Genomic DNA, 288,358 nt, shown 5'->3' with positions numbered 1-288,358 from the left:
TTCAAACGTGAATTCTGTGATTTTGTCATTGATGACGGGAAGGCAGATGATCAGTCTGCTTACTAATTATGCTTATTTTTACAATGCCATTATATATTATGGTTCTGTGTTGTATGAAATTTGAAAGCATTCTAAGTATTACCGTTGTAAAAAAATAGATGTTCTCAGCCAATTAAATTTCTTCATGCAAGAGAATTTAGTCTCAACAGCTCATTTTACAGAATGAGAGATCATGGGAATGAATGTTGTTTTTCTGACATTCAAACACATTGCTACATTATTGATTTCTTTGACAACAAAGAAACCCTATGGTGTATAAGGTCACTTACAACACTTTGCTTTTTGCAGAGATAAAAATTTCCTTCTTGAAAGCATCTGTAAGATCCTAAAATATTACAGGAAATAAGCTGTCTGTTACTTTTAAAAGCATGTGGTCTTACAGAAATTCTCAAAACAAGGTTGAGGAGGAAATATAATGTTGCATATATTCTTTCCTTTGTCATTACCACAGCTTTAGATTTTCCTGCCCAAGGAAAGTTTCCTGCATTATTAATACAGATAGCTGGAGGTTGTAGTTTGATTTGCTTTCTAATCCAGTTTTTAATTAAAATAATATCTTTTGAGGAGAGATCTTTTGTGTTTGCTTTTATACTTGAGTTTAACATTTTGGAAAAGATCAGGAATCACATATGTTACCAGCTTTTTATTCTTTTATAGGGAGGTTTTTTTGGCCTTGTGCACCAAAGAATTCTGTCCCAGGGAAAACATATAAAATACTGATTTTCAAGTTAATTTATTGATGTCTATTTATTTACATGAATATGGCTTTCTTCAGTTTTATACCTGAGCACCTCCAGCTGTTTCAAGATGACAATGTTCCTTTTTTCCACTCTCAAAAATATCTAATCTAAAAATCTAGTAACTTCCCTTCCCACCATTCCCTTCTCACATTTTCTGTCACGGAGATCTTTGGCAAGACAAATTAATTTGTTCTTTTGGGGGTTTTTTGTTTGTTTGTTTTTTGTTTTTAATGAATTACATTACTTCTGCTAGAGAGCTACTGAACTAAGTAAGGTACTACAGCAGGTGAACAGACACTAGTCCTTTTCCTAGCAGTGTATGCTCCACATCTCCGATTTAGCTGGGAAAGTCTCCTCTAGTTGTGGCCTGTTATTATTGTTCAATATTTACACTCTTCCAGTGGGATCAGAGTATCAGGAGCTAGAAAGAGAAGTAAAGCCTCAAGGAGCCAGCAGCTTTCATATCAAGCATTGAAAATACAGACAGTAAACGTACAGGTCTGTTTCCTCACTGAGGAAACACTGAAGATAAATGTATGTTAAGGGGAGAATCCCTGATGGCTGACACTGCTGAAGCCTAGCTGGATGCAAAGAAAACTATTTTAGAATTAAAGCTGCTGGCAACAACATTGTACTCACACACTCTAGAGAGATTTCATGCAGGTGAATGCATGAAACAGTCCTGCAGTAGCAATGAAAGAGTAAGGGAAAATGGTACAGTGATCAGTGACCCTAACATGTCAGGTCTACTACCTATTACTATATAAATATGCATTTCCTATTTTCCATGTTTTATTGACCTAATGCCAGCTGAAAAACACCAGCTAGCACTTTTGGCTATTTCAGTGGAGGAGAGAATGCCCCTAAGATACGGATACAAATATGACAAGCTCTACAGATAATATGAATAAAAATGTACTGGTTCCTGTTCTGGGGTGAAAGAATCTTTAAAGAAATATTTTTTCCTGTGAGGAAAACAGCTTTTCCTGAGCAGTAAAATGTTCAAAAGTATCCTATTTTTTTGATTACTTACAGCATTTTGAAGGCAATGTTCCTACCCTTGTTAATCTTTGTGATTGACAAGGTCTACATTTGACTGCATTTTTACTTCATTAGACAGCTCTACTTTTCATTTTAAATAGTGTAACAAATCCACTGCCACGTAAGTATTTCAATGTTGTCACTAGACCTGTACTGCAGCAATTTAAACCTTCAGAAAAACATGTGGGATTGAATCCCATTTTTCTGTTTAAAAAAGCTTGAGATTTAAAAACTTTCATAAAATTTAACCCTAGAAGGACACTGTTATACATGTAAGTTACTCTGGCAAGGGCAGCAGAACAGTAGATCAGTAACTACTTAGTTTGTCGTAATTTAAAAGGAGTCTGGAGAATTAATAAACTAGTAGTGTTATCATCTTAGTTCCCATTTCAGTGCTATATCTTGTGACTAATCTCTGATGGGTTTACATGTTACTTCAGGAAATTAACATTGTAATGGCAGTATTGCCATTCCATTCATTCTAATGAATGGCATTAGGAAATTAACCATGTAGATTGGTCAAGTAGTACTTTCAGTACACTTTTTAAGTACCTAGAAACGTATGTCCTTATACAAGAACCTTGACTATGAAAAGCTGGACCTAAACTACTGTAAAAACACCCAGATTTCTGGTTGCTTTACACCAGACCATAGCATTTAAAATTGCGATGAACTCCTCCCCTTGCCCCTGTTCCAGCTTGGACTTATCCACAGACTGCAGTCCCTTAGGGGAGTACCTGCTCCAAGTGGACCCTTGTCTATGAGCCACAGTCTCTCCAGGGGTACACCTGCTGTGGCATAGACTTATCCACAGCCACAGTCACTTTGAGGTGCATGTGTTCCAGCATGGCCTTCTCCATGGGGCCACAATGTCTTCAGAGATATACCCGCTCCAGTGTGGCCTTACCTACAGCCACAGTCCCTTCAGAAGTAAACCTGTTCCAACATGGCCTTGCCCGTGTCTGCAGTCCCTCCAGGGCTGTACCTGCTCTGTTGTGGGCTTATCCACGGCCACACGCTTTGAGGTGCTCCAGCATGACTTCATGCACAGCCACAGATGCTTCAAGGTGTACCTTCTCCAGTGTGGACTTATTCTCGGGCCACAATCCCTTCAGAGGTATACCTGCTGTGGCACAGACATAACCACAGCCACAGATGCTTCAAGATGTACCTGCTCTGGCATGGGCTTATCCATGGTCACTGATGCTTTGGGGTGTCCTGCTCCCACGAGGACTCATCCACAGGTCACAGTCCTTTCGACTCAAGTTCACACTGGAGTTCCAGCCTGTCCAGTACAGCAGCACAGAAACAGCAGCGATGCCCTGGCCATCAGCCAGCCCAGGTGCATCGCCATTGCTGTTATCAAAATGTTCCCAGGCACAGTAGAATATGATGATAAGCAGTACAGCAGTACAGCAAGCAGCGACAGCAAAAATCAGCCACTAATGAGCACTAGACTCTGATACACAGTAAGGCAAGCAAGCCCCATGGCAAGCACGGGAGCCTGCCGATTAATAGCTGAACAGCAATAACTGAGCTATGATTTCGATCTCGCACATTCCAATCAAACCTGTCGTTATGTCGAACCCTTCGAGCCCCACATTGGGTACCAAAAAGGACTGTTGTGGTTTAACCCCAGCCAGCAACTAAGCACCACACAGCCACTAGCTCACTCCCCCCTGGTGGGATGGGGGAGAGTATCAGAACGGTAAAAGTGAGATAAAAAAATGTTGACATAACAACAGTTTAATAGGTAAAGCAAAAACAGTGCTCACAAGCAAAGCAAAACAAGGAATTCATTCACTCCTTCCCATGGGCAGGCAGGTGTTCAGCCATCTCCAGGAAAGCAGGGCTCCATCACGCGTAATGGTTACTTGGGAGACAAACGCCATCACTCCAGATGTCCCCCCTTTCCTTCTTCTTCCCCCAGCTTTATATACTGAGCATGACATCACATGGTGTGGAATATCCCTTTGGCCAGTTTGGGTCAGCTGTCCCAGCTGTGTCCCCTCCCAGCTTCTTGTGCACCCCCAGCCTACTCGCTGGTGGGGTGGTGTGAGGAGCAGAAAAGGCCTTGACTCTGTGTAAGCACTGCTCAGCAGTAACTAAAACACCCCTGTGTTATCAACACTGTTTCCAGCACAAATCCAAAACATAGCCCCATACTAGTTACTATGATGAAAATTGACTCTATCCCAGCCAAAACCAGCACAGCTTGATACTCAGATTGTGATTGGTTCATTTCTTGGATGCATTTTATGATGAAGGCTAGTATAGGACAAACCAGAACAAAAATAAATGCATAATTCCTCACGTGTCATAGGATGGGGTGAATTGCTCTTGTAGATATTGTTCTCTTGCCTTTAGCTGTTTAAGGAGTCTATCCAGCTAGAATAGACCAGGCACCTAACTCAGACTACTCAGTTCAGGTGCTCTCATTTAATAGTTTAAACATGTATTCTTCCCCCTCCTTCCACAAACACAAAAGTCATGCCCAGTACCATAGCTGCATGACATTAAATCTGCTGCTCCTTTAGCCTCTCTGTTGGGGCTGTCTTGATTTCCAGGTCATGCTGCAGAACACACCCCTCAGCACTCTGCACCCACCTGCTGAAGGCTCCTTTTCATGCCGTATGATGAATATTCTTCCCATTTCAAAGTAGCAAATAATTTTTCAACCTCTGCAAGCTTGTCGTGGTTTAACCTCAGTCGGCAACTGAACACCACACAGCCGCTCGCTCACTCCCCCCACACCCCAGTGGGATGGGGGAGAGAATTGGAAGAGTAGAAGTGAGAAAACTCATGGGTTGAGATAAAAACAGTTTAATAATTGAAATAAAATAAAATCCTAATAATAATAGTAATAGTAATAGTAATAATAATAAGAAAAATATACAAAATAAGTGATGCACAATGCAATTGCTCACTACCCACCAACTGATGCCCAGCCAGTCCCCAAGCAGCGGCCCCCCCGGCCAGCTTTCCCCAGTTTATGTACTGAGCATGACGTCACATGGTATGGAATGTCCCTTTGGTCAGTTTGGCTGTGCCCCCTCCCAGCTTCTTGTGCACCCCCAGCCTTCTCAGTCGGTAGAGCATGGGGAGCTGGAAAGTCCTTGACTAGTGTAAGCACTACCTAGCAACAACTAAAACATCGGTGTGTTATCAACATTATTCTCACCCTAAATCCAAAACACAGCACTGTACCAGCTACTAGGAAGGAAATTAACTCTATCCCAGCTGAAACCAGGACAATGCTTCAGTCTGGACTGGGGAACTTTAGCCCCATTGCAAATTCTAGTTGCTTTGTCATAGGTTAATAAAAAAATTAATGATATTTTGTTGCAGATCTCAGTCATAAACTGCACCTTCATTGGCCATATAAATTGTGAGACTAGTTCTTCAGTCTTGTTTTAGTCACAGAGCATCTTCTGTTTCCACCATCTTTTGGTAACCTTGCCATTTAAGCATTTCTCTGGGGATGATATTCATGTTTCAGTCTCCCATAGTCTGCTGCTTGACTTTAAAGAAAAGCTAGCAAGACATCGTATCTCCTAACGTGCTTTAGTATCCCCTAACATGCTACGCTCCGTTGCTTGAGGCTTGCTTACACTGTCTTCTGCTGACCTGAAGTCTCAGCTCTGATGGGACATTTAACTACACTTTTCTTCTACTTTGGTATTTATTTTCTCAGTCATTTTTATTCCTTCCTTATATTTCTCAGATATCCCTCAGAAGCAGGGAGCCTGGCAAAGGGGTAATCCACGAGTGACTGGACCTGTGTAGTGCTGTAGCTCCAAGACACCTTCTCTGATGTGCCAGATACTGCTCAAAGAACGGTGTAATCACCTAATCTGGGGTCATGGCAACATGTCGTTTCTCAGCAGACACAGGCAAGCTCTGCTGGTATCCTGAGCAGATGCAATCTTGCCCTGCCAAAGCTGCCGGCTCGTTGGCACTGCTAGCAGAGCACTGAGCCCACCTTATGAGATGAGGCTCAGCACTAAGGTAACATAAGCATACAGCTTTCTGCTGTCCCAGAGTACCGGCAGAGCGAGCTCTGCACAGAGCAAAAAACAGTGTAGGTATAACCGTGAACCTGGAGTAAATTCCAGCGGTGGAATAATCCTTAAAACTGCCCTTGCAGTGTGTGGGCTGGCCACACTGAACCCCTCCTCTTCCCTTCCCAAATCCTTCCATGTCTCCAAGCTTCCCTCGCTACATTTTTCAGTCTGTGCAGTGCAGATCGCTTTCACAACAGCACTTGCTCACCCCTAATTCAACATGCTCTGTTTATTCTTTGGACAACAAGCTACTGTGGCAAGACTATATTTCCTAATTCTGTACAGAATGGGGATTTTAATGATGGGGAACAAAATCGACCCCTAAAGAGCTGTTAACCATAATGTCCTTTTGGAAGTGGTTATTTGTCATTCACAGTAACAGGTCTACACAATTAACATGTGATCATCATGCATTTAAAAATAAAAACGAGGGGGAGGGACACCCTCACCCTGATGGAAATAGGTCCCACTTTGTAGAGTTTATTGTCGTCTTGATTGCAGAGAGGTTACAGGCTGCAGCAAAGCTCTCGATGAATAACCCTTATTATGTATTACATGACGCATGATTTATGCTGAACATAGCACCTTATGATCTGTATTTCCACTATCCTTTCATAATGCTTTTGTGACTTAGCTCAGCTTGTCCTCTCTTTAACCTTTGTATTCAAAACATATTTACAAATATGCATATTTTACACATTTATATGGCATTCTGCCCTTTCACCTGCTGACTACACCTTCAAACACTGATAGAAGCCCCACAATTTTTAATGCATTCCTCCTTTTAGTTTTTCTTTCAGAATGGACCAAGGACCAAGATGAAAAACCTATCATAGCATTGTTCTTCATGAATTGCACTCATATAAAAGCTGAGGAAAAAGGGAAATAGAGCAAATCCACTGCCATTACAGTTTAAAGTAAAATAATCTCCACTAGTCCTCCCATAAATGTAGTGGGAGGAAAGGCTAATGCAGATTAAAACAGAATGCTTCTTGCAGACAGGATCATTTAGTAGTACTGATGATCCAAAGGAGATATAGTAATGTAGGAACAATTCCTTCAGCTATAGATGTTTACATATGTTGTGCAATAGGAACACACTTTGGGGAAAGCCAATGAAAACAGAATGTGACTTTTACATTGAAGACTGTGTTTGCTTGAAGAAGATTTTTTTTACAAGTTAACATTCTAACTTTAACAAGTTAGCTTTCTAAATCATCTAATGGTTTTGTATCTTTCTAAATCCTTTTGTAAGACACTTGGAATTAGATTGCTGGAAAGTGCTACAGACAAGCCAAGTATTGCTATTAGAAGTAGTAGTTTTACAACATTGAGCTGATGATCGCTTTTTTTCCCCCGAATGTCTCCCAGAGAACACTATACTATTATCATCTCGATACATTTGCAGTGTTGTGCCCCGAATTGCCTTGGGTAAGTTAACCAAGTACGGTAAATACATATGCAAGTCTCTCTGCAAAGCCCACTTTCTTTTAAGCCTATTTCTGCCTTAATGGGATTCATTGCTTCCCTAAGCAGCCCTTGTAATTTTCAGCAAGGTCCTTTAACTCATTTAATGTGCAACATTTGTTCATGCCTAATTTGTCTGAGCCAGGCCATGTTTGTGTTTTCCTTGAGTTGCAGAATGTTGATTGTGAGGGTGGAACTGCCTGCCTCCAGTGAATATATTTCTTTCCGAATTACAGTAATTACCGCAGGTTTCATTTGGTTGGTGCTCTCCTCCGTGCCCCTCCTTGACAAGGTTAACAAGCAGAAGGTAACTGAACATCAAAAGATAAGTGCCTAATCACACGGGCAATTGTTGACAGTACCATTTCTCTGATGATGGTGATAACATTCTGTACTGGATTCTTCTGCAAAGGCACATAGGAATTAAGTTTGCAATCCTAAGGATAGCAATTGTAGATGTCAATAGATCTGTATTACCCCCAGCTTGTATCCCTGAGAATATGCTGCCTCTGTTAAACAAAGACATTAGAGAAAATTAGAGATTTTTTTTTCCCCAAAACCCTCCCCTGCTTTTTTAAAAAATGTATTTATTGTGGCTAACTTTTAATGAAAGGTAATACATTCAATTAAAATATTTGTATTGACTTATAACATCAGAATAGAATCTTTCATGCTTCCTTTTTTGTCTCTGCAAATGTGTATCTGTGTACATATATACACATGTGTGTATTTAAAATATATGTCATCAGGAATATATACATAATTATGTCTACATATATACAAATATATGATCTATCTATCTCCCTCTCTCTCTCTGTATATGTGTATGTATCTAGAAAAGGGAAAGATAGGACTCTAATTTTGCCTTAAGAAATCCAGAACTGTATTATAAATCTGATTTGCCCTGAAATACTCTAAAATTAATTCACTTGTAAAGCACTTACAGCCGTCACTGGCCATATCAAGCTTCATTCGCTGACCTCAAACTCTTAAATGTAAAATTAAGGAAAATCTACCTTTCAGTTATTTTCTCCTGGTGACAACTGCATAATAAGGGAGCAGATATTTTAGCTTTAGCATAATTTCTCTTTGAAGTTCTTCCCTTTCAAAATTTCTCTTACAATACCTTATATCACCAGGCCATCCAGTGTGTTTAACGAACTGTAAGACCTAATATCAAAAATGTGTTTTCTAAGGAGACAAGATTTATTTTTAAGATTTTATAAACATCAGGTATCTCAGAAGACTCTCATAATTAGCTCAATGATTTAAACTAACCAGTTCTGTCTAACTCCCGTCACCCAGAACATTTATAATGGCTGCATTTACCCTATTTTTTCCAGTGATTAGGTCACCTCTTAGTCACAACCATAATAACTTAAGTCAGATTTTTAGAAATTATTCATATTCAGACATGTGTATAGTTTCTGCAACTGTGTGACTGAATGTTTCTCATACATGAGTGATATGGTAGAAGTTCTCAGACATGTAAATGGCTTATTTATAATTCTCCTATTATGAAACTAAAAATCACAGCAGCTTATCAATAACTTATAAACTGGTTTCCAATCTGATCTCATTTGCTCATGCTTCACAGAAAGTTAGCTCCAGTGACTTCCAGCAAGTGGCATTTGATTTATCTTAGTGTGAGAAGCATAGGAGATTCCCTGCTTTAAATAGATACCGATTTTCAGAGCATTTTAAGCATGTAATTGGACGTGCAATACCCTTTCAGATATTCTAGGAAATAATTATCTGGGAATTTTCATTACAGATCATAAAAAAGAAATCTCACATATAAGGGACTTGCATTTTTCATATCTTAGAATAAGTAAGGGAATGGACCTCCTTTTCTGTGAGAAAAGATTAGAAGAATTTGGTTTCTTTTGGTCTAACTCAATATATATATAAATACATTCAGATTCGTTAATACCAGGGAGGAAGAACTGTGCACTTTTTTCACATCCAATCCGTGACATGAAGATGTAGAGAATAATTTGGGTCACAAGCTGTCACCTAGTATACCGACCTATAAAGCAGAGCAAAGGAAGAGGGAAGAACAGAGCAGCAAACTTGTTTTGTCTCTTCTTAAGATGAAAACCATGCTGCTTCCTCATGCTTGTCAACTCCACATCTCCTTATTCAAAGCTGTGTCTGCCAGTCATGAACCTGTATATAGAAGTAGCTGCCTGGATCTAGGAGCAGCACAGAAGCTCAGATGTTTCTCCCTGAGCTGGCCCAGTGTAGGCACTATTAAGGGGAAAAAGAGCAGGCACAATGGTTCTCATTAGAATTAGAAGAAATCAGAAAAAGTGTTGATTTGAGCACAAGCTGAAACAGCAGACCATAATTTAATAAGGAAGGAATCTTTTTGTGCGTACCCAAAACACACTGACTTCAGTGTGTTCACTTACCACACAATTTTTGACCAATTTAAGAATATAGGCAGACCTGAACAAACTTTCTCCTGCCTCAAGAAGTAAGGAGAAAGAAAGAAAAATAAAATTCAGACTTTTAAAATACTTGCATAAGTAAAGCTTAATTTGTTTATGAAATGGTCCTAGAGAGCACCATTGCTGATTCTTCATACGACAAGTGAGAGGCGGACTTGATCCAACAGGCTGATGGACATGGTGCAGACCTCTATAGCAAAAAGCCCTCTCCTGTTCTACTCCGTCCTGACATGCACAGGCTGTTGGAGTCCAAACTCAGCAGTGGGAACATCTGATGCCCTTAAAATACTGAAAGCAATGAAAGCAAAAGGGTGGTGTAATGATTGTATGAAGACCTCCAAGAAATGAGTGGCTCAGAGGTCACTGTTTGAACAGTGTGCAACTTCACTGAGGTTGAACACTGGTCAGTAGCAAGCAATGTTAATTAACTCACTTGGGAGGAACAGACATTCAAACCATTCGCTTGGGATATTTAAGGTAGGCTCCAGTCAAAGGACCAAAGGTAAAAGCCAAAGCTCCTTTTCGTGGTCTATGAAATGAGGTCAACACAACCAGGAAGGCAATTCAGAGAAACTAAAGATGCCTAATTTAGATGCCTGAAGCAGACAGTTGTGAATATCCCCTGTGGTGAGTAACAAGAATGTGTCAATGCTATTCCACAGTAAAAGGATTGTTAACTGCAGAGCTGCAATGTAAAGGAAAAATAACTTCATAAAAGTACTCCCTACTGAAAAACCGTATTACTGAAAATTACTTTTTTCTATCAACAGGTAAATAGTACTTTCTTGATAACGCAGTACATACACTGGAAGAAACTAACATAGTGCACAGTTCACTCAAGCTCATAAACTTCAAAGCAAAACTTGTCCTCTTTCTTTTAAAACTTAAAAAAAACCCACCCAACCTCCCCCCCCAAAAAAAAAAACCAAAACCTGGCTGTGTTTTGATAAATAGACAAAATCAGAGTAAAGCAACAACTTGTGGAGCATGTGCTGTAAAAAAGAACAAATTCTTCAATAGCAACAACCTTTACACAAGGAAACAGAAGAGTGTATTCTCGTGGGAGGTGAGAATATTTTATTTTAAATCACAATATTCTGTTTAAAATCATTACTTGAGAACACAGAGGGTGGGAGAGAGCAGCCCTAGTGAGATGTTGTGTTGCCTGTAGATCTCTGAGCCACATTCTCTTGGAGTCAGACTCCCATTTTCCAGTGAGCATTTGTACTGCCAAAAATACATCTACAATTGTATCAATATGTATTTTCTCCCCCATCTTTTGGCTGAAGACAGTCCTCTTCAGATAATACAGTATTACTGACACACAGAAGGCTTTTCAGGTCATGGGGCTGCTGCTGATTTACATGTAGATTACTATTCAGAGCTACACATGCTGCCAAGCTCATTTCACTCCAGATGAAGAAAGAAGAATATTTCTCAGACTTTATCGCAAACTTAAATGGGTTTTCATTTTTGTAAGAAGACAGGTTTGATATTATGTTCTGCTTATAAATATATTTAAACCCCAGCTAGAGCTTTGCACAAGGTCCCATAACATCCCAAAGAAAGGGTCCTGAATATATGGACTACAAAGATTGAGAGCAACTGATGCTTTTTAGCTTTGCTTTGAGGCCAGGTGAATTGGGTCCCGTGGAAGATTCAGCTGGTTGAAATACACAGAAAATGAGAGCGTTTCCTGGAACTGCTAAATAATGTATTACTTCTCTCTGTGCTACTGTGTGATTCTCTTTAATGAGTATTTTACTGACAGTATTAGGGAAACCTTGATGGCGTTCTTAATTCATTTCAACCTGAACTCCAGTTGAGTTTCATTTTATCTGGAACTGGCTGACCATTCACTTTGAGCATGCAATGACCTACCTTTCAGTGTGTCACAAAGTCTTTGAGTTTTTCTGGAGTATCTGTCCTGCACCTTGCAAAATAATCAGCTGTTTCTTTCACACTATTTCCATGTGGTTTCATTCCTACCTTTACAAATGTATCCCTGTGGAAGAGAAGCATTAAATAAAACAGACAGAATCCTATGAAAAAGACACTACCCACATATTGTTTACCTTATAACTGAATACTCAAATCAATAGATCTACCTATCCTTCCCTGCTTTTCCCTTTCCCCACCTCTGCCTTGCTTACTATCTTTACACAGAATTAAAGGTCTGGCTCATTTTGTTTCAAACCCCTCTGCATTTATGTCTAAGAAGATGCAGAGATGTATAATACCACTTAATGGCCCCCCAGAGCAAACCATAGGGCTTGACCCCCTCAAGCTACCTGTCACCAAACACAGCACTGCATATCTTCAAGTGTTTATTCTGTGAGATGACAACTGTGAGTGACACACACTAGCCATCCTCTACGTCTGGAGTGATTTCATGACCCAGAGCAGGAAGACACTATCTTCTGATGGGGTCTGGAGTCAAGGATTTTTATGCACTCAAACACATTTAGAGAGAGATGCAGTGGCATTGCAGCAGCAGACTCAGCATCCAAGCCCAAGTGACCCATTAAGTGTAAAAGGTTTTTTGCCTGAAGAGTTCGGTGTCTCAGTGGGGGAACTCTTGAGCAGTTGCATGCAGCAGGTGGCCTCTCTTGTCTTTAGTAAGCATCCTAAAAAATGCTAGGGGGGAAAAAGCCCATTTAAACACCTGAAATACGATAATGGTCATGTGTGTGGAGGAAATCTATGTGCATATGCTACGGTCTGTTTTTATTACCTGCAGAAATAGGCCCCACTAGAGACACAATACAGAAGTAGAACATAGTTATCTTTCCTATAAATTATCCCTTCCTTTCTAAGTCTGCACATTTTATCTGATCTATTAGATAGCCAGTAGGTAAAGAAGAGCTTTATAGACAGTGGAAGTATCTCTCTCTCTCTCTTTCTGGCTATGCATGCGTTCTGGAAGTGCAGAACTAGCTCCATTGAATAACTTTCTGTCTATTAACTATGAACAGTTCTTAAAAGAATGGGAAAGAATCTACTTAAAAATGAATCCACTTAAAACTGCAAACACTAGACTTTAAGAATGCGGAGTTGCTGCTGTTATTAACACAAGTACTGTCTGAATTCTCAAGATCCTTTTCTACTTATATAGGCATACTGCTATATCTGTAGTAAAATTAAATGCATTTCAGTAAATATGCATAGCACATACTGGTAGAATGGAAATGATATGTGCAGGCTGATGCAGAAAAACACGTATATGTGTACAAGCACATAAAATACTCAAACAGAAATAAGACTTTTGAGAAACTCATTGCATCTTCATTGTGCAATTTTGCTGTCCTAAAGAAAACTCAGGTGCAAGCGGCAATCTGAAAACAGTAAATTGGTCAGCTCCAAACCTAGTCCCAGCACCTCTAGCGTCATGGCATCATAGACCAGACAGGGAGAGCAGAGGATCTCAGCAGCTTCTATCATCTCAGAGCTACCTTCCTCTGAGGCATTAGTAACACTGAGCTCCCTGGTCTCAGGCCAATACAGACAGACTTCACTGTAGGCTTGCTGGTTTCTGCCCAATAAAATCATCATATCTTTACTGAAGCAAAAGTGATATGTTGTTAGTTTGGTTTTTTTTAACAGAGCATTACAAATCTGAGAAATTACAGCTCACTTTTCCATTAAACATCCAAGCAGTCTTAGAGCTGTAGTTACCTGTGGTGAAGCTGTAAGAGTGTCTACCATATTTTCAAAAAAGGACTTAGTTTGTGTGTCTTATCTCATTATAAAAATCCACCTTTTTTGCTGGTGAAGAGATAGCCAAATTTCTAATTAAGTCGTTGCAAGTCTGGAAGACACAGAAGCCATTAGGCACATTATTCACAAATTTTGGGGAAATAAGGAGGAGATGATGGAGGAGTGGAGCTTCACGTACACCTTGTTTAAGACTTTTGCTGTCTGGCATAAACTAACTCATCTAAAAGAGCCCCAAGACTAGCCTGATTCAGTGCATTCAGTGTTACCTCTCTTCCCATACTGGGAAAAAATGTTTTAATGTCAGTATAAGTAGTCTCCCCAACAAACCATAACCAAATGAACTGATATTATTACGAGCCATCTCTCTGAGCACAATAGATTTTTAATGAGGAATACATGATCCTAGCTCAGAGCCTATGGCTCCCACTTGCCTTCCTTCCCTTCCCTCAGTTACATGAGACAGTTTCAAGGATGCAAAATAAGCTCTAGTCACTGTTCTGCACTGACTTTAGTATGTCCCCAATGTAAATCTGAAAAGTTTGGATTGTTTTGGGGGAGCAAGCCAACAGTTTCAATTCTGTTAAATGCTATGCAAATAGCTCCTTCTGGACTTGAAGTGGCAGGCCAGTGTGTATTTGTTTATCATCGGGAATCTCTACTAGGTAAATCTGGCTCACACTTCATTACTGTTTGCTGTCCTTTCTGCTGCTGTTTACCCTCACATTTGAAAGGAACCTGACAACTGAAAAGTTGGATTTGTAAATGGATTAATGCTGTGTCCCACAAAGATAACTGAAGAAATCAGTGACAGTTGGACCTCCCCCTGAAAGCTGTATCATGTGCTTCCTAACGGCTGCTTTACAAGATTTATTTGTGCATCATCTATAATAACTATGCTCTGCTGGTTATTTCTTCGTGCACTGATATGAGGTTTAGCATTTCATACATGTAGAAGTTTTGATTTTTAAATGAAATCATAAAAAAAAAATGACCATGTCACTTAAATTTCTTGTATTCGGAGATTAAGTGAACTTCTGTACATTATAAATGATAAATTAAGTAACCCGAGAATCATAAAACGTGTCCTTGGTTTTTGGAGGCAATACCAAATGGCAGACTGTGAAAGTGTCATTATAACTTTGAGGAAAAGTTTTCATTTTTTTGCTTTCTCATCATACATGACAATGGGAAATGAAATCTGATAGAAGACTATTTCAGGACTCTCATAAACACCAGCAATGATTGTTTGAAATCAGTTTTAATGAGTTCAGATGTGCTATCGTTGTTGAAAATTTTTCACTATTTGGTAGCATTTCACCTAAGAGTCTGTGTTCTGTGAAACAATTAAAATACACCCACATCAGTGGTGAAAACAACAGTGCATAGAAAAGTAATGGACTTCAAACATATTTTGTAATAATTCACTGGCTGTTCGAAAGGACAATATTTTAAGGGCTTCTTCAGACATTTAAACAACCATGTCTGTAGCCCTCCCTTCCTTCTGCTCAGGAGCAGAAGTAGAGAGAGCAGATGAACACCAGCCCCAGTGGAGAACCGCTAGCTCAAACTATCTAGTAAACAACAAGTGTTACGTGGCTAGGCAGTTGCAATCAATGCCATTGCATGGCCTGGGGTATTTATCATACTACACAGAGCAAAGTATGAGTTAAATCTTTGGTCACCAAGCCAATTCTTCCCTGTTTCATTGCACCTTGTAATTATTTTCCATGTTCAGCATAAACATATGCATAGATTCTGCATATATGTTTCTGTGTGGATGTTTTAGAATGAAAAACTCTGATTTAAAGGTGTTCGAAGAGGCAGGTTTCAATCATGTAGATCTGATTGTCCGTGCAAAAGACAAATTTGATGATGGTTCAAGAACATAGATGCAACTCCAGCAGAAGCTACAGTCTGTCACAAAGCTTAATATGACCATTCTGACCTTTAATCTAATATAAAACACAGTAGCATGTATATACTTAAATGATTGGGCTTTCAGGAAGAAAATTAATTCAAAATACTGTTCAACAGATACAGTTTGCCCCCAGAGGAGTGATATGGGAGAGAATGAATCAAATTGAACCTCTGGATAAAGAACTTCTTATTCAGACTTTGTTCTTTATTTGATTATTGGTGATATTACTATGAATTAACATCTAATGTTTGGGCTATGTTAGTGTTTGTAGTCGAACTCAGTAGTTTGGTTAATGGTCAGAATCCAAAGATGTATACACATAATAAAAAATTAGGCTGTGCCCCAAAGACATGTAATAGTGCCATTTCAATAAGGAAAAAAATCATGACATATTGCAAAATTCTCCTCCTTTCCTGTCCCTCCTGCTTGTACAGAAAATAAAGGACAAATCACGTTTGAATGTTACCTTTTTATAAACTGATTTTTGCCTCATGCTAGTGAAATCTTGTTCAGAAGTTAACTGTAGTGGTAGGAAGCTGTTGCTCCATTTACATCCTCAGTTACGTAGCTGTGAGATGAGGACAGAAAGGAAAATAAGTGAATTCTTTTGGAGATAATTCTCTGCTACATGGGATTTTTTTTGTTTGTCATGAGTGCCTGATGGAGTTAGCAATGTCTTTGTCTTTCCCATGTTCCCTGTTAACAGCTTTCAGTGCATTGATGCATAACTTCATCATGTGGCAATGGTCTTTCTCAAGGAAGAAAAAAATCGCATTTATGTTCTTTTATACTGTCTTATTATGTAGACTTATTTTTAACCACTTCACTTAGGGGTTTTATTAGTTTCCTTTTCTGTATAACTGAAGCAATGTCTGTTTTCCATGCACAATAAACCATTTTAAGGCCTACGTGCAGAAATATTTCTATTATTGCAAATATTAATTATAAGTAAATGATTCTAAGTCTCTCTCTCTCCCCGCTCAGTAGATGGTCATGGGTATGATAGGTGTACTAATAATATACAAAGGCTGAAGGAAGGCAGCTTCTCATCTTGATCTAATGGATTTAATTGTCAGTCATTAATAAATAGGATACTGCAGTAATTTTCTCTAATTTGTATTCAGGGTAGCAGTTTAGAGAATACAGAATTGTATTTTTTATCTCGTTTTTGTGAATATTCTGCCAGAGGCTCTAGATCCAAATTTTCTAAACTTGGCAGCTATCTGTATCTATTTAACAAATTGCTAGTCCATGTCATTTTTCAGGACATCCATTGCATATCTTTCCTTAACCCCAAAATGCCACAGATGACGCACTTTTTTTTTTAATAATGCATAGAAAAATAAATGTGCACATGTCCAAATGATAGTAGGATTGGGCAAAGATTGCTTTCAAAATCTAACTCCAAGTTTACTTGTATGTCTACAAATCTGAGGCATTCTTCGACACTGCAATGAATGATCTTGACAAAAGTACTCTCACTTACAGCTCACTGCTCATCTTAAACAGTATTTATCGAATTTCCATTGGGAGTTTTGTCTTGGGAATTGTGCCTATATTTATAACTATATCTTGGTTCTGGTTGTCTTGCTGAAGAATAACATTGCATTATACTAATGAAACAATCACTTCAATATAATAATGTGGCATAGCCTATCATACTACTTCCCCCAAATGTTAGTATACTGTTTAATATCACTGGCTAGGGAATCACCAGCAAACTCACTGTTACTCTGAGAAAGTGGGTTAATATTCATGGTGATGTATTTCACTGTACCAAACCTTAATCCTCAAGGTTCAATGCTGTATCTGTCACTTTTTTTATATACGCTGTACATAATCCTTGAACTAAATTATGCAGAGCTGTAAAGTCTGCTTACCCTGCCCTGCTGTCCATACTACAGCACTTAGTTTGCCAACGTGCTTGCAGAGCATGAATAACTGTGTGACCTCTCAGAAGTTTGCCAGCTGAGCTGGAGAGTAGGTGAGGTCATAGCCACTCAACTGGACTCTTGAGGACACTCTTCCACATAGTTTCTACCTTTAGAGCTTTGACTTGTTGAAGTGAATGGTGTAGTTTTGCCCCTAGTCTCTGATTCATACCCTGCTGGCCTCACCAACAGTAGGAGTAGTACCACACTCAGCACAAAGCCTCACTGCCACCGGGTACTCCAGCATACAGGGTGCTCCATGCACAGGCTGAAAGGAGAAGAAAGCTCTGGTACTGGTTAAAAAGAGGAGGTTATGTTTCTGTTTCTAGGACCTTTTCTAGCCATGCCATGCCACTGATCCTATTCTAACAGTTGACCCTTCTATGCTCTTGATGTTGCCCTTTCATTTTTTCTGTATGCTTGCTTTTTCTCTTCTCTGCAAAAGCAGTATTTCTAAATTGTGATCATTATTCATACCTGGGAACTTGACCATTCAGTTCATGCCGTAGAAAAATGTCACTGTGCTGAATTGCCTGATAGAACTAGTCTGATTTATTGTTCATCTCAAATACACCAGGCATATTCTGCCTGTCTTGGCTTCTTTCTTTGTCTTTCTCTTGTCATTTGCTTCTGATCAAGCATGGAATTGATTTTTTTTCAGATCTTACTTCTTGCATATAAAGGTGTATCTGACCTATTCCATGAGCATGTTGTGTTTACTGTCTTTATATAAAGCTCTGCATGTCAGCTTGAGATTGAATTGTATTGGTTTGATAAACATTGCTATATCTATCACCTGATTTCAAAGTGACATACCACTGTGCCTCAGAGTATTCTGTAAGGAGATATGTGTGATGTTTGGATCTTTTGATCCTTCTCTGAAAAAAAGGGAAGTGATAAGACATACTTTACTGAAGATTATTCTGCTTGCTTAATATCATTCGATTTAATTTGCTTTTAAAACTGTATCCAGCATTTTGCATAGTAGGTATGAAAAAATAACATCAAATGAAGCAGCAATGATATTTCAAAAAATGCTTTAGAAGTTCACCAAGAATCAGGTTGTCATTGCCATTGCTCAGCTGTACAAAAAGCAAGATTCAGCCTGTGTGTCAACAGAGGGGAAAAGCAAGGACTGTTTACCCAGTTCTCAGAGATTAAGTAAATGGGAGGTAGAAAATGGGCAAAGATCATCAGATACTATAGCCCTGCTCTTTCTTCCTCTTTTTCTGTTCAAGGTGACTGGAACAGAGCCAGTTGCTTCACAAAAAAGGAAAGCAATGAAGAGAAAGATGGCATGAGGTACATTCTGATATTTTTTGTCCACCTCCTAAGGTACAGGAACTGGGCTTCATCATTTTGATCATTTTATAGAAGAAAAAAAATCCAAAAAAGGTTGTTTAAAGATTCCTGTTAATCCCAGTTAGAGAGATATGACATTCTAAGTCAGGCCTAATCGTGCAAATTGTGCTATGAAAATTGAAGTAACCCCAGAGCACAGAGAACATAAGTACATAAAGCATTTGTGGGGATGGCTGTGACGCAGGAAAATATCATGCAAAACTTTTAATTATTCAAGGAGTGACTCTTTCAAAAGGTTATGTATGTAGTCTTTCAATAAAACTTACAACTTTCAATAAGACCTCTGTAAATTAGCCCCAATTAACAGTTAAAATGTGGAGTTGTTACTTATCAACAAACACTTTTGTGAAATAACTTCATAAATGTATAGCTATACACAACCAGTATTTTCGTTGCCACCTGAACTCGGCTCAAACTAAATAAGTTATTTTTAAAGAGAAAGAGAGTTTCCCAAGTGGAAAAATAAAAAGGAGAAAAGCACCCTTTTTCAACTCTACGACAATTAAAAGAACAAAGTTATGAATATCAGAGGACTGTGGGTACTCAGTGGAAAAGGTAACTAATTAGTTAAAGGGACTCTAAATAAAGACGAATTGCCAGGATGACCTCTATGCACCACTCAGGCATATTCACAGTATGGTGTCATATCTGCCATTCTCATTACTTTTGTTTTTCATGATCCTCCAGTTATATTTCAGGATTTAGATGGAAGCTTCAGCTGCCAATCAAGAGGCAGAGGTTAATAGATACTGAAATGTTAGAAAATATGGGAATTGTATCTTAAAAAGCGAACTAGTCTTCAGAGAGAGAACAGAGCTGGAGCCAGGAAAATGGAATTATGTTTAATCAGCAAAAGAATAACTAAATTGACATTACTTGGTAAAGACTTTTCTGATTATTAAAGTCAGAGATGAAAAGGAGAACTAAATAGCTATATCTTACAAGTCAGTATTAAAATCAAAATGGGATTAAGGAATAAAAAAGAAAAACTAGGCAGATGGTGATTGTCCAATCAAGGGAAAACTGGAACAGGTAAGGTAATGCAAATAGAGGAAGCATAAATTATTACAGAATTATGGATCTATCAATTTATGAAGGACAAAGCACAAGAGGCTAAAGTAAGGGTAATAAAGGGTAAGAATGATGGAAACTACTGCTCATGAACAGACCTGTGTTAGCTGGTTTAACATGTCAAAGAATACATGAATGAACTCAAAAAATAAGAAGCAGAAAAAAAATCTTTCTGTTTCACAAAACACAAGAAAGCATGTTTAAGAAAAATGTTTGTAAGGATAAGAAAGGCCAATAAATTATAAAAAGGACTGATCACAGGGCACTTTAATTAATCTCTTATTAATGTCAATTTAAATTAAGGAATAGCAAAATAAGACCTATGTTCTTATATGTAATAGATAGCAAATATGTAATAAAATTTATTTTATCCCTTTATAGAACTGTTGAAGACAGCTAATGTTCTCTCTAAAATGTAGAATTTATCAGATTTAACCATGAAAAGTGCTTGAGCTCAGGCTGTATATTAAAAGTGTCATGTTTTACTACTAGTTATAATTGCTTGAATTCAGCCAGAAGTATCTGTCAGTATTTTTTCAAATATCATCAGCACATTTGTTTTGCTATTTCTCCAGTAAATGTGTCTCCTTTTTTATACTTGGGCAGACTCCTTTTTTCCTGTCAGAAGTATTTTCAAAAAGCAATAGCAGAAGGAGTGCTTCAGCACTGGAAATATTCAGTGCTGGACTGTGAGACTGTGAAATGAGAGTGAGTTTTGACAGTAGAACTGGAAGAATAGCTGTGGTCTTGACAAGTGAAGAGGAAGGAAGAGGGAGAGAGGATGAACAACCAGGAAAAGGATGACAAGGAAAAATTGCTTGCCCTGACTTTCCAAAAACTGTCACGCCTTAACAGCACGGCAGCCTGTTCCAGCAACAACCAAGGAGAAGACCTGAGATCATCTCTTATTTATACACTAAGAGCATCCTCCTGTCCTACCCTTCTTCAAGCCCAGTGCTATTTCCTGCTCCTGATCACATGCTTTGTTATCCACTACTCAGAAGACTTAATTTTATTCAACTTCATACTCTGTACATTGCCTAAGCAACCGATGTGAATAGGGTACCCATCATCTTTCTCACACCAAGGCCCAGCAAACTACTACAAAGAAACAGCAGCCCTCCTTCCTCAAGGAGAATGATAATAAAAATCAGAGGGTTGAACATGCAGAAACTTGGGGTAGGGATCTCCTCAGACTTTTTCCCTAGAAGGCCAAGGAGGTGTGAGCCTCCTGGGAAACCAGTTAAGGTCTCTTGTTGTCTCCTGATTTTGCAGAAATTTAAAGTAGCCAAAGCACAGCATACATGTAAGCATGTCTTGCGATCCAAGAGATGTGGGTCATCCAAAGTCTTTTAGCTTCAGTACTGTTGGTCCACAGTAGTGGAATGTATTACCAAGAGGAGCTGAACTTTCCAAGTTTTAATTGAATTGCACAATAGTGCACGGTGATGTTGGAAGGTCAGAGGACTGTTATAGCAACAAATAGACAATTCAAGAGAGCAGAAAAAGAAAAGAAGTTTTGTACTCATGCCTTTTCCATATCCTGAAATACAGCTTAGGTAGCTATGAAAGTCCTATGAATGAAAATCTTTGGTGCATATGCACAGTTTAAAGACACTTCCTTTATTTTTTGGAGACAGGAGAGGGAGAGAAAGACATGGGGTTGCTGAGAAATGTATGTTTGCTGCTGGTAGAATTCTTGGCCAAAAGAGTCTCAACATCTCTAGAGAACAGAGATGTACCCCAAAACTGGGATTTCTGTCTGTATATACTCACACAAACCACTTTGCTTCCAGACTCATGGAAAACTGGAGAAGAAGAGGTAATTATAATATTTTTTATCAACTATTTAAATGCTAACCTCCCAAAAAAGGAAGACCAATTTTTTTCTTTTAAGCTCGACTCTTTTGCTAATTCCTTAAAAAAGACGTGCGTGTATGTGCATATCATCGTAAAGCAAGAGAGCTTTTTTCCTGTCTGTGATTTTTGCACTGTTCAGCATTTTCTGCTGACATTTATGAAACTCAACAGGTTCGTATTTCATTTTCCTTTTAAAGTGCTTCTCCTTCTCCCTAACTTCAGCCTGAACTATGAAGGTCAGCCTACTGGGTTCATTGACCAAGCTTTGCAGAAATTCCACAAGCAGCAAATAAATGGGATTGTGATAATGTTTTTTTCCCTGTTAGCTGCATGCTTGCAGCTGAAACCACATTGCATAATATAGATTTCCATTCACAGGCTTAACATATTTAAAACTGATGAGTCTCTTCAGTGCCACTATGAAGAGAGTGTGTTCATGGCAAGGACGGTTCTTGCCGCCCAATGAATGTGTAATATTATATAAAATCAGATCTAATAATGTCTCAAATACAGAATAACGAAGACCTTGTTTATGAGCTGCTGGGGTGCGTCAGAGTAACTCTGGTGACCTATTTTCTCTAGATTCATGTGCATGACTTACAATACATTAGTTTGAGAAGAAAATTGGTCTTTAATTTTTCTCTTCTTCTACTATTTGCAGATAGAGAGAGGTGTTTAAACTAGATTCTGAAGCCTGTAGTGGAAACTCTTGCCTGGGTTATAATCATAACACATGCCTCCAAAGTAAACCTACATTAGCACAACTCAATGTGGTAATTAAGATAGAAAAAGGCAGTACTAAGCTGCATGGCCTATCAGATTCCTTGGGGAGAAAAAAAGGACTGACGTGACTTGAAATTTGTCCAAAGAGTTTAGTTAGTGTCCAATTAACTGCAAACTTCCTCTATTAAAATGCATAACAAATACCAGCCTACATGTCCCTGAACCCTTCATTATTTAAGCCCTAATTTCAGATGGTTCTTTTATTAAAACATATATCCCAAAAGTTAGCATTGACTTTTAATTACACTATACAATCACTGCTGTCAGGTGATAAGTTGGAAGGACAGAAGACTCCAGGGCACATCTGGGTGAACCACGAGAGCTCAGCTCTTAACTAAAAGCAAACAACTGAACAAAGGCAAACATTCTAGGAACAATCTACAATAAAATGAAGGCCAAATGGTCATCTCTCCTTAACCTTGCATTTTACATCTGCCATGAAATCCAGAGAGTTTACTCAGGCAGTCAGACAGAAGCGTAGAGACTGGGAATGTGAAGTGGAGCTGAATATGAATTGTGCTCAACTCCTTGCACTCGTTCAAGTTCAAAAAGGACATACACATTTCTTTTCTCATTACTGTTATTGATCTCTTATTACAAAGGTCATATTGGGTGTTGTTTGCTGAAGATTTCCATACTGTGCCAATATAATAAATATATTGGGGCAGGGGGGAAGTGCATTAGGCGGGTTTTAGCTTCTGTCTTTCTGTTTGTTTTAATGCTGTTTAGTGTCTCCTGGCCATTGTCCATTTTAATTGTGCCTGTGTGAGAAACCCAACTTCGAAGGTGGGCTGCAACAGTTGATTAGATTTTGAAATTAAGAGGTGTTCATATGTCCTTGGGATTGCTGGGCGGTGGTGACTGCTGATTCCAAATCAGGAGGGCATAAAGCAACCGCTAGTGAAAAAGCCATGGTCAGAAGAGCACAAAGCAGGCAGGGAGATGGTTGTGAGTGTCACCCTTTTAAAAGTGAGAGGCCTGCCTTAGCTGTCTGCTGACATCAGGAAAAACAGATCTGGGAGAAGACTTACATGAGTATTATAACTACATGAGCAGTATTACCTTGAGATCACTTTTTTATTTATTTATTTATTGTCTACATTTATGGAAAATAAACAACTTAGGCTGGAAGAGCTTGTTTAGCTTTTTTTTGAGCTCGTTTTCTTGCATGGGGAAAACATGACAGACCAGCTGATGTACAATGAAACTCTGCGTATCCAACCAAGAGTATATTGCTCAGAAATGTATTCTTCTGCCTGCTGTGCACCCATTTCCCCTTTCACAATGTTCTTTCATGTGGGAATCTGGAAGGCTTAGTATTCAGCTGAAGTGTATGATATGCAATAACCCTCTTCTTTCTTTCCCGTCTCTCAGTGCAACTGTGACATCTCCATTGCATGAGCAAGTCACACAGGGCTCATGTAGGAATTGTACTGAAAGCAGAGACTTTTCATTTTGTTGCAGTTAGACGTAATTTGAGGATTTATGTGGAATGAGCTTGTTTATCATACATAAATATCTTCTCAAAATCAGGAATGTTTTCCTTAAAGGGAAAAAGCAAGCAAACATGCAAAAACACTCCTTTCCTTCCTTAAATATTTTCAAAATAAAATCCACATTTTGTAACAAAAATTAGTATTGCTAAGTATTGTGACTTCTCTTTCTTCACTTTAAGATGGCTACAATTGTGAAGTAAGGAATCAAGACTGGTGCAGCCTTCAAAAGATTCTTTTCCTCCCGGTTTCCTTAATAATTTCCTGAAAAATTTAGTTGTGTTGGGATGCAGTTATGTAGGACAGAGACATTTTAAAGGGTTCCATAACAAATACTAAATTTTCTAAGGTGAAAGAAACCTGAAAAGGTAATAGGCAACAATTATTACAATGGTAGGTCAAAGGATGCTGAAATCCCAATTCAGTACTGCTACAATTAAGTGCAGGCTGCATTCCTGTGCTGAATTTGGCCATGAAGCATATAATAAAAATAGAGGAAGGGTCAGAGGAAGCGATAAAGCAATGACACGAGATCATTCAAAGCTTCTGCAGCCATTTGGAAGTCCTAGTTTGAAATGTCTAACCAGCTGAAATCAGTACCATTTGGGGCATTTTTTGAATACGCAGAGGTACTGAAATGTCAGATGTAAGCTTAAAAAAGAGATGCCAAGTTAAGGTGCAGGAAGTTACTAAGGGAGTGAAGAGATTAATAAATACCACTATAATACTATGCATTGCTGAAACATAATTACTTGTGTTTATTAAGGTTAATATTTTTCTTTCTAGATAAGCTGCACAGGAATGAGTTGAATGTTAAGCCTAAGGTAAAAGTCAGCCACTGAATAATATTGTTTTTCTAATGCTGGAAACTCAGTGTGAAATGTTTTTTAATCATGCCATTAACCCACAGCAGACAGGTACAAATCAACAGAATGTATACAGCAGTGCCTTCTGTTTACCAATGAGGGATAATCCCAATTAACAACAAATCAATTGTGAGTGATATATTATTAGAGAAAGAAGCATTTTTTCGGATAAAACTGCTTAAAATAATGTATTTAGGTCAAGCTTTGGGAGGCAGGCATTAATCAGAAATACAAAGAGAGTGACCTGTTTAAACCACTGCAGATCCAATCTTTCCACAAACAAAGTGGCTATGACTACATAGCCAGGCAAGGAGTAATTCTGGCTGCACTGGCCCCCTAAGCCACAGTGTTTTCTGTTAATGTGTTGCTGATTAAATTAATCTGAAGTTCAAGGACAAAATGTTCATGTTTTAAATAGTTCAGAGCACAAAACACCAACAGAGCAGTTGGATGGGGTGCTAGCCTGCCTTAGCTTGATAGAGCCAGACTGCATTGACAGAACCGTGGACCAGCCTTCAAAGCTTCAGAGCTCAACCTATAACCACATCTAACCATGTATTCACATGTGAAGAGTACAAGTGATTGGTGAATCTGATTGAAAAATGGGTTTGGATCTTCATCTAACTGACTGTAGCCTCTCACTTTGAGAGGTTTCCTCTACAAACCTGGTTTGACTTCCCCCCCCCCCCCCCCCCAAGAAATGAATATGTATACTTAAGTATTAATTAACAGCCCTGGATTCAGTCTAACAGGAATGTTCTTGTACCATATTGCTCTTTTCTTTTTTTTTTTTTTCCACAGGAAACAAGAGAATAACTGAAGTCTGGACTTCTTGACCAAGTTTGTTCATTCAGGTCTGTCTTGTGCCTCATGACTGATATAACCATTTTTTGTATAATTGATCATACCTGGAAAAAAAAAAGCTGGGGGGGGGGTGGGTGGGGTGGGAAGAGGTTCAGAAATCCTAACTTAAGTTCCTGGAGTTTCCCGAATCCTTCATCCAAGTGGTTTTTTGATAAAAAAATGTGTAAGGACCAATGAGGGGTTGTTTTGTACATGACCTTACTGGTGTTCCACTAAACTAACATCTCAGTGGACTGTTCCTAACAGCATCCCATGTTAGAGACTCCATGATCTCCCTAGGTGATCTATTCCATTGCTGTTTCATTATTCTTTGGATTAGAAAGATTTTTCCTCAAAGATTCTTTTTGGGTTTTTTTTCCTTTTGCAAGTAACAATATCTCATGGGATTACTATGAGGAGCCATAGTCACCGTAGACCTGGAGAACATTTTCCTCCTTTCCCTTTTTGTAAACCATAAAATCTTTTTTTTTTTTTTTTCCTCCTTTAGCCTATAAAATCCTATTTCTTTCCCTTGTTCCTCACAAGCAGAGTGTACTAGATCCCTGATCATGTCCCTACCGTCTCTGAATTTTTTCCTTGTGGTCCTCAACCTTTTCAAAGCAGAATGCCCAAACTCCACTCAATGTTCCCCCAACTCCTCATCAACTCTGAGCAGAGTAAGAAGATCATATCAAAAATGAAGCACGTAAAACACTTGCTATGTATCCAAATAAAACATTCACTTTTTTTCACAAGGTGGTGTTATTGTTGATGCTGGTTCAGTTTGTATTCCACTGTAGCTCATCTTGTTTAGCCATCTTCTTGCTTCCCATTCTGCGTTTATACAACTAATTATTCCTGCCCAGAAGAAAAACTTTGTACTTACTGAGCATCATTCTACCCTTTGAGACATCAGTTTGCTGAGAAGATTTTGAATTCTGATCTTGTTCTCCAACATACAGTCCCTCCTATCATCATGTGGCTCTCGAATGTTAACAAATATGTTGTTTTAATCGGTGAGATCATCAGTGAAGATATTGAAGAACTTTAAAATCATGACTCCCCCTGAATTAATCCCATTCAATGCTTTCTTCTATTTTAACAATTAACCATTGATAGATACAGTTTTAAGTGCAGTTTACCCCTACCCAATAGTACTTCTATCAAAACAGTATTTCCCTAGATTTATTTTTAGAATGGATTGTGACTGCAAAAGGTCATGATGTATAACAACTCCTGTTTTGATCATTATCTTTGTTATGCAGAATTTGAAGGAAAATATTGGTTTGGCTTTGCTCAGTTCCTTGTTATCTTGGAAATAGTTAGCTAAATTATTTTTCCAGATTCTTCTGAGGAATTGAAAATAACTGACTGGTTGTCAATTCTCTGACTTTTCTTTTTTTCCTAACTCCTTGACCTCTTTAAAGATTGACATGATGTTTGCCTTCTAGCATCCCATGAGTCTTCAAAGATAATCAGAAGTGTTTCTGAGATTTCTTCAGATGAACAGCAGAGCTTAGTGAAATTAAAAATACTGAAGCTTTGGATACTCTGAAAACAGCAAGGAAATGGGCAGGGAAACTCATGCAAAGAGTTAATGCAGTACCCTCTTAAAGCAGCACATTCTGGCAAATGTCGAGTTCTAATTAAGACCTTTTTTTTTAAGTTTAAACTGTTATAAAATTCAAAAATTAACTAGAGTGTTTCATAAAGTAATTTAAAATGCTAATGGAAAGAACATTTCACTCTCTTGTAGGCATTTTCCTTCATGGTGCAAGGGAATATACATGAGAACTGGAGTTGGAAAGCAACAGTTTTGCTTTCACAAAGTTTAAAAAGATATGTATATAATCACAGTTTTAATAAATACTTTATACATTTTAACTGTTTATGGTATATAACCTAGACATTTTTTTTCATCTGCAGGAGCTGGTTGAAACATGAAATTGATATCATTAACTTGGGAATAATTTTACATTATTTAATTCCTTACATTGTTCTTTATTACTCATCTTCTTTCTGAATCAAACAAATAAATCTGAAAGAGAAGTGAATATATTCAAACTTTATTCAACAGTTTGAAACACATTTTAGTGGATTTGCTTGTTTATTGACCACCTAGTAACATGAGTGCAGCTAATGGTCCTTCAAAACTATTTTGTGCTTAGTGATTAGTCATTTTTGCCTACACAACAGGAAAGACTTTCGAGGTGGCTGGATTTTCAAGGTATAGATTATTGCTGCTGTTGAATACTGGCCTCCTGTTATGTATCTCAAGTTGGGCATTCAACAATTGACTTGATAATTTCCTTTGATGCTATCTGATTTTAAACTGAAAGAGTACAATTGTGAATGCAAATGCCAACCAGTGGGGTGCCGACCTCATGAGAGTGGCATGATTCGTAACTCATACAATTTCTCTATTCTGCATCAGCTTTGTGTACCACACAGCAGAAACAGGTTCATCTTGTTGGAAAGCAATTTAAAAGTTTTCTCCATAAGGCAATCATATTACCATACTTATTTGCTGCTGTATTTTCTCTGCCTCGTTTGCCCTGCTCACATCTATTACAGCTGGTGATGCTGGGGAAGAAGGGAGTGGAGGAAGGGAACGAAGGAGGAGGGAGCAGTAAAAAAAAGGGCTGTGAAATTTTTACTTTCTTTCATCAAACCCTGTATATTGGGGGTTAAGATATATTTTGCGGAATGAATTTTGCTGTGCTTTGATGCGTCTATAATCCCAGCACACTTATCTGAATAGGTATTATGGACTAAAAAGCTGATTATTTTCTGCTTAGCCGAGTGAAGTACAAGGAGAAGAATAATTCTACAACCTTAAAGGCAATGGTCTGAAGAAAAACAAATAGCAGAAAGTAATCATGGAAGGGGCAAAAGGAGATCAGCCATTCTGCTAAGAAGGAAGCAGCCTTCAATTAAATATCTATTCATTGGTAATGAATGCCAAATAACATTAAATAAGCATTTAACAGAATATTAATCACATACTTAAGGGCTAATTGCAGCATATTAACAATTAATGGCCCTTTAAGAAACTAAATATACTATGGCACGTAATAAGTGTTAATTGAAAGCTATTTCAGGAACTTTATTTTGCTTTTCTTAATTGGACAGTGACACAATATACTGTTACTGAGCCCTTCTGTCCTTATCCTTTGAAGTAGTGCAGTTGCTGCTATGCTGCAGAATGCAGCAGCAGATTCCAACCAGTTGTGTTCCAGGAAAAAAAAATCAAGTATGTTTTTCATACATATGGCCTGCCACAATCCTTACTGATAGCACATGTGCTTCTTGTCCAGTTACTTTAGTTCACTCTACAGGCATGATGATGGTTTTAGAGAGTTACTCTATGTTTAAACCTGTCTTCCAGCAATTATTCACCAGAGCTACATCATCCCCCTAAAAGTTACAGAAACATTACTGTGGAGAGCTCTGAAGCTGACAGAAGGCCAGATAAACCTGATTTCAAACACAAGTTTGTGCTGTAGTTGTTGAGACTTCTTGTCTTGATGTATCACAGAAATAATCTTCGTGATGTTGGGATGTACTTGCAATAACCTGTTGTTGTGGTTTAACCCCAGCCAGCAACTGAGCACCACACAGCCGCTCGCTCACTCCCCCCTGCTGGGATGGGGGAGAGAATCAGAAGGGTAAAAGGGAGATAAAAAAAGTTGAGATAAAGTCAGTTTAATAGGTAAAGCAAGAACAGTGCTCGCAAGCAAAGCAAAACAAGGAATTCATTCACTGCTTCCCATCGGCAGGCAGGCGTTCAGCCATCTCCAGGAAAGCAGGGCTCCACCACGCGTAAAGGTTACTTGGGAAGACAAATGCCATCACTCCGAACGTCTCCCCCTTCCTCCTTCTTCCCCCAGCTTTATATGCTGAGCATGGTGTCATATGGTGTGGAACATCCCTTTGGCCAGTTAAGGTCAGCTGTGCCAGCTGTGTCCCCTCCCAACTTCTTGTGCACCCCCAGCCTACTCGCTGGCGGGACAGTGTGAGAAGCAAAAAGGTCTTGATTCTGTGTAAGCACTGCTCAGCAATAATGAAAACATCCCTGTGTTATCAACACTGTTTCCAGCACAAATCCAAAACACAGCCCCATACTAGCTCCTAGGAAAAAAATTAACTCTATCCCAGCCAAAACCAGCACACCTGTAAGCCTAGTTCTCTGTCAGAAACTCTAAAAGAAAAAAGGCACAGAAAATTTAAAAAAAAAAAGAAAGAAAAAAAAGTGTTTAACTCAAAGCAGGGGAAAGAATGGAGAAGAAAGCGTAAAGGGAACAGAACAGGGATCTAGTAAAACTAAAGTACATGGGCAATTCTTCAGTTTTCTTTAAGAAGCTAATGAAACCCAAGTCAGAAATTTTCCCCTGGCAAGATATAAAATTTTGTGTGGAATTTTTGGAAGTCTCTTTACTCTCAGACCAGGCTGTCTGGGTCTAACACAAACAGTTACCCATGTGACACCACACTAGGGGGTTGTGTTATACCCAGAGTAATAGAGGCTGTAGACCAGTGTTGCCATCAAAAGAAGCTGCCTCATTTCTCCACTTTGACCCTTGTTCTCATCCCCTCACTGTTCTTTCCCGTGCACCAGTGAAATTGTTCATGTAGTTAGAGAACTGAACAGCTTGGACACCTGATCCAGATTAAATAGCATCAGAGGAAGATTAGCTCTAACTCAGGTCATTTCCCCAATGAAATTAAGAAAATCCCAAAGGTTCTTTGTCTAACGAGACATGAGTAGATTTTTCTAGTGACAGACTGAAGCTCAGACTTTAGGTTAGACAACCTGTGTTCCCCATTTATTGTAAAAAAATAGTTAACATAGCACCAGCTGTCTGCAAATGCCTTCTGACTCTCCATGATCCTTGTGGCAAAGGAACACAGCATTTAATGGTCAAAGAAAGACATACTCTGTGTTGAACACAAGGTGCTTCTCAAGTGGAAGACATGGAAGAAAGCAATGTGTATTAATTCTAAGACAATGTATTTTTTTTTAGGGGCTTATCACTGCAGTTTCAAAAGTTTGCTGAGGCTGTTCATTAACCTCTAAGAGTAGTATCACAATACCAGAGCTCAGCAGGTTGCTGTATAGAGCATTTTTACATCTCTTTCTAGAGTAATTGTGCTGTACAGGAACTTAGGACTTCACCCATGTGAGGATTTCTTTTTTCTCTGTTTTTGTCATGATGACTGCCACATTCTTACTTCAGTAAAGAAGACATACCAAAAAAAAATCCTTGCCACCAACCTCTTGGCATATGAGTTTGTAAGTGAATGACTAAAACGGTAATATTCTGCCGTGGAAATTTATTAGCAGCAGGTTTATAATCATGAGGTGGTCACGAGCCTATGTTTTGCTTAGAAATACTGGCCATCTATTCTCCCACCACTTTGGGACCTGTACTTCAGGAGATATTTTAAACTGTTTTCCTTATATATAGATGTGAGTTCTGGGTTTGTTTCATTTAATGTTTTTAGAATATTTAAGGTATTTGTGGACTTCTGTAATATATATATATATATATATATATTATTTTTACCAAAGATAGGTTCCATCTTATATTAAATACTGAGATGGTGTGAATAGGTGCAATTACCAGAATGTCAGGAGAGTCATACTATTTTGCACAAACTAAAGATATGCCCTTTTATTCTTCATAGCTAGAAATTATAGAATGTATAATATCTCAAAAGAACCTACCCAATATTTTTACTCAATTACATTACTCTGAATAATGTTTTGCTTTTACAATTTTTAAGTGCTTTGCTGGACTAATAGAGTAAATTATTTCCACAGTAAAAGGCACTGGAAGATGCAAATCTATTTGGGGTTTGGAGTTTTTTTAGTGTGTAATTGTAGTATGCAACACAGGTGTAAAACAAAAAAGAGCATCAGCCAAATGTAAAAATACATTAAAACCTGTTCCTAAACCTGTGCTTTAAATTGTAGGCCAAAAAAGTGCTTATGCACAAAATAGTACACTGTCATTTATATGTATGAGGATGTATTATTTATATTTTTATTAATTTATTTATACAGTATTATTTCTCTATACTACCATATTTTACATCCTCTGAATCTGAAGGATGCTGTAGGAAGCAGCAAACTGGAAAATATAAAAAAGGTATGAAATTAATATATGCTGTGAGCCACTTCATCTCTATCCTCTGGCATTAAACGATGAGAGGTAGAAAGTGTCTCTGCCCACTCAGGGGTTTTTACTGACCATCGCAGCTTATTAACTTTATTTTTAATGTTTTAATTTCTCCTTATCACATATTCTAAAGTATACATATTTACATATTCAGTTCAAAAATATCAACATCATGCATTTTCTTATGGGCAATTCTGAATGTTAATGTCACACCTGAAAGCCACATTCAAACTGTGGCCAGCCTACAGAGCATCAAGAATACTCATTAACATAGTATCTACTATCAGCTTCTTGGTCTAAGGTTCTCTGTCTCCATCTGTCTGTCCCTCCCTTTTTAAATTCACTTCCTACTATAAAGCAGATTTCTGTGAGTGGGAAATGAGACCAAAGTAACATGATATAGGCTGATCTCTATTCCAGGAAGCCCAGAGGAGACTGAACTAATTGAAAAGTAGGTGAGGTAAAACAGCAGTGATGGGGAAGACTCAGGGTAGCCTTTCTCTAATTTGATGAGGAAATGTTCACAATAAATTAAAGCTGACTTCTCCAGATGCTCTCTACCTGCCTCTTCCTGTACCTACTGATGAAGAATTAAAAAATAACTTAAAAAAAAAAGTCACTTCCCAAAGGAACCCAGGAACTTACTGTGGGAATTTGCTTCTCTCTGTACTAAAAGAGACAAATCCAACCTTAGAACTCAACTATAGGCAGCTACTTTCATTCCCATTAAGTACCTTCAAGATCTTGGCTATCAACCTCTCCCTTATTCCACCACATATACAAAACATATGACATATATAGAAATATACTATTATATATATTTAGTAAAAGATGCAAAAATATTTCAGCAATGCTTTTTCTTCATACTGTTATCCTTTCTATTACAGGTGCAAAAAGTATTTCTGGCTGAAAAGTTCTGCCAATGATATTTAACTGCAGCATAGTGGCTCTGTACAGCCAGTAATGGTGAATTATCCCATACAACAAAAAAATGGCAGGGTCAAGCAGGGTAGCAAATTCATCTGTCAAAAATGTCCTCTAGATCAATGTCAGCTTTATTCTACCAAGCATTGAGTGGGACCCCAAACAGTCTACCCCATTGCTGAAGCAGTTCTTTGCTACCATTTTTTAAAAACTTGAACTAGGAATAGAACTGCTTCGCCTTTTTTCTTTCAAAAGTGAGTCCACTTTTTTCTATGTTTTAATTTTCATGTAGGTCAAAGCTTTTGCTGTTTACCATATGAGCTCATAATAACTGGCAGTTCTTGGGGATTCCAGCAACCGTAATTTCCAAAATAGCTTGCATTAAAGCTCTGTATCTCTGCAGTGGTGTTGTTTCTTGTGCTGAAAATAGATTTAAGGGCAGAAGGTACCCAAATGCACTGATTTCCAGGGCATGATCTTAATGACTATTTATTCTGCCAGCCTAAGTAGAAAAATAAGCTATTTTCCAACACATAAATACAAAAGCATTAAGTTCACCTTATGCTCCAGACCGAGATTTCTGTATTGCCTTACCAAAAATTCCAGTGGCACCCTCTGGTATTCAGACATGACTAGTCCAGCTGTGGGCAGCTGGACGTCATAAATGTACTAAGCTTTTAGCACTGCCACAGTCTGCATATACTGGGTTAGGAGCTCCACAACCTATTTCAAGCCAAGCTTTAGCCAGTAGAGCTTCAGTAGTACCCCCAATGAGAGAGCAGATGGAGAATGAGAGCTCTGAGCCTTCATTAACATTGCTTATGCCCAAAGAGCTTTAGCTTGGCCCGACTTGGACAATTGCACCTGACCTGCCTACCCTTTTCCAAATGAAATCTCCTCGCCTCCCTCATGTTTGCTGGCTGGCCAAGGATTATCTCTTCCCTCATGAGGACTGTCTGATCTTCTTTTGTCCCCATCCGATTTATGCTCTTCCTCCATTCAGTCAAGCCCATTCATTCTCCTCATTTGTACCCTCTAGAAGACAGCAGGGAGGAGAGATCCCAGTGGGGAGAAGAGTCATGGTTTAGAGTCCCTGAAACCAGGGTTTACCAGAAAAGACAATTTCATTCCATGGGATGAAGAGAGATCATTCAATTGATCCATGAGGATAGCCTCTATCCTCTGTGAGTTTTGAGGGAATGCACCATCTTCAAATTCTTTGGGCACTAAAATCTGAAAAACCTTTGCTGTCAAAAAGCTGAAAACTGTAGTTTTGGAAGTATTTGTATCTGCTTGAATGTGAATGGAGTATTCAGAGGGACTGCAGAAGACATATTTGACACATAGGCATTACCCTGTAAAATATCAATAAATATAATTTTCCTGAGTTTGGTTTTTGAGAACTAGAGTGAAGCTGAATTATTCTGGCTGAAGTTTTGCAAAGAAAATGCAACGTGAAGTCTTCTTTACCTATATATAACATTTCAAACAAAGTAATTGAAATATGACTCAGTCATGAACAGAAAACAGAGACTTATAATGGTTTTCTGATACTTCCTCAGTAGTGAATGGTACAGCAGTCACACTTAGAATAAGAAAAAGGAGCAGATACAGCAGATGATAGTCTGATTTTACACTGATTTTTCTTGCCCTACCTGTAGAATGACCTCAGGAGACATCTTCTACTATCTGAGGAGTGAACACATAATAGTAGATGTTAGATGATCATGCTTTAACATTATCAGTTTTCTATTTCACTTGTCTCTTTTACATTTTGCTGCAATATATCACAGGATGATGTACTAAAAAAATCTCCAAGGACATTGTATTCTCCAAGGAAACCATACAGGATTTTTAAAGCTTTTGCCTACAATTTTAAATATGCAATGTTCAGATAATAATAAAGGAAATGTCCCTTCTTACAGGATTTTTGTTGCTGTTGTTAAATGCTCTATACAGAATTGTACGTGGATAAAGTCATGTTATTGTAAGTGTCCTTGAAAGTAAACCTTAAGTTGTACCGCCCTCATTAAAAACAACTAGACCCATCAAGCTTAATGCTATCACAAACAAATCAGGGGGATTAATACTGATTCATCATTAGCATCTTTCATTTAAAAAAACCAAGAACTGCCTCCAGAAGACATAATGTTATTTTAGGGCCAAACCACTGATGGGACAGAGAATATGGGTTTTGAACTCCTAGATATTGTATATACAAAGATATATATATCTCTTCATATGTATGGCTTTTATGATTGTGATTGACCACTGTTTGCTTATTTACTCAGCACTGACAGTATCCTTGACCTTGCATAGCATGCAGATATCAAAACAATCCATTTCCTACAGGGTTTACAATCTGGAAGACAAACATGAGTGATAAGACACACTAGGAAACCCAGAGGATATGTTCCCTGTAAATGGTGTTTTTTTCTTTTTGTTATTGATTTTGGTTTTTATTGTGTTCCTCACATAGAGATGGGAAAGAGCAAAGGTCTGCAGAGTCCTCTGAAAGTAGGTGGCAGGAAATATCAGATGTTCCCGTGCCTTGTCTTGACTACAGGAGGTGAATTTTTCCAGTGGTGCTAACAGCTAATTCAGTATGGTCCTGCGTCTTGCTTTTCAGAACAAAGAGAAAAGTTAATAATGATGCCTGTTTTACTTGTAAGATGAAGATTTTCTACAATTTCAGCAGCAATATCAATTTAACTTGCTGGAAAAAGAAAAAAAGATTTTACAAAATTCTTAGACAAACATTGATGGTTACAGGCCAACTAATACCTAACATCCTGTCACCTAGGATTTTATCTGGGGTGGGGAGAGGGAGAACAAAAAACAAATCTTAGTGTTGGGAAATCTGTATATGCCATATAAGCTTCAGCAATGATGGAGAATCATTTTGCTGGTTTCAGTTATTTGTTGCATGAGAAATATTATGTACATTATCTTTTATATTTTTTGTTGCTGACAATGGTCAAAGATGTCATTGCCCACTAAGCTCTCTAGTCTCTTTAACTAAAACAGATAAAGAAGGAACCTGTCTGGGTGTTCAATTAGGAGGCAAAATACTGTTGATATTTCAAGTATCAGATTTTTTTTACAATGACCAGTAACATTTCAATTGCCAAATCATGTGTTCCCAAACTACAGCTTGCAAAGGCAAAAGAAGTAACGAACTAAACTGGCAAAATACCTGATTGTGCACCTTGTGGGCATACAGTTTTGTCTGTAAATCTTAACTGACTGTATTATCCAGTTCTGTTTTGCTCTAACTAGATCACCTTAATTTAAAAATTACATTGAAGTCAAAGAGATTACTATAATCCACTGAGCTAGAATGTTGTGTACTTTATCTGACAATTTTAATTTTGGATAATAAGCCTGTATATGGTTTCAGCTATTAAGACTTACCACAGATCAGTCTTTTTGGCCATGATATATTCTCTCTGTTTTCTGTTTCCTCTAGAAAAGATGCTTTCTTTTTTTCCCAGCTTTTTCTCTAAGCTATTTTTGGCAATTCCCTTTAGTCAATGTAGCTTCTAAGGGGAGATTTGTGTGAAAACTGATATTAAAGTAGATCTTTGACTGCTAGATTTTTGTTAAAATAAGAATTTTCCCTAGGGGCTGTAGAGTAAACTATAAATTAGTGGCAATGTAAATTATACCCATGCACACTTGCAAGAGCATTTGCCCTTCCACTAGAAACAAATCTATAGTGAATCAGCATTAGCAATCAGGTGATAGTCAAACAAGCCCACACAAAAGCATGCAAATGCCCAAGAGAATTCCTTTTTCCCTTCTTCTCTGTTCTGAGGGAAAGGTAAAAAGTCTGGTGCAAATGGTATGTCTGCATAGCTGCAAATGCTACTTTAGGTCAATGAAATCTGGTCTCAGTTTAGAAGTTCAAGGCATTATTCAACCTACTGTCTTTTCAGGCTAAGCTGTTGTGTTTTAAATGAACGTTTTCTCTCTTGACTTGCCATCCAAACTCTGCAGGCTTCATCAGGAAGTTAAGTTACTGAACCTCAAAGACATTTTTTAGCATGTTGTGTGTGTGCATACACGCAAATGTGTGCCTGGGACAAATGCAACATCAGCTTAAATAGGAGAGGGGAGAAGTGCAGTCCTTGCACCATAGTGCCTAAGGATCCTTCAAGATAAGCTTGTCATTGTTAAAATTTCAGTAAAGATGTTTTAGGGACAGGCCTGTGACTGATGTCATTCATCTCCTATGAAACTTTGATGATAGCTTCTTTGAGGTAAGAAGCTGACTGTCTTTTCCTTGTTCTGGATGTAAGCAAGAAGAGCAAAAGTACACACATACAGATACGTATTTATGAAATGAATTTAACTGTACTGAACTACAGAAAAAACTTGGGTCTGAAGGTTAGATGTTTCCTGTGATCAGATGAAGTTAATAGGAGAGACCAGATGCTTCGTATCACTGGTAAATTAAGGCCTTCTCATGGCACCTGGAGGGGCAGTGATATTTTATCCAAATGTCTTTGCTCATTCTTTCTGATGAAAAATGTGATGTGAAGATAGGAACTAAACATACTTTCTGGTAAACTTGCTTAGAACCTGAGGCATTTTGAAGGTAATAAAGTGCATACTACTTGGTAGAGAAAAGGAAAATATAAGTGGACAACAGGATGACAGCCACTGAAAAACATCAGTTCACTTCAATAACAACAAATTCTGTGTACTCTGCTAACCTACATTACGATTTCTGTCTTCATTTTCCTAGCGTTTAGCACTGAATACCAAAAAATGCCAGAAAATGCAAAAGCTTTGACTCTGCTCTCTGTTGCCGTCTTTCCACCAGTTCTTGAGATTTGTTACCAGAGCGGTCTGAGGACGGGTCATTGGGAACGACACTGCCAATCTACGCACCAGAGAAGTTAAGACTTGATTTGGTTTGGGTTTAATGTCGTTTTAAAGAAAAAATCAGATATGACTGGATAATTAAATACCATTTCTAATCTGGAGAAAGACAGGTATGAAGTTAGAGTATGTTTTCTTTCACCAGTGACATTCTGTGTGCTTCGCTTGGAAGCAAAGAAAGCTGAGGCACAGACGTGCAATACACTAGCATTACATGGTAGCTATCCAAATGTATATGTTCATCCCACAATAGGCACAAGTTAACTTACTTTCACTGAGATGTAGCCAAAACAAAGGCACGTGACACCTGTAAAAGTGCACTAATTTGGATATAATTAATATGAACTTGACTTGAACGTGAATATAAGTGTATTAAAATAGTGTAACTAAAAAGCATATGTAAGTGTTTTGTAACACTGTGAATGTCATTTTATATACATATGTGAGCAATGTGACTACCACTGGAGAAAATGAAGATTAGTGTAGCTGAACATAGAAAGCATTCAAGTAACAAGAAGTTACCAAAGGAAAAGGCAAGTGCACAGCACTGCAAATAGGCAGGCATCCTGCTGAATATACAAGAAGGATGGCTGGGAAGGCAAATGAAAAGGAGATAAGCAATATCAAAACCATAGCTAGCTGCGTAAAAACATCAGGCCTAAGTGAGAAAAATTAATGAACAAGGATCACCAAGGACCACAGCCATCAGTGCTAACTAAAAGATATTAGATCTCTATAGTCATATATAATTTAGCACATAAGTGTTAAGATAACAGTGTTGTATATATACTGATGAAGATTAATAATGTGTAAGAATTAACCATTTGCAAGTAGTGTGTTATTAATGAATGAATTAGTAAAGTTTAAAGTTTAAAACTGTCCTGTTTTGTCTGTCTTCTAAACACTCCCACCACAGTGATGTCTGAGTGCCTGTATACATATATATACATATACTCAAGGGCAACAGAAAGATAAACTAGTTTTCACTCAAGTGCTTTCTGGGAGTATGCAAAGTGTTTCTCCTTGCCCACCATGTGCAAATTTTGTAGGGGAACACTGTGTTTATTGTTATGTACTAGAGAAAGTGTGAAGCAACACTTCCTAAAAGGGAGGACTAGAGAATTTTTCCAGTGTGGTGACATGCTTCTTGGAGTATTAAACGTCATGAAGAACAGTCTGAAAAAATTCCTACTGTTTCTGCTAAGACAACGTAATTCTACACATAAAATCACAGTCCTGTTTATTTCTTCCCTGCCCTGTCATTTCTGACCCTTCCTTCCCTTCACAGGGAAACCTCCTAGTCAGAATTTTGCCTGATCTTTAGAGAAATCACTCAAGGAAAGGCAGGTCACAGACAGAATGTCTGGGAACTTTCCATCTTCCCATTGCAATGGGAAAAACAAGGAGTGTACCAGACTTAGCCTTAAGAAGATAAATAGATAGAGACTGCTTTCCCTTCATGGCTGGAGAAGATGGGTGAATTCTTATTTATTTGGCCTTTGAGATGTTTTTTGATTATATACTCTATGATTTGGATTATGATGCCAACATACTTCATAGTTACTGAAGGAAGTCTAACAATAAAATATGACAAGTACAGGCAGAAATGCACAAGCACAGAGAGACAAATTGAATTGTTGGTGCAATTCCACTCACTTCAGTGGGACTACACCAGGAGATGAAATTGTCCCTCAGCATTATTTAAGGTTCAAAGAGTGCATTTAAAACACAATAAATGGATAATGCCCAACTTGGGCACTTTATAACCAAGTTTTCTTGCTCTCGTGGGGGATGATCCAGAGTCAGTGAACTGTTATAACCTTTCGTTTTTCATTGGTACTAACATATATCACTATGTACCCAAAGTACTCTATATGAGAAAATCAATAAATGCAATGCTTAGATGATAAATGTTTACAATTTACTTCTTTGTTGCCACCATGTCCTAATAAAAACACTACCTTTAAAAGAAAGTGAGGTTACACTTACAAAAGGAAAAGCTGTTCCTTCTTCTTAAGTACAAAAGTATGTTGTAACAAATATATTTTCTTGTTTTTAAACACTAGGACATATGGGTGTTTGGAAAGAATTAAGACTGGCACAATGAAATGATGGCTAAACTTTAAATTTTTCATTGCCTTTTGAAAGGTGTTGGGCTGAGGATTGTGTGCTTAAAGCTGAGAGAAAAAGTTGGCCTGAACTTAATTTTCCCTTTGAATCTGTGATTTATATGTGCAACAAAGCAAGTAGTAAATGTGAATGAATTCAATTGGTTATTCTGTCTCTCTGTCTCAAAAAACCTTTCTTGCTGATGAAATATCTCAAAAGCTAAATAACCCAGTGTCACCATATTTTACGTGAGATGGCAGCACAGAGTTTCACATTTCGTTTGAAATGCAAGACAACATGATATGCATTTACAACTTGACAAAGAGTTTTTCTGACTTATGTATATCTTCTTTTTTAACTTACACAGTCAATTCACCATTGTATGGTCAGGTGATATGTCACACCAGAAAGAAGTAATTCACTCTATCTCTTTCCCCAGATGATTTCTTTTAGTTTATGTGTTTGCTGTCGGACCTTTTAATACTTTGGTAAATGTATGGCATAGTGTTTTTAAGTGAAATGTAAACAATGGGAAAAAATGTGGACCGATTCTATGAAAACTAAAATTCCTGTAGTTACATCTTTTTATCCCATAATTTGTACATCATACAATATTCATCATCCCACTTAAGAACCTGTAACTATAACTCCCTTCACAATAATTCTATCTTTAGCACCAGTACTTTTATTCCTGAAAAATCATTTATCTTATTGTAAAAAAGACATGGTTAATATCTGTGTTCCCATCCTGAATTTGAAGTATAGCTTCATCCAGACACTCATTGATAGAGTAGGAGTATACAGGACTCTTGTTTTGGGCTGGAAAGGCACTCTGAAATTGTCTTGTAGAGAAAACATTGACTCGGATAAGGCTGTTGCTTCCCCTACTTTGAGTAAAGACTGCTTCTGAAGGAGGTCTTCTTTTTACAGTAATGGCTTATGATTTTTTTTTCATCTTCCCACATTTTATACAGACATACTGCCATACATTGTGCCCCCTTCTCAAACTGGAAGGGTTGATTTAGTTAAGGCCTATGGTAAAAAGTTGTGTTTGAAAATTTGACACATTGCAGAACGGTATCTCGTTGCTAAAAAAGAAATCATTCAATTTTTTCCTCTCACTCCAATCTATTGAAATGTGCCCGCATGCAAGAGGCTGAGACATTGCAAACTATCAGCATTTTACATTTTTAAGGTGGTCATGCTTAGAGAAACTCTGGTTGGTCTTTGTTCATTGTTTTGTCATTTTGCCCCAACATGGTGCACTTCAGGAATGATGATTCCCTCTGAATAAATTAGTTAATTTGGCAAATTCTGGAGACTCACAACATTAAAGCTAAATGGTAAAATGAAATCAAGTCTTTGAGTTGGTCAGTAATGGTCAGTGAATGTGAGAATATCACCAAAAGAATCTGAAAACAGTTAAACAGGTGAAAAACATAGTGAATCTTTTAGTTCAAAATGACAAGTGAATATTTTTCCTATAATGGAAAAACAGTAAGTAAATACACTGTATTTAAACTACAAGTACTTTGAAAAATGACAATTAAATTTGAACCTCATTATCTGTGCAAGTAAGATAAAGAGAAATGTATATAAAATCAAGTTAAATTGATTAAGAACTACTTCACTGGTAGATTACAAAAGTTATAGTATATGAGAAATAATCATCCACAAAGGATTTTTTTTTCCCCAGTGATGTCTTAGATTTATTTTTGGCTTGGTGAAGTAAATATCTTTAGCAATATTTATAAAGAAAATAATAAGTTTTCTGGATGCTGGTAAAAATTTGCAATAACGTGAAAGTGTGTGGAATGATAAATAATGATGGGACAAGCTGTTGGTCTAAAATATGGATTCCTTTGAATAACTGAAGCTTTAATGTAGCCAAATACAGGTTCAGACACTGGGAAATAAGAATGTAGGTCATACTTACAAGAAGAGATGCATTCTGGATTGCAGTGACATTGAGAGGGATTTAAGGGTCAAAACAGATAATGAAATGAAGAGTGAAATACTGTAACTAAAAGGGTGAGCATAATCCTGGCATATAGAAGCAAGGAAATATTAAACAGGAGAAAGGAGACTGCTTCACTAATGGCATTCATTGAAATAGACTATTACTGAAACACTTGCATGAAGTTAAGGGGTTTTCTCTTTAAAGAAAACCTTAAAGAGTTGGCAACAGTTTTACATGATAGCCATAAAAGAGTATTAAACAAACAAAAAACGCAAACTTATTTTATAACACTCCTGTGAACCTCAAAGTTGGTATAATAAATCAATCAATCAGTCAACCAATGTGACTCAGTCCTGGTCTACAGGAAAATATGTGAGGAAGTGAATTAGACTTAACGGCCAGTACAAGAAAAAAGATGATCTTGTCGTTGAAGTCTGAAACCAGGAAGATGAGACATCAGTACAGTTAATTGCTAGAAAAAGATATCTGGACATAAGTTCAAAGTCTTCAGCTGATACAAATTTCAAACGAGGATGGATATGCTTCTAAAATGTATGTTGTAGCCATATAGTTTAGAAGTTTGAAACAGTTTGAGGTTTGGTTCTATAGCCTGGAATTTAGGTTAGCCTTAAAAAATTTATGAGGAGAATGTACTTGAGCCTTCAGGATGTAGTCCAAGATGTTCCTCCAAGAGCATGAAAAATCTAGCAGGCAACAAGCTGGTTCTTCTGGGAGATCGCAGTGGATGGGTAATGTTTTCATGTAAATTTAAAGTGGTAGAACTAAAGTGTCTCATCATCTCTGACCCAAACCAAAGGGAAGTAAGACCTATGGTTTATTGGGAGACAAACCTGCTCGACTGATGAGAAAGAAAGATCACAAGAAACAGATGTTTAGCTTTTGAAGTTAACTGCTGTCCTCCTACACTTACAAAAGATGTATCCTACATCTGCTGTATCATTCTATTTCTGATTATGAATCTTTTCCAGCCCACCACAGACTATTCCCTATAGTGAATTTAGCTCTAACTGTTGAAATTTCAAAGGTAGTTTAAACAGAGCCTTGTGTGCCAGATTTTCATTAGAATGAGAACTACTGCTATAGGTTGAAATAACCTACATATTCTTAGTAGTATGAACAAAATTCTCTGACCAAATATATCTTTCTTTTATCCTTCAGCCTTTAGAAATGAACTTGTCTGAACATACAATGGATTGGTCTTCAAAAGTGATCACCAGATAGAAGACATCACAAACAAATGCTCCAAAAGGTGATTTATTTTGGGGGTTTAGTTCTATAATTATATAGAACTAAAGCTCCAAAACTGCACTGCAGTTTATGTTCCTGCCAGGAAGATCATAATTATTTTTCTAATATCTCTTTATTTTCCTTTTTTGTCATTTTTGTCATGTATCCTACTTATGACCCATGTAAATTTGAGCTGGGCACTGGTTTGATTGTCTTATTTGTAATGTGAATCCTCTTGGAACTATAATATTCTGTATAGGTTCTTTGGGACAATGATTACACACAGAAAGAGCATCAACTCATTTACTATATTGTGAGCCATTTTTCCCTAGCAATGTATTTTTTGCATCTCCTACTAAATCCTCAGAGATTGATCAATATGCAAACTACTTCCCTCTCTGTGAGTCTCTCTTTTTCTGTTTCCCTCTCAGATTTGCTGCACATAAATTAAAGTGAAAATTTTACAACAGTGTTTTAAAAATATCTGTGTAGCTCCATGTGGTGGTTTCAAATTCCCAGAACAAATTTTCATGTTTCTTTAGGAACAATGAGCAAACCCCCAAAAGGCTGCATAGTCTTCAATGACATCTGGTAATCTAGAGATGTTCCTTTTTTGAATTTTGGTGGTGGAGTAAATGAGTGCTTTTCGTTGCACAAAGAAGTAGATGTCATCTTCTCTACACATTCAATGATTTATTTCTAACATACTTATCACAAACAAATAAATGTTCATGTATTCAATGTGTGATGATAGGACATATCACCTTTTACTTATTCGATTTTTATGGTTTCATTCATGTGTTTTCTTTAGAAGAAATTATTTCAAGTAGCAGCGATAGAAGTATTTCCTATTTCTAATTACTATTTGTCTTAATTTTAAGTTTACCAGCCTGTACTAAAAGAAACATTTGTTCATGGTAGATGTGCATGCTAAGGAATATTGAAGTGTATTAAAAGAGAAAAAACAGAAATCTCACCTGATGATATTGTTGTAGAACACTTACAGTGTGCTGCCCATTCTTTTGTGGTGATTTATGAAACAGGTTGCAATCATTTCTTGGTCCACATGGCCTACCACCATGGTCAGATTTTTCCAACCTCTTAGGCTGATAACATTACACAAGAGTTGGAAAATGTGGACAACATATGAAACAAATATATAAATGACCAGATGTGCTTGTTGTTAAATCATCTTATGATCTTAAACTGCCTGTAGCACTGCATGAACACAGTGTCTAGTATTTGGTTCTTTGGTGTGATGGACACTAGGCTAGGGCATCAGTTTTTTAAACCTGGTAGCAGGAACACAAGGATTTAGACTCAGAGGAACCAAGTTTGTCCTCCATTAGCAATGCCTGATAAGGGCTGTGCTATTTCACCCACACAAACTCAGGTGCTATATCGTTGATATTCACATCATTTAGGACTTGCCAAAGAGCCCGCAGCTTGTAAAATTGCTAACTTTCCTACAGTCTTTCATGCAAAACCTTAATCATTTTCTCTCACTATTCTGGTTCCTCACTCTTTCCTCACCCATTAGTGAGTGTATTAGGGCAGAATTCTTCCACCCATTCCCTGCCATCTCAATATTCGAGATTGTTCTGCAAGTCCTTTTTTAGTAATGAGCTAAAGGTGCAGCATGCAAGAGCAGATGTGTAATTACTAGGGTACCTGAAATCCAATGGGATCTTTTGTGCCTCTTTCACTTCAGAGAGGAAATAACCAAAGCTGACATCATCACTCGTGCACATTCAACAACTCAGCGCTCACCTGTGTGTTGAGACAATTAATCTGTCAATAGACTTTAGCTACCCCTACTTTGTGAAAGGACACACTGAACCACTGGGTTACAGTGCTGAGAAAAAAAGGAGCTGGTAGCTTTTCCTGTAAGGCAGCGGTATTTGTCATTACTTTACATCACTGGCCAGTGTGAAGGAGATGACAGTCTTTTTTGGATCAGCAGTCAAAATACGTTTATGATTTAGAACATGTAATTACACTGTTATCTTCCATGTTTAAAAATCAGACTTGGCCCACTACAGAATGAGGCTTTCAACACTTAAGGAAAGGATGTGAAAGAACATTCTTTTGTATAACAGAAGGTAATACTTATGAACCATCACTGCTCTTCCAAGTCTATAAAACCTGTAACTAATGTGCTAAAAATAGCTCTGTTGTGCAATATTATGCATGTAGTAATTATCATGAAGGAATTTGATTATATTCATTCATATTAATGGAGCAGTTTTCATTTATAGGTTTGTAAACATTTCAAACTCTATTACCTAGCAGCATTATTTCATTCTGTTGACAGAATATGTTATCTTTTGTTTTATAGCCACAATGGTGTGCAGAAGGCAAAGAAGCTTATAGCAGACAAAAATTCAGCCTTGATTATAAAACTGAACTTGAACACTAGTGGTGTAGAAGCAGGTTCTCCTCAAAGGTCACTGCAATGGATCCAATATCTACTTGTCATCCTCAACCACCAGCTGAATCCATCCTTCTCAGAATGCTAGGAGTTCATCACCATGGAAACCACTTATCAAATTGGCAAAGTTAAGAATTTAAATTGTCTATTTTGAGAATTTATTTAATTGTAAATGGAGACCTTTAAAAACCTAGCTCACTACTGAAGATATAGAAAATCTCCTGTGGATACTCAAAAACATGAAATTATTACGGAGGAAAAGTGTAACTGAGAAGGATGAAGAGGGGAGAGGGAGGTCATTTTTCATGATGGGTCAAAAATGAAGTTTATTTAAGTTCTGCAGTGGATTGAATTCCAGGACATCAGTAAAAAGTGCAAAAGTGACTCAGAAGTGCTCAGGTCTGTAGTCTAAAATTTTAGATCCTTGCTGTGGAAGCACAGCTGCAACAAAATTAATCTTGTTACAACGTTTCCAGACTTGTAGTAAGTTTAGCAATGTGTTTATGAACACTTTTTAGTTGATAATGATTTCCCATTACCAATTTTTTCTCCAATAAATCTGTTAAAGTAAAAAAAAAAGAAAGTAAAAGGGAAGAAACAGTATTAGATTGTTTGTGCTTGACTCTTTACTGATCTGGAATTCAGGACAAAAAAAATACTGAACAAAGTGTAATAGTGTCGTGTCAGACCCCAATGCTTTTATGGCGTAAAAAATGGTGGCTTCAACAATAGCTAAGTGAAAGCTTATACTTTTACATAACTTGAGTGCACATTTCCAGAGAGAATTATTTCTGAATTAAGTGATCTTACCCTATTTTAGGGTGGCATAAACTGCTCGATGTTTCAAGTGTGCCCCATTCATTTCAGTGGGAGTTCTGCCTGTTAAGTACTTCTTCCAAAATGACCAGCATGTAAATACTTTCACAGTTCAGATTTTCCAGCAGTCAGCACCATCAAACCAACCCAGGAACTGGTTTGTAGAAGTACAAAATTTTCATTTTATAGCTTCAGTAAGACCTAGATTTTCAAAACTCTGTGAATGCAACATAACAGTCTTGAAAGTCCAATTACTTATACAAGAGAATCAGGAAAACTGCATGTCTTTAGAGACTTGGAACTCCAGTTGTCAGTGCTGATTTCTATAAAAGGACAGCCCTTATTTCATTTACTGTGTATTTAATTCTATTTTAATTCAACATTCCCACTGAACCAGAAGATGCTGACTTCCCCCTTTTTGCCTATGGCTTATTTCAATACTATTCAACATGATTATGTTCATAGCTCCATTAGTCCAATAACACAGCTAAAAGCAAAACAAAAGACTTTCATAAGGCATAAAGTTTTCAATAAACATAAGCCCTCCTTATTTTACAAAAACTTCATAACTAAGCTCACAGCTTATATATATATATATATATATATATATAAAACTGAGTTACAGCTCATTTATAATTAGTTTTTAATAAAACATTTTGGTGAATGTACTTCTGTGCAGTTGATCTTCACTTATTCCTGATTTGTATCTAAAAGTTGGTCTTTCATGCCACAGGATAACATTTCTACTCTCTAATTCAGTGGCTTATATTTTTAAGCACAGCAGAGAGAGACAGTTCTTGCAAAGACCTAAGTCTTCACACAAATATCTTTAAAATAAAATCTATAGGTGGTTGTTGGTTTTTTTTTTCTCTCTTTGATTGAAGCTGGTGAACTAAGTATCATTTCACCACAATGTATAATAAATAAAGTTAAAGCAAGTGTGTTGGACATAATCAAGCAAATATCATTGAACAGCTATTTTGCACTTATCTTTAATTCCATTCCATTCCCACCTGTTGACTGTTTTCTACTGTCCCTTGATAAATATGCAATTACAAAGAGAAAAAGTATATTAAGAATGGTATATGCATTGAACCATTGTTCTAACTAAAGGATTTTAGCTATCGAATTTCAGCTATCAGCCTTTTCTTACCAAGATAGTTGGTACCAAATACATTGACTATCTCCTCTCACTATTAACATCATTCTACTTTCTCTTCTAGGTTTAATGTTTGCTTTATATGCAGTCTTGTGTCCATTTTTAATGGATGAGTGTAGTCATTTTTAATTGGATGATACCTTGGTCATTTGACTTTAGCTTTCTTATTAATCAGTTTTGTATTTAACTGTTGAAAAACTTAGCAATAATGGAGGCTTTCTTCTTCTGTGGAAAAGAAAGCAAAATCTTGTGATCTTAGAATGCTGCTTATATAATGTTTCAAAACTTGTACATAAAGAAAAAACTGTCATTTGCTGATCATTAATCAAATAGAAACATGAAAGACAGAAAAGAGAGTAAGACAGCAGTGCCAGTGGATGGTTTATTCTGTGGTTTGAGAAGATGCTTAATCTAAATACTTATAGTTACTACTAATATAAAATATTAGGGATAAAGCATAGTCATACACATTAGTAAAGGTACAACTGGTGCAAATAAAACTGTTTACAGCAAATTTTTCTGTTCCTGTAACTTATCAAGGTTTCAATCTCTGACTCAATTCCTATAACAAATTATTCTCTCTGTAGTTAAGACTTTCTGAAAAAGCTGACAAATAATCTGGTGCTGAATAGTGTTTTCAGATGTGTCATAATTCTGCAATACTGGCTTAAGTATTTTATAGCATGATTTCAGCGTCTTCTAGCAGATATTCAGATGTTTATATTGTACAATTGTCATATTAATCTGGAGGTTTCCAAAATCAGATTGAAACAAGCAACTGGTCAGATATTGGTGCTGGATCCAGTTCCCTGAAACAAATAGGCAGAAGTAGAATCATCTGTAGGAGAAACCTGACATACCCCACCAGTAAAGTTGCCGGCTGGGGTTAAACCATGACAAATAACTAAGAACAGAATGGACCAAAAGGGAAGCACAGCATTATGAACAACGGGATTATATCAGATGCCTTTGTCCAGAAGAGAGAAAGAAAAGGACCCAGACTGCAGAGCAAGGGAATGAGATAGAAGCCAGGACGGGTATGAAGATACACTGCTGATAGAAGAGAGAGAAGAATGGAACAGGCGAGAGACTAAGTGTGTCTACTGCATACAAATGCCAATCTCTTATATAGCACTTCAAATATACGACAAATGCTCTTCAAAAGAGATCAACCTTCTAAACAGGCAATAGGTGCATTCCTCTGCTGAAAGAAAACATCAAACAATAGAGACATCAGATTGCTCTAGAGACACCTGCATGACATTGCTTGTTTAGATAAGCTGCTGCTCTATGTGTTAGAGAGCTCTTTTATGACGTCAGTTGACAGGAAAGGTGAGGCCGTTAGGCAGACTGGTAAGATGAGATCTCTGAGGGAAGAAACTAGAGAATCCTTTTGTTCATACAAGGCAGTGTGTTTACTGTATCAATCTTTGGTTGTCAAATATATATACAAACCTAGCTTTTTCCTTAGAAGCTTCATATTCATCCTGGATGATTCATCCAGTGTTAATTGTGCAAATCTTCCATTTATACAGACACAGTCATCTTGGTTTGCATCCACAGGAAACTACCACTTTGTAGAAAAAAAAACTTTTTGTAGGGAAGGGGAAACAGTCAAAGCTCCTTCTGTGACATCTCTGCCGTTTCCCAGGATCTAAGGAAAATTCCCTCTTATACTGGGTGAGGGTGACAGAAAGGTCTAAAAAGATGAATATCCCCACCATTTGCCAGTATGTCTAGAGTTAGGTAGCAAAGGCAGTATATTGCCAAGCTAAGAGAAATATTGGAATATTCCTCCTTCTGAGGTACAACTCCTGCTATTTATTAAACAAAGCCACAAATCCCTTTCCTAGGAGCTGTATTGCTAAGGAGCAGAGAGGGGAGGGTGTGGTGGGTTGACTATGGCCAGCAGCAGAGCACTCGCCCTACCACTCACTCACTCCCCTCTCCCGTGGCATGGGCAGAAAATAGAAGGAAGATGCGAAGACTTGTGGATTGAAATAAAGACAGTTTAATAGGTGAATCAGAAGTTGTGTGCGCCAGCAAAGTGAAATAAGGAATTTATTCACTACTTCCCATCGGTAGGCTGATCTCCAGCCACTTCCTGGAAAACAGGGCCTCAGCATGCATAATGATTACTTGGGAAAACCAATGTCATAACCACGAATATCCTCCCTTCCTCCTTTCCCACAGCTTTTATTGCTGAGCATGATGTCATATGGTATGGAATATCCCTTTGGTCAGTTGGGGTCAGCTGTCCTGGCTGGGGAGGGGACACCCTCCCAACCTCTTGCCCACTCCCAGCCTACTCACTGGGGGTCAGAGTGGGAAAAACCAGAAAGCCTCGATGCTGTGCAAGCACTGTTCAGCAATAGCCAAAACATTGGTGTGCTATCAACATAGTTTTAGCCCCAAAGCAAAGCACAGCACCATATGGGCTGCTATGAAGGAAACTAATTCCATCCTAACCAAACCCAGTACAGAGGGCAGAGATGAAGAACAGTGTGAAGATGTAATATTCCTGACACCTTCTATTATAGTTCTCTTTGGCATCCTGCCATCTACTATAACCGATGTCCACACTGGGGACCTCCATTCTGTACAAGGTAGAAACCCTCTCCCCATCCCGCTAAAAAAGTTTGGTAATGGAAACCTAATGAAGAAAAACAATCAGAGATTTCTTGTCCCTTAACCTTTGAGATAGTTTCTCCAGTGGCAAAGCTACTCTGAGGGGTTTCCTATTCCCATGACAGGGGGGAGCAGTTCATCATTACTTCAATTAAAAGGTGTCACTTCTTAACAGCTAAATGTTATAACTGAGGAGAAGGAAGGAATTATTCTTTTTTTTATACTAGACTCCGCTCTAAAGAAAATATTTATATCCTGCACCCCTTCAAATGTCACTCAACAAAAGTAAACTAAATAGCTTTTTATTTTCCTCACACTACCTTCTAACCTGGTCCTTAATTATCTGCAAATCACTGAAGTCACATGAGTCTGTTTATCGATCTTTCATTAACTTTTCTTAAGTTTGCCAGTGTTTGACAATTGATCCCCTAATAATTACACTAGCTTTCAGTGTAATTACCACTTTCAGCTTGTTCTTACAGATACTTACTATACCACTTAAATCTCCCAGCTGCATGGTTTTTGGAGTCATTCACAAGGTCATTACTTAAGATCACATTTAATCATCCAATTATTTGTTCCCAAAAGGAGAGTACTAGGGATCAAGAAGTACAGCATGTGAATGTAATCCCTATTGAATTTCCGTTTTTCTACAACTTGAGTATTTATTAGTAGTTCTTTCTTTAAGCCAGAAATTTACATAATAATTTTCATGAATAAAAAAGCCTCTTTGGTGAATCCCTAAGCATTTCCGCTTACTTGTCCTTCCAGAATAATTCAGGCCAAACTGGGGGAGAGTAGAACTTAAGACATTTTCGAAGATGTCTTCTTCTTGTTGTTTTCCTCCACAAAGGGCAAGAGATTGAACATTTTTGTCTGGGTGAGAAGTCACCTAGTCAGGATGGATCCCCTGAATTGAAGTTTTCAGTCTGTCCAATAGAATCCAGATATTACTTAAACCAGCTTTCTACTAAACCACATGCCACAAGAATAATTCTGCCTCACGCATCCTAGTTTTGATAAGAAAAATTTTATTTATGGCTCGGGTACTGAATAACAATAGCTAAAAAAGTAACATCCTGAAAGAAATGGAATATTTCCCCTGATCAGAATTTATTTACCTTTTGGACAATAGTCATCTATGTAATTGAAACAGCAAACCAGTGTACATGGAGGAGTGGAGAAGGGAAGAGAGGATCCTCAAGGCAAGACAATCAAATGCTGATAATCTGCTGGAGAGATAAATTCTACTAGCGATATTCGGTACCAGACTGTACTGATTCTGTGATATAGAAAAGGGATGGCTTCTGTGATAAAGAAAAAGGATGGCTTCTTTCAGGTTTGGTTCCCTTCAGTACTATAGTACTGTTTTTTTCTTACAGTTTATGTTTAAGGGAAGTTAATAGCTCTTAGAAAGACAATGACCCCATTCAGAGATAGCTGAACCTTTGTTCGCTGTGTGATGCCTCTGAGTATAACTTTCCAATCTTCTACCTTTCCCAAGACAGAATTATGTATTTCTCCCATTCTTACAGTGGGCCTCAGGCATGTATTTTTTGCATCAAAGACGCCTGTTCAGTCTGTTAACAACTTTTCTCCTCTTTCCCACAGAAGTTTTATTATAAGTTAGTCTACAGTGTACCAGAGTAACATCAGTTATGCAATAGGAACAAAGCAAAAGGGGAAAAAAAAAAAAGGCTTTTCAACCAAATTCTGAGGGCACATCTTTTGTTTTCCCAGGATGACAGCCGCTTGGTGATAATTTCAACAGCATCATAAGACAGCTTCCCTATACAGTTCTCTTATCCATCTTAGAGGTCTGTTATCAAACTCTGTGGTAGTTCTTTTGATCTGATGTATTCCTAGGACTATTCTTGTCCTGGCATCATTTCTTAACAACCCCCAGAGGTTATGAAATAGCTCATCTTGACCCATTCTTTTAATTCTAGCTTCCTGTTTTTTCTCCTTGCTATCTATTCTTTAAATTAAAACTACTTTATATGGCAAGTCTTTTGGTTACTGTGAAACAGACAAAATTCATTACTACTGAGAAGTTATAATCTGCCTATATTCAAAGGTTTGACCTTCTCAAATCTTTTCCTTTTTCTCCAAATAACCAAGCACTACTTTCTGTCACCTTCCTGTCTTCTCATGCTTGAACTCGACCATACAAGATCCATTTACATCTCAGTACACATACGCCGATTCCACGTTTTACATACTTTTGAAGCTTATATTACATCTGATTACTTATCCATAGAAGATTTTGTAATGTATTTGTCTGAAACCCCTTTGACTGCCACAAGTAACTCATAAACTTAGATTCCCCTACCCATAGCTCCAAACCTATGGGCATATGCCCGAGCATGCAGAGACTTACGTTAGGAAAGCCAAAGCCTGCCTGTAACTGAATCTGGCAAGGGATGTCAAAGGCAACAAGAAGGGCTTCTGTAAGTACCTAAGTGGCAAAATGAAAACTAAAGAACATGAGGGCCTGTTCCTGAATGGGGCAGGGGACCTGGTGACACAAAGCACGGAAAAGGCTGAGGTACTGAATGCCGCCTTCACCCCAGTGTTTGCTAGCAAGACCAGCCTTCAGGAATTCCAGGCCTCAGAGACCAGAGGGAAAGGCTGGAGCAAGGAAGATATAATCGTAGTGGAAGATCATCAGATCAGATTATACTTAAGCAAACTGGACATACATAAGTTCATGAGCCCTGATGGGAAGCACGCACAAGTGCTGAGGGAGCTGGCAGATGTCATTGTGAGGCCACGCTCGATAATCTTTGAACAATCATTGTGATTGGGAGAGGTGCCTGAGGACTGAAAGGAAGCAAATGTCACACCCCTCTTCAAGAAAGACAAGAAGGATGACCCAGGGAACTACCAGCCAAACACCATCACCTCAATCCCTGGAAAGGTGATGGAGCAGATATTCCTGAAAACCATTTCCAGCTACATGAGGGACAAGAAAGTCATAAGGAGAAGTCAGCATGGATTCACCAAGGGGAAGTCATGCTTGACAACCCAATAACCTTCTACAATGAAACAACTGGCTTGGTAGATGTGAGGGTAGCAGTGGATACTGTCTACCTAGGCTTTAGGAAGGCTTTTGACAGTGTCTCCCATAAGATCTTCATAGAGAAACAGATGAAGTATGGGCTGGATGATCAGACAGACAGTAAAGTAGGTTGAAAACAGGCTGAACATTGGGCCCAGAGGGTGGTGTTCAGTGGTACAAAGTCTAGCTGGAGGCCAGTAACTAGTGATGCACCCCAGAGGTCAATACGGTGACTAATCCTATTCAAGATCTTCATTAATGATCTGGATGATGGGACAGAGTGTACCCTCAACAAGTCCTGGGGGTCCTGGTGGATACCAACTTGAAAATGAGCTAGCAATGTGCCCATTCTGCAAAGAAAGTGAATGGTATCCTGGCCTGCATTACACAAAGTATTGCCAGCAGGTCAAGGGATGTGATCCTTCCCTTCTACTCAGCTCTGGTGAGGCCACACCTGGAGTGCTGCATCCAGTTCTGGGCTCCCCAGTACAAGAGAGACATGGACATACTGCAGAGAGTCCAGTGGAAGGCCAGGAAGATGATGAAGGGACTGGAGCATCTCTGATAAGAGGAAAGGCTGAGAGAGCTGGGACTGTTTAGTCTGGAGAAGAGAAGGCTCAGGGAGGTATCTTATCAATATATATAAATACTTGAAGGGAGGGTGCAAAGAGGACAGAGCCAGGCTCTTTCCAGTCATGCCCAGTGACAGGACAAGAAGCAATGGGCACACACTGAAACACAGGAGATTCCTTCTGCACACCAGGAAACATTTTTACTGTGAAGGTGACTGAGCACTGGCACAGGCTGCCCAGGGAGGCTGTGGAGTCTCCACCCTTGGAGATATTCAAAAGCTGCCTGGACATGGTCCTGGGCAACCTGTTATAGATGACCCTGCTTGAACAGGGAGGTTGGACAAGATGACCTCCAGATGTCCAGATGTCTGCTATCTGTGATAGCATATTAGTATTTCAGCTCAGAGATAAAAAGTGGTTGAAGCACATATGTTATTCTGTATGTCTGGTATCATTAGAAAGCATTCCAATCCAAAAACCCCACAAAAACCTGCTAGTAAGGTTTTCCTTTACCTATTTCTTTCCCTGTCCTTAAGCTTCTTTCAGATTTCAGGTTTTTGGGGTGTTTAGGTCCCTGTAGCTTTTTCAGTGAGTATCAGAGAATCTTTCCTGTGAGCTCCTGCTCCCGGAAGAAAGATGGGAGCCTCCTTTTTTATAACTTCTATCCTTTTTTGTCAAAAATCCATCACCCTCTCTCCCCAGTTGGTTTTGTCAGGCAGGATAAGTAATGAGCAAGTAATAGACGGAAACTAGTCCTATAGGTCCGTCAGAGATGGAAGTTGGTAATAAATAAGACAAATTTCTCTCTCTTATGGAAATAGATATAAAGAGTCCTTACAGCGGAGATAATTACCTTAGATTTGCTGTCAGAGAAAGTAGAAGCATGCAAAGACACGGTCAACGCAGTAGGTTAAAAAATTATCTTTGCAGTAGCCTTCAGGATGCATCTGAGTACAACATGACTGTATTATTCCTCTCAATGAACTTGTGCTGAGGCCATGGTCAACAATCTAAGCATAGGTTTTTATGGATTTGTTTCGTTTTCAGAAAAAAAAGAATGTGTTTAAAAAGGAAAGCTTTATCTATCCACTGATAGGTAAGGCATTGGGCACCTTACACCTCTCTCTCACACACTATCTAAACAAAGATATCGAATGTTATTGTCCTATAAAGACATTCTAGAAAAAGCATTTCTTGGTAATATTTATATCCCATCATTATACAAATGTTCTTTATTGCAATTGCAAAAATTAAGCTATCTGCAAATGCATACTCAGCTAGCTATTATGAATGAAGATATCCCCTAAATTCCTTTGTGCTAAACTAATAGATTTATAAAGTCATTTTATGGAACTCAAACAAGCTGATATTTTAAATTCTTAGAAAAATATTGTTTGATAAGTTTCATTATTGTATGTTTATTTGATCTGTGCCAAAAGCATTGTGCAAGAGAGCATGTCAGTACAGGAAAAAAAACCTCTTGGGAAACAAAAAAAAAGCCCTGCCCATTTTCCAGAAGACAAGGAGGATAAGTAAGGAATTACGAATTATGAAGCCCAAAATCTCCATTCCTTTGATCCAAACATAGGATTTACATATTTATTCAGAGCGATTAGAACATTCAGTTCATATGTGAGCTCGAAGATTAGCCCTGAATGATGTTACCAAGTGCGGCAAAAGAGGGACAAGTAAAAATCAAAACTCCCTGTATCCTCTCAGAGACCAAATCTTTACAGCTTTTCCATTTAAGACTGTTTCAGAAGGGCCCATAAGTGAACAATTTAATTTTAGTTTCCTCTGCTCTCTGTAATTCAATTTGAGCAGACTAATACTTTTCAATATACCGGTATTTTTGATACCAGCATCATAACTGCAGTCGTACACCACTTTGTCATTTCTATTTAGCTTTTCCAACACTTCTTGTCTTATTTTATAAAGCTCTCTCCAATTAGCTAGATGAATATGACTGAGGAACTAAGTATTAATGTTCATGCTAGCATGCAAACTAAGGAAGACTATGGCCTAGGATAATTGAGTTTATGTAGTTCTCACAGTTTTGCAATTCAGGTCACATTACGTACAGTATATAGAGAACAGACATATAGTAGTCCTCCACAGATCTACTTCCCAACTGTAAGTTACCTTTCTATAGCTAAATAAAACAATATGCTTAATATTGATGATGAATCAATATGGGAGCAATTCTAGATTTCCTAGCAACATATAGTGCTCTCTCTTTTTTCTGTCATCCCATATCTTAGCTACCCATGTATACACGTTATAACGAGAGCATGTCTTTCTGATGCTAGCGGATGCCATTACCATTGAGAAACTATGTGAAGTATCATCAAGAGCCAGCAGATATAAATCCCCACTGAGCTCAGGCTGGCTTTGATTCCCAGAAGTATTTCACTGACCTCCCTTTTACCAGCATCCTGTTTGTCAGGTTTTTCCATTATAAATGCACCTTGAAGGTGAAATACATTCCTTAGATTTGAATGCAGAAAGATCAAACTGTACAACAGCATTGCACCCAGTCCACTTGCAAGTGAGACTGGAACTTAACGTAAAACTGTAAGTCATCCTCTTGAAGTTGTGCAGAAATGCCCAGCGGAAGTAATGAGAGTAGACTGCATCAATTGATATTTCCCCAAGAATTGACTTTGAAAAGAAAAGAGGAAGATTGCCTTTCCTGTTCACTTTCTATTTAAAAGCTTTCCCGAGAGCAGTGACAAGAAAGTGTCACAGAAGTGAACAAACAAGGACACAAGTTGCTGCTGCAGCTGCTGCAAGGGTATCAGGACCACCAGCTTCAGATGGAGTGACAGAATGAGATCTGGTAGACAGAGACAAGTGCTAGCAGTTGAATCCTCACCAAGGTTAGGTGGCTTATAACCTCTATGAGGATTTGTGGCTTTCTAAACATTTTCTTCCTTTTACATCTGAGTTTGCCTGCAAAGCTCTGAATCTTAGGAGGATTTAACAATAATTAAGGCAGAAATAAAGAAAACCCTTTTTCCCCCCAGCCTCTTAGCAAAATACAAACCAAGCTATTTGCAGCTTAAATGGCATTCTAGTCTTTAACTATAGTTAAATTCTTTATTTAGAGATAAGCTACGATTTTTTAGAACAGTTTTAAATTAATTTTGATTAGTCTATAACCATATTAACCGTAGAATAATTGTGTTCAGGAGGAAGACTTCAAATAACAGCCTGAGACAATTAGTTAATATGGGATATGAAATAAAGCCTATATCACTAAATAAATTATATCAGGATATTTGGCATGAAAATATCATACATAAATATTTTTATTGAAAAAATAATTAGTAGGTATGTCTTTAACTGAGACCACAACTGACACAAATAAGGCTGGCTCTGATGAAGAAATGATGAAAAAATGATTTCATATATGATCCTATTCCACTATTATGAGTTTATAACAAGTTCCACAATAGCTCAGCAATAGGATTTGCTTAATGAACATGCCTCTAATCACTCAGAAGTATTTCTTACCTCTTACATCAAACTTCTATTTCTCTGATTCATTTAAGTGAATACAGAAAACAGATAAATCTAGACCATAAAAGGTATAGCAGCAGAAAAAGTCTAATATATATTGTTGAATTTTTTTATGGTTTACAGTGGTAAAGAAATGTCTGACATATAAATAATCAATATAGTTGATTGGCAGACAGAGCTCCCTTTAGTATGCCAGAAAAATATTTGTTGTCCCTGTGGCCTAAGATTTTGCATTTAGATTTCTGATTTAGCAGAAAGAGGCATAACATTTCAATAGTGCTTAAATCACAATCCAAACAGGCTGTACATATCAAAAGGCTTATGGGAATGCTGTTTAGTTTGCTTTGCTTTGCTCCCCACAAAACAAGGACTAAGTTACAATCAAAAAATCCATTCCTAATAGCCTTGTTTCAGGAGGTTGTATAAGAAACTGGTAAAGGAAAAGTAAAAAAAAATTGACATCACAAGGGTGGTGCTCGAAGAGAGATGTGACATGCACATACAAAGTGCCCTAAGTTTCCTCTGGAGGGTTATTTTTCAGGGCTGTGAAATATTCATATTAGTCTTCAAATACCACTTAAAAACTGCTAGAACTTGGTGCTCCGTTCTTACTATGAATGTTTGTAAGAAGCTTTATACAACTGTAAAACTTGCAAGTCCTCCCTAAATCCCCATGTTTCCAAAAGATGATGACGACGATGATGATGATGATTATTGAGGTTTTTTAGATTTTTAACACTAAATTATTTTTTTAAACATCGTGTTGCCTATCAGAAGAAACCTGCCGGTGTTGTACAGCTTGCAACATTCTCTTTTGCCCTTGTCTTCCAAAAGAAAGCATGACTTAATCTCTGCAGGAACACCGTCTTGGCATAACAGTGACAGCTACTCCATTTCACAAGCTCTTTGAGATGGAGCAGGGAGCAGCTCAGGGAAGTGAAGCCATCTCAGAAAGAGGTTAGCTGCAGTTTGTCAATTTAAATGTCCAATGAGTAGCAAAAATCACAGATTAACTAACTTCTCTCACCATAAAAATGACATGAGGAGCGTCAGCTTGTGAAACTCAGTAGGAACCACACCTTTAAGTTTTTTCAGGTATCTGTGTTGCAATCCTAAGAGGAATGGATACTAATAATTTTGGCATAACATATATTTCTGAAGAATGAAAGAAGATTTCACCATTATACAAAAAATTTTCACAAAGTAAGAAAAAATTCTCTTTTACTTTGTGCTCATGCTAGAAAGCCCTACAACAAAATAGTATAAGCCCTCCTCCAGGAAGGGAAAACACTGGGTAATGGTAATAGTTTAATTGTCCTGTGCCTCTCATCCTAATCTTGTTCCCTTTTGAGCCATAGCTGTGATTTACAGCTAAATTGAAGTTGCCCGTTAGCTGACACAATATTATTCTGCATATCCCAGTACTAAGCCCTACGTTTGCATATGGTTTCGCTCATTCTCTGTCTATAATGCATATAAGTCAAATTTGGCTTTTTTGGATCTTCATGCCACTTTGTTTAATTTGAAATGCACAATTTGATGCAAATAATCACAGGAGGAATTGTTAAAAAATCTGATTTGAAAAGTTGTCAATTAAAACTTGAACAAAATTGTAGTGGACACATAAAATACTTTAAAGTGATATTTAAAACAGACACTCTTTTACTTTTATTTTGCAGCTTTTTTTTTTCTCTGAGAACTTTTTATAGACTAAAAGTTTTGTAAATTATTCTTTTCAAAAAGTACATGCACACGTACACAATAAACCTCCATTCCAGATTTCTGTACTTTAAAACAGCATTCCTTAAAAAAATATTTAAAATATTGCAGAAAAGAAACAGATTTTTGTTGGGTTTTTTCCCCCTTTTTTATCTATTTGGATAAGTTACTTACTGTGTTACTGAACTGAGAACTTATATCTATTCTGGGAAGAGCCAGATTGCCCATAAATTATAAACTCCAAAAAAAGTAAGTAATTTATTATGTAAGTATTCATTTTGTCATTTCATCCTTTACTGAAAGGACATGATAAGAAATCCAGGTTAACGCAACAATCATACTACAAATCATGTACTATATCTCTTGATTATTGACTTTATCATTAGCACTAATTTTAGGTTCAGCTGATGTTCAGGGTTTCTAGAGCAGGTTGGTCTCCAAATGTACTTCACTAACTGTACTCCTTTTTTCATTTTCCCCTCCCCACATGTACAGGGGTGCTGTAAGTCTGAATGTCTCCTTAGTAAGTTGGTAGTATAAGAGAAAAAGCGTGTGAAGGAATGACATGGTGGAACCAGTTATACAGTCCTAACAATATGAGTATTTCAGCACAAAATGCTGACATACTGGCAACCAGTTTTGCAAGAACCAGTCTGATTATTTAAAGTAAGCATAATGCAAAATCAATTTCAGGAATTTCAGCCTGACAGTATGTCTCAAAAATCTGAGCTTTCTAGCAGCATACATGTCCGATAATATGCATTCATGTTCAGGGCATATAGAATGCAACTGTATGAAAGACGTAAGCCATGCTGTTGGTCTTGGCTCTTTGTTTGGCTAAATGTTATATGATCTGACCACAATTTGCCCAGGAAGGTTGAAGATTCGTCTACCACACACGCCACTGACGCTGGCTGAAGATAACAGATTTCATGCTGATGGAGCTCTCCAGTTCACCACCATGACCCTTTTTCTGCAAGGAAAATTGAATTCTTAATAACCAAAGTAAATACATATTCTTCAGCTGCATTAACTGTTTCAGGACAACGTAAAAAAAAATATTGAGTTGAAAGTTCTTCACTGTGAAACAAAAACACACTGAAGTAAACTAAATTTCTGAAAGAAATAGATACTGTGGTTATAACTGTTCTGAACATAGTAGCAGAAATGGGTGTAAATACTATATGTTAGAGACGAAGCACTACCAACAGCTGTTATTAAGGTTGCATTCAGAATTGTATTGCAAACTGAAAATGTTTTCAGTTACTCAGTGTTTTCTGAAGCATTTATTCATCAGCCTACTCTTTTTTTCAGGCAGAACATAGCCAAAATCTACTACTGTGGAAGTGTCCTCAAGAAAACTTTTCTCAAAGGAGTTAGTAGAGTTCACTTTCCTCTTACAAAAATGCTTATGTCTCATTGATAAAAACCTCAGCACAAAAATGAGTAAGATGACTGAAATTTCAAGGGAATTTTTAAGAAGTATCTTTCACTGTGGGTATTCATTTTTTATTTGACCAAATTTAAAATTCAAATATGTGTTTCATGCATTTTTACTGTGTGAATTTGCTAACATGAATAGAGAATATTTGCACTTGGGATTGGGAACAAAAAAGAAAAAGAAAGTTTCCTAAGCTTCTCTCTCAGACTTCTGCAGAAGTGGAAAATTATTTTCTAAGGCCTCAATTCAGGAAAGCAATGAAACATGTTTGGATGTTTAGCTGTGCTGAAGCCAAAGGCAGCAACAAATACAAATCAAATCAAAGTCCTTGAAAATTTGTCCTTTTTCTTTATTGCTCACCAGAAATAGATTGCTCACGAGCTATATATGACAAGGTGGGTAACTACAAATGTATTTAGATTTGATTATTTACTGAGCCTATAAAGAATAGGACAACTGTTGACAGGATTGATCCAGTTCAAAACAAATTCCAACAGCAAAACCCAATAAATCAAAGACAGACATAACATTGCATAATTCTTTGGAACTGGCACCATTTTATTTGAAGATCTCATATGTTTGCAGCATGATAGGTGGACTATTTACATATATTCTAAATATATATCTAATAACTGTACACATACAATATTGGTTATATCTAAAACATTAGTTAAGTGTCTTTCAGACACAATAACATTTTTTTAGCATAATTTGTCATTTTTAATGATATTTAATGACATTTCTACATACTGCATTAAAATAACTATTAAGATTTAGCATGTCTGCCTGCAGAAAATTTTAATGGATGCAAGGCCCAGTGTCCCTACCACTTATCTGATAGAAAGAATGTATGCTCACTGAATTAGGTAAAATTACGACTAATTTTCATTGGCATCTGTGTTGCTAAAATCTGTTTCTATTTATAAAAAAGTATTGTTTGCCTGTGCCAGTTATGCTGTCGGGCTACAAAGTGCATTTTTCCTCTGAGAAAACATGCAATTTCTGTATGCTGGTGTAATTAATTAAAATCGTAAGATTAATTTAATATATGTTTTAGTATTTTCAGTATGCACAAAGTTACAAATGTATGTAAGTTTCTGGGAAAATAGAGTATTTTATTTTATTTTTAAATCTGTCAAATTTTGTACTTTTAATTAATGTTAATTTACAAAACTCATGCACTTTTAATTTATGGCTATTGTAAGGCCAAATTGTTTAGACACAAAAAATGTTTGTTTTCTTATTCCATTCTTGCATCATTTGATTTTGTTTTGAATTTCTTGTAATATTGTTTTCAACATCATACCACTATGAAAAACATATGAGAATAAATTAAAGCTATATTGAAAGCAATTATTCTTAGAACGTTGTTCGAATAAAAATAAATTACTTGTGAAGTTGGGTAGATTTTGAATATTATTACTGTGAAAAAAATTTTAGCCTTTCTAAATAGTGCAAGTTTAAATTTTGAAATGCTAAAGTGTGTAACTGAGAAATAGGCAGGGCACATTTTGAAGCAGAGAAGCAAATAACTTGGAATGTCTACACAATAGCAGATATTCCTGATGTGAAAAATGTCACATGACATTTTAATAATAATGTCTTATGACAGAGTGCATGTCAAAAAATACAATTAATCATAACTAACAACCATCTCAAAGAGAAAGTTGCCTTTCTGCATACTATCAACTGCGTGATTACTTCTAGAAGCAACTAACTTCCATCTAAAAGTAATTCTATTAAGTGATATTAATATAATAATATAACAAAGTACAATTTCTTTCTAAGAAAAACTAAAAAATATTAAACATTCAACCACCTGCACAAATATAAATATTTTTATCCTTCTGGGTATATTTAGTATTGGAATAGCACAAATTCAAAACAACTCTGTATTTGCAGAGTCTAATATATTTCTACATTCAGTAAAAGCATTGTCCTAGCATAGAAATGAAATTATATCTTACTGTTACAATTTCTGTTACAAAAGGGGATAACTTGCAGTCTGGAGTGAAAATTAATTTGCACCTCAACAGATGTAAGTAAGTGAAGACAAAATTACCCATCTGCCAGGTAAGAAATTGTTTTAAAACACAACTTTAAAACAGAATGAAAAGTGTTAGCTTTCCTTAAAATTGAATTTACACCTTGCTTTTGTGGGGGAGTGTAGGCAATGACATCACCCAGCCTATATTTTAAGGGTCCCTACACAAACCTTCATCATCCTTACCAGGATGTACGATGCCATACATGCAATAACCAGAGTTTATAATCAGAGTTTATTTACATGAGCATCTATGCACGATGTAGATACAGGTGCTATCTCCTTTTGTTTATAGAGTGCTCCTTTGCTACAAATTGTCCACAACATTGACAATTCTGTCATACTTTTAAATATGTATTGGTACTGGTCATTCAAAGGAATCTTGTAAAAATAGAAAATTCCAGGTCTTCCCTTTTCAAAATTTTTTTGTCTGAAAGATTATTAATAGCCATGAAATAACTATAACAAGGCTTCAATCAACTTGCTAAATGTTCATCTCTCAAGCTGTGTCTACAAGCTCAGAAATGCTATATCTCAAAGGCAAAAAGTAAGCATAACCTCCTTTATTACAGAAGCATTTAGGTAAGTTTTAGTGACCTGTGAGTTATTTCCATTAGCTTGAAAATTATGATGGAACCAGCTAACTTTTACACAACAGATATGGGGCCCTGGAACTTGAGGGCCAGGCAAATGAGGATGCAGACGAAGGTCCATCCAGGGCGTTGCCTAGGGTGAGGCAGTCAGCCCCACACATTATGACTGCCTCTGCTAAGAAAAAAAGGAGGGTAATTGTCATAGGCAATTCCCTTCTGAGGGGAACAGAGGGCCCGATATGCCAACCGGACCCGTCCCACAGGGAATTCTGCTGCCTCCCTGGGGCCCGGGTCAGAGACATCACTAGGAAACTCCCTGGTCTGGTACGGCCTTCTGACTACTACCCGCTGTTGGTTATACAGGCTGGCAGTGATGAGGTTGCAGAGAGAAGTCCTGAAGTGATCAAAAGGGACTTCAGGGCACTGGGGCGACTGGTTGAAGGATCGGGAGCACAGGTAGTGTTTTCCTCAATCCCTACAGTGGCAGGGAAGAATACTGAAGGGAACAGGAAAACACACCTGATCAACACGTGGCTCAGGGGCTGGTGCCATCGGAGGAATTGTGGCTTTTTTGACCATGGGGAGGTTTACACGGCACCGGACCTGCTGGCGACAGATGGAGTTCAGCTGTCTCACAGGGGAAAAAGGATTCTCACTCATGAATTGGCGGGGCTCATTGAGAGGGCTTTAAACTAGGTTTGAAGGGGGAAGGGGATAAAACCAGGCTCACTAGAGATGAGCCTAGGGGTGGCGTGCCGATGCCAGGGGTGAAAGCAATAGCCTGGCTCAAGTGCATCTACACCAATGCATGCAGCATGGGCGGCAAACAGGAGGAGCTGGAAGCCATTGTGCACTGGGAGAGATATGACTTAGTCACCGTCACAGAAACATGGTGGGGTGACTCTCATGATTGGAGTGCTGCAATGGATGGCTATAGACTCTTCAGAAGGGACAGGCGAGGAAGGAGAGGCGGTGAGGTGGCCCTGTATGTTAGGGAGTGTTTCGATTGTATAGAGCTCAACGATTGTGATGATGATATGGTTGAGTGTTTATGGGTAAGGATGAGGGGGAAGGCCAACAAGGCAGATATCCTGCTGGGAGTCTGTTATAGACCACCCAACCAGGATGAAGGGGCGGATGAAGCGTTCTATAAGCGGCTGGCAGAAGTCTCTCAATCTCTAGCCCTTGTTCTCGTGGGGGACTTCAACTTCCCGGATGTCTGCTGGAAATACAACACGGCAGAGAGGAAGCAGTCTAGGAGGTTCCTGGAGTGTGTGGAAGACAACTTCCTGACGCAGCTGGTAAGTGAGCCTACCAGGGGAGGTGCCTCGCTCGACCTGCTGTTTACAAACAGAGAAGGACTGGTGGGAGATGTGGTGGTCGGAGGCCGTCTTGGGCTTAGCGACCATGAAATGGTAGAATTCTCGCTTCTTGGTGAAGTAAGGAGGGGGGCAGCAAAACCGCAACCATGGACTTCCGGAGGGTGGACTTTGGCCTGTTCAGGACGCTGGTTGAGAGAGTCTCTTGGGAGACAGTCCTGAAGGGCAAAGGGGTCCAGGAAGGCTGGATGATCTTCAAGAAGGAAGTCTTAAAGGTGCAGGAGCAGGCTGTCCCTATACACTGTAAGAAGAACGGGCGGGGAAGACGACCAGCCTGGCTGAACAGGGAGCTCTTGCTGGGACTCAGGAAAAAAAGGAGAGTTTACCACTTGTGGAAGAAGGGGCAGGTGACTCAAGAAGAGTACAGGGATCTCGTTAGGTCGTGCAGAGAAGAAATGAGAAAGGCAAAAGCCCAGCTAGAACGCAATCTGGCCGCTGTCGTTAAAGACAACAAAAAAAGCTTTTACAAATATATTAATGACAAGAAGAGAGCCAAGGAGAATCTCCATCCTTTATTGGATGCGGGGGGGAACATTGTAACCGAGGATGAGGAAAAGGCTGAGGTACTCAATGCCTTCTTTGCCTCAGTCTTTAACAGGCAGACCAGTTATTCTCAGGGTACTCGGCCCCCCGAGCTGGAAGACAGGGACGGCGAGCAGGATGAACCCCCCATAATCCAAGAGGAAGCAGTCAATGACCTGCTATGCCACCTGGATGCTCACAAGTCTATGGGGCCGGATGGGATCCACCCGAGAGTGCTGATGGAGTTGGCAGAGGTGCTCGCCAAGCCATTCTCCATTATTTATCAGCAGTCCTGGTTAACGGGGGAGGTCCCGGACGACTGGAGGCTTGCCAATGTGACGCCCATCTCCAAGAAGGGCCGGAAGGAGGATCCGGGGAACTACAGGCCTGTCAGCCTGACCTCGGTGCCGGGGAAGATGATGGAGCGGTTCATCTTGAGGGCGCTCACAAGGCATGTGCGGGACAACCAGGGGATCAGGCCCAGCCAGCACGGGTTCATGAGAGGCAGGTCCTGCTTGACCAACCTGATCTCCTTCTATGACCAGGTGACCCGCCTAGTGGATGAGGGAAAGGCTGTGGATGTGGCCTACCTGGACTTCAGTAAGGCTTTTGACACCGTCTCCCACAGCATTCTCCTAGAGAAGCTGGTGGCTCACGGCTTAGACAGGTGGACTCTTTGCTGGGTCAAAAACTGGCTGGACGGCCGGGCCCAGAGAGCTGTGGTGAATGGAGTTCAATCCAGTTGTCAGCCGGTCACAAGCGGTGTTCCCCAGGGCTCAGTTTTGGGGCCGATCTTGTTCAATATCTTTATCAATGATCTGGATGAGGGGATTGAGTGCACCCTCAGTAAGTTTGCAGACGACACCAAGTTGGGCAGGAGTGTTGATCTGCTGGAGGGTAGGAAGGCTCTGCAGAGGGACCTGGACAGGCTGGATCGATGGGCCCAGGCCAACTGTATGAGGTTCAACAAGGCCAAGTGCCGGGTCCTGCACTTCGGCCACAACAACCCCATGCAGCGCTACAGGCTTGGGGAAGAGTGGCTGGAAAGCTGCCTGTTGGAAAAGGACCTGGGGGTGCTGGTTCACAGCCAGCTGAACATGAGCCGTCAGTGTGCCCAGGTGGCCAAGAAGGCCAATGGCATCCTGGCCTGTATCAGAACTAGTGTGGCCAGCAGGAGTAGGGAAGTGATGGTGCCCCTGTACTCGGCCCTGGTGAAGCCGCACCTCGACTACTGTGTTCAGTTTTGGGCCCCTCACTGCAAGAAAGACATTGAGGTGCTGGAGCGTGTCCAGAGAAGGGCAACGAGGCTGGTGAGGGGTCTGGAGAACAAGTCTTATGAGGAGCGGCTGAGGGAACTGGGACTGTTCAGCCTGGAGAAAAGGAGGCTGAGGGGAGACCTCATCGCTCTCTACAACTACCTGAAAGGAGGTTGTAGCGAGGTAGGTGTCGGTCTCTTCTCCCAAGTAACTAGTGATAGGATGAGAGGAAACGGCCTCAAGTTGCACCAGGGGAGGTTTAGATTGGACATGAGGAAAAATGTCTTTACTGAAAGAGTGGTTAAACATTGGACCAGGCTGCCCAGGGAAGTGGTTGAGTCCCCATCCCTGGAGGTATTTAAAAGAGGAGTAGATGAGACCCTTAGGGACATGGTTTAGTGGGCCTGGTGGTGTTGGGTTGACGGTTGGACTTGATGATCTTAGAGGTCTTTTCCAACCTCAATGATTCTATGATTCTATGATTCTATAACTTTGATGCATCTCTTTTTCCCTCAAGACAGGTAGAATTAATAGAAAGGATATCTCTATCTTCTCAGTTTCTGTCCTATTAAATAAGTAGTCAGCCCCAAAGGTCTCTTGCTATGATTCTCTCATCACACCAATCTCAACATCTCTCCAGCGTACTGCTGATTTGGTCTTTGTATGTGTGGTTCTTTCTCTCCACGACACAGGAATTGTCAACCATGATTGTCTCCACGGAGTCCACATTTCTGAGCAGTGCCACATCTCCTTGACAGTGCAGTACTGCCTAAGTTTAGAATTGTGAACAGGTACTGCTTTAATAAAAAGGTTTTGTTGCCTTATTTAGTTATCTGTTAAATGGTAGCAGCTACCCATGTTTGCTTTTACTTACAACAATAGTATTTGCATGTCCTAACTAGCTATCCTCTAAAGTAATGCAATTGTCAGTTTTGTGAAGTGAGCATATTCATCCTTTCAAAATTGCATACCCAAGTTGCTCCAGTTGGCATCCTAACATTTCTTGGGTCCAGCTTGAGGAATCAGAAACCCCAAGCTGGCCCGATTCCCAGTTCTGTGCAGGAAATCTGGGATATCCAAAACAGTCTTCAGTCTGGGCTGCCCTAGAGCTATGGATGTGGGCATCCTCGGCTCCTCAACACTTTGACACAAAAGCTAGCAGAGCATCAGTCAGTTTCATGTCAAAACCTTGCCTGTATTCTGATGTAAAGAGTGCTGAAACAGAAGTATCCATTTTGTAAGAACATTTCTGACCTGAAAAAGGTCTGGGAGACTTGTAATAGGGCAGCATGTTGTCAGATCTCTCCAGTGACAGACCCCCACAAAAACAAAGCCAGGCACAGAGCCTGCAGGTAAATCAGAATGTCTGCAACAGACAGAAACTCTCCCCCCACTTCTAGAGACCTCTTGTTTGATGTCCACATTAGAAACAATGAATGCCAACCACTTTACTAGTTCCAGTGGGGAATGGTCAGTATGAATGGTCAATACAAATAAGTCAAAGTACAACAATTTGAGTTGAGTATATTATTTGATGGGCACACTACGTTAATTTTAAACTTCTTTTAATAGTTTTTAAATCTGCTTTTTTTTCTACAAAAGAAGCTAAAAAGAAGGGAACTGAAGGTTTCTTTGCCCAGATGGCTAGACTTTGAACCAGGCAGATGGAAGACAGCAAATCCTGCCTGGATTTCTGGCAGATTTCTGGGGTCCGCGGGCTGGTTAAAGCTGTGCCAAACAGGCTGTGATCCCCCATCATGTTTCTCCAGGGCAAGCAGCCACTGTGGCTTTTCTAGGTTCAGTGCGAACTTCAAGGATTTCAGGAAACCCTGTACTAACCAGAATTCAGCTGTCGCCTCCAGAGCCCAAATGCCTACAGGAAGCCAAGGGCTTGGGATGGGTTGCCAAGGCTCTTGATTCTTAGGTAACTCTGCCTTATGGAAAACTTGAGTGCTTTGAACATCCCAGTGGCCTTCCTAGTGAAGCTGTCCTGCAGTTTTTGGCCCTGATAGTACCACTCAGCATCTGCAAGGACCTTGTAAATATGTTTTGCTTCTGAAATAGCTATCTGCATCTTTGAATCTCTGTCTCAATGTATTCTACTTGGCCATGCTACTCTCTGGCATATTTCAGCTTTGCCTTTGGCTCGATGATCATACATCCTTATTATTAGATGGAAACATACTTCTCTAGTGTAGAATCAGAAAGAAAGAGGTGTTGTATAGCTGCTGTTACACTCCTACATTATCAGTAAAATGGCATCCATTCTCCATGAAAAGAGCTGTTATTCCTATGAGGCCCAAAACAATCAACTGTTCAAAAAAAAAATATATAAGCACATATGTATACCCAATGAGTATATTCATACAAACATACATCTAAAGGGAGGCCATATATGTAGTGGGAGAAGCAGAGGGAAGGAGAATATATGCCGCAAGTAACTATAAAATCATAGATTTTATAGGCATAAAAATAGATCAAAACTGTGAATTCTTAATGCAGTTTTGCAATAACCTCAGGTTTAGATCGATGCCCGTTGTTTAAACGTGGTGAGGATTAGAGCTTTAACCACAGCATTTCTACAGAGCTTTATGGGGTTACTGTCCATCCCAAAGTGGCCAATTAGTACTGTGGGGATGAAATAGGTGTTTCAGATACCAAAAACTGGAGCAATGGGAAAAAGAAGTCCTGATAAAGATAAAATAAAAAACAAAAAGGAAGAAAAGGGAAAAAATCTGATGATGTAAAGAGAGAAGAACTGCAGTGAAGCATCTGATGAAATACAAGCAGCTCTTAATAGGGAAAAGGCAGAGAAAAGCAAAGGATCAGGAGAAAAAAAAATGGATACTTGCATGCTCTTTGTCTCTCTTCCCTATATATTATATTTCTGTAAATTGCTCACAACCAGTTTGGTTTCTCTTCCCTGGAAAACTGTTAGTTTTGAACTTTGAAACTCCAAACTGGAATGAAAATTATTTTCAAAAAGTTATTTGGAAATAGAAATAAGCATTTGCATGATTATATGCTATATACTAACTCACTTATAACTTTGAAAAAATAAAATATTTTCAGTGAAACAATACCGTATCATCCACATTTTATATGGCAAATTATGAAAATATTTTATTTCAGTAAGGCTGAAACATACTGTTTTAGACTCCTTTGTTACATCTGAGATGACAAAATATTTATTAATTTTCTTTTTGAAATATGGAGTAAACCTATTTCTGCCCATGAAATATTTTATTTTACTCAATCAGTATTTCATAATGGAAAAGATGCTTCATCTGAATGTTTCTGAGCAGATGTCATGCTGCAGGAGAGAGGGGATGTGGACATATTCTTGATTTTAAGTAGCTTGCATTCAAAGGGTAAAATTATCATTGTGCCTATACACAGCCATAGGGCTATCCTTCATAGCCACCTTGGATATAGGTACGAAAAATGACATGTATTTAGACTGATATTAGCATATCAGTTTAAAGGTCATGTTACACTTGTGATCTTCAAGTCAGAGTCTGTGGATCCTCAGCTGCCGCTGAACATCATTTGAGGTTTCTTCAACAAATAGCTAAGAAGAATACATCTGTAGTTAATAGGCTTACATTTATTTTATAAGAATCTCACCAGCATCAAAAACATTTTAGGGATTCACAAACTGAAAACAATTGAAAACCCACTATCTACACCATGTCACAGTGACAGGCATTGAGACATCTTTCATTGAGAAGCATGGGATAGCAGCACACACATAGACCACTACTGCATTATATATGATAATATCCCACAGAGGAGGTTTTTTTTCCCTAGTAGTTTTATACCATAAGGTAAAAGGTTCGCACCATCATGGTCCTCTATACATAAATAAGTTTAGCAAATTAGATCATGTACTTAAACACCATGGTCAATATAAAAACACCATTTATCAATATAAAAATGAAAAACAAAAAGAAGCAAAAAAGTGTATTTCAAATTCCCCAAATATAAGACCAAAAAATGGGACATTCCTGATATACTGAAATACCAAAATACACTGTTGGTAGCTAAACTGACTTCACGTTTCCTGTCTGGAATTTCTTGCCTTCATATAGCTCAGAATAATCTGAGTTATAATAGAAATAGAGGAAAATACAAGATATAAATAACAGATACAATAAAACTCAAGATTGCCACCAGCAAGCAAAACATTATATTCCTGTATACACCTCCATTAAGACAACCAAAGTGCCAGAAATGATCACTGTTTGTGGAATTACATCCTGACTCAGATGAAATTTTTCTTAAATGGGACTACACAAGTATTGACTTAAAAAGGCCTACTCACATGAATCAGCAGAGTATGATTTGTCTCACAGCACAACTGGCAGAAAATTCACCTTTCAGGAAACAACTGCTGCCAACTTCAGCTTCTTATTGAAAACTGTGCTAATTATCTACATACAATTATCTCTTCTGTCTTTCTTTTATCTTCTTGTCCAGCCTGCAGGAACTGGTGATTTTTAATTTGGTGTCAGGGAGCGAAGGCTATCTAAAACACTTTCAGCATTCTTTGACTGCACAGCATTAACAGGCTTTACAGTTAATCTATATTTCATTTTCTAAAGGTGTTAGACCAGTGATTAGATGAAAAGCATATTGTGCACTACTACTTAGTAACTCTGTAGAGGGGGCAGCGGTGATTGAGCTTCTTGGCCTGCATCTATCCTAAAATCATATACCCTTCATTACACGGCAGCTCTGGGAAGCTACTGTCCTAAATTCACACAGAGCAGATTGAAGGGCCCTTCTAAGTCTAGACTAAACCTAAGCAGTCATCAAGATTTTTGATAAGCCAAACCACTGAATCTTGTCTCATCTATTGCTTGCCCTGTATTAAATCAGGTCTTGGCAACTGTCCTGGGTGAGCAGGAAAAGTCCCATATGGATTTCTGATTCTGCTTTCTGAAATTTAGTAGCCTGAACTGGAATTCAGCTGACTTTTACTGAATCTGGTCATATTTTTTCCTTCTATCAGTATTCTACCCATCTTTTCCTTGTGCTGTGCCCACACCACCTGTTAATCCATCTGGTCTGTTTCTGTGTCTGTTGCCTATATCTTGTGCTTTACTTGCCTAGCATTCAGTAGCTTTTTATCTGTGAATGAAGCCTGCTGCCTTCATCCTGCCAAGCCTGCAAACCACTACCCTAATTTGTTCTCCTTCTTATCACGATCCTCCTCTATTTCAGATGGGTCAGGAAGGCTGAGTTAGCTAACATTCTGATACCCAAATGGCTCGCCCGTATCATTGCCTTTGTGAGGATGGAACCAAACCAGCCCCCAGAAATTCCCCACATTCTTCTGCTGGACCCTATGAGACACCTATATGCTCCCTTACTGCCTATCCTTCATTTTAAGAACAGAATAACACTCTGCACAGCTCCTTTCCTCATACTTAAAACTACAGGTACTCCCCTAATCTCTTCATGCTAGATTCTCTGTATGCACCATACCTTTCCTCTGTCCTCTCTCCCCTGTCCCAGACCCCTGAATTCCCTTTCAATTATCCTTATTCATTCCTCCAATAGATTTCCAGTCCCCTCTCTATGCATTTGCCAGAAACCTTCTGTATCCCTATGCCACAGTTCCCTAATATGTCCATATCTTCTCTACACATTACACAGTGTTGTGGTTTAACCTGGCAGGCAGCTAAACACCACACAGCCTTTTGCTCACTCACCCCCCCTACAGTGGGATAGGGGAGAAAATTGGGGGAAAAAAAAGAGTAAAATTCATGGGTTGAGATAAAGACAGTTTAATAGGACAGAAAAGGAAAGGGAAATAACAATAATAGTAATGATAAAAGAATATGCAAGTAAGTGATGCACAAGGCAATTGCTCACCACCCGCCGACTGATGCCCAGCCAGTTCCCGAGCAGCAGTTGCCACCCCCCAGCCAACTCCCCCCAGTTTATATACTGAGCATGACGTCACATGGCATGGAATATCCCTTTGGCCAGTTTGGGTCAGCTGTCCTGCCTGTGCCCCCTCCCAGCTTCCCACTGGCAGGGCATGAGAAGCTGAAAAGTCCTTGACTAGTGTAAGCACTACTTACTAACTAAAACATCGGTGTGTTATCAACATTATTCTCACCCTAAATCCAAAACACAGCACTGTACCAGCTACTAGGAAGAAAGTTAACTCTATCCCAACTGAAACCAGGACACACAGTCCCAATTTTTTTTCACTTATAGCAGGAGTCCCTGGGTTTTCTACTTCCTTTTACTCTAGTCCCATCACAGCATCATAGAATCACAGGATGGTTGAGGTTGGAAGGCATCTCTGGAGATCTAGTCCAACTCTCTTTCTCGAAGCAGAGTCAGCTAGAGCAGGTTGCTCAGGGCCATGTCCAATCTGGTGGACAGGAATGGAGACACCTCAGCCTCTCTGGGCAACCTGTCACAGTGTTTAATCACCCTTACAGTAAAAATGTTTTTTCTTATATATAAAAGTAATGTCTTGTGTAGCAATCCGTGTCCACTGCCTCTTGTCCTGTCACTGATTACCACCTAGAAAAGTCTGGCTCCATCGCCTTTATGTGTGTGTGTGTCCACCACCCCCCACAGGTATTTATACTTATTAATAAAAGCCTTCTCTTCTCCAGTCTGAAGAGTCCCAGCCTCTTCTCATATGTCAGCCTCTCCAATTAAATCACCTTCATGACACTCCACTGGACCTGCTCAAGTACATCCATGTGTCTCTTCACAGAATCATATAATCACAGAATCGTTTAGGTTAGAAGGCACCTCTTGAGATCACCTAGTGTGACCCCTAGCCTGACCCCACTGCCCAAGTGGGATCACCTAAAGCAGGCTGCCCTCTTGTAGTGGAGATTCTAGAACTGGACCCAGCACTCCAGATGTGGCCTTACCAGAGCTGAGCAGAGTGTAAGGATCACCTCCTTCAACCTGCTGGCAATGCTTTTCCTAGTGCAGCCCAAGATGTTGGCTGTCATCGCTGCAAGCACACATTGCTGGCTCAAGTTCAACTCGTCCACAAGGACTCCCAGGCTTTTTTCTGCAAAGCTGCTTTCCAGCCAGCCAGCCCTCAGCACCTACCAGTGCATGGAGTTACTCCTCCCGACACCAGAGATATTCATTTCACCTCCATGTCTTTTTATCCCACCTTGTCTTCTAGTATTATAGGAAAACATTAAAACATATTGTAAGAGTGTAACCTGTGAGTGGAGATAAGTAGATACAGATATGCTGGAAACTATCATCCCCTTGCTAGATCTGGAGGTCATCAGGCACTATGGTAGCTGAGCTAAGAAGAAAAAAAATGTCTCTGCGATTCCCTCCTGGTTTTCCAGGAGTTCTTTCAGGTTGTGGATATCGATGTCAATATTTGTCTGTAATGTTGCAATTGCTCAGAAGTTGTAGTTGAAACTAATAACTTGCAAATATGACTGAATTGCCAAGACGGATCACAAGGTAGTTTCAGGTCTTGTGCCACAGACTGTCCTTAGCCTCTGAGGTGCCTTTCTGACACAGTAATTCCACTAATAGTTTCACTATGACATTGTTACTGCAGACCCATTTGGGACCTGAGCGATAATAATATTATTTTCTTGGCAAGTGGTCAGAAGAACAGTTCAGAACAATTTATTAGAAATCCTGTGTGGAGATGAGACAGAGGTCACTGAACTACAAAGTCACCATCCTGCTTCTAAATACATTTGCATGTTTCCATCATCTATACTAATTTTCTGAAAGGTAGTCTGTAATTTCTTAACTTGACTTTGTTCCATCTACCAATACTAACCATAATACTAGCTATCAGACATTTATGCTGAAAAAAAAACCAAAACCACCAAAAGAACCATATGTTCCTCATTTTCTAGCTGTTATCTCAACATTTGCAGCTTTTGCAGGGCTGAACTCCAAGTGTGGGAACATCACCTTCCTTCATTCCGATGGATTTCACATGTACCTTGACAATAGTTTGTTTTCAAATCTAGCTTCTCCTTGTGGACTATTCTTTTGTGTGTTTCCAGCTGATCAAGCACCAAAAACTAAAGAGAAAATTGCAAAAATTATGAGCATCAAGAGTGAAATTAGTCACAGATAAAACATACATGTGTGTATGTTTGTATGTGTATACACGCTTCTAAAATGTTGGAAGAAATAATGAGTTTGATTTGGACTGAGTAAAATTTTTTAATATCTCAAAAGGTGATGTCACTTACTCTGTATTTGCATTGCTAGCATTCCATTTTCTGTTTTTGTTTTTCATGAGCAAGAAGTACAGCAAGTGTTCAGGTTCAGCAGCAGTAGGTGCTATACAAAAGATAAATAAGATGGCAACCCCATACACTCCAAAAAGGTAATGAGGGTTATGTAATACACTAGCAAATAAAACTAACAGCAGTCTTAAAGGGTATATCAGTATATGTAAAAGAGCATGTAAATAATTAATGTAACCTCTCACATTTTTTAACCTATTTCGTCTGGATCCTCATTCAACACTATGAAGTAAGACACAGCTTCTCAGAGACCTTAGCTGGAGTTGATCTACATATACAGTTACTTATGTCAAACTATTGAGAGCCACTCTTTTCCTCAGAAATAGTCAGATTACTCTGCATGAGTAGATCTTCAGCAATCATCGTTTAGATACACTAGGAGTCCAGTCTGTCTGTTCTCTGCGTGTATCACAACAGAACTTACATTCCTTGCCTGATGTTTTGTATCTCAGCTGGTACTTAGCAGCTGCAAGGGTCATAAGTTGAGCTACAGAAACATGATTCCAGATAATTATTCCTCCAGCAGCTCTTTCTTCTCCTGCAGCTTTTCCTTTTGGAAAAGCCACAAAAGAGAATCACTACTGTGTGAAAACTGTGGTTAATTTCCATAGGTACCAAAAGATTAAGTTTCTATAGAGACTGTATTGCATTAAAAGCACTGGTAACGCAAGAACTTCCTTTTTGTGCTAAAATATAAGAAAAAGGGGATCTCAAAACAAAACACAGACACAAACTCACTGTCCAAAATGAAATTCCAAATGTAATTAGAAAGGCTGTGGAATTGGTCAGTCACTCTTCTGAGAGCTGGCTTTAAGTGAAACAACCAAGAAAGGCCAGAAACCAGAGAGAAGGAGTACAAAAGGCCATATGCATACATGGGAGCAGTGACCTTGAGAATAACGAGATGCAACCCTGAAAACAGGTTAAAGAGAAAGCCTTTAGGTCAGGGTCTGAAATGCCATCAGGGCTGCAGGCAAGAAAAGTGTCACCAGCTGTGGTATTCTCTTGTGTTTAGGGAAGCAGGACTTTGAATATTCTTTGTAAATATGCAGAGTTACATTAGGACTCCTGACTCTGTTATCTAGGTGGGTCCCCCAGCAACTAGTCAGCTGCTTGAGTCAAAGAAACTCTACAGTCACAATTAAATTTAAGAGACAAAGCAGAGAAGACTAATTCCAATGTAATTTAAAACAAGGCAGTAAAACCAAGTGCAAAACAAAATATTATTATTTATCTGCTAGGAAAATACAATAGTGTTTGATCTTCAGGACTGCAGTCATTAGAATATAAAAAGTTGACATGTAACATCATACAGAAATTATTTGATAAAAGTAGATGTGAGTCTATGGAATCTTGTGTTTATTATTATGATAGACAACATTTGTTGTATTTGTTTATGTTCTTTAGAAAGTGACTGGGTGAGGTGAACTTGTATAGACGGAAGACCTTTGGTCTTCTCACAAAAGCTTATTACAGAAGACACCACAAACAGTTACCTCTCAGAGATCCAAGTGACTCAGGTTCATGCAACAATTTCTTGAAAATAACAAAATTATTTCCTGATGACATATAACAGAAATATATACCCTCTTTCCAAAACTTTGGGGTGGCAATGAGGTTGCTATTGATGGATTTCTGTAGTAATCTGTAGGTGCTTAACTAACTAAATTAATACTGTAATATCACGATGTTATATTTTAGAATAAAAGCCATATATACTAATAATATTCATCCTTTTAAACTGAGTCAGCATAAAACTTTCAGTAAGTTTATAATTCAGCGTGTTTCAAAATTTTCTTCTTTATTTCACAGTATTTGGATTTTGTTACTTTGCTTCTCCAAAGCAGAATAAGGTCACTATTTTGTTCTTGCATGAGAATACACTGCCATTGTTAAAAAAGGTCAAAGTTTATTTCACTCCATATATCCTAAATATGCTCATGTTAAAGTGATTCTTTACTAAGCTACCTATTTTACAACTCCAGCAAAAGGACACTTGTGCCTTAATTAAAACTTCATACATGGTACAGCCAACCTTGCTTCAGTCTGGTTGTTTTATTGAGTGTCCCAGTTAATCTAGATCTTCACCAACAGGCAATAAATTTCTTCCAAGTTCACAGAAAATGCAATAAGAAATAAACTTTTTTCTAGACTGTGATGTATTTTCAGCCTATTAATGCGGATGCACTTTGTGATTTGAAGGCAACTGGATGTTCAATCTTATAATGTATGCAATGTGTTTATTTACCTTGACAATAAGGATAGATAGGAAAGATAGGATGACAAGGTTTCAGACAGGAAATACTGCAACCTAGCAGAACCAGAAACATCTCTTCCAGCAAGAAAGCACTTAATGATAACATAGAGTCTTTGGTGTGGTATTGCCATACATAACATGTGCTTGTCAACTTCTGCCTCTTTTCATGCAAACACAATTAGGCTTTTAACTGTTGAGTGCTTGATTTCAGGTTTTCTGTGACCATCTAGTGAGAAATTTCCAGAGCAATTTAACTAAATAAATCTAAGTCTTAAATTGACTGGCCATTTTCTGTACATCAAATTAGCAGGAGTTTTGGGTGTGGTAAGATATAGGACTGGAAAGATGGACACAGAGTGTGTGGTAAACAGGTTAAGCTACCAAGCTCAAAAGTTAGTGATTAAAGGCTCAAAGTCTAATTTGACAGCAAATCACAAGCGAAGTTTCTTGGACGTTGATGCTGGGCCCAGTGCTGTTCAGTACTCAATAAACATTCTGGCTAATGGGATTGAACTCACCCTCACCAAGTTTGCAGATGACACCAAACTGGGAGGAGAGATCACGTGGAGGGTTCACCTTGGCTGGCTGCCAGGTACCCACCAACCCACTCTATCATTCCACCTCTATCAGCAAGACAGGGGGAGAAAATACGACTCCACCCCTTCCCAGTTTCATGCCCACCCCCAGCCTACTGGCCTTTGGGGGAAGGAGTGGTTTAGAGAGAAAGCCTTGATGCTGCGCAAGCACTGCTTGACAATAACCAAAACACTGGTGTGTTATCAACACTGTTTTAGCCACAAATGCAGAGCACAGCACCATACAGGCTGCTATGAGGAAAGCTAACTCCACCCCAGCCAGACCCAGTACAGCCTTGAACTATCTTTCCTTCTTTCATCTATGACTTTCCCTTCAGGGTGACTTATTTTCAGTCCTTTAGGCAAAGTAGACATATATTGCATTAAAAAAAATTAATTTTAACGTTGTGAACTACATATTTCTTGCAACTAATCTATGTTTTTCCTGAGCTTTAGTAGATCTGACTAAAATCAATTAAATGGAAAATATTGGTCTCAGTGGTGTCTGGATATGGTTTTGTCCTCCTCCCTGTCAATTCTCATCATTTTTTTTAATTACAAATCAGAATTTTATTTTAATTAGAAATTCTATGGGATTATAAAGTATGAACATAAATATTGAAAACAATTCTATACTAGGAGACAGCATTGCCTTTTAGGCATTGCAAGGCCATCTATGGTTTGGGCATGGTATTCTTGATGTACAAATATGTAACCTTTTTTCTATAAGTGGGCTCCAAAATTTCCCAGTTTCCACCAGGAAACACTGAAGCATTGGAACACATCAGCAAATGAAAGTTCTGTAGTAATTTAAAAGTACTCTGAACTCAGCACAGGTATGACAGACAATGTAATATTTAAAATGTGTTTAGAGTCAATGTTAGTGCTGAAACTGTGCCGTGGTTTAAAATTCGATGAATCAAAATGCTGACATATATCCCCTGATTCACCGATACAGTTGAAGTTGCTATGTATATTTACTATAATTTGGAAATCACATGGGGACAAGACAGTTTGATGATATGGGGCACTTTTTAATCATAGCTGGGGCTTTGTTGTATCCTCATTAAATATGTGTGTGATCTTACCCACAAAGAGATGAAAGTATGCACTACTTTTGTATCAAAGGAAAGAATTAAAAATAGCCAAGAGCAAGACATCACTTCAGCAGTTGAAGTACTGAGCAGACCTAAATACATCCACTATTTGCAAATGCAAACGGAAAAAGTAAAACTTGTTGAAAATACAAGCTCATCAGAATAAATACTTTCCTTCAGAGAATGTTGACCAAATTTGACTTGGAAAAAAAATGAAAGGATTCTTGTCCATTAGGGGGTAAATTCACTTTCAATTGGCTCTGAAAAGTTTATGTTTTAAAACTCCCCATGACAAGAAATGTAAAAAAAAAAATAAATAAAAAAGTTTAATTTAGAAAATTTAAAATTAAATTGACACTGGATGCCCTGACTTCAAAACTTATTTCAGCTGTATTTCCTAAAGTTTCTAGACTTCTTGTTTCTCCATAAGTGTACTGACTTGATAGGGTATTGAATATCTAGAAATCTTGGGAGCCACAGATAACCACTGGAAACTGGTTTGTGAAAGGTAGCTTTGGAAGAGCTCCAACTGAATCTAGACTGCTTGACACAGCCAAGCTTCTTCAGACAAGGACAAAAGATTAGTTGCAATGGTTTCAACTCAGGTTTTCATATATTTTCTATATTCTTTCCTGTGGACTTGGGAAATGAGCCATAGATTGACATCATATTTCATAATCCTGAGAACTGCAAGCAATGATCTTGAACCCTCCTGTCCTGGGTAATCCAAAAACTCCCGGACATTGATAATGCCATAGTTTGTGATTATAAGGCTGCCCTTAGAGACCTATTGCACAAAGTCACAAATCCTCAACTCCCTCAACGTCCTTCACCTGACCACTTTTGCAGAGCAGGGATGTCCTGGAGGTATATACCCTATGATTTCATGTTCCTCAACAAATCACTGATGAAACTAGCAGGAAAGGAGGCTTATATCTCATTGAAAGTTCCATTTCTCCAGTAACTATCACATTAGGATGAAGCAGTTGGATTTAGAAAAGCCATTTTCTCAGAATATCCCAATCAGATTTTAAAGACATTAGAATTAAGGCCATTTTTCCATGATATATTTGTTTTCCTGCTATTGTTTCCTCAGACACATACAAGGGCAATCTAAAGGTTATACGGACATAGAAATTGTTATACGAGATTGGTTTAAGGAAGAAAGCATAATATTTATATCCGCTTCCAAAATTACTATTGCCTGCCTGCCTGATAGTCATATAACTGCCAAAACTGTTTCTGAATCTTAAACTCTCAGCTTTAGTACTTACTGATCTGGGGGCAGGGAGGAAGGGGGAGAAGCGTCCAACAACAATAACAAAGGGTTGTTTACTTTCATGTCTTAGTAGTTTAATACTCCCTTGTTTCCTTGCTACAGAATGGGGAGAGCAGAAGTTCTAATTTTCTTGCAGCTCTCATTTGGGAGTGGGCTGCCTGCATGCACTAGTCCCGCTGAGGCCATACTATGGGTTTATGTAAAGGCATTAGGATATTCTTTGTGCTAAACATCAATCCTTAAACATTCTGATATCTTAGTCACTGATTTTTAAAAGGGTTTAATTGAGCTCTCTGTGTGGTACCCGGCTCCCTTTCCTCAGTTGCCACAGTTGGTTGAGAATCCCTGTGAGATAAAGTAGTTCACAGTAGTTCACAACTCCAGGCCAGTTTAACTTACATGTGCCAATGCTTACTTCACTTGCCACTGTGTAAACCTTTCACCAAACTTAACATAAGTCAAAGTTTCTCACAGTTCTCCCTGACCTCACTTATCTAAAGGTCATTGCTTTATCTGGAGCTCTTCTAGTGTGTTTCCAAGTTCTTTTCCAGATTATTAATATAAGCATTAAGAAAAGCCAGGACCCCCCCATGCTTTTAGATTTGGTGCCAGTAGCACAGACTGTAAAATCTTATGCTCTGCATTCTGTTACTTGGTCAGGTTTTGATCAAAAAGTACATTGTCTCTTCTGAGGACCATTTAGCTTCCGTAGTAGATTTCAGATGGGGATTTTGGTAAAAGTCTCTGGAAACTAACATGAATTGTTAGCTAGTTCTCCTTAATTACCTCCTTTTTTATACATTTAAAGAACTCTGAGAGATCATGGAAGCAATGTAATTTTCTCCTGCTCTACAAAACTTGTTGTTTGTGTTGGATGTAGCAGTCTTGCTATCCAAACAGAAAATGGCAGAAATTTTGAGAAGTCTTGTTAAAAGTTGTGTTAGTTTCGGTGATAGATGTAAAATCACTTGGCATAGCAAAAATAAAGGTAGGACTTTGGATGTAACCTTACTATGGTCTATCTTTAACTTAAAATAAAGAATATGATTTCTGTTAATGAATTAATTAAAGCAAATGATCTTGTAATGTGCTAATATGGTGCAGTAAAGTGTTTGTCACCTATGTAATGGAAGTATTTTAGCATCAAGAATCTTGCTGACATTTACCATGTCAGATTATGTTTCTCAGGGAACTTGAAAATCAGTGTTTCACATTATTATGAATCTGTAATGCATGATGTAAGAGACATAAAAATGTGGTGTTGACCAAGAAAATAAGGTTATTCAAGAGTATTAAAATGAATATGTATATTCATATTCATATGTACGGAGGATTCCTTACCCTGTCTCCACCTGGTTGAACACAGTGACTCAAGGGATAGGTGACAATGGCGACAAGTTCCCACCCAGCACAGCAGGCATGTCTCCTCTGTGACTACCCCACCTTCCCAGGTGCCCTTGCACAATAGGTATGAGGGTCTGCAAGTGGAACCAAACAATAACGAAGACAATGATTCATCTAGCTTGGAGGTGTTACCGAGGTTAAGTCAGCCTACGCCCTGCATCAAAACTGCTTCCATAAAGCAAAAAAGACGGGTCATTGTCATAGGAGACTCCCTTCTGAAGGGAACAGAAGGCCCATTGTGCAGACTGGACCCACTTCTTAGGGAAGTCTGCTGCCTCCCTGGGGCCCAGGGTAAAGATGTGAAGAGAACACTTCCTACCCTGGTACAGCCCTCAGATTGTTATCCATTATTGGTTTTTCAGGTAGGCAGCGATGAAGTTGCAACAAGAAGTCCGAGGGCAATCAAGGGAGACTTCAGGGCCTTGGAACGACTGGTTAAGGGATCAGGAGCACCAGTAGTGTTCTCCTCTATCCTTCCAGTTGCAGGGAATGATGAGGGAAGAAACAGAAGAGCCAGCAGATCAATACCTGGCTCCGAGCCTGGTGTCACCAGCAGAATTTGGGGTTTTTTGATCATGGGTCAGTCTACACGACACCAGGCCTGCTGGCAACAGATGGGGTACACCTGTCTCAAAGGGGGAAAAGGATCTTTGCACAGGACTTAGCAAGGCTCATTGAAAGAGCTTTAAACTAGATTTGCAGGGGGAAAGAGGTAAAACCAGGCTCCCTAGAGATAAGACTGGGGGCGGCACGCAATGTCTGAGGGACAGTGTGCTAGCGAGGTCCTTCGGTCTGCCATCTCGGTGGAGGTAGTAGGGGATGGAGATCCATGTGGCAGCAAAGACGCAAGGGTTATGGATGTGTTAGGAACCACAGAAGCGTCTGAGAATGGTCACATAGGAACTGGGGCTTTTCCCCGCAAAAAGGTGGCGGCATCAATAGCCCAACTGAAGTGCACCTACACCAATGCACACAGCATGGGCAACAAACAGGAGGAGCTGGAAGCTGTTGTGCAGCAGAAAAACTATGATACAGTTGCCATTATGGAAACATGGTGGGATGACTCGCACAACTGGAGTGCTGCAATGGATGGCTATAAACTCTTCAGAAGGAATAGGCAAGGAAGGAGAGACGGTGGGGTAGCCCTGTGTGTTAGGGAGTGTTTTACTGTCTAGAACTTGATGATGGTGACAATAGGATTGAGTGTTTATGGGTAAGAATTAGGGGAAGGCCAACAAGGCAGATATCATGGTGGGAGTCTGTTATGGACCACCCAGCCAGGATGTAAGGGACAAGGCTCACATGGCTGTGCTGTAAGCACAAACAATGCCCCAAGAGAAAGCTCCAGAAGCCGGCCATGGGGAGGGGCCCGGTGTCACTCTCCTTGACTGACTAATGTCTCAACCACTCCTGGAGCTGGGGTGAGAGAAGACTCTAGAAACCTTGGGCTGGAGCCAATAAATAGGGGCGCACGTGAGCCTCCTTGGGGGCACTCTCCACACCGACACCCCCCCCCACCATTGGCAGATCCGTCGCTGGATCCAGGACTGGTGATTTCTTTGTCTCTCTCTCTACCTCTCTCCTGCTGCTCAGCTCTCTCTTTCTCTTTCTCTCTCCTCCTTCTCCTTCTTGCTCTCTTTTTTTGATGTTGTTAAGTAATACAAGGCCTACCTCAACTCTTCACAAAGCCACTTTGCTTGTGTTATGTATTAGGACATAGAGGGTTGATGCTTATAGAAGTGTTTGTGCCATTAAAGTTTGAGTTTGTTTTTGGACCTTGAGTGTTATTTCACCTTAATCCACACCGAGGGGATTTGCGGATCTTAGTCACTCTCCCCTTCCCACAGGTGGGGCGTGACACAGGATGAAGAGGCAGATGAAATAGTCTATAAGCAGCTGGGAGAAGTCTCACAATCGCTAGCCCTTGTTCTCGTGGGGGACTTCAACTTACCAGAGGTCTGCTGGAAATACAATACAGCAGAGAGGAAACAGTCTGGGAGGTTCCTGGAGCGTGTGGAAGACAACTTCCTGACACAGCTGGTGAGTGAGCCAACTAGGGAAGGTGCCCCGCTGGACCTGTTGTTTGTGAACAGAGAAGGACTTGTGGGTGATGTGACGGCTGGAGGCCGTCTTGGGCATAGCGATCACAAAATAGAGTTTTGGTTTCTCAGAGAAGTAAGGAGAGGGTTCAGCAGAACTGCTACCTTGGACTTCCAGAGGGCAGACTTTGGCCTGTTTAGGAGACTGGTTGACAGAGTCCCTTGGGAGGCAGTCCTGAAGGGCAAAGGAATCCAGGAAGGCTGGACATTCTTCAAGAAGGAAATCTTAAAGGCGCAGGAGCAGGCCTTCCCCATGTGCCGAAAGACAAGCTGGTGGGGAAGAAGACCAGCCTGGCTGAACAGAGCTTTGGCTGGAACTCAGGGAAAAAAGGAGAGTTTATGACCTTTGGAAGAAGGGGCAGGCAACTCAGGAGGACTACAAGGATGTTGTGAGGTTATGCAGGGAGAAAATTAGAAAGGCCAAAGCCCAACTAGAACTTAACCTGGCTACTGCCATAAAAGACAATAAAAAATGTTTCTCTAAGTACATTAACAACAAAAGGAAAGCTAAGGAGAATCTCCATCCTTTATTGGATGCGGGGGGAAACATAGTGACAAAGGCTGAGGAAAAGGCTGAGGCACTTCATGGATTTATGAAAGGCAGGTCCTGCTTGACCAACCTGATCTCCTTCTATGACCAGGTGACCCGCCTAGTGGATGAGGGAAAGGCTGTGGATGTGGTCTACCTAGACTTTTGTAAAGCCTTTGACACGGTTTTCCACAACATTCTCCTGGAGAAACTGGCTGCTCATGGCTTGGACGGGCGTACTCTGCGCTGGGTCAAAAACTGGCTGGACGGCCGGGCCCAGAGAGTTGTGGTGAATGGAGTGAAATCCAGTTGGTGGCCGGTCACAAGTGGTGTTCCCCAGGGCTCAGTACTGGGGCCAGTTCTGTTTAATATCTTTGCCAATGATCTGGATGAGGGGATCGAGTGCACCCTCAGTAAGTTTGCAGACGACACCAAGTTGCGCGGGAGTGTTGATCTGCTGGAGGGTAGGAAGGCTCTGCAGAGGGACCTGGACAGGCTGGATTGATGGGCCGAGGCCAATTGTATGAGGTTCAGCAAGGCTAAGTGTCAGGTCCTGCACTTGGGTCACAACAACCCCATGCAGCGCTACAGGCTTGGGGAAGAGTGGCTGGAAAGCTGCCCGGCAGAAAAGGACCTGGGGGTGTTGGTCAACAGCCGGCTGAACATGAGCCAGCAGTGTGCCCAGGCGGCCAAGAAGGCCAATGGCATCCTGGCCTGTATCAGAACTAGTGTGGCCAGCAGGAGTAGGGAAGTGATGGTGCCCCTGTACTCGGCCCTGGTGAGGCCGCACCTTGACTACTGTGTTCAGTTTTGGGCCCCTCACTACAAGAAGGACGTTGAGGTGCTGGAGCGTGTCCAGAGAAGGGCAACAAAGCTGGTGAAGGGGTCTGGAGAACAAGTCTTCTGAGGAGCGGCTGAGGGAACTGGGGTTGTTTAGCCTGGAGAACAGGAGGCTGAAGGGAGACCTCATCGCTCTCTACAACTACCTGAAAGGAGGTTGTAGCAAGGTGGGTGTCAGTCTCTTCTCCCAAGTAACTAGCGATAGGACGAGAGGAAATGGCCTCAAGTTGCGGCAGGGGAGGTTTAGATTGGATGTAAGGAAAAATTTCTTTACTGAAAGAGTGGTGAAACATTGGAACAGGCTGCCCAGGGAAGTGGTTGAGTCCCCATCCCTGGACTTATTTAAAAGACGTGTAGATGTGGTGCTTAGGGACATGGTTTAGTGGTGGACTTGGCAGTGCTAGGTTAGTGGTTGGACCTGATGATCTTAGAGGTCTTTTCCAACCTAAATGATTCTATGATTCTATGATAATCAGTGCATGCTAAAAGATGATCAGAGAAGGGCTTCTTACTGTAAAATTGGATTTCCAATGTCTGTCATTCATCTGTTAATCCAGGTAGTTTATCATACCAATCAATAAAATTTTTATGCTATGTCAATGCTTACTTTATTTTAGAAAAAATGAGAATGTTAAACTTAGACTTTGTTTCCAGTGTAAGGTCATACTTCCTATTGTAACTTCAAGAACTGTCATGTAACTGCTTAATAGGATGTACCTTATAGTTATTATGATGGTATTATGATTAAAAGAGGAACTATTGCTTCAATAGTTTCAATATTGCCAATAGGAAGAGAACAGTCTTATTCCTTTCTTTGGCTTTAAAGTTACATTTGGAACAACAGTAACTAACGAGGCCAAAAGACAACCTCATTTTATTCATATCAATGAAAGAATGACAGTGATACATCACCAAAGAGATTACCACTAACTGGTATCGTTACCAATGACACATTGCCATTCTTGGGACTTAACCACTATTGTATAGTGTTTTGCTTTATAAACACTCACAGGGAGGGCCAACAGAACCACTCATAGAGGAAAACACAGGCTTCAGTTAGGTTACAAAAATTTCTTCTTCACACTGAACAGGTGACTACAGCTACAAATTTAAAAATTAGTGAAAATGGAGAAGAACCTAACCTTCCCTCCCCACACAGAATCTATATTTTACTGATGTGCAGTTCATCATTTTCCCAATCCTGGAAGCTGATCATGTGATAAATTTTCCCTTCTCCATCTATGGAACTCAGGTCACATGTGACTTTTGACACAATCTCCCAATCATATTAAAAAACTTGAATTTACATCTTCTGTGTCATCTCTATGGATTAAATGTAACCATGCAAAAATCCACTATTGTGAAATTAGCATTTTTGGAATAGAACACCCACCACTGACTAAACAGCACTATATTCCCAGAAGTGAATATTCCACAATTGGCAAAGTAGGAGGAGATAAAAGACTTCAGAATTTCTAATGTACCTTCTAGTTTAAATCCTTTTCTTACAGCAGTTGGGATAATCAGGGCAAAATTCCATTTGGCAACAAAATATTGATCAAACACATTTTTGGAAATGTTTCGTTTCCTAAGGATCTTGAGGTGTATTGATTATGCAGCATCACAGTCATCTAATTCTATGGAAAATGAGAGTGAAGACACTGTTGGAAGTTTTCAATAAGCAAGGAACCATATTGCTGTGATAAATGTTAGAATATAAAATTGTATATTATTGTATCCATTCAAAAAGTGAAAATTGTATTCTGCAGAAGTATTTTAATAGATCTGGGATAAACCATTTCTGGCAGGAAGACTTCTGAAGGCAACATCTTAAAAGTAGATGAAAAGGAAGTTTAAGCCAACTTTTCTGCCTCTTCTAAAAGTCCCACCCACTTCACCCCTTCCCACCCCTCCCATCCACCACCCTTCATGGCTGGTTCTGGTGGTGAATTTCATTGGAGGTAGGGAAATGGGCTCAGATTGGTCTCCCACATACCTTCAGAATTTTCAAAATAAGACACCAGCAGTGCCCTGAGGAGATCACAGGATGAATGTCTTCAAAGAACAAAGTGGTGACACTTGTTTCTACTTCCTACTTTTGCCAGCCAGCAATGCAGTCCAAGCAGATAGATGACCAAAGAAACAAAAAAAAAGAAAACAAACCAAACCTAACCAAAACAAAATACCTGCTGATGACTTCTGAAAGAGAACACATTGGAAGCTGACATCCATACACACGGTTGGATCACAATATTCCATCTTATATTTAAGTTTATCACCAATACATATAAAACTTTTGAAAGACAGTTTGCAGACATTTTGTGTAATTGCTCATCTGCTTATTCTGTGTCTTAGAAGTAGATGGTATCCTATCTTTCAATTTCTAAGGACTTTCTGAGAACTGAAAGTTATTCACAAATAAGAATCAGCACAGTTGAAAATATGAGCTACATTTGTTTGAAAAAGCAGAAGTTTGAAATCCACCAGAAGTTGGATTTGCCACCATCCTCCAGTGAACAGCCTATGATCTAATAAATTGGTAGATGGCAATGACCAGAACACTGCTGATCACAGTTTTTAACCCCATCATACTTTGGAGTTGTACTGCTCTCCATAAACTTTGTCCTTTTGATAATTAATGACATTTTCATTTTCCAAATACAGGAATGTGACCTAGAAGTTAGAAGAGTTTCTGAAGCTTACACTGCTGTCTCAAAGTCATACCCAGTACTGGAACACAGATTATTTAACATATTCACAATATTTCAAACTCTGAGCCTAGCTGATGTATTACCAAGAATAGAACAAAAGTCTTTCTATCCAAAACCCACTTAATTTTTTTGAATAATGGAGGAGGGAGTTCTTCAGTTGACTAAGAGGGGTGAGATCTGGTAAACTGGAGAAAAAGGAATACCACTACAGAAAGTACGTAATAGGAAAATGGAATCTAACGTGTTAAAACCACTAAAGCCAAATCAAACTTGAAACACATTTCTATGTATCACACATGTAACACTGAGGGCATAATCTGAAATTGAACGATAGGCATCCAGACAAGTACCAAAGTAGTCGAAGTAGCAAACTGGCTCAGGGAACAAGAATGACTTTTTGGTACTGCTTCCTATTAGCAAACTCATTCAAAGGCAGATACTGAAAATAAGGGCCATACAGAGGATTCCACACTGGGATAAATCAAGGTTGCATTTTTTTCAGGTTGATACAACATCACATCTTTTTCCTTTTAACCCTAATAGTACTAATGCTTGCTCAAAACTGCAATCATTTGCCTTATGATGAATGAGTTACTGGCCTCAGTGTAACACATATAGATGGGAATCATCACACGAAGACCATCGCCACAGCTGGTATCAATTATCAGATTAAGGGTAATATAAAAAAGATTAAGTAATGTGAGGGTTTTGCATTGATGCTGCTGTGCTATCTTGTATATATATATAGATGGATGACTGGCTACCTTTTTATTACCCAGAGAAGAAGAACGATACAAGAAATTGAAAGGATAATAATCCTACCATATAATATACTTCGTGTGCATTCAAATGTTATCTAAAGCAAAATCTTCATTGCCACCCAGAAGTTGTCTTAATAAATCATTGACAGATGATAGCAAATGTCCTCAGCAGTCAACATCTGAAGTTATTAATTTCTTCAACCTTGACTCAGAAGGCTATTTGCTGTAATTATACTAAACACACAAACTTTGTCAAGCCTGAAACATTAGCATGTGTATTGTACATGTAGGTTCCAGTTCTTCCCCTTGATGCACTTGCTTTGGAGTCACTGGAAATTCTGTGAGAAAAATGGAAATCAGAAATGATCTCTCAGGGATGATGAAACTGGCACAACAATTAGTTTGTGAAGAGCTATTTCCAGAATTCCCTAATGCCGTCAAAAGACACTGGGGATTCAACTGCTCATTTTTTACCTTTCTTCTTTTCCAGCAACCTGTCTCTTAACAAATCTAAGTAATTTTCTTTCCTAACTAGTCTGTGTTGAATTTGCAAAGGCTTTCTTACATTCAAATGCATCTTTGTCTGGAAGGAGTTTTAAACAACTTTCAGACCCCTCCACCCTTACACACACGTGCACATATATATGCATTATATACCTTAGTGGCCCAGCTTAGTTCATGGCCAGAGTCTTAACAGCCAAGGATCGGTTGGCTTTCGTCCCTACGGTAGTCTCCATGACATTATTCTGAATTAAGGTTAAGGGACCAGTTCACCAGGACCATTGCATTGTGTCAGCAGTGATTCCTAAAGAGCCATATGAATGCAGGTAAGTGCATGAAGAGGACAGAGAGGCATATTTCAGCAGAGGTGAGGTGGTGGACAGGGCTCCATGAGGTCACCAGATCCAGGATCCACCCCCTTCACCCAATTTCCACACTGATTACTAGTACAATGAGTAACTTAATCTCTGTGTGTCTCAGTTCTCATATTTAGATAAACCATACACCTTTTTTGTTTTCTGTCATTCAAACTTAGATTGCAAAGTATTAAGGCAGCAAATATAACATGTAAAGCATAACTGGACCTTTATCTCAGCTGAGGCCTTCAGATGTTTCTGCAGTATAATAAAAGAAAAAAAAAAGTAACTAACATCAATGTGAATGGACTCTTTCAGTATGAATAGCATGCAGTAAATCTGAAAGCTTGGTAGATCTTAATATTTTCACTAGAAGACAATGCTATGTTTTCAGTGTTGTACATTAAACTTCATTTAAGGTGAGAAACAGGACAAAAGGTAAGAGGGAAAGGACTAGATTTGAGCTGTAACCCACTGACTGTCAGAGTTTCAAGCCATTCCTCCCATTATTTCCAGACTCATTAGTGATTGTCCCGACTTATGCAGCAGTAATAAATATTTGTTTCATGTAGTCTTTTCCCCATGACTGACTGTAGGCCCCTTTCCTCCCATATTCTATAAGCAAGTTAAGCAGTTTTTCCGAGGTGATGTGAAGTCTCTAGCTTGTTTACAATGTGGAACCTCCCTTTATGGCTCTTTCACTGTTGGGAGAGAGGGGCTAGATGAGGTAATAAGGAAGTATGAGGATTTTAATTGCTGAATAATTATTACTAGCATGGTTTGCAAAACATAACTCTCTGAAGGATTTGGGAGAAACATTAAAAGTCTATGTGCAAGAGTAGCCAACATGAAGTGTGTTAGGGCCCTACAAAATAATTTTGATAATAAAATAATTAAAAAGTACTTTTGGGTATGGATGAAAACAGTACTTTATAAACAAAATAAAATTGCCAATTTCTTAGATTGTTGAATTAAAAAAATCAGAATAACAAACAAACAAAAACTTATACTTGATTTAATACATTGTCATTTTGTATAACAAAATTATTGAAGTAATAAACTTGAAATGGGGAATTAGGTAACATTTATTGCACTGCTACTGTTTTGTTCACAAGAGGACTTTTAGACATACATTTAAAAAAATATGACATAGTTATTAGCTGCTAGATTTTTGTTACCCTTGTCAATTTGGTAATTAAAGTTTATGTCCTGAAATGTAAAACAATACCTTTGCAATGCAAAAAGAACTTCCACATAAACTGTGATGAATCACATTTAAATCAGGTAGCTGTTTTCCAGAAGAAAATTTGGGATTACAGAGAAAGAAAGCACTGGTGCTACACTATACATTTCTCACAAAGTACAAGAAGGCTTAAACTTTCCCATGGTTCTATTAATCACATAGAATCTGTTTATACCCCAGGTTCAGGTTGTGCTGGATGTAGAGATTTGTAATTAAACATGATTGCCAATTAAGTGCAATTAACCAATTATATTATAAATTAGAATGAGTTTTACGTTCAGCCCCTCTCCTATGATTCTAAAAAGCTGTTTTAGTGAATGAAGTACTGGGTTCTAGTGCATCTGCCCTGATCTAAAGGAAATCTTATCTCCTGCCTTATCTTCAGAACTGTGACTGTTAAGCACTTTACTGAAAAGAAAATCACTTATATATCAGATTATAAAGCCTCATACTCTTTCTGTCTAGATAACTACCAGTTTTGTTCTTAAGTTCCTTAAACACAGGCCCGTAAGTGCGGCAGTTCACAACTCCCACTCTCTGAGACTCATTACAGACCAACATGATCCTAGATTTTAGGTGAATCTCCTTTAACAATTCTAGATCTTTGGAAAGAAAGGAGAAACAGAATTAGCAGCAGGGGCTTAAGAACAACATGTACACTTTGGGTTCTGTCCTTGCTTGTAGTTCTCCTTGGCAAGTGATGTCAACTGTAGAAAGAGAGAACATTATAGTTCGTAAATAATCCGGGGCTGCCATAACAGAAAGATGTCTCAATTCATTTATCATTTTGTTACTTTTTATCAAATATAAATGGAACAGTTCAGAACTGACGTACTGTAGTGATCATCAAACTGGTTTCCTACATCTTCTTGTGTATGGTTCTATTTCTTTGGCAACAGCACAGTGAGATACTTGGCCACGGAACTAGTGATCTGATTAGATAGGAAAGGAATTGTCACATACAACTCAAATTGTTTGCCAAATATTACTGCTTGAGTGAGAACACAAAGCTTTTCCTTTGCACTTTTTACAGCATCTTCGATAATGGCACCACATCCTGATTCGTGAAAATGCAATTCTAATAGAAAATAAATATTTAAATCCTTTCTGTTTCCATTCTGGTATTTGTGGTTTGATCAGAACTAGTACCTGAGTTTTCATATGTTTTAATTGTCAACAAAAAGACAAGCAAGTGGGTTGTAGCTACAGCAACTATTTTGTACAAAGGTTATAGAATAGATCTCAGATGCAGTTGGGCATGGTACTGCCAAGGCTTTAAGATTAAATTTGCTATTGAATATGTTGCAACTGTTAAAAAATGAACATTGGGCATAATACAATCACAATGCCTAAAACAACAGAGTTATTACATTGATGGATTGCAGAGCTCTTCTTAACAGACATAACGTAAAAAACTATACTCAGAGGGTATTGTTTGAGTTTAAAATGACAGAAACTGATCATTTATCAAACGCCACAAAATAAGTCAGATTCTTCATATTAAACTTTAGCACAGGACTCTATAACCTCATATTTTGCTAGCTGTGGTACATTAAGACATAGATTAAATAAGGTTTAACAATATCACAATGTGATAGATGCTGATCAGATAAAGAGCTTCACAAGAACCCTGTTTTAAGCTTGAGGAGTTGTTTTATTTATATATTCAGTGTGACTTCTGTCACTTATTTCTTCATTTTGCTTTCAGAAGAACAAGGCATGACCATTGCCTTCCCAAACAGGTTCCTTCTGGTAGCAACCATTTGATGAGAGTTGTATCTTCTTCTTCATCTTATCATCTTATCTCTGATACAAAGTTCAACTGATGATTAGTTATTAGTGGCACTCCTGAGGCATTGATTCAGAGACTAGTAAGGTTTAATGTCTTTATTAATGGGCTGCATGATGGGATGGCAGGCACTCTCAACAAGATCACAGATGATAGCAAACTGGGGTGGGAGTGGTCCATAGAATGGAGGGCAGGGCTGCCATTGAGACGGACCTTGGCAGGCTGGAAAAATGGGCTGACAGAAACCTCCTGTAGTTCAATGAAGGAAAATGTAAAGTCCAGCATTCCTGATGAACAAGTTGAACATGTGTGAGAAGCACATCACTGTAGCAAAGACAGCCACATGCATCTTGGTCTGTATTGGCTAGAGCATAGCCACTGAAGGAAGCGATACTTCATCTCTCTTTAGTAGTTGTGAGATTGCATCTGGACTACCGTGTCCAGTTTTGTCCTCCCCAGTACAAGAAAGAAACTGATATCCTGGAGTGAGCTGCGGGACAAGCAACAAAGATGATTGGTGGGCTGGAGCACATGACATGCAAGGACATATTAAAAGAGCTCAGTTTGTTCAGTCTAAAGAAAAGAAGGCTAAGGAAGATCTTACTTGCTGTCTCCAATTATTGAATGGGTGCTGGCAGACAATGTGGATTCAGACTCTTCTCTAAGATTCATGGTGACAGAAAGAGACAACAGACACAAATTGCGTCAAGAAAAATTCTACTTAGATACCAGGAAAAAAAATTCACAAGCAGTGTAGTCCGATATGGAACAGACTGCCCAATGAGATGTGGATGTTCACCCTTGGAGATACTCATACCTTGACTAAGTAACCTGAGCTAAACTGGGCCTAGTCTGGCTGGGGCTTTGCCCCAGATGACCTCTTTATGTCCCTTCTGTTACATGCAATGTTTTGTTACAGGCAAAAGTGAGCACAGAGTATATATGGAGCTAAGAAATTATTTATTAGCCTAATTAAAAAACAAACAAACCAAAACACCTAATCAAAAGACAACAAACAGTTATTGTTAGTCCAGTTACAATAATACTAACCCTTCTAGCAAAAAAAGAAAATTCATAAGGCTATACATCCAACACAAACTATTCTGTGACTTTATGAGAACTTCTGTGATTACGCTGATGTGCTTCTTGGATGTGAAGTCAACCCTATCAAAACAGAGGTATTACCTCATCAAATATCATCTGCATTGCTCCTCTGCTGCTCTGTTCCCGTGTCTTCAGTGTCATGTAAGGACCTGTCTGTGAAGTTCATTGACATGAGGAAGTTTGCAAGAAATAAATGCACAGTGTACAGATTTTCCCAAAGGGGTAATATGAAACTTTTTCATGAACAGGAGATAGAATAATTACTATGTTGCCAAACTAATGATGGCATGACAAACTGAGGAGGAATAGTCTGGCTTCCTTGGTTACCTTCCTGGTATCACAGTTACAAGTTCTCTCTGTAGTAATTGTCATGCGCACGAACACCAGCAGTTTGCATCTTTATAAAATTTGAGAAAATGAACCAATTATATCTCATTGTAATGTTTATAGAAACTGAAGCATAAAGAAATTATTTAAATGAAGCCAATGAGAATGTCAACATAATCAGAAAGCCATAGTTTTGGTGTTTGACTAAAAGGTAATCTTTTCTCCTCCCAAGATATGTTTAACATAAGAGCTGAAGGGACCAGGCTCGAGAAATACTGAAAGACAATCAGGGATATCAGCTATGTACTCACACAGAATTGTCACAAGAAAGGAACACAGAGAACGGGATTTCAGCAGTATGGGTAGACTTAGTGTTATGTGAAATACACACAAAATAGTTCAGCTATCATGTTTCAAAATGGTGTGCCTTGACCTTCATCTATATTTAAGGTAGGAAGTAATAAATATGCCATGCCACCAGTTACTCTGGTAAACAGTCATTTGTAAAGTATTTTGACTATCTGCTTGAGTACACGGTCAATTACTGGTTTTGCTTGCAGTGATGGAATTCAAATAAGATAAAATAAATTTTAGGAATGTCAGAACTGCTGCAAAAAGCTAGAACATATATCCTCTATAGCCCAGTTATTACCTTTTATGCCTTACCTGTACTTCCTCAGATCTTATGCTAGCAAGATAACTTAAGAAACCAATCTGTAGACTAAAAGACTGGTAAAACAAACTTACAAAAGAACATTCCCACTAAAAATACAATTCCTTTGGCTTTTCCTTCTATATATGAATAAGACAACAATGGTATTGGCAAACAATTTTGTTTTAGTTTCACTATAAAGTACATTGTTCTTAAGGTAATTGGAAAAAGTGTGTGAAGTTTGGAATCTTTGACTATTTCTAGTTTTCAGTTTCTACCCTCTAGAAATGCCTGAGGAAATACTATCACACACACACACACAAAAAAAAAAAGAAAAACCCACACAAAAAAACAGCCCAAGATGTTTGTTTTGGTTTTAAGCCTTTGATCTAAAAGTACTGGGGAAATTCAAGTGGCCCATTAGTATATTAGATTTGAAAGGGAAATTCAATTTCTGTAGTAGAAAATAGATAACCTTAATTTTTTCACTAAGATTTTTTTCCCCCACTCTCTTACCTATGGACAAACTTAGACTGACACCTAAATAGCATTGTTCTTCCCTGCTCTTCCTTTGTCAGCTTTGTGACTGTGGTTCCTGAGGTGACCAGGATAGTTCCCTGTAATACTTGCCCACAACTCTTTGTTTTGGCTTGCAAACTTCATTGAGTTAAGTTGCTTTTATATGCAAAAGTTCTAAACCTCAGTCTTCATGAAACTTTATTATTCATGGGACTGGAACAAGTAATATATGTCAGCCACCTAACTAGTCTCCTGTAATGCACTTTTCAATTGCAATGCTATTGCAACAGCTTGTTGCACAGTTAATGGGGCTGATTGCAGCACGCAGACGTACACAACTGGGAAAGGATTCTTTCCTCCGAAAATGAATATTTCAGTATTTCTTCATGTGGCGCTTGTTTCCTGCATATTACGACTTGGTCCTCCTAATCCTGATGGAAAATTCCTCACTAATTCTTCTGTCATTTAGTAAAATTTGTAAAAGTAAATATTATCTACAAGGTCTACTTGCAGTAGTAAATCTGAAGGAGCTGAATACTCACATAAAATTTTGCCACATCAAAAGGTTAAATGTTTGGAGAGCTCCAAAACATCAGTTCCATGATAAAGATAGTTCTCAAAAAGTTTTAAACTCTAGTAGTGAATCTCTTGTATCTGGTAGACTAGTTCATAAGACAAGAGATCTCACTTTTATGACATATTTCTTCTTTTTCTCTATTCTGTCACCCTTAATCACTCAAATTGGTTCAATTAATTGATGAAATATCAGAATGAAAGAGATTTCCACAACAGCATAGTAAATGAAGTTTCATAGGGCCTCAGCAGCACTATAGTAAAAAAAAAAAAGTATTGTAAAATAATTGGTTAGGAGAAATTATGAGTGATAATAACTTCATAGAGTAGCAGCCTTTTTTCTTTTTGATGAATAATTAACAAAAAAACATACACAGAGTTAGAAGAAAAATTAAAACAACTTTTAATCTTGTAAAAATACTTCTGTAGATAAATACAGAATTGAAGTCACATCATGTTTGTTCTAATCTAGAACAGCTATGGAATTTCCTTAGGAAAATGCAGACTTCTCCTCACTAAAACAACTATGATATTTTCCAAACCAACAGCTGGGTGTGTGATTTAGTTCACTGGTGCTTGTAAAATTATTTAAGGTACTGGGATACTATAGAGATGTTGTATCTCAATTTTGTAATTTGTATTTGCATAGGCTATTGTTTTTCACAGTTTCACAGGATATAATAAAGAAAATCCTGCTACTTTTATGTTATTTTTTTAATGGTAATTTTCTTCTATTTCAAATGAAAATGTTGGGTGTTTCTTTTATTCTCCATGAGGAAGGAAAACAGGTCCTCTCCAAATCTCCACTGGTGTGCCTATATTTAAAACAAATGTATACATTTATTAAAGTGACCTTATTCTTCATTTAAGTTTTGAGGTGTTTTTGTCTTTTCATGCCATGATTTTAGCTGTATTTCCAGAGCTGTAGAGGGCAAAATGGTTCCAATTAGGGCCAGACCCTGTCCTTTTTTCCCATACACTGGTTAACTGTTTAGAGCCACCCTTCCTCCTTGACCCAGGTGCAGGTAGATATCATAGTGTCCTAGAGGCTACATTAACTTAGGTTAATCATGATCCTTTACAGATCATTTCCTGTCCATCTTTGCAGCTGCTGACTGGAAAGTGGGCAAAATGGGCATCCTGATCTAAAAAAAAATCAGTGGATGTTTTAACAACCAAAGTGCAGAGATCAGAACCAGACCACAAGCACAAAAGTTATCAGTAAAAAGAAACTACAGGGTGTTCAGACAGTTGTTGTCTTCTGGGTATGCCAGGAAAAATAAGCTTTTTATTTTGATAGGCTAGGATCCATCTCACTTCACTTTAACAGTTTAAGCAACTAATCCGAACAAATTGCCCAAGCTTCCTTTGTAGTCAAGTGAAAGACAGTTCCAAAAGCTGATTCATCCCATTTTAGGACTGCCATTAAAGATAAGTTGGATGAATCCCCTTTTAGAGGTGGCTATGTTTCACTATGAACAACAAGAAAAACCCATATGATTAGCTTATAACAGATGCTTAACTCTTTTATAAGGCTAAAGCTGGAGAAGACAAAGTCCTCCCTTAATAAGTATAGGTTACCTGACCTCCATCACACTTTACCTGTAAAATAATCCTTTACAGTTTTCAGATTCTAATCCAGATTCCTTGACATGGTTCATTCACATCAAGTTATTGCAAAACCAGCAGTTTTCCATAGATTTTTCAAACAGCAATGTGGTGCTATAAAATAAGATTGAGGAAAAACTCATCAAATTTCTACTTCAGTTCATGGGTTATTCTGTTCTTGTGGGCAGACACCACTTGATGCTTCCACAGGAAACAACTGGTTTTTAATATGGAAAATAGTTGAAAAAAATTAGTATGAAAAAACATACAGCTCTTCATAGCATGTGGCTGAAATAATTGTCACAAAGCTTTGTTCTGCTATCCACTTTTTCAGTATTTCAGCCTAATTTAGTGCCCCACTGTCTTACATTGAATGTTATGCAGACACTGGGACGTTACAGAAAACAGCACTATTCATGCAGTGTTACATATTAATATTAATGAATTCCCTACTGACCAAGATGGGTAGATATTACCTTTGGACTTTTTTAATACAAAATTGTGTCTTTCTGTGTGGTGGGTTGACCCAACCCGTAGCCAAACACCCACTCATCCTTGATTGAGCAAGAGCTCAATCTCCTCTCCTGTGGGATGGGAAAGAAACGGAAGATGAGAAGACTCATGGATCTAGATAATGACAATTTAATAAGCCAAGCAAAAGCTGCACACACAAGCAAAGCAAAAAGATTAATTCATTTACTGCTTCCCATTGGCAGGCAGATATCCAGCTATTTCCTGAAAAGCAGGGCCTCAACATGTTTAACAGTTACTTTGGAAGACAAACACCATAACCACAAGCATCTACCCCTTTCCTCCTCCTTTCCCTGAGCTTTTATTGCTGAGTGCAACATCGTATGGTATGGGATATCCCTTTGGTCAGTTGGGGTCAGCCGTCCCAGCTGTGTCCCCTCCTAACCTCTTGCCCACCCCCAACCTACTCTCTTCAGAGGGGAAGACAAAAAGCCTTGACGCTGTGTCAGCATTGATCAGCAATAACCAAAACACTGGTGCGTTATCAAGTCTGGTTTAGCCCCAAATGTAAAGCACAGCACCATATGGGCTGCTATGAAAAAAGTTAACTCCATCCCAGCCAGGCCCACCACACTGTGAAATGGAATAGAAGGGTTGGGATTATTATGTAAAATTTGTTCCTTAAAAAATTATATTCTGATTCTTTCATAGATTAGGTGGAACAGAGAGCTCTTTCATATCCTTTTTCTCTGCCTATAATGGTACATTTTTTCTGCAATTAGGCCAAGTTATACCTAATATTTCTTTGATATAAAGCTTATTTATAATTTGTTGCTTATTTCTTCCAGTGCTAGCACTTCTTTGGTAGATACTGTCTTGTAATTAACAGGGAGTTCGAGGTTTCAAATGCATCCTTTGTAAGCTTTGTTACAGAATATTTCCTTTGGAGTTGTCATATCTTCTTTTTCTGGACTTTTCTATTGATAACAGATACTCAAAGTCTAGATGGATATTTTGCTTTTATTGTCAACAGTTTAGGTGCTTCCTTCTTCAGAGATATAAAATTCCCAACTTTAGGAACTGAAATGTTGGTGTGTTTGTATCATGTAAAGACTAATTCTGTCCTTCTGTTTCTTTGTGTATGTTTGGTTTGGGAGGAAAAGAGTGACCTTTTAATATGCTAATTCTACTAATCCAAACATATTGGTCAATGAAAAATGGGAGAGAGGTATGAAAGCTACACCAAAACATTTTGATGAATCCTTATTCTGACTGAAAATACATGCATACATTTAAATTATTTTGGAAGAAAAGTGCAGAAGAAAAGCAAAGGCTTTATTCAGTGTAAAGGAAAAGACTATACTGATAACTGAGTTTATTTCATTGATATATATTTAAACACCATAAACTAAATCTCTGTTTGGACAACAGACTTCTTTTTAAATGTTCTTTGTGTAGGAAATTTGCATCTGCATCTACATTGCCAGGCTTCAGAGAAAAAGGATGAGGGAAAAGATATTCTAAATTTGTTCAAAAACCTTAAAATAAAACCCTAAGGCTCAGTGATAGTGAAGTAGGTCTATTGAATGAAGACGACAGCAAAAATATATGCACCATATTATAAAAATACTCTGTGATATAGTAAAGCAATTCTTCTTATGATTTACTATAGTCTTAGTCTGTCTCCCAAAAATAACTGGTGGTGTTGGCATAAATTTCTTTGCTGTCTTGCTTTAAACTGTGTCTCCTTTGGGGCTTCCCCTATGATTAAAGGCACATAACTCATTTAAGGTTCTACCTTGCACTCTTCCATGCATGCAAAATCAGTGGGATTCTCATTCATCTGAGACTTCTGGGATAGACCTAAGGAGTTCACCCACTACTATTTTTGGTAGACTAATTAGAAACAAGTTGTATCTCTCAGTGAATTTATTTAAGGAAACTAGTCTTCTTTTTCTTCGTGCACTATCTGAAAACTTACCATGACACTTCCCCCCCCCCCCCCCCCCCCCGAATTTCTCTGGTAAAGAATGTTGAACTTCCATGAGAAATTAATGGAGTCCCATTTCATAAGGTGTTTCAGAGTAAAAGTAAAAATAAAAATTGAGCTTATATACCAAATAGAGAGAATATCAAGAGACTCAGTGAAGTTCACTAAGAATTGTTCCATCATCATTTTTTTTTTACAGTGGTGATCATAGTGAACATCAGAATGATCATCATTTTGCATTTGAATAAACAATCCATTTGACTACTGTTTCTTCTGACAACAATTTTTATCTGAAAAAGGAGATCTCATCATTTTTTTTGCTGATTACCACACTTGTATGTGTGGCAGAATGCTTCAAGCATTAAGCATTCCACTTTGCTGGTGGAAATGAAGGAAGAGGGAGGACCTAGATAAATGTTATTCCTGCTGTCCCTGGATACTCAAGGGAACTATGGCTCCCTGAGGCAGCCCTTTGCAGCTTATATAATATGGGAACAGCCTTGCTGGGAAACTTGACGTAAACCTCAAAGCAAAGGTATTCAAATGGCGATATCTGTGTGGGCTCTAGAACAGAGCCTATGCTGTGGAGTCTGAGTATATAAGCAGAGTTTAGTTCCAGCAGATCTCAATATCTGATTATTTCTTTCCCATCTATGTACATTGGGATGGTAATTACACAAACCTTCCATTCAGATTGCAGAAACAATATCACTTGAGCTGCGTATGGGCAATAAAATACAAAATTCAGAATTCTGTTTCAGGGTCAATGTTTGAAGCAAGCCTCCACTGTTTGAACATACACTCTACTGAAGCTCAAGTGTTTGAATGTACTTTTGAAGAGACTATGAGAGGTTCACAAAAATAGTCATTTTAAAACTGACTTTTTAATTTGAACTAATATTCACTATTACTCTCTGCTCATCTTCACCTGTTTCTTGCCCTTTCTAATACAATGTAAGGTGTTTGCATTCCAGATTTTGATTTGGGAAATGCTTTTTGCTCATATTGTGTGGTGGTAGGTGCATAATTGGTAGGCATAGTTGGTAGAATTGTATATTGAAACCCTACCCATCTTCTGAGATATCCTTTTCAGACCAGAGGTGAGGATGTAAGAGGCAAAACATTCAGAAAGCAGCTTACACTCAGTTAACCACAGGATAATTTAGTTATATTCTTAGAAGGATGACTCATTCTGTCAATACCACCATATACAAGAAATGACCTATACTTCATAAAATAGCATTTCAGTTTAAATGGACAATTCACTTTTGCATTTTTATTTTTAATAGTGAACTGGCTCTAAGATATAGCTTCATAAAAAGCCATATATAACACAGAAGCAATTTTCTAAAAATAATGTGAGGAATTTATGTAAAATGATATCAAGCTTCAAGCCCATCCAATAGGCAATATTGTGAAGCATCTCCTGTGGTTTTGCTATGTGATCTGGAAGTTGAAGAAGAAGACGTATAATTTAATAATCTAAATCAAAGAGTTACAAAGAGACAAATACATTGGATCGAGAAAATTCATTTATACAGAATAAGATGTTCTGTAGTGGCAGAATTTTCTGAAGGTGTGCTAATCATATATGAAAAATCGACAAAGAGAAAATGGAAATAGTATGGAGTTGAACTAAGGATACTTTCATTAACCAGTATAAGAAATAAAGCAAGCTAACTCCACTAATTTAGAATCAAATAAACAGCTCCAAAAAACGGATCAAATGCAAGACTTGACCTTAACTCAATTTTCCTTTTACCAACATGGAAAACATCCTTACCAAATAGTGGTTTAAAAGTAAAGTACAAAGTGGAAATAGTAGAGGCCAATGATGCAGCTCATTCTCCGTGATAATTCTGCCCACTCAGGCTTTTAGATTCTTTTCATAATATGACTGAAAAAAACACTGTTCAGTGCTCTCAGAGTTTTATTTCTCCTTCTTAGAAGTCCAGCCACAGCACACTGCAATTATGTTAGTGATTATTTAAACCTAAGAGATCTGTTGAGACACACAATTTGCTTTGGGTTTGGGTAGCTTTCTAGATTGTTTGGTTTAACAGTTCTTATAGAGGAATGTGACATTAGAGGGACTTTTTAATTATTTTTTCAGATTAATTTAAGACTTTTTCAAATTCTTAGTTACTTGCTAAAAAGAATAGCTCTAATCAGCAGGACACACATATAGATTAATCTCTGCAAAAGCCCATGTATCTAGAGAGTTACAGCTTAAAATTGCTGCATCCTCAAGGATTTAATGCTTTCTTAAGGGTTATTCACTACCCGCAGGAGCCCTCCAGGAATGCCCACAACATGGTGAGCAGCTGGGCCATCACAGGCAGAATGCAAACAGGCAGGAGAACAATGGCAACACTGAAGCCAAGCTCCTTAGCCGTGCTTGGCATTCCTGGTGTCATGCAGCTCTGAAGCAGGACAGAAAAGCTATTCAGTCTGCAGTGAGAAGCCTGAAAGCAGATTTTAACCTCTATTTTGGCAGACACAGAAGTGACACACTGGCAGATTTCTCATTACACCCATCCTGTGATGCTCTACAGTCGGTGTTCAGAGTAGTACTGGCATGACTAAGTGAGGGAAGCAAATCACAGGGGACAAGGCTAGTTGTAAAATGGAAGTGCACACAGAAGAGCAGCAACAACCAGAATTTCAAACTTGCTTTCCTTCCATTTCCTTTTATTTTTGTTTTACTTCCATAACCTAACTGCTCTTTATCTCCACCTGTGGCTTCCTTTATTCTTGTTTGAGTACAAGGGTTACATCTTTTCTTTGTTTTGCTGCAAGAATGATGACAATTGGTTCCTGTCAGAAATAGGTTCAGAAGTTCAGGTCTTCCAAGCTCTTGCTGACTTCAGGCACTGCACAGAATATTAAAATGAAACAATATGTCTCCTGTGTTATATTTCTGCAGGCTTCAAACTCAAATTGACTCACTAAATAATTTTGCTACATGGAAAACAAGCACCAGATGAAACATATCACTGCATAAAGACAGTTTCTGGATGCAAACATTTTCCACCTTCAGGTAATCTGGAAAGCGATGGAACTCAAATCAGTCTGAGCTGAGCTCTGATGAGCTTTTATCTCATTTTCACGTCATCCCCTGCACATACCTATGGTAGTACCATCCCTTTTGAGAATCCAAAGGTCAACCCTCCAATATAGAAGATCTAGAGTGTTATTATTTCCAAGTCCTTGATTCTGCAAGGTGCTAAGGCACTTTAACTTTGATCCAATACAGGACATCAACTTAAGCCTTTACCCAGCACAAGCTCAGGCACATAATTACCTTTAAACACCCTAGTAGCTCCAGGGGCCTACCCTCACTGGAGTTAATGACAAAGCTTTTGCTCACTGTGCAGGACCCTGGTGACAGAATTGCAATATCTTGATAGAAAGCGGGTTTTTAAGCACTTCGATAAAGCATCTGGAGCTATGTGGGGTTGACAGCAGGGTATGGTCCAACAAGATGGTGAGGTTCCCTCATGCCATTGTGTGGTCTGTGGCGTGTCTTATTCCATTCTGCCAGTTTTGGGGATGCCTAACGTTCCTAACCCTGCCTAACCCTGGGGATGGATGAGGAGCTGACCGAGAGCTTATGCGTCAGAATTAAAGGGAAGGCAGGGACAAGTGATATTACAGTGGGGGTCTGCTACAGGCCACCTTACTAGGAAGACCAAGCAGATGAGGCCTTCTATGGGACCCCCATGAGGCCCTCATGGGACCCCCATGACAACCCCAACCACACCAATATCTGTTGGAGGGACAACACGGCAAGGCATAAGCAATCCAGGAGGTTCCTGGAAAGATTCGATGATAACTTCCTTCCCCAAGTGGTAGAAGAGCCAACGAGGAAAGGTGCTATGCTGGACCTTGTTCTCACCAACAAGGAGGGGCTAGTGGGGAATGTGAAGCGCAAGGGCAGCCTGGGCTGCAGTGACCACAAAATGGTGGAGTTCAAGATCCTTAGGGCACCAAGGAAGGCGCACAGCAAGCTCACTCCCCTGGACTTCAAGAGAGCAGACTTTGGCCTCTTCAGGGGTCTGCTTGGCAGAGTGCCATGGGACAAAGCCCTGGAGGGCAGAGGGGCCCAAGAAAGCTGGGTAATATTCAAGGGTCACCTCCTCCAAGCTCAGGAGCGATGCATCCCAACAAAGAGGAAGTCGGGCAAAAACACCAGGAGGCCTGCATGGATGAACAAGGAGCTCCCGGACAAGCTCAAACACAAAAAGGAAGCCTAGAGACGGTGGAAGCAAGGGCAGGTAGCCTGGGAGGAATACAGAGAAATTGTCCAAGCAGCCAGGGATCAGGTTAGGAAAGCTAAAGCCCCAATAGAATTAAATCTGGCTTGGGATGTCAAGGGCAACAAGAAAAGATTCTATAGGTACGTTGGGGATAAAAGGAAGACGAGGCAAAATGTGGGCCCTCTCCGGAACAAAACGGGAGACCTGGTTACCCGGGACACAGAGAAGGCAGAGGTACTCAATGACTTTTTTGCCTCGGTCTTCACCGGCAAGTGCTCGAGCCTCACTGCCCAAGCTGCAGAAGGCAAAGGCAGGGACTAGGAGAATGAAGAGCCACCCACTGTGGGAAAACATCAGATTCGAGACCATCTAAGGCACCTGAAGGTGTACAAGTCCATGGGACCCAATGAGATCCATCCGCAGGTCCTGAAGGAACTGGTGGATGAAATTGTTAAGCCACTATCCATCATATTTGAGAAGTCGTGGCAGTCCGGCGAAGTTCCCACTGACTGGAAAAGGGGAAACATAACCCCCATTTATTGAAAAGGGAAAAAAGGAAGACCCAGGGAACTACAGGCCAGTCAGTCTCACCTCTGTGCCTGGGAAGATCATGGAACAGATCCTCCTGGAAGCTATGCTAAGGCACATGGAGGACAGGGAGGTGATTCGACACAGCCAGCATGGCTTCACCAAGGGCGAGGCCTGCCTGCCTAGCCTAGTGGCCTTCTATGATGGAGTGACTACATCAGTGGACACGGGAAGGGCTACAGATGTCATCTATCTGGACCTCTGTAAGGCCTTTGACACGGTCCCCCACAACAGCCTTCTCTCTAAACTGGAGGGGTATGAATTTGATGGGTGGACTGTCCAGTGGGTGAGGAATTGGTTAGATGGTCACATCCAGAGGGTAGTGGTCAACAGCTCAATGTCCAGATGGAGATTGGTGATGAGTGGCGTCCCGCAGGGGTCCGTATTGGGACCGGTCCTGTTTAATATCTTCATCAATGACATAGTGGAATCGAGTGCACCCTCAGCAAGTTTGCAGATGGCACCAAGCTGAGTGGTGCGGTCGACAAGCCAGAGGGACGGGATGCCATGCAGAGGGACCTGGACAAGCTGGAGAAGTGGGCCTGTGTGAACCTCATGAGGTTTAACAAGGCCAAGTGCAAGGTCCTGCACCTGGGTCGGGGCAACCCCCGCTATCAATACAGGCTGGGGGATGAAGGGATTGAGAGCAGTACCCCCTGCCGAGAAGGACTTGGGGGTACTGGTGGACGAAAAGCTGGACATGAGCCAGCAATGTGTGCTTGCAGCCCAGAAGGCCAGTCGTATCCTGGGCTGCATCCAAAGAAGCATGGCCAGCAGGTCGAGGGAGGGGATTCTGCCCCTTTACTCTGCTCTGGGGAGACCCCACCTGGAGTAGTGTGTCCAGCTCTGGAGCCCTCAGCATAAGAAAGCCACGGACCTGTTGGAGTAGGTCCAGAAGAGGGCCACGAAAGTGATCAGGGGGATGGAAGACCTCTCCTATGAAGAAAGGCTGAGAGAGTTGGGGTTGTTCAGCCTAGAGAAGAGAAGGCTTCGGGAAGACCTTTCTGCAGCCTATCAGTACTTCAAGGAGGCTTATAAAAACGATGGCAGCAAACTTTTGAGCAGGACCTGTTGCGACAGGACAAGGGGGAATGGCTTTAAACTAAAGGGGGGTAGATTTAGACTAGATAGAAGGAAGAAATTTTTTACGCTGAGGGTGGTGAAACACTGGCACAGGTTGCCCAGAGAGGTGGTGGATGCCCCATCCCTGGAACCATTCCAGGTCAGGTTGGACGGGGCTCTGAGCAACCTGATCTAGTTGAAGATGTCCCTGCCCACAGCAGGGGTGTTGGACTAGATGACCTTTAGAGGTCCCTTCCAACACAAACTATTCTATGATTCTATGATTCTGTGATTCTATGATTCTATAAGACAGCAGAGCTCCCTAAACAAACTGGGGGAAAAGCATAAAAAGATAATAGTTTCCTGCCAGACTGGTGAGCTGAATGGGCTCATCATGATGTACAAGAAGAGCCAGAGTTGGCTTGCAGGGGAAGCCAGAGAGCCATGTATGACTGGAAGTAAGACAGTCATTGGGGAGGGTCAGGGAGCACCACATCAAGACACATGTATTCCAAACACTGGTCTCTCAGTGTTTCTTAGGTAGATATACACACATATACAGACATATATGTGCACGCACTCCCACACCAGTTTCCTTTTTGTCTGAATCTCAAACAATATTCAAACCTCTCCAGTTTATTCCATGCTGGAAAGAGGCAATGTAGTTTGTAATGTATTTTATTTAAGTGAGAATTACCAGTCTTCCTGGATGTCCCTGCCTTTTGGTCTGCAAAGCAATGATTTTCTTTACTCTGTAGAAGAGAAGTAACAGATATTTGGAAAGGTTTTGAATAATATTTTTCCTATATTACAAACCCTGTTCCCCTAAAAAAAAGCCAAAATGAAAGACAGTACATGAAAGATTGTCAGAAACCAAGAGTTGCTCTTCTATGTACTTCCAGTAAATGGAGCATTGGATTGATTATTGCATATCTGCCTAATACCTGTGCAGGCACAAAAGATAGGTTATAGTTCTGGATTTGTATCTGTAATCAGGATTACCTTACCTGTGCGAAGAGACATTCTGCTTCTTTACAAAAACTTGCACTTTCTTACCGGGAGCTTTGGGACTTTATTGTTCCCTCTGCTTTGGTTTGTGAATACGCATTGACCTGTGATAACTGAGACTTTGTTGTGCAAGAACGCAGCCAAGCTACTACTACATAGGAGTGCACAAGGGAATCAGATATTATTTACATCAGTTTGGATACATTGCTGAGCCTCTTTCTGGAAATTTCAGAGGTGATAAGATATTGTGTTCTAGAAGGAAGGAAGGACAAAAGGTTAACTCCTACTATGTCCTTTCCTTTTCAACTATTGTCCTGGTTTCGGCAGGGATAATTTCCTTCCTAGTAGCTGGTACAGTGCTGTGTTTTGGATTTAGGACGAGTGGTGCTCAGTTGCCGACCGAGGTTAAACCACAACAACCATGTAAAAAAGAATTAGTGCGAGTTAGAGAAATGGAGTTGCTTTTATGTAAGAAATAGGAAAATCAGTTTGTTTTCCTCTTTATAATTTGTTGTGCAAATTTAAGTAATGCCATTTTTCCCTGTAGCTATGTTCTTTAAAACTATTAGCAGGATACTAAGATTAACTGAACTATCCTTTTGATAGTCGCTCATAAGGCTGTATGTGGAAAGATTTTGAAGAGATCCCTTTTTCCATCCTTCTGTGATTTCAAGAGTCACTGAGAAAATTAGAAGGCATCTTTAAGTGGCCTTAATTTACACCTAGCTTATCGTTTCTATATATTGAGAGTTATATAAAGATTGGGAACCTAACATATATAAGAACATGGCTGATAAAGTATGTTTGATTAGAACAAAGCTGCAGATACTGTATTTTTTAGCTATTGTACTTATCTATCAGAGGGACATCAAACTCAGGTCAAACTGAGAAAATCCTGCTGCTTTTGAATATATGATAATGGAGAGATTGGAGGGGGTGACATCTTTATTTTTCTGAAAGATATTAAGTTCTCTGGTTCAGATATTATATTCAGATATTCATGAAAAGTTCTTGTTTATTATAGACTAGAATAATTTTTAGGTATATTAGTAGGTACTCTGATGCTGAAATTTAGGAAAATTTCCCCCATGCCATCTTTAGAGAGATATGCATATATAGTTTTTCATGTGTGTATGTGCACGTACTTTGTATATGTATCTACAAATATATAACACAATATTGACAAACTCTCTGTGATAGCTCTGACTTTGTCACATTCTGCCTGATTTATCAATGTCAGCCACAACGTCTATCTTAAAACCACTAATCTGGCAAATGTTTAAGTCAACTCTTGAAGACACAGAGCAACTGTTCATAAATTTAAAATGTCACAGAGAATGCTGACTTATACCAAATGTGGACCTGCTTATTCTATTCGTTAAATTTGTCTTTTACCTCAGAAATGCAAAGCAGAACAATATTGGATAGGCATAACATATAAGCACACATTTACCTCCATATTCATGCATCACATTTTGTATTATTTAACAGCAGCCTGGTCCTGCTGTTTTATTGCCCAATTGGCTAGCGTGACATATGACCATAAGAACAGATAGAGGCTTACATTTGCATTTGTTCTTACATTATGGAGCTCAGAAGCAAACTGGTAATCAGAAACATATTATCTAGAATTACAAGGGACACATTGCTACCACAGTAATGTTTTAAAAAATTAAGTGTTCTCAGTAGGTGTTTAGTGCCTGCATATTTCAGTTAGCATACTCTTACTACATGCCTACAATTTTTAAAGATTGTATATAGGGATATATTATTTGGATGTACATTATGCGTATTTGAATATCTACACATTTTCACAGCAAAAGTTTCTTACCCAATATTTTATGAATATGTTACAAAGGAAGAAAGAAATCTTGGAGGATAGGAGATATCAGCAAGAGTTGAGGTGTAAGGGGTGAGGGATGTACAAAACTGACAGATCACTTCCCTGATCCCAAGGCTACTGTACTCAGGGCTGCTCCTCAGGCATAAATGAGATTTTTCTGGCTCTTGGTATGTGCTGACATACTGAAAAGGCAGAACTACAGCAAGGATTCCTTATAGCACATAGTTAGGTTTGGATTCCCAAGGCTTCTAGCATCCCTTAAATAGTCTTCAGTAATCTAGATGTCACAGCAGACTACTGAAAAAGACTACTACACAGTGGGGACTGAATTCCCCAGTTCCAAACGTGCCAAATGTGGTGATATCAGCCAGCATTGCCACATAAAGAAACTACATCACAACAGATGGATTGTCTGACCAAATATCGCTTTAATTTTCACAGGGGGAAAAAAAGCTACAGAACTTAGATCTGGTTTCCTTCATGGTTTCATATTCATTGTTCCCAAACTAAGACTAAATTTGTAAATGGCATTTTTGTATATATGTGTGAATAGATATATGTGTATAGATATATATTTGTACATATTTATATATATATAAATATGAATTAGATCAACAGGGCATGCATGCAGCATATATATACATTTGACTAAATATAAAACATTTTTTAAGATGATAGAGTTTCTGCCAGTCCCATCAGAGTCAACATGAGTTGTGAATGTTAAGCACTTCTGAAGACTGAAACATGGTTATTTAGGTGACTAAACATTGCAAAGAGCTGTCATGTTTGAATACACAGGCCAAAGTGCTTAGGGAAAAATCAGCTTTATGCTATTGAGTATATCAGCTTGTTGGAAGAGAGGCAGACAATACAGCAGCCATGAAAACCGAAACTGGAGCATCAGAAAAGAAGCTAACCCATTTTATCTTTATTGAGCATGAAAGACATAACACAAAATCATTGGCCTTTTCCTAATGAGCAGTTTAGGAAGAAAAGGGAAAAAAAAATCCATATTCTATCAGACAAGATCATTGTAATGGCCCCTTTTTCTCTTAAAAAACCCCAAACACTTAATTATTTTGTCTGTAGAGCCACCAGTACCATCCTCTGTATTTTTTGCAAACACAGGTTAGTACAACAAGTTCAATCTCTTTCATTTAATACCCACATTTCTGGGAAGATATCTCTGGTCCACAAGTCATGAATTAGGAACAGATGGCTAGGCTAAACACTTCTGGCAGGGTCACGAAGAGCCTGTCCATCCAGCCATGACCTGGCAATCAGACTCTTTGATCAAGATGTTTTGCAGGATTGTGACAGATCTAGAGCTACTCCATTGGAGCAGACTTATTTCACCAGTACGGCCCTCTGTGTGGTAGCACCCCTTGTCAGGTCTCAGTATGTTCAAAGTGCTGAGGGGCTTTTCCTCTACCTTGGCTGACCTAATGGTCCTGAAGGAAGAGGTATAGTCAGTTGGCCACCCTTAGGGGAATTGTCACTGGCTGGTGAAGATCTGTTGTTGAATTTGGGAGCTACTCATCTTCTGCTGCATCCAGGAGCTGCTGAACTTAGGAACACAAGATGTCCTATGCGCACTGTGCAATGTAATAGCAAAAAAAATCTTTTTTTCCCTCAGAAACAAAAGTTCCTAGAATAAGATCACTTAAACATGAAGGCCACTTTTCATACCGCTGTCAGTTTAATTAAAATGTTTTTCACCAAATTATTTGTTGTTGAAATGATCTTTCAAAAAACACTAAGAACATAATAGGTCTACCAAAATATAATGTGATTTGCTTGGAATTAACACATAATTCAAAATTCAGTGGAAAGTTTTGTAGAACATCCTGAGTAATAATAAAAAAGTTGGTAACTTAATGACGGAAATCAATAAGAGAACAAAAGCATAGATTCCCACAAATATTTGTTGCTTAAATGTTTTTAGAGTCAAGGGAAATTCTTTATGAGTAAAGAGCTCAGTAGTCTAAAGTACTTGCTTTTTTACAGGCTGTCTTCTCTTTACTACTCTGTGATTTCAAATTCTCCTGTTCCTATTGACTTTTATCGGACGGTTTCTGTAAGCCTTCCAAAATCATACACTCATTTGTGTATAGCGAAGGAGACCTATGAAGTATGAAGTGCAAGAAGAGGACATGCAAATCTGAAAGCAGAGAAGATAACCTCTTACATGCAAGGGTGTAGCTACCATTGTTAATTACAGGAAAAAAATATTTGCCTGCCTGGTTTCCTCCAGCCTTGCAAATAAGAGAAGTAGAATAAGCTGTATTTTTTCCTTTGTTTGTTTTCCCTCTCTCCTTTTTTGTTATTGCTTTTGTTTTACATGAACTACACTTTTCTTAAAAGCTGCCTATAACCTTGCTTTGACTGATACCTTGGGGGAATAAGCACAAACTGAATGTTCAGGAAAATGAGAAAGGATGGATCCTTTGTTCACGAGTGCAAAAAAAATAGCTCATGTAACCTCAGTTGTTTCTTCTCACTAAGCGGGTATAAGTGGAGTGCCTTTTCTCACCCAAGCCTCCTGTCCTGCATGGGGAAAAGAATATATATGCCATAAGAGTCAGTTGTGAGGGTAGATATTTTCCACTAAGACTACAGAGAGCAATGGTCTGTCATCAGATTTTGGCACCTGTTGCTAAATTCCTGGGAGGCACCAAAGGTTTTCCTCAGTTCCTCAGATCAGGCTTGGGTGCAGGTCCTGTGCCCTTGAAATTAACTATAATGGTCTGGAAAAAGAGAAAGCTCGGGGAAAAAAACATCTAACACAGTGAACTTTGTCCATTCTCGTCTTTTAGCAGTCAGGTTTGGTCTACCTCCGCTCATAAGAATTTTTCCTCAGAATCAAAAAAAATGTTGTTGTCTGCCCTCACCCTAACATCATGGCAGAAAATATTTTCTGGCTCCTGAAGAGACTTAGAGCTGTATCATCCCTCCTGAAAGACAATAAGCAGTTGCCAGCAGATACTGTAATTTCCAGAGCAGGATGGCACTTTTTCCATGTTTCACCCGAGCCCACACTAGACTCAAGGCAGCCTCCAGTAACAGCAAAATACAAATTCCAGAAAATGTAAAGGTTATATTCTTGACTGGAAAGATGAAAACAAAGAGAACATCATAACAGGACCTGAAGAGGACAAGAGGACTTGGTATATACATATGTATGTATATGTATGTATATACACACATGTAAATAAACAGATATTACATCGAACATCTTTTGTAACCTCCTCAGGCATATTTTGGCCAGTAAAATGAAGTAATTCAGCTAACTCTATTAAGTACTGAATGCGACTTCTTGTCTTTGTTTCATACCCAGAAGCTTTATAACCTTTTAATACTGTAATGTTCTGTTTGTACACTTCGATAGCCTTTAATTTCACTTATAATTAAAGGTGACTAACTCTGCTGTAGTTTTAGCGGACTCTTTGGAGAGCGTGAGAATGAAACAGGTTTAAGTTTACCAGGGAATGTCTCATTAAAATATGTTTAGAGATTGCATATGTGCTGCATGTGTGTACACAAAAATATCCATATATATGTTATGGATGTCAGTTTCATCACTCATGTTTCTCTGGTTTTTAGGAAGTCAGGCAAATCAAATTTTTAACTTAACTGTCCTCTCAGACAGTAAAATCTACTATATGGAACTCTCCTTGATAAACAAAACATTCTGTACATACAGAGAACACTGAAATTATACTTTAAAATAAACAGAGTTTTCATTTTTTAAGTACTGTGGATAAGTCATAAGAACTTTCATTACAACAAGATCTTCTGGAATTCATCATACAAACTTGCCCATTTCTTGTTAATACATAAGATTTAAATTAACATTTATCACTGTATACTTTAATGCATGCATATGAACTTGCTGACTTTTTTTTGTTCAGAGATGGTATCTCATCCTTTACAGAAGACATCCTGATATACAATGGGTATCTTCTCAGAACTTGGCAGCATTTCATCCATTTCGAAATACACCAGAGGGCTGCAATTAAACTAGCTGAGGTCTCCACAGTACATAATATCAACTATCTTGGTTAGGAGATGACTGGACTCCTCAGTTTTGGTAAAACAGAGAGGTGTAACGTATTCAAAGTGATACAGGTTTGGGGGCATGCCAGATACACAGCTCAGATGATGAAGACAGTGATTAGAGGTACTCCTTCACAGCAGATACTGTTCAGTCCCCACACCCATTATTTGCAGATTATTTTCTTTTTTATCCTTACATTTATAATATTCTCTTCTCATTGCACTTTGACTAGCTTAGTTCTTGGACTGTCCCTGTGTCTGCACCTGTTTCTGAAAGGGAGTGGGGGAAAAGTAGGGGAAATTGCTACCTCACACATAGCTTGGCCATTTAAAAATTTATCATTCATGAGCGGCTGCTGGCAATATGAAATAACTAGCACACCTGTTTCTGGAAGTTTCTGTTCTTTTCCAAACAACCTCTACACTATGCATATATATTCAGACCCAAATCAGAAATCAGTGGACCTTCTCAAGGCTCTTTCTTTACTTAATACCTATGAAAGCCTTGTAAACTATAATTATTAGGAGAAGGTATGCTGAAGTTCCTCAGATAAACTTTTCTCTTTCTTACTGTTTATATACAGGATTCCCCCCCCCCCCCCCCTTTATACCAAAGAGGTTCAATGCCACAATGTAAAACATCTGCATAACAATGTCATAATATCTGCCAGAAGCTTATTTAACAACTGGGAAATGTACAAGTCAGCAGGGTAATTAAGACAGAATAGAAGAAAACCAGAGTAGCTTAATCTGCACTTATTTGATGTCCCTGCACATCAAATGCAATTCAAGAAGTACAATTAGAAACCAGTGTGTAATACATACTTTGCCTTAAGCTGCAAATCAGAAGGGGATTTGTACAAGTTTAAATGCCAATGGATTTGCAAACATTTTCAAACTGGTGAATCACAGTTCCAACACCTCCCTTTACAGACTGTGCACAACCGAGCATCTCCTAAAGGTTCTACTCTATTAATAAAGGCCAGTGGTGTCAAAGGGTTATGTAAAATCGAGAATAATTAGAGGTCACTGTGGGCCTCCCTCTTTCCAATGCTTTTGAAATGAAATCTCTCATTTCAGTGAGCAAAGTACAGCAAGGAATACTACTGATTCACATGTGATCTTAAAACATAAAATAGAAAAGTCTTGCAGTAAAGCTATACTAAAATACATTTCCTTCTGTCTCTAAGTTCTCCTTAATGCCATATGTAAATGGTGCTGGTCAAGGATGCAAAATCCAGCCCAGGGAAGAGTGTCATAGCAAATACATTGGTCATCTGACCTTCAGGTTCCCCTTACTCTTCTGCAGGAATGGACCTTCTATTTCTTCCTGACATGCTGTTTGTGAAACCTTTCTCTGTGTAATCAGTAAGGCAAGAACAGAACATTTTTTCTTATGTCTCTCACTTTAAAAAAAAATCTTTTTTTTTTTTTTTTTCATTTTGGCAGCAGCACCAACAACTCCTGATAATTTTGGAGTGGGTTCAGGTTTTTTTAATATCTAAGGATTTATATACTTTTTACTAGTAAACTTAAGACATACAGTAAGTTGGTGGCATATTAGCCTGCTTGCTCATTTAAATGCAAGGTTAATAAGGACTGTAAACAAATCCAGTGCCTATATGTATTTAAATCAAATATTTCAAGAAGAACTGTATTTTAAGTGAATTAGGACCCTTTTTAAAGCCTCTAGCTCTTCTTCAGTGTGAGATAGGCAAAATGCCCTCCAACTATCTACAACTTTGGATACATCCCAGATTTGCTGAACTCATAGGTTTGGCTCACCTCTAGTTACTGCAGCAAGGTAATGTAAATTACACTAAGAGGTAGCAATTTAAAAGAGTGTAAAAATGGCCAAAATATTCTGTATTTCCCATTAAGCTGAAGAATTAAGCTTCATCGCATGAAAATACTGTTTACTTGCTTCTCATAATTACAGCTGAGATTTTTATAATAAAGAGGTAATAGCTTCATCTAAGCAATATCATTTCCTTCTGTAGACTGGTGTCAGAGAGTAAGGGGGCAGACCTAATGCACAGTATTTGCATGGTGTCCAAAAGGGCAAAGAAAAATATTCGTTATAGTTTATGTTTCTTTCTTGCACTAGTTTGAAGAAATTAAGCATCAATTCTAGCAGTACCCCAAGAAAGACCATATTATTTCTCCTTCACAAAAGTTTAGAGGAGCATCCTTTCTTGTGACCTTCTGAGAGAGCTTTTTTCATGATACCCACCAGTTTGACCTAACTCAGCATACAAAAGTCCCAGGCTGGTAAGAATATAGAGCCAATTTTTTTTTTTACAGTGGCATTCAAATGCTTCTAAATTCTTATAAATGACAAGGGGAATGAAGATTCAATGCTTTTCACGGTGTATGTCGCTCCTACCTCAGAGTAGGAAAAATGTCCATTTCCTCATATGTTTTATAAGAAATTTGCAGTATATTTCAAGATTTCATGCCCGGGATAGAAAGAAACCCTTTCATGGCATTATAGAATTTCTCACTACAGAGGCTTCGTATCTCCCTCTGAAACATCTGTTGTTGGCCACTATAGGATACCAATCTAGATTAATGATTGGTCTAATCCCATGTGACACCTTCTCTATTTGAATTATACTGATGGGTTTGCTCAAATATAACTTCTTACCATGAGAGGAAATTTAGAACATATTGGCTGTGGAACCCCAGGGTGAACATGTTTCATGCGCTTTGGGGTACTGGATTGGAAGAAGACATTTCAGTCCAAATGACCTAGCTCTTTCTTTAGGTTGTTTCTCTGGAAAATTCAGGAATTATTGAACTCTGGCATCCAGAGGTGTTTCATGCAGACTGGTCCTTTTCACTTCAATGCTTCACAAAATGATTGTCTTTCACGCTTCTACTCTCTCCATCTTTGGAAAGCCAGTCTTAGCATCAGTTCATCTCTCTCAGACACTTTACGGACATCAATCAGAAAGAAGGTCACATCCAGACCTCTCTTCTGAAAGAGTGGATACGCTGAGGCACACATAGAGGTAAAGTTGCAAGTTCTTTCAAATTACAGCACGTTAGTCTGGGCACCCTGAGGAAAGCATTCCCAACCTTAGGCAGTTAACTTGATTTCCTAGACTTACAGCATAGTTAGATACCTTCAGAAGTAACTATTAGATCTGATGCCCCCAGAGGAGCCCCTTCCTTCCCACTGCCCAGGCTGGGAGCGTGACGATTCTCAGCTAAGTTGCTTCCAGGTTGCTGTAAGGTCATTCTGTTTGAACAGCCTCCTGACTGTTAAAATGCTATCTTAGGATTAGAAAAGGGGAGCAAACTGAAACATTAGGAATGGTTGATCCCTGAATAAAGTAAAACCAGGTGGCCTTTGCACCACTTAGCTTCAGGGTGTGGTTTCTTTTTCACTATATGTGTTTGTTTTTCCCTTGACTTCTTATGAATGCTTCTTCCTAGTCCCTTTTAGATTGCAATGTTAAGTCATGCCATTTTCTGTACATTTCAAATATTCTAATTTCATTTTATTCTCCTTGAGAATTTTTCTATCCTAATGTCTACATATAGTCATAAAAAGCACACCAACAATAGCTGGAAATAAACAATTAGACATCCATGCTCTTAAATGATCTCTGATTTATAAAGTACTCCTTTTGCTAGTGTTTTTACTTCAGGAGGTTCACTGTTGCCTAGTTTTCAATAGGCAATCAGAAAGGCACATTTAAAAGATGTTGTGACTAAGGCTTACATCAGTGTTATAATGCCAGCTTCCACCATCATTCGTATAATTTCCTGATAGCCAGTCAAACAGTGCAAATCACATTATGATTCTTGATTTCTGATTCTTAATGATCTCCTCCAAGTGCGATATTCAGTTTAATGTGCAGCACCCATAAAAGCACAGCGCGTAATGCGAATGTTCTGTGCATTGTCATTCCACAAATGATTACTTCTTTGATCACAGTATAGCTATGCCAACCTGTTTAAACCTGTTGTCAATAAGAATAAACAAGCTCAAAGTGTTTGTCTTAGAGTGACAGCACAAAGCAGCCTGCAATCAAGCCAGCATGTTTAGAAAACAAAGCAGTAAACAGTAAAAGGTTAACTTATAACCTTTGGTAATACAATAAAGTGCGGTTTTGGTAAAAACATGCAATTAAATTCAAATCTGGCTTTTCATTACACAAAAAGCCTATTCAGTGTAGATTTGCTGCATCTCTAAACTGTGAGACATTCTGGCTATTAGGCAACCATTTTCCTCAGATATATTTTTCATATAAAATTTAAAGCTAACTCTAGAAATGCTTCATTTTAAATGACAAGAAATAGCAGAGTTCAGCTAATCTTTCATCGGTTCTAAAGCTTACAAGTCGGTGTACAAAAGTCAGTGGATGTCCTTCCAGCCCACAGTAAATTCATGTGCTGCATCTTGGAAAATTAAAAGCAACATCCTGGTGACAATTTTTATAATAAATTAAGATCTTGATATATGCTAAAAGAAAAAGAAAAGCCACCAGGGCCAGCAGCAGCAACTGTTGGACTGACTAAGATATATCAAAGATGGTTTTTCGTGTCCAATGATGGGATCTATATTGTTCAAGCAGGCTATTCTAACTGTGCAAAACCACTTCTAATACATCTTGGAAATAAATTATTACCAGAATGCTGAATTTAAGCCTTGCTCCAGTTGTCTGAGTGTGTGGGTGGACGAGTGCACATGAAAGAGGTCTTTCAGAGGACTTTATTCTGCACCTGGAAGTCCCTGCCCCTCTGCTGAGAACCAGCAACTGGCCCTGTGTATAATCCTAATAATGATTTACTCCTAAGGATTTACTCTGAATAGGGAGTCATTGGGATACTTTATGGTATGATTAAGTGGTGTTTTGAACTAATCCAACTGACTAATCCAGTCTCATTGCAGTTGATTTGGAACCCATAACTTGTCAGTTTCTGATCTGGGCTAAAAGCCAGTGACTTCTTCAACCATTCTGGCTCAGCCACAGGTTTGTCTGGCCATACTCTACTGCTGGTGACTCTGCTCTCCCTTCTGGCATCTACACTCTGCTCTTTGTTGGGATTCTTCCTTCTAAATTTATGGGCTGAGGATACTTATACTTTCCTGACCTTAAACCACAAATGATTTTGCTTTTTAAAAATCTATTAACCTGTCAAATAAATAAGTCAAATACCTGCACAATGTTATAACTGCTCAGCTTTCTCAAACAAAAGTGCTCCGTTAAGTTCTGTGACTTATGGTGTTGCTATACTCACTTGAAAACTCCTACTCTTCCAGAAATCTTTGCACAGATCTTTGACTAAAAATTGATATGGAAGTCCTGTTTGTTGATTATTTGCCATTCCTTATTTGACTATTTGAGTTTGAAAAATCATGATATAGGCTTGGTGAAGGATGTCTGATCCCCTGCACTATCTAGGCGAGAAAACAGATAAATGATTTCACAGTCCCTTCTGATTTAAATTTCTAGGAAATAATAATAATAATAATGCACTCGTAAGCAAGCAGACCATAAACAATCAATGACCTCTTTCTTTCTCACAGTAGGTGGATAGTTATGAATGTAGTCTGATATTGAATTTACTGAAGCCAGTAGAAGGATCACATGGGTCTACCAGCAAATAGCACATTAATGTATATTCTTACCATCACATGATAATACTAATTAATTGACCAGTTCCTACACCGAACAAGTCTGTCAACTTTCTTTTTTTTTTTAATGTTAGGACTGTTGTTACTATAGACACAAAAACACACACATATACACACAAATCCCAGGCTATATGATTTCTATGAATTCTCTCTCCAGTGTCGGAGAACTAACCACAGCCTTTAACCATTCACTTCAAGGGTTCATTATAACCCAGTAAAAAATTTGCCTTGATTCTACTCCTTTATTTCCAAACATTTGATATTTTGATATTTTGTCTGCTACATCAGAGAGTCCTTTGCTTATCTTATATCTGTTCTTCATGTACTCTGTGACTGTCAGTCCTAACCCTTATCTGGGATGTCCTAGACGACCAGACCACCATATTATACTACTATATCTTTTCAAAAATGTGTATAACTTTGCTCTGAAATCCCTCCAGATCTTAAGTCAGTTTCTGAATTGTGTATGTGAGAAGTGTTTTCAGCAATGCTAAATAATAAAGCAACGCTGATCCCTCCAACAGTCTGACTTGTAAACACATCAGAAAGAATTTTATTTTGGGCAATATCTGGTTTCCATAAACTAATGTTAATTGGAGATAACTGTTTTCTCTTTATCAACTTCTATAAATCAAGTCCCACTATTTGATTGGTTTACACAGAATCAATGTGAGAATTATGTAAATGGAGTCATCACATTTGTATACTTTTTTAAGTTTAAACTCTGTATTAGCTTTCTCTTTTTCTTTTTTTCATTGCATTTCAGTCATCTGGAATTTCCTAATAGCTTTAAGTTGTATTAGAAATCAACACTGAGAAACTAGGAAGCTTCCCACCCTTTTCTTTTTTCACTCTTTGGGACAGGAGGTTGGCCAGATCTGTTGCCTTAAAAATAGCTAGCTATAGGAGCTGCAGCTTCTGATGTACTGTTAGCGTGAAAAGTATTTCATCAGCAGCCTGTGAAATGACTACACTTATTTATTTTTTTCAAATAGGGAGCAGAAATATTTATGCAATAGCAAAGGGAAAGATGTATTATTTGTGATATATTATTTCAATCTAGTAAGGGAAAAGTAATATTAGTAGGATTTCTTTTGTTCTTAGTGTAGTTAAAAATCTCTTTCATAGTGTAGGTTGTAAGCTTTTCCTTATGTCTTTTTGCTTCTTTATCAACTTTCTACCATTCTTAGTTTCCAATTTCTAGTCATTGTTAATAGTGGCCTTGTTTTGCCACTTGTTATATACCATATTTATCTGAATATAAGGTGATTCTGATCAAACAGCAAACCAGATTTACAGTTGTTTTTAGGAGAATAATATATGGATCCTGGATTTATTATAACCCCCAGTTCCATTTGTTTCCCATGTCTCAACACACCTACCATACGTCCTCACATCTGCATTGATGGCCTCCCTCCCTCCATCCTCACTCTCCAACCTTTTCCCTGGCAGTGTTCTTTCTATATTGCTCTGCACACATTTTCTAAAACACCGGGGTGTTTGCCCCATGTAAGAAAGTTCTCAACTGTAATGTAGGAGGCTTCAGCAATTTAATCTTTTTATATGCTAACTGTTGTTTCTCCGCATTCTTTGTCAGCACTTCTAATCCCCAAGTAATCGGGGCAGAGTTTTGCTCCTCTGTCTTGTCTGAGCTGGAGGCTCAGCCACAGAACTACAGCTCTCACCTGCCTTTCCTCCATGCAATTCTCTTTGTTTTTCACTTTAACTTACCCACATCAGGGTGAACTGAGGCATGTTAGGGCTTTACTGCAGTCTCCACACCACAAAGAGCCAGACTGGTGGGTGAACACTGAGAAAGATTGCCTTTTTCTCTGTGACTTCTTTCTCAATACAGCAGATTTGGGAGGATCTAGTTAAATATTTTTAAACAATTCTAATTTATCATTCACATTTCTACTGATAACTAATTTGGATCAGAATTCTTCACAGATCTATGACATTGTACTAATTAAATCTTTCAGCTTACATATGGATTTGTGTAAAGGGCTTAATTGTTCATGCATAATAAAGCATAAGAAGCCATGGTTGCTGATACCCATGCGAACATTTATTGATTAGTTTCCTTAGCAATAATTTTTTTGTCCAGATGACATTTACGATCATATGCAACACTTTTTAATTTGTTAAATATCATCTTTAGTAACGCTAATAATGTTCAGAAAGCTCTGCAGCATAACAATGCAACCGTCTGCCACTCAGGCTACGCTATTTGATGATAACGTGTAATGCAAACATAACAGGCAGGTATTTAAGGAACTAATCATCCTATTCTCATGTAGGACACCATAGTTTGTAGCCATCACTGATTACTACCCTATCTTGATTAATTTTTACAAACATTCAGACATTCAAGAACCATTCAGTGCAAACTAATAATTGATTCAGAAATAGTTGCACTTTAAGGCTTGTCAATTCTATTCCCCTTTTACCCATCCAATTTTTCCTACTAATGTACAGCTGTTCCGTTGGATATTCTAACCATGTCCATCGTTCTACTAGCTTCCACTAAAGGCAAAAATATCTTCAGATTGATGGTTTTCTTCTTCACAGAATACTTTGTATCAGAAAGATTTACTGAGTTGGCATTCCTTACTATTTGTTTTTACAAAACTTCTGAAATAATTTTAAAGGCATACTTTAAAAAAAATGAAAAATTTAGTAAGTCATCTCAGAGAAGATAATTGTTTACAAAAGTCTTTCTAGTAAATAATACAGCATGAGTTCCCTAAAAATAGTCATTGTAGAAAAAATTGTGAAAATTTTCACCTCTTTAGAAAAAGAAGGCATTTTGATACAATAGCAAATAATTACTGAAAAATTCATGGGAGTCAAAAGACCACAAAATGCAACCGTTATTTACAGAGCAAAGATGTCATGTATTTCACTGTCTCAGTCTGGTTCTTCTCTTACAAGAAGCAAATTTTATCCTTTAAATAATTATCAATACTTGGAAGTGGGGGAATTCTTGAATTCAGCAAAGGTTAGTTATTAGAAAATAACACGGGTCTGGAAAAGGTCAGAATATAATTCAGGTGATAATGTTTTGCATAGATTATTTTTGATCAATTATTTATTTTATCATTATTATATTCAGCAATTATTTATTTTGCATAAATTATTTCTTTTTTGAAAATTATTAATTTTAGCAATAAAATTAAAAATTGATATTTTTTATTTAGAGGACCACAGGTTACGTTTTCATTCCAGACCATGGTAATAACTTTGCATTTTTTATATCTTGCTGCAAAATAGCTAGAAATATTCTCGTGACTAGGATGGCTTCCCTGGAAAGAGTGGGGGATTTAAGAATGTACACCATATGACCCCAATTTACTAAAGGATTCTTACAGAACTAAAAATTTACTTAGATGAGTATTCCTATGACATTCAGGGGGGTTAGTCACGTTTGAAGTCAGTGTTTCAGTGCTTTGCTGAACTAAGCTCCAGATATAGTAAAATGATACTTTAAGTTCAGCCTTGAACATAGAGTAGAACATAATATCACTTAGATAAGTGCTTTGGGAAGAAAAAAAAGAAAAAAAAAAGCAACTGAGAAGGGAACCATCTGCTAAGTACTTCAAAAAGTTAGTCTAACTGAGAAGTTAGGCTGTCCCTGCCCCAGAAAACATGTAATATAAATAAGCAAGGCAGAAGACTATTGAAAAAGACTCAATCACGCAAGCTGAAAGAACAGGCACAGTTGGCAAGCACTATGTCAGCACCACATTTTGTTTTAACAAGCTTCATTTTCTTTATGTGTTATGATGGACATTATTTATTGGACTAGCAAAAGGAGGAGGAGAAAGGTAGAAGGAAACGAGAGGTACATAGCAACAAGAAAAAGGAGGAAGAAGGCAGATAGCATGAAAGAAGGGACAGGATTTGGCTGATGTTCAGAGAAAGCCAGTATTCAGCACAGGAAAGTGAGCATACAGGAAAAGAACTGTGGAAATATGTTAGCTGTTCCTAATTCTTCCATTTCCAGTTCATCTGCTTGACAGTTTTTTTCTCTTCTATCCCTCAAGGTTGAAAGACTAAGGAAAGAAAACAGAAATGCATAAAAGCACATGTCTAGAAAATAGCTAGCTCTTGTGCAGTTCTGCAACTAGGAGAGCTTGACTTTTCCACTTCCTGGGTCTTGTCCAGGATACAAATGTCCAGCCTACACCTAGGGTTGGTTCCTTCTTGATGTTTCTTTTTCCTCATCACTGCAGCTTACCAGAGCAAGTGTAATTTGAGAATGTAACCTTTCTGGGACAACTGGTACAATTTCCCACCTGAAGAGGAAAATTAAAAAAAGAAAAAAAAAAAATAATTGGAAGTGTCTAGTTTAAACCCAATTGCATCAATTTTATTTTAAGAACATTTATTGTGGGGGGAAATAATCTCCAATGAAATATTGCAATGAAAAATAGTGCCAAACTATTTTTGTTTTTATTCTCTTACTTCCACTGTTTCTAAAGCAGACACTGCTAAATACCACAGATGAAGGGAAGAGTCTGAAAAGAGCAGATACCTACTTATTCCCTCATTTTTGTGTAAAGTCAACAGAAGGAATTTATTCAAACATAATTGGATCCAAGCATTATTTAAACTTAGGTTCTGGATCTAATCTGCATGCTTCTGGAACAACTATAGGTTTTCTAAGAAAAATGTTGTTGCATAGTTTTTTCACTTGAGTGTTCAATCGGTGATTACTGAGTTTCCTTCAAATAAAAGTCTGGAATGCTTTTGGTCTAATATTGTTCACTTACAAGAGCTGTAGGCAAAGTTTGCTTTTCTTGAACACAGTAGAAAGCAAGCAAAATGGTCATTTTCCTAATCAGCAGTCTCTTATATGCCTCTACAATAAATTCAGTACTTGAGAAACTGTCTCTGTCCCCCTTCAAAATCACTTTCATAACTCTGTCTCCTGCCTCTCCCACACTAATTCACATATTTTAATAAAACATGCATTTAATGATTTGATTTTATCTGAATTACACCTGCACAGGCCCAACCATTTCTTTTAATGCCTCCAGTGGCAATCCTTTGCCGCCTACAGATATTTCATTAGATAAAGGTATTTAATCAGTTCTGTCTTCAGTCCCAAATAGAGTGAGTGAGTGGCATACCTACTGGCATTAACAAGGTCTGTGATTCTTTCAGGACCAATGACTCCTCTCTGTAGTGCTGTGGTATTCTGTTGTGATAGACACCATACTCCACGAGCATGCCCAAAAAGCAGATAGATAGTCACTCATTCAATTCCAGCGCAGAAACATGACTCTTCGTCCCTCTAGTAATCTGTATTCACACCTCTTCCAAATACTTTTGAACTCTAAATCAGCTCTCATATTCATCAGTCTTTTATCATTTTCTGTTAGTTGAGCAATGTTCAAGCTCTCTATATCTTTTTTTAATCTTTTCTTTCTTCTTCTTCTAAAAAAAGAAAAAAACAGCAAAATACATTGTTGCTCTGAAAACAAGCACAGGTGGATCTGAAGAGGACTGTTTGCTTCTTATCTGCCAACGTAGAATTCCTAATTGGACGTCTTGCTGCAACAAAAGACCATTTGAGAAAAAACAATAACACTGCACTTCAGTTTTTCCATGAATGTAAATTTTATAATGATGCCCTAGAATTAAGGTACTCTCACAGTTTCTGTTATAAACCCACTTGAAGAGAAAGGTATTTCAAATTGTGTGGTGCTTAGGGACATAGTTTAGTGGTGGACTTGATAGTGTTAGGTTGGTTGGACTCGATGATCTTAAGGGTCTTTTCCAACCTAAATGATTCTATGATTCTATGAGCTAAGAAGAAAAGTTAAAACCATAAAAACACCACCACCAGCGAAATCTTTTCTTATATTTCATAGAATGGAATCATAGAATCATTAAGGTTGGAAAAGGCCTCTAAGATCATCGAGTCCAACCGTCAACCCAACACCACCATGCCCACTAAACCATGTCCCTAAGCGCCTCATCTACTCCTCTTTTAAATACTTCCAGGGATGGGGACTCAACCACTTCCCTGGGCAGCCTGGTCCAATGTTTAACCACTCTGTCAGTAAAGACATTTTTCCTCATGTCCAATCTAAACCTCCCCTGGCACAACTTGAGGCCATTTCCTTTCATCCTATCGCTAGTTACTTGGGAGAAAAGACCAACACCCACCTCGCTACAACCTCCTTTCAGGGAGTTGTAGAGAGCGATGAGGTCTCCCCTCAGCCTCCTTTTCTCCAGGCTAAACAACCCCAGCTCCCTCAGCCGCTCCTCATAACACTTGTTCTCCAGACCCCTCACCAGCCTCGTTGCCCTTCTCTGGACATGCTCCAGCACCTCAACGTCCTTCTTGTAGTGAGGGGCCCAAAACTGAACACAGTAGTCGAGGTGCGGCCTCACCAGTGCCGAGTACAGGGGCACCATCACTTCCCTACTCCTGCTGGCCACACTAGTTCTGATACAGGCCAGGATGCCATTGGCCTTCTTGGCCACCTGGGCACACTGCCGGCTCATGTTTAGCCGGCTGTCAACCAACACCCCCAGGTCCTTTTCCGCCAGGCAGCTTTCCAGCCACTCTTCCCCAAGCCTGTAGCGCTGCATGGGGTTGTTGTGGCTGAAGTGCAGGACCCGGCACTTGGCCTTGTTGAACCTCATACAGTTGGCCTCGGCCCATCGATCCAGCCTGTCCAGGTCCCTCTGCAGAGCCTTCCTACCCTCGAGCAGATCAACGCTCCCGCCCAACTTGGTGTCGTCTGCAAACTTACTGAGGGTTCCCTCGATCCCCTCATCCAGATCATTGATAAAGATATTGAACAAGACTGGCCCCAAAACTGAGCCCTGGGGAACACCGCTCGTGACCGGCCGCCAACTGGATTTCACTCCATTCACCACAACTCTCTGGGCCCGGCCGTCCAGCCAGTTTTTGACCCAGCAAAGAGAACGCCTGTCCAAGCTATGAGCAGCCAGTATTTCCAGGAGAATGCTGTGGGAGACAGTGTCAAAGGCTTTACTAAAGTCTAGGTAGAAAACATCCACAGCCTTTCCCTCATCCACTAGGCGGGTCACCTAGTCATAGAAGGAGATCAGGTTGGTCAAGCAGGACCTGCCTTTCATGAACCCGTGCTGGCTGGGCCTGATCACCTGGTTGTCCCGTACGTACCGCATGATCGCACTCAAGATGATCTGCTCCATAACCTTCCCCGGCACCGAGGTCAGGCTGACAGGCCTGTAGTTCCCCGGATCCTCATGCCAGCCCTTCTTGTAGATGGGCGTCACATTGGCAAGCCTCCAGTCATCCGGGACCTCCCCCGTTAACCAGGACTGCTGATAAATGATGGAGAGTGGCTTGGCGACCTCCTCCGCCAGCTCCCTCAGCACTCTCGGGTGGATCCCATCCGGCCCCATAGACTTGTGAGCGTCCAGGTGGCGTAGCAGGTCATTGACTGCTTCCTCCTGGATTATGGGGGGTTCATCCTGCTCACCGTCCCTGTCTTCCAGCTCGGGGGACTGAGAACCCTGAGGATAACTGGTCTGCCTGTTAAAGGCTGAGGCAAAGAAGGCATTGAGTACCTCAGCCTTTTCCTCATCCTCGGTGACAATGTTCCCCCCTGCATCCAATAAAGGATGGAGATTCTCCTTGGCTCTCTTCTTGTCATTAATATATTTGTAAAAAACTTTTTTTGTTGTCTCTAACGACAGCGGCCAGATTGCGTTCTAGCTGGGCTTTTGCCTTTCTCATTTCTTCTCTGCACGACCTAACGAGATCCCTGTACTCTTCTTGAGTCACCTGCCCCTTCTTCCACAAGTGGTAAACTCTCCTTTTTTTCCTGAGTCCCAGCAAGAGCTCCCCGTTCAGCCAGGCCGGTCGTCTTCCCCGCCCGTTCTTCTTACAGTGTATAGGGACAGCCTGCTCCTGCACCTTTAAGACTTCCTTCTTGAAGAACGTGCAGCCTTCCTGGACCCCTCTGCCCTTCAGGACTGTCTCCCAAGGGATTCTCTCAACCAGCGTCCTGAACAGGCCAAAGTCCGCCCTCCAGAAGTCTATGGTTGCGGTTTTGCTGCCCCCCTCCTTACTTCACCAAGAATGGAGAATTCTAACATTTCATGATAGAAGCCTAAGACAGCCTCCAATCACCACATCTCCCACCAGTCCTTCTCTGTTAGTAAACAGCAGGTCGAGCGAGGCACCTCCCCTGGTAGGCTCACTTACCAGCTGTGTCAGGAAGTTGTCTTCCACACACTTCAGGAACCTCCTAGACTGCTTCCTCTCTGCCGTGTTGTATTTCCAGCAGACGTCCGGGAAGTTGAAGTCCCCCACGAGAACAAGGGCTAGCGATTGACAGACTTCTGCCAGCCACTTGTAGAATGCTCCATCTGCCTCTTCATCCTGGTTGGGTGGTCTATAACAGACTCCCAGCAGGATATCTGCCTTGTTGGCCTTCCCCCTCATCCTTACCCATAAACACTCAACCGTACCATCATCACAATCGTTGAGCTCTATACAATCGAAACACTCCCTAACATACAGGGCCACCCCACCGCCTCTCCTTCCTCGCCTGTCCCTTCTGAAGAGTCTATAGCCATCCATTGCAGCACTCCAGTCATGAAAGTCACCCCACCATGTTTCTGTGATGGCGACTAAGTCATATCTATCCCAGTGCACAATGGCTTCCAGCTCCTCCTGTTTGCCGCCCATGCTGCATGCATTGGTGTAGATGCACTTGAGCCGGGCTATCGATTTCGCCCCCAGCATCGGCACGCCACCCCTAGGCTCATCTCTAGTGAGCCTGGTTTTATCCCTTTCCCCCTTCAAACCTAGTTTAAAGCCCTCTCAATAAGCCCTGCCAATTCATGAGCCATGATCCTTTTCCCCCTGTGAGAGAGCTGAACTCCATCTGTCACCAGCAGGCCCGGTGCCGTGTAAACCTCCCCATGGTCAACAAAGCCACAATTCCTCCGATGGCACCAGCCCCTGAGCCACGTGTTGATCAGGTGTGTTTTCCTGTTCCTTTCAGTATCCTTCCCTGCCACTGTAGGGATTGAGGAAAACACTACCTGTGCTCCCGATCCTTCAACCAGTCGCCCCAGTGCCCTGAAGTCCCTTTTGATTTCTTGGGACTTTTTCCCAGTTCAATGAAAACAGCAGATAAAAAATGAATGTAGCTGAGAAATGTGGTTATTACTAAATACTTTTTATTTCCATGAATATTAGGATAAAGCAGAGATTAAAATTGCTGCAAAGATTACAGCATATCTGTAAAATATAAAACCACATATTTCCACTATAGTGGGAAGAGATAAGGTATTTTTTGAATGTTTAAACAAATACACTTTGCAAAGCACTAAAGGCAGCTAATAGATGCTGTGGGAGGGTACTAACAGGGAGTAAACTAGACAATGGCACACGTGACCCTTTCCTACCTCTTTTCTGAGTGTTTCAATCTAAGCTTATTCTAGTTAAAACACAAGTCTGCATCTATGATCTGCTTTAGAAGCATGACGCTAAATTAAAAATGTTTTAGAAATAGAAAGTACAAGTAACGTCCAAATTTGTTTTCATAGAAATTGCCAAAGTTATATTCACTCTGTTCTCATGTTATGATGCCTTATTTTCAGGCAGTCCTTTTTTCCTTCCAAGTCATTTGGTCTAAATTGGCTTCATTTCCTCAAAGATTTCCCAAGTGGCAATGTTTTCCTAAACTAGGAATTAACTCTTCAAAACACAGTGTAAGGCTTTCTTCTGGAGGCATTCCTGGGGGTAGAGGAAGGTTTTGGTGTTTGGTTTCATCCAAGCACCACTAAAAGCTCTGCTTTTTGAGTTAAAAAAACAAAGGTGGGAAAAACTCATTCCAGCATTCTTGTTCTCATTTCTGAGTTAGTGGTATTACCAGGAACAACCTGAGCCAATTTTGGACGCCCTTGTATTTAAGAAGTGTTCATACCCAGAGCAGTGCTCGCAGTCCGTGGCGTTTCCTTTGGAAAACAGATCCCAGGCCTTGGGATCTCAACAATACTAGTTTCTCAAATGATACCAGGTCCTGGCTATATTACATAAAACCAGCTGAACTGGAAAAGGCTAATGACTCCGTGTTTGAGCAGCAGGTCTTCATCTTACTGATGACGTCCTGCTGTCTGTGTTTGGGCACCAGAGGGTTAGCCTGGAGAGTTTCAGAGCTGCCAGCACAGTTGGACTCTGCGTGGGTGTTGTAATAATTGAGGCTTGAGAGGTTCTTCTCACTCACACACCAACCAAGTGTTGTTCATCTGGAGTGACAGTCAGGCATTGGCCCCTGCTGTCTCTGTTTCTGCCAGCTAAAATGTTGCTTCTAAACAAGGCTGTAAGTGGTGAGCAAGGTTTTCTCCTCCTCGTCCTGCAGAGCACTCCCTGGGCTGGGCACGGCAGGGCAGAGCGGGTGGGAAAGGCTCCCTCCCCATCTCAGATTAGAAATATTTTCTTCAGTCACAGCATGAGAAAGACAGTACTGGACAAACTGTAAAGAAACTACTGGAGAAACAAAATTAACAGGAGATGGATAGATGGGACATATCATGGTGGGGGTACTGGAGATGACAGAAAACTAACTGGAAAAACTGAGGTCAATATTTTATCCGTCTATACTGATTAAATATTTAATGAAAGCATTGCAGTTTTGGTGAATGTCTCTAGCAAATCTTCTTATCATTTGGTGAAACATTCTGATCTTTCCACTGTTGTTTTCCAACAAACATTTTGAACTTCAAAGGAAACACAAGTTATTCCCCAGTTTGGGGAAGAGAGACAGATCACAATAAACACTGGTAATTTCCAACAGAACAGAAATTCCCAGTTTCAGCCGGTGGTGGCAAGGTGGCATACCAGGGGTTGCACTGTGTCTGCAGGCAGAGGAAGGTTAGAATTTTATTTTAAAATAATTCTGTTCATACACCCTCATCTACAGTGATAGGGGCTCTTTGCCTGAGTAGTTGTGTCTGTGGACACGGTTCTGGGTAGTTTTTGTTTCCAGCTACAATATCCCAAGAGGAGCTCAGAGAGAAAAATATTGTCCTTCAGAGAACACTAATGTGCTATGGCTTAGCAGGAGGAAATTTCTTCCCTACTCTCACGCACACTGCAACATGGGGGAAATCGAGTGCTCTCCTGTTTCCCACCTGCCCCAGTGATACTGTACCCCGTGGGGCCGTTCAGAGCCTGCTAAGCCCTCCTGCTCAGAAAGGTAAGCCTTGTGTGTAGTGTGAGAGGGTCCCAAATAATCTTACTCTCATAGGGTCTATAATCAGCTTCCCTGAGCCAGTGTGCTGCCTAGATTAAAGTGAGCAGAAAAAGAATGTTCTTCAAAGCGTGTTCCGTGCCTTATTCTAGATATATATAAATTATAATAATTACGTGGCTCTCCAGCTGAATGTGAAGCTAAAGCAGTAGTAATGAATAAAGATTTCTAGATTATACTCATTTAGCCTTTGTGCATAATAAAGCTCTGGCTAGCAGGTCAATTTAAAGCAGGTCTCTGAGGACACTGTGAAATAAATGCTTTCATTACACCATAAAAGTCTCAGCAAAAAGCAGGGAAATAAAGTAAATCTACTGTGGATGTTAGTGCCATTAGAACATTATCCAAGGAAATCAGACGCATTACTGAGGAAAAGCGTAAGACTGGGAGAAAGCCTCCACAAAATCAACAGTACCCATTTTAACCACTGTGACCAAGTTTATTGCCTCTTATTTCCTGAGTTCAGAAAAATTGTCAGCAGCCACAAAACACCTGGAGTTTAGATTACTATGTGTTAAATTGTGTTTATGTACTTGTAAAACAGTGCTACATTGCTACTGGTCTTTAAAAAGCCTCTTGTCTAAGAAGATCCCCAGAGTTACTATGTGTGAAAAAAACCCTTTGCATTCAAATCTGTGACTGTTTTCTATATACCTGATAAGTACCTCTTTTTTAAAAAAGATAGCTTTCTAAGGGGCATAATTAGAGGAGGACAGAGGGCAGAGCTGCTTCTTTAAATACCATATTCATTTGCAATGTTGGGTTTAAAAATGTTGATTTGTGTCCGTTATTTTGTACGTTCCTAAGCTACAGACCCCACCTCAGAGAAACAAGTGAGAGGAAGCTGGAAGCAACTTGAAATGGCAGTCTTATCCGTTCCCCTCCGCTGAGGCAGGATGTGCCCCCAGTACAGCCAGACTACCTGTGGCAGTTAGTTGCTTTTCTTTGAGAGAGGTTAAATTACAAGGCTTTTTGCTAACATGTAATTAAAAAAAAAATAATACCTTCTATTGCAATAGATATAAAATCAACTCTCATTCATTGTATCTTGAAAGCATAATATTGAATCAGAATCCTGTCTTAATTAAAACAAACATTTATTAAATATATTAATAAATTAAGCATATAACTAAATATACTAATATATTACGTTTCCATTTAAAATTATTACAGCTTCTCCCCTCTCAATTTCATACTACCTGTGTTAGTAGCATTTAAAAAGAATAACAACAACTTTCCAGAGTACTTTGAAGACACACTTTTACAAAGACCCATGTTACAGTGCTGTCAGATTTCATGACTTTACTGTAGCACCAAAACATTGTTCTACTCTAAATAAAGTTATTTTCTTATAGCAGGCATGTATACACATGGTATTGTTCTCAAATTGACTTTGGAGATAACCTAAAAATAATTCCTCTTTTATCGGCCTGTATATAGTACAGATATTATAACATTGCTTCCACGACATTATAGTGAAGGTTGTATTAGCCTTACATCTTAAACTCCTATTTCTCTGGATTTCATAACCATGATTTGTACTGTGCTCCAAACTGAAATTTGCTGCTAAAAGTCAAAGTTATACTGTTTCACAAAAATCTGAAAATATCCACAGTATTCATTTTTTCTATTCTGGGTGCAAAAAATAAAGGCTATTTAGACATAAGTTTGTGTGTGTGTGTATAAATGCATTTAAATATATAAATACTTTTATTTATATGCTTAAGTTTAAACTCCCTTTATGTATACATATACACACAGCTGCCCCATATGTGAATACATACGTAAGTATATATCTATATATGCTTGTGTTGATATAATTCCAAAATATTTGATTCCACTTCTCCTCTCTGCTTGTCTCATTTTGTGCCGCTAATAATACCAAAGCAGTGTTCTTAGCAAAGGCGTAATCTCTAGCCACGGTCAGCTCTGAGACTTACAGCTGGTCTGCCTTTGTGAAGGAGCAGGGAGAGGAGTCAGACAGGGAGAAGAGACGGAGTGTAATAATGCTATTAATGGAAATTGTCTCCTGGAAATTGTCCCCACAAAGCCTTACATTGTGCTAAGATCCAAGGAGATGGGCCTGGTTGCTGTCGTTGCCCCCGTTTTGCAGCACCCAGCCATTAAGAAGATGAGTAAACCACAGCTATGACCATAAGTTTCCAGCTGCATTCAGATGTCCTCTTTAACAGAATGCTGAATGCAACCTTAGTTTTGCTAGCAGGTGAGCCATTATTCCTTGATCTCGTTTAGTACTTTTTCCAGTGAGCAAGACATAGAAATGTGTTTGCCTGACAGAATTCAACTGTCTGAAGATGTAGTATGCAAAGCACAATCAAGTGCTGTATTCATTCCTTTGCCTTGCTTAACGTGATAAAAACAAGTAGTTCATTTGTTTAAGGTTTACAGTATTGCACATGATTTTTTAAAAATGAATCAACATTTCCCCAGTGTTTTTCAACAGAATTATTTATTGCATGTGTTTATGTGTTATACATAGTCTGGCTTGTGAGACCGGTTAGGTGCCTTTTCTGATCATGAATTTGCCACGATAGTCCACACTTGAATCTATTTAGACCAAGTTAGCTTCATAACAAACTGAATATGGTTTTGTTTATCAAAAATTAGGATATGTATGATCCTTCAGCCTTTTTCCCCAGTAGGGTGTCCTTTAATTGGAGCTGTTGTAGAATATGATCTTATTTTTTTAAGCTTCTAAGACGGGGAGAGCATATGGACAATTTTCGCACTTACATTAGTTGTAACACTCTTTTATCTTGTTCACTTCCATATCCTTGACACCCTTTCAATGCACAGCTTCTTAGTATTCACTTTAAGAGATGGAGAATAATTATTGGAGAAGTTTAAAAGTGCACTGTTTCTGAATTGTACTGAACATATTTTGATCTTGCTTACACTTGCAGCTAAACTACTCAGCATTGGTTTTGCTCACCTGTTTCTGGCCCACAACATCAGTAATTGGTTGTTTTGCCAGTAAAGGCACAACCTCAAGAAACCGCAAATTCCCCAACAGGAAAAGCCTTGACACTTATTAATACAAAAATCAGTGCAGTGTGACATGAAAAGACAGAGTTCCTCAGAATTTCTTGGTATGTACCACAGAGTAGAGTGTAACGTTATTAATAATTTTTTTCTCAAGGTGGGAGATGTAAATTATCTGATTGTATTTGTATGGTGAATATCGTGAGCACCAGTATTGCGGTCTGCTCCTTTCAAAACCAAGCAATAGTGAAGGAAAACTGATCAGCTCTTCTGCTGACAAAAACCGTAGCAGAACTATTGACTTTATGCAGTTACACCACCTGCTCCAACCTTTGTTACAATCAAAGGCAATTAACTGAAACTACTCTGAACTATTATTTTTTCTTAAACCAAAGCTAAACCTAAAACAGTATTTTGAAGTGTTTGAACAGGAACCCAAACCGAACCCAAAAGTCTTCACTTGCACTTCAGCTGCAACCAGAATTGTATTGAAAAATGCGTTGCTTGTGGTATATATGTTATTTCCTTTGGGTGTTAAAATCTCTTACTGCAAATGAATCCTCCCACTGTAGCGTTTCTTATACCGTTTATGTCAGATTTATCTTCTTGTTGATGCATACCCACCCTATTAACCTTTTCTTTGGGGCTATAGGTCTGCATGTAAGACAAATATAGCTAATAATAATTATAGTCATCTTTGCTCACTGGTTAACAGGTTTGGCCAAAACAAACTTCATCCAACATTTCTATATTTTAGACTGCAAAGATTATTATTGCTACTTATTCATGTTCCTAATTAAGAAATTGGAAATTAAGGGCAATGTTCTTCGTTAGATACAATTAAAACAGTATTTCACAGAATAGTGCCTGAATTTCCTTATCTCACTCTGTGCCAATTAACTTGGTCCAATTTGCTTGCTAAAGTGGCTGGGCCAATTTAATTAGCCTGACTTCACTCTCTGATTCTGTATCTGAGTATTACAGAGTTGGTGTTTAGCTCCATGGAGTGACCATAATGAATCAGTACGTATTTGGGGAGTAATTGTTTTAGTAATGAGGCAGGACAAAACAACAGTCCATATCATTATGTCATTTTTTAAGCAGACTTTCTTGTGTGAGGTCAGTTGAATAAAAGAGCCCACAGTCTTATTGCATTCTTAGGTCCCACTAGTGTTTCTGGTGTGTGTGAGAAACCCTAATAGGGAAGCAAAGTGACACAGGGATGCAAAGTGACACAATGACAGGTGTCATAGCTCATAAAACTAAATCAAGATTTTAAAAACAATCTATAAAACATTGATAAAGATGCTTAAAAGTTTGAGTAAAATCAACAATAATTTTTTTAGCATTACAAACTATTCCAAGAGAGGGGAAAAACCATCCGTAAAATTCCTTGAATTAGAATGCTTAGCACTTATTTAGTTTGTTTCACCTTCTAAATGCTTTATAAATATTTAATTCCACCCAATATTCTTGTGAATTGAATTACTGTTATTACTGTTGTTATTATTAATAACCTATTCATGTGTTTACTTACTTTTTCCAAAAAGCAAAATTGAGGAAGATGGTTGGAGAGTTTGTAAGAGAGATTTGTGCCATAAATTAGCCTGGCACAGGTAAGGTCGGTTATCTGGAGATGAGAGAGGTCATTTCCAAATCTTCCTTATCACATGGGGTATGCTAACACCTTCTGGACTCCATCGCCTTACCACCAGTGAGTGTAAACCAGAGAAAGCCAAGGAAGTAAGAGTATCATACTGCTCAAATCAGAAATATAGGGAGGGGACGATTTTCTTAGCACAAAGGCTATGAGCTGCCCCGCCATGTTATATTCAACTCAAGGCTGACATGGGACGGCAGTATTTCATATCTCTTCCTCTACCATGCAGTCAAGGAAAAGTGAGGCAAAATCTGGTTTGAAAGGACATATCAGTGTCATAGAAGAATTTTGATACCAAAAATGAATTTAGAGTTCGGACTTTCTTAGTTCCCAGCTGCCAACTCTGCTCAGTCACTTGAAATCAATGAACTCTAATCTTTAGGGAGGAAATTCAATCTGTACACACTCTTGGATGTGGCAAACCTTTATTTAAGCTAAGGAGTAGCTAATGCCACAAATGGACCTCATGGGGTTCCTTTGCAGAGAGATCCTACTCATTGTGGAGTAGTGGTGGTGGTACTAAGCAGTTGTGCGTACTTATGCAGATACAGCCTTTATTTGCTGCACATGAGAAAAATGACGTTTTCTGAGATGTATATAACTTCAAAGAAAAAAACAAAAATATTAAGGCAGTGAGGATCCTAGAATGAAATTTATATTAGTGGAAATGAGAAGGGTAGACTGAGATTAGAGAGGGGGGCAAGTTTCCACAGCCCCATCCTGATCAGATCACAGAGCTGCTTGATGCCAGTATAACCCAGGAGTGCATCACCCAATCCAATCTACATTGCTACTCATGTAACTTGGGGCAGTAGGATAGTAGGCATCCTCCCAAACGCTACAGGTCTTCTCAATGATTTAGTAGAGTCTGAACGCAAGTAAGGATAGTCAGTGGATATTGGCAGTGCAGTAAAAACATCAGCTGTATTTTCTTTAGAGTGAATGCCTTTTAGGCACAAGGCAATACCATTATATATACCTTCCTTTATTTATAGTGTGAATTAGACCTGAGGTGTGGCACTCCATCTTCTGTTCAGCTTTTGAAAAGGCGAAGTAATCTTATGTGTTTTTTTTGTCTTTTCGTCAAATTCATCTTCACAAAACTATTTTCCAACTATTTGCATTACATGACCATACAGATAGCAGTCAGGAAGCCAGAAAGGTGTGAACTCAGGTCCCTTCAAGGTGTAGTTCAGGAACAACACCAAAACTCCACAGCTAGATTCAGGCTGCCTACAGTTATAAATGGGAAGAGATAGAAATTATGTAAAACTGATGTGGGCTGACATCCAAAACTGAGCTGAACATGGACTTGGAAGTTATAAGCTGAAGGCTGTGAAATGGAATTAGAAAAGTATAATCATTCTCTTCTGCATTACTCTGTACTTCATGGTTCTTTTAAGAATGAGCAAACACAACACCATGACACACGCACATAAATAATATAACAGGGTAAAACATCCTTTTGTCTCAATGCAAGTAGAAGAACTGCTGTAGGATATCATTCTCCTTCAAAAATGGCCAAAAGTGTGTCTTTCATGAAAGAACAACAGTGTACCTGGGTGTATGAACCAGCATGACTCAGCAGCTAGGTATACACACCTGGGTGATACGGGAGTCATGGAACCAAAAACTTCTAATAGTCAATTTGTTTACATTTCAGTTAGGACAGATTCAAGTCATTAGGCAATTCAGATCAGCAAAAGCTCATTTTCCCCTGTCAGTTTACAACATTTTACTGTTGAATCTGAGGAGAGAAAGAGGAAAGAAATGTATACAAAAACAGAGCACATAAGATTTATGAATTACTACATTTATTCTATTTTAAAAGTTATATTATTAAACTTTGTTAAAATGGAAAAATCAGTAACTGACACATATCATCATGTTAGCAAGTAAAACATACGTTGGGGCTCCAGATGGAGCCCCAAGACGAGCATGTCCATTTTGTGCAAACACAGCAGTCACTTACTGCTGGTGTTTTGCATTTTATTTCTCCTAGACTAGTCTATTTGTATGGACTATATATTTTAATACATATCCTTCAATAATTAAGTGACAGAGCCTAAAATATTTGTCACCAGTTGCTGCCACAGTTTGATTATTTCCCACAATTTTGCAGTTTTATTACTTATTCAAACATCTGGGTTAGGTTTTGCAATGTTTATGTTAAATATTCTATGAAAAAAAATTAGTATATATGTTTATTTCTGCCTTATGCCATCTGGTTATTGTAGCCAGTAATTCCTGATCATAGATCTAAAGCTTACTAAATTGTGTGGAGTTTGATTTGATTAGTTTATAAATATACTAGAAAAAGCAAATATTATTATTTTCCTTAGTACTGCTCTATCTCTCTATTTGCCAAGCATTGCATGTAAATCAGGCCTTCTCTTGCATTTCTGCAACAGCATGGGAAGGAAAATGCTCAACTGAATTAACATGTGTTAAGACTCATAAAGAGCTCACTGGCTGGGGACCAACTGTGGTTGTGTCTGGGTCATGTGGTCAAGTTGCACAGTCAGATGGCTAGAAAATGAAATCTGAGGTTCTGATTATATTCACACACTTAGATGTAAATATCTCAACCCGGTCTATGTCAGTGTTTTTGATGATAATAAGCTTTATTCCTTTTTCATTTAGACCTAATTCACACCAAAGAGAAGTCTCTTGATGTGAATCAATATAATCTGGATTTACAGTAGTCTTAGTAAGTGCATACTAGATATTCTACTCACGAGTCATCTATAAATATATATTTTTTTAATTTGCATTATCCCTGGTTAGCAGTAATCAAGGAAAGTACTATTTGTTTTATTTTCTTTTTTTCAAATACAACATGCAATTAATTTGTTTTTGATCACCAGACATGACAAATTTAGTTGAAACTACAAAGGAATATCGAAATTACTGATCAGCTCATACTGTGTATGTCTTTCTTCATGTCCAACTTGAATATGCAAAATATCTACTGTGGAAGCACCACTCAGATGACAAATTCTTGTTCACCTCTGCAAATAGAGGTATACTTTTACAAGCATATATTTAAAACCAGACTGGCACGCCTATGGGTGACTTAACGTTTGCATAGGAAGGCATAAAGCAACAGCTCAGGCAAAGACAAAAAGGAGTTTGAGGAGTGGAAAGAAGCAAAACAGATCTTGTCTTTATGAGCAAAGCAATAATTGCAGTGTTTTTCAAACCTAAAGATTATCAAAATTATTTTACAAAGAGCACACATGTAACTGAGGCCAACAGCAATCAAAAATAATCTGCTCAGTCATGCAAAACTAAAAAATATTCTTTTCCAATGCTAATTTTCTTAATATGAAACTGCCTGAAGATAATTTTTTATTTCAGACTGGAATAGAAGTAAAGAATTGCCTGTACTCTCCCCCACACAACTGCCTTCAGAGTAAATTAATCCAACAAAATCTTCCATGGTTAGTTCTGCAAAATACCCAGAGCTTCTCATGAGGGTCGGTGTGTTCTCTGTTCTCCACAGTTTCAACGAACTTTTTACAGAAAGGCTTTTACAGGGTTGATCTAAAATGCAGTTACTTTTTGCCTTTGGCTATTTTGCCCTACATCTTACTTTAGGTGCTCTGCAGTGCTTTGGACCAGTAGTATTTTCAAAAAAGGTCTCACATAACTACACCGATTGCAGGGCTGATGGACCAAAGTTAGAACTAACAGCTGAATGCAACTGAAAATTTATATCCCACATTGAGGATTAGAGCCACTTAAGAGGAAATATTTCATTAATCTTTCTCAAGTCAGGAACAGTAGCAGAACTACTGTTGTGAGCATATTAAACTGGATTTTCCCTAAAATACTAATATACCTAATCCATAATTTTTGGCATTTTCCTCAGGAGATGCTTTGCATGTTTGAAACTTACAAAGATTCACTCTTCACCAATCTTCTACCACATTAGCAATCCCTGCATTCCAAAATGTCCCTTTTTTATACACAAGCACTTTAGTAAATTTATTGGAATTTCACAGGGAGTCTGACTCCGTAGACTATATTTTGGCATTTGTTAAAGATTCACCTTTCTCATCCTTTGCTTCCTCTGGGAAGTTGGGGGGGGGGGGGGGATCATATTTAGACTATATTAGAGCATGTGATATTCAAAAGACATTTTTTAATCTAGTTTATCCCAAAGTACCAAATCGGTACTCTGGAAGTTTTTCAGCAGAATCAGGACATTGATGATACTGATGGTGTTTCAACAGATGGACCAGTGTTTGAAGAAGGTTAAAATGTTGTTTTGCCAAAGAGATATAAAATATTCGTCGTTTTATTCACAGTTACTTTTTTTCCTCTTTCTTGAGATTAGATTGTTGAGAAAGCAGTGGTGGTCCAACACAGATTGTCTGACTTCTCCCCTCGGTATTGGTCTTCAGGTTGGAATTCAGACTAAAGCATGGTGGATAATTGTTAATGACTGGTTTATTTGACTGTTGTGTGTTTATGTGCAGGAATTTCACCTTGCAGATTGTGATTTTCCTCGGAAGGCTCCTCTACCTCATCTCTCCCAATCTTCCAGTCCAGGACTATTGTCACGAAGGATTCCAAGCTATACATTGATTTTGAATGACTCAACAGCATAATTTGGTGTTTAGGACACATCTCTTACCTACAAGAGAGCAGTATCTGAGTCTACCCATGTCATTCAAAGGCAAAGCTCCCATTTGTTTCAGCACTGCAAAATCAAACCTCTGCTCTTCTTCTCCTAGTAATGTTACTGGAAGAAGATGTTTTGGACTGGGCTGTTGAGTTGTTCATGCAGGACTGAGCCCCAAGGCTCAGCCTCATAATGGTTTTATGATGTTTGTAGCTATATTAGACCTCATGACTGGAGTTCACTGGTATTAGAATAATAGGCTGTGTTGGTTTTGTGGGTTTCTTTTCTTTGACATGACTTCATTGCTCCCAAATTTCAGCTAACAATGAATTTAAATTTAACTTTTATAGAATTTTCAGCTCTAAGATCATGTACCTCCACATTTTCTTACTGTGAAGCTGTCTTCTGTCTTGTGTTTTCATTTTTTAAAAGATACATTTCCACATGAATATGGTCATTCTTTAGCTTGGGGGAGCTGTTTGGTTTTTTCAAAGTATAAAGCTTAAAAAAAATAGTATCAATAATAAAATTCATGAAAAAATGTGAAAACATAAGCAATTTTATTGCTTTTGTATTTCAGATTATCAACTCTAATAGTAGGATTTCCTTAGCTCCCACCGCATCCCCCTAAAATCACTAGATAAGCACACAGGTGGTGAAACCCTTCTGTCCTGAGACTATCACACATATACAGAAGGACATCACACAAAAATTAATATACACCTGCTTCCAAAGTGAGTATGCCCTTTACATTTACGCTTATGGCCACAACAGTATGTATCTGTTTAAAGAAGCTTTAGCGTCCCAACCATTGATATTCCTATAACATATTCTCAGTGGAGCACTGGGAAATTTCAAGCAGTTGAACAGAAGACATAATTTCCAAGCAGCGTTATCCATTTCTAGTCACTTGTTAGTAACTGAGGATGCAAAGAATGTAGTGATGATTTGGAATGAGGCACGTGAAGTTTGCCTCACACCAGTTACCTTTGTGGATGCAACCTAGAAGTACAACAGCCTCACTTTAGGCAGTAGGACTGGCTGGCAACTGATTTCTTTACGCCATCCAGGGCGTCAGACCTGACCTTTTGGAAGGACATTCTAATCTTCCTTGTAAATCACTGTGTTTGGAGTTGAGAAAGTTAGTGTGAATTAATAGTTGATATATATTAAAAGTTAACTCTTATTTCATGGGGGGAAATATCTCTTTTCAGTCCATTAATCTACACTGTTTTATCATGCAAACTTTCAATCTAAGTACATAGGAAAACATTGTTCTGTGGAGGTGTGCACAGGGATGGGCTCTGCAATAGATGATCCTCATAAACAATTTCTCACTCTCAACATAGATCCATGTGTCTCTGTCACTGAGTCTCGATAAAAGTTATTAGCTAAAAAGTACTTCAAATTTAATTATTTCTTTCCACTAATACTTCCATGGAAAATATATGTATAAAAGATATGTTAAATCAAGATGTGTCTGGAATGAAACAGTCTTATAAACTGAGTCTTTTCCTTAGAGACCAGTTTAATTACTGTTTTTAACATCATTAACACAGGTAATGGGTTGGCACAAAGTCTTCCAGATATGAGGTGTTCACTGGCATGAACTATTTAACAGAAGGGCTAAATCTATATACTGTAGCAGTGATCAAGAGAGAAAGCAATAAGAAATCATTGACACATCCACGGTGGGTTTTTTTGTAGATTTAGCTTAAATAGCTTCATTACACCTACAAAACATACACCAGTTAGCTAATGATCCCAAGCATTAATTTTCAGATTTCAGTTAAGACTTGAATTTATCACTTCTATCTTTGGTCTACTTGTGAAAGTTATGTAAAAGCATAGTATACACAGTTTATACTCTACCATATTTCAAAGAAAAGCTGCCTAAATACTGAAAGCTTGTCTATCATTTTGCAGAAGTACTTGGTAGATTTCTTGCTGCAAGATTCATTCCTAGCTATAAACAAGAATAGAACAAACAAACAAACAAAAAGTGTGAATGGTTTAACAATTGGATATTTTCTCACTTTTCTGAAATGTTATTCATTTCTTGTAAACCTCAGGTCGTGTCTATTTCAAAGACAGCCCAGGACTGTTATAACAATATTCAGTTAGCATTCTACACCACAGAAGAATTCACGGTGCCATTTCAAAATGCTACTTAACAACACATTAACTGTTCGCTCCTGTGTTCCCTCTCTAAACAGAGCTTCCATTAACATCAAGGGAAATGAGTGCAAAAGGGCAATGGGACTGGGAATGTTATTATTTGATGTGTGCTACAATAATCCATTTAAAAGTAATTTTAGTGTTTGGGGAAGAAACTAATTTAATTACAAGAAAGCATAACTTACTGACATATTTGAAATTCTACCATTATGTACATTAAAAGCATTCCTTATTCATTCCAATGTTTTGTTTATCATTGCACCATTAAAAGATAAATTGTTGCACAGCTTTTCAGGATCTTTGACAAATCAACATTAATATCAATTTTTGTTTCTCTAGAAATTTGGCATGCATCTAGCAAATTGGACCCCTGCAGAATGTCAGCTTTACATGAATGACAGTGGTCTCCCTGCAAATGACTGAATGCATTGAAGTTACAAAGGAAAGTGTTTCATTAACCAAATTACTTGTTGCATTAGGTTTTGCAACCTATAAATATTAAGAAATTAGTAACAAAATTGCTATAGTCTACTTAATTACTTTCTATGTGCTTCTCGTAACAGACCTCTATGAATTCTCCTAAAGTGCATTTGGAATTGAATTGAAATATCATCTAAGCAGTTTGCAGGATTATTCTCATCCTTGCTCTCTTCAGGAATGTTATTCCTTCTTCATATCGCTGAACCCTTTCTGGAAGTCATAACTGAAATATTGCACCTACATCTACAAGGGCAGCTCAATTGCTACAGCCAGTGTTGTTTAATGGAACAGCTCCCCAGAAGTTTCCGTGGAGGAACTTATCTTTCAACAGAGCATAATTTCCTGATTATATATGTTACTTTTAGAATCTCTCTAAAATTAAGTAAGTACAAAAGTTATATTTTTGAAAGTATTTTCCATCAAGAATGTTATGTTCAAAGCCTGGGGACATATTCTGACAGTTATTGGGGCTGAAATATGCATATTTAATTTTGCTGAGGATTGAAATTGCACATTTGAGACAGACAAAACAACTTTTTGAGTGCTTTGTGTGGAACTGTATTTTCTATAGCAGTCTTTGGTTTGAGCATCGAAAATATGACTTGTCAAGTTACATTCAGTTAACCAATGTTGGGTCACTGAGCTGGAAACTATGTTCTGTGGTGTTTATACTTGACTTTTTCTTCATGATTGCATCAATGAACAACTGTTTTAGAGATGTGGATTTTATAGCATGAAACAACCTCCAGCCAGGGAGAACATAAACCAAGTGCAAGGCACTGAATGCTATGACTAGAACAACTACATTAGGGAAGGGTGAAGCTCCATTTCATCACCTGGTGCTACAGGGATCACCGTCCTTCTTCAGCAATTATCCCTTCAAGAGAGTGACCATGTGGTGCTGAACTGTAACCTGACTTCTGTATTTAGAACTGAGTCTATTAAATGCCGTGAAAAGCTCATATCCAAGGAGAAATGAACTGGAAATAACCTGAAGCAACAAAGAGCTGCTTAACAGCATTCTGCTGAGAAGGTCACAAATTTCAACATTTAGAGACTATTTCTCTGTGATGCTGATCAGGACAGCACAGCTGCCCTGACTGCTGTGGAGAACAGAGACCAAAAAATTACTCCCTTGACTTCTCTCCAGCTATCAAAGTCCTAGAAAGCAAATAGGGTTTTGGTGGCTTTTTTATATATATACTTATTTCAAAATGTCATGAAACTATTTTTGCAATAGAAAAAAGCACTGCTTTATCTTGTTGGAAATTTTTTTTGTTTTATCCCATCTCTCTTTTCCTATCTTATTTGGTACACAAACACCACAACATGCTAAGAAACAACTAAATTTCTAAAATTATTTGCATCTGAAGAGTTGTAAATTATGGCACCTTGGAACTTCATTGCCTTTTCCTGAGGATTCTGTTTCAAGAAACAATTAAATTCAGACTTGTAAAGATATAGCTCTCATGTTTAGAAGACCAATAGCAAGTGCAAATTTCAGCCATATTGTAATACAATATTGTAATTGTAATACCTATTTTAATAGCAATATTGTAAAGTGTAATGATTTTGTCTTAAGTTTTGTGATGGTGCTTGTCTTAAAACCTGGCTACTGAAATTATGAAGTGTTCATTGAAAAGCACAAGTATTAGACACTGTGTTTATGTAAAAAAGCAAATAAATGGGCCACGCACATTTTTAATAACTCTTTTCTTAACATTTTGGTTGTCTAACAATTTTTAAGTATTTGAAGTGGGCATGGCTACAGCTGGCTACCATGCCTAGGAGCATAGTTTAGATTGTAGTGGATTGTCCTGAGATAATTTGCACTTACAGGATTTTAATAGAATTACTGGATCAAAACTGTAATTCGCCCATCATCCAAGCATATGCTTATGCTTGTGCTTATGCATATATCTGAAACAAAAAGTTCATTGGAATTGAAAATGCATTTTTTGCAAATAGTCAGCATTCACAGAAACTGCACCTTCCACGAATGTTCTTCTCTGTTAAATAATTTGCTAGAATACATTAAGAAAATGAACATGCATTCATAATGAGCACAAGTAAAATAATGTATAAAAATCAGTAACATGCCTGCAGCCTGTCAGAGATAGACCCTATTCATCACTGGTGGGCAAGAGTTACTGGTACTGTTGTATAGCCACCACTGAAGATTTGATAGAATGACAGCACACCAGCAACGAGCTATTGTAAAAAAAAGTTTTCAGCATTCATTCATGTTTTGGGCTACCTAAAGCTACTTTATATTGCCTGTACATCTGTCTTAGGTCTCTAATTGTCTGATCTCAAGACAAAGACTAACACTGCTGGGGCCTCATGGGTAAATATATTTACCCACGCCTAACAAAATAAATTTTAGGAAAAACTTGAATTCTTACAGATTGAGCATCACAATATTGGGGGGGGGGGGGGAAACAAACCACAAAAAAACCCAACACAAAAACCCCACAGATCTTTTATGATCAGCCTACTTAGACTGATTCACTTGGTGATGAATTTATGTACTATATATAATCAGGCCAACACTGAATAATGACATCAACTTTCAGATGAGTCAGAAATCAGTGCAGCACTGTCATGCCCTATTGTTCTTTCAGCATACTATGACTTTATCTCAACACACCATAAACTAAAGAGACTGACACTTCCAGGACACGTTCAGGAAGGGGAGCACAGCAGCCTAAAATTACTTTTTTCTCTACCGCTGCAGTTGTGTTTTCTGCATGTGACTACACAGTAATGGAAAGGAGTGAGACTAGAAAAGGGACGGGATTAGTGAAGGTCTGATCATATAACTACAAAAATTTTAATCATTCAAGAATATTTTTGAAAAGAATATTAGACTGATCACCTGTATACCTTAGGCAGCTTGTCAATGATGTATTTCAAATGTGTTCTTTACAGTGCATTCCCATAACTTACAGTAATCTAAGTATCAGGATACAGTTTAGAAGGCTGATAAAGTTCTAGAGAAGCCAAAGCACAGAGGGCTGAAGAGGACAAAAAAAAAGAAAAGAAAAGAAAAAAAACTAGTTGCTCTGAAAAGCCAGAATGAACTTGCTTCCTATAGGTTGGGTCCTTTTTCTGAACAACCTATTTCTTCCTTTTTCCCATAATAAGCCCTACTATGTCCTAACTCAGAAAGAGACACAATGCTATTACTAGTCAAGACTGACTGAGCAGCTTTCGACAGAGCATGTCACAGCTGAGTTCTACCTTCCTTTCCTTCAGCAGAGACTCTCATTTATGTCTCCTCTTGCAGACAGCAGACAATTGTACTTGAAGTTTGTAGCAGTGTTATTACCTTTGAAACATCTACATTTCTTTTAAATGTTAAGTTAGTCATTGCACTCCGAGGTTATTGGAGAGAGACTAATGGGTGGATAGCAAGACTGCATAAGAACACACAGGGGCACATTTAAAAACAAAACCAATAACAATAACAATGACTGAGCAGATTAATTAAATATCAAAATCAGTTATTCTGTAAAATACACATTTTTCTGATTTCAAGTCCACTTTAGCTAATAAGTTACACCACAAATTCTTTTGGCCCAAATTATTTGTCTGAGCTTGATTAGAGTAAGTGACATGCAAGATCATCCCTAGAAGCAAAAAACTGGAAAGACTGAAAGTTATGAGGCAAGTCACCTCATCCCATACCTGGCTGCCCCACTGGAGTGCCAAAAGCTAGCCAGATACTAGATGTCAATAGAAATGGAGAAGCCAAAGGAGTTTGGCAGAAAGGTCCAGAAAATATATCCAGCAATTCCCATGGCTTCAGTTGATCTGCATAATAATCTTATAAGGTTATAAACATGACTTGTATTTGTCCTTCAACAGAGAAGTGGTAGTCTCACTTCTGTTCCCACGTGTAGTGAATTATCATGATACCAGTGCTTCTGTGGATGCAGTCTGGTACCCTCAGGAGTTAATACAGTTCTTGGTTTCTATGCATTGAAAGAACAGTCATGTGGTGCGTCCAAACTGTGCAATTAATGACATATTTGTTCTACTTTTTTTTTTTTTTAAATTGAGTTAACACTTTGTCATGAATTTTGTGAGCAAGATGCTGTTTTAATTGATTACTTCCTAAAACAAACTCCCTTTCCCCAACATTGACAACTTGCAGAAAACATAAATGAATAATGTGGTGTAAATGAACAGCAGGCACTCACTGACCCATGAATACAATTCAAGTAAGCATTGCAAGTAAATCCAGGTTAGCTGATGGGATGAAGCCCATGCATTTTAGAGGTCTCTGCGTCCTGTCAAGCTCTGAGAAGGTCAGATATGAAAGAGGGAGAGAATGTCAATAATGTATTTTGAGACAGTTTTTTTGTTGTTGTTCATTCACAGTAACAAATAGGAAAAAAAGAAAGAGCACACGGTTCTACCTTAGCGGTCTTTATATCAAATCTTTAACAAAAAAAGATTCCCTGTGCCCAAATAGCTAACAATCCAAGTGCCATCTTGGTTTCCAGTCTAAGCAAACTGAATCCAAGCTGACTGTATGCTCCAATTGAACTGTTTGTTGTTTTTATATATATGTGTGCATATATATATGTGTATATATATATAAATTGAAAAAAATCAGAAGCCATATGCTTATAAGAGCATAGGTTTCTGGAGTTATTTTCTTCTTTTACCTCAAGACAAGTATTTCTTTGCAAATAGAAATAGTGAGTAGTTTAGACTGTTTCTATGTTTGGTTATGCATATGTTTTAAACGGTAGCTATAATCTATGGCTTTCAGATGAAGTGGTTAGGATCCATTTCTTTTTTGTCCTTCCTGAATTGGATGTGAAAAATTAATGTCTTTATTTAACATTCTATTTATTCTTAAGTTTAAAAAAATACCATTAATAACATTCATTACTAATAGGCCATATGGCATCTAGATGACCAGAATTCAGAATTCTTATGCTCAGCACTCCATAAGCATAATGATAAATGGCTATCGCCCCCTCCCATCACTAAATAACAGTTGAGGAAGAGGAAATTCTAAAAGATGGGGGACAAGGATGTATATATATATGTATACATACACACCCCAAATATACAGTTATTTCCATCCTTTAAATGCAGTTATGTATAATGATATTAAACTACATAACTTGTAACTCGTTGAATTTATGGATGTTGAGCCTGAAAAATGGAAAAGATCCCACCTTATTTCACAAAGGTGGTTTTATATTGAAAGGCTGGAGAAAAGGTAAGTCCACAGTGGGGGGCAGAGCAGTTTTACGTGCAGGTGTGTGCTGGAATTGTGCCATGCTAAGCCAGTGGCCTTTGTTAAACACACACAGCAGAAGAGGCTAGCTGTTGGAAATATCCACATCAGTCTCTGGTATTTAAAGGAATAAGGTCATAAATTCTTCCACATCCAACGCTAACATGCTTGCACATATAGTAAGACTAAGAATGGAACTATTTGTAGGAAGTATTGAAAATCTGACTTAATAAATTAAACATTGTTAATTTCTTATCAGCCTTTCCTTTTGTAGATGCTTTAATAAATAAATGGTGTATACTCAAAGCTTCCTTTATTCACAAGGAAGAAAGAGGGATTAGCTTTATTCCTGTTAACTCTACCTTCTGATCCTAAAAAGACCCATAAAAATAAGGAATTAGTTAGGACAAGAAAGAACCATTGAAGAATGTTTATATCTAATCTGTCCCTTGGAATTTGAATGAATTACATGGATCCAAATGTTATGAGTCTGTGTATTTTCTTTGCATTATGATTTAGTTTTGATATCCAAAGCATAAACTACAATGAAATAATGAGAAAACTGAGCAGAAATTCTTAATATCTGTGCATTTTCAGAAGGCACGTATATAAACAGAGAAGTCAAGAAAAGAATCAGAGAGAGAAAAAGAAAAACATCTATGATGGGCCTGTGTGAACCTCATGAGGTTTAACAAGGCCAAGTGCAAGGTCCTGCACCTGGGTCGGGGCAACCCCCGGTATCAATACAGGCTGGGGGATGAAGGGATTGAGAGCAGTACCCCCTGCCGAGAAGGACTTGGGGGTACTGGTGGACGAAAAGCTGGACATGAGCCAGCAATGTGCGCTCGCAGCCCAGAAGGCCAATCGTCTCCTGGGCTGCACCCAAAGAAGCGTGGCCAGCAGGTCGAGGGAGGGGATTCTGCCCCTCTGCTCTGCTCTGGGGAGACCCCACCTGGAGTACTGCGTCCAGCTCTGGAGTCCTCAGCATAAGAAAGACACGGACCTGTTGGAGCAGGTCCAGAGGAGGGCCACAAAAATGATCAGGGGGATGGAAGACCTCTCCTATGAAGAAAGGCTGAGAGAGTTGGTGTTGTTCAGCCTGGAGAAGAGAAGGCTTTGGGGTGACCTTATTGCAGCCTCTCAGTACTTCAAGGGGGCTTAGAAAAACGATGGCGGCAAAGTTTTTAGCAGGACCTGTTGCGACAGGACAAGGGGGAATGGCTTTAAACTAAAGGGGGGTAGATTTAGACTAGATAGAAGGAAGAAATTTTTTACGCTGCGGGTGGTGAAGCACTGGCACAGGTTGTCCAGAGAGGTGGTGGATGCCCCATCCCTGGAAACATTCCAGGTCAAGTTGGACAGGGCTCTGAGCAACCTGATCTAGTTGAAGATGTCCCTGCCCACAGCAGGGGTGTTGGACTAGATAACCTTTAGAGGTCCCTTCCAACCTAAACTATTCTATGATTCTATGATTCTATAAAATGTCATTTTATACTGTATTTCTGTACACAGTGTCAGGTAACTACATAGAGCTGCACAGTATGGAAAGGTCAAGCAGAATTGTATAGAGGGTGTATTCTGGAAGCTACTGTATGTTAAACTTGCTCCAAAAGCTCATACAGGATCCAGCCTCTCAGCTGACTTTTAAAGACTTACAGTGTCTGGATTTCATTAGAGTTTAGACATTAGCTAAGCACCATTTCCTTAGCCCTGTCAACCATAAGGTATCTCCAGGGAGACAGAGATGCAAAACTCTAGGTACCTGCAAGTCTTTAAAATGGGAAACCAAAACGTTTATGGAATGTAAAATTCAGCAGCATGCAAAGGTTGATCTGGGGTTTTCCGAACAGCAAGTTTTGGTACCTAATCTTCATGTGAACCATGCCTTGATACTCATGTCCTCTGGACTTGGCACTTGGGTACAAAGATGAGGAGCACAGCGTAAAACCAGAATAGAGTAGATTAATGAGGGGTTGCCTTCTTTTGCTGTTCATTACCATCATGTCATCTAGAAAGTTATGTAACTCCCTTGGATTAATGCTGGAGTCAGCAATAATAGTACAGCATAATCTCTACATGGAGAGTATTTGTTTCACCTCTGAAAGCACATTTGAGAGCACATGGCATAGGAATAAAAATAAATGGAATATTAACATACCATATATTTCAGACTAATATCCTGGTCACACAGACAAAATACAACTTGTAGATGTTATATGGAAACAAAGTCTGAAAAATTCCTATCATTAATATTTAAAATTAATATTGCCTCAACCAACCTCAATAATCCTGTTAACAACTGACAATATAATTAAAATAGGATACTGACTATTTGCTTGTAGTAGTGGGGGTTATAAATTATTGAGTGTGTCTAAATAACCACTCTCAATTAATATGAAATTTCTGACTATGTTATACGACATATTTATTGAATGCAGGCTTTAAAGTACAAGACGTGCAGGCTGACATTACTTATGCTTGCTTACCAAGTATTTACATAGACAGTTCAGCCTCAGTAAAATGTATGACTCAAGGCAATCCTTCCATATTCACTCTTCCAGCTTCCTTGGGTTGATTTTTTTTTTTTTAATTTTGGTTTAGAAGATGATTTATGAACATCTCTTGTTTTGCCCAATACTAGGAGATACTTTCTCAGCAGAGGATTAAGGAAAGTTTGGGGAGGGGAGGGTTGCTGCCTTCTTTTTTTTTTCTTTCTTTTTTTTAATGTAAGCATTGCTTTATAGTTGGCAGCTTTCTTCTAACAAAATTACTTGTAGAGACTTTTCATCTAATTGTCACCTGCCTTCTTCTTTCACTTAGCAATGCACTTTGGGTTGTTGTAGTCCAGCTGTGAACCTGCAACAATTTCAAAGTGACAGAATGATGGAAGATCGCACTTCAGCAAAATCCTTTTATGTTTCCTAATGAGTGGGTTCTTGTCCACAGTGAACATTATTTTAACTTGGCATTTCAAAAAGTAATACGTAAGGTTGTGTTGGCTGACAAAAGAAAGTTTTGTTTCCCTTCTATACAGGAAAAGATTTTTAGATCATGGGAAAAAATTAAAAGAGAAAAATAAATGTCTGTAAAATGAGAAAAAATCTGAAGTAAGACTTCATGGCTTTTACTGAAAAGCCAAAGTATGCAAATTATTACAGGCTGGATTTTCAAAGATGCATTTATTCGTTCTGTTGATGGTAATAGAAACATCTCTGAGCATCCCTTCCTTAAGTTTCCTACATTAGCTTTAGTTTATCCAATACGTCTTAGCTATTACATATACCAAAATAACAATTCAGACAACGTTTTAAAGCATACAGGAAGGCAGTACTTACTTTTGCCTTTCAATTAATTTACTTTTGTATGGAACCTAAATATTTTGTGTTATTGCACAAAAAAATTTCAAAAGGGAAACTGTCATTAACAATAATTGTCCACCTGGCAGCCATTGCAAATTGTACACTCGCATGCAAAGTGTCATGGGTAATTAAATATTAATCTTTCTGTGAGATAGAGAGATGTGACAAATAAAGACAAGTCACAAGGAATGGGGAATAGAGGTGACCTTAAAGCTGTGCAGAAGAATTTCCCAGGCACAAAAGCAAAGGGAACGTGAGGCAAGGCAGAGTTAGTTTGCTTTATTCTGACAAGTCTCTCCATTATAATAGATCCTGGACTTAGAGCAGCCTCTGATGACTCAGGTCACCTAGCGATGATATTTTAGCAGAAGTATTTTTGAGGTTCTGAGAAGAAGATGCATCAATAAAAATAAATTACATACAAGTCAAGGGTATGGCCTTTGAGAAGTCTTGAATGAAAAGTCAATGGTGCCTAATACCACTGTCAAACAGCAAATGGAAGAAAAGACAGAAATATTCATAGAGTTATGGGAGATCTGGTCTTCGAAATCCAGATCATTTAGTGCAAGGCACTATAAACCTGACTGCTAGTGAGCAGATGCAGACACAACAGTTTTCATATTACACAGAAGTTAACCTGGAAATCAGGGACTTCTGGCAGGGTTGTGCAGTCAGCTGGTTACCTCTGTGTCATGTTCTTTTATATTTTGTATTCCAAGGATAACTCGGGCAGAACCATCTCCTATCAGTTTCTGTAAAAAAAAAAAAAGACCTCCCAGAAAATCATCTTTCAGGCCACAGGCCCCCCATGCCCAAACCCGCCGTATTTGGCCACATGTATCGACCACAGTTACAATTGCCATCACAGTGGCCGCCTGCTGTCACCAGCCACCTCATTGCCTTTTGCTCTGGACCTATAAAAACAGGACCCCCTGCAGCTGGCCCACAGTTCAATGAGCTTCGAGGCCCTCGGATGCCGAGCATGCTTGGAAGGAAAAGAAGCCACAGCAGTGAGGGGGGTGGCTGCCCACCTTGGCGTGGGACAGCACAGAGCTGGTTCCGGCAACCACGGAGGAGGAAGGCATCTCCCAGGAGGAAGAAGGGGAATCAGTGGAAGAGGAGGAGGAACACCACCCCTTGTGCAATGAGAGCAATTGCCCGCGTTCATGCGACCGATGCCATGCAGCGCATGGCTGTGGGCACACAGGGGAACAGCATGGGGCCCTGGTGTGTCTATCTGCTGAGGCATGGTGTGAGGCACAGGCATGTCAGCCCACCAAAGGACAACATGGAGCCCATGGACGTTGATCCACCAAAGCATGACGTCGGGCCAATGGCTGTTAATCCACCAGACAACAGCGTGGAGCCCACGGAGGTGGATCCACCTCAAGAAGACTCATTGATGGCCGTGGGTCCACGTGCCACAGGGATGACCTGGAAGCACCCCAGCGCATCCAGGCTCCTTTGTGTGAGGTCGCACCAACAGCACCACAGGAGCGCCCAGCCAGCTCCCTACCAGCAGCCCAGCCTCCACACTTTCACATCTGGACAATAAACAACAACAAAACAATTAAAATGTTTTTGTCCTCTCTTATTTGGCACTTTGGTGACTGCATCTGCCCTCCTGCATCCCCTCTTGCACTTGTCTTTGAGTAGGAGGCTCTTTTTGGAAACTTTCGGTTTCCATGCCCACCTTCGTGCTTCTGTGGTGCCTTACATTCTGGGGTTTTTTTAGGCTGTAACATAAATAATTTTATTATTTTTTAAAATGGAGTGAAATTATCATAATTAAAGCCATTGAACCCTAGGAATTTCTTGTTTCCAAGGGTAAGAAGGAAGACCCTGGTAATTGAGGTCTGGTAATGTGAGCATGCCCTGGTAATATGAGCATGACATTTCATAGGCTCTGATACTCTCTCAACTCCGCCATCCATTTCATTTACACCTTTGAGTAATCTCTTCCAGTTTACTGACCTGTTGGATTTCAAAACAATTTTTTAATCATTTGTTAAGTTATTACACACTAAACTGAAAATATTATAAATACATAAATGTAATAATCACAAAGAGAATGAGTAGCATAGCATGTGTTCACTGAAAACAAAAGCAGCTCTTAATCCTTGTACTTTTTTTCAGGTGTTCAGCTTGGTTTTGAATATTATGGGGTTTAAATAATAATGAGTTAAAGTTTGTGCAGTGTAATTAGTAAGATGAAAAAAGAGATTAGTTAAAGTTCAGGATTACTCCCTCTCTTCTCTACAGATTTAGATAGTGTTTATCACTGCTCTGTCTAAGAATCTTCCAATAAGCGATGTCACATCTGTCATATGTTGGTTCCTCTCTTATCTCCAGCCCCAGGGGAGAACTGCGTGCCAGCATACCATAGTGTGTCTTGCTTTCTGTTTTCTGGGGTTTTAATTGTGAATATATACATTGCTATTTGAGAAAGGGCAAGATCAGAGAGAAAAGCATTTTGCAGGGGCCAGAAAACAGTGAGGTATATGAGAGCAGCTTCTGGAAGAATTAGTTCCATGTTTGGGACCGACAGCTGAGAAGATTGAGCTCCGTCACAAACAGCACACTCCCATTGGAGGGTAGAGGTCTGCTGCATCAGGAAAGAGAAGCTGTCAGTCATTATTTCTGTCAAAGAGCTTTAGGGAAAACACGTGGAACAACCCAGGAAAAAAATTGAAGATGGGGATTTGGAATCTGAATTTGTTTCAGAGTCCTATCATCAGAGGTGCTAAGGGAAGTATGGAAGCAACGATGAAAATATAGCAAGAACCAAAGGACTCAAATGAGAAAGAGAAAATGAACAACCTACAGAAAAGTTATTATTGAAGAAATGTACAGTATTTTTCAGTGATAACCTTGCAGTGTGTGTGCTTTCTGAGATTGAGTGTAAAAGATGAGAACAAAAGAGGCAGGATATAAATGACAGAATGGGAAAGTAATACAGCACATCATGAGTTCATATCCTAAATATATAAGCCAGTTAGTTAAGCTTAAAACCCACTTACTTCTACCTAAACAGTAACTAGGTTGGACTATCTTCACAGGTCCACCCTGGACCAGACTATGCAATTCCTCTGCAGTTTTCATGACAAAACTACTGCATACCTCTGGAGGAATGTGTTATAGCCATTGCAGCTAACTGTCTGGCAATGCTGTGACTTCTTACCATCAATTCACATTATTTCCCCTGACAGTGAAAGGGATGGTTACAGAGCCATTTTCCCCCCAGCTCGGTTATAGAGTCTAAGTGGCATGGAAGACCCTGGCAGGCCTTCCTATTGGTGGATTTTCCCAAAGTATGGGGAAGGGTGATGGTTTGGTTTGGTTTGGTTTGGTTTGGTTTTCCACAAACTCCACTCCCTTTCCCTTTTTTCTCCTTTGGTCGCTGCCGGAATGTAATTAATAGATAATCTGCTTTGAATATACCATGCGTTGTTTAACATTTTGAAATGGGTGCACCTGTGTACAATAAAAAATAACAGAAAGAGAGAGGAACACTGTGAACTTCAATGGTTAGGTATATATAAACTGATAGAAAGTGTTACAAGGCCATAGTAAACGTTTGCCTTTCATTACCCAGGTTCAAATACCAAATGACTCACCGGCTTTGATAGAATTTGACCAGTGTAATAGAGATTAGAATCCACTCCACAGTCCATAGGCACAAGAATTGCTCTTGATTGGTAGCCTGGGTCATTTTTTCATTTATTTTAATTATCAGAAATTAGTATTATGCTTAATGTTCCATAAATACATTTTAATAAATGTAATATAGCATAGCCCATTTATGTAAGAATATAATTTTAACATACAGCTACTATCTTCTGCCTGATCTCTCTCTCTCTCTCTCTCTCACACACACACTCACACTCTACTATATTCTAATTTAACTAATGTTTATAGCTTTCTCATTCTGGTGACAGTATCAACCATTTATGGTTTTAATGCAGTGCAGAGGCATAAATAAAATGTGCTACCAGTGTCTGAAGTAATTTTAGAAATTACAATGCATTTTTACACTGTAAAGCATAAAGAACACTACCATAAACAGTAACATTTTTATAATTCATCCTAATTAAAAAACCCCAGTCTGCCTTTAAATTTAATTAGAAGGCAACTTCTATAGGAGACTCATTGGAAACCAAGTAATTTGCATGTTTACAGATGATGCATTATGTTGAAGACAGGCTTAGTGCCAAAAAATTTATCCAAGAAGTCTTTGTATGTTAACGACACTTTAGGTAGCAATGCAAGATACTGATTGATGGATCCTGAATTCTTGCAGCCCCATTCTGTAGATTTAAAGTCACGCAGATATATTTCCCCTCTGATCTACTTCTAAGCAGGTAGTTTCAACGGCATAACATTTTACACAAATAAACTCAAATGGCTACTGCATTGTCATTTTTCAAAAATATATCTGAACATCATGTCTCAGAGAATTCCCTAATTCTCTTAGATGGATTTATATTTAAGTGCTAAAGCACTATGGTGTAGGTATAAATAAAACTGGCTTATATCCTGTATATGAATATACAGGAAGACGAATGGTAGATTTCTCAGTTTCTGTATAATTCCTTTTATTTTCTTCCAACACAACATGAAACACCATAACCTGACAGAGCTTTTAACTTTTGTACCTGAACATGAAATTCTTTTTTGGCACAGCACTTCAGCTGCATAACAAGATGACAAAGATCTGTTAACCTGCCCCATAGAGCAGTGCCCGCTAACAGGGGAGTTTAACAGAAGAGCATGCAACAAAGCATGGGCAGACTACTGCTAGCTCATTGTGACTCCTGTGCCTTCTTTCTAACTCCATCTTGGATCTGAGGGAGATACTGATGTTCTGGGAGGTCTTTTTTTTACAGAAATCTTGGAACTTGTTCATTGGGAAAGAGGTAAAGCTTTTATTTATGGTAGGTGAATCACCAATGTAGTATGGTTACAACAGGAAGAACATTAGCATAGTACTCATAGCTGTGTCCAGAGCAGAGCAAGAATTTTACCTACCCATAACCCTCTGCAGGCTGGCTTGGGACACTGCTGCATATTACTTAACATTTCTAGGGGATTATTGTAAGATTTCACATGAACCATTTTACATCCACCAAAGGAAAAGCAGCTTTTCAGAGGGCTAGTGTAGGGAGACTGTTTCCCAATGATTTTCAAAATTAATTTTGTTTTGAGCCTTTGAAAATGGAACAGTTGATTGCCTAGGGTCATCTGAAGATTGACTGTATCCCTTGAGAGTCTACATGCACCTCTTGATTTTTCATACGAAGAACCGTATCACTGACGCTTCTGCTTGTCTCTGTGACCCTAATTTTGAAAGGACATTTAATGCTGCTCCAGAAGAACTTCCATCTTCTACAGAGGATGTTTATCAGTACCAAGGTCTTATGAGTTTAAGTAACTTTTATTTGATGATTTCTAGCAAAGATAAATTAGGACCTTATCAAATGTATGCAAAATTAATGATAGTTTTCCATTGTATTACATGGCCTTCTGAAGTGAGTTATCTTGTTGCCACTAACGGAAAAAATCTCATTTTTATCTCCATGTTCCTCCCTGCATCAGAGCTTTTTTTTGCTATTTTGGGTGTGTTGGGCTGTGTGTTAATGAGTCCTGATTAGTTTCAGTACCCCATATACCTTTTCTGTTAGCATGTTCCCAGGCATTTCTCATAATCATTTCTTCTTTATTAATCTGGTGGGAGACTTGACTATTAAGCAAACTTTGGGAGGAGAGCAACTTCTTAGAGGCGCTAATCTGTGTGTGTTATTGCTAATGTTGTCAATCCACCATTATTTCCCCCTGCAGTCTAAATCTGTCTCTTATAATCGCTGTCACCTGGGACTGGAGTAGGAGTGATCTTATGTGGCTATGATGCCAGCCACAGATTTTGTGACAATACTGAATCTTTATTCTTTTAGACATATCTAACCTTTTAATAAGCATTTTAATAGTGCATTGTGAATGCACCAATTGGTTTTCAATATGACACCTTAGAATATTTCAGAAGTCTTGAACAAATGCTGCTTAAGATCATATTACTTCCTAGTGTCAGCTGATGTTAGCAGTGCTAACAGTACAGTGCTCTAATATATTTTGTCAAAATGTTTCTTAAAATATTAAACATTACTTAAGGCTCAGATCAAATAGAGAGCTTACAAGAATTACAATAAAAGACTTGAAGTTGCTTTTCCCAAAACTTTTTCTAGTTTCTTTCAGGGGTATGAATATCAAATGTACTGGCATCTGACCCTCCACAGCTAAATGCCCCATCACTGGTTACAACACAGCCAGTCTGATTCTGGCTTGCTGTCCTTCTAACTCCAAGAATATTGTGTTATTTTCCAAACAGAGACTAGGATATGTGGAGGGTGGCCTATTAAAATACCTTTCTCCATGATCTATTTTGCTATCCGGGACATTCTATTAATTCCATTTTATTATACACATCTCTAGTGAGATTTTGCAGCTAAATTCATGAACTGGACTTGAGTTTCAAGGCGCCTATATCTCCTTTGGAAAACCTGGCTGTAAATGCAAAGCACTTGACCTCGAGGGTATCACATCCTGTAATGTCACATTAAACCTCCAATAGGCAGGACTCACAGTGTAGGATACACTCATATGAAAGATTCTGGATGTCTTTGAATGTCCTAGCAGGTAGCTGCAGAAGATGGGAGTATCCATAATGGCTGATAGGCAAATTTCAGAATATCCACTGAAGCCTATAAACTTTATTGTCTCTAGGGATAGCGAATTAGATGATGGATCAGATTCTTAGCTCCAGCCATTTAAATGGAAATCTTGCACAATTCCCTGTGGCAGATCAATGATTCACGTCCCTGTGAGCTAATTGTGCAATTTCTGTCTAAAAGGTAATGTGTAAAAGTTTGAGTTGTCCTGGTAACCACAAAAATTTCTGAAAATGTCAAAACATCTAATTAGTATATTAAAAAAATAGGTGTTTAATAATGTTTCTTTCAGCAAAGACTGTAGTCATGTCATCTTACAGCTTACCTAAACAATTCCTGCATCCCTCCCTTCATGTATAGTGCAGGGGGGAATATTTCTAGTTCAGGTAAACTGTAATTTCCTGGCACACATAATGACAGTACACAGTGAAAATGAGTTGAGCCTGATGCCTTATTTTTGTAAATTAATCAGTTATAATACACTCTCGCAGATCTATTAGAGCAGCAGACCTGGAGGCAGGTTTCTTGACCCTGGTTTTACCATTTATGAACATTTTAACTTTGGTTGACTTCATCTTATACCAAGAATACAGTAATAGAGTCTTATATATTTTTTTTTATTTTTATATAAATATGTTTTTAAAAATGCCAGCAAGTTTATGCTTAGTTAGAGGTCTTAAAAAAATTTCATAATATTAGAACTTCTTATTCAAAATATTATGGTATACAGTGCTAAGAACTGCTTCTAATGCTGATATGAGTTCTGAAAAAATATAGTTTTGAAGTTCTGTACATTTGTATACAGTGCTTAGTGTATACAATGATTTATAGAGTACACAACAGGCAGAGAAGGCTTATATCAGTAGTACTTTAGTTATGACCTAATTCTAATAATATCTCCCATCCTAGCTTTACTGTTGTTCTCACAATAATTGACACTGGAGTATGGCTGCAGGTCCTTGCTGTGGGACATTCAAAACTTTGTGTAGCCTTATTTTGTTACAGCTTATCTCCATTATATTCTTTGAGGTGACTTGTACGTTGAGCTTTGGCTGCACGCATTTACTTCTTATAATATTATGTTCTGGGATGAGCCATCAACTACAAACTTGAAATCTTTGGGCCTAAACTCATAAGCCACTGCTGTATGAACAGAGATTCAGCCAGAACCTCAACCATCAAACCCTAAGAGGTCTAATTGACAGGAACATAACAACCATGAGTATGGCCAACTTTTTTATTCTGCTGTCACTCAAATACAGAGAGAAGGGCGGGATTTAATCTAATTTCATTCCTATATTCCTTCATGTATTTCAGTAGAGGTGTAACATCATTGTTAAAATTTTAGTGATTCCCTTATCGCTAACGGAAAAGTTGAGTTCAAGCTGTCAGATAAACACAGACTTATTTTATACCCAGTCCTCAGCTAGTGCAAAATTGCAGCACATTATGGCAATTTATAGCTTGTGAGGATCTGCTCCCTTTCATATGTGTGAAGACTGGGACACTTTTCTAGAATTTCTCTCAGATATAAATACTTGTCTGGGATTAAAAAAAAAAAAAAAAAAAAGCATTCCCATGAAAGTTTGTTTGTGAGATTATGTGAAGATGAGGGTATGCAAATAACCTGATCTTCCAAAACAAAAGGCTTGGAGTTATTTACATAAAGTAACATAAATTAAAGTAAGTTTAAAGCTCATTAAAATCTTATCATACCTGTTATAATAACTCAGAGAAAAAAATCTCGAATGTTCCCCAAAGTAGATGCTTTTTCTGTGATATTTAAATGAATGGGTGGTGCATTTTGGCCATGAACAACATCAAAGTGTGCTATTCATGTCCTGGGATTAATGCTCTTGTATTGCTGAAGTTAATCATCATGCAATCATATGAAGAAAGTTAAGTTAGTTTTTACAGAGGAAGAAGGAAAATCCCTGGTGTTGCTCTTCAGGTCTGAAGTAAAATAAAATCTCCCTGAGAAACAGAAGAAACCTTTTTAATTTTATGTCTCATGGGAAAGTCTGTGCACATAACCCAAGGCAATTTCATTGCACCTTTGGTGGAGGATGAAGAATTAAAAATGCTCTAAGTCACACTCATTAGATTTCAGTACAAACTTTCAGTGAAGTATTACTAATAGAAGAGGAAATCTACAATTAATAATGAGAAAGTGAGTCTCTAGCAGCTTTGGTTTCCCATGACATTTGAATTATTCATTAGAAATTATTACAGAGTAGCCCAGATGAAAAAAAAAAAGAAGTCCCCCAAACCCTAAAATCTCCAACATCAACAACAAAAAGCCTTTTGTTATTTCATCATAAGGGGGTAGTGGCAATGAGAATCCACCAACCAGTAAGATGATTTTCCATTCAGAACTAATTCATTGATCTGATAAAAGGAATCTCCTTTCTTATTTTGTACATAAATTAAATGTCCTGGTGTTACAGAATTAAAAGGAAGCATATTAGACTGTATGAATTATTCACAGGGAACTGTGGTGATAGACAAAGGCAGCAGACACAATGAACAGAAATGCTATTAATTCCTTTTCAGACTAACATGCAGAAAGATGTATATAACAGTAAATGAAAATGCAAAAGCTATGGTAAGTCATACTGAAAGTCTGATTGCAATCTGTTATTCACAATATAGGCTTCCCCCTTCCTGTCTTTGTCTCACCGCCATAAATTGCGACACTATGATTGCACCATGGCAACGTTTAACCCCTAAGAAACAAATTTTTTTCAAGACTTCACAAAGTTTCCACTTGGACATAGTGTTTGGGTTATCATCCATTCCTAGCCCCCAAACTCTTCATTAAGCTCCCATCAGCATTTGATGCCAGCGGTGGAGGCATCCCCCAGCTCAGGATGGCCTTTGCAGGACCCTCCCCACCCCCCCCGAAAATGCTTTCTCACCCCGCTTGCCCTGCGCTCAGCTGTCGTGGGGCTCGTTCCTGGCCCCCTGCCTTCAGATGTCACCTGGGCATCCTCTCTAACCACAGAACCACGTCCACCTTGGCAGTCCTGTGTTATCCCTTACTTCTGCATCAATTTGCTCATGCCTCGGTGGGGAGGATCAATGACCTATGGGACCTGAGCCAGCCCTTGTAGGGAGGCTGCCTCTCATGCCCAGGGAGGCATGACAGTAGACCTTTTCCCTCTTTTTGCTCTCACCAAACTGGAATCTATCTCTGAGTAGTTCCAGCAACTCCAGAAAACTCTGTATCGAGCTTTTCTGGTATGAAGTTTGAGCATACAAACCCTTTATATAGTCATAGATCTCTCTGCTCACCAAAAGACGATGACAGAGAACTTTCGACCCCGTAATTTCAAATGGTAAATTTTAGATTATAGACACATTTGTTATTCTTTAATTTACTGTTCTGTATGTCATATGCCAAAGAACCCCACTGCTGAGTTCAGTGCTGCATAGAATAGAATAGAATAGAATAGAATAGAATAGAATAGAACAGAACAGAACAGATTTCAGTTGGAAGGGGCCTACAACAGTCATCTAGTCCAACTGCCTGACTAATTCAGGGCTGACCAAAAGTTAAAGCATGTCGTTAAGGTCATTGTCCAAATGCGTCTTAAACACTGACAGGCTTGGGGCATTGACTACCTCTCTAGGAAGCCTGTTCCAGTGTTTGACCACCCTTTTTGGTAAAGAGAGGGTGGTCAAACACTGAATAGAATACAGAAATAGAAATAGAATAGAAACAAATTAAAATGGTTTATAATTTAAAGACTTCTGTGTCTCTTTTATCTTGGAGAAGAAACAGCTGACTATGCATTGGTTTGGGCCTTAAATAGCAAACTGGTGATAAAAATGGACCCTAAGAACAAAGACTGTGCCTATTCTTGAGAGGGTTATAAGACACAAAGTAGATAACGCCAGATGAGACAGCTCAAGAAGACAATGAGATAATAACATTCACACTGATTAACAGTGATATAGAGATACCAGTCTCCAGATGTTGTTTTCTAGATGCATTTACGTTGTATGCAAAAGCACATGCTTCACAGGCTGCATTTCACTTCAGTTCAATATGTCCATTGTTGTAGTGCTGTGTATTACTAATTTTCAGAAGAAATAGGAGCAAAAATATTAGTTAATAGGATAGAGGGGGGAAAAAGTAAAAATTAGGCCATCAATGCTTGTACATACAAGATAATTAATGGTGACTTAAGAAGATGGAGGAGCTTCAGAAAGATTTAATGAAGTAAGGCCAGTGTGGCAAAAAAGTCTGATGCAATCCACAACACAAGAGGAAGCCAGAGACAGCAGAAGGGTAAGAGAATAAAAGCGTAACATTAGACAGAGCAAGTAAATAACGTGAGTAAAAATCAGATATCCAAAAGAATCCAGCCCAGCGTAGCACTTGGTCTTGTACAGTTAGAGCCAACTAGACCTAAATCAGGTTTTTGCTTTGCTTACATTGCTGACAGATTTTCTCATTTCAGTGAAAATATGTTTTGGGCTTATGATTATTTGATGTGTGTCAGATTTGCATACTCAAGCAAAATGGATTTTATGACATCATTTGCATTTTGAAGGTATTCTGGAAAGTCTCCTAAAGGATTGGCATAGCTGACTGAAAGGTGGAATATTCATGCTGTGAAGAATGTCAGCATTAAAATAGAAAAAGGTTGGATTTTCCAAATCAAAATGAAAAATAGATGTTTCCGTGTTGCAAATTTTTTTCCCTACTCTATTCTCCCCAACATTCTTTTCTTTTTGGGGTCTGAATGAATCGGGTGCTGGAGGTATTCTGCTGCCACAGCTTAAAATGTACGTTAGCTAGAAGAAAATTCTCTTCTGCCCTGTCCCCTTGTTGGATAAGGTAGCTTTGTTTACTGGCTTTCTCATTTCCCTGCAGCTAAGGTTTAGGTCATTTATTCCTCCAGGGCCATTGATTTAGCCTTTGCATTTTGAAAATGAAAGGGTCCCTCTATGTCTTCAAACATATGTACCCGAGGAACAGGAATTCCAAAATTATTTCAAAAAGGAGAGCTGAGGTCCCTCAGTCACTTAGGCCAATTTGAAAATATTTCCTTAACCAAATTTACACACTGATTAACCAGTTTCCTTTCCACAGAGAAGACCGTGACATTCTGTCCAACAAAATCAGCAGAGCTGTTTCTGTGAGATGGACTTTGTCTTGCAGAACTTCACCAGAATTTGAGCCAAGAGCAGCATTTGTACAGGTAGCAAAATGGCCTTTGTCTTATAAGGCACTCTGTAATGCAGGAAGAGGTTGGGGTTTCTTTTTCATCTTGCAGAAAGATATTACAATAGATTAGTGTGTTTTTCAAGGTGTATAGAAATTTTCCATTTTTTATAACATTCAGAAACCCAAGCTTTAAGCTACAGAAACAGAAAATCAGACTCAGGTCCAAAGACCACCTCTGGTTTTGCTGTTCCTCCATAAACACTCCAGACGAGGTGCATAGCACTTCCCAGTGTTTGAAACAACTCATCTCAGACTTCCAATAGATTAAATGCACAAAACTAGTTTAAATTGAGCTGTGGGTCTTAAGCTTCCAACCTATTCCTCTTTTGCCTCACACACAATAGCACTTAAGGTCTAGTTTTAAACTTCTATCTAACTTTTCTTAAATACTGTTGGGAAGAATTCTGGATGCAAATAAGGACATAAGAATAACAAGTGGTCAGCAATTTACTGTCTCGGAAACTGACTGGATGATGAAAAAACGTAACAGGGAAAACTTGTTTTCAGTTGAATTTCTCTAAACTCATTCTGAGATAAGGAAATGTAAATACAACCAGTTAGAGAAAGAGCATGATAACATTACCATAATTTGGAAGTCAAGTTTGTCAGTAAAAAAGGAAAGCAAATGGGATGTAATCAGAAGAGTCTAGACAAAGAGAGACTGTTACAACCTCATCAGACCCCCCCAGTCAATGTGCCAATTATGCCTTGCACACTTATTGTTGGCTATCATATTCTGAATCTGTAATAGGTATCTGCACTAGCATTTTAAAACATTTTTTTCAACTATTAGGTTATCAAGAAATTGAGATTTCTGCAAGCAGATGGGTGTTTGACCAGTTTCCACAACTGTTTCTATTACTCTTCCTTCTTGCCACCTGCATTAAACATCTATTTAGACTCTTTTAGCTTGACATTTTTTTTCTTCCTTTCTGCAGGAAGAAAACAACTTAGATTTACAATGTAGTGTTTCATTACATGACTTTAAAGAAAAATAAATTACAGAACTGTCATATCATGTAACAGCATAATAAACCATTGGTAAATTATTAAGTGCTGGGTAGTAGGTTTTTATCATTCTTTATTAAGTATTAACTGTCTAGTCTAATGCATGTCGCTGGGAGGTGGGGCTGTCAGGGATTTTGTATTTTGTTCTTTATTTATAATGGTGCTTCATGTACTAAGAACTTCTCTGTGACTGAGATTTTAGGGTCTGCCAGCCATGCAGCTGCTGCTCTTCTGCATCTGTATCTTGTCACAGCCTCCCTACGTAATAATGTGTTTCTGAAAGCTATAAATAAGTGATGAAGATGGCAACGGTCAGAATCTATGCCCTTTTGAACCCAAGTTACAGCACTTAATAGGGGCTCCTGATATACTGTTGCTTCCTCTGTACTTCCAATGATTTTAAAGCACTCTTTAGATTATGTCACACATTCACTTTCCTCCCCACCTCCCCCCCTTCCCTCCTCCCCCACTGCTTGGCTCATGATCTAATGCAACATAATTCAGTGTGAACTAGCATAGCATGTCAAAAAACCAAAAGAGAGCATTTTCTTCAGATCAGATATTTGTTATCAATTTGAGCAAAGAAACCAGTTCCAAATGTATTGTAGACACTGGATTGTTGACAAAAAATCCTCATTTATCATGCCAAAGCTATTTTCACATGTGGTGAATAATAAGAATGTAAATTGGCCCTTGGTGGTGAGGTTTTTTTATTTCACATAGAAGCATCAATACCACTCTAATCCTGCTTAATTAGGACCAATTTACCATGCACAGGATAAAAAATATTGTAAACATCTATCTACCAGTTACTATACTTCTTGGCCAGGCACTGAACAGAAATAAAAAGCTGTATGCATGCAAATGACATTGTATTAAGTATCATTTAGTCATATTATACCAAATAAAGATGTATAGAAATTCAGATTTTAAAGATCTAATTTCAGGTCATGTGTAATTCATGAGTTTGCTTTTTAAATGAATTGTCTCAGAACCATATAGTATTTTTGTACAGCTAAGATTCTGACTCTGATAGATCTTTTAAAAATGTCATGCTTGTGTGATGTTAAAGAGGAAATTATTTGATGTCTTAGTGAGAAAACATTTATTGATCACTCATATTATTTTGCATAAGTTGTCTACTTATTTTTCCATTCATAAACTACTTGGTTAATTTGCTGATTGGCATCATATAGTCCATTATGATTGAAAATAATGAAAGAGCTTGGAAACTTTCAACAAAAGCTTATAATGTAGAAAAGTGAAAAATAGAAAACAGTTTAGATGGCACAGTAAGACAATAATTTATTTATATTATGATTACAACCAAGAAAGGCTGAAAGAGTTGGGGTTGTTCAGCCTGGAGAAGAGAAGGCTTCGGGGAGACCTTATTGCAGCCTCTCAGTACTTCAAGGAGGCTTATAAAAAAGATGGCAGCAGACTTTTGAGCAGGGCCTGTTGCGACAGGACAAGGGGGAATGGCTTTAAACTAAAGGGGGGTAGATTTAGACTAGATGTAAGGAAGAAATTTTTTCTGCTGAGGGTGGTGAGACACTGGCACAGGTTGCCCAGAGAGGTGGTGGATGCCCCATCCCTGGAAACATTCCAGGTCAGGTTGGACGGGGCTCTGAGCAAGCTGATCTAGTTGAAGATGTCCCTGCCCATGGCAGGGGGGTTGGATAGATGACCTTTAGAGGTCCCTTTCAACCCAAACTATTCTATGATTCTATAATTCTATAATAAAATACTGTTTGTTTTTAATCCATTTTTCATCAGAGTTAATCACACGAAGTTTTTCCAGATGACTAAAAACCTTATTCTCTGAAGAACTTGAAGAAAATTGTCCCAAAAGGTCTACCTTTAACAAGACATTACCAAACTGATAATATGAAATTTTGAGCTTCTTCAACACTCTTTTTTGACTTTTCAACAACCTCGTCTGTCTCCTTTCCTGTTATCAACACAGGCCAGTTATACATTTCTTTGGAAGTTTGTAGATGGGCCATATTTAGAGAAATGTGTCAAGTATAGTGATTAGAGGCCATTTCAGTGATTTATAAAGGTTATCACATGTATGAGTGAAAGAGCATCCCAAAAGCCAAATGTATTCTAGGTGCTTTCAGTAACTTTTAAGGTTATGATTTTCTTGGCACAGTTCTTAAGTTGGCAGCAGCTTAAAGAGTGGTACCAATCATTTAATTTCAAAATTCCCACTGACATTCTGGTATCGTGTGCTTCATACAGGGACCAGACATTGGTTCTACCAGAAAAACACTTCTTGTTAAAAAAGGTTGTGTCTGTGGGAGAAAGTTTATTGCTAAAGGATTTCTCTGCAAGCCCACCTAGGACAGGCTGCAGCTAGGACTGAGTAGTACTTAAATCCACAGTAGTCATAGGAGGGCATGAAGATCCTCCCTACTCCCAGTTTTTCTACTAATAAGCACAGACGTATGGCAAGTGACTTGAGAGCATACCAGCACGTGGCCAGCCAGTAAGCTGTGGTGCCCTAGCTGAGCAGGCCAGTAAGAAGGCAACAGGGAATGAGGAACATTAGTGAGGGACCATTTCTCACATCACTGTCCCAGCTGCTTGCTCTGTTTGGTGTCACCTGAATGCTAAGTGCAGTTAAGCTGCTGCTGTAGCAACAGGACAAGCCAACAGCCCAGAAGAAATCTGGCCAAGTGAAGGCAAGTTTTAGGAGACATCTTGGTTTAGCAGCCAACGACCACACCTTGAATGTTTCTTAATTGGGATGCTTTTCACAGGTAGCAAACTCACTCCCAAAACCCTTACCCTTGATGAGCCAGAAGCATCACTTCCCTTGGGCAAACCTGTCCTGGGGCCATGCGAGAAGGCAGCATTCACCATACATTGTGGTATCCCATGAGCTATATCTATACCACTACCAAAAATGTACTCTGAGCTGGTCTCTGCAGATGAGCCCAGTTGGTGTGGAAAGCTCATGTGCATGTCCATAAATTGTTTTATTCTTTTGGTCCTTGGACTGTGCAAACAGCAGAAGGGGGCCAGGGAGAGAGTTATAGTTGGCCCGAGCTATAGCTGGTGCCAGGACTGTGCTGTCACTTAATGGCAGAGGGGATGGAGTCCCTGTGCCCAGGAGCATTTCCCAACTCTGCTGAGGGAACTGGGGTAGATGTAGGCTATGACATACTTAGTCTGCGGTGCCCTTCCAGAAGGACCATGCTGAGTATCTTTCAGGAATGGGCAGTAAGATATTTTAAGCAAACTCTTTTGCTTATGTGACTGTATGAAGCATATCCACATTTTGAATAGGTGTTTTTCTTTAAATACCACTTACTTTACACTGAATGACTTCAGTGAATGTTCTTCCTTGTGAAAGACTGCAGTAAAGCAAGAATTAGCAAGACAAATAAACTTTCTTCTAATTAGATTTCTATGCCACATTCCTCATCCCAGTAACTGAGTTCTACAATATGTGACTAGAATCAAACATGAACTTTTTCTTCATTCCCTTCTGCTGAGATTTTTAAACCAGTTCTAGGATTTTACTTAGTTGCATTTGATTTTATTTAATGATCTATTTAATATATACCTTTATGAATCAATTTTATGCACTTTTTTTATTGGCACAAACTCAAACTTGTGCCTTGAATTATTCTGAAACTCACTGTCAAAACTGGGAGTCTACCTGGCTTCACTGAAATCTGTGCTGGACCAGCAAGTTCCCTTTCTGTCCACCACCCATTTGTCCCATTTGTTGCGTTTATTAAAAAAGAAGGTGGCTTCTTTCAACAAGTGCCTTTTTTTTTTTTTTTTTTACTTTAGAGCATTTTTGAGATGGAAGACACCTAAAAGTGCTCTCATTTGGTTGCTGAAGACAGCTGAGAAATCAGTTCATCTAGTGCTGGAAAAAGCATTATTTGATTTACTGATGCAGGCACCACCTAATTGTGTGAGCAAAGCAAGCAGGAATTGGCCAGGCACTTTTCTTTTATGGCATCTCTCTATCATAGCATTCAATGCATTTCATAAAGTTATTAAGTATAGAGAAGATGAAAGGGAAATACCTGCAGTCCGGTTTAGAGTATATCTAAAAAGTAATATATATCTATCTATCTACTAACACACACAGAATCTTTTAAATTTCCTAGACTTGATTCATCCAGCTTCAGTAGTTCAAAATGCCTCCTTCAGTAACTCACAACTAATGCGTTTTTTATTTGTTTTAGTGCTCTGTGATGCTCACTAAAATAAATACCCAATCACTTTAACAGTCTCCTAACTGTGAGTGCAAGAGCTATTATTTTATAATCTCTAGTTCCCAACTTCCAAATACCTTGAAGATACTGAATTGAGAGAGAAGTGAACTGCATTGAATGCTAAAAGATGGGTACGGTAGGCAAACCTAGGAACTGGTAGCTCCAGGCACCTTTCATTAAAGAGACTGTCATAGGAACAATTTAGTCATCCATTCAACGTAACCTATTTTAACACTTGGCTTAGAGTCTGTGGGGTTTTAGGCACACTTGTAGCCAGTATTGCTAATGAGGTACTTACTGCTTTTTTACCCGGGGCTTTGTTCTCTAAAAGATATGCCCCTAGTGTTTCCCTTGCAGAGTAACAAAAGAATTGCTATTGGCAGCAATTAAGAGGTTTGAATACCATTTACATTTCTTTATCTTTCAGGTCAGTGAGACACTAGCATAAGACAGTTTAAATTTAAATACTCCTTTGATTCATGCTTTTAAAGGCATATTAACTTCAATCAGAAAATAGACGACACCTGAAGTCAGATCTAGCTTCTGGTCTCATAATGAAATTCTGTGTCTCATCTTCTGTTAGTTTAGACTAAAAACTCTTCTGCCTGGAGACTTTATCTTTGCCATGTGTCTTTTGTGCAGCTCTGACCACATGTGAGCTATATGCTGGGAGGAAGCCAATACCCACTAATAAATGCACAGGCCTTGCAGCCTGGATAACTCCTTCACCCCTCCCTCCACTCATTCACAGGACAGGCACCTGGCTAAAACAATACTATGGGATACTCTAAAGCATGGAAACCTAGGAGTTTCAAGGACAGAGCTTCAAATTCAGGCTCAGGAGGAGTAGGAAACAGGACCCAAGCACAGACAAAACTTCTATTGCAGGATCTGTCACTTAATTGTTCTCAGTTCTCACTGTGTAAGCAGACATGATGGGCTAGGAAGAGATACTGCAACCCCCTTCTAATTATATATTACACAGGCAGAGCACCATTCAGTGGTCAAGACTCAAACTCCACTGGCATCTTTTTAAAGGCATGCACTGAGTTCATCAGCCCCTGAAACAGCATGAGCATGTGGAATAAGCACATACAAAAATGGCTGTTGAATCAGATCCTGGTTACAAGGCAAAAGCTGATCATACAGCTTCGTTCTGGCATGCTTTCCAAACACATACGCACAACTAGCCTTCAGGCTTGTGAGGGCTCCCCAGAGAGGGCTAAGGAACAGGCTTCTCCTCCCTGCCACTGCCACACCACTGTCTGCAGATTAATGCTAATGGGACAAAAGCAAGAGGTGAGGAAGAAGGGGAGACAAGACACTGTGGCATTTCAACTTTACCACAGTGCTGCTGCCAACTGCAATTGCTCCACACTAATTATGGTACAACTACACACATTTTGACGCCTTGGCATATTGCACTGTTTTCTTGCTCCTAAGATTATCATGCATAACAGTAATGGAAAGCAGTGAAGAAGATCCAGTAAGTTCAGAAATCTTATTAGAATAGCAAGAAAAAAATTAATTCTGTGAATGTCTTTATCCCACAAGTGCAATCTGTCATGCTATTCAGGCTACTCCACATAAGTCCAGAAATGAAGAGCCATTCAGACACAGGAAGCAGAAACAGGATAGATGGTGAAATCAGCAGCCAAAAAAATGTTCTGAGACATCCAGAAGTTGCTGCCTGGCATTTTGTTTGTTTATTTGTTTGTTTTGTTATTGTTACTTTTTTCCTGAATAAAATGGGGGATTCACACAGCAGATGTGGGAGGCAGCAGAAGAATTCAATGATCCTCTGGTATGCTGCAATGTTGTAAGCTCAAATGATACATAAAGCTTACAATAAACTCATTTATTTTCAGACAATTATTTTAGTCCAGGTTGGTTTATTCATATTTAAGGCAAAAACCACAGATTTATATAAAATATCATTCCAGTTTTATTGCTGTATTTATAGACATATTCTAAAATGATTGAACTGTTGGAATGGTGGAGATGAATAGCACATAGCTATACATATAATAAATAATAACAGCATATAGTTTTATATAGGTTTGTTTAGTTTTATATTTATAATATATATACACCACAATTTTATGTAGTAATAGATAGTTATATGCATATAGCTAAAGGTAAAATCTTTCCATCCTTGTTTTAGTATAAACCACTCTTTCATACATACTAAAAGAAAGGTGGCCAAATTCGCTTCAAAGCTCATTTATACAGAGGCCTTGAGAGCAGCCCTAGATGACAGAATGGTTAAACTTAGATGCCTGCCAGTTCTTTATCTTCTTTATCACTAGCATTGTTGTCTTCGCAGTGAAGATACAAAAGGAGGAAACGTACTATAAATAAGACGTGAAGTTAAAGATAAGACATACAATCACTTCCCTAATACATACTCCAACCTGACCTTGAATAACTCAAGATCTGTCTCTCCAAATATTACATAGATATAATATTTTTCTATCTGCCAAAGGGATTAAGAAGTTGATATTATTAAGGACATAGTTATAAATCTCTTCTTGCTGACTATTCACATGCAGAAAAATTTCCAGCGTTCTCTGTGTCCATCAGGATGTATGATCATACAGCTGGATCATAACACTTATAGCTAACAGCTTTTGAGAGTTAAAATGGAACAGAACATTCACGTTCATAGCCCTGACCCTGCTCATTGCTCGCACAAGATATTGGTCTTATTAATAGGAAACAGGATGTGTGCCTGGAAACCATAATTTAGGAGAAATGCAGATTTCCTTTTTTGTAGATAATGAACTGGGTTATTGGTAAAAGCAGCTTCTGGATGAAGTATATCTTCCATCGGGTGGAAGAGTGGGAAGTCATTTGGCTGAACAGAGCAAAATAGGAGGTCCTAATGCAAGGCTGAGAATAGGAGAAACTAGCTGGGAAGCTGAGGAAGTATAAAGGAAGGGAAATCAAGAGAGAGGCTTGTAAAAAGCACAAGCAGAGAGAAAGGAAGCAGAAAGGAGCAGTAACAAAGCTGCAAGCATGGAGCAGTTGGGCAAAGCTGAAAGGCGAGAGGTAAACGTTTCGCGCTTGCTGGGGAGAACAAGAGGAAAACTGTAGGAGTTAGCCTAGGGCTTAACTGAGGAGAGAAGCTTTCAGCAAGGTACCTACATATGTATGCATCTCGGTATGTGTCAGCATAGGTAACTAGACACAAAGACAAAAACATCAGGGATCTGAGCATGGACATCTGAGCTGAAGAACAAGGGCGGAGGATGAGATTATTTCTGGGCTCTGCTTAGGGGAAATTAAGTCAAATTGGATGAAAAACTTTGCAGACAGGGTCTTCAAGCATTTCAAGCATGAAGATATGTAATTATCACAACAGCCAGATATTATATGTTCCCGCTTAACACTGTGGACTTGATCAGTTGAAGAAATGTTTCTAAGGTTCACAACTGTAATTTTCTGTACTTTTCTGAGTTAAATTTCTGAACCATTTCTGAACTTCTGAATGGAACATTTAGAATACAATTTTATCTTTGCAGAGCAAAATTTACACTTTCAGTCTCTACTCTGAATAAGAAAAATATTTTCTATTGAACATTTACTTCCTTTTTTGAAGACTAACTTCAACTCAAAACACATCTGTTTCAAAGATAAATCAAAGATGCAGCAGCAGCTTGTGTTCAAATGAAAACACATGTATACATATTTTTTTTAGCCCAGACTTGAGGATCTTTAGGGTTTTAAGGCCTCAGTATTTAAAATAACTTCAAGACTGTGATATCTACAGGCAAACCTTATGGTGTTTTGGTTCTCTGTGCTTTTTTCTTTTCTTTTTTACCTAGTCTTTTTAGCTCAGCAGTAGGCATATTTATTTCAGAAAGCCTGCTCTAGCTAAGTTAGATTTTTAAAGGAGAAAAAGACTTTGGGAAAGCCAAGTCAGTGATGATTAAACTTTAGTGGTAGTGAGGCAAATCATGGCGTGCATGGAGCGTTGCCTAAAGCCTGATGATGAGATCAAAGCTGTGGAATACCTGTGTGGAGGTTTCAAGAAACTAAAATTGGAAAGGTTTATGACCTTAACGCTGTGGGTGTCCAGGTCAAGAAATGTAGTTAAAGGTACTTATTTCTAGCCCCAAAAGGTAATTTTTCATAACGTAGTGGGGGAAGGAACGAGTCAGCATGTGGTAATGAGGAACAATAAATTATAGCTCATACCTCAGGAAATACAGGATTAAAGAATAGTGTTGAAGGGCAATGGAAGAACCAAACTGGGAAAAAGCATGAGTGCCATTGCCCCCACAAGCACTGCAGCTCACACGTTGTCGTGTGCTGTTGGCAAGCCAGAAGCTATCAAGTCTTGTCTTTCAGACGAGTTTCTCAACAACGCTATGATTTCTTTCCAGAAGAAATTTGAGGTTATCATAATTTAGGATTTCATCTTGCAATCTTGAGCACTGTTTACTTATTTGACTCTAAATTATACAAAAAAATATAACTATACTGTTTCTACTACACTTGCAACTCCTTGGCACAGCAATGACTCAAAGAAAGATCACTAACGTATTAAATGCACTGAAGTACATACTGGATACAGTGAAATCTTCTGCCGCTATGCTATAGGTCATCAGGCTACTATTAGCCTGTTACATCCAGTTGAGGATGTAACAATTAACTTGGCATACAGCAGACCTCTGCAGAACAGTGTCATCGTTTAACCCCGGCTGGCAACTAAGCACCACGCAGCCGCTCGCTGACTACCCCCTCCCCAGTGGAATGGGGGGGAGAATCAGAAGGAAGGATAAAAGTGAGAAAGAAACTCATGGGTTGAGATAAAAACAGTTTAATAATTAAAAGAAATCATAATAATAATTTTAAAAAATTATAAGGAAAAGAGGAAAAAGAAAACAAAGAAAAAGGAAAATAAAACCCAAGAAATACAAGTGATGCAAATGAAAACAATTGCTCACCACCAACCGACCGATGCCCAGACAGTCCCCGAGCAGCCCCCCCCCCCCCCCAATGTCCCCCCCAGTTTTATTGCTGACATGACATCATATGGTATGCAATATCCCTTCAGTCAATTGGGGTCAGCTGTCCCGGCTGTGTCCCCTCCCAGCTTCTTATGCACCCCCAGCCTACTCGCTGGTGGGGCAGCGTGAGGAGTAGAAAAGGCCTTGACTCTGTGTAAGCACTGCTCAGCAGTAACTAAAACATCCCTGTGTTATCAACACTGTTTCTAGCACTAATACAAAACACAACCCCACACCAGCTACTATGAAGAAATTTAACTCTATTCTAGCCAAAACCAGCACAAGCAGTCACTGTTAGAATAGAGCTGAAATCCTGAGAGGAGGAGCGCTGTTTGGATGGATTTTGAATTTGTTTGTGATCTCTTTGTTTGTAGTGATTTTTCTAGCAAACACACACACAAAGAGCCAGTCACAACTCAGTGAGTGTTAACCCAAGAGCGAAAAGCCTTCCACAGTACAAGGGAGTCAGTTCTGTACTGAGACAGTTTAGGTCCTAGAGGTCATCTGTATGCTTTTCTTTTCAGACTGGAATTTAAACAGTGTGTAAGATTTGTGTTGGTTTTCTTCACACAGGTGTATTCAACCACATAATGATTCATGTACACTAGCTCTAGCACTGGGCTGGTCTAAATGACACTATTTATCTCACTTAATCAGGAAACCCACCTGTCCGAAAAACTCAGTTAAAACAGCTGTAGATTTTGAATACTTAGTACCTGATAAAGAATAGCTGGCAAGCAAGCCAGAGAGCATTTTTGCAGCAGTCAGCCAGTATTCTACACTCATTACCCAATTCAAGCAAATGTTGGTCCATTCATTGAGATTTCTCAAAGAGAAAAAGCAGCGCAGTTTGCTGATAAGTACATCAGAATGTTTATCTAACAGCCCCAAATTGCAAAGGGTGCACATTTCTCTAGCTCATTTCATCCACAAATGTTTCAGCACCATTGACCTACCTAGGCTTTTAACAACAAATTCACAGTATCTGGAATTCCATTAAATCAGTGGCAACCCACTTTGACTCTGTTTATGTCTGATTTCTTCCAGAGACGATTCAGATACTGAGAGTAACTTTCACTTTAATGTTTGTTTTTGATACACATACAAGCTCAGTAGTTCAATCTCTCTTCTGCCTCCTAAAATTTCCCTGGTAACAAATATTTTCATTTCTGTCTGGTTTAAAAAATACAGCTTGTGTTCTTGGAAGTAGAAAGAGTACATGGATCCATCCTTAGTGAAGTGTTTGCTCTAGGTGTTTCGATTTAATAATTCAGTCAATTGGAACTCTCGCTTTTGAAAATGTAAATAAGATCAGTCACTGGCACCTGAAATAAACTCCTTGAGCCTTTCAGTGTTTTAAAGGAGTCACCTTCTTTCAAGAAATTTGATTGAAATTCACATTGCAATATGTGATTTCACAGCCCAAGTTGTTTCAGTGAAAAGTAAGAGCATAATCCCCTCTTTTCTTCATTTTTTTGCCTTCACTTGTTTCCACACTCTTTTTTTGCCCCCACTTCATCCACAGATTTCCATTGTAATAAATCATAAATATCTCTTACAGCACTGTGCAGAGCAAGATGACATAACTCATCACCCCTCTAAGTATTCAAATAAAACAGCTGGAGCATTTACCTATTGAGCATTTGCTAAGAAAAAAAAAAAAAGGGGTGGGAGGCTTGTGAACAAACTAAACTACAAATCATTACTTCTTTTTAAAAATTATAAAAAAATCAAGATTTTATCTGATCTTTCAAGCATTATTCAATCCAGATACTTTAAAACTGCAAGGTGGCTCCAGAATGATGGTAGCTTATTTTCACCCTGAAAACTGTGTATTTTCATTTTTTTTCTTTTCACAGTTTCTCCCTTCCCCTTCATCAAACCACAAACTTTCAAGCAAAAAATGCTTTTTGTGATGAACAATATATTAGTCAAAATGCACTAAAAATGATAAAATTTGAACTTAATTTATCAAGTAGCTAAAATTGCAAAAATGCAACAAAACAGAACAAATTTCAAACAGAAATTGACTCTTTGACCTGAATAGTTTATGGTTTGCTTAAGCTATGGGAGATTGAATTTCCCCTTCTACCTGAGAGAATTTGAACCATAATCTCCCATCTCCACCAAGAAAGTCCTAAATATACCCAGCCCTATCCAGAGGTACAATAAAATTTTCCCCACTTCTTCTTACTTATGCCCCTGAAGATGGCTTCATTTTCCACAATTGGGAATTCACCTAAAGTTGATCAACTGTACCCTAATGGAAGAGTCATTGCTACTGAAGTCTATATTACATACTCACTGATCATCAAAGGTAGTGAGCTGAAATATGTACTTCACCGACAAATATTTTTCTGCTTAAGAAAGCACTTATTTTCTTAGTTCACTAAGTTTATTCTTTTCACATGCTCCCTTTGCATGTACTTCAGCTTGGCAACCTGATGGTCATCTTCAGTAATGATATTCACTTACTTAGATTTCCTCAAGCAACAAATTTATTCACTGGTTTTAAGCTGTGCAAAAACAAAATAAAAAGCAATACTGCAGTGTGTCAGTATCCACTTATTGGACAGTACTGGTGAGAAATGCACATCCCGCTCACAAGGAATAAAAATTCATAATGTCGCTGAAAATTAAGGTTAAACTAATAGTGTTCTGGAGCTTTTTTTTGTTCCCTCTTAACTGCTTCAGACGTGAAGTTCCATGGCTCAGATAGAGCTCAGCCACCTTAGTTACTTGTAGGTCAATTTGTCATTATCGAGTCTTATCAAGAGAAAAATACTTCCGTAATGTTTCTCCACCTAAGAGTGCTTACACAATATTCCCTAGCCAGATGAAATTCTGACCATGACTTACAGCCACCCAGCCCAGTGCTAAAGGTGGCAGTGTTTAGCCCCTGGTCTTCACTGTAACCTTTAATAGTTATCTAGTAATTGTTTTTTGCTGCAACTATTCATTTCCTAATTCACTCTCTCCTTCACATTTCGTTCTGAGGGCCCCAGGGGAGTTCTATACCTTTAATGGAGACAACAGTCCCATCTCCTCTCTAAATTTTAGAAAAATTGCTTGTTAAGCTGTGTCATTGTCTCTCTGTAGCATCCTTGGTTCTTCTAGAAAATAGTATCTCTATGCTGGACATTTTATTACTCAGTTCTGATCCTGGATTAAACAAGTTAGTGACATAGAAAGCAACACATCTATCTTTTATCCTTGTTTCCTGGTTTCAGCAAACCAAAGGGTGATTTCTTCATGCAAAAATGTCAGCAAATATCACGTATCCTCTGTATCCTCTTCTCTGTACCTTTTCTCAAATATGCTTCACAATACTGAAATGAAATAATCCATTCACAGATCAGTCCATGTCACCTTGGGTGCCTACGTCTGAATATCGCTGTCTCTCTCCATCAGCTCTCTTCATGCAATCTTGCTGAATCAGTGGGTAGAAAATCCAGACCAGTAAGCCCAGAAATTGGACTAAGCAAAGTGAATCAGGATGGTCTCTGAAAAGTGGTGTATTCCAGATGACCAGAGTCTGTGCAGACTTTGTACAACCCTTCCTGCTTCCAGACTGAAGCTATTCACGAGCCCACTCTGTGGGAATGGTTTACCCGGTAAAAGTCTGCCGTTCAATAGGCCTTTGCTCATTCTACAAGCATTTGGGAAATATGCTGGAGGAATGGATTGCTACTAGATGTAGTGAAGGAGTTACCAGCAAACATGACTGAAAAAGTCTTAATCAAGCTCTGATGTTTATTTCACGTTGAAGAAACACTTGGATTGAATTAATGTATAGTGAAAGCAGCCTTGGGAACCGGAATACTGTAACTTCACCAAGTACTCTGTGCCTGTCCCACAAAGCCTGATGCTGCCACCATCCAACAACAGCTATATGATTCAAAGATGTTTTTTCACTGGAAGTAAAAGTGGGCTTTAATTTGGGGAAATAACATGATAATCTGGATTTATTTTATGTTTTGGCACCAAATCACATACTTTCAGCCTGCCAAAATTCCCCATCTATAGAAGAAGAAGGATTCCTTTTGTCTGTTCCCTTCCACTCACCTACCCCCCAGTTTAGACCATGAGGTCCCTGGGCTGCTTGAATACGCAAAATTGAACATTACAGGTAGAGATAAAGGTGTTTACTCGAAGGATTACATCAAGTGGTGGCTTTGTGTAGCTGCTTTGTAAAACATATTTAGCATAGAACATTTTATCACATTGCATATCTCCACGCTATATTTTCAGCCTTCTTACCAAGGCAAAATGCATTACGGTTAGCAACGGCTGTGAATTCCTAAGTTGGATTATTCTTTTTCAGCAGTATAGTTTACACTGTTCTCTAATAATTTGGGCTGACTGTCAAGAAAATACGGAGGCAGAGCAATAGCAAGAGTCGTGTCACTATAGTGCTCAATAACATCATTATCTCTTCAGCTATCTTTCAAGCTTATTTCCCCTATTTTTATGCTCACCCTATATCTTTTCCACCTAAAATAACTCAAGAGCTTGCATTTTGCCTGGCCCCACCGTGTTACTTTTTTATAACTAGAGCAGCACAAAATAACTGGAATAATTCCTGCTGCTGTGTCTCTGTTTCTATTTCCTTCTCCTAATGAGAATTTTAAGTTGGAATTTAGAAATGTAGTAAGAAAAACACAGAGAAAAATTCTACTGACTGAGCCAGCTGAAATTAGTAGATATTACTGTGAGTACAGAAATATCTTCTTTAGCAGAGTTTCTGTTAATGGCCAAGATTTTACACACTGTTTAAGCCACTGTTCCATTTTGTAGTTCAATTAAGCAAAGGTTTGCACGTCCTTACTCATATATGTAGGATCGGACTAATGCACTGTTCTGTTTGCATCCTTTGTTGATAAATCAGCTGTGCAGGGTCCAGCCATTTCAGAATGTAATAGCACGTTTTATCAGTTGAACTAATCAGAACATATTTTCTCAGTACTGAAGTATTTGTTCATTGTGTTAAACATCGTATCGATTACAAGACTGTACATCTCATGCAAAAGACTTTTAATACTTTGATCCTTTCAGACTCGAATGGCCTTACTCCTTGTTTCCTTAACCATGCTCTGCTGAATCTCATGCCAATCCCCTCTCTCCATCTCACAGTTCAATTTAGGAGCTTTAGATGTCGCAATTTTGATTTTTTTTTCCCCAAGGCCAAACATTTGAATGAAAAGGACCTCTGAGAACTTGAGCCACTATAAAAACTAACTTTATTACTATTCATACTGAATACTGCTACAATGATGGTATGAGCACTCTTTTAGCTGCATTAGTCTATTCTGATTTGTAGCTGAGCACAATCAATAAGCCCCAGACAGGTTGCAATTCTTCCTGGTCCACAGACACGAGATACTGGACTGAGATGATCTTGTCAATTAAAAAAAAAAAAACAAACCAACTTTGACACTCTCGGGACAATGTCTCAGCTTCCATAAAGTGCTTTGTACTGTGCAGACAGTTTGAGAAGTACTGCTGCAGCAATACCAGCTCTGGCTTTCAGGACATCACTGCATACATAATGTGGCACTCATCTGAAAGCAGTAGACCAGGTAGGGGTATTGCTTTGGTTTCGTGTTGTTGTTGTTGTTGTTGTTGTTATTATTGTTGTTTTATTTGCATAATTTGGAGTCAAAGCCCTTTCTGCCCTACCACCTCCAATATGCATCCTTCTTTTACTGGTAAACTCTGCAGCTGCATGTAGGTACTGGCAGATTGCAAAATACAGAGTAGGTTAACTTAGTCTCTACAAAAGAAAGCAAGGCAAAGAGAAAAAAACAAATTAGAAAACATGGGACTGTGTTTTTATATCAGTTTGCCAGATGTGATATCTTAAAAAAGAGCTGAAACAGATGATCTCATTGTTCTTCAAACTTCAGTGGTCTACTGTTGGTCTGGTTTTTTCCTTGATTGTCTTCTTTTTAAGTTTTTCTTTAAACTTTAAAGACTTTAGTCCTTAAGCTATCCCAGCACTGCTTTGTGTGATACAGTAGGTAGGTGAGAGAGAGAGATCAAGGGCGGGGGGGGGGGGGGGGGGGGGGGGAGGGGAAGGGGAAGAGAGATCTATCAGTGATGACAGTTCTGCATAGATATGATGTAGAAGTTATTTAGTGGGACTCCACTCCAAATATTGATAAAAAATAAAACTATTGAGAAATTGAACCTAGATGTTAAAATACAAAGAAATATATTTTCAAAGAAACTAACCTGGACTTTACAATCAAACCTAGAATTCTAGTATTTGAAAAATCAAAACAAGACACACTCTTTCAGGAACAGGCACAACTCACACTAGCAACAGATAACAACACCTCAATTTCCCTGAACATACGCCCCAAAACACCAATGCATTTACATAAACCAGAAATTTCCACTTTTGGGCTAGGTGCATTTGTAAGTGGTGACGGTTCAAAAGCAGGGATATAAAACAAGGACTTCCTTTTTTAAGATTCTTCTTACCAATCATCTTTGCAGTAGTCCAGTAATATAGCCTGCTAGAAAAACAGGACATTCACCAGGGAGCTCTAAGGTCAATTCCCAGCTCCTGATAAAGTGTGATAAACCCAAGAAAACTTCCAGCTCACTAGGGATAGCATGGCAAGTTAACTTTAAAATTAATAAATCACTGCTCTAACTGGAAAAAAAAAAATCCCTTCATACACAATCCTACTTGCCCTTGGGCAACTAACTTAGAACAACTCTTAATTAAAAGCTTTTTTTTTGTTATGGAGGGGCTTAATAGAAATACTTCATCTAAAACAGAAAACTGTTTATAGATATATGCATTTTAGAAAACAGATTTTCTTGGGATTTTCAATTTTCTGGTGGAGTAGAGACATGAGTTCACATTCCATACTGCAGAAATACTGGAATATGTTATGACTGGCTAGATCTCTTAATTGGACATGGTTTAATCTTTGTGAATATATCAGATATATCCAAGAAAACAGGTTAACTTAGTAAGTAATTTCATTCACAGTGCCTGAAACTTAAAAAAAAATGTGATCTATTATGAGCAAAGTACATGGATAAGCTGGAGACTAACAAAGACAAAGCACAGCAATTTAAGTCTCTGCTCCCATCCCACTGCTTTTTATTTATTTATATATTTACAGGGGGTATGCTCTATACTACACAGCACTGGAATAGCTGAAGGAAACCACCATAAAAATCACAAATGTTCTAATAGAACAAAGTACCTTATTTCAAAAAATAATGATGATTCTTTAAGTATCAAGGGACCAGTCTGCCAAGATCAGTACTCTGGATCTGGAAGGCACTGTATTTATTTTGGTAAAGAGTGCCAGTTTTCCAAAACCATACAAGTATTCCCCAATGAATCTGTAATATATCATGATGACATGTCATTGTGTAAACCAAGATGAAAGGTTAAAAATTACATTTTCAAAATAATCAGATTAAAATTTATCTGTGTTTAGGGCTGTAAAAGAATAATTCAGATATACTCAGCTTATTTTGCCTCATGAAGCTTAGATGGTATAAATTTCTATGGGGATTCAGAAGAAGGGTTAAGACCCAAGATAATCTTTCTGTTGATTCAAATTCCTTATTTATCCCCCTGAATAAAGTGGCAAGGTTTTGCAATGCCTCATCAGAGATAAGACATCTGATCTCAGACTAAGTATGTAACTAGAGCTTGTTGGGAATTTTCCAACACAATGCCTTTTCACCTGAAAATGAAGTTACATGAAATCCAGAAATTATCAGAAATTAATATTTCCCCACACACACCCTGAAAAAAAGACCTTCTGGCACTAACAAAACAGAAAGAAAGTGAAAAATGTCTGCAGGACCCAAGCTAACTCCACACAGAAAGCGTGTTTCAGATTTGGAAGATTTCATCCAATCAGCAACTTCAACTTCCACCTTGAAAGTTTTAGTGCTCTCTCTCTCTCCCCCCCGCCTCCCCCTCTCCCCCCCTCCCCCCGCCCCCCCCCCCCCGCCCCCTCCCAAGTCAGAGGTTTTGCATGTTACATAAAACATTATAACTGCATTGGGCCAGAAAGAGAGACAAAAAGAGAGAGTAACTTCTTAGTCTAATGATTAGGGATGCTGGAGAACAATATAAAAATATCTCTACCAAAGAATATGTATTATTTACCAAAAATTGAATGACTCCAACAGGAAACAGTGAAAGTGTCTCATGTTGGAATAACCAGTATCCCACTCATCCAGGAATTTACATCCTTGGAGTGAATGAACTCCAATTAATTTAAGGACTCGATCTAACATTCCTAGGTGGAATCTTTCTCATGTGTCACCCGAGCGCTCTAACATTGCCTCAGATACTTAGGGTGTGCATTTGAAATTTTTGTAGTTTTTCACATTGATGGGACTTGATTTGATCCTATTTCAGAATTACATATATTCTTAAATCTTAAAAAAAAAAAAAAAACCAGAATGGAAAATGGAGCTTTACTCATGATAACCATATAAAACCACCAAATTTTACTTTTACTCAAGTCTGACTTCCTGATATCTATCCAGGGTAAGAGTGAGACACTAATTCGACTTCTGCTATGACTGACTATTTCTTTTATCATACTAATTTCCTCTTACTAACTTTTGTGTTTGTTCAGTGCCCTCTGAAATTTCATGAGTAAATTTGCTTATGTAAGTAGAATGAAATCACTTACATTATTTTCATTAAAAATTCCAGCCATTTCTTTTTTGTCCAACAAGAATTACTTTTCTAATTACTTAGCAAAGACAAAACTGTTTGTCTGTGAAAAAAGAAAAATGGTCAAAAAGTGAAAGATACTCTTTAGTCAAAGAAAAGGCTGTTTAGTTTTAAATTCTTTCTAAAGTACATCTCACTTGAACTTTGGCTATTTAAAAATCACTCACCTGGTCTCTCAGCTATGTCCTTATTACTCCATTGACTTGAATAGCATTCTGCACATATAACTAAGAATCAGATCTGGCCTGAGGCATATAGATCAGTAGAGGTCATTCTTTTCAATGAAATATTAGTATTTTATTTATTCCTTTGAGTTAAACATCCAAGAGGCTTGAATATTAAGTAGCTAATTCTGTTGATAAGCAAGACTCTTTAAATGATAACATTCAGCTGTGTGAGAGATTCCTTTCATATTGCTCTGCTCATGCGTTTTCAATTGTGGTGGACCATCTGCCAGCTGGGAAATCCCAATCCTGCTTGCAGCAGCACTGCAAATTCTACTGATGTTCATGAAACAAAATAACTTGATTTAGGGAGCACACTGAAAGCTTCATGCAACACTTCAAAATGACTTAAACTAATAAATCAAGCAGTACAGGGCATTTTTATTTTTTTCTCCAAGAATCTCAGACCATTCTCTATGAATGAATTGTCATTTAAAGTATACCTGTGAAGCTGTTATCTATATTGTGCCTCTCACAAACGGTGGAGGTGAAAGCCAGGTTAATATAAAATACCTTGCAGAATTAATATTTTCATTTCTTTCTGAGACATGAAACCCTTCCAGCCTAAAATGCCATTTTCTTACCCTGTGGTATCCTCCCTGGGATCCCACCAAAGTAAGGGCTTCACAGGCTCAAACATATCTCAAACTTTAGAACTCTAAAGGAAATTTCTAATCAGCTCATGAGTTATGGTATTCACATGAATGTACAGTGTCTCTCTCTTTGGAGGAAAAAGCCACAGAGTCGTATTTAACAAGCACTCTTTCACAACTCTTGTACATGGTCACACAGGTTTGATGGGAATTGGATTTCTGTTGCATCTTTAAAAGTTACCACTTCAAGTACACAAATATTGATCACGAAACAATAGTTCTAATCGTAAATTAACAATTACGAAACCTCTCCTTTATAGAAAGCCTACTAACACTCTAAATAAACTAAGAAGCCTAACTAATCGACATCCTGTATAATCCTGCAAATTAAGGAGTATTTATTTCTATGGTAAAAGATGATTATGTGACATAGGATGACCTGAATAAACTAATAAATAAACCTAATAAAACTAATAAATCTTGCTTGGGTTTACAAATAGAATAACTTTATTTTATACTAATTTGAAAAAAAGGAATGCTTCCTGAGTGGCAGTACCATTCTCATTACTCAGTGCCTTCAAAAATTGAATTATAACACTTGTTGTAATTCCATTATACATTACATTTGTACTTTTCATATACATTACATTTAATTATGTTACATTTTAAAAGATAATTATTCCTATTTTCTTTCCCTAGGCCACACACAAAATGTAGTCTTAGTCGGGGAAAATGGCAGCGCATTAACACAAAGATTTACTTTTAGGATGGTGGAAAATACTTTATAGATGGATAAGTGATGCCTCCTCATAGTAGTGTCCTTTTGTAGTGGGCTCATTTTGCTTTGTGTAAAAATATTTTACGTTATTATTCCCATAGATAAAATACTTAGCGGTTTTTTACATCGCATTTAAAAAGGGACTTTTCCCTTATATAAACTTGTACCTTTATTTGATTTTTAAAAATATCATTACAAAAGTACAATGCAATACCAATTTGGACATATTTCAAATCAAACACCATTGTATAGTGTCACATTTCATTTTGTACTTTGAAATTATGACTTGATTAACATCATTATACTAAAGCTTGTCCTATTGTTTAGCTAACGCATTTAACACAGAAGTAGATCAGGAACAATGGGTAACATATGTATGACAGCTGTATTTTACATCCCATGGATAAGATTTGCATAAGTGTGGGAGTTATGAAAGTCATGCAGCAGACCAAAACTAAATAATGTAATCTTAAAATACAAGCTCTACATAAACTATTAATATTGGAAATGGAATTTTGACATTTATTATTTAAAGGCTTCTGTTTGAAGCATTCTTGAATTCCTTCCCTACTGTACACTTACAAAATACAACTGTACAACTTTACTGCAAAGTTTCTTCACAATGGACAAGTACCTGCTAGAGGATTTTTCACCACAATAATCCCAAATTATTGAAATATCTTCTAAAGATGTAATATAGATTTGAGGGGGCAATTTAAAATCTCCTGACCTGTTAATGACTGTTCCCAAGAAAAGCTCCTTCAACGAGAGACAGAATGACAAGAGCAATGGCCCATTTTGAATTAATATTAAGGTTTGCCTCTTTTTAATTCTTTCAGAGGAATCTCAGAGGAGGAAAAGATCAGAAAAGCCCCCACAATTTTCATTGCTCTGCCCCACCAACACACTGCAAAGTAAGTACCACACCACTGCCAAAGAAAATAGTGCTGCAGTAACATGTTGCTAAGTTGTGTGTGCTCGTCGAGCACATTCCAGACGTAATTCACAAGTTTTGGGAATTAGGAGGGCTCAGGTGAATTCATAACAGGATGTAAAACTGCTGTATATATCTATTCTGCCTAGCACTAGAGAAACATTTTGTCACTTATGATGTGAGTTTGCCTGAGTCTATTTCATAAGGTGAAGAATACAAAGACCCATCAGAACTGATACTACTTTTACACTAATGGTACTAATTTAAATGCAATCAAGTACAGCAATTTAGTAAATTATCAGTCGAGGTGTGAAATAGATATGCTAGCTCAGCGCAGTTAGTGTATCGCTTGCAACCACACAAACATACTTTCAGCTCACTTTGTGAACTTTGTGTACAGCACAGCAGAGAAAAAAACAGTGAAGTCTCTTTAAAAGTGAGTTTTGTTTCCACGGCCCAGACAGTGTCATCTCTAGCTTAAGTACACATTTTGGGCAGAGCAAAATCCCCAATAAAATCACAAATCCAAAAGGGGGAGAGAAAATATGTAACAGAGATTGAAAATTACTAGAGAAAAACAAGACTTATTATGATAACTCAAAGCATTTCCCCATTTAGAAACATTCATGCATGTTATTTTTTGCTGGAATTGTTGTTTGGCTTTAATTAAACTCACCTGACTGATAAATGAAATGCTAGAGGAAATGTGAGATTACTCATCATGCCACTCTCCTATAGCTTTTGCTTAAGAGTGATATTTATCAAATTAGAGTTTAAACTGAGTAAAGAGAGAGGAGGGAAAAGTTTGACTTTTTCAAGAAATCATAGGTTTAATTAACTTTAAATATGCCAAAACAGAAACATTATTTAGATTCACTGGTGCCTCCTACTATGATCTGTCTTTTGATACATAAAATTGATGTTTCTTTGTTTCTAGCAATTTCTCAATGCATCTTCTTTAAAAATTAACTCTCCCCTCTAGTGAGATTAAGATATTTATTAAGACTGTAAAATCATATATTTTTGGACAAAGGTGACAGTTTACTAAGACTTTTGTGCCTCCATGGGGTAATGGTGTTGGCAGCAGGGGGGCTGCAGGGGTGGCTCCTGTGAGAAAAGGCCAGGGGCTTCCCCAGACTGGACACAGCCAGTTCCAGCCCACACCAGCCGGCTCCAATGGACCCACTGCAAGGCACAGCTGAGCACCTCAGCCAAGGTGGTGGCAACTCTGGGAAACGTATTTAAGAAAAGGTAAAACACTGCACAGCAGCTGTGAGAGTGAGGAATGAGAAAAAACATAGAACAGAACAGAACAGAATAGAACAGAACAGAATATTTCAGTTGGAAGGGACCTACAACAATCATCTAGTCCAGCTGCCTGACCACCTCAGGGCTGACCAAAAGTTAAAACATGTTGTTAAGGACATTGTCCAAATGTCTTTTAAACACTGACAGGCTTGGGGCATCGACCACCTCTAGGAAGCCTGTTCCAGTGTTTGACCACCCTCTCGGTAAAGAAAAGCTTCCTAATGTCCAGTCTAAACCTCCCCTGATGGACACAGCTTTGAACCATTCCCACACGTCCTATCACTGGATCCCAGGGTGAAGAGCTCAGCACCTCCCTCTCCACTTCCCCTCCTCAGGAAGCTGTAGAGAGCGATGAGGTCGCCCCTCAGCCTCCTCTTCTCCAAACTAGACAAACCCAAAGTCCTTAGCCACTCCTTACCAGGACATGCCTTCCAGCCCTTTCACCAGCTTTGTTGCCCTCCTCTGGACGCATTAAAGGACCTTCACATCCTTCTTAAATTGTGGGGCCCAGAACTGCACACAGTATCCAAGGTGAGGCCGCACCAACGCTGAATACAGCAAGATAATTACCTCTTTTGACCAGCTGGTTATACTGTGTTTAACCCCAGGATGCCGTTTGCCCTCTTGGCTGCCAGGGCACACTGCTGACTCATACTGAGCCTGCTGCTGACCAGCACCCCCAGATCCCTTTCTGCAGGGCTGCTCTCCAGCCAATCCTCTCCTGGTTTATACTTGTGCCCGGCATTACTCTATCCTGGGTGCAGAATCCAGCATTTGGACTTGTTAGGTTTCATCCCATTAATCATATCCAAATGCTCCAATGTATCTAGATATCACTGCAAGGCCTCTTGTCCCTCAAGAGAGTCAACAGCACCTCCCAGTTTGGTATCATCAGCAAACTTGCTAATGGTGCATTCAACTCCTGCATCCAGATCGTTGATAAATGTATTGAACAGAACTGGCCTTAGAATTGAACCCTGAGGAACACTGCTTGTGACTGGTCGCCAGCCAGATGTAGCCCCATTCACTACAACCCTTTGAGCCCTGCCCTTCAGCCAGTTCTTCACCCAGCACACCGTGAAGCCGCTCATCCCACAGGTGGACAACTTATCCAGAAGGATGCTGTTGAAGGACAGTATCAAAAGCCTTACTAAAATCCAGAAAAACTACACCCACTGCCTTCCCTTCATCCACTAGGGCGGGTGACCTTATCATAGAAGGATACCAGATCAGTTAAACAGGACTTTCCCTTTGTGAACCCATGTTGACTGTGCCTGATGATTGCATTGTTCTTTAAATGCCTTTCAGTAGTACCCAGTATAATCTTCTCCATAATTTTTCCAGGAACTGAGGTTAGACTAACAGGTCTGTAGTTCCCTGGGTCTTCCCTCATGCCCTTCTTGTAAATTGGAATAACACTGGCTAGCTTCCAGCCAGCAGGGACCTCCCCAGATTCCCAAGACCTTTGGTAGATGATCAAGATGGGTCCTGCCATAACATCCCCTAGCTCTTTCAGTACTCTGGGATGAATTCCATCAGGCCCCATGGACTTGTAAACATTCAGCTGGTACAGCTGGTCCCTTACAATTTCAGTGTCCACAAATGGAAAGTCACTTTTCCTACACTCATGGTCCTCCAACTCAGGGGACCGGGCAGCCCAAGGTCTATCAGTATTATTAAAGACTAAGGCAAAAAAAAACCATTGAATGCCTCCGCTTTTACTTCATCCCTATTAGTCAGATGAACATCTTCAACAAGTACCGGTCCAATGTTTTCTTTAGACCTCCTCTTGCTATTAAAATACCTAAAAAAGCCCTTCTTATTATCTGACACAACACTGGCTAGTTTCAATGAGATAAACAACCCTGCAGACACCAATGTGAGAGAAGAAGGAGGGTGAGGAGGTGTTCCAGGCACCGGAGCAGACACTCCGCTGCAGCCCATGGAGAGACCAGCTGGAGCAGATGTCTACACTGCAGCCCATGGAGGACCGCACATCAGAGCAGGTGGATATTTCCTGAAGGAACTTCAGCCTGCGGAGAAGACCACGCAGGAGCAGGCTTATCCTCAAGGACTGCAGCCCAGAGGAAGGACCTATGCTGGAGCAGGGGAAAATTATGAGAAGGAAGGAGCAGCAGAGAGGAACCATTATGGACAGTCCACAACCCTCCATTTCCCATCCCACCTGTGCTACCTGAAAGGGGGAGGTAGGGGAGTGGGAATGAAGGAGTGAGGCTGAGCCTGGGAAAAGGGGGTGGGAAGAAGGTGTTTTATTTTGTCTTTGATTCTCACTATCCAAATCTATTTTATCTGACAATAAATTAAATTAATTTTCCCCACATCCAGTCTCTTTTGGCCTTAACAGTACTTGGTAAGTGATCTCCCTGTCATTATCTTGACGCATGAACTTTTTCATCTTATTTTCTCTCCCCATCCTGTTGAGGAATTGGACTGAGAGAGTGGCTGGGTGGCTGTCTGGCAGCCAGCCCAGGTCAACCCACCACAGCATCTAAGTTACATCGCTCATTTTTTAAAAAATGTGGTCTTTTATCTATCTCAAGAAAAATATGCCCACAGTAAAAAGGGCAAAGTGAAGCACTTACAGCTAGCGAGTAACATGTCGGTGCAACAGTGGGCTGGGTAATTTAGAAGGTGCTTCTCAGACATTTCTTTTGTCATATACATAATCAGCAGACACATCTTTTAATTACAGTACTGCATGCTAGCTGTGTCACATGACTGTTTCCTTTATTTACAGTGTAGACTGGATTTTGCTTACCAACTGAACAGGTATGTATATTTGATGAACATACTCGTGAAGTTTTACCATATTCTGCTGATATAAAATTTTTAACTGAAATTCCAAAAAGTCCTATCAGAATCTGTTCAGCAGAACTTCTCAGAAAAAGAGCTGGTAAAAAGTTTTAACATGGGCAAAGCTAGATTTTGCTTCTTACACTTGTTCTGAAGGATTGTAGAAGCATTTTTGCTAATATAAATATAGGTGATGAAGAGATAGGCACCTTTCCATTTAGGAAAAATAGATAACTAGCTGAAACAGGTTAAACTAAGGCTAGTCAAGAAGAATCTCAGTCAGGACTGAGAATTATATCCTAGGCTTGTCTCTTGGATTTTAAGTGTGGTTTTGTGTGATAATGTTACATCCTTATTTTGAAAAGCATGACTATTATTTTCTATACACAATTTTGTTACTAATCTGACATTATGAAAAATGTTGTATAAAATATCTCTACTGCGTCATTTGAAATTTTTCTTAAGAATGCCTTGGAAGATGATAATTGGGAGAATGGCAGCCCAATGATAAAAATGCTGATTAGCTGGCCTTGTAACTTAGTAGTGTAAGAGTTGATATTCAAGGTATTGCTTCAGAAATATCACTGGCAGTACACATGCCACCTAAACAAGGGTCAAATGGAAAACAGGCTTAACAAAGATACTTCTGTCTTCAGAAACCCATGCACAGTTAAGCAGTTGCATCAGCATTTATGCTGGTACTCAGCTGTATTTTTCCTTCTTTGTATCACCACCAAGAAGTCCATTATATATATTATTACGTAAATACTCCTTCTTAGAATAGTTCAGTTGGAAGGGACCTACAACGATCATCTAGTCCAAATATATATTCTTGATATAACCTTTCAGAAGAATTGTTGCTTCTTATTCCCAGGTTCCACTTTGTATGCCTGAATCATACTGAAGAAAGTTAAACTCTAAGTTTGAAAGAAAGGGTTAAGGTATATCTATTATTTGCATTTGTGGAAAAGTGGCAAATATTTTAGTATCTTCATTTTGTATCTTCATCATCAAAGTAAAGTTTGAAATAAATTGATCAGTATTTGTCACATTAAAGTAATGTGTTCCCCCTCCATCATATCCCCCCAAAAGCATGAAACTTGAAACAGATGTCCTGATTCTTTATTTTGAATCAGAACTTCTCACTTCTGTCGACCATGTCAGCTTAGAAAGTTCCAACACAGGTTTTGCGTGGGCAGCTCTTGCATTTAGGCATGTAACCACAATTCATGAAACCAGTATTCTCATTTACTTAACAAAAGACACAGCCAAGAATCCATCAATACTGTATGTATGACAGGCAGCTTTGAGCCCTCCCATGCTTAGATACTTGCTTTGACATTTCCTAATAAAAATCTTTCCTATGAAAACTCCATTATATTTAAGAGGCCGAGGCTCAGAATTTTTTGCCAGGCCAACAAAGCATTATGCCACAAGCATCATCCTAATCCCTGTCAAAAGTAAAATACACCTTCCGGTCCCATCATCCTGCCACATGCAAAAATCATTTGTTTGTACTCAAAAGATTTTGCTGGTATACAGCAGCTCCAGGGCAGCAGCTGAGATTCAGTTCCACCATTTGCCTTAAACCCACTCCTGAATGGACTAAATTAAAAAGCATTACCACAGTTACATCTATGTTCTTTTTCTGGGGAGAATCATTGTTCTGATTAGGGATATGGGAGTTTTTTCACACTCATAACTGGCATAAGTAAATTAGTGACATCTTTTTAGCCCAAGTGCATATCACAACCTTGTGGCTGTATAGATAAAGAAGGTTGTCTTGTGCCATTTGAAGCTAGTAGTGTTTCTTTGGCTTGTCCCTTCATTTTTATTCAAGAAAAAAGTAGTACTTTAAGGTAGAAGAAATAGTGAAATTGTAAGAGGCCTTGGAGGTTAGTATCTGCCCCCTTGTATTGGCACTGCTATAATTCTTGGAGTTCTCACTTCAAGGCATTCTCCCCAGAGCACAATCAGCTCTTTGGCCACACCATCACCACATGGTTGCTGGGCTGGTCAGTCTTAGTGTAGATTTCTTAGTGCGCTTCTGAAGAGTAGAAACAAGGTGAAAGTATGAGAGAACCAAATTGGAGAACCAAATGTGTTTCAAATCCTTTGGGGGATTTCAAGAAATGTTCATGCTACTCGGGGAACAGTTAGCTACTTTTATTTGCTGGCAAGTACCCACTTCCTCCAGGGCAGAGGGGTGGATATTCATGCTTGTAATCAGTTCTCACTAGCTTCTGCACAGCTAGTAAAACACATGCAGTGGACTTCAGGGGAGACTACAGCAGTCACGTGAACACAGATGTGACCAAAATGAGGGTGCATTTGCAAAAAGTTTGGGAAGTGTTGTGGTTCAGTATTGAGAGTAGTGTAGGACAGTGGGACAGAAAAAGCACTGAGCAGGAACATGAAAAAAAAATATTTTTTCTGCTAAGAGTGTAAAAAAGAATGAAACAATTTAATAGAGAGAGGAGGAAAGAGCTAGAAATCACATTCAGAGAAAATGGAATATAAAAGCATACAAAATAGATGAGATAGAATGAGCAGCTCTTTCTCTTCTCTCGCTTCTCCAGCTGTCAAACCCTTTTTTTGCATCTCTTCCTGACACATACAAAAATCACTGCCTATGATCCTTTCTCCCCTCAGGCCTAGCTTTTGTCCCTGAAAATCTGATTGTTTTCTAAACCTTTTTCTTTTGTTATTGAACAAATGATGTCTTGAACTATTAAATGTCTGTAAAACCTTTCCAGAGTCTCTCTCTTGGGCATCTTCATGTTTCAGAAAGACACTTCTTCTTGTGTGCATACAAATTTGTTTAACAGACTGTCAGACCTAAGGCTATGGGATGCTTTTGTTTGGCTGTTACCATTGCACCTGACACAGTGAAGACCTAATTTGGACCTTGATCCATTTACTGCTCAGAAAACTTATATCAGAGCAGCACTTCTGCTGTAGTAAAGGTTTCCTTTCTGTTTAAAAACAGACCATTCTAAGAGCGCTAAATGAAAAAACTAATTCATTGAAATTTTCTGTCTCACTGGGGACCACTGGAGACAGAGGTTCCAGAGATATATCCCTTCTAAAAAAAATGGCAATTCATAAAATCAAAGTTATAAAAGATTTTCACACTGAAATAATTTTTCTAATCATTTCCAGCCTACTCTCAGACCCCTAATATTTATATTACCTAATGCAAGTTAGCCATTAGCTCTTTGGGGAGGCAATATTTTTGGCAAAACATTATTGACCTCTTACAGCTTGAATCTACTGACTTGTTCATGTTCAGGTTGTGAGCCAAAGAATCAAAATGCACATGTGAACAGGGGTCTGCAGTGTAGGGGCCCAAGAGAAGGGAGCGGAGGCCAGTAGACAGAGAAGAAGTTAGAAAGTAGGGGCTATGTCCAGGGAAAGAGGGTTTAGGAGAAAAAGGATAAAAGAAAATGTTTGTATGAGACAACAATAAGAACATGAGAAAAATTATTATTGAACATAGATGGCAAAGCCAGAAATTATTATTATGATAATCTAATCTGACCTCTTAAATAACAAAGGTTATAGGATCTACCGGAATTAATTCCAGCAGAATTAAAAAAGTTTGCTGAGAAAAATATGCTGAGTCTTAATTGAATTTTCCAGGGAAAACCAACCACAATTTCACCAAGGTACTCACTAGTTAATTATCTTCACTGTTAAAAATTGGAGACTTATTCTATCAGTCTAAATTTGTCTTGCTTCAGCTTCCAGCCATTGAATTTTGTTACACTTTTGTCTACTATATTAGACAACCCTTGATCAAAGTTTTGTTTGCCAGGAGATACTTCCAGTATGCAAGACAATCACTCACCCACACACTCAAGCACATACACCGCCTCCCTTAAATTTATCCCTTTTATCTCTTTGATAAGCAGATTAAAACCCTCAAGGGGACCTGTTTCCAAATCTCTTAATCATTCTCCTGGATTTTCTACAAACTTTCTCCAATTTCAACTACCACCAAAAGCATTGTGTTCTACTAGTGTTTGCACCTATACTAAGATGATATTGCCCCTAATTCTACACAAGATTTCCCTCTTTATACTTCTAACTCTTTATTTGGGGAACGTACATTTATCTTGTTATCCACTGTGAACATTCAAATTCATTTCAAAGTTGTTGTTTGCCAGGCTGAAATTTCCCAGTTTGTCAGCCCAGTCTGCAAGTCTTTGCATTTAGCTGCATTAAAGTACCACACAGAAAATCAAGATTGCTCTCACATTTTGGGAGTGTGCGAGAGTGTCCTGGTTTCAGCAGGGATAGAGTTAATTTTCTTCCTAGTAGCTGGTACAGTGCTGTGTTTTGGATTTAGGGTGAGAACAATGTTGATAACACACCCATGTTTTAGTTGTTGCTAGGTAATGCTTACACTAGCCAAGGACTTTTCAGCTTCTCATGCTCTGCCGACTGAGAAGGCTGGAGGTGCATGGGGCAGGGCGAGGAGGGGGGCACAGGCAGGACAGCTGACCCAAACTGGCCCAAGGGATATTCCATACCATGGGATGTCATGCTCAGCATATAAAGCTGGGGGAAGAAGAAGGAAGGGGGGGACGTTCGGAGTGATGCCGTTTGTCTTCCCAAGTAACCATTACGCGTGATGGAGCCCTGCTTTCCTGGAGATGGCTGAACACCTGCCTGCCCATGGGAAGTAGTGAATCAATTCCTGGTTTTGCTTTGCTTGCGTGCACAGCTTTTGCTTTGCCTATTAAACTGTCTTTATCTCAACCCACAAGTTTTCTTACTTTTACCCTTCCAATTCTCTCCCCCATCCCACTGGCGGGGAGTGAGCGAGCAGCTGTGTGGTGCTTAGTTGCCGGCTGAGATTAAACCACAACAGAGAGGATACTTAAGCACATACTCCATTAGTAACAATGCCTTCATAATTTTATCTTTCTTATTTTCTCATTTTTGCCTGTAAGATATTTCCCCACTGCATGTGTAGAAAATCAATGGAAAAATCTTTCCTGAACTGGAAAAAGCCACCAGCAAACCAGAATAGCATGCATTTGCTTCATCCTCATTACAAGGCCTCTTTCCATTATTATTCTTATCTTTCTGAAAAAATCCCATTGTGCTGGGTTCTACCCATTTCCATTTAATAGGTAGAGAACTGAAGTGTGGCACACGTTATAATCGCATATGCGGAAAACAGGGGTAGAGCCAATGCCAGGTTAAGGGCCAAATAAGGGCCCACAGATTTTCCACCACAATATTTAGTTCTTAAGTCCTATCCAGGAATCCTTTTCTACCTTCTCCTCTTTGAAGGCCTATTTTGCTATCATGCCTCCAAGAAATGATCAAATCAAGGAATTATTTTCTAATTATGCAGAATGCAAAAGCAGTATTTGATTCCATTGTATAATTGAATCTGCTTTACTTTTTTAGGTTCAAAATCTTGTTGTGTGCAAAAGGGGACAAAATATATATGGAGGTTCAAATGTTACTGTTAATTCAATCAATATTTTAACAGACTAACAGCACGGCTTCTTTAATTAATACAGAAAAGTCTAATAATACCATTTAAATTGCTATACACAAAAAAAAAAAAAAATAGAAAAAATTTCCTAGTATTTACTTTTTTTGTGGTGTGGTGCTCACCCTTCCTGTGTCCCTTTGCATCCCGAGGCTGATGGTTTCAGTCTTCCTAGATAAAGTGGGGTGGAATAGGAGGGGATAGCAACAAGCACGCTGAGGTCTTTGCTGGGAGCAGTATGATGATCGTGACAGGGATTTCTTTCTCTCTGATCTTCCACTTGGGGCTACTTTTATATGTTGTTTTTTCACAGCCCCTGTTTCCCTCTCAGGGCTCCCTTCTAAAGCCAGAGAGTGGCACAGTTGCTTCCCCCAGCCTCAGCTCTGCACCAGGGCTGCTGTTTGTCACCTGCTGACTCCCTGCCTCGGCCAGGACAGTGCCATATTGAGGATCATAAGAAAAGCTAAAACAGGAAAGCCCATAGGCACTGCTCCTCTCGGCAACTGCCAAACCAGGCTGAACCCAGCTGCAGCCACAGCGAGCCTGAATGAGCCCTGAGACTCTGCGCTGCCAAGGCAGCAAAAGGTCTGTGGCTTTTTACTACTAATGGCAAAAATCACAGTTACTGGCTACAATTGCTTGCTGTCTCTTGAGAGCAGAGATTGTGTCTTCTGCATTTAGATTATGCCTGACCCATTTTTAGATATTACCACAATCTGGGTAAATAATAATCTGTGGGAAACATACATGTTCTCCTAAGAAATGCCTACAATGCTGAGGGCGAAGGAAAAGGAAATAAATACTAATTAATTTGACACCGAAAGAAAGTAGCATATAGCACTCAAAAATGTGTGATATGATAAGAAAGCCATAGGATCCCCTCACCAAAGATATTTGGGAGAGAATGTTTTCCATGGGAAGGGCTATAGACTAATACATGTCTCTTATTTCTTACTTATGTCATCATCAAGAAGAAAGCACTTTGTTCTTGCTCCCCATTTCTGAATTGGCATTAAGCCTGTTCAAGCCACACATTCTAGTAAAGTGATGTCACAATAAATCAGATGCAACACAAGCTGTTGTGTAAAAGTGGCCTGGCTGCACAACTTACATGGGATTGCTATTTGGTGGTAAAAATTTGATTTAGCCTGAAGCTATTTTTAGCTAATTCCATGTCATGATATGCCTTTGAGATTTTAGCCAAATTCTTCCTATTCGTATGCCTGCTTAACTCTCATGAGAAGACAGAGGCCTTGGCAAAGTTGGAATGACAAATAAGCGTAACATTATCTGTTTACATTTCATTTCTATTTATTTACTTTATCATATCTTTTCTATTCAGAGTACAGCTTCCATTGTATAGTAGGCCTCAGTAGATACCCAATTTTTTTCTATGGAAATAAAATGTGTGTGTAAGTCTGTATGCACATATGCAGAAGCTCAGCACTTACATAATTTCGGTTCGATAACACATAAAAGTCTCTGATCATTGAGTATGTAAACAATGAAATGCCTTGGCAAGGATGTATAAACTCAGTTAGGTATCAGCAAAATCATTAACTTAAATGCCCATGTTACTGTACACTTCAAAGAGAAATGTTATTGGCACCTTTTCTGTAAGTTACACAGACGGTAGTATTGCAGAAATATAGCTGAGAGGAGACCCAGTAACCTTCAGTTAAATGAGGCAGCTTAAACTTGTGGAGTGAAACATCAGAAATCAAAAATCATGTAAACATAGTAAAACCAACAGCCTTAAATTTACTTGATTAGGTGATGAACCCTCTGGCTATCAAGACCTCCAGAATATTGGTCCTTATTTTAAAGAGAGAGATAATTCTTTTGTTAAAAGTCAAACTTTCTATAATGTAATACTTTTTTATATGTATAATCCATTTGTAAATAAATATTTTAGACAAGCTGGCTGTTTCCATTTGACACTTGCAGGAGGGCACACACCTCCCCAGATCCATGTACGCTTCCAGCTGTATTTGTTGATCCCATAAAAAATGCTATCTCTTCCTATGGAGCTTATCTTGCCTATGTCCTTAAAGAGCCCTGGCTATAATAAAAATACCATTAAATTACAATGGATACTTTCACTGTTCCTGTTGGTGTCCTTATTTTTTTCTTTTAAAGAAAAGGGAAGACAGACCAAGGGTAAAGACCTTCTGATCCTGGACTGAGAATGCCAGGCAGCCAATGCAACATATTAACTAGGAAAATACTTTGAGCTGGTTCAAGGGGAATACGAAACACAGAAGCATACTTGAACCTGTTTCTCCTCATGCTTAGCAAACTGAGGGAGTAGTCGGTGATTAATTTCAGCTAATGCAAATTTATCCCCAGCTATACACCCAATTCCTTCTGTGGTGGGTTAGCTCACCCCATGTATAGAGGAATTATTAGGAGAAAAGGGTATTTCCTTCAGAGCCTGGTGAAACAGTGGCCCTTTCCAGAGAACTTAGTTCAATAAGTGATAGGAAGGTGACTATGTCTCTGTATTTAGTCATGATGAAGTTTAGCTGAGGACTGAGAGACTTAGATGCTGGTCCTCACTCCCAGGAATGCCTGTAGATTTTATCCAATATCTATTTACTACACATACCAAAACAATCTTGAAAGCACAGGTACGTTCCCCATTTATCAGATGGATATTTTTAACTATTGAATAAAAGAAAGATGCTTTTCTTGTGTTCTAGTTTCTCCTCTCAGTGCCTTCTTCTAACAGCACCAACTAGAGCAGGAAGTAGCTAATTGCTGACTGTATTAGCCACAAAAATTACATCTGAGCTGTTTTATGATAACTTTTCATGTAGCTATAAATAAACCTTAATTTTTGGCATTTGCAATGATTCTGTTCACAAAATAAAACTTTGAATCTGATACTTTACAATTCCTGAAGTATAAGATTTCACCTTGAAGATCTTAAATAGCTCACATCTTAGAAACCACTTTTTTTTTTTCTCTTATGTCTTATAACAGCCAAGCTTGTCCAAGACAACTCTGCTAGCACTTTCAGACATCACAAAAGAACTGGAGGAAATGTCTTTTATTTACGGGGTCATGAGTTTCCTAAGCCACAGGCTCTCTGACTTTCAGACACGGGAGCATCATTTAAAGCAGAGAGCAGCTAATACATCTCCCTCACTGTGACTTCTATTTGCGTGTGCTACCTCCCCTTCTACTTGTGATTATGCGACATCTTTCTGGCAACTGCAGCGAGGGAAACAAATATAAAAGTATTTGTGTATTTTTAGTTGTCTAGAATGCAATGATTGTGCTGTCACTTTTGCTCCTCGTTTTGTCTCCCACGCCCATCTGTTCTGTTCCTCTGCTGCATCCTTTACATGCTTCTTTGCCACCTGATTCTCTCACCACCTCTTCCCTTCAGTGAACCGGGAGCAAGGAGGAGAGACTGCCATCTGACCTATGAATTCTCCACAGACCACTATCAAATGGTACGCAGGCCACAACCTAAGGACTGTAGCTCTTTTATCTCTTATTCCCCAAGTTATTTCAGAGCTTACTGATTTGAGCTTACAGTTTTTTAGCAGAGTTTTAATTTACCTCCGGACTGATATACTTGCTTTGTAAATCTGCGGGATTTATGCTGAAAATCTGTTGAATTGTTTATGTCCACTTCACACATTCATCCATGAACAGCTTCAAAGGAGAAAGGCTCATGCCTCAGTGTGGTAAAAGATTCCAGACCAGAGGAAAGTAATATTGTTAATATGTGTTGTGGATTTCTTTCTTCTTCTGTGTTGTCCATGAATTTTAACTGGAGTCCTGAACCGAGGCTATTAAACCAGTTGCTGTGAGAATATCTGACTTTCAGATATCCTTATTCCTTGGACACTAGTCTCAGTCTATTCTGTATTCCCATAACCCTTATTAGTTTACAGGTGTATATGATCACCTTGATTATCCAAAACAACCTGTGTCATAAATGGGAGCTCAAATAAAGAGCAGATTTCTGATCCTTCTGTCCCTTGTGAGCATGCCAAATCTGCAAACGTTGTTATGCCAAACTTGTTTTTCTTTATTGTTGAAGTCACTTTGAGTTTTTTGTTTTTATTTTTGTTGTTCTTGAACAATGGCTAGTACTGTGGATATAGCCATATATTGTATTTATTGATATCTCTGTTTTGTTTTCTCTGGCAGATAAATAAATAGTCTCTCCAGTGAGATTAAATCTGCCTACAATTATGGTATGCAGTTTTTTGAAACATTTTTTCTAAAAAAGCTCAGGCACTTAAAATTTGTTGCTTAACATCTTGGTAAAATTTAAAAGAAGGTTTAGCTCTAGCTAAATAAATTCAGACAACTTTTCAATCTGTATTCTCATAGTTGTAAGGATTTCAATGCCACCATCAGATTTTCAGTGATAGGCATTGAGAAACAGAATTTTAAATTTTTGTTTTCATTTTCATCAAAGGAGGTGCACAAACTGGAAGGACATCTGCATATCATCAGGTGTTTTGTGAACAAAGTACTATTCTGTTTGCAGTTTGATGCATGCTTTTTTCCCCTATCTTCTTCAACCGACAAAAAAAAATATTGACACTTTACATTCCTTCAGTTTTGAGTTATGTTGGAGTAGCAATATATTGGTGATGTGTACTTGGAAAATAATTGGGGATTTGATGTGAAAATCACTGAAACACTGAAAAGAGCACATACTTACATATATGTCTCAGACAAAAATTTTTTTAGTAATTTCTAATTATTAGATTTAATGGTCTGAGTATTGAAATGACAGCACTGAATATTTCAGGCAAGAAGAGGGGAAAGGAGGGTGGAAAATGACCTTATTTATGCAGAAACAGCAACAGCAGGTATTACTGACTCATTTCTCTTTCTGCTGAGAAGCCACATTTTATAAGTAAGAAACACTCCTCAAACTGCTTTGCCCATTTAGGTGTGTGCACAAATGCGTGTGTTGCTGCATACACATATATAAGTTGTTATAGCAAAAAAAGCCATTGCAAACAAGTCTGCCCATTTCTTTCCATATTATCTGTGTTTCTGATAGAAGCCCCTCAGAATATTTTTGTGTGGCTAATTTGCAAGACTGCTTTACTCTTTCACAGTGAGTTATCTGTGCAGTGTGGTATATGCTAACCTTTCCCTCCTGAGGCCTGTTGTTACTGTTTTGGCATAGATAAGGGAAAAACATGTCGTGTTAATCCTGCAGACACATCTGCAACAGAAGCACTTTCATGATAGGTGAGGGTGTACAACAGCTTCTTCAAAATAGTACCGCTAATTTGGTTTCAATTGCAGAAAGGTCTTTCTTAAACCTAGAGGACTCTGTTTTGAAGAATGAGCCAGCATATGATTGTTCTGCCATGGCTTCGCCCTGTCATTATTTTCTTTTTTTTTTCCCAAAGAAAACCAGCAAATTCATCTTACTATCACTTTTCATCCATTATGCTACATGTTTACCACTTCCATCTTACTAAAATGGAAGTATTATTTTCCTAGCTGTGTAAGCACAGGACTATGCCCCTAAAAAAATAATAATAATTAAAAAAAAAACAACAAAAAGATACAGTGTTAATTTGATACACTGAAAGGACAATAGGAACAATAAAAAAGTTACAGAGCTTCAGCTGAAATGATGAGTTTCTCCTTTACCCTTGTGTCTCTTTGTAGTTAATAGGTTTTTAAGAACTCGTTTTTCAGTTATAGTTCCTAGGAAATTTGTCCAGCAGGCCACAACATTCAAGGCTACACATAACTAGAGTAAATATATCAAAGAAAAAGCAATACACTTTAAAAAGACATATTATGTGCAGTATTTAACAGGAAAATGGTGTGCCTTTAAAAAGATATTCCAAGTTCTACCTACAACTGTTTATGTGAGTGTACTTGCAGGTGAGCCAATGGGCTGAAAGTCCAAAGGACCTGAGTTTATCAAAGCAGTTCATCTACCAAGGGGAAAACATGATTAGATTCAGAACTGACCACACCATTTCATAGATTTCCATAAGACTGTGCAATGTACAAATTACTAGCCAAGTGTACAGCAGAATGGCAGGTGGCTCTACCCACTTCAGCAAAATTAGGGGTCGCGTTGAAATATCTTTGAAAATTTGCTTATGTGGTTTTAAGGGAATGCATTTACTTGTTTGTTTTTGCGATCAGGTGAAGCTGGGAGAAAGAAATATTTATGTGGAATGTTTTTTTCCCACATTTCAGGTCCGTATTTTAGCAAGAGATAAGAATATGTGTATGTTTGCTTCACTGTATTTAATGTTTTAGCCTGGCTCTGGTTTGGCTTGCCTTGGGGAATAAGAAATAGGATCCGCTTTTGACAGAATAAGATTAGTGTGTTCTTTTGTTGTGCTCTGTGTGCTTGATATTTAAACTTGATACCTAAGTGATTGACAAAGTTAAAGGAATCTAAGATCCATTTACAAAAGAAAATATTTAAAGCAGAAATTATTAGCACACGGCAGTTTTTAAAATATGCTTTGGAAACTAGAAGAAAAATATCCAACTCCTTTAGTTATCATTCGTTTATATTTTTCCCAGCAACTTGGCAATAGAGTATTTGCTTATTTAGCAGTGGTGGTCTTTGAAATTTACGTTGATCAACTTTCTGAAACAGTTTCATATAAAGAGTCGTAAACTAAAGTAGTAATAGAACAGAAATTAGGAAATTAGGAATAGAATAGCCTTTAAGGGATCTTCAGGCTATCAAAATTATAGAGAGCTGTATGTTACTCTGCTTGTTTTAACATCTATTAATCCTATTGATTTTGGTCTGGATGACTCAACTATATCACTGGATTGACTTTATTAAGTAATTTTCATATGAATTCAGTGTTCCCTTTTAAGATCATTATGGTGAAGTTTGCCAGAAGATTCCTGTAATTAAGGAATGCACTTTTCCTAGGCACTAGAGTTAGCAATTTATTGTTCTACTCAAAGCAGTTTTCATGAGTATTCATAGCCTCACAGAGTGGACAAAGACAGTTTTACTTCTAGTAATTCCTCTTCGATTTGATTTGGGAAGTCAGGATTATGACCCATGCCAAGGGAGAATCCTCAAATATGTATTAAACACACTTTTGCATCAGATCTGAAGGCACAAGTGTCATAGAAGAGGTTCCTATAAAAGAGTTAAGCTACTGGGGGACATGGGACATCAATTAGAAAGAGGCAATTGTTCTGCTAGTAATATGTATGTATGTTTGCATGATATAAGGTATACTTTCATATATGTGTGTGAGTATATATACAATCTCCCTGGAAAAGTAAATTCTATGGGGAATGTTTCAGGGGCATACAAAGGCCATGTAAGGATGAGTTTTGAATAAATCTGAACCTGCTTCAGTTCTGCTATCAGCAGAGTGCTTGGGCAGATAGCCAGAGGTCACTGTTATCCACCGGGACTGGAACCACCTACTTGAAGAGAGAGCTCGTCTAATGCAGAAGGTTCCTCCTTACCCTTCCAAGGACAATGCAAGTATGTCTGACCTAAAAGCAGCCTTCATCTTATTTTATCTAAAGCATTATACCAGAGGAAACTTTGCTTACTGTACCTGCTCACTTCAGAAACCTATCCAACGGTATATTACCACAGCTTAAACTCCAGGTTAAGAGGCCATTCTTTGGATTGCACCTGAAGTGTAAAAGGCTTTCTTTCTAAAGGAACAGGGATATGAAGAAAGATACCTGAAGTGTGTGACAGTGACACAGCTGTGTAATATATGCATCTAGAATCCCAAATGTGGAAAATCTACCATGGCAGAAAACTACTGCAAGTTGCAAATAGCAAAAATTTTCTGCTTCACAATGCCCTTAAAGTAGACTGAAGATAGTTGGTTCAGGTCTTTTTGTTAATGCAATGAATGCCAACATAAAATTTACAGTAAAATGGGATAACCTGATGTGTACAGCCAGCCTGTAATTTAGGTTCAGGAATGCCTACATATCAGGGATGGTGTTTTCTCTGTATTTTTCGCCCAGTTCCTTACAGAATTGAGAATTCTGTGATCCTACACTGAGTGCATATGTTTGTGTGAGTCCTTCTAGAAGATGTTAAACCAGTTATACATATTCACCCTCTTTTTTGCAGAGGGGTAGATGTGTCATAGATAGCTCACTTCTACCAATAGTGTAAATATTGACAGCTAGCATAGTAGAGAGAGTCTATTGGTGCCCATATTAAGGAAAAGATAAAGTGCGAATTCAACCCGGATTAGATCTAAGCTTGAGAGAGATCTTATAACTGCATCTAAGCGAGATAAAACTTCATTTGGCGTTTGCTTCTTGTTAGACAAAACCAAACCCCACTCCAGTACAGATATCCATAGGAAACCCACTCTATTCTTCTGATCACAGAACTTCTTCTATTACACTTCTCATTGATAAAGTTGCAGTGCTCTAAGGAGTAACTCAGTTTCATTGCCTTCCATTCTTGCAAAAATAGGATCTGAAGTGTAAAATTTTCCCATCATGCAGCAGAGGGAGAAGTAGAAACTACATCTCTCATACTGCAGACTAGCAACATGCCTATTAGACTGAGTTGGCAGCAGTGCCTTAGGTCTTCATAGAACTCCCAGGTAGGGTTAAAATAAGAGTTTAAGCTGTCAGGTTTGTCTAAATATATGCTAGCTATATGCAATGAGCATATGCTTGAGGCATGGTCACAGGAGTAAGATGGCTGAATAGGTAGACAGGCAGCCTTTCTCCTTGTATCTGAACTTGTAGGATGGTGTCCTTGTGTGGCAGACCAAAGCCATTTCTCAATCATCTCCGTCTTCGAGGCATGGCAATTCCCAGAGCTCCGGGGCCTTAGGGGTGGCGTTAGGACAAAACAATGCTGCAGCAGTCCTTCTCCAGTCAAACAAATGGTGGATTGATCTCTGGAGATTGAAAGAGAATTTGCTCATGTTTTTTGCCTTTTTTCCACTTTGTGCTGTGAATTCTAAACAGAAACATGAATAGAGAAGTAACTTACTCTTTAGTTTCTCACTTACAGTTTCACACTTGGAAGATACTATGACAAGTTTGTACTTTGGCATGAAAGTGTCAGGATCACAAAATTTACTATAAATATCTAGTAAATATATTTGGTAAAAACTGTTTGCTGTAAATGCACAAAGGGAAAAAAATGAAAGTCTTCTGTGATTTTTAGGAGTTTATTTTCCATGCTATTTTCACAGGCATGCATTTGAAAGTTCAAACTGCCACTGAACATAGCCAAACTGTCAATGCATGTGTCTAACATTACACAGCTCAAACTTGATACTCTCGGGTAACTTGGGGCTCTAATTATATACTGACCTAAATTTTGCAAAAGTGATTTTAGATGTTTCTCTTGGGATGCACAATTTGAGGCTGTTTAAAGAGACCAAATCTTGATAGGTTCAAAATGCGTTTTGTATGTAATTATCAGGACCTTTTTAAGAAAATAAAAATTAGGAGGATTAAGGACTTTCTCAGGCCTGGCATTCTGAAATTTGTGCTGGCTGGAAGGCATCCCCAATTTCTTATAAATGTCATCTGGGGCAAAGTGCTAGAGGAAGTCTGGCGGCAAAGGCAGCAAGTGGGCTGAACTGCTAAAGGCAAGAAAGCATCTATGATTGCAAGGTGCCGAGAGTGACCTAAACCAGGAGGGATACACTGGTTTATAATATTTGCAACTGAAGGAATTTTACACATCTGGGTAGCGACAAGGAATCCAACAAACCCCAAAATAATACCAATTAAATATGTCACAAACCCTGTAAACTCAAAACCAAATTCCTTCATTTGGGGGTTTCGTCCCCTGTGAAAATTGTAGTTCTACTTACTGTTTCCTGTATTTAGTGCATGTCAAATTTTAGTAAAAGGTGTGTTTTCCCAAAAAAGTATTTTTCTCTGTTTGAATTGCAGAGAAGCAATTTGAGCTACAACTTAAAACCAAGCAAAAAAAACACCTTTGGCCTGAAAAAGGACAGAGGCTTATATCCTAACATAACTTGGAAAAAAAAAAAGAGTAACTGCGAAAGAGGGTAGTTATGATGAAAACTGAAATTCAGACAGTCAGCCTATGCTTCTTTAATACTTACCCATTTTTTCTTATTTCTCTATTAAAAAAAATGGATATTTTATCAGTCACTTTGCGTTGCCCTATTCAGCAGATAAATTAAATTGTACATGTTAGCCGGTATTATTTGTTCAAATACATATCTTCACTATGTTATTTGATCTTGATATAATGTAATCACTTTTTATTACAGATATTGCTATCATCTGTTATGCTTGTAATTAATTAATCACCATTTAATTCATTTCCTATTGTAATACATCAGATGCTATCATGTGATACCTCGTAGTGCCATTTTCTATTAGCCGGATTTCGTGTTGTGAGCTGAAATTTAACCTTTAAAGATCCCACCATTCGAAGTTATCTCTAAAGAGTTTTAATTCTCTACAGAGTTGTGCTACAGATAATTCAATCTGCTTTACTTCATGTTTGTGATATTTATTATTTCAGATGAAAGATTTTTTAATTCATTTTGCCTACAGCAGTTTAATGATTGTAGTACAGATTGGGTCCTCATCCAGGTTACGCGTATTCACAGGAATAACTGTAGTCAGGCCAAACTGTCTTAGTCAGCTTAAAGGAACTCAATAATGTTACCTTTACTGACAAAAATATTTGTGAGATCTGAGATTCAGAAAGTGTTAACATTAATAAAAAACACTATTAAGAATCTATATGGATTTCTCCTTTTCTCCTTCATGTTTTTAATTTTTTGGGTTTCTTTTTAACACAAATCCTCCATATTACCATATTGCACTTTTATTTAATAAGATTAATATTCATCTGGTTTTATTTCACAGATACCTCTGTCTCCATCACAAACACAGAGCTGGGGGGGGCGTTGTGTGTGGATATCTCCCATACACACTCAGCTTAGGTTTTTCCATAGTATTTGAAGAAACTTCAGGTACTGTCTCTACTTTTAGAGACAATTTGTGCCTCTGGAGCAATAGGAAGAAGTTGAACTTGTCACCAAGATTTCATCTAATATTTCTTTAAGCAGTAAAGCCATGAAATTACCTTCTGCTCAGCATCAAGGTAAAAGGTAAAAAATATTGTCCTGAAGCAGGAGAGATTGCAACTTCCTCCATCTCTCCCCATTATTCTGAAAAGTCACTGGGCACAGCACATAGTAGCCTCCCCAAAATATGAGTGTGCACATATTGCCAGGTACATTGTGGCAGTAGCACCAAGGCCTCCTCTCTTCCCTGCTCAGCTGTATGTCAGTAGCAAAATGGGTCTTCCGCCCCTCCTCTCTCACTGTGTCTTTTTCCAGGCAAAGAGCTGGTGAAAGCAATTTATGGCTGTGCTCTATATCCACCCTTTCACATTCATCTGGTCCTGGTACACTGGCCGGGTCAACCAGCCCTACCCATTGCTACCCCATCAGGGCCCCTCATGTCTTTAAAATAAGTGCTATTCATCTCTCATTTGTGTGTAACCTGTGAATCTCAATCTATGTTTTTATATTAATTGCTATGTAACACAACCAATAGCCATCCTTAGTGTTTCTGGTCCATGGAATAGGATCTTCCCATTCATTCTTAACTATGCCTTTCCACATAGAAAATGCCTGGAAGTGGCTATTTCATATTTCTCTTTTGGTCTCTTTTGGAAAAAAACTTTTGGATTATGTATTTGACAATTTCTCCGTGTACTTAGATCATAGAATAGATCACAGAATGGTTTGGATTGGAAGGCACCTTAAAGATCATCTAGTTCCAACTCCCCCCATACTTATTTGAAGACTGGATGAAAATATATAGCTAATTCTTAATGAAACCATTGAAAGATGCTTTTTCCTACTAGAAAAGAAGATTTGGTCAAATTAACTGTAGGAGGGGATGTTACCCAGAGGATTCTTCCTAAGTCCCTATTTTATATTATCTATTATTTTATCTATCTATTTTTGACACTGTCTCCCACAGCATTCTCCTAGAGAAGCTGGCGGCTCACGGCTTAGACAGGTGGACTCTTCGCTGGGTCAAAAACTGGCTGGATGGCCGGGCCCAGAGAGTTGTGGTGAATGGAGTTCAATCCAGTTGGCGGCCGGTCACGAGCGGTGTTCCCCAGGGCTCAGTACTGGGGCCGGTCTTGTTTAATATCTTTATTGATGATCTGGATGAGGGGATTGAGTGCACCCTCAGTAAGTTTGCAGACGACACCAAGTTGGGTGGGAGTGTTGATCTGCTCGAGGGTAGGAAGGCTCTGCAGAGGGACCTGGACAGGCTGGATCGATGGGCCCAGGCCAACTGTATCAGGTTCAACAAGGCCAAGTGCCGGGTCCTGCACTTCGGCCACAACAACCCCATGCAGCGCTACAGGCTTGGGGAAGAGTGGCTGGAAAGCTGCCCAGCAGAGAAGGACCTGGGGGTGTTGGTCGACAGCCGGCTGAACATGAGCCGGCAGTGTGCCCAGGCGGCCAAGAAGGCCAATGGCATCCTGGCCTGCATCAGAAGTAGTGTGGCCAGCAGGAGTAGGGAAGTGATGGTGCCCCTGTACTCAGCCCTGGTGAGGCCGCACCTCGACTACTGTGTTCAGTTTTGGGCCCCTCACTACAAGAAGGACGTCGAGGTGCTGGAGCGTGTCCAGAGAAGGGCAACGAGGCTGGTGAGGGGTCTGGAGAACAAGTCTTATGAGGAGCGGCTGAGGGAACTGGGGTTGTTCAGCCTGGAGAAAAGGAGGCTGAAGGGAGACCTCATCGCTCTCTACAACTCCCTGAAAGGAGGTTGTAGCGAGGTGGGTGTCGGTCTTTTCTCCGAAGTAACAAGCGATAGGACGAGAGGAAATGGCCTCAAGTTGCGGCAGGGGAGGTTTAGATTGGATGTAAGGAAAAATTTCTTTACTGAAAGAGTGGTGAAACATTGGAACAGGCTGCCCAGGGAAGTGGTGGAGTCCCCATCCCTGGAGGTTTTTAAAAGACGTGTAGATGAGGCGCTTAGGGACATGGTTTAGTGGGCATGGTGGTGTTGGGTTGACGGTTGGACTCGATGATCTTAGAGGTCTTTTCCAACCTCAATGATTCTATGATTCTATGATTATTCAAAAAGGATAGGCAGGATATTTCCCTGATATCCAATAATAAACAGAGGTTGTCTCTATATCCTGATAATGATGGTCTTTAGTAATACTAGAGCATTAGAAACAGAGGAAATATACATTAACTTCTGGAAAATGATGTATTTGTAAACTGAACTCTGAAGTTATACAAGTGAAAGAAAAGGTTTTTTTCCAAAGTTGTTTTCTGGAGAGGTAATTTTGGCTCTATGTACTTTACGTATATATAACAAGGAACCTTATTTCACAAGTATACACACCAGAATAAACTCTTACGTCCTTTGATATTACACAGTGTCATATCACCACTCACATGACCATATTTATGCAGGACTGCAAATTAAACTTCTTACTATAATATAGTATTTATTATTCGGTGTAATACGATCAATCAAATGTCAGTTTCTTTAATTGTATGTATGCACCATATTAAATTTCATTAAACTATGTATACAGCAGGAAATAGCTTACAATGTAGTTACATCTCCTAATAGATTTAAAATAATTAATTTATTTTTAGAGAAAATATGATACTCTGGTCAATGCTGAAACATGCTTATTTTTAAAGCATGTGCTTACATCCTTTAAAGGCAGTGCAATGTCTGCTTTGGTACTGCCCTCTAAATGAGCAGCAAAGCATAGTCTTTTTCTGACTCAAGCGCGGTTGATATAGAATGGCAATCCTGATCTACTCAAACAGAAAGCTTGTTGAACTAATTATTTTTTACTAAATTTTGATTAAACCACAATAAATACTGCACATGCCTAGATATAATTCAGAAGAATGATTTGGCTTTTTTACAGTTCTGAAGATTTGTAACTGGTAGAATAATTTTGCTACAAATTAGTAATGTACCTATCATTTATCAATATTATATATTTCTATTCCAGCAATGGTATGCTTGTGTTTCTTTACTTATACACTTACAACATGCAGCTATAGGATGCTGTTACCTGAACACTTTATATGACTGCTTCCTGGCAGGGGGCATTTTTAAAAATTCAGAGACATTCTCATATCGTCACTTTAGACAAACTAAAATGCTTGGTAACTATTAAACTTAATTCTTTGTCTATGGACTACTTTAGTTTTACCGATAAGCTATCTAAAAGCAAATCCATTATTTCACACTTGCAGTAGACTATGAATTTCCAAGGCATATGCAAAACTTCAAGATAATGTGTTTCTAATACTTGTGCTTATCAGTCCTCCCATTCATAGCTATGTATAATTCCCAATGACAATAAAGGGTACTGAACATGTGTTTACCAAAGGGATATAAAGAAATGCCCAACTACCGTATTGAGCCTTAAGAAATGGTGATGTCTTGAATCTTCTGTTACTGTAAAACTTAAGACACAAATTCAATTTCAGCAAGTGGACACAAAACATGGGATATTCATTTACAATATGGCTACTTCACACAACTGTGGCAATGGAAAAAAAGCACTACCGGTAAGCAAACGTTACATTATATAACTTTAATTTCTCGAGCAGGCTGAAATGGTTTAAATTTAAATGATAATTACACTGACAGTTTTACAGACCTATAAATCTGCATACAAGTATTTATACTTCAGCATCATTTGGATCTTACTGGGCAAGTATCAAGCGTTGCACTTGGGATACTCTGGGGAGCTGTGCTGAATGCCAAGAAATTGTAGTGAAACATTAGGTGCCAGAAGAAAAATAAACAGACGTACAGCTAGTATAGCAAGAATTTGATCATCTATCCTCCACTGTTAATTCCCAGGGTGTTTTTTCTTTCCATCTACCTGTTAAGTTTAGCATAGATTTACTCCAGAGTTTTATTATATTTAAAACAGTGGTGGCTGTTGTTATGGTTAAAGTGGTATACTGTACTGCAATAATCACAGCCCTGTGATAAATGCGGAGTATGTAAATCTGCCCATCTTCTGCTCCTTACTTGAGTGGAAAAGGACATGGGGATGCAGTAGGTAGGCATTCATCTATTTTTGGCATAATTCTGCAACATTTCAGGAAGCTAAGAAATCAGGACCTGCTATGATCTACAGTTCGTGGCTGGTGCCAAGACTTGTTGGCCAAGAAATGTGCTTTAAATACAGAAAAAGATTAAAATAATCAGTAACTGCAAAATACTCTTTATTACTGTATTAATAATTTGGCTTAAGCCAAGGAAGCATGTGTGTTGCAGCAATCTCAGCCACAGAGACAAAAAAAATTACATTAGAGAGCTTCTTTTTAGTTGGACCACATGTTGAAACTGTCCACTGGCCATGAACAGAGCAAATATTATGGGCCAGTTGGGGCTCAGAAAGCAGAGAACAGTTATTCTAGCTCTCCATTCCCAACACCAGTGCTGACAAGGTGTATTTCATTCATAAGTCACATTAACTACCAGTCTGCCAGCCTTGTGCTGCCCCTGTGAAGACAAGAACCATCATCTCTGCACCTCCTCTTCCAGAGGAAGCCAGCCGGAGTCGGATGAAGCCTAGAAAGTGGAATCAGTCATTTGGAGCAGAGGAACTGGAAAGAAGATGAAAGCAATGAGGTTCAGCCACAAAATGGTAGAAAAATACCAAACTGCAATGTCTTACCATGAAGAGCAGGACTTGTCCACATGGGACATTTTTTTAATAAATTTTCAATAGGCTTTTAAAGCTGATCAGTTAACAGAAGAAAATTGATGCAAATATCCCTGTTCAAAATCAAAGATGTTTAATGCAATTTAGTTTTATTTACTTAATGGGTGAACTCACACACATGAATTGGCATCTTCTGTTCCCCAAACATGCCTGTCTGTGCCTTCAGCGATAAGCATATTTTTTACTGACTATGGCTCTTGTCTCTATTAGTAGGTCTCTGTGGCAAGTGCCAGCCCACAGCCAGAGGTCATGGAGATCTTTTTCCAGGACGGGAATCAAAATGAGTTGCTCCTCCTATAAACAAAGCACTATCATATACTTGCAGTCTGAAATACACTCTTGATCAAGGACCAAAATCCTTCAGGAAAGACCTGTGCAGGTACATGAAGGGACATAGCTCCCCAAAAGGCTGCAGTAAATCTGATAACAAAATGACTGCAGACTCTTCTCCCAGATACCATTCTTCATTCTTTATAGGAGTAATAAACATAATTACACAGGTCCCTAGCCAAATAAATTATGAAAATATTATGAAAAAACAATTCAACTAAGTTAACAGTGTTCACCTCAGAGAAGCAAAGTTCACCCTCTCAAAGAAACCAAATATTTTATGAATACATTTAGTTTTCAAAAGTCTTGACAATCCAAATAGGTTTAATAATTAAATAAACTGTGTGTCATGTCCCAGTAATACCTCTAATCTTTTATTATTGAGCTAGAATCTGGGATTTATGATGTCTTTCTTAATCTTCCCTCTGGGATCACACTTACCACACACTGTAGGTTGTGCATAAAGTCTTTTATTTATTTTTATGTGTCTGCTATTTCTTTCCTTATAAAAATCTCTAAACCTAAAATTGTTCTCACCTGACAAAGAAAACTGAAATACATATTTAAGTGAAATACATATTTAACCTACCAAAAACATCTAACATTTTTGACAAAGCTTTCAACATCTGTGGAGTGTTGGAAGATGAGACAAGATCTGAACAAGTTGTTGTGGACAAGGGAGTCTAACACTCCTTAAATATAAGCTGTGCAACCAGTGTTTCATGCTTTTCCACAGATGCGCAGTGTGAGAGACACATTCACCTCCATCTACCACAATGAAGCTGGACAGACGCATAAATCTAGTAAAACCCACGGTAAGTTACAGAAGCAATCATGCACACCCAAGAACATCTGCTGGATTTCACCTTTGCCAAGCAAGGTCCCTCCCACCACTCTATTCTTGGTACAGCCCAGCTCTGCATTACCTCTTTAAAAAAGCTTAATTTTACCCTGGATTAGACCTGGTGTGTACTGAACAAATGTGTCACCATACAATACCCTTAAAACTCACAAAAACATTTTGTTGACCACAAAATTTTTATTAACAATTAATCTATATTCTGTACATTCCTGCCATGGAGAGAAGTCTGAAGACTACATTCTTTTTAAGTGCTTTGGCATTGAGACTATTTTCCAAAGCAGTGAACTGTTTCTCAGTTGTTCAGACAGAGACCTTAGTGTTTGCACCGTAATGTAGATCCTGATGGCAAAACAGCAGTTGGCAAGATGACATCCAATTAATATTGCTCTTCTCCCCAAAAAGCATTCATAATTCCTATTTCTGCTGCTTTCCCAATCCTTGCTCCTTCTGTGTGTGTGTGTGTGTGTGTTCAAAATTATCTCCTACTGCCCCTTTGTTAAAAAAAAGTGCCTTCACAGATGTGTTATTTCATTGTGATTCTTTGTGACTATTATTGTAACTTTTAGCATAAAGAAGGCTTCATTGGGTCAACTTAATGGTACAAGGCCTATACCATACCTGGTGTATGGGTAGAAACACATACAGAAGAGAGTAAGAAAGTGAGTATGCACACAGATACCCCCATGTTTTTGATATATAGTCCTAGCTTCTGGTAAACTGAAGTTTAGGGACCTTCAGAGCAAAAAGTTGTATGTGAAACTTTTTTCTCATTGCCCCTCCATACCCTTATCTTCCATGATATGTCTGACCTCCTTTTGCACCCATCTCCTGGTAATGAGTTCTAGGGTTTAATTATACACAGTGTGGAATAGCACTTCTTTCTGTTTTATACCAGCTGGCTGAACTTTTCATTTTCTACTCTTGCGTTCTTTTATTGTGAGAAGAAAAAGAATGAGGAGTGATTATTCACTCTTCCATATTGTTCATATTAATGAGCGTATTTATATGAACATGTATAATAATAAATGTTAAGCATGGCTACGCATTTTTACAAACTGAAGAATATTAATCTATTCAATCTCTCCTTTCGTAGAAGCAGCATCACTCCCAGGATCAGGGACTTTTATTCAGTTACAGTTTTATTGCAATTGTACTGTTTACTGTATGGTTTAACTGAGTTTACTCAGTTACAGTTTTACTATATTCTGGGTGAGCAGTAAAAAAGCAGGGTAGAATTAGAATGCATGCAGTGTCAAAAATACAAATGTAGCATGGATTAGTTCAACGGCGCAACTGGTTTTGTTGTTGTTTTTTGTTCTTTCTTCCTTTTCTTTGTATCCCTGCACCTTGCCAAAAAAGAGACGGTTTTCTTGTTCAAAAGAAAATGTCTATTCATGTGACATACAGACTTAAATTGAGTCCTGTTCAAAAACCAGAAAAATGAGGATACACTTTAACCCCTCTTTCTCTCCTTTTTCCTATGCCTACTTACATTACAGTCTTTCTCATTAAAAAAAAAAAAAAAGGCAAGAAACTTGCAGCTGATTCCAGGTATAAGTTTATCACAGTGTGAGGAACTATATTGATCCCAAGTTTTTCACAATATATTCCTTTCATTAGATTTATATGTAGGTGATGGGTGGGGAGGATAAATATTTTACCAATAAGAAAGCGAGGACAGCTTTCCTTTTGCAAGTTACGTGCCATCTTGTCATCTGCTATCTTTCATTAAAGAAGAAAATGAGGTTGATCTGAATAAAGGTTAAAAAAAAACCTTCAGAGTTCAGCCAGCTACTTTTCCTGCCATTAACTCCCCTTCCACTTCATCCTCATCAGAGGCTTTCCATACATTTATACATCACTCCTTCCCTGTTCTTTCTTGCAGAATTTTTTTAACCAAAACACCTACCACTACAACTGACCATAGCTATGCTGACTTGGGGGTCTCCTTCAGTATCAGTACGCTTCTGTTCCCACAACAGCATATTCCATTTTCGGTAAGCAGAGAGCCATTTAGAGGAACTATGGCCTCTTTGATCCTTGACTTTATGCCTTTGCATATATGGCCCACAGTATATTGGCTTTTATTGCCAGCATATCACATTACAACACATATCTAATATGTTGCTCACTGACTCTCTTCCAATGTCACTACTTCTGTGGATTTTCCCTCACATTGATTCATGCTGCTCTAGCTTTAATGTGTTAGTATGCCTTTTTCTGAGTAGTGGCTTGTTTTGTTATTTCCTGCCCGCATTTCTCCCTAGGGCCTTTGCATTATGCTTCTGTCCTCACTAGTGTTTGTGACTCCTCCTAATTTAGTATCATTTGTGCATTTCATTAACATGCTGTTTATTCTTTCTTCCAGATTGCTAATGAAGATGTTAAATAGGAACAATCCTGAAACTGCACCCTTCATTACCCTACTAGATATTTTTCCCCTAGTCACTATCATAATCTTTTGTTTATAGTCTTTCAGCCACTTTTAACCCACATGCTCCTATAAAAACCATTTCAATTCATTTTCCACTTACGACTGCAAAAACCACTACAGTGAAAATTTCAAGAACATATGGATACAACCCTGATCCTCTGAAAGTCATGAGAATTGCTGAAAAAAAACACAGGTAACCAAGAATTTTCTGCGCATCACCATTACATGTCAAGGGAGAGAAGATTTTCGGAATCAAAATGAAGATGGTGTTTGGGACAGTGTGTATTGCTCCTGCTCTGTTCTTCTCACTTACTGTCATATGTGCCATCATATGTGCAGTTACATTCAAAGTCATTATTAATACATTTTCTGAATTGTATGACAAAAGCTACATTTTCAATGTGGTAGATTTCTTACATATTCACACGTAGATACATAATAGAATTAATACTTCCTGTTTTAATTTTATTCATTATCACATACTGTAGATCAGTAGCTAGATATCAATTAGTTAAAAATAGTATTTAGCTTTTATATTGCATGGAAGCATAGCAGGTGTTAAAAAACAGTCCTGTTTGTTTGTTAGCTAATACTTTGCCACTCAGAACCATGTAAGCTGGGTGAGAGAAACAGATGTACTGCAGTTTGAAACTTTGTGAGGAGAATATTTTCGCACAGACTTCAGTTCACATCCCAGACTAAAACAAACTTAATTGTGCACACTGGGACAAATTGTTCCCTTGTTTACAGTGAAGCACCTTCATTGATTTCAAGCTCAATGTAACAGCAATATTTAGGTTAGTGTACAACGCTGGAATGCACAGGATCCTTTATGAAAACAGAGTACCTCAAATTTATAACACACTGATGTTGGACTTTAAAAGGAACTTTTTTTAATTATTTTTTTAATACAGTCTTTTGGCTTTACATGATTGCTTCTGTACAATTAAGCAGTCCATCTATTTAAATAAAAGAAAAAACGTCCCACTTAAAAATGCTCTTTGGCACTTCAAAAGGGCATATATTAGAGAACTAATTGGTACAGCTTTTACACTTTACAATTGGCTTTTTTTTTTCCCACATTGATTTTTTTTTTCTTCTGGATACAACAGAATCACTCTCTATTCATTCTGTTACAGCCTTTTTATGACTGCAACAGCTCAGCTCACACAGACATAGACAATACTTCATGTAAGCTTAGGATGTGTGAATGATTGCAATTTTCCTCAGGACCTTTGCTAGTATTTCTTCATAGCATAACTTTTCTAACTGACTATGATGTTGCTTTTCAGCTCTTAGAGTCTGGCTGCTGAAGTTGTTGTGGCAGATGTGTGCTGCAGACGTAGCTGAGCTAGTTTCACACTAGCTAGCTCAGCTAAAAATCTAGCTTTGAACAGCAGAGGGGGTCAGCATGAAGAGCGAAATGCTATCTTTGCTGATGTCCATGCTGACATGGCTAACCAGATAAGAGTACTCAACACAGCTAACATAGAGCTCCCATATTTATGTATGCCATTTTACAGTCACAGTGGTGTTAGCTGAACCCTAGAGAGGGAATCAGGTTTCAGAAGATGTCAGTCTTGTGGCTAAAGCATCTGGTAGATCCTGGTTTAATTTCTAACTTGGCCCTTTACATCCTTGAGCAACTCATGGGAACAAAGATCCTAACGCTGTGGGGTGCGGTTCCTATCGCTTTCAGTGTTAGAGAGCTTCCTGCATAACTCTGAGCACATGCTTCTGTGTCTTTCCAGGTTGCAATCCAAACTCCACAGACATCAGGAAATCCCAGGTTTGGGGCAGAGGCTCTGTTTCTCATGCATGAAATGAAGGTGAAAGTGCTTTCCTTTTCCTGTCTCTTGACTGTTTCACCTGCTTAGACTGTAAACTCTTTAGTGCAAGGACTGCGCCTTACACTGTACTACTTGAGTGACTGTTCTGGGTTCTCAGATCTCTTGCCGTTACCATGATACAAATAAATGAGAATACTGAATTACTTTGGTGATCCTTCTTATCAGGTTATCACATTTGAGTGGTAGAATCCCTGGAAGAATGTCTAAAACATGAGACCATAAATGCATTAAGTATGTATGTATGTATTCTAATAATTTATTATTACTATTACTATTACTATTATTACTATTGAATTTTTTACCAGAAGAGTTTACAAAGGCAACACATTTCCCACAGCTGATTCCAAAATAACTTCATTTTCCTCTGATTGTACTTCCTTTCACTCCAAAAGCCTCAGTTCCCAAGAGCATGGCGGTTCTCCTCTGATTGCGTCCTCTGTGGAGTACAACAGTATGTACCACACGCAGTAGCTTCTCAGCTCTGGTGTCCTTCCTCCCAACTAGCAGTTGCAGTGAATTCGCAGTGCTTGAAGTTCTCCTCCCATTGCAGTCCACAGTGACACAACATACTGTTCTTCACTGCAGAGATAAGAAGAAAGAAAAGCAGCTAGCTGTGCTCTACAGCACAGCAGGGAACAGTCTGACTTGTGTTCATTGCCCATCCTTTTCCCACACCAGCTGTTTTGAGCCAGTGCTAGAGGGAGGACATGCTGCAGTCTTCCAGCAGGTACCGTTGCCACTTTTGCATATGGTCCTTTGTGCCTTTGGAGGCTGAATGCCTTTGGGACTTGCCACAGATGTAAGTCCCTTCTGCACCATCTCTTTCAATGTATCAGTGACTCTAAAAAAGTTACAGTCTAGCTCTAAGTGCAGAAGGCAATGAGGACATATATCTAGGGGAAATATAACTCCAAGTTCATGCAAAGATGTCTTTCCAAAGGAAATAATTTTAATAATATTCTAAATTGTTTGCTTTATTTTTTTCAAACACAGAGCTTTATTTAAGTCTCAAGAGGGGAACATTGCACTAACCTGGCAAAATTCTATCATAATGAAATGGCGTAAGTCTCAGTTCTACACTATTATGTATCTGTCCCTACATAGAAACATATTGTGTATCTATGTACATACCTGCATATATTTGTGTGTGCATATGTGTATGTAAAATATGTAACTCAAGTCTCTGCTAGCCTGGGAATCTCCCTATCACACTCCATCTCACAATGCAGTCATGTCCTATAATGTCATTCTCTGAAATAATCTGCCTTGGATGCACTACTTCCAGCAATAATTGCCAGGCAGATGGCAGTGGTAAATTAGGCAGTATTATTGGTAATAAAAGTTAGAAGCTTCAGATTTTCTGAATGGCATATTCATATAAAGACTTTCAGAAACAACATCTTTAATGACAGAACCAACATCCAATTTCATCTTCCCTCCATTTCCTGGAATATTTTACTAGTATTTGTTCTGTCTTGTTCTGTCTTTTGTTAGTGACTGCTGTGGTTGTGTTGTTTTTAAATACCACCTACTTCCAAATAACTGCTCTCTGTTTACTTATCGCCACCAGCTCTCTCACCAATTGCTATAAATACCTATAACTTGCATAGGGAAAGCACACAAAGTTCCATACTTTAACACAACATAATATAAAAGCATTTGCAAAATAATGTAGGCAACAATGCTTCTGGTTGCTATTACTTCCACTGCAAATAATGCCATCTGCTTATCATTATGCCCCTGTGCATGCTATCTTACATGTGGACCGAACTTGTAATGTGTTGCTGTCTCTGTAGTAAACAGCTTGAAAACTATGCCCTGGAATAATGTCATAAAGAATACCCTCTTGGCTTTTTCCAATTAATTTCTCGCCAACAATTTATAACAGAAAGCTGTATTTAAAAGGCAACAAATACTGACTTGACCTTTTAAATTGAAATTCCCGTGTTTTAGTTTTTCTGGAAGGAAGAAAGAGATGTTCCAGAAAAATAAAATATGAGCAGTAGCCAGTAATAAACCCAGAAGTTTCTCAAAAGAACAGGAAATGTATGAGAAAATGTTAATAAGTTTGAACAGTTAATATTAGTATGAATGCCAGGTCACAATTCTGCAAAAGCATCACACATTTAGACGTTGCTTTTGTCTATTATTGTTCTTTAAACTTCACACAAACTGTGATTTAAATCTCACAGCAGAGGTTGTTTATATTTCCATACATAGGAAAGTTTCATTCAATTTGGGATTCCTGTCCAATTATCTTCGTACTATGTAATATTCTAAATACCTTAAGATTGTGTGTGTGTTTTCTGGCCACACAGTCTATAAATAAGGCATGTTTATGGACTTTTGTACCTGCCCTTTCATCTGTTGTATTCTGGCATTCAACAGCAGACCTTTGACTTCTATCTGTTGCAAAAAGAGACAGGGAAAAAGGCAGATCTCCAAATAACATTTTCAAGAGACAGCATCCTCCTGCCTTTTGAACAAAGACAGGCTTGGGATGGTTTTTTTTAATTCTTTTGAATGAAAAAAAAAGAACGTTTGAATGAAAAAAGGGAATAAAAAAAAAAAAAGGTAAGCAACTTTCCTACCAATCCACTGTCCTTGTTTACCAACAATTACATTTCCACAGTTACAGACTCACTGTGCAACAAACAGTGGTCATTTCTCACCAAGCTGTGAAGACAAGTTTGCTTTATCTGTTCAGGCAAGATTAAAGGTGTACAAGGAAGTTAGATTAAATACTGAACTTCAGAGGTCTACCTCTGCTTTCTCTGGGAAAGCTCCAATTTGATTCCACTTGAGATGAGGCAATGGTCGATAGTTCCTGGCGAACATTCATCACAGGCTTCAGAATGAATCAAACATTTCTCACATGGTGTATTTTATATTTAGAATGTCAGAAAACAACCTGGAAGATTTCCTGCAGGCAACAATCAGCCTGAACTGTATCTCTTTTTAATTTAGAATTTAAAACATTTGATTCTGATGTGCTCTGCAGCTTCCATGTGATGAAAATATATAAATTATTTCTTCTTCAATTAAAAAAAAAAGAGCTTCTCCTCTCTTGCAGAGTTTCTGAGTTATATTGTCTTTTTGCTTCTGATGTGCTTTAAACAGTGCATTGGCTTTTTCATGTCCTAACTAGGCAGCAGGCAGTGATTTTTACATTAAACTGTACGATGAGATTTTTGTCTAGCAGTAAATGCAATGAATCGTTGCCCCATATTCCTTTCACCCACAATAATTGGGTTTTACTAAATAAAATCTTTTTGAATATGTAATTTATATATTTCTATCAAAATTAGATGGAACTAAAACTGAGCTTAATTAACTCATACTCCAGAATGCAGCAAAATAGCTTTTTGATATGAGAAAAACTCTGAAGTACTCAAATACTTTTGTTTTCAGAAATGGGCAGATTGTATACAGAATTCAAGTCACATCTGGCCCAGCTGTTCAGACCAGAGCTTTACTCACTTAAAATCATGAGAACACCAAATTTAAGTCAGAATTCTGTTTACCAAGGAACTTCTATTTTGTTCCATCTTCTAATATAGTTGAGTGCTAAACCATGCCTGTGACTCCTAGATGCTGTTGCATTATAAAGAAACCACAGGGATGCAAGCAGCCCTCTCTGACATTGTTTTTAGGTAAATTAGAACATTTCCCTGCTATCCAGAATAATGTGGATAATGACAGAGGGAACAAACTGTCAACCTTTTGCACCTACAGCCTTCCAGAGGAATAACATCATTCAATTACTCAAGGTGTGTCTACAGAGACAGGTTAAGGCATGTGCTGGCGCTGCTTATGCTTGTAGGTGGCTGCAGAGAGCCCAACTCTGTCTAGAAGGCACAGAGGTGTACTAACATGGTGCAGGACATCAGTTAATACGGCAAAGTAACCTCTGCAGAGGTTATTTGCTAGGTCACAGCTCTGAGCGAGGTGCTACCGGCTACAGCTTCCAGGCCAGAGCAGGCTCACATCCAGCTAGCTCCGAGCAGGGGCAGGCTGGAAGCCCGATTGTCCGCACCCATCCATATAGACATGTATGTCATGCAATAAAGACACAGACATCATGTCAATGTAATAAAATTGTGTCATTGTGGGATCAGTGTCTCTTGCTTTGAAAATAAACTCCCTTGACTTTTGCTTTAGTATTTGCACAGCAGCAGGAAGCCATTGCGCTGTGCCAGTGTTGATAAGCGCAATTGTATGCCATTGGCATGTCCTACTTACTAAATGGACAATACACAAACACAAGCATTCCCACTTCAGTTGCACTTTGTGAAAGTAATTAAGACAATGTATACAAATGCAGACTCTAGATTTAGTTATCCTAAATACATAATAAGGGGCTGTAACAATGGATACTTGTGAAAAGAAGTGAGGCTCTACAAAGAATAAAGTTTTTCAGGAGTCTAAATACGTATTTAGGTAACTGACTTTGAGTGCGCACAGTCATTATTTTTAGATAACTTTCATTACCAGCAATAAAAGCAATGCTGAGGAATTAGAGAGAAAAATATCCTTCTCTCCTTTCCAACTGGCTGGAAGCTTGGCACAGTGACTGGGAGACCCTGCAGGAGCCATGCCCCCATCTCCTTCCTGCAAGGACACTGAGAGTCGCCTCCACAGTCTCCACAGCACTGGAATCATTAATATTAATCTTCTGAGGCGTATTAAAGATGTGAACACATCCTAAAGACAGTCCTGAGATCTCCTGCTCCTTGCCTAAAGCTCTGATCAAACATCAATACAATTTTGAAACTGGAAATATGTAAGCCACTTATAAGAACGCAGCAAAGTGTATTAATAAAGACTATCACAGCAAAGGGCATTAATAAAAACTTTAGTATGAAAAGAAGAGGCTTCCGTTCCACTTCAGAAACATGTCTCATATTTAGGATACAATACAAAGCTAAAAGAAAAAGTCTTTATGGACCATAACAGTAACATTTCTTTGTTTTTAAATGTGAATATTGGGAAGATTCACTGAAAGGCAATTGTAAAATAGTCCATTTTGCTGGTGTAGAAGATATGCACACATTATAATGAATCACAGCAGCATAGAGAGAAAAAATATCTGAGAGTAAATTATTGCTATCAGACTATACCTTGAGTAATAGAATTTGCAACCTCCTACTCAAAAACCAAAGGTCCCTGACACTTGAGAAAAAAAAAAAAAAAAACATTTCTCTAAGACATAGTGGTGGCAGCATTTTGGGGTTAGAGGAATACTTGAGAGTAGAGTATTAATACTTTGCACATGAGTCAGACAAAAGGAAATGTTTTTAAGTTAGAAAAGGTTTTCTTCATTTACGTGCTGTTGTATTTTAACCACTCCTTTACCCAGGAAGCAATGGAAGATGATTAGAAAAGCTGTTTCTGTGGTACTTCCTGTGAAGCAGAAGCCTAATGAGTTTCAAAGAAGATCTTTTGATTATAGTACTAACCAACTCCTGTTGCAACTTCTGAATTTGGATAAATTTGAGTTGTTTATTTGAATAGATTCCCGAAGCCTCTACCAGCTTGCCAGGTAAATATTAACTGGAGAATTATCGAAACTTTCAATACATTCAAAGTTAGAATATGTTAGGGACATTATATCCACAATAATTAAGCTGTACACCTGCAGACCAGCCAGCACTTTCAGATGTCCTGCAAAACTGAATTCACAGAAGTCTACAAATTAGCAAAATTTCACATCAAATTGTGAACAACCTGAGTTGCTAAGAATAGTATCCTGAAATAGCAGCTGAATCGTCACTAATGCTGACTGCTTATCAAAGAAGGTGTTTCGTGTTTGGTCTAGCTAGCTATGCTATACCATGTTACCAAAGGCAGGTGTGAATAATCAAATGAAACAGACTGGATGCAAAAAATGAATGATTATACATTATGTGCTAAGGATAGGATTTTCAAAATTGACTTACCATTGACTTAACCCTTACTTCAATGGTGAAAAGCCAGAAGACTTTTTCACTGGCTTGAGTGGGAACAGAATTAAGCCAATATTGAGTTTTCAACCATTTCTTATCCTACCAGATATCCTAAAATTATCCAGCCAATTATCCTGCATTTCCTATCTGCCTGGATACACTTGGGCTTCTTCTCTGAACAAGTCAGAAAAGCCCCAGACCAACATGTGGTTGAACAGATGAACTGTTGTGTGGTATCTTGCAGGCACCCTGACACAGAAAAAGAAATCTGATTTGCGCATTGGGCAGGTCTTTCTCTCACTGCTCTTTTGAGCATTGTGGAAGTGTCCTGATCCATTCTTTGTTAAATGATAAGGGTTACACTAAGTCTTCTTCCCCTTGCTCAGCAGAAGGCAAAATATTCCTATGTCCATGTCAGTATTTATTCGTGCTGCTAAGCACCAATTTGGCTGGCAGACTGGAAAATGCCGGCATCCTAATTAAAAATAAATGGAACCTAGAAGAATTTGCAGTGTCAGAAAGAAGAAAACATTGCTTTAATCATACTTTAAAAGATTTATGTTCATGGTCAATAATATCAAGCAGGGCAGGCTCATCCAGTAAAATTAATAAAGAGAAATGGAGTGGTTGTATGTAACAGGAGTAACAGGAGTGGTTTTAGTGCTATGGTTGAAAGTGTACTCAGAATAGAAGCTCTCAAAGAAAGAAACAGAATTTATGAAGTTTTCAGTGAGACATTTGGTCTCTTGAAGGCTTCATGGATTGCTATTGATTTTCGTGGATTTGAGCTATTATATCAGCTGGGGCTCTCCTCAAATCATTTACTTCATCCTACCTGCTTGCTGAATTTCCTATTTCACCTTGTCTTTCAGAACACAAACCCAATGAAACAGGTCCTGTCATATTAATATATTTGTTTAGTACATAATTCCCAAGGGTCCTGTCCTATACTGAAAGTCATGTAGGCAACAATGCTACCTACAATTTGTATCACATTCTCTTATGCTCAACCCCAAGAATGTTTCCTGACAAACCTGGAACTAAATCATTAAGACTGCAGAGAAGCAATATATTAATATCTACCCAAAACACTAAAACAAAAAAAAAACCATGTATTTGGCAGAGTACAGGTTCTCTGCTTTTCATGAGAAGCACTCTCTATCTTACAGCAAACTGGATTTACCAAGAAAAATACATTGAAATATTTTTAATGGCAAAATCAATATGAACCAGCATGGCAAATTCTAAATCTTAATAGAAAATCTGAAGCCTTTAGGCAAGAGCAGTTAAAAATAGTTCCCTTGGATGGTATTGTTGTCCAGGCCTTTAGGGAGCCAGTAAGACACAGAGGTGGGTATTTCCATAAACTAACTTTTGCCTAGGGAGGCCACTAGCTCTCCACAGGCTCCATCTGCAGTCAGCAGAGAAGAGAGAGATGCTCTCAAAACAACAATTCAGAGCCAAAGCCCAGTTTAACCACTCTGAATTGCTCTCCTAGGGGATTTTTTCTCTTCCCAATGACAGTAGAGCTTTTAGAGGACTATTAGCCTGAGGTAAAGTGACAATACTCAATTGAACAAGAAACAATGGGTAATACCCATCAATTCAAATAACAAACTTGGAGCTCCGTTTCCCCTATTTGACACCTTTGTTAATTTCATTAAACAACTTGAGCAGCAAAAAAGGGGAGGATCTTAGATCTGCAGTACATTTGTAGATTTCCATTCTAAAATCTGTTTTATATTCCTCCAATGGAATGGATTTTTTTTCTTTTTATGGCTGCTGTGGAAATCAGAATTTAAAATGAGCCTTTACTCCTTTGGGTAAATCAAAATGCATGAAATAATAGAATAGTCTTCTTTAAAAGAATATGACTCTACGCTAGCCCCCCAAAATGCTTACAGAACTTTTTAGACTTTTTAGTTTATTTCTAATTCATGGAACGTACCCTAATTTCCTGCAAGTAGCAACCCGACACCACACAAGTCTACAATGCTGCAGGAATTCCTCCTGTATTTAAGATACCAGGTAAATTTGTTGGTAGCAGTACAGCACCAAAAAGATTGTTTCCTGACTGAGAAGTCAGACTCAGATAAAGAGTGCCTGAAAAAAACCTTTAGATGCTCTTTGCAGACAGCAGCAAACAGTAGATATTTTGAAAAGGGGGGAGTCTGCAGCTGGAAAAGAGCCTCCTGAGCCAGAATTGCCATCCTGTAACAAGTCAGCTGTTTCTTAGCAAACTGTTCTTCTGTGCTCTAAATAGGACAGCTTGAATTTCCTATGCACAAGGTATACTTTACTTCTCGATATGCATGGATTCATGCGAATAACTCCTATTAACACTAATGGCAGTTAAATGCATCAGTTCTTGAGTATTACTATTAAAATACACCTTCTCACTTGTATCCTCGATTAGCATTAACATGGGGCTAGCTGGAGTTTCAAAATGGTCTTCAGCACTAAATTGTTAGCAATTTTAAGTGTCAATAATCATTATTCACCTTCTCTAAAATACAGTTGTTAGGAGATAGGGAGTTTTCATTCCTCAGCAAAAGTCATAAAGCGGAGCTAGTCCTGAACATGATCTCTGCTACAGCTCTTTAAAACGTGGGCTACTGTAATGTCAATGACTCCCTTCATCAAAACCCCTTCAGCATTGCCAGGAGCCTCCTTGAGCTGGCTAAGCACACCTCATAGATATGGAAAAGATGGTGTGGCAAGTTCAGGTGCCCCAAAACTGTTAACACTAAGAAGGGATTACCAGTGATGGTAGTTTGCACAAAACAACCGTCAGCATGATTAAATAGTAACCATGGAATTACTAGGGGATTTGCTGCTTTTTTTTTTTTTCTTTTTTAAGAAAACGAGGAGTCAGCTTGAAAATAAGTTTAAAAGAACCATGATAATTTGCAACAGGAACGGAGAGACCTTGGGGAGGGAAGGAAGAACCACAGGCACCCAGCTTGGGCACTGTCTGCAGCTGCCCCGCCAGCATCACTGCCTCCACGTGGGACAGGCAGAGCCCCCTCCCACGGAACGGGTGCTGGGGACAGCCTGTGCTCCACTCGTGGGAGTCAGATATGGGGAGACCCACACCAGGGGGTGCAGAGGGGACCTTGCAGAGGCTTTTTCACCAGCAAATGTGTGTTGGGGGTCACAGGAGCAGGGTGGGTGGAGGTAGGACTGGAATGTGTGCATGTGTCTTTTTGGGATTAAAACTTTTGGGGATTAGTTACAGAAGGCTGCTTAGAATTTTTAAGTGCTTTTAACATTTTAGAAGTGACTAATATTGCAGTTTATCTGCAATATTGTTCATATTGATCCTGAATTTATAGTTCACTGTTCTCCAGTTAATCACAGGCTGTCAATAAATGAATAAACTTCTTCAAACCTGATTTGATTTAAACCACATGCGTTGAGCAGGGTTTTCCCTGTAACAGTAAGTAGTGGATAAATATACCAAAAGCCAAGCACAGGCCCAGTTTTACACCCAGATCAAATCCCACTGATGTCCGTGAGTACTCAGTTCGTGATCTACCCTAAGCAAAAAGTGATGTTGAATCTGAGCAAATGTTACAGCAGAGAGATAATTATATGCAGTACAACCACAGCTCTGCTACTAAGTCGTTGTTCAGACACTGAGTTTTGCCTGCACTATTTCAGTGTAAGGAGTGACTTGCAATGGTAATAATAAGAATAATGTTGAGCTGCATCAAGCAAGTTGTGAAACATAAAATTTACATTTTAAGAAAACGTTGATATTTACTTTCTCCCACTTCCAGCAAAAAGCAAGAAAAGAATGCATTTCAAACATTACAATATCAGAATAAGGGATCGAACATAGTGGAAGATTTGACACAAAGATGTAAGCTGGTGCGCTCCATCAAGCTTAGACCTCTTTTTATGTAGCAATTTAACAAAGCTCTCCTTGATTTGCACCTGTTTCTCCTCTCAGTCACCAGTGTCCCACAGGGTGACCTGTCACCAGTTTGATGGACACCAGTACAAAGACTTCTAAGCACCAGTACATGATGGTTACACTTTCTGTTGCAAAAGCCAGATTTGAACATAAGTAGATGCCGGAATAAATTTCCAGCTCCCATTTTTTCAGGTGAGTGCATCGAGCCAGTCCTCAAGGCGCATTAGCCCAAAGGGTATGAAAAACAGAATAGGTGGAGTAGAGACAATCCTATACTTTGTTGTGTCACATCTTCCTGTTCCTCCCAAGCCTGAGCACTGCAGGGGAGGAGCTTGGAAATAGCTCTCCCACCCTATGCTTCTGTATTAGTAAAAATATGAGTATATATCCTTTGCCCTGTAAGTGTGAGAGGTAAAGCATACTAAATTTGTAAAAGATGCCTAGGTTGCTCTGACCCTCAGGATGTCAAATTTCCATCACTTTGGATGCAGCGCCTGTGCTGGAAGAAGCACCGCCTGGAGCCTTTCAGCGGGTGCAGCCATCACTCCCCTTACATACACTTTCACATTGGCAGTGGTGGGCTTCTACTTATCATGGCTCATAGGCAGCACAGGGTCTCTGCAACCACCAGCAACACCAGGCTTTCCTTCCCAAACTTGGCACGGAGAGCAGTGGTTTCACTTTCAGTAGCAGTTTGTACTGTTTCCTCAGCACCAAACTCCCACCAAAAGCTAGTACCTGGATATACTTGGGAATACAAACCCCAGCTCCTCTGTGTAAAATGTTGCCTTTGACAGACACAGAAAAACATTGCAAAAATTGATAGCGCTTAAGAATTTACCAATGTAATCATCATTAAGCAAATATGATTACTAAGCCATCTAATTATATATGAGAAAGACACATTATATTCTATCCTCCCCTTCCATTCTTCCCCACTTCCCTTATGTGACACAAAAGAAGGCTTAGTATATGGGCTCTGTGACTTTCCTTTGTCAGAGGCTTGTTTTTCTTGTAAGTTGTCTTCTGTTCCATTGTAAAATTGTCCTGTTTCCTTACAAATTCAAGTATGTGCATCACCTGCTTCTGTGATTTTGCAAAGCACATGACTTCATTTTCCAAAAAGGAAGCAGAGATTAAAAAGGGCTTTTTTCTTTAAATAAAATGTATTAGAAGCTACAAAGGGAAAACATCATTTTTTATTATTTTTTTAGATGTAGCCCAGAGACAAATTTTTCTCTTCACAAAGTAGAAAATTGAATTATTCTATCTGACTGCTCTCTCTTTCTTTCTCTCATCCTCTCAACTTTCTACAAGCAACAGAGAAATCATTAAAAATACATGGAGTCTACAAAAGGGAAAAAAGAAAAAAGCTTCTGTAAAGCTAAGAGAAAGGTTTAATAAAAACATTGCTTATACTTTTTTTCCCTTCTCCCTTTTTTTTTTTTTCTCTTACGCATCCAGTAATAGAATCTGGAAACAGAACACAAATCCCATCCAAGAGGCACAAAATGTAATGATGTTAAAATCTGATGTTTATGATGCCTCTCAGTTAGTGAATGGTGGCAGGGGCAACTCTACAGCAACAAATGACATGCAAGAAACTATTCGTTAGTGAAGGGCTGCTGTGGAATGTGATATATAAATGCCCTTATTTGCAATAAATATTTAAACATTTTATTTAAAAAAAGAAAAGAAACACAAATCAGAGGCTCCATTACCATGATTTGTTTTTAAAGAAGCTAAAATTACCTATCATTAAGCTGGAAAACTAAAACACTGAGGAATTGTTGCTGGGGAAATTCTTTCCTCTTCTGCTTTTTCTTCTTCTATTTTTCTATGTGGCAATACTTCCTACCACTTCACATTTTCTGTAAGCCATGATTCTTAGCAAATACGTACATAATCGCATCTGAAAAAAAAAGCACACTAGTGCCTAAGATGCAAGTGCCAGAGGGGTGAAATTCTCCGTTGTTTAAATCCTCATAACTTAATTGATTTTCACAGAGTTACATCACTTTGCCCCTGCTGACAATCTGGCCTCACAGTTTTAATAATGTACGAGCAGAGCAAAATTATCTATGCACTCTGAGAAAGAAAAAAATAAAAGTTTTAATGGGGTTATCCATCTTTGCAGCCTCACCGATAGTCACCCCAACCTTAAATGAAAAGAAGGAACTGAACTCTTGCATTTGTTGTATGCTGAAGGGGGGGGCAGGGGGACAGGAGGAGGAGAATGTGCTTTCTGTATCGGTATGAAGGGTAGTTCAATGTACAGGCTGCTACTATGGTTTCCACAGTCCTGGATTCAGCTCTGCTTTGTGCTGCAGAAATGTGAAGCATGCTGAGTAAGTGTGTGGATCAAAGCTAGAATTTAGCTGTTAAGGCAGATACTGCAGTGCCTACGTCTTAGTTACCTGCTCCTCTTCCGTCCTTCCGCTGTACGGGATCTAGCCCCCTACTCTGGCACCTACCCTCCCTGCACAGCAGCCGGGCAGAGGCAGGACCCCCACCGCGAGCTGCCAACACAACCACACACGCAGGAAGACTCTTTTGGTCCTCTACTCTGCCCTCCAGGGTGATGCCCCTCTGCACTTGTGATCACAGCACTCAGTCCTTTCTAAGGCAGATTTTCTTTCAGGACTTGGCCAAATTATTCTTTTTATTTTAAAAGATAGGTAGAAGAAGAAAAATACAACCCCACCTCCCACAATGCAAAGTCACGTGGAAGAAAAACTTAGTGGGTTTATTTGCATGTCCTGAAACCGGGAGATTTGTTTTCAATCTTTTTTTTTTAACCAGAAGATTCAGATATCCATTTTTTGAGACAGTGTCTTAAGCAACAGGGCAACAAAGCAGAGTTGATATCCAATAGTTCTTCAGCTAAGGATGTGCTAAAGTGCAAAAAGAATACCTAGTGAGTCCTTGGTCTGGAAAATACAGACAAAAGGAATAGGAGAAAGAGGACATGATCCCAGAATGGGGTCTGCTTTGTATCCACTGAGTATCTACAAAACAGCCATGTAAAATTTGTGCCACCTGCAGACATTACAACATATTTTTGACCATTCAGTACAGTTATCTGCCCTGATAGCTAAATTCCGCACGTTTTTTGCACACATCTTTTAAATGAGCTTTAATCAGTTTAAGTGACAAGATTGAAGAGCTTTTGATCAGTTCAGTATTTGAGTTGCAAAGATGACATTAGACTCCTTCCTTCAAAGCCTTCATCTGATATGTTAAAGGTACCACAAAGAAATCAGCAATTAAAACCAAAACTGATACTTTCAACATGCGAAGGGGGAAAACCTAAGTACCATCTGAACGGCACTGTTTTCTTGAAAAACGAAAACTAAGAGGTTGCAGGTTTGCTTGCTTTGCTCTTTGATGTTGTGTGTCTTCTTTAAAAAAATAAAAAACCTTGCATGTTATCCTCTGAACAAACTTGAGTACTAACCTCAAACCCACTTTATTTTCCTGAGAGCAGAGATGATTATATGAATAAATCCAGTTGTGAGCTTAATAAGCTTTGGCAGGAAAGGGACTGGACGAAGGTGAGCAATGGAGCAAGCCAAGAAAAATACCCATATTAACCTTCAACCTTCTCAGTAATATCTAAAGCTGATAAAGGAAAGTTTGTAAGTTAATTTCACAAGGATATAGCTCTCCGTTAGTCTAAGTAGCAAGTGGGAAATTACAAAGTAATAGAAAATATATTGTGGAAAGGAGAGAACATTTTAGGCATTTCACGGAAGCTCTAATTGTTTGACCTCTCTTTTTAGCCGTAGTTTGTAGCTCAGCTTTTCTGGGATTTAGTCAAAGAAATCAGACATCCTGGGGGGACATCCCATGGGACTGAAATCATCAGAGCAAAGCTGGAGTCAGCTTGTCCATCCCCAATTGTCATTTTAAGGGGATGTTATTATGAGAAGACTTGACCTAACCATGTTAACACCCTCATTCCTGGAACGTTGGGGCACCACCTCCAAAAGCAGTACAAGGTGGAAGACAGAAGGAGAGAAACCAAAATCCCCGCAATTAAAAACTGTATGGCAATGACATCAGCAAAAATGCAGTCTTGCTGTGTTCCTCGGAGAAGTACTAATGCCCAGAAATGGCTCTTTGGGCCAGTGCTATTCTAATAACAATGCGTGCTCGCACTTAGAGGGTAATCTCATCTATTGTTTCTGGTTGAATTTATAATAAAGAGAGATTACCTAAGGAAAATTACTTGGTGATGCTGCCTATCTGCAATTAGACATGCTCATGTTTAGAAATAGACACTATCATTTACCAACAGCAGTTCTGAGGATAGTCTGCATTAAAATGTTTCTCACATCTACTGTATGCAATCTTTGTCAAATGAGGCCAGGCAGAAAAATATACATGAAGTTAGTGAAATAAAAAAAATAACAAATGGTCTATTCTGTCTGCTTGCCAGCTGCTTTATATCCACTGGCACTTGCTTTTTGATCCTACACACAAAATAATCTCCTTCAAATCTGTAGCTACAAGTACATGAAAGTGACAATCCAAACTTTCCAAAAGATCTTAAAATGAAAAAAAAAAAAAAATGGTATGAGGAATAATCTAAGATTGGATTTGGAGAAATACTCAAAACCAGTAAAATATATTGGATAAGTAAGTTATATTTTGGTCTGGAAGCTGCACTGCAGTTGAAGTGGCATTGGATTTTTCTGGCAACATGTCCAGAATTTTCTTTTCTGAGACATACTTGGAAAAATGCAGAGTAGGCCATTTGTCTAGTCACTCAGTATTTTAGGTTTCCCACACTGAATAAAGTCTTTAATCTTTTCAATGCCCCAGTAGCTTGCAGGGTCAGTGAGAGGGTCTTCTTTGGTTAAATCAATCTGAATTCTCTACACAGATTAGAAACTTACAGTCCTCTAGGAGTCTAAGTACATGCTGTTTAACAGGAGAATTACAATGAAAAAAGGTCTTCAGAATGTTGCCATTTTTTTATTTACACACAGATGGCTGAATAGCCTTACTCACAAATTCTACATTAATCATATATATGCATAGCAGTACATGTTAAAAAACAAGCAGGTTGGTCCTATACTCCTGCAAATTTCAGTGCAGACTTCCTAAGGGGAATTCTGCAGCTTCCCCTTAGGAAGGGGGTTATAGCGAGGTGGGTGTTGGTCTCTTTTCCCAAGTAACTAGCGATAGGACGAGAGGAAATGGCCTCAAGTTGTGCCAGGGGAGGTTTAGATTGGACGTGAGGAAAAATGTCTTTACTGAAAGAGTGGTTAAACATTGGAACAGGCTGCCCAGGGAAGTGGTTGAGTCCCCATCCCTGGAGGTATTTAAAAGATGTGTAGATGAGGCACTTAGGGACATGGTTTAGTGGGCATGGTGGTGTTGGGTTGACGGTTGGACTCGATGATCTTAGAGGTCTCTTCCAACCTTAATGATTCTATGATTCTATGATTCTGTGATTCGCTGTAGAAAAGTCACAGCAGCGTCCTTCTAGTGAAACCAATGGTATGAGTGGAGAGAGATATGAAAGGCTATGTGACATCTGATACAGTCAGAACAACTCTTACTGTGATGCCTGTGTTCCCAATGATATTTGACATGATTTTGCTGATTATATCTTCTTAGACAGATATATTTTACTCCATTTTGCAGGTGAAAAATGGAGATATAAAAAAATTCAGTGACTTATTCAACATAAGATATCTGGGCTGAGGTTGAGGATGGCTTTGATCCACACAGCCATCCTTTTTAACAAACCCATGCACTTAGATTAGGTTACTACCTTGAACAGTTGTATCCCGAAGCATAGAATATCAAGGGATTAAAAACTTGATACCAGCTATAGATCCTTTAGGAGCAGTGACTACAATGCTATTTCTTCTTATAAATGTACTTGCAGGAGTAACAAGCCAGGCTTTCCAGGGCTCTGTTGCAGACAGAACAGGCACCAGGGTCATGACTTCATGATGTTTCTTGCCCCAAGCAACTGGTGATTTTGTCTACATCTAATATATTTCCAGGCCATTGGTATGAACGAACAGAGCAGACCCCACCTGGAGTACTGAGTCCAGCTCTGGAGCCCTCAGTGTAAGAAAGACACGGACCTGTTGGAGCGGATCCAGAGGAAGGCCACAAAAATGATCAGGGGAATGGAAGACCTCTCCTATGAAGAAAGGCTGAGAGAGTTGGGGTTGTTCAGCCTAGAGAAGAGAAGGCTTTGGGGAGACCTTATTGCAGCCTATCAGTACTTCAAGGGGGCTTATAAAAAAGATGGCGGCAAACTTTTTAGCAGGACCTGTTGTGACAGGACAAGGGGGAATGGCTTTAAACTAAAGGGGGGTAGATTTAGACTAGATGTAAGGAAGAAATTTTTTACGCTGAGGGTGATGAAACACTGACACAGGTTGCCCAGAGAGGTGGTGGATGCCCCATCCCTGGAACCATTCCAGGTCAGGTTGGACGGGGCTCTGAGCAACCTAATCTAGTTGAAGATGTCCCTGCCCATGGCAGGGGGTTTGGATAGATGACCTTTAGAGGTCCCTTCCAACCTAAACTATTCTATGATTCTATGATTTTTTATGTGCACTACAGGGACTTTATCCCCTTCTACAGTACGTAAAAGTTCTGACTGGGCAGGGCCAGCTCGATTGGCAGATCCCCTCGTGTCGACTAACCAGGTGGCCTTTGCTAAATGTGTATCCCAATGTTTGAATGTCCCGCCACCCATTGCTCTCAGCATAGTCTTTAACAGTCCATTGTATCGTTCGATTTTCCCAGAAGCTGGTGCATGATAGGGGATGTGATACACCCACTCAATGCCGTGCTCTTTGGCCCAGGTGTCTATGAGGTTGTTTCAGAAATGAGTCCCGTTGTCTGACTCAATTCTTTCTGGGGTGCTATGTCACCATAAGACTTGCTTTTCAAGGCCCAGGATAGTGTTCCGGGCAGTGGCATGGGGCACGGGATATGTTTCCAGCCATCTGGTGGTTGCATCCACCATGGTGAGCACATAGCCCTTGCCTTGGTGGGTTTGTGGGAGTGTGATATAATCGATCTGCCACAACTGCCAGGCCTCCCCATATTTATATTTCAGCCATCGTCCTCCATACCAAAGAGGCTTTAACCACTTGGCTTGCTTGATTGCAACACGTTTCACATTCATGGATAACCTGTGCAATAGTGTCCATGGTCAAGTCCACCCCTCGATCAGGAGCCCATCTGTATGTTGCATCTCTTCCTTGATGACCTGAGGTGTCGTGGGCCCACCGAGCTATAAATAATTCACCCTTATGTTGCCAGTCCAGATCCACCTGAGCCACTTCAATCTTAGCAGCCTGATCACCCACCTGCTGGTTGTTTTGATGTTCTTCAGTGGCCCGACTCTTGGGTACGTGAGCATCTATGTGACAGACTTTTACAACCAGGTTCTCCACCGGGGCAGCAATATCTTGCCACAATGCGGCAGCCCAGATGGGTTTGCCTCTGCGCTGCCTGTTGCTCCGCTTCCATTGCTGCAACCACCCCCACAGGGCATTTGCCACCATCCATGAGTCAGTATAGAGATAAAGTTCCGGCCACTTTTCTCAGTCAGCAATGTCTAAAGGCAGCTGGATGGCCTTCATTTCTACAAATTGGCTCGATTCACCTTCTCCTTCAGCAGTTTCTGCCACTTGTCATATAGGACTCCACACAGCAGCCCTCCACCTCCGATGCTTTCCTACAATATGACAGGACCCATCAGTGAACATATGAGAGCATATTGCTTCTCATTTTCTGGCAGTTCATTATACATTGGGGCCTCTTCAGGACGCATCACCTCCTCCTCTGGCGATATTCCAAAATCTTTGCCTTCTGGCCAGTCCATGATCACTTCCAGGATTCCTGGGTGACTGGGGTTTCCTATTCGAGCCCGTTGTGTGATCAGTGCGACCCACTTACTCCACGTAGCATCAGTTGCATGATGTGTACAGGGGACCCTCCCTCTGAACATCCAGCCCAGCACCAGCAGTCGGGGTGCCAAGAGAAGCTGTGCTTCAGTACCAACAACTTCCAAAGCAGCTGAAACCCCCTCATATGCTGCCAATATCTCTTTTTCAGTTGGAGTATAGCAGGCCTCGGATGTTCTGTATCCCCAAATCCAAAACCCTAGGGGTCAACCTCACATCTACCCTGCTGCTTTCTGCCAGAGGCTCCAGGTAGGGCCATTCTCCCTGGCTGCGGCGTAGAGCACATTCTTTACATCTTGTCCTGCCCGGACTGGCCCCGGGGCTCCTGCATGAACTGTCTCCCTTTAATTTGTTCAAAGGCTTGTCATTGCTCAGGGCCCCATTTGAAATCGTTCTTCTTCCGGGTCGCTTGATAGAGAGGGTTTACGATCAGACTGTAATTTGGAACATGCACTCTCCAAAAACTCACACCTAAGAAAGCTTGTGTTTCCTTTTTGCTAGTTGGTGGAGACATGGCTGTTATTTTGTTGATCACATCCATTGGGATCTGACGACGTTCATCTTGCCACTTTATTCCTAAAAACTGGATCTCCTGTGCAGGTCCCTTGACCTTGCTTTGTTTTATGGCAAACCTGGCCTTCAGCAGGATTTGGACTATTTCCTTCCCTTTTTCAAAAACTTCTCCTGCTGTGTTGCCCCACACGATGATGTCATCAATGTATTGCAGGTGTTCCAGAGCCTCACCCTGTTCCAGTGCAGTCTGGATCAGTCCATGGCAGATGGTGGGGCTGTGTTTCCACCCCTGGGGCAGTCGGTTCCAGGTGTACTGGAGGCCCCTCCAAGTGAAAGCAAACTGTGGCCTGCACTCTGCTGCCAAAGGGATTGAGAAAAATGCATTAGTGATATCAGTTGTGGCATACCACTTGGCTGCCTTTGACTCCAGTTCGTATTGAAGTTCTAGCATGTCCAGCATGGCAGCACTCAGCAGCAGTGTGACTTCATTCAGACCATGATAGTCTACTGTTAGTCTCCACTCTCCATTAGACTTTCACACTGGCCATATGGGACTGTTAAAGCGTGAGCGAGTCTTGCTGATCACTCCTTGGCTCTCCAGTCCACAGATCAGCTTACGGATGGGAATCAGGGAGTTTCGGTTGGTGTAATATTGCCGCTGGTGTACCGTTGTGGTGGCGATCACCACCTGTTGTTCTTCGACCTTCAGCAACCCCACAATAGAAGGGTCCTCTGAGAGACAGGGCAAAGTAGACAGCTGTTTAATTTCCTCCATCTCCAAGGCAGCTATACCAAAAGCCCACCGGTACCCTTTTGGGTCCTTGAAATACTCTCTCCTGAGGCAGTCTATGCCAAGGATGCACTGACCCTCTGAGCCAGTCACAATGGGGTGCTTTTGCCACTCATTCCCAGTTAGGCTCACTTCAGCTTCCAATACAGTTAGCTGTTGGGATCCCCCTGTTACTCCAGAAATAGAGACAGGTTCTGCCTCTTTATAGCTTGATGGCATTAAGGTACACTGTGCACTGGTGTCCGCTAGAGCCTTATACTCCTGTGGGTCTGATGTGCCAGGCCATCAAATCCACACAGTCCAGTAAACCCAGTTGTCCCTTTCCTCCCCCTGGCTGGAGGCAGGACCCCTCTAGTCCTGGTCATAGTATTCGTTACTCGCTTCTTGTAAATTCAAATCAAAAGTCCCTTTATTAAGATCAGGAATAAGATCAGCCCTTCTACTCTGTCTGGGGAACTGCCCACTGGAAACTGGAGCAGCAATTTTCCTGGATGAACCCCCTTCTGTGATTGTTTTTCCTCGCAAATCACGTACCCGTGCCTCTAGGATTGAGGTAGATTTTCCATCCCACTTCCTCATGTCCTCTCCATGGTCATGCAGATAAAACCACAGGGTGGCCCATGGTATGTACCCACTATATCCTCGCTCTTGAGCAGAGGAACGCCTACTCCTAATGGTTGAGATACTGGTCCATACAGGTGGGGAGTAGGACATACCCTCTTTGAGTTGCTGGACCTCCTGGGACAGTTTCTCCATAGCCGAGACGCAGGTCCATAGGGAGGAAGAGAGACTTTCTTCATATTGCCGGAGTTGGCCAGCCAATTCATCCACTGTTTGTTCCTCTCCATCTTTCCAGGTCATCACTGCCAATGAATTGGCATATGATGATGGTGCGCTCCTTACAAACTTCCGCCACACGGGTTGTGTGCACTTGACTTCATCTGGATCTTTGGATAGCTGCTCATTGTTCAGGTCATCATAAATCACCTCCAGCACAGCTAATTCCCTCAGGTACTGGATACCTCTCTCCATGGTGGTGCACTTGCCTGGGTGACATATAACATCTTCCTTGAAGGGATACCTTTCCTTCACGCCTGACAGGAGTCACCTCCAGAAGCTGAGGGCTTGTGCCCCCTTTCCAATCGCTTTGTCAATGCCCCCTTCCCTAGAAAGGGATCCCAGCTGCTTGGCTTCCCTACCCTCTAATTCCAGGCTACTGGCCCCATTATCCCAGCATCAGATCAGCCAGGTGACAATGCGCTCGCCTGGATGACGGCTGAAATCTTTTTGCATATCTTGCAGTTCACTCAGGAATAGGGATCGGGTGGTTACTGCCTCATTTATGAATTATTCCTCTTCCTCCTCCTGTTCTCGTGATGGCCCTGCTTTGGAGTACTCTGCCTCGTCCACTTCTTCCCTTAATAGGGGAAGAGTTTCCTCCCTTACTACACAAGCTGACTTTCACTTCCAACATTTCTTCTTGTGTATAGGGGAGACAGATACCAGCACGGGTTGGTTCTCTGGTTCAGCCGCAGTGCATGTCGTGGGAATTGGAGTAACCGCAGTGCCTGTTGCCTTGTCATCAGATCCAGAGACCTTCTCTTCCCCTTGAGGGTACTGAATAGTGCTGAACAGGGCTCGGTAGGCATGGGCCAGGCCTCAGCACGTTGCAGTGATTTGTGTCTCTGGAATTGCCAGGGTGACTGCATACTTTTTCCAAATATTTTACTAGTTTTTCAGGATTCTGCACGTGCTCAGGGGTAAAGTTCCAAAACTTTGGAGGTGCCCACTGCCCTAGATACTTGCCCATACTATCTCACACACCCTGCCACTCATAACTATCCAGTCTTGGGGCAGATCCCTGGGTGGTATTCTTAAATAGTTGTTTAACCTTAAACAGGACCTGAACCACATTCAGAAGACATAGCAATAGGAACATGCTGGTTTGAACATCCCAAGGATATTCAAAATTCTCAAGAGCTGTTGTAACTAGCCTGAAGGAGAAGGGGAAGCTGAAGGAGCCGGGAAAAGTGTCCCCCCTTGCCTCCCCCATAAATTGGCTCTCCAAGGAGAAAAGGTAAAGAGTGTAATTATTAATAGTTTCTAAGAGATGGTTCCCAAAGTATGGAGATGACGGCAATGCTGAGTACAAATACCAGATTAGTCTCACAACCAGTAATTTTATCATATCATAAGCCAGCGTTACACGGTACAGCAAAATGATAACCTTAATCCAGCCCCCAGAGCTGATAAACAGCACAACAGGGAACACATACAGCAAGTAAGGTGTTACAGAACACAACTCTCAGAGCAAATAAATCAACATTGCGACCAGCGACTATTAACCTAATAATAAATGCTTATAACAAATTTGGTTTAACACACTCTGGTCAGATCTGTCGTATCTCAACCTTTCAAGCTCCACATTGGGTGCCAAAAAAACCTGTTGTGGTTTAACCCAGCAGGCAGCCAAACACCACACAGCCATTTGCTCACTCCCCCACAGTGGGATGGGGGAGAAAATTTAAAAAAAAAAAAGTAAAACTTGTGGGTTGAAATAAAGACAATTTAATAGGACAGAAAAGGAAGGGAAAATAATAATAATGATAAAAGAATATACAAAATAAGTGATGAACAATGCAATTGCTCACCACCCGCCGACTGATGCCCAGCCAGTTCCCGAGCAGCGGATCCCCAAGCAGCAGGCCCCCAGCCAGCTTTTCCCCTAGTTTATATACTGAGCATGACGTCATATGATATGGAATATCCCTTTGGTCAGTCGGGGTCAGCTGTCCCAGCCATGTCCCCTCCCAACTTCTTGTGCACTCCCCTCACTGGTGGGGAGGTGTGAGAAGCAGAAAAGGCCTTTACTCTGTGTAAGCACGGCTCAGCAATAACGAAAACATCCCTGTGTTATCAACATTATTCTTATCCTAAATCCAAAACACAGCACTATACCAGCTGCTAGAAAGGAAATTAACTCTATCCCAGCCAAAACCAGGACACCAGGATACCCCATCACACGCATACAGTATGCACATCCCTGACAACATAGGTGTCTTACCCATGTTCGGACCATTGTGATTAGCTCCCAGTTCTCGGAAACATAAACTCACCCTCCCTTTCCCTCAGCCCTAGTTATGCCTAGTTCATGACGAGTTGACTTAGCAACTTACCATGAAATCTCCAGAATTATCCAAGGGGGTTGATTATTAGCCCCATACACTCATCCCAGCCTTAGGGTTAGCAATAAGTATGAGCAGGTAATTAGTAAGAGCAAGATTTTTCCCAAAACTTTAAGACGCCATAAGTGCAGAGTAGCTAGTAGGATAGAGAAGACAGAGATCAACGCCATCAGAGCTAACAGTAGGGGTTTTTTTTATGACAGAGACAAGTTTGGGAACTACACTTAATCTGAGTAGGTCTTGGGCAAAGGGATAGGGAAAGATCCAGCCACGATGGAGAGCATCCAGTGTGTTCACCTGGAGATACACCTCAGCTCATCTAGTGGGAGAGCTAAAAAATTAAGACATTCATTTTTGGTGTGGGAAAAAAACACGACCCTCAAGCAGGTTGCAAAGCCTGCCATTGTCATTGCCTGAGGTGCAATGACAATCCAACAAAAGGTGATCCATGGGTTTGCGTGGCCTCCTCCTGACGCAGGGCCCAGAAGGAGCCCTGGGATCCCTGGCAGCCTGGGAGCATTGGAGAGGAACAAGGGAAGGAAGTAAGCAATTCTAGAGATTACTGCTTTCGTTATTCTGAGCTGGTAGGGACCAAAGGCAGCACTTCTCCAGCCTTTTAGTCAGAAGAGGCCTACATCAGATCTGCCATGGTGATGGTCTCATCTGACAGTTCAGGAGCACGGGGACACGCTGTGCAGTAGAAATGTGATGGTAGGGAAATGAGTAGTTTTTAGGCTTTGTTTTGCTTGGCAGAGATGTTTCAGCCTGCTAGGTAGGCCAGGTCCCAGATTATTGCAATAATAGGCAGGAACTTTGGGAGGATGGATGAGGTGAAGATTCAGTTATGCTTTTCCCACAGTTCATCCACCTATATCAGTACTGACTTCTATCCTCTTCCAGTGTGTATCTGCAATGTCAGCAGGTACCTCTGTGATAATGTGTTCAATTTCCAGTGGCTGTGCCTTTGAACTTCTTGCCTTCTTCTGTGTTAAGGTGATTATTGTTGCCATAGCTACAATAGTCTATGTGTTGTGAAACCTTTGAAGGACATAACCACATGAACCCGTGGTGTTCCCAGTTGCACCCTCAATGTATCCAGAAATCCCAGGGGTGTTCCCACAGTGGTTTCACAAGCCAGGCTCCTTCCCCAGGGAAGAGTAACCCTTACAAAGAAGGGATATTTGAAAGGAGGGAGAGCTGGGTGGGTGCTTTTCCAAAGATCCTTGGAGCTTCCCCCTCTTCATTTCCCACTTAACGCAGGCCAAGGACGCATCAGGAGATCCCACAGAAATCTGCATCAGTTGGGCGGTAGACCTTCTGAATTCCCCAGAAACTTACACTGTGTTCTCTGTTTTTACTAAGCAGTCTGCTTGTGCTAAAATCATTGCTGAGCTTAGGGCCATTTTTTCTGCCTTCTGTTGCAGCCTTGCACCTACCTTCATTGAGGCTTCTTGAGTGACAGTGACAACAAAACCTAGTTGGAAAACTTGATTTGTCAGTGGGTTGAACAGTTTACTGTAATGCCATTCCTGTGATGTGTGATATGGGTATGCAATGAAGAAACAGGGAAGGCTGTAAGTGAATAAGCACTCAGTCTTTGTCCCAGAAAGAAAAAGGCAGTTCTCAACATACTGAGTAAAAACCAATTCCTCGTGTTATCATCTCTGTCTCTATCACTCAGCTCATTTGATCCAAATCAGAACCTCTCCAGGGGTTCTATCATATGCTTGCAAATGTACTGGTTTTTGTATTAAAAACTATCATTCTCTATTGACAAAACCACATAGTAACACAACAAGAATCTCATATGAATTTGTGAAGCTCAGAAATCATCATAATGTAAAACACTATCACATCAATATTTATAAGCGCTCAAACCACTCTTGCAAGTGTGCTTCCACTCCTCTTACTTCAACCATCTCTTTCCCCTGGAGCAAGGCAGTTCTTCCCTCTGTTACATCAATTTCACAAGCTGTAAACAATGGGAATTACATTCCTTCCCCATCTCAGTAAAGGTCTTAAAGATCTACAAAGGAGAAGATTTGTATTAATGGAGGCTGTTACTACCATATGAAAATATTAAAAGAAATTGCTTCTTATTTTTGTTGGTTCCATACCTGTCAGAACACCAAATATTTGGCATCCCACACAATATTGGAAAACATATCTTTTATTTTTCCATAACAGAAGCAATAAGCCCTAATTGATTCCTAGTCCCAGTGAATAACATCAGGTTAGGTAAGTGTAGGAAACAATAAGAATGTACTGTAGCTGAGATCAATACAGCTTGCTTCTGAACTCCACAACCAATCTCTCTGGCTACACACGCTGATAAATAGACAGTACTGCCCCTCAGCTACATGCTATTAGCTACGCTTTTCCTCAAAGTGTCAGAAAGTAAGTGGTATACCTAGCATTATCTCAAAAACAACAAGAATGTTTTGTCATTCTGCTGGGCTAGGGACACTTGTCTGGCATCTGTATTAGTTATAAATGCTATTAGTAGCTCATTTAGCTTGGTTATTATGCTTCACACAAGCCAGCAGTAGCTTTGCAAGTATGTGTAAAAGCAACAACAAAACAAATTTTGAATTTGAAATGTACCACTCTCAAAAAATAAAGCAGCTTGAAAAGAAAATAAATAGGTTTACTGCAAACAAAATAAATATACTAAAGTAACAGCACTGAGCTTAAAGTATTATAGTATGACATCAAAACCCCAAATTGTGCTTTCAAAAACCTGGTAAATATTGTTTTCAGATGTTAATCTTTTAAAACAACGTTGGCATTTTTCCCACAAACAAAAGTGTGACTGTAATAACCAAGTTCCAGACGCTGTGTTCTTCTTTTTTTTCAGGTTAGTACAATCTTCTCAAGGCATCTAAAGCATAGTCATTAGTTTCACAATAAGACAACTGAAAAGAAATTCAGCTCACCTTCATAAAATAAGAAAAAGAGTTCAAAGATCAGAAATGTTATGGTAAGTCCTTCAAAGGACGCATATACAAGGCTGTTTATACCGGTAGTTTACTAGAAACTCAGCTTCCCCTCCTTTCCCCGTTTTCTCTTTGATCTCAAGCTAAACATCAGAACCCAGCTTTTAAAAGACTTGAAGTGCCTTTCATTTTCTCTCGCCTGCCTGAGGAGCAACAACTCCCGCATCTTACATGAAAGAATTTATTTCTCCCCAAAAATAACTTTAGTTTCAAATGCCCCCTGCAGAGAGGATGAAATAATTTATCCTCAACTCTGTGAAGACAAAAGAAGGTAATTGCATGGGTAAGCCATTACCTACAGCAGGGAAAAAGGCAGAGGAGTCATTACGGATCTAGCTGGAGCAGTAATGGAACATTTCCTGCTTGTCACTTCTGTAAGAAAGGAGCACAGTTCATATGTGGCAACCTTTGGGCTCCTCACAGATGGATCATTAACACTAGCCATGCTGGCTGAGCTGTTATTAGATATAATCTAGCAATTCTTATCCTTCAGGTGTTTTCTGGGGTTTTTTTCCCCCCTTCCTTCCTGTAAATGCTGAGACCACTGGGACTTTTTGCTCATTTGAACTATTAATTTTCTTTGCTCCTCAGCTAACATTGCTCAGGGTCAGGTACATAGCATAAGCTTTTGCTTTCAATATGGTTAATTTAAGCCAACAGGCAAGGTCTGGAGACCAGGATACATTTCCACTGCTCACAGACGCACTTTTCTTCACTCATTCTTCTCTGTGTCATGACAGGAGTCAGGTAGGGGAACACCTAGAGGTGATGAACAAACCTCCAAGCTCAAATTCAGACCAATTAACCAGCCAATGTTCAGATCCTCAGGTGCAATAGAGCTGCTTTGTGGATTTCAGGACTGTAGATGTACGAGAGATTTCACCACTAATGTTTGCCCAGGTAAACCAAGAGAACACCATCTCTCCGATTACTTATATTTTCCATTATATCAGCATGGCTGGTTGTGCAGTGACAACAGACCCACCCCACCCCCTCCAAAAAAAATGCTGATGTCCAAAACATGACAGAGCTTTCAACTGCCACTTCAATTTTTTTGGTATATCTTCCTTCAAAAGGTCTCTTCTCTTAGAAATCAACAAGCTTGAATGCAGAGGCTCGAGGTGGCTTGAGGTAGTGAAATTTCTTGCTTGGTAGCAAACAATAAAACAGAACTCGTGAACAGTTACATGATACAATTTTTAAATATTTACAACTGAGAAAGATCCAGATTTTGTTGTGATTGATGCCACAAATATGAGGACATGCAAAATGTTTTGACATTTCTAGCTTGAGCCCCATTACACATCCCGTGTGCTTTCTCTCAGAGGTGCATTTTGGCATGGAAGGTTCTCTTCCCAGCCAGGAGGCAGATGGACCACTCCATGAGCCTTCAAACTGCTAATAAAGTTTGGCCCTGAAAAGACTAATGATTGTAATAGGGACGCTGTTGCATCAACAGATAATAAAACAAGGATACATGTTGGGTTTAAGCTGTGTTTTTATTAGAGGCTTAGACTGTCCTTTTACTTCCATAAGAAAAGTATTTTACATAAACAGGTAATATAGTTTAAATGTGCCAGTACTAGATTCTGTGTCCGGGGACTTGCTAAACCATTGTCTGTGTAGCAACATTACAAAGACCAGGCTCAAGCACGAGAGAAAGTTCATTTGGAAACTCATACTACCTGGTCCTGGCTTGACCTTGGCCTTCTTGTAGCATGAGCCTGTAACTTCTGCACTGCTAAAGGAAACACAAGCTCCAGCACAAGAAACATCCCACAGTGAGAAGAACATGAAACCCTTTAGGCTCTGGATTTTGTGCCAGCTGACCTACCTGGCACAATTTTGAATGTTAGCAGTAGACTAAGTGCTGGTCTAAGACTGAAGAGTAGAACAGGCTAGCACCACGGAGGAGGTGGGGGGATTAGGAGGACCCCAAGCAAGCTTTAGGTAGCACCACTTTGAAGCTGATGGTGATCCATGTATCTACAGAGACCCAGCCAGGGAACTGAAGACCTTAACTTTCTTCCCCCTACTGCAAATTAAAGACATTGATTCCTACCCAATCTTAGAAGACTGTCACTTGAGCCTAACAAGAAAGCAGCCACATATACAAAGTATTTTCATTTTTCTGTAGCATTTAAGAATTTTAGTTTCATCTGCAACAGATATATAGAGAGGACAGTGACAAACCTACTACAGTGAATGTAATTCAGTGTAAGTAGTTTACTATTAACATATAGCTTTGATCTTCAGAAAAATCTTTAATATAATTATCATTCATTTTAGCATTTATGATGAGGAATTTTTAAGCATGCAGGTCCCACATCATGAAAAGTGTAATTTCTAATAGCTTTTCTCAAACATAGGGAGGAAATCTTTAAAAAAAATGCTTCCAACTCACATTCATTACAACCACTTCACTGTACTCATTTGTCTAATTTTCTTTTTGTAATGTGACCATGAAAAAATGACTAGGTGCCATGCCTTAAACAAAAGCATTCTTCATTATCATACAGGAACCCATTCAATCAGGTTATGAAGGTCTTCATTCATTACATACAATATGTTTATGATGGATTCCATGTAGCATGGGCATATGCACAGTAGCAAATTTTCTTGATACTGATGGCTTTAACAATCATTTTAACAACATTAGAAAATTCTTCAGAATACTCAAATTTTTTTTTCACTTTTAATTGCTTTAGCTTTCCTTTTCTTTTAAAAACAATGACACATATGAAGCATAAATGTAAAGGTTTTAATGTGTCTCTCACTGCTTTTCAGTAAATAAATCATTTGTATCAGAGTCCTACAGTTAGTTTTTGGCCTACATGAAAGCAACGTAATACCACTGAAGTCAACCGTTTGATCACATCAGGAGTGGATATGGTCCTTCTAGATGCAGGCTGGGGCTCTTCCAGAAAGATGGGTAGCTTGTGCAAATTGGATCCTTATTAAGCAGATAACTGTGATGTCAGTATCTTATTTGCCCAGGCTCTCCACGAGGGAACTCTGCGAGAGAGGATAAGTAAGAGGAGGGGAGGGAACCAACTCAGCTCAGACCATGGGAAAGGAAGACTGCAGCCGCTGTCCCGCCTGCAGGCTGCAGTGGCCACAGTCCTTGCTGTGCTTGATCCTGCCTGTTTACAAACCCTCTCTAAGCTATGCTAGCCTTGGGAGATGAATTGGTGTTTTCAACAGAGATGCTGCAGTCCCTGCAGAGTCCCAGCACTTCAGCCTTTTGATATTTGGCAGCTGATGGACTGTGAGGGCTCTGGAGAGTCACAGGGATTGCTGGAAGGGCCAAACTATGGTCTACTCTGGAAAAGTAAGCAGCTTCTTTCCTACTCTTCCCTCCCCTGTCCCCCTGCCATCCCCAAGCCATTATGGTACTAATAACATGCGAGGAGAGAATTTCAAGTCACTGGTGACAGTATCATGTCAAACTTGAATACCTGAATAATAAACACTTCTATTAAGAATTTTACATCCTGTATGCAATATCACAGGAGGGTTTGCATCATAGCATCTCCTGGATTTTGAAGAGAGAATTTGCCTGAGTGATTAATTCTGTGTTTGTCATTGGCACCTGAAAGAAATATCATTCTATTCGAGAAGAGGCAGCAGTTTCTTCTGAAGCACCATCTTGCATGGGTGCAGACCAGTTGGCACTAAATACTAAGTCTATTTTGACTGGTTTCAAACCAGTTTCTAAGGTGTAACAGGGATGCACAGATCATCGTAGGAGAAGGAAGTGGAATGAAAAGCAAACTGCTTCACAGATATATAGAAACGCAGTCTGGCGGAGACTTCAAGTGCCAGAGTGACTGAGGCTGTGAACTAACCTGTCTTGGGAAAAAAGAAATCTGTTGGAGGAATGAGGAAAAGAAAAAAAAAAACAGAACATGAAATAGTCCTGGAAGAAGACTGAGGAAAATACTCTGAGCTAGAAAATACTGCATATTTTACTCATTGTAGGCTTGGACAGAACCCCATTTTTCTCTGTCATTTTGAAGAGGGAGGGGAAGAATTGCATGGAAGCAGTCCTGAAAAGACAAAGGCTCTTCCCTATTAAGATTTATAGTTAATCCTGAGAGACAAAATACTTTTAACTGACAAAATCAATGTAGGTGGGGGGTCTGGTGAATAAAAATGCTACCTTTCTTGGTAGTGGAACACTTTTAAGTGGAACAAACACTCTCTTTTGATGAATGTAAGTTTACAAAGAAACACCAATGGTATATGTAGAAATTTTTTTTCCTGGCTGCATGGCTGCTGCGTTAGTTCCAGATATTGTTAGTACTCCTGGTGTGACAAGTTTGCTCTCAAAGACTCAAACATGCCCAAGTATCCATGAAGACATGGGGGTACTGGGAGTAGTGATGTAAACATGAAGAGGAGGCTTTGTTTTTATTGCTTGTGATGGCACAGATCAAGTAACCTGGAATAATTGGTATTTAGTCTCCCTTCCTCCCCTCCCTTTCTTTAAAAGATTGCAAGGGTTTTAGTATTCTATAAGCAAACTTAGCAGTTTTAAAACTCCAACTTGTTAGGTATCCTGAATACATTGCATGTTACTGTAATGGCCTCAGCAGATGAGATCTTTCCTCATGACAAGCAAAATTCAGGTGCTCCTCTGCATACTACCGTATTGATCAGCTGTCTCTGGTTTCTCTGATAACAAGTAATAGTGACTTAAATAGGAGAGGTGGTAAGAGCCTCTTTGGGAGCTATTGCAGTGTAGTTTTCAGTAACTTTTCTCTCGCCAGTAGTCTGTCTTGAGGATTTTGATAATGCTCTGCCTCCTCCTTCTCTTTTAATCTGCCAAGAGAATTAATAGGTGGAACAAATACCTGGCTGTTGGATTCCTTTCTTGGTTTCTTAGGGGAGGGAAGAATCCCTTACTTAAGAAATTCACCCTGCTAACTGAATTTTGATAAAGCTTTCACCGCTCCCAAACAAATAAAGAAAATCCCTTCTCTAATAACAGTCTTCTCCATCTGAAAATGTTAAAAACTTTTGATTTGCTCCAGCAGTGAAAGGGCTTGATCTCTGGCATGATTGATCTGGTATCCTCCACCTTTTCCTATGAAATAACAATCTTTGGACAGTGTGGAATGGAAATGAGGGTGAAATATCTGCTCCTGGAACTACAAATGAAGTAGGTGCTGGTACCAGTTGCTAGATGTGGTAAAACTACACCTGCCTTTTAATAGCGGCAGTGCCTAGTAATAATTTCTCAATAACTTATCTACAGGTGTTCTTAATTGTGTATCTATTGTCAGCACTATTACATGATAGTAAATTTGGACACACTTTTCTTCCAGCCACTTAGGAAAATGGCAGTGCTTATTTAGGAGGCTTATCTTGCCACAATGAGGAAACCATGGTGAGATATGAGAACAGCAGCATTGTTTAAATCTATCCACACTGGGCTTTATTTCACAATGCGGTGACAAGGAGGGGTGTAACAGGATGTTAAACCCTGTAAAACAAGGCTGCTGGGATGTTGGTTTTCCAGTTTAGGTGACCAATCTTTAAAGTGGGAAGGTAAGGTTCAAACTGGTAAGATCCATCTCAAAACCATGTACAGTCCCTCCCCTGCAACGTATCTGAGCGAGTGGACAAACACACTTGAGAAGAGGCAGCTTCCAAGAGCTCATTCCTCTCAGGGGGCTTTGATTGCTGAACAGTTCAAATGTGTGACTGCCTAATACAGTATTTTTATTACTGTCTCCAAACCCAACAACTTCAACTTATTTTTTTGCTCTGCACTTCCCTTATACTTAAGAAGACTTCCAGAGCATGGATAGGCAATATGGGTATGTACAAAGCAAAGCAAATAATACTATTAGGCAAATGCTAGAACGGCTTCCTGGGCCACTAGACACTGTGCCCTTTGGCAGCTAACTGCAGTCCTTCTGTAGGCATAAGCAGCATTAAAACTGCAGACAGAAGGCTGAAATTGTTGAAGAATATAATAGCTTAAAAAAGTAGTCCCTAAAAATTGTTTTGCCTGATTTTCAGAGTGCAGATACAAGAGGTTATTTGAAACCTGCATTGTGAGCTGTATGACTTCTAGTTATGATGAATCATCTCTGTGGGTTGTTGTGGTTTTTATAAACATACTGTTTCTGTCACTTTCCAACTAATACCAATATTTAATAACTGTATCTGTGCTCGTAGCCCACAGTAAACCTTAGCTAATTTGTTTGCTTAACCCTCTTTTGTTAAAGCTGTGTAAATCTTATTTTGTGTATGTCTTGAACTAAAATAAGTATAGACAGTTAACACCATGGCACAGTCAACATGCAATAGCTAGTTAAAACTGTGATAGCGTGACATTGTGTTTCAGTCCTTCTAGATGAATCGTTTGGAATAACTTGCTGTAAAATCCACTAAAGATCTCTCCAAGGAAGAAAAAAAACAAAAAAAAAACCAAAAAAACCCACACCACAAAAAAACTGGAGAATTTTTACTTAGAAAAAAGTGGAGACAGAAAAAAAGGTATCACCTAGTGTTTTTCAAAAATACAGTACTTTGTAGATGATCAACACCAGAAACTGGCACCTCTTGGAACTTCTGGCTTTAAGCGCTAGGTTGAATTTGAGACAAATGATTGTGTTCACTAAACAGTCACTATACCTAGGTGAACGTCTGCATCCAGTGTGTGCTTGTCCTATTTAAAAATGTCAGTTAGAAAGAAGATGGATGATTAGCCTACCCTGTTTATATTTCACCATTAAAGGCACAAAAGGAACATGCGTTAATCACTGACCTGATACAAAGTCTGGCATTGCATCCTGAAAGAGAAAATCATTATTTTAATTGGAACTAATGGCTTGTGGCCATGATAACTCATGGTGAGGCACAATATTAATGTCACTTTGTCTGGTGACAGAATACCTTATGCCCACTTACTCACAGTCTGCCACAGTGTCAGCTGATGTAAATTGACACTGTCTTCAGGCCAGATCCACAAAAAAGGCTTTGTTGCCTTTCATCCCTAAAAGAGAGATTTGAAGTTTTTTATCCAATGTCACCTGAAAGTGACAAATCCAAGCACAAGCTGGGACTACTCTTGTCAGCGCTTAATCAGGAGCCAGTAATTGCCTCCATGCATTTATTCCTCTTACATATTTCTGTACCAAGTGTGTTCATGTTAGTATCAAGAATAAGTAGATGAACATTTCACCCAGGAAAATGTACATCAAAGCACAAAAAGGGAGGAAAAGAATTTTACTCCTGCCAGTGAGTTAAGTGCAATAGGAGATGTTGTCTAATAAAATAACAATAGCATTTCCAAAGAGAGAAAATACTGATTTTACTTAAAGATATGTAAAGATTATCTTCTGAAAAATTCAGAAGTTGTTGGCTTTTATAGATTGGTTTTTTGTTGTTTCTGGAATTTGCAGAATTCTAAAACAGAGGTTGTTTTAACCCTTGACAGCTATCATGGCTTATTATGCTAAGAACTTGTATCTGAACTGACATCTGAACTGGAATCTTTATTACAATCTTTTTCCTTTTGAGATAGACGAGGGTGGTGGATGTTGTAAGCATTTATTTTCCAGTCTTGATCAGAGAGGCTGAGGATGTGAGGAATAATGTCTCCATGCCATAGCAAAAAAGTCCATGATTAGTGATGCTGGGTTTGACCTAAAGCTCTTCAGAGCCATCACTTGAAATTCCTCCTACATCAATTCAGGCTTCAAGACCAAAGCGCCCAAATCATAAGAGTACTATGGGACTTTGCACTAATGGATTGATTAGTCTTCTCCCAAAAGCTGCTACAACTCCTGCAAGCCCTTTTTTTTTTTTTTTAACAAGTCTGAAAGCCAGATCATAGGCCTAAGATTAAGCAATTAATTTTAAGTTCACTATTCTATAGGACATTTTTATAGCTAGGTGTAACTCCCAGCAACTAAATTGCACAATTAGTGTATTCATCTTAAAACCTAAATTTTTTCTTCAGTTCTTCAGTTTCTTACCTAAACAATTGCTAAATGCTGAGTTATGCATGCAAATATACCCAAAGAATGCAAGACTTCTGAACTGTACCACAGTATAAATATTTGACCACTAGTGAGCAATAAAAGGTTAATTTCCAAGGTAGTACATAATAAACTTAATCAACTTTCATTGATCCATGTAAAAAGGATATTTCACATCATAACTTCAAACTCATCAGCTCCTGATGACATCATACTGTAAACAGGCACTTTCACATCTCAGCATAAATCCCAGCAATGTCTAACTTCTTTCTTCAACCTTTTCTATTGACACTTTGAAGTAAATGATCTGTGTCTCATCATACTCTACCATATCATAATCTTCTGCATGTGCACTGGTCAGTGTCAAATTAATCATTACAATTGTTTTTGCTTCACATTTTTCTTTTTTATTTAAAACTAGAATGGCAGTATTTCTCATGTGTCTTGCAAACAACATTTCCGTATACTCCATTTAGGATGCTTCTTAATTGAAACCCATTTTTTCCCCTTCCTGTCCTGTGAAATCAAATCTGCATATACATTGTTGTATTTGAAACACATGTGACCAATTATTCCAATAGGAATTGAGAATCATATTTAAGCTAGTGCAATAGTCCAAAATTTCTGTGAACCTATGCCAGAGTGTTCTTCCTTTTTTTAATCTTGAAAATGAAAAGGCCATCTTAGATTTACCTTCCAGTAGTGAACCATGACATGCAAAATCCAATCTTTAGCTCAAAGGACACCCTGAGTTCAATGAGGCTTGGGTTCTTATTTAAGATTATCCTTTCCTGGAACCCCTTAAGCTTTGAGTATTCCCAAGTAACACCTTTTCATAGTAGCTGTCCAGCCTATTATTCTTAGCACTTCCTGTTCCCAAGTGTCCTACAAAGAATTTGCTTTTGAAACTGGATCACCTTGCTCTTACCCCATTAGTGCCTTGAACGGTCATATATCACTCTGGAATATGACCAGGGGTAGTGGAAGAAGAAATTCAGTATATCAACTTCACACAGTAGTCTGAAAAATGACTGTGTAGACTACTTGCAGGAGAAATTACAATAGATCTTGTAAATATTTCTCTAGTGTATAATTCCCTGCTTAGGCAAGTTTTCACTTTGGATCGAATTGTGGTCCATGAGAGGGCATTATTACTAAACAAAAAATAAACCTTAAGAAATTATGATGCTTTGTGAAATAGTAGAGGCATGGGGGAAGTTATTGACTATTCTAAAACAAATGCAGGAACAGTCTGTGTTATATTCATTCGCCTTCCCAGAGATCATTGTTGGATGACAGCTTTGCTAACAGGGCATTTCTAGGCAGAGGCATGGTCTGCCCTAATAGAGCCATTATGAAAATAAATTATTCTCTTTATCCCCTCTCAACTGAAATAAGGGCTTATGAAGCTGCATTTTGAGATAGTCTGCAGCGGTACATATGGTCTCCTTCTTGATTTGTTTCAAAGACAAATAACTCTGAGAAGTTCCATTTAAAAAGTAATAAAGATCATACTAGGCTTAAATCTAGGGTATGCTAAGCTAACTGTTTTAAAGAAAAAAGATGGGAGAAGTTATTTTTTCTGTCCTCTTTTATAATTAAATAAATGAGGGTGAAGTCTGATTTTTATGAAAGCTTGAAAATACCACCATGTCCCTTAGGAGTCTTATTCATTTTCTTAGAAAGTAAAAGGCAAACACATGATCTGAGAGTTGTGAAAGTCCAGCTATGCTTAATTTTGATAACTGTTAAAAAAGCAGAATTGGAGAGATTATTCCTATGGAAAAGCTTCATTCACAAGCACATGTCCTTTTTCTCTACTTTATATACTACAATTCACATATGTGTACATTTTTCTGTGTGCTGTCTAGCAACAATAGCTGTACCTCTGGGGCTCCAAAAGATGGCCTTTAAAATTATAAAAGCTTTTAAGAAAAACCTTTCATGACGATAAATATTGAAATGCTTGTAGCCCTAAACTACTCAATTATTTCCTAGTTGTCTGCCATTCAGCCATGGCCCTTGTATCTGTAGATGTATTGTCTGTATATCCTGCAGCTGCTTTTCAGCCTCAAACTGAGAGAGCTGGACAACCTTATTCATTAACACATCAGAAATGTATATTCCCTGCTGTGGAGAAAGGGCAACTGCTGTTGGGCCCATCTGAAAATGCATGCTGCTGTAAGATGTGTATTAGCACTCTAGCCTTCTAAACATGTTCTGCTGAATGTTAGAGAAATAACAGAACATAAATACAGGAGACTAGTCCGAATGGAAAAGGTGATTGATCTGGCCAAAAGCCAGGAAGGATTCTCAAGAAGGAATCCACAAACCTATTAATATGAAACATTATTTAATTCACTGTTAAACATCATTACTTAATTTACCATTTAATTCACTAGTGAATGGAAGGGGGACCTAACTGCTGGGAACAGAGATGAGATGTTGGCATGCAGATGACAAGGATGCCAATGAATTTAGGGGAAAATGTCCTGTCACGGATTTAACCAGTACTGTTATGTCAAGTTAGAGAAGACTTTACAAGTGGAAATTTCACACTTGGTTCAGTTCAGTCACTGGCTAAGCATCTTGACAAGATATGAAAAGAAAGACAGTGGTATGCTAATTCAAGCGCACTGTATAGCAAAATGGTCATACCAGCTAGATTTCTACCTGAAAAGTTTGGAAAGAGGAGATCTGGGCTCGTCAACAGCAAACCTGACGATGCCCAAACCTGCCAATTCCTTATAAAAAAATCTTAAATGCAAAAATGCAGCTTTAGAACACTGAAGAAGCAAGTGGTGTCTGCAGTAAGATGCTCTTGTAAAACAAAGTAACTTTCTGATCTTAAATTTTTAATCCCATTCATATGTTTTGATAATCTGTAGGATAGAAATTAAACTTTACCATTGTTATCCTGGACCTCTAAACTGTCCTAATGATTTGGCATCCTAATCAAGACTCCCGTCCATATGTTAAGTAGTTCTTGTTCTACCAATTCACTAAGTTATATACAAAGAAATTGTACCACTGCAGAAACATAAACCAGACAGGACAAGTAACTAATTCCCATATAACAGCATAACATTTTTAAAACCAATGAGATTGTAATGAGGAGAGTAAAAATCTAATTGGTCCTACATATGGAAGGCACTTTAAAACATGGATCATTCCTATTCCCTTTATCTGTTTTCCTTCTAGTTTTAACAATTCTTTTTTTTTTTTTTTTTTTTTAAAGGAGAGCAAAGCAGATAAAGAGCAGAAATACGTGCAGTTATCAGGATGAGGTATCTTAGACCTTCATACACAATCACCTCCTAGTAGCAGAACAATGTTTTAATTTTTCCTCTTCCTTTCCTAGTTCCAAACAGTTTGGTTTGTTGGAGTTTAAAGCTACTGAGCATCAAACCGCCTCTTTATTTTTATAATGGAATGGTTATAGTCAGCTCAGAGCCTGCCCCCTTCTTTGTTGGAATTAGATTCTTTAATTCAGTCAGTTGAACCATATGGTAACAATTGCAAGGTGCTGTGACTCTACTTCTTAGAAAGAGGTTTAGCCTCTTCGCCTTTGAGCCTGAGATACACAGCAATACCCAAACAGGGGTTACTATCCCAGCAGTGCAGATCAGGTAAAATTCCTGTCCATAAAAAAATAGTAAGAGAAATGGGAAGTGAACAGTGTGGATTCACTTAAAAATGTTCTCAGCACTTCACAGTAGTGAAAGTGGGCCATCATCAGGATATGTAGCCTGCAACGACTCTCTTCTCTATTGCATAACAACAGTGCACTAGCACCCCATTTGTCACTTGCAACATCTTGATTATTCAACAAAAACATTCATTAAAACATGTGGAGAAGAAATCGCAAATGTCCCAAAATAAGACTATGAATCATAAGACAAATTAGCTGAAAGCATTTTGGTGCTGCATATAAGGAGCCAGAGCAAATAGTCCAAAATTATAGAAAATGCAAATCAGTCTGAATTTGCAGAATTATCATATTAATATAACTTTTTGAACCACACCAAACCACACAGCTTGGAGAAATGTAACTGAATTTATTTTGGGTTATTTAGACATACCTTAGCTGTTTACTGTGCTTTCTGACTATGAGGAAGAAAAGGGAGAGAGACTGCCCAACATTGATGCCCATTTAAAACTTCCTCAGTAGAAAAAACTTATTGCTCTGGACTATAAAAGCTGGCTTTGGGATAATAAAAAGATTAGCTATGGAAATGCAGGAAGCATAGAATTTTCTCTGCATGGTAAACTACATTTTACTGAACCAAGGGTTTTGATATAGGATTTCTGATATTGAAGGAAAAATAAAGCAAATTATTAATCTGACTGTTCTCAGCTAAACTTAATTAAAAGTTGAACACTTCTTTTATCAATTTCTTATTTCTTTCACCTACCTCTTAAAGAAATGTTATTCTTGGGCTTAGAGTAAAATAAGAAAGTTTCATATAATGTTAAAGACTTTGTCATCACTAAAGATAATGGTTTGTTTGCCTAAGGGGAAAATTGAATGAATTGTAAGTAATACAAAACATTCTTTCTAATTTCTTTTTTCCCTTTTCCGTGGCATTTCTTTAACTGTCATCAGATGTAGTTTTAGCCCTATGGGGCTGCAATTCAGAACAGGAGCTCTTTTAAATCCCAGTTTTCTCTGGAAAGGTCCTCTTTTACAGAAACATTCTTTACATTTGATGCGTTCCTCGAAATTTTCAGTTTTATTACCAGCCTGGGAAAGATAAATAAATAAATAAATAAATAACCAACCAACCTTGTTTCTGGTGCTTGCAAAATTTCTGCTTCAACCATGCCAAGATTATCAATATCCATCAGTCAGAGTGGATTTTTTTTTTTTTTTCAAAAAAATGGCTTTCAAATGTACTCTCATTTGCGCGAGCTAAAATATATATTTCACATGAAATTAATAAATCAGGGTGATTGAAGAATATCATGAATAAAATAACAAAGGAAATCAAACAAGCATGTCATGAAATGCAAACATGTCCCCAGTTCAAATACTGCTGTTCTAATATTTCATGACAATGTACCCTTACTTATTTTCTACTATGAGAAAATGAATCATAGAATCATAGAATCATTAAGGTTGGAAAAGACCTCTAAGATCATCGAGTCCAACTGTCAACCCAACACCACAATGAGGCTGCTGCCAATAAGACTTTTTCTAATTTTAAACAGAATTCTTATTTTTCTTTCCCAGAATTTAAAGGAAGGGGTACAAAGAGTTACCATGTCACTGAACTTATACAAGCCCTCTTGCCACAAACAGAGTGCTAAAAGTTTCAATATCAGCATGTGAAATACCATTTAAAATAGTAGGTTGTTTTTCCACCTCTCATGCTTTCTAAATCTTGTCCCTTTCTTTTTCTCATTACAAAATAAAACCCTCTAAATCCACTGATCCTGTTCTGCAGCATTTCAGGCCCCATGCATGCTTCTTTATAAGGTTCTAGAGGAAAGAGATTTTGGGGGAAACCTGTGCAAAAAGCGAATAGACCTCAAATCATAGATGTCCCAGAAGCTGCAACCAGCAAAACATGCTCAGAAAACAGGTGGCATGTACAAAATTGCTTTTTCTCATGGTGGGACACCAAGACTTTCTATGGATGTCTGTATCTGCTGGAAAAAGACTCGATGCCATGGTTCCGTAGTTCCAAATTTCTGAGACAATCATGAGCCCATGGAAGATGTTAGATACTGTTTGTGGCCAGTGAATACATGTTTTCTTTGCCTTTGGAGAAATGTAAGCAAGGCAGAAGAGGAACACATATGCACTGTGTCCAAGCAGAGAGGAAGGTCAAGTGGATCAAAACATAATTTAACTACTGCTTTTCTGTCTTTTCCTCTGTCAAGCAGTAAAGCACAAGCTCCTGTTTAGCTTTGAAGATTCACCTAGGCTTTGGGTATTTGACTTGTTCTCTTGAAAAAAAGCATATGATATAACAAGGGTGAGAGATTTAGGAAGTCAGGGATTGAATTCTTGTTCTCTTAAGCTGTCAGTTTCCCTGAAGGAAATTGAGGAAATATCAGTACTGCCTCAACAAACCAATTAAGACCCTGCAGTGGGTTGACAAAGTCCTTAACATATGCAGCCCTTTTAATATACTGTGCATTCATCAATATATGGGGAGGGATGGAGGAAATGGCAGTAAAATGTCAGCCGTAGTAACACCTACTAGAGCTCTCAGTTCTAGGAACAGCTGAAAATGGAGGAGTCTGGGAAACAGCAATAGTGATGAAAAGGCTTTGAGTGAAAACTTCTGAAATACTGTAACATTTTAATGCAACTATAAGCAGAAAATAACATTTTTCTCACTCACCAAGGTAACACCTCTCTTTGTCAATGGAATAGTTGATAAATCAGTTAAAATAAAATGTAAATTGAGTTTTCCATCTGGCCATGGTGACACCAAATAATTCAAGCCAAATAATGTGTTGCCTTTAAGGAAATAATTCTACTAAACAAAACTGTACACCCTACTCTTTTTCTTTTCCTCATAGCTCAGTTTAAAACTCAAGATAATGACTAGCCTTATAGAATAAAGCTGAAGGCAAGTACGTTTTTAAGTAAACTCATTCCACCTTTGTTTTAGACTGTCTGTGAAAGTCATATGGTTATACTCTTCTCAGTTTAGCCAATGATAAAGAAACTAAATCAAGTAAATTTAAATGTGTCTTTTTAGATAAAGCCATGATTCTTTCATTTAGCAATCACCATTGTTATCCAATTATAAAATGATTCCTGAGCTAAATGGATTTATGCAAACTTAACATCATCTTGCACTAGCTTTTTTCCTGGGGGTTTTTTTGGTAAGCATCTAGTTTCTTTAAATTTGATAAATTCCACATGAACTTTCCTGTGTATTTGTCACTCTTACCTCAGTAGTCAATGAAATTTTCTTCAGCCGCACTTTGATGGACAAGGCAATCCACTTTGTCGTCTAACCCTTATATCAAAGTGACAGAAGATTCTGCAGTTTAACACCTGGAGAAATTTTCATTACTTCTACAAGATTTAGATAACACTTCCATTAACAACGCTTAGATCAATGTTTCAAAACATACAGTTCTAAAACTTCCTTCTGGGCTCCTATTTACTTATTTTTAAAGACAAACATTTCAAATTGTTCTGGTTTCAGCTGGGATAGAGTTAATTTTCTTCCTAGTAGTTGGTACAGTGCTGTGTTTTGGATTTAGGGTGAGAACAATGTTGATAACACACCGATGTTTTAGTTGTTGCTAGGTAATGCTTACACTAGTCAAGGACTTTTCAGCTTCCCATGCTCTACCGACTGAGAAGGCTGGAGGTGCACAAGAAGCTGGGAGGGGGCACAGGCAGGACAGCTGACCCAAACTGGCCAAAGGGACATTCCATACCATGTGACGTCATGCTCAGTACATAAACTGGGGGAAAGCTGGCCGGGGGGGCCGCTGCTCGGGGACTGGCTGGGCATCAGTCGGTGGGTGGTGAGCAATTGCATTGTGCATTGCTTGCTTTGTATATTCTATTATTATTATTATTATTATTATTATTATTATTATTATTATTATTATTGCTATTGTTATTATTATTATTACTATTTCATTTTATTTTAAGTATTAAACTGTTCTTATCTCAACCCACGAGTTTTCTCACTTTCACTCTTCCGATTCTCTCTCCCATCCCACTGGGGTGTGGAGGGAGTGAGCAAGAGGCTGTGTGGTGCTCAGTTGCCGACTGAGGTTAAACCATGACACAGATGAATAAATGTAACGTGAACAAGAGCTCACCTTTTACAGAAAGCACTTTCGATGTCTAAACAAGACATTTGTTAATGATGCAGCAATAACAATTTCCACATTGTCCATTATACAGAAGATATTTGTTTTGTACTCATATAAGTGATTTTATTTCTAAGCACAAAACTCCCCCCAAAAAAAACCAAACCTACACAGGTAAAATGTCCCCTTAGTGCTAAAAAAGACAGAAATTCTTTCTGCAGTTTCACTTAATGAAAGTGATTTCTTAAAAGGCACGGCTAAAAAAGATTTAATTTGAAATATTATGTGGAAGTTGTGGAAACCATCCGACTATTGTTACAAATACTAAGTAATTAGATTGATTCTGCTCAGTTCCTGGGAGACAAGAACTGGAATCACAAATCCAAAAATCACAGCTTGTATTGACTGCCAGTACTGATAGCAGTATCAGCAGACAGATGAAAACTGCCTATATAGGATATGAAAGCAACACTAACGTCTCCTACTATTCACAGAAACAGCTTGTTGACAAGAAATATTGCACTCCTTTTCCTTTGTCCATCCTTGATTGACGCAGGGATGAGGACAGCATTCAAACATGACTATTTTGCACCATTATAGGTTTCACACCTTCCAGTGCAAACTGAATATAGGTAAACCACAAATTTCAGTAATACCTTCCAAACATGGAATTCCCGTGGTAAGCCATGGTATTGAGATTTTCCTAAAAGTGAGCATGACAAAAGACACCAAAAGGCCCTTGATTTCCAAACTTCCTGTACTGGAACACCAACTAGCACACAGAAACTTTTGAGACCAAAAATCTGAATTGTTAGTGTGTAACACTGAAAGAAGAGGGCTCAGAATAAAATATGCACAACATATTGTTGCAGGGTGGGTCCCTCCCTTCACTCTTCCTCTTGGTTCAGCAAGTCTTAGTATTATGAGCCTGTTTGCATATTGCCTCTGGGCTTCTCTCCTACTCCAGAAGTTGTCCATTTTCTCCTGGGAAAAATCCAACTTTTCACTTCTGAAGGCCTCCTACACTCCTTCCCTGTACTCTTTGTTGAAGTCTTTCAGTTTATTTGTATTACACCCTCCAGCTTGCTGTCTTTCTCATTCTCTTTAAAGGGCAGAATAAAGTTGGCAGAAATCAGTTTTCTGCTTGAACATGTTCAGGTTTTTTTGGGGAAGAGACTTACTTTCTTTCCTTTGGGAGAGCTCTACCTGGCCCAGAATGCAGCATACAGAATAAGGCAAAAAGGCAACCCTTTCACAGCTCTGTCCTCTAACAGGACATACAGTACCCGCATGTCATGCTGCATACCGGTGCTGTGATATCAGTTTTAGCTACCATTTAATCCTTGCAATTGAAATACATGCCCTTTTCTTGGACCATTTTCCTCCCGAGTTAAGAACAACCCTCTCTGTCACACAGAAACATGAGAAGTATTTTGATTTCAAACCTGAGAAGAGAGACAGGACTCAATTCATTTAACTAATTAGAGTGGTGTGCTTTGAGCAGGTTGCAATAGGAGTACATTGTAAGCTGTAGGTACATGAGCAATTGAGTGTTTCAGGGTTGGTACATGCTCTCACAGCACAATGGCAGGTTATTCTCTTTAACCACCATCTGTGTGAGTTCCCCACTGGCAAATGTAGTAAAATAAATATATCGCATCTCTCAAATATTAGGCCTTTTCTTTGGGGAGAAAAAAACCTGCCTACAGTAAGTAACTCTGAAGCAGAATGTAGGAAACAACACCACCTTTGATTTTGTTTAGTAACTTCATGGAATACAACTGAAAAGCTTATGCGGTATGTTGTGAAAGGATCTAATATTGCCTTAGAATCCCTTGAGTATTTTTTAAGGAACACCAAGCAAAAAAATGTTACTGCAAAGTCCCAAGCATACTATATCATGAGCCTGACACCACTTTAATAATGTATTACATAAACATGGTTTTGGTCTGGTAGGATCAATGGGGGGAGGTAGTTTATTAAGTGAAAACAAGAAGATATAGAGGAAAATCAGAGTGAAAAAGAAAAAGTATTGTGAAACGCATGTTTTCTAAATTAGGAGATGTCCAAACTATAATTTCCCCTGAATTTCTCAAAGTCTAAATCAATTTAGCTTAAAGTCTGTGCTTTATACAATGCTTTTGGTTTCACTCTCTTTAAAAAAAATAAAGAAAAAAATTGTGTGGTTCATTTCTTTAAGAAAGAAATTAATAAAATTTAAATTAATGAAATGGGGTAGAGGTTGGATTCTGTACATTCAGTTATCCTTGAAAAGTCTTCCTTTTCCTTCATGTACTATCTGTATGTTAGCAGTGGTTTTAAAGAATCAGTTTAAAAAATGCATGTTAAGGCCATATATACCTTGTTACTAAAGGACATACCATTTACCTCTTCATTATGGTATGCCTAAGTGCTACCCAGATGCTTTATAACTTATTAATACCTTTTCAGCTTCCCAACTGAAGGCTTAAAATCCTTGCTGCCAAAGTTTATACAGCTTCCCTTCCTCTCCAAAACAAGATGCAGTATAAGAATCCTACACCAGTTGTCTTCTAGAATTGCTTAAGCATTTCCATATTAAGAACCCAATCTTTTGGGCTGCTGTTGTGAAAGAGCTTATTATGAGCAATTCTGTTATAAAAAGTGTTTTTAAACTGTGTGTGGAGCTGACCGAGGTTCCATCATCATTGTGACAGAACCGTATTGAAGTCAGTGCTGTGTCGCTTCCACCTGCTGCAGATTCACTCTGAAGTTGACACGTTCTGTATCTACAGGCTGAATTTATACACTCTATATGTCAGATGCAGTGCACTGTAGGAAAGAGCAATGGTGATTCTTATTTAAAAAGAAACAGCAAGCAAGCAAGAGAAAGAGAAAGAAAAAGAAAAAGAAAAAGAAAAAGAAACAGGAAAGTATCAGATTCAAACATACCTTGTACCATTGTAAATTAACAGGACCGATCCGCATTGCACTTATCTATCACTAGCCTACTGTTGTATTATATGGTCAAATGTACAACTTGGATGTGGTAAAACAGGGAGACGGGGGATTCTTTTCAAATTTGGGTCTGATATGCTCTCTCAAACCTTCAAACTCTGAAGATTTTGCAAATGCAAGACAGGTCTCTTCTTCGTCCAATAATGCCATTCCATAAAAACACTACAAAGTATTATCTGATGCTTAATTAGTTTGCTTCACTGGCTTTCCTGCAAATCACTTAGCAACAGAACTCCCCAAACACACACATGCGTGTCATTAAATAAAGAGAAATGGCTTTCAGCTCTAAGAAGGTCATCAAAATCATAATTAAAGTAAAATGCATTACTATGTTGAGCTCATTAGTAATTAAAAAACAGATTTATGAAAGATGTAGCTATTCATCTCAAACATATTTCTTTTATATCTCTCTTCCCATTTTCAGTGGTCTCAAACAAGATTTGGAAACAAAGAAGCATTAAAGAGCAACCTAAGTAAGTATGAGGAAAACAGCAACATGGAGATATACGGAAATTAGTGTTGTTTAATTCAAAGAGATAACAACAAAACCATATGCTGGCATCAAACAGACACTGCAAGTTAACAAGGAACATTTCTGATTCCACATTTGAGAGAGGTCAGTCTCAAAAGGATCTTTCATAGGTTTAGTGTACTCAGCACTCAAAAATCTGGGTGAATAAGAAAACAGCTCTATTTAGAAACAAGCTCTAGATTAATAAATATAAAACGGATTATGGATTTGGGAAGTTGGCTTGTTTTTACTACTTTCACTTTCCCAATTCTGCCTCTGAACACATTAGCCAATTTGTGCAATTTCAAGTCTCCAATCTAGCAAGAAAGAAGAGAGTTTTGTTTTCTTTTACTACATTTCAATACTTTCAATTTTACACTCCAACCACTGAAAGAAGTCCCTTTTCTTAATAATGTTAACTATACTGAACGCAAAAAAAAAGTTGAAATTTTTCCTCTGAACTCTCTCTAGTCTAGTCATTTTGAAGATACATTCAGGAAACACAAGTACAGTTTTGTTTCCTTTCCATTTAACCTGATGGGATGCATAAGCTGAGCCAGATCCCATCAGAAGAAGGTCAGTGGTACGTTTCTGTTCACTTTGGTGACAGCTGAAGACCACTAAATATGATTTTCTGCCACCCCTAGTAGAAGGCCACAAGCTTTGCATTGAGTGGCCAGTGCAAGGTCTCAGGTCTCATCCGGGCTGGTACAGCCTGAGCTGGATTTAGCTTGTTGCAACAGTTGTCTGGTGAATTCACGCCAAGTGTGTTACCTTAACCCCTCTGAGAACCCTGTGTAGCAACAGTCCCACAGGCCTAGGGAGTTAGTGGATGACAAACAGTAGCTCTTTCTGCCAAGAATAGTTGGGAATCAATGGAAAGGAAGCTGTCTGTTGTGAGAAAGCTTGTAGAAACAAATCTGAGACTGAAAGGAAAGAAACTCCCACCATAAAGATTATACTCCTTCATGCAAAGTCCTCAGGTTGCTGATGGCTTATGATCGCTACCACCCCTGTGGCAGTTGAGAAAGGTTCAGCTGTTGACCTTAGGATTCAGAAGGACATTGGAAAGGTGAACATCACAACAGAGAAAAGGGTGGGATAGAAATTGTTGGTGTAGCAATTTTAACTGTATTATTAATTATATTTTTCTGTATTATTTTGGACTATAAGACTGTAAAAACATTATTGTAACTAAAAATAAATTCTTAGCTCCATATTTGATGTGTTCCTTTTTGCCCAGAACAAGACTTTGATTTAGATCATTATTATCTCTTGAATTTCTACATGACATCAGTTTGGTTTTACATAAACCATCATGTAAAATTGCAAATCGGTTTTATGCAAAAGTGCTTAGAACCCTTCAGGCATTCGTCCAAAGAAAACCTTCTTATTTATTTTAGTGCAAATATTTCATTGTACGTTGCCCAAATCTCTATATTTTTCTCTGTCAGTGATCTTTCCAGCTGTAGGCACTGTTGTACCTGATAAGGATTTGCTAATGCAATAGATATACACGGCCTAGTTCAGGAAAGCCAAAGAGGTGAGTAATTACTAGCCCTTTGGATTAAACACTTGTAGTCATTGTAACCCTTCTGTCAACTTCCAAATCACACTGTGGCTCCAGTTAACTGGTTTGCTAAGACAACATAACTAAACTGGCGTGGCAGAATTGCCTCTCTGGTGATGTATCTGCATTTTAAATAAAATATTCTGGAAGTGTGATCTTCATTTTTCTTAGAAAACTCCTTGCTAAATACAAACTCTTAGTTTTGCTTCATTTGTATCAACTGCTTGACAAGTAGGTGTGACTTAGTAATTGGGAACTCTTGATCTCTAATGATTGCTGTGATGTATCTCTGCAGCTTTTCTGAGATCTTCAGCAGTATAGAGAACATTAAGAATAGCCCAGCTGTTTATATCTAAGGAATTGCTCTGCAACAGTAGGATTTGTACAGTACAAGCATTTTTTTGCTGAAGCAAGAAAGAATTGAATTAATGCAGAAGCCACATTAACTTAGATTTAACATGTTTTGCATTTAGAAACTGCCAGCTAATGTTGTAGTAAGATCAATAGGGTTGGGCTGCTTTGAATTTTTGCAACTTCCATGATGTAGTCCAAGCTGTTTATTACCTGCACTACAGTCTCTAGACTGTAGAAGCAATCTAATGTCTCTCTTGGATACTTGTTCATCTTCTTTGTTTGTTTGAAAGCATTATATTAGATGTAGGGCCATTAAGCTATAGTTTTAATTTCAGAGAAAAGTGTTGGACACTCACTGTTAGAATTATTTGAACTAGATCTAAACTAGAGAACTAAAATACTTTTGTGAATCTACAATATTTGGATTTGTTAGGAGAGAATCTTTGTGCTACCTGATAACTGATGACACATTGGAGGTCAACCCCAGTAATTTGGTGATACCTCCTACACCTAATAAGTCTAAAATTTGTGAATGACAAAGTCTTAGAAAAAAAAAAAAGGCTTAAAAATTATAATATCCAAAATAGTTTGGTGGAGTAATGACCATATCTGAATTGAGAAAATTCTGCTTTATTTCCTCAAAGAAAGTCTAGTGTGCACCACTTCAAGATACAGCATAAAACATAAGACTTGGAAGTATATTTCTATTGTCATTGTTACCTAGGATGGTGTAAAGGGGGGAGAGAAGAAAGCCCTTGTGTGCTCAAGGATGGCCTAAAAATGGGTACATTAAATGTTGAGATAGGGTGCCTGAGCCTTCACCAGGTCTGCATGAACATCTTTGCACCCTGGTCTGCTCCTAGAATGGACTTTCTGTGGCAGTCCCAAACAGGAGGTAATAATACACGACACCTGCATCTGCCATGAAACAAAGGACCCTGCTAGAAATTTGACCTCTAGGGAATGCAGTGAAAAAATGCACAAAATAGCTTTGCATGAGGCCAGCTTGCATATAGGGTTTTATTAGCTTCATTCCAAGCTAAAAAAAATCAGCTTCCTTAACCTGGAAGCAGAACCGCTGTGCTTATAATGCTCTGGGCTAACAACTCTAGCTGTGCATGGCATCTACTCCACAATACTTTGTATTAATGACACAATTAATCAGCAACCCAAGTAAACTACCCCAAAATTAAAGAATTGCTCTAATACTAATTTAATCACATTATGATTATATTGTTATGTTATTATGAATTATTATTTGCATTAGTAATACACAGAGAATAATTTAATTATGACACTTTTAATTGCCCCTTTTCTTCAGAAATAGTGAATTTGGGAAGAGATCTTGTCCAAATTAAATGATTCAAAAAGCAGAAGTACTTTGATACCAACTGACCATGTTTTAAAAAATAATAATATTTCTATTCTTTACTCTATGATTTTCTAAAAAGAATAGTTCTTTTATTTAGAGGTTTCTATTATTTCTATTATTACTATCATCTCTCTAATCACCCTGTAGACTTCTGTTTCATTCTAGGTGAAACTTGCACTTTATCCATAAGGGTTATAATTCAAAATATCCATAGTGTGATAAAAGTTATTGTTTTCACAAACAGCTTCTCAAATTTCATTTCCATTATATGGAGGACAAGAAGGGAAAATAATCAAACATTTACTTAAAGAAAAGCTTTTCCTCCCAGTTTTTGTAGAAAAATGTGAACTACAAGCTTCTATTCTTAAATGAAGAGTAAAAGTATTAAAGTTCATGTATTTTCTGCAACTTCTATTGCATTGCATTTAGTACACAGTGTTCTGTGTACCAAAAATAAAAGGATTCATTTTTAGAGCCTATTAAAATTGCAGTTCTAGTCTATAAAGGAACTTGTAAAAATAGTATCACAGAAATAAATATTAAATGTGTCTAGTAAATCTGAGCTGGAAATCAAAGTTTAAAACAAGGAGAAATAGAAGAAACCATTGAATTGACAGGCATATTTGTCTTCAAAAATGAATTTACATTCTCAGTGAAGTATTGAATGTCATTTAGATTTTTTATTTTTATTTTCAAGGACTATTATCCACTCCTTCAACTGACAGTCATCACCTGTCATTCTTCAAATGGTCTCTTTGCTTCCAAGGAGACTCAAAGCTTCAGACCAGTCACATGAATGCACAGTGCCTGGCACAAAGTGTACCTATCATTGGACTATCATCATCAGTTGCTTCTACCTCAGAAGATCCACCTTGCTACTAATTCCCCAATCTCCATTTTTAGCCATGGTAAGATATGTGTCAAGACAACGTAAATGATAGAATGACTTGGTAAAACCATTAAAGAAAAAAGTAAATGCTATGTATATATCTAGGTATTTATATGTTGTTCCTTAAAGTCAGTCAAATTAATTCTTTTTATCTCATGAAACCTTTTTGCTTAACACAGACATTAACTTCCATTTGGTACTGACTTTGGCTTTGCTTAATCTCAGTTATGCCTTCTCTAAGTTCAACTCAAAGACTGGGAGGTTATGAGCTGTTGAAAGGCTTCAAGTTTTAAACAGTTGTCAGATTTCTAAGAAGCTTTATATATATGAATCTAGTATAAGTCATTTTAATGTTGTATGCATGTGCCTTTTGTTAGGACTGGGAGATTGATGTTTAAGCACTTGCAGCATGTCTTGATCAAGTTTTTGTAAAATAGCTAAAGACAAGAAGTTCACCAAATTAGGGGTGTCCTTTGAGTGCAAATAAGTAACGGAGGGTCTGCAATTACAAACAGATTTTCAGTCTTGCTAACTTGAACCTGATCGGAAGCATCTCTAAGAGGAATTTTCAATTTCTTTGGGGGAAAAAAAAGACTCACCTGAAAAGCAAGTGTTAAGTGTTTCCTCTTGCAAATATTGCCCTCAGGCGTTTATACTGCATCCTGGTCACAATTCCCAAGAAAGTAAATACATGAAACTTCTCTGAGTCAGCTTCATATCCAATTACATGTCCCTTAGTTCTCATGACTGGGAATGATAAACTGTTGTACTCTGGATACCATGCACTGAAGGAAAATGGCCTTGTAAAGCAGGCAAATGACACCTAAAAATCAACTTCAAGAGGTGCTGGGGTGACATTTCTATATAGGGGTTTGGTTTGTTTCTTTTTTTTTTTTTTTATCCCCTCCAAGCCTTCTAGATCAAAGTGTTTGGGATGACAACAAACTAACATCAGTGAATTTTAACTAAAAACTGTTCACAAATATGAAAATAACTGTTCAGTTGGTGCCCCAGTTTTCTGTGGGGAACGTATCTGATAAACCCTGTTTGAACGCACTGAATTGTTCAAAGGGCCACATGGGCTGTGAGTAACCATTCTACAATGGCAGCAGCAACTACAAACTATTAGATTTCACATAGAAAATAACAGAAGACAAAGTAAAGTTAAAGGGAGGGGGGCTGCCCTCCAAAAGCAGGTGAGCAGGAAGCTGAGGACAACCCCAGGGCATGCCCGCACCGGTAAGATAGCACCCCACCAGGTCTGAACGCAGCAGTCAGAGCCCGGTGCTGCTATCGGGGGCCAATGACAGACCCAGGCACAGCAAGCAGTGAACCAGGTCCAGGGACCAACCAGGAGCTCCAGTCAGCAGCAAAAGAAGATGAGGCCAGAGGCAGGCTGAAGGCAAGGCGACAATGTAGAGGAAAGGCCAGAGACAGGGCTAGGCACCAGCCTATCTACAATAGTCCTCAGATCAGCTTTGGGTACCCCAGTCTGAGCTTAAGTGAGACCCCCTGGGCCTGTGGATAGGGGTCAGAGGGGACACCAGGTGGGTCTCGTCAGGGGCAGTCAGGCCTGCTAGTGCCCTCAGGACCCTGACAGCTGCTAAAGCCAAATTACCATGACCATATGGTTTAAGAAAGAAAAGCCTAGTCTAATAGGGTGATATCCAGCTGCACCTTACACATTACAGAATTTGACAGAAATGTAAAGTCAACACTGTTTCTTGGATTTAGGTAAAATTAAAGGTAGAGATGATGATGGAAGACTGGAAAGGCTGAGAGCTGGGGCTGTTCAACTTGGAGAAGAGAAGCCTCCACGGGATCTTATTGATGTATATAAATACCTGAAGGGAGGGTGGAAGGAGGACAGAGCCAGGCTCTCTTCAGTGGTGCACAGTGACCAGCAAAAATTATCTAGCTTCTTGTATAAATAATAGCTCACAAACGATCCCAAATGTTTCTGGTAATACCTTTCTGGATGCTCTAATGCAGATAGGCTTTATACCTACCCTTAGGTTAAGCTGAGTGCTGGCACATGATTACATGAGACAAATTAAGGGATGGTTAAATTAAAGCCTTCTTGTTGATAACAGAATGAGCTCTTAAACACCAGGAGTTCTTGTTCACCTTTGTGCTTCCCAAATATTGCCTACTCTTTCTAAAAATGTAACTGAAGTTTAGATCCTCACCTGCAAAGTCCTGGTTGTTTCTTTCAGCCTTTTTATTATCCTAACATGAAAAACAGGTACTATTAGTTTCTAAAGAATGTTATCAGAAAAGTATAATTTTATAAACACACACACAGACGTATGTGGTGATGTAAGACAATAATAATATTGGGAAAGAGAGCTCATAGAAGCAATCTGTTACAGCATTTGATACTACCTCATGAAATTTTCTGTGGCAGATTAAGCCAAATGGCTGCGGATAGAAACACTATCTGAACTGAAAACTGCTTGAAACAGTGGTGATTAATTAATAGTTGACTGAGTTAGGAGGGCAGGAAGCTTGCAAGCTGACAGAGAACTTGGATAAACAAGCTGGATATGAGGGCAAATTTCCTGGCTATAGATTTGTTTTAGGCTATGAAGTTATTAAAATCCAAGATAGTGAATGCAAATATGAAGTAAGAAAAAAAAAAAAGTAACCTGGGTTTGTAGGGAGAGGAACTGAATGACCTGAAAGGTATCATTCAACTTCCAGTTCTCTTACTATTGCATTGTCCTTTGCACTTTGGAATAAACTCACATTACATGTAGACTTAGAATTAAGGTACTAAGCAAAATTTAAGAAATCTAACTGATAAATGGATAGCCTGAAGCAAACAGAAAGACAAGGACAGCCAAGTTTTACCTTTTTTGCACACAGGGCATGTCAAGGAATGTAGCAAGGTGGCTAGGGGCAGAGTCTATAGTTATCACCTGGCCTACTTTGCCAGCTGAAGATAAGACAGTCTTCACTGTCATTTACTTGCATAAACAAATACAGCTTTAGTGACAAATCAGCAACTTCTTCCATCTCCACAGAATGTGCCTCCTGGTGTCATTCATACACTGCTGCATTGAAATAGATCACATATAAAATGTCTGTACTGTGGATATGTTTTTTAAAATTGTCCTTTAAGTCTGATGACAGGAACACAAGTTTCAGATTATTCTTTGGCTTTGGTGCTTTCTCTCCAGGCCGCTGCCTTTTGGGATAGTACTTTAGAAACATCTCGTATCACCTTGTATTTCTGTTTGAATGCTACTAGCTCATTGTGTTTCTTGACCAAACCCCCCTTTCTTATGTTCAACATGCATTAAACATAATAAAAAATCAGGTGTCAGATTCAAGGAGTCGTTACAGCAGCACTTATACCTGAACTTCTTATGTGCGATACATACCAATTGCAGGGAGAACAGACTTGCTGCACTGTAATTTTTAGATGGTTCTTTAAAAAAATCTTGTTCATGTGGCCCAAATTCACTCATGATAAAATAGATGACTAAGAATGCATTAACAGAGTGTTGGGATATTACATTTAAAATGTCATTGTCCTCAATCACTTTAAAAAAATGTTTAGGCATTTTAACCAACAGGCCTGATTAATGATGGCATCAAAAGAGGTTTCTGGGTTTTTTGCTCAGAATGCTGACTTCTTCCAGGACTGCCAGCTACAATGTGTTTCAAACAAGAGACGGGCCCAGCTGCACACCTTAGAGGAAAGCTTTATTGTGAGTGTCGCAGTCTTTCTGCCATCATTATCTTGCTTTTGCTTGGTAGCAGGGGAGAATTCATTAGGACTGGGGTGGAGAAAGGGAGTTTTATGGATAACTCAATTGTGAAGTGGGTATTTGGCCTTTTAAGGGCAAGTAAATGCAAATTCTCTTTGAACAGGAGTAGAGCCCCAATTGAACAGCAATCTTTATTACGAAGATTTCCATAGTTTTAGACTCTACCATCCCTGATCCTTTGACATCTTTTACCAATGTCCTGGTTTCAGCCGGGATAAAGTTAATTTCCTTCCTAGTAGCTGGTACAGTGCTGTGTTTTGGATTTAGGGTGAGAATAATGTTGATAACACACCGATGTTTTAGCTGTTGCTAAGCAGTGCTTACACTAGTCGAGGACTTTTCAGCTTCTCATACTGTCCTGCCAAGCGAGGAGGCTGGAGGTGCACAAGAAGCTGGGAGGGGGCACAGCCAGGACAGCTGACCCAAACTGGCCAAAGGGACATTCTATACCATGTGACGTCATGCTTAGTACATAAACTGGGGGAAAGCTGGCCGGGGTGGCCGCTTCTCGGGGACTGGCTGGGCATCAGTCGGTGGGTGGTGAGCAATTGCATTGTGCATCACTTATTTTGTATATTCTTTTATCATTATTATTATTATTATCACTTATTTTCCCTTCCTTTTCTGTCCTATTAAACTGTCTTTATCTCAACCAACAAATCTTACTCTTTTTTCCTTATTCTCTCCCCCATCCCACTGGGGGTGGGGAGTGAACGAACATCTGTGTGGTGTTTAGCTGCCTGCCCGGTTAAACCACAACAGAAGGTGCTCCTAGAGAAAATAAGGCCATATCAGGAAAACTAAATAATTATTTTTCTTCATTATTCTCTACAGAAGTGGTCAAGGAGGTTCCCATAGTAGACCTTTTCCACATGGGGTGCAAGTTGGAAAAGTTCTCAAATTGAAGAGCCATTGAAAAGTTTTCAGAAGAAAATGGAGTTTTTAGTAATAGATTGCCTAGATTAGCTGGTGCTACTCTAGTGTTTCTAAAGGAATAGCTATAAGAAACAGCTAAAATGCTAATTGTTGTATAATCAATGGTATTACTGAGGGAATGAGGCCCTGAGAGGAACTGGGGAAACTACAGACCAACAAGGCTGGCTTCTATATTGGGTAATCTATTGCAAACTGTAATAAAGAGAACTGGATATGTGAACAGAAAGCACTTAATAGAGAAGCAATGATGTGGCTTTGGAGGAAGTATGGACTTGCAGATCAATGCAAGTGATGCCTATAAAAACATATGAAAAAAGGTTATGGAGTTGAGAGAGTGCACTTGTATATTGCATTTGGATATTGACAGTTTATTATTAAATCCTTCATCAAGGGTCTTGTAGACCTAAGCTGACATGGGAGGAAAGGAATGATTTTATTGTTGACTAATAATAGACTAACAGGTAGGAAACAAACAGTAGGAAAAATGGTAAGTTGCCATGATTCAGAGAAGTTACTGTTGGCATCCTTCAGGGATCTCTATGTGCACAACATAAGTGACGGTTTACTGGTTTTTTAAAAAATTATTCAGTTTGGTTTAAATTAAACTGACTACAATGAGTTTCAGGAGTACCTCATGATACTGAGTCATTGGCAATAAAATGTCAACTGAAATCTAGTGTTGATAAACACAAAATTACACATATAAGGAAAATCAGCACAAAGTAAACACCTATAAAGAATTAGCTGAATTAGATATCATTACTAAGAGATTTAGGAGTCATTTTGAATAGTTCTGTTTGAATGACAGCTCTGTGTCCAGCAGTGGTCTGAGGCAAATGGAATGTAGGTATTTTTTAGTGGATAAACGGAGATCTAAATAACAACAACCAAAAAATTGTGTGGTATACGCAGCTTTGAATGCAAAGTAAAACTTTGCTGTGCTTCTTCCTTCTGTCCCCCCCACACCCTCTGCTCCAGCCCAAAGAAGAAAATGGTAGAAATGATAAAAATAGAAAGGAGAATAATGAGGCAAAGGTATGGACAGATAACTTTTAAATTAGTATTTAGGATTCATTGCTTTAGAAAAGAGGGAGTGAAAAGGGGAAGTATATAACAGAGGTCATATTAAGTGATGCACAATATGGAGAAACTGAATGGAAGATAATTCTTCCCTACTTAACGTGCTGCAGAAACTAGGAGCATTAAATGAAATTCTCAGACAGAAGTTTTAAAACAAACACAAGATTAAGAAAATATCTCCAGTGGATATTGAGATTATAGAATTTATTGGCACAAGATGTTACAACTATCAGAAGTACAAGTAGATTCAAAAGGCAAGTAGACTGATTTATAGAAGAGTTTAACTGTTGACAACACAGAAGTGGATGAAAGCTCTAGCACAGGAAATCCTTAAACTGGAAATTTCTCGTGGCTGGGATAACGTACCTACCTGTCCTTTATTCTAATGCTTATTCCTACAGCATCCACAATGACCAGTGTCACAGATCAGATACAGAGCTAAATGGACACATACCACGATTGTTATTTCTTTTTGTCTTAATGTAAATTGGCTGAGTCATAACACAGCTATTGATGGATAATAATAAAATTCTATTAGACTCATTTTCTAAGTAGAGATGCAGAACAGTGTCAACCTGCATTGTATAAAAGGTCAATACTTCCCAGTTTTAAACTTCACACATTTCTAATTGCAGTCCTGCTTTCTTTCCATTGAACATTGTTTAAATTCTTTGAAATAGTTGGAGTGGATTAAGGTATCTAGATAAGCTGTATAAATGAAGAGGACCTTGAAAAAATCACCTGTACTTCATATTGTTAGGCTGCCAACCATGTCAAGTTTCCTGAATTGGTCGTGTAACAAATGTGATTGGATGTACCATACAGTTTTATTATTCTTTGGCTCTTGTTGGCAATATTTGTTCCAGCAGTTGCAATAGAGGTCAGGACAGTGACAAACAGGACAGCGGAAATCTGCACATAAATGGACTAAGAGTTTGCAAGGATCCTTCAAGCATGAAATAGCGTTTGAGAGAGAAAAAGAAATATTTCCTACAGGGGATATATCCCTTCATACTGAAGTAGGAACTGTCACATCATGAAATAAAATCTATAAATATGGCTTTTTTTGCATATTTTCAGTGTGGAAAATAAGTACCAGGACAGAGTTCCCCATGTGATTTCTCCTTATGTGTTGTCAGTAGGCAGAGTGGTAATACTTGACTGTTAGGCTGCATCTACACCATAAAATTGTCATGTTGTCAGCTAATAAATTACAGCCATTCAAGTCTTAGCCTATGTTTTTTGTATTATAACACAATTGTACTTGAGTATAGGGAGTTTGTATGTTGATGGAAGTTAAGAGGAGCTAAGTAGTATATAGAGAGGTCATTTTAAGTCACTAAAGAGTATGTAAGAGAAGTATACTAAGTACATACTAAGAAGTATATTGAAGTTATATTTCTCTGTGTTATGGAGAAAGTGATTTAAGTTTTAGAATTTAAATCAACACAATATCGAGAACAAGTCTTTAGGCAGCAGCAAAGGACCTGAGTTTGTAATGTGAATGTTGGCCACCATTTGATGCAAACTTGGTAGGGATGGCTCCTGTGTTAATTAATATATCCAAGTTAGGGAGCACTGAAACCTGAATATAACCATCATGAAGTATACAGAGGTGTGAAAAGGAAAAAAGAATGTCCTCTTTCCCCTTCTTTTAATACTAATGCCTACTTAAGGTTGCTCAAGGACTCAGAAACATTAAGCAGCCTTTAGTCTGGCTGGTTACAGAAAAAAAAAATCACAGGAAACATCAATAATTCATGGCAAAACTATGCAGTTCATGTAGTGCTAGACATTGAATAAATCTTATAGCGATCCAATCAGATCTATATTTGGGGAAGCATCCTAAGCAATCCTTTCTCAGAAAGTTGCTACAGTCTTTGAGCTAGAGTGTTCATCTGTACAAACATATGATACTCATCCTGAAAAAAAAAATTAAAAAAAATAAAGAAAAAGCTGAAGAGGTATAGAGATTGAACTTTTAGAGGCTGTCCTTGCAGATGAAGGCTGGTGCATATTGGTATGTTAGTAAGAGAAAGCTTTTCCTTGCTGAAAACTACTTAGAGGCTAAAGAGAAAAAATCAGTCTCCAGGACCATAAGGCTAGCATCTTTCACAAGTACTTACTTCAAGGCAAATATCAAAAAAAAAAAAAGAAAAGAAAAAAGAAAACAAAAAGAAAGAACCTGTTCTTCCAACAGAGGTAGTAGCCCACATTCAAAAGAGACAGAGTAAAATCTCAGTTCTGTGGAAGCCAAAGTTGAAGATCCCACTGGCTTCACTGGAGCCACCATTTAATCCATAGAGTGTTTCAGAACATTCTTTTTTACTAGACTTAGAGCTAACATGCACAGGGTCCTGGCACCATCCAAAGATGTGCACATATAATTTGCATTATCTTAAGCAAGAATAGTGTGAATATCTGAGATGTCAGTGCAGGTCTGTATGTGTGGGATTAAAAAGAAAAGCTTAGGTTACAACCCTGAGCCTGAGAGATTTTCTTTGATTTGCTTTCCCATTCATGTGCTGATCAAATCTACCCCAGCCAACGTGGGAAATTTCATGAGCTTCTTTGCAGGCAAAATGTATTTTGCTATATTCAATATAACTCCCAGCTGCAATATGAAATTGGTGATATGCAGTCTGGAAAGAGCACTTAGTAAAGGCAACCATGGGCTCCTCTCTGTGGAGACTTCTCTCTCATGTCTGTCCCATACAAAAGAATTCTCAGTTAATGATTGGAGGAGGGATAATTATATAATTGCTATGTGATATAGTAAGTGTTTATTCCGGCTAATTTATTTTTTAAATAAAGTTAATAATTTACAACCCGTACATAGTCATTTCTCTTAAACTTGTGTAAGCAATCAGGAGGCAATTTGAAAAGAGCTCTTTTTGATGATACACATTGTTATGCACAATACTTGTCATTTTTGTTTGCAAATGATAAATTATTCAAACAGTTTCTCACTGTAGTCATGTGGTTGCTTAATGTGTCAGTGAGATAGGAGTTTTATTTTTTGACTGGATCCCTAAAAGTAAGATGAGCCTAAGATGTTCAATACATTCAATATGTGTTACTCATCCTTAGCCATGAAAAGAGGAAAAAACACAAAGAGAAGGAAAATATACTAACAGATACACTTACGAGACAAATATACAAAAGAATTCTGGAATGATGAGGTTTGTTTTTCAGGTAAGTTATGAGTCTGAGGGAATTGTTCTTTGTATGTGACAGGCAATATAAAGCTTCTAATGCACTTTTAAGATGATCACAGCTGACGATCATATGTATTCTCCCTTTTAGACAAAGAAGAAAATGAAAAATGAGTTGTTCTGTAAAAGGTCCACTATCAGTTTTTTAAGCAGTCACAACCTGGTAGCTGATTGATTAAAGGTAGCTATTCAACTGTGTTGACCCCAGCTGCTGCAGTGGAAAAATGAGTTGCAGTTCACATATTTGTATATGCGATAAGTTAGGGTAATGAGTTCTTGCACATGAAATGAGTTATGATAAGGAAAGTGATACGTGTTTGCAAATTGCAGGGACATGTTTACAACGGGAAGAGCTAAAACATGAGAGATGCTGGTTAAACTCCAGGTCCCTATCCTGTTTCTTAACAAAGCCTGGCCATTAGGAGAAGTTGGGTAGAATATGCAGATATGCAGATATGCAGATATGCAGAATATGCAGTGGCCAGCAGGAGTAGGGAAGTGATGGTGCCCCTGTACTCGGCACTGGTGAGGCCGCACCTCGACTACTGTGTTCAGTTTTGGGCCCCTCACTACAAGAAGGACGTCGAGGTGCTGGAGCGTGTCCAGAGAAGGGCAACGAGGCTGGTGAGGGGTCTGGAGAACAAGTCTTCTGAGGAGCGGCTGAGGGAACTGGGGTGGTTTAGCCTGGAGAAAAGGAGGCTGAGGGGAGACCTCATCGCTCTCTACAACTCCCTGAAAGGAGGTTGTAGTGAGGTGGGTGTCGGTCTCTTCTCCCAAGTAACTAGCGATAGGACGAGAGGAAATGGCCTCAAGTTGTGCCAGGGGAGGTTTAGATTGGACATGAGGAAGAATTTCTTTACTGAAAGAGTGGTTAAACATTGGACCAGGCTGCCCAGGGAAGTGGTGGAGTCCCCATCCCTGGAGGTATTTAAAAGACGAGTAGATGAGGCGCTTAGGGACATGGTTTAGTGGGCATGGTGGTGTTGGGTTGACGGTTGGACTCGATGATCTTAGAGGTCTTTTCCAACCTTAATGATTCTATGATTCTATATGATATATTTTTATGTGTATATGTATATGTGTTCATTTATATATATATATATATGTATGTTTTAACATCCGAGTCTCTATTAGCCAGTTTTTGAGTGCTTTTTCCTGAGGTGGCAGTGAAGTTTGTTTGAATGTTGTAACATCTTACCTATTTTTAAAAAGAGGGAATATCTCAGGGTTTTTTTTCAACAACTAGAGTAGCTCCCAGCCTGAGTACCTCACCAGTCCTTTCTAACTTCTTCCTGGCACTTGGGAACTATATCAGTTCTCTAAACTTTTCTCTTGCGGCACATCAGCGTCTTCCTACCCGTGTTATACATCTCGCCTACCCAGAGAAAATCTTGATGCAACTGCAACAGATAAATCATACACTATAACAAAAGGACCTTTGGGTACTGTAGTTTATACAGGTTCTTGAAATGAAGTAGGCTAAACCAACAAGAGCATTTTTAGAATTGTGTAGCTGTTCTGTATCACAGAAAAAGAGTTTGGAGAACATCCAGAACTGTTCTGCCAAAATAAAAATATCTTTTTTTTACCTTACTATGTTGGTACACGATACAATGAAATGTTGCATTTGTTTTTAAGAAGTATTTATAAATGCTTATGGTAAATTATCTAGGAATTCTAAGGTATATCATTTTATGGTACATCATATGCAAGAACAATATGTTGAGTGTTTATGGGCTATGAATGATGCAAAGCTTGAATTACGTTTTGATAAGGAACTGGCTTTTTCCCATCTTTTACTATACCTGGGGTTTAAGATATAGTCAATCATTTACAGTTTATACATCACAGTTTTCAAAACATTGATGTTTTGAAAAGAGAGAAAATAACATACGTGTACTGGGGAAAGATGGGTGGTAAGCAATAAACTAAACAAAACAAAACAAAACAAAACAAGAAAATATTTCCACTTTGCTTTAGCTTAATTTTACTTTGCCTTGAGTTAATTTTTTAAAAATACAATTTTAAAGCAAAAATACTTTCCTGCTGGCAGACTATATTTTTCCTTGCACGTTTTTTCACTACTTTCCTCTTCAGGGCATGTGGCATGTGGACTTAGTTGTCCAGCTCTTTAAAATTGCTGCAAGCCATAGGAAAATGATGTTTTGTGTCAGAGTTGGAAAAAAAGAGTTTGCAGGAAAGCCATGAAAATAACGTACTCTCTTGAAGTATAACACACAGAATGAGATGGGCACTATGCACCGTGCATGAAATTTAGGCTTCTTTATGTGTTTCTGTACAAGTGGAAGAAGGATCACATTACCCATGAAGCAGCTACTGTGCAGCTCATATATCTACCAAAGTACAACTACTGAATGCAGAAAATTGAATATATAAATACACACTGGTGTCGTGGTTTAACTTCAGTCGGCAACTAAGCACCACGCAGCCGCTCGCTCACTCCCCCCCACCCGGTGGGATGGGGGAGAGAATTGGAAGAGCACAAGTTAGAAAAACTCGTGGGTTGAGATAAAAACAGTTTAATAATTGAAATAAAATGATAATAATAATAATATGATAATAATAATAATAATACACAAAGCAAGTGATGCACAGTACAATTGCTCACCACCCGCCGACCGATGCCCAGCCAGTCCCCGAGCAGCGGCCCCCCCGGCCAGCTTTCCCCAGTTTATGTACTGAGCATGACGTCACATGGTATGGAATATCCCTTTGGCCAGTTTGGCTGTGCCCCCTCCCAGCTTCTTGTGCACCTCCAGCCTTCTCAGTCGGTAGAACATGGGAAGCTGAAAAGTCCTTGGCTAGTGTAAGCATTACCTAGCAACAACTAAAACATCGGTGCGTTATCAACTTTGTTCTCATCCTAAATCCAAAACACTGTACCAGCTACTAGAAAAGAAATTAACTCTATCCCTGCCGAAACCAGGACAATATCCACCCCTTATTCTATACCATCTGCATCATGCTCAAGTCTCTTATTTTCCAGTACATTTTCATTAATCACCACCCCTTTATATATATATATATATATATACACACACACAGAGATATCATTCCCTTCGTCTATGGGCCATCCCTCTAAAATGTTCGGTGAGTTCATTTAGTCCATGACTTCAGGCTCCATCTGTCATAATAATCTTTCAGGGCAGGAAAAATGGAGATGGTATGTGGTGTTGGATTGTTCCATGTTGAAGTCAGTTCTGGTACCATCATCACTGTGCTTTGCTTGGTTTCACTGAAGTTATTCTTCATTAGTCTGGGTGATTCTTATTGTAATAACATTAGTATGGCATATAATATTATTAGTATTATTAGTATATCTGTGTATTATTAGTATAACTATTATAACTATAATTAGTACTTAACATCACATAATTCAGATCATTGGCTATTCTCACCCAAAATCAAATCCCCTTGAGGTACACATCGGACTTCCCCATCCTCCCGCATTATCCACCAAGTGCACCCAGGTCCTTGAGCAAAAGCAATCCCACGGATGGGTCTGCCTCTGCCTGAGGCAGGAATAACCCAGACTGTCTTCCCCAGCATATTTTTTATGTGCACTACAGGAACTTTATTCCCATCTACAGTACGTAAAAGTTCTGACTGGGCAGGGCCTGCTCGATTGGCAGATCCCCTAGTGTTGACTAACCAGGTGGCCTTTGCTAAATGCGTATCCCAATGTTTGAACGTCCTGCCACCCATTGCTCTCAGCGTAGTCTTTAACAGTCCATTGTATCGTTCAATTTTCCCAGAGGCTGGTGCATGATAGGGGATGTGACACACCCACTCAATGCCGTGCTCTTTGGCCCAGGTGTCTATGAGGTTGTTTCGGAAATGAGTCCCGTTGTCTGACTCAATTCTTTCTGGGGTGCCATGTCGCCATAGGACTTGCTTTTCAAGGCCCAGGATAGTGTTCCGGGCGGTGGCATGGGGCACGGGATATGTTTCCAGCCATCCGGTGGTTGCCTCCACCATCGTAAGCACGTGGCGCTTGCCTTGGCGGGTTTGTGGGAGTGTGATATAATCGATCTGCCAGGCCTCCCCATATTTATATTTCAGCCATCGTCCTCCATACCAAAAAGGCTTTAACCGCTTGGCTTGTTTGATTGCAGCGCATGTTTCGCATTCATGGATAACCTGGGCTATAGTGTCCATGGTCAAGTCCACCCCTCGATCACGAGCCCATCTGTATGTTGCATCTCTTCCTTGGTGGCCTGAGGTGTCGTGGGCCCACCGAGCTATAAATAATTCACCCTGATGTTGCCAGTCCAGATCCACCTGAGCCACTTCAATCTTAGCAGCCTGATCCACCTGCTGGTTGTTTTGATGTTCTTCAGTGGCCCGACTCTTGGGTACGTGAGCATCTACGTGACGGACTTTTACAACCAGGTTCTCCACCCGGGCAGCAATATCTTGCCACAATGCGGCAGCCCAGATGGGTTTGCCTCTGCGCTGCCAGTTGCTCTGCTTCCATTGCTGCAACCACCCCCACAGGGCATTTGCCACCATCCATGAGTCAGTATAGAGATAGAGCACTGGCCACTTTTCTCGGTCAGCAATGTCTAAAGCCAGCTGGATGGCCTTTACTTCTGCAAATTGGCTCGATTCACCTTATCCTTCAGCAGTTCCTACAACTTGTCGCATAGGACTCCATACAGCAGCTTTCCACCTCTGATGTTTTCCCACAAGACAACAGGACCCATCAGTGAACAGGGCATATTGCTTCTCATTTTCTGGTAGTTCATTATACATTGGGGCCTCTTCAGCACGCGTTACCTCCTCCTCTGGCAATATTCCAAAATCTTTGCCCTCTGGCCAATCCATGATCACTTCCAGGATTCCTGGGCGACTGGGGTTTCCTATTCGAGCCCGTTGTGTGATCAGTGCGACCCACTTACTCCATGTAGCATCAGTTGCATGATGTGTACAGGGGACCCTCCCTCTGAACATCCAGCCTAGCACTGGCAGTCGGGGTGCCAGGAGGAGCTGTGCTTCAGTGCCAATCACTTCTGAAGCAGCTCGAACCCCTTCATATGCTGCTAATATCTCTTTTTCAGTTGGAGTATAGCGGGCCTCGGATCCTCTGTATCCCCGACTCCAAAACCCTAGGGGTCGACCTCGAGTCTCCCCTGGTGCTTTCTGCCAGAGGCTCCAGGTAGGGCCATTCTCCCCAGCTGCGGTGTAGAGCACATTTTTTACCTCTTGCCCTGCCCGGACTGGCCCCAGGGCTACTGCATGAACTATCTCCCATTTAATTTGTTCAAAAGCTTGTCGTTGCTCAGGGCCCCATTTGAAATCGTTCTTCTTCCGGGTCACTTGATAGAGAGGGTTTACAATCAGACTGTAATTTGGAATGTGCATTCTCCAAAAACCCACAACGCCTAAGAAAGCTTGTGTTTCCTTTTTGCTAGTTGGTGGAGACATGGCTGTTATTTTGTTGATCACATCCATTGGGATCTGACGACGTCCATCTTGCCATTTTATTCCTAAAAATTGGATCTCCTGTGCAGGTCCCTTGACCTTACTTTGTTTTATGGCAAAACCGGCCTTCAGCAGGATTTGGACTATTTCCTTCCCTTTTTCAAAAACTTCTCCTGCTGTGTTGCCCCACACAATGATATCATCAATGTATTGCAGGTGTTCTGGAGCTCCACCCTGTTCTAGTGCAGTCTGGATTAGTCCATGGCAAATGGTAGGGCTGTGTTTCCACCCCTGGGGCAGTCGGTTCCAGGTGTACTGAACGCCCCTCCAAGTGAAAGCAAACTGTGGCCTGCACTCCGCTGCCAAAGGGATTGAGAAAAACGCATTAGCAATATCAACTGTGGCATACCACTTGGCTGCCTTTGACTCCAGTTCGTATTGAAGTTCTAGCATGTCTGGCACAGCAGCACTCAGCGGTGGCGTGACTTCATTTAGGCCACGATAGTCTACTGTTAGTCTCCACTCTCCATTAGACTTTCACACTGGCCATATGGGACTGTTAAAGGGTGAGCGGGTCTTGCTGATCACTCCTTGGCTCTCCAGTCGACGAATCAGCTTATGGATGGGAATCAGGGAGTCTCGGTTGGTGCGATATTGCCGCCGGTGCACTGTGGTGGTAGCAATCGGCACTTGTTGGTCTTCGACCTTCAGCAACCCCACAACAGAGGGGTCCTCCGAAAGACCAGGCAAGGTGGACAGCTGTTTAATTTCCTCCATCTCCAAGGCAGCTATACCAAAAGCCCACCGGTACCATTTTGGGTCCTTGAAATACCCTCTCCTGAGGTAGTCTATGCCAAGGATGCACGGAGCATCTGGGCCAGTCACAATGGGGTGCTTCTGCCACCCGTTCCCAGTTAAACTCACTTCGGCTTCCAATACAGATAGCTGTTGGGATCCCCCCGTCACCCCAGAAATACAGATGGGTTCTGCCCCTATATAGCTTGATGGCATTAGGGTACACTGTGCACCGGTGTCTACCAGAGCCTTATACTTCTGTGGGTCTGACGTGCCAGGCCACCGAATCCACACAGTCCAGTAAACCCGGTTGTCCCTTTCCTCCCCCTGGCTGGAGGCAGGGCCCCTCTAATCCTCATCACAGTACTCATTTCTCATTTCTTGTACGTACGGGTCAGAAGTTTCTTCATTAAGATCAAGAGTAAGATCAGCCCTTCTACTCTCTCTGGGGAACTGCCCGCTGGAAACTGGAGCAGCAATTTTCCTGGAAGAACCTCTTTCTGTGATTGTTTTCCCTTGCAATTCGCGTACCCGTGCCCCTAGGGCTGCGGTAGGTTTCCCATCCCACTTCCTCATGTCCTCTCCGTGGTCATGCAGATAAAACCATAGGGTGCCCCATGGTGTGTACCCTTTATATTCTCTCTCTTGAGCAAAAGAACGCTTACTTCTAATAGCCGAGATACTGGTCCGTACAGGTGAGGAGTAGGACCTATCCTCTCTGAGTTGCTGGATCTCCCGGGACAGTTTTTCGGACAGTTTCTCCACAGCCGAGACGATGGAGGAAGAAAGACTTTCCTCGTATTGCCGGAGTTGACTAGCCAATTCATCCACTGTTTGTTCCTCTCCATCTTTCCAGGTTATCACTGCCAATGAATTGGCGTATGGCGATGGTGCGCTCCTTATAAACTTCCGCCACATGGGTCGTGTGCACTTGACTTCGTCTGGATCTTTGGATAGTTGTTTATTGTTCAGGTCATCATAAATCACCTCCAGCACAGCTAATTCTCTCAGAAACTGGATACCCTTCTCCATGGTGGCCCACTTGCTTGGGCGACATATGACATCTTCCTTAAAGGGATACCTTTCCTTCACGCTTGACAAGAGTCGCCTCCAAAGGCTGAGGATACGTGTCCCTTTTCCAATTGCTTTATCAATGCCCCCTTCCCTAGAAAGGGATCCCAGCTGCTTGGCTTCCCTACCCTCTAATTCCAGGCTACTGGCCCCATTATCCCAGCATCGGAGCAGCCAGGTGACAATATGCTCACCTGGACGACGGCTGAAATCTTTTCGTATATCTCGCAGCTCACTCAGGGATAGAGATCGGGTGGTCACTGCCTCGTTTATGAGTTCTTCCTCTTCCTCCTCCCCAATCAGCGGCCGGCTCTCCTCCTCCCGTTCTCGTGATGGCCCTTCTCCAGGGTAGTCGTACAGTTCTTCCTCCGGTTCCCTTTTAGAAGAAGCTTCTTCCTCCCTTACTAAACGAGCCGACTTCCGCTTCCAAAATTTCTTCTTGTGTACAGGGGCGACTGATACCGGCACAGGCTGATTCTTTGGTTCAGCCACAGGGCCTGTTGCCGGGGTTGGAGTGGTCGCAGTGCATGTCACCAGGGTTGGAGTGGCCGCAGTGCAAGTGCATGTCACCGGAGTCTGAGTAGCCGCAGGGCCTGTTGCCGGGGTCTGAGTGACTGCAGTGCAAGTGCATGTCACCGGAGTCTGAGTGGCCGCAGGGCCTGTTGCCGGGGTTGGAGTGGCCACAGTGCAAGTGCATGTCACCGGAGTCTGAGTGGCCGCAGGGCCTGTTGCCGGGGTCTGAGTGGCCTCAGTGCATGTCGCTGGGATTGGAGTGGCCGCAGTGCATGTCGCTGGGGTCTGAGTGGCCGCAGTGCATGTCGCCGGGGTCTGAGTGGCTGCAGTGCATGTCGCCGGGATTGGAGTGGCCGCAGTGCATGTCGCTGGGGTCTGAGTGGCCGCAGTGCATGTCGCCGGGGTCTGAGTGGCTGCAGTGCATGTCGCCGGGATTGGAGTGGCCGCAGTGCATGTCGCTGGGGTCTGAGTGGCCGCAGTGCATGTCGCCGGGGTCTGAGTGGCTGCAGTGCATGTCGCCGGGATTGGAGTGGCCGCAGTGCATGTCGCTGGGGTCTGAGTGGCCGCAGTGCATGTCGCCGGGGTCTGAGTGGCCGCAGTGCATGTCACCGGGGTCTGAGTGGCTGCAGTGCATGTCGCTGGGGTTGGAGTGGCCGTAGTGCGTGTTGCCCGGGTTTGAGTGGCCGCAGGGCCTGTTGCCGGGGTCTGAGTGGCTGCACGGCCTGTCGCTGGGGTCGGAGTGGCTGCACGGCCTGTCGCTGGGGTCGGAGTGGCCGCAGGGCGCGTTGCCCGGGTCTGAGTGGCCGCAGTGCGTGTCGTTTTACTGTCAGAGCCAGAGACCTTCCCTTCCCTTTGAGGGCACTGAATGGTGTTGAACAGGGCTCGGTAGGCATGGGCCAGGCCCCAGCACGTTGCAATGAGCTGCATCTCTCTGGAGTTGCCAGGGTGACAGCATACTTTTTCCAAATATTCTACTAACTTTTCAGGATTCTGCACTTGCTCAGGGGTGAAGTTCCAAAACACTGGGGGTGCCCATTGGCCTAGGTACTTGCCCATCTTGTCCCACACACCCTGCCACTCATAATTATTCAGCCTTGGGGCAGATCTCTGGATGATATTCTTAAATTGCTTACCAACTTTAGACAAAACTGAAACAATATTCCCAAGAAGTATTAATAGAAGTATCTTAACTGCCCAAGGATGTTCAAAATACTGAAAAATTACTGTAATGAAGGAGGAAACATTATAGAAGAAGGTAGTGACCCTGCCATTCTGTATTTCCTCCATAAAAAAACTCTCAGAAAAGTTACTGCAATTGCTAGTTGTCTCCACGAAATGGTCTCCATGGTACAGTAACGGCTTCATTGCGAAGTTTACATACCACACTAACGTCACGGTCAATGTTCTAAAAACAAACCTCACAAGCGAGACATCACTATTCACTGCAGACCACAGCAAACTGCAAAACCCAACACCAATCTTTAACATGTACAGCAGGAAAAAGAGCGCGATGCAGATTATACAAATCAATATCGAGAACAGAGAAATCAACATTGTGACCCACAACTACTAACAGATATAAGTTCTTTAATACACTCCGGTTAACCTGTTATTATCTCAAACGGTTCGTGCCCCACGTTGGGCGCCAAAAAGGACTGTCGTGGTTTAACTTCAGTCGGCAACTAAGCACCACGCAGCCGCTCGCTCACTCCCCCCCACCCGGTGGGATGGGGGAGAGAATTGGAAGAGCACAAGTTAGAAAAACTCGTGGGTTGAGATAAAAACAGTTTAATAATTGAAATAAAATGATAATAATAATAATATGATAATAATAATAATAATACACAAAGCAAGTGATGCACAGTACAATTGCTCACCACCCGCCGACCGATGCCCAGCCAGTCCCCGAGCAGCGGCCCCCCCGGCCAGCTTTCCCCAGTTTATGTACTGAGCATGATGTCACATGGTATGGAATATCCCTTTGGCCAGTTTGGCTGTGCCCCCTCCCAGCTTCTTGTGCACCTTCAGCCTTCTCAGTCGGTAGAACATGGGAAGCTGAAAAGTCCTTGGCTAGTGTAAGCATCACCTAGCAACAACTAAAACATCGGTGCGTTATCAACTTTGTTCTCATCCTAAATCCAAAACACTGTACCAGCTACTAGAAAAGAAATTAACTCTATCCCTGCCGAAACCAGGACATGCAGCCTTAAGCACAAAAACCCTCATCAGGTCATAAGTCTTATTTAACATTCATGTCCTCAGCTAGTTCAGATAGGGCCATATCAGGCCCTATCAGGCAAAAATCTCATTGCCTATAAGTCAACAAGAGTTTTGCCAATTTAAGAAGCCTAGGCTTTGTTCAGTAGTGAATAATTTCCTTGGCAGGTTAGAAATGTATCTGCCTACTGTGTAGGAGACAATCTATAAAGCCACTTCATTGCTTGTAACTGTTTCTTTTTCCCCTGTATTCTTCTTTTATGGAATATATTCTCTGATAATTACTACATCTTCTTTTGCTGCCACTTGCTATGCATGAAGCATAAAAAAAGCCCTGAAAGCAGGACATGCAAAAATAAAGAAACCTGTGTTTTATCATCTAGTTGCATGAAGAAAAAGGGAAACTAAAACTGGAGGATTTCTTCAATTCTAGAAAGATCAGCTCAGCATACCTATTACAATCTAAACTAGGAATGTCAGAGAGGTAAAACTTTAGACAGTGATTTTTTTCTTGCCCTTGACACATGAGGTACAATACCTTATTGTGAAATACAAAAACTGACAAGGTTCTGAGGGTTGAACTAAATGACACTCTGTTTACAGGGAGCTGGACAGAATAGAATTTTTTCAAGCTCTAGATCTGATGGACAACCTTTTCAAAAAATAGAATTGCATTTTGCTGACCTGTTTTGTGGGCGTTTTTTTGAATATGTTTTGTATCTGACATTTCCTACTGATTTAGAACACGAGTGCAATATATTTAGTATACTGGTAGCTGCTGGGGAGTTTCTTTAAGTATCTGCTTGTTTAAAATTCTTATCTGTTAAATTAACACTTGAAACACATGTTGAAAGGGTGTGCTGCATCTCAGATTCTACGTACCTTTTGAGTTTGTACCCTCCTAATTATTTTTGTCCGTATTTACTGAGGGCCTGTAAGCAAGACCAAAACAAATGTACAGCCTGCTCGACATCCTAGTCTCCTTTCCCACCATATTCAATGGCATTCCAGAAAAAGGTAACTTGATGAGTGTATAATCTTTCAAAATCCAAAATATATAAAAGGTATTTAACCTAGATAACTTATGCAGTGGAACTGATACTCAAAGGCAGCTTATGAGTTCCTTATTTTCAGTACAAACTGGGACTTTGAAGTTGAAGATGCTTTATCAATCTGTCTTGTAGAAACTTGGGATTCTGTGACTGTCCTTGTGCAATATTTCTCATTTGTACTACTGAAAATTCAGATTGATTTCCTGATTGGCTGAAAAGCCAAGGAACTACATCTCTGCTTAGGCTCAATGATTTATGGATGATATGCTAGCTCTTTTTCTGTCCACCAACCTAACCTCACAGCAGCTTACAAGCTGCAGTGCCACTAAGACAGTTGTTATTACTCTTTTTTAAGCCCAGCAGTTGCACTTGCTCTTGATTGCTTATAACAGTCAATAGTGACAGTAACTATGATGTATACTTTCCCATTGTACAGGAGACAGAATTCTGCAGCACTGTTCATCTATCTGATTCCCTTGTAGGCTTTCCACCTACTGCTGTAATTTATTTTTCAGAAAAATACCTCTTGAAAGTAAACACGGATATAGGAATATTGTATTGTATGTGTGTGCTTGTGTGTATGCCCAGCTTTCTCTTTATACAACTTTGCTCTGTGCCTGGGGCTTTTTTCTGTATATATAGCATATATCTGCTCTCTTCCATCACACTCCATTCTATAGGCTAGCCTAATTCAGACGCTTTTCTAAGACACTCCATTATGACACTAGTTACTGAAAAAAATTGCCAGATTATAAAGTAAAGTTTTCAAAAATCCTTTTTATTAAGGATATTATGTTATCTGATTACGAATCTTTGTGGATCTCTTATTCTGTCCTTTTCTGTTTGGTCTGTTAGTATATATGAGTTAAAACATTTCTCTTGTAGACCATTCTAGCTCTGTCACTGCATTATTTTTATTGTGACAGTTTATGATGAGTGGAAATTTTCAGAGTCTTACTTTTGACTCTTTTTGGTTTTTTATGAACAGGAAACTTTCATGTGAAACATTATCAGAGACTAGAAATGGAGAATAAAGTCGATTTAAGTAAGATAAGAATGATTCCACCTATATTTGAATGTTTATATGATTCTCTGCCACCAGTCACAGCACATTTATAGAGAATTTGCCATATTAAGGTGTTGAACAGAAGTAAAAAGTGATCATCGCACTTATCCAGGGAACAGGAACAGGGCCTGTTCCCTCCACCTTGCTTCATCCTGGAGAGTAGGAAGAAGTCACTGATGGAAAGGCAGGAGACCCCTCCCTCCCCTTCTCCTCCCAGTCAATTTGCAGATCTCGGTAGGAGGACCACCAGTTGCCCAGTAGGGCAGGGTGGATCTAGAAAGCCCTGCATTTGTATGTGAAATTCTGTCATCAATTTCTGTGTGAATGATTAGCTACTATTTTTCTCTCATTCTGACTTTTAGCTTCCATTTTCTCCTCAATTTTTTTCAAATTCATGGTGGTTAGCCTTAGCTAACAGCTCAACTCCCACCCAGCTGCTCACTCACTCCCTTTCCTCAGCAGGACAAAGGGACAAAAAAAAGCGGGGGGATGGGGGGGAATCAAACAGCAAGAAAGCTCATGGGTCAAGATAAAGACAGGGAGAGCACCTACCAATTACTACGGTGAGCAAAACAGACTTGACTTAGGGAAAATTAACTGTAATTTATTTTCAATTAAAGTAGATGCAGATAGTGAGAAACAAAGACAAACATTAAAACAGCATCTCTCCTCCGGCCTCTCCCAGGCTCAAGGGTACTCTTTCACTCCCATATCCTTACCGTGCCTGCAGCAGCGCAGGGAGGATGGGGGGTGGGAGACGCTGCGGTCAGTACATAATGGTTGCTGCTCTCTCTGCTGCTCCTTCCTTCTCACACTTTTCCTCTGCTCCAACATGGCCTCTCCACGGGCTGCAGTTCCTTCAGAAAATATCCATTTTGTCCAGCATGGTCTTGTCCATGGGCTGTGGTGTGGATATCTGCTGTGGCACCTGGAGCACCTGCTCCTCCTCCTTCTTCTCTGACCTTCGTGTTCACGCTGCTGTTTCTCATTGTTTTTCTCCCTTCTCCTCTGCCTGGGTGGCATTGTTTGTCCTTTCTTAAGTACATTTTCCCTGAGGCGCCACCATCTTAGCTGAGGGGCCCAGCCGTGCCATGCGATGGGTCCGTTGGAGCCGGCTGGAACCGGCTGTGTGCAGCATGGGGCAGCCCTGGCCTCTCCTCACAGAGACTGCCCCTGCAGCCCCCCACTGCCAGCAACTGGGCCCCTGCACCCAATACAAAGGTTTTTAGTCATCTGCTCTCCTGAAATACTTTTTTAAATCTGTTTTGATATGCAAGTACATTGCATAAATCAAAAAGTAGAAAGCCAAACTAAATAATTTAAATCCAAAAATGGAAGCACTCAGTTTTCCTTAGGGAAGCAGGAATTCATGTCTCTACCATAGGTGCCAGGCCATAGATCCCAACCCCACCTCAGTCCCTGGTAGGGTGCAACCTAGGTGGGCACCAGCTGCTTTTCACCTTAGCTGTGGTTTTGTTGCTTGGGGAAGGAAACAGAGAGCTGGGACACGCTCCAGTCGAGGCCCTCTGCTCAGCTGATGTGGGACAGAGGTTTCAGCGTGCACAGATACATGCTCCCTATCCTGTCTAGAGGCAGAATATGTTGCTGTTACATGCAGGCAGCAACCACGTAAGTATCTTAGGCTTTCCAGTGCTGAGGGGGAATATATTTTGGCATGGCAGACTCTAGTTCCATTTCCCAAAGGGATTTTTTAGACTCCTGATTCATGGCATTTTTTAATATTTCACCTATTTATCTAGTACAGCTTATAGTTATTGTGCCAATGGGACAATTTATGAAGAGAACAGAATGGTGAGATAACATTTTGGGGACCGTGGAAAAGAAGGCAGTACACGACATGTAGTCTCACCCTGTTGAAAGCCTGGATAGAAACTCACTGCTTCTCAGTGTCCAGAAAGTCTGTTCAGTAGTCTTCCCTGGCCTCCACAGAAGATATCGCCTCTCCTTCTCTGCTCTCCTCCTTGGTCTCCATGAGCCATGCTCCAAGTAAGGAAGAAAGCAGTATTATCCTTCCTCCACAACAGTTTCCTCTGAAGTGTGCCCTCTACTTAACATATTTCCTTGTACCTCTTCACTGTTAGCTGTACTAATAAGCTCATCCTGCCCAGAAATTATTCCTTCATAGAATGCAATCTGGCAAAAAACATCAGGACATGTCTGTCATTTTAAAAGTGCCCTTACCTAGGTTACAAAAGGTATAGACTTTCAGTGTCCTAACAGCTTTCAATTTAGAAATTTATTTTTAGAGATGATGTGGACAATTTCATGATTTTTCACAACTGTATATAACAACAAATACACTTTTTTTTCCAATAACCTCTCTTTTAGAACATTGTTCCTTTCTTATTGTATATCACAGCATCCTGAATTTTTTTTCTGTAAACACTTGTGTGACACAGTTGTGTTTCAGTCAGCCTTGCAGCTTTCTCATTTAGATCATGACAAAGTCTATTAGTTTCCAGTGGAACTGACTCCGATACTCTCAGATTTCTCTGTAACCTTAAACTTTAAAACCCAACTTTCCCTTGTTCACTTTGGATGTTTTTACCTCACAAACAATTCTAACTTTTCAAAGGAAGTGAATGTTTAGTTGTTGCTCTAGCTTTTACCCACATTCTCAGCAGTTTTCTCATAGCATAGAGTTCTACACTACAGTAAGGGACTCACTCTCTTGCTTTGTATATAGCTCTGTGCTAAGCTGTATTCTATTCTCATATGGAAATCTTTTCTTAGCTTTTCTAGAAAATATCACAGAAACGTTAATACAGTGGTTTTATGATGGAATTTTTCAACTTGTCAACCTCTAAAAAAAAATAATTTCAGAGTGTTTGTAAAGGCAGCATGATTCACAGAGAATGGCTTTTAAAGTCCATGAAATTCTTTAAATAGCTTAAAGACCTCCTACTGCTCTTGTTTTATTTGTGAACTGTAAGATACACTTCGTTCACTTCAACCAGCTTTTTGTTGTTGTTTTAGTCAGCAGACACATAGGCATAAAAACTAATAGCAGCCTTTTCTGTCTGATGTACTTTACATGAAGACATTGCTTTAAATTGTCTACATGTAGCTTATTATCATCTGAGCATTTTAACTGGTGATGGAATTACATATAAAACCAGCAGGAATCATAAGCAGAAAAACATACCTGTTTTGTATATTCATGAAAATAAAAGCTTTTTCTGTTAGTGAAATTGCTTTAGAGTTGTCTATATTTCATTGTAGATATTCTAATTTCTTTGTTCTATCACTTTTTTTTTTTTAGTATAATCCTCTCTGTGCAACACATTTGACTTTTAAATCTGCTTTTTGTCTGATTTTCTTCTTACCTTAAACACATTACCATCTCTAGCTGGTGTAAACAGGCCAAGGAAATGGAGTTATATCTACACTATCTGGGAATCTTCCCTGGTATTGTTTAATGTTGTTGTACAATTGTGAAAATGCAAGAATTTTCATCTTTTCTCCTTTTTTTCATAAGTAGCTTCCCTTTCTGCAACACGCACTTAGCATGTTTTTTAATATTCTGCACACTATTCTCAATATATTTCATATTCTTCATACTCTGCCTTTTAAAGTCCAATATTTTTGTACTTCTATCTTTATGAATATTCTCTTGAGTGCCTACAATTTGATGCTGTTGCTCTATGATCACAAGAATCAAATCTTCACCAACTTTTATCTCATTTATCACATATATTTATTTTCTTGGGGATACATCCAAAGACATGTCTGGCCTTCTTGATTGCTCAGCAGATTTAAAAGGAAATAGCTCCATTTTACCTCCAGAAATAACTTTCCATAATCATTTCATGATTTTTATTCTAGTCTGTGCCAGGGTAATTGAAGTCTTCATGATTAATGATGTGCCTCTTTAAGAGAATCTGTTATGCATACAAACATTTCCTGACCTGTCTCTTTTTGCACTGGTTTGGATGTTTTTTATCCATTTCTTCACAACACAGTATGTACCTTCTCTATCATAAGCTTCCATCCAGACCACTCCTGTTCTGGTAAGCCATTCTGCATGCAGAATATAACTTCTCTGATCTTAAAGATATATTGTCCTTTCCTGCATATACCCTCCTGTTACCGTGGTGTTTTCATAACTTCTTATTTAGAGTCCTGAGCCAGCTCTCAGTTAACCTACAGTAATTAAGTTATTTTTGTCTAAACACATATGGTTGCAGCTCTGCAGTCTTCTTTCTTTATATAACCCCAAAAAATTCCTGTAAAACAAAGCCTTTCTTGATTCATTTTTCTGAAGAAAGTCTTCTTACCACTTTTACTTCATTATTTTCAACAGCCTGTGCTCTGTTACCTTCATTGTGACATTCGAGAATAATTTGTACTCCTTTTATTTTAACTGTGAGCCATGAAGCTGTTAGCCCGAGGATGTGTATGTGTAGGTTGGGTTCATTGTAGCTGCAAGGGGCTCACCAGCTTGAACTTCTTACAGAGTGAGGGACCACCAGATCATTACTATGATCCTTGACTAGTGAGGATGCATTCAGTATCTAGTAGAGAATTCAAAAAATACAGTCTGTATAGAAAAACAAAACTAAAACCCACTGTTGTGGGAAAGGTGGATGTTAAATCTTCTTTTTATAGAACAATCATTGGGGATTATTTGTTGTTTTTGTTTTCTTCTCTAGCTGACAATTTTTTCCCTC

This window comes from Aptenodytes patagonicus, chromosome 2, assembly GCF_965638725.1.
Source record: "Aptenodytes patagonicus chromosome 2, bAptPat1.pri.cur, whole genome shotgun sequence".
Classification (NCBI taxonomy): Eukaryota; Metazoa; Chordata; class Aves; order Sphenisciformes; family Spheniscidae; genus Aptenodytes; species Aptenodytes patagonicus.
This window is presented reverse-complemented; position numbering follows the sequence as displayed.